Here is a 212739-nt window from a genome sequence, read left to right as displayed (position 1 = left end):
TTTCGGATACTTTTATAACCAAGAATCAGAATAGATTTCTTGCACAGAATTGTTGATTTTTAAGAAAATGTTTGTAAGGGCATCAGTACTTCATGTTATTGTGTTATCTCTAATGAAATTTTACATGAACATGAATTGCTGGATGCAGAGAAAATAGACTTACTGCCATTTGGAGGAAAAAAAACAGCCAAAAATGTGTTTTTGAAATTTAGAGGGAAATAATTTGATATATACAACTTTTGAACTGAGGCATAATTGTAGTATATTAAATATGACTGAACTGCTCTACAAAGATATGTTAAGTGTTGAGTGATAGTGATGGAGGTATGTATGGAGGGTGAGAAGGCTAAACCATGGGATGAGTTGGAAATTTTGAGACAAATCTAAGCTCTACTAAATTCTATCATTGTAAACTCTGCTGTTAGATTTTGTTAAATAGGAAAGCAGTATTGGAAGCATTGTTTTGAGATCCATCCTGTTTCCAACTGCGAACACTGGTCTCAGCTGTCCCACAGTGCCTTGCATGTAAAGGTGCTCAATAAATATTTGAATTGATGAGCAAATGTTTAGCCTGTTAGTTTTCCAGGATCTTATAATTGCACTTATTTGTATGTTAAGTCTAGGGTGAATTTAAAAATCTTATCTAATGAGCATCATGAAAACAGACAATGGTATACACCTTTCCTAGACATCTAGAATTTTAGAATCTGATAACCATGTATGCATATTGAGGACATAGACAAGCAGAATAAAAAGTGAAATAGCACACGAACAGTGAAATAACGTATGTAAGGGTCAGCTGCATTTTGGAGGGTGGGATAGCAATTATTTAATTTGGATAAAAGGGAATAATCCTGTTCACATTGGACCTGGGATTATTATTTTCTCATTTTACAGCGTATTCCCATATTGGCACTTAGAAGGCTACATGCTATGTATCCTAGATGGTGAAGGTTGGACTAAATTGTGAAGAATTAAAAATACGTGATTTTGATCCTATACTGGAAGTATCCAGATTCTAGACTTAAGAAATCTCTTAATTACACTGTTCTCAGTTGCTTTTCGCCTAGATCATCTTCGACAATGAAAGCAGGAGCTTGTATTGTCTCTGCAATTTCAGCTTCAGATGGGAGTAATTGGGGGAACATTTTCTCTAAGAGGATAAACCAAGGTAGCTTTGTACAGGAAATGACCAATGACATTCTGTAAGCCCATTTCCTGGCCATGAGTGGTTATGTAAGTGAGAAAACCACTAGTGGACACACATTATCTGGAGAGAATTAGGGACAACTCTAGTGGGTGGAGACGGCAGTTGCTAGGGAATGCAGCACACAAGTGAGGACACCAGGTGGCACCCTTTATTAACAGTGTTATATTGGTTCCTTCTCTCCCCCCGCCCCCCCCCCCCCATGGAGGTAAAATCACAGACTAGCAAGGAGTTGAAGGAACCAACCCCCTATTTCTTACTGTTGTGGCTAATGACCCTTGGCTCCTTCTCCAGATAAGAAAATGTGAAAATCCCATTTTATATTTCATTATGTCTGCAATACATGGTTGAAGGGAAGGAAGCTTCATGCATCTGGTAGCTATTACCAGTTGGTCTTCCCAGGAGGTGACTTCCCTGATCTTTGTGTCAACTTGTTAGCCTTTACAGTTCTCATTTTTAATACCTGCTACAATACACACAAGTACATACCTGTTTTGCCACTTGGCTGTACAAGACCCACTCACAGCAATGGGTTTAGGAGTCCTTCCCTCTTGCTAACAGGTCATCTCCCCCAGGGGTTCCAAGGATCTGTTTGGGTCAGATGAGAGATGTATCAGTGTACTACTTCTCTGGAGCCCAAGTGTTTTGGCATAGGTTAACCTTTTTGTAAGGTAATTTCTCTAAAGAGCAATGAGGCAGAAAGGCTCCTAGAAAATAAACTTAGGCTGAAACGCGTATGAAATAATATGTAAAGGTATTTCTGTGCACGCTCTGCCATCCCCCACACCCCGCCCATGAGCTAGAAAAACTATACCACGGAATCTAGTGACAGCAAGCTGGGCAGTGATCTCGCCGAAGTAACTACTAGGGAAAAGGTTTCACGAGTAAATGTTGACAGGAACATGGAAAATATCTGGAGCAACAAAGTCCTGGTTAACTCTGGATGAGAACACAATGGAACATTGGAGGCTAAGGAATCCGTGAAACAGATCCATAGGCACATTGACCTGACACCCCGCCTCCCTTCCCGCCTAAGCTCCCTCCCCTTTCTTCCATCACGGCCAATCAGGTTGCCTAGTTCAATACACTTCTCAGCGATCTAAAGAGTTACTCAGGAGAGTCATTTCCACGTAGGTCAACGCGCCGGACAGGCGGCGAGCAGAAACTTTTATATCCGTTTTAAATCCCAGCGCTTGGGAACAGACCTTATGGCTGTACCCCAGTCTTGTAATTCTGAGCTAGGAGTTAGTTTCAGCTCTGGTCCCTCGGGTCTATCAAATGCCAACCGTAGCACCCTGGGGGCGTGGTTACCGTTTTGTTGGGGCTCTGGGAAGTGCACTTATCTGGGGGACCGGGCCTGATGATACCTTAAAAGGCTTGGTTTTCTCAGTTCTGAAGCCGTGTTCTGCCGACCTTCCTCTAGGAACCATACTCGCGACTGCATTGTGCGGAATCCTTGGTTCGCAAGTCCCCTGTCCTCTACTTCCTAGACCCTTTCATTGGCTCCGCCCCTATGAGCAGTACTCGTCCACTCTGGGAACGCCCTCCTGCGTAGAGACCGCTCCCCCTCGCCTCCGCTCCTCCTACCCGGCTCGTAGCTGAGCCCAGGCGGTAGTTCGCGTTTTGAGCCGCTCGTGCCACCATAGCTGTTGCTGCTGCTGCCGCCGCGGAGCTGAAATCGCTGAGCGCGATGCCGGAGGGTGCTGCGAGCCGGGCGGCCCGCGCGGCAAGGGGCTGGTGAGGCTGGGCCCGAGTGGGGGCGCTGGCGAGTAGCAGGGGCTTCTGAGGGAGCGGAAAGTGAAAGGTTTAGGGCTCCTGCGGCTGGCCGAGAGCGAGCTCAGGAGGGTCGTGGGTGGGGGAGGGAGGCTGCCTTGGCAGAACGGGTTGCAGGGCCACAGCGAGCCCCGCCACGCTGAGTGTCCCTGCGGCCGCCAGCGCAGGTGCTCAAGGACCCCGTGGGACTCCTCGGTGGTATCGGCGGCCTCCTTCTTTGGACACTGCAGATGCCATGAGAACAGTTGGGAATTAACGGGAATCAGACCGGCCACTAGCCCTTCTAGGGCCCATCCCATCCTTTCTGGCAGGTGTGGCCCTGGCGTTTCTTCGCAGCTCAGGCTTTTTAGCCCCCCTTTACATGAGTCTGTCCTTCAGGCGTCGTAAGAAACCGCACTGGGCTTGAAGGTGGGGATGAGGCGAAGGGAGAGGGCAGTACCTAGAGATAAGAGCTGCAGACACGGCTAGGCGGAAGGTAAGGTGGCTTCTGCCATCTCAGGTCAGTGAGAGGGCATACTGGAAGGCCCTGTGGAGTGGGAAAGCAGTGCCGCTGTTGAGACAAGTCCTAAGATTGCACCAGGAAGTGTCCCGGGGGGCTCCTCATCATGATGGCTGTGGAAGGGTCAACCATTACCAGCCGGATCAAGAACCTTCTGCGATCCCCATCCATCAAATTACGCAGGAGTAAGGCAGGAAATCGGCGAGAGGACCTCAGCTCCAAGGTGAGTCCTAGCATTGGGAGCCACCCCTTTCCTCCCCTACCCTCCTCTGCTCCATGTACGTCTTTTACCTTACTCTTTCTTGGGAAAGAGGAGAACTAGAAGCTCACTTTGGCTCTAAAGGACCAAGTGTGCCCATCTCTGCCCCTCAAGAAAGCAATGAGCAAGGAGGAATGAGCATGCTGAGATTCATCTATGAAAAGGGAAGAACATGAGGAAGGCAACCTGGGTTCAGTTGTGGCCTCACTACAAACTACGTCTGTGCTTGGGGAAGCCAGTTGATATGCTGTAACTCAGTTTTCCTTCTTGGAAGAGGGTAGTGGGACCACATATCCTGTGAAGGGCTAAGCTGCCACTAACGTAGCCGCAAGTGTTAGTGTCACAGCTGGGGTTATGTAAGACAGTGGTAGCAGAAAGAAATATGCTAAAACACCTAGTCGGAGGAATCGGCTAGGTAAATGCTCTTCCCTGGTGTCAAAACAAATTTACTTATCTATTCAAGAGACCTGAATTAATTTAACTGGAGTTTCTTGGCTTTTTAGGAATGATAACATGCAAGGGGCCAAATATCTGCCAGCCAAGCAATTCTGGTTTGCCCTTGAACATTGCTTATCTCATTCACTATATCCCACCCTGCTGCAGAAGTTCATCAGAGACCAAGTCCCTTTCCATCTCCTCCCATGTCTGGGTGTAGGTGTTTATGCTTTCTTCAACTTTGTAGAGCCCCACAAGTTTGGGAATACAAAAGTAGACAAATTTATTTAATCCCTGAGGGAACCTAGGGCCTTGTTCCCACAGGATCAGATTAGGCTTTTGTGTCTTATAAGCAGCCTGTAAACACAGTAGCCTTGTGTAGTGCAAGATTGCTACAGGGAGAGGCATTTGAGACCGCAGCATTTTATTGCCTTGCCTGTATCTCTTCAGAGATGAGTAAACCCAGTGAGGAATGATTTAGAATGCTAATGTACAGCATGGCAGAGTTCTGGGAGGACTTAACTCAGATCCCTGTCCCTTGGCAAAACCTTACTTGGATTTGGTCAGAAGGTGAACACCTTTGCTGTATATTTCATTCAACAGGAATCAAAATTGGGCACAAGGTTCCATGGCTGTGGAGATAGTGACTTTTCCGAGGGCTCTTATTAATCATTGTTCATAGTCTCCAGAGGCAGGAGAATGAGCCTGAAACATAGACACTGTCTTAGATTTGGCTCCGTTCACTCATTTGTTGTGTTGGATCATTCTTAGTACTGTAAGCTCTCGTATTCTTGGCTGGTAACTTGGCAATGACCAGCACTATTAGAGCCATCTTCTTTATCTTTGGCCTCTTTTTCTGACCAAGAATGGTATAGGTAATAGAAATGTATGATGGGAGTTTAGTCTTCAGTATTAATACTTATTGTAATTTTGGTCTGGAATTTGGATGGTACGGTTACCATTCTTTAAAATTTACCATGTCGTTCATCATTAATGCATTCTACAAACGTTTATTGTGTGCCTATTATGTGTAGAATCAGCGATGAATAAAACATTATATCCTTGCCATCAAAGAGCTTGTGGCTGGTCAGACATGTAAACAAATAATTACAACATGGTGTGGTAAGTGCTGTCCTAGAAGTATGTATAAAGGTGTTAATGGCAGCACAGGGGAGGGAACCTAAATCAGTTTAGGGGGATTAGAAAAAAACTTCACAGAGGAAGGGATGCTTGAACTGTGAGTCCTGAGGCAAGAGAAGAGGAGAAGCTCTCAAGGAAAACAGTGGAAAAGGGAATCCTTGGCATCACCATTAAACATCCCTGCTTCAAATAGGAATTCAGTGCTTCAGACTGCTTTAAATGGCTTTGTTTGTCCTAGAGCTGTGAATGAAGGAAATACTTAGCTGAAGTTGAATGACTCTTGAACAGTCTGACAGAGCAAGAGTGCTGGTGCATATCTTTAGCACCCAAAGTAGTAGCTGCCTTTGTGTGCCTCGGACCTTGCACATGCCTGACTCCCCACACTCCTTACTGAAGACTACCTGAGATGATTCTAAAAGCCTGCCTTGTGGTAACCAACATTAAGACTTGTTGTACAAGGCTTTGTGAGCTGCTCTAATATGTGGTAGCTGTGGTAACAGTCAGAGAGCTTGTGCTTCATGGATAAATAACTCTGAAACAAAATTTGAAGACCAAAAGACATATGCCTTTTGTGTGGGGTGGGGACAAAGAAGGAAGCGACAGAGGGCCTTTCTGCAGCTCTTACCTCATATGGCCTGCTGTTTTGAATCATAACTGTTCCTGCTATCTAAAGTAGGCTTTTCACCAAATTCTCCACTTATTTTTAGATCCAACTCTATATTTACTGGAGCCACGGGGCATTCTCTGACTAGCCCTACTACCTTGGAACCAATCTCTAATTGTTCTTTTATGTATGTCTTCATTTCCTAAGTCAGGGCCATGTTCTTTTTTATTTCCTTTACGTCACACTGTGTAGTACAGTGTAAGGAATGCACTAAATACTAAATGAATAAATGAATGAGAACAATTTAAAGATGTCAAATATAGTGGGGATAAACTTGAAATTCCAGAAGAATAGCAAAAATGATCAGGAGGAGTTTGTGACCTCTTTAGAAGAGAAAATTAGGAAGAATAAAATGTGAAAAAAAGAAATAGAGATGCAGCCTATTTAGGTGTGAAGGGCATTAGAGAGAAGGGAAAGTAGTGCTCATTAAAGGCTTTTTAATTCAGGAGAGACCTAGTTAAAAATATGGTTAAAATATGGTTAAAAGCCAAAGTGAGAGCCAGTAGAGATGGGGATTTAGGTTATTAGAGAGAGTAGATGAGAGCTGAGATTTGTATTAAACTTTCTCTAAGGGCGGGAAGGAAGTCTCTGCAGTGTAATAGAATTGGAAAAGAGTAATTTGAGGTTTTATGCCAGATCTGCTGAGTCTTGATGAAGTGTAACTCAAAGTTATCAGTTGTAAACACTCTTCAACTTCAAATCCTGTGCAATTGTCAGTTCTTTCTCTCATCTCAGTTGAACAGTGTTTTCCTTAAGAAGCAAATGTGTGTGCTCTTGGTGGCTAACCCTCCCCCTCTTTTCTTAAAGTTTCTGAAAGATTTTTATGTGGAAGGAGCTGGGTGGTTTTTCATTTCAACAAAGGACAGAAATGGACTGAAGCCAAGCAGGCAAGATTTAAATTAGGGATACAAAAGGACTGCCTGTGCTGGAGGGTTGTTAGGTTTTGAAAAAGTGAGTGAGGGACGTTTTGAAATCTTCTTCCTTATTAATAGCCATTAATACAATCCGAGTTATATATTATCCCTTTGGAAACAATGGGCAAGGTGACTGCAACTTTCTTCTAGTTCTCAGTTTTTATGAATATAAGTCTAATTCATATCCTCCCCCCCACCATTTCTTCCCCCAGTGTTTCTCCTGCCTGATTGTATGGTAGTGCTTTGAGCCTTTTAATATGTGGCTGTAAGAAGAATTTGTGTAGGTGAGTTTCATAGAGAAGAAAAAACTGGCAGTAATCTAATTTCAGTTTTGGATTAGTGTTTGAGCCCAGGTATTAGTATTGAGACTCTTTATTATGCCTATTTGGCAGTGAGGAGTCATATTCATTTTTTTAATATAAATTTATTTATTTACTTATTTATTTTTGGCTGCGTTGGGTCTTCGTTGCTGCACGCGGGCTTTCTCTAGCTGTGGCGAGCCGGGGCTACTCTTCGGTGCACGGGCTTCTCATCGCGGTGGCTTCTCGTGTTGCGGAGCACGGGCTCTAGGTGTGCAGGCTTCAGTAGCTGTGACTCACGGGCTCTAGAGCGCAGGCTCAGTAGTCGTGGCGCGTGGGCTTATTTGCTCCGCTGCATGTGGGATCTTCCCGGACCAGGGCTCGAACCTATGTCCCCTGCATTGGCAGGCGGATTCTCAACCACTGCGCCACCAGGGAAATCCTTTTTTCAAAGCATTTATGGATCACTGGCTGGCTCTAGCTTGATGGCGCTCAACTTGGGGGAGAGGTCAGGAGGGCAGTAAGACATCAGAATACCTGTGCAGCTTTTAAAAAAATACACATTCCTGGGCCCCATCCTATCTATATGGAATCAGAACCTCTGGGGGTAGAGTTTGTTAGTTGTGTATATATTAAGTTCCACCAGAAGCCCACTGCTGGTTTCAGCCCACCCTGAAATCTGTTGGCTTCATACCCAAGTCCTCACTGAGGATTCTTGAGAATATATAAAGCTAGCCCAGTAAGTATACTCTTCTCCTTGAGTAGTTTTTTTTAATCTCCATTATATCTTCTGGACTGATTGCTCTGTTAAACTGCTGTATCAGGGATAGATCTGAGAGAAGTGCCGTGTTGTAGGGTAAGATGTAAGGAGCTGGTCATTGCCTTACTTAGATCAGCAGGAATTTCCCTTGGGGGCAGAAATAGGAAAACTTTATGATAATATCCCTGAGTCCTAGCCAGTTTTTTTGTCACCATTCCACTACCCACTGCCCTTGGGACTCATAGCAACCAAGAGTTTTTAGTGTTTAATACATACTCTCTGGGCTCCCCACCTAGAATAGATGACCGAGAGTAGAGGCCTCTGTGGCCAGCAGCCCTGCCCCTCACCTGTCTTTGTGAGTGAACTTGGGCAAGTTCTTGTTGAGTTTTCTGTCTATGATACAGTCTTCAGTTAAGGCTCGTGAAGTGTCTTGAGCTCCTCAGAACAGGTGGTGTACAGGGAAAAGTGTGAGGTGTTCTGGTCTTGTTCCTTTGATCTCCATTTCCTTTTCCTTCCGGTGCCTGCAGCTGCCCTCAGCCTTCAAAGTAAGTCTCACTGGAGAGAGAGGATTCTTCTCTCTGCAGCCCAACACCTCTTGCTTTGCTGTCTAAAATAGCCCAGCCTCTTCAGGCTTTAAGTTGTCTTGCAAAGCCTCCCCTCGTCTATTTGGCCTCACTTATTTCGGAGTCTAACAGTACTGCTGCTTTCCAAGTTTCTTTTCCGTCTCTCAGCTTGTAATTTAGGGCAAGTTTCCCCTGTTGGATCTGTTTGAGTCACTGTCTTCTTTCTTGCTAGTATTTTGACTGTCTTTGGGGCCATTGGTATTTCTCTGACTTCACTTCTCTCTTCCGTTTGTTGTCTGTGTGTTTTCATTTCTTGACTAATGAAAAAGCATTCATAGAAATGAGGCTTCAGCCTGACCTCTATAACCTCTCAGTCAACCTCCTGAGTCTCAAGTTGGACTTGTGGCTGTTATCACTGCCTCTTTGTTTGGAAAACAGTCTAGGGCTTGAAATTTGGGACTATGTTTATTCAAACTAAGCTTCTCTGGGAACATGGTCTGTCCCACTGTTGTTCTCAGAGTATCTGTTGGTTTTTACTTCATGTCCAGACTGCCTTGTTGGTAGGAAAAAAAGCTACAGTGTTTTCAGTAGGATTTGTTATATTATGAATCACATTCCCACTGCTACAAGCTAAGCCTCTCCTCTGGGCTCTGTTGTTTAATGCAGGACAGGGCCAGGTTTCTGTCAGCTTTCTTTCACATCAGTTCTCAGTAGAGGTGTGGAGTGAGAGCTGCCCACCTGTTTGGAAGTTTACTGAATAATCCACATTGTGGATTTTACTTTAACTTCTGTTACCTCTTTTTTAAAAATGGGGGGTAGGGGGAGGGCAAGAAATAAAGTGAGTGTGGCAGACAGATTGGGCAGTGTAGATCTTTAGGGTTGGTATTTTTGGTTGTTCAGATTTTCCAAATCTTGGTTTCCTTCCTCCTAACTGTTGTATCAGCAAGTTCACAGTGCTTAATTGGCCACAGCATTTTCCTCTGGTTTTGAAGGACGCTTACAGAAGAATGAGTTCATATTATGGATATCTCCTCTTAGACTTCTAGGGAGTGAATTCCACCCTCTCTCATTTTATCACAGAGAATGTTTGTAATGCTCTGTGTGTTGCTTCTCTAGTCTATAAAACAATCTCTTTTTAGGTTAGATTTTTAAATTTATACACTTTATCTCTCCCCCTAAACCTGGAATGGAGCTAAAGATACTTTCCCTTCCCTGCCCCTTCATTCATAGTTGAGATTTAAATGTACTGGAAGATCTTGGAACAACACTTTGTGAGACCACATGGCTGTTTTATTTTGGTTTTTTTCCCCACTTTGTCACATTCTCTTTTGGAGGAATCCTGAGAAGGAATTCCTCAGGTTCTTCTGGGTTTGAACATTGCTTCTCACTTGTGCTGAGCTCACTAAGTTTCTGACTTCCCATCATACCTCTCCTCTGTCTTTGCTTTCTTTGTTCCTTTAGTGGTGCTTCTGGTCATTTCCCCGTGAGTTCAGCTGACCCATTAAAGGTGCTTGCACTTAAAAACGAAACTTAAAAAAATTGTGAAATATAACAGACATTGAAAAGTTTATGAAATATAATAATATAACCTTGTATTGTGAATAATTATAAAATGATTGCTCACGTAACCACCACCCAAGTCAAGAAGTAGAACACTGCCAAGTTTCTGAAGGATGTGATGCTAATGGTGTCATTAAGGTGAGATGAGATTTTTCTCTTATGTAATTAAGATGATTTTATTGTTAAAAATCAAAATACTCAAGGACTTGATCTTGACTATTTGTTCTTTTCAAGTTTCTTCTTCTCTATCCATTATAGATTTGTGCTATTCAACATTTCCAGGTAGTATGCTTATTGGAACCACCCCTTTCCAGCCTTTGTTGTCAGTGCTTCCTGTCTTTATCTTACAATAATAATACTAGAAATAATAATATTTGTAGTGGTAATAATGGCTAACATTTATCGAGTTTTTTGCTGTGTACTGTGCTTAAGCATGTACGTATATTATCTCATTTAAGTTTCCCACCACCCTACTATAAGTACTATTACTATCCCCATTTCGTAAATGAGGAAACTGATGCTCAGAGAGGTGGTTATATAGCCAGTAGATGACTGAGCTGGGATTCAGATCTTGGCTATCTTAACTCCAAAGCCTGCTCTTAATCTTTATCCTGTACTCCTCCCAGGGAGTCTTCATGTGCAAAACATGACACTGAGCACAGAAGTATGCCCAGTATTGCTATAGGCAAGAGTCACATCTGCGATCAGCTTGGAAAAGGGCAGTACTTTAAAAAATATACTTTTCCCCCAACATTCCCCATAAAAGTTAATTTAATGAACTTCTTAGGATGTTATTTTAGAACTATCATTCAGTAACCCTTGTCCCTTGCATCCTTGCTCCTCTTCCCACTCCCAACTCCAGATTTCGTGAACTGTATCCCAACTTCTCATTCTATGGTACCGTTAGGAACTGTACAGCTCGTGGTTCTGTGGGTACGTGAATGTTAAGTTGACAGGGCACAGCTGTGTGGTTCCAGATGACCATAAGCCACAAACAGTTGCTGCTTCTCTCTTGGGGTTGGAGTGAGGTGGGGCAGTGAAGTGGAGACCAACAGATGCCTCGGTTGTTTTTGTGTGTGGGTATCATGAGGCTTTAAACTGTTCTGCTCTTAGTTGGCAGTTGATTGTGTAGCTCACACTCCTGACTGCTTGTTAGTGCCACCTACCTCAAATCTCTTCTTCTTCATCCCCATTCTCCACCTCTTTTGTTACCTCTGTGGCTGTCCCTACGCACAACGGACCTTATCTTTGAAGCCGTGGAGAGTCGCTGAGTTGAAATGCCTGTTTTCTGTGAAAGAAGCCGTATCTAAAATACCCTGTGCCAGGGCTGACCTGGATGATGACAGTTGGGGCTCAGTGAACATGAAAATGAGCAAAAATGAGGTCATTTGCCCACCTGACTCTGTTTGGCTGGGTGGGCTCCAGGGTTGCTAAGTTCCTTGAGCAAGTGCCTTGCCTCACCTGATCTCAAACTTGTATTATTTTGATTTATTTCCTCAAATAGGCAACAGTGATAACATTATGGGTGCAAAAGCATGGGATCTTAATGCATGCTTTCCTGCAGCTGCCCCAGTTAGTCCTGAGGAGAGGAAGCCCCAAGCTAGTTTGTGATCATGGGGGAGGAGCTCGGAGCATGCTCAGAAATCTTGACTCTTGCCATCACTTAGCTACTGCCTAGAGAAAAGCAAGCAGCTGCTTGTCAGAACTAAACATGCAATGGGCAGGCTGCAGGCTTGCCTCTGGTACCCTGACACTATTGGTCAGCTTCTATTTGGAAAAGCACTGTATCATTGCGCACCATGATGGTTTTCATATGACATAATAACCTGCTGCTGACTTTTCTGAACATGCCCTTTCTCCTTATGATGTCCTTCCTTCCCCAGGCTGCTTTGGTCTCCCTTTTGAGGCCTCCACAGCAGCTGTGGTAGAGACTTTCCCTCATAGTTGGCTGGTGAACAGGGCTTCTCTGAGTTGAGGTGTAGACAGATTAGTGAGTGGGGGCAAGAGGCCAGTGGTCCTGTTAAAATGCAGATTGAGATTCAGACCCACCCCAAGACTCTGCATTACTACCAGGCTCCCGAGTGACGCCCATGCTGCTCTTCCTTGGGCCATACTTTAAGTAGCCATGCTGGTTGTGTGTGTGTGTGTGTGTGTGTGTGTGTGTGTGTGTGTAGTGGGGGCTGGTGGGACAGCTTCCTCACTTCTGAGGGAACTGGATTCTCTCTCATTTGTAAAATTGGAATACCGATGGCTTTCTCCCAGGGCTGTTGTGAGGATTCAATGAGATTTAATGAATGTGAAAGCACATTGTAAGATCTAAATAAGTTTACACCTATTACGGGGTTGCTAATATTATCAGGGTCCACAGATTTCTAGAATATCCAGGAATTTTCTTCTAATTTTCTGGCAAGATTTTATTCCTTCAAGTTTCCATTTGTGAGAAGTCCTTTTTTGCAGGTTCAACCTCTTCTGTTCCAGCACTGAATCATCCTCCCTGTGCAGCTTTTTATTGTGACCTATCTTCAGCCTCTTTTTCTTGCCAATATTAACTTGTATCAACTATACTTTAACTACTGACCAAAAGAAAGGCGTAGCAAATATTCTTTTTGATACTAACTACTGTGTAGTTTATTTCAGGGCTATGGATATGATTTTGGGGAATTAAAAAAGGCAAGCTAGTGAACCAGGAGTGGGGGGAGTCCTAATTTACTGTGTCTGATTGGAAATCACTGGAGTAGTAAGCATGCTCTTTAACAGCAGTAGCTTCTGTAGAAATAAATATAACTTTTTTCTTCTTTTGGGGCTAATTCATTTATACTGGGAAATAATTTGGGAAGTGAATTAGTCTTAGAGCTTCCTTTCAGACTAAGAATTTAAAGGCAGAGCGAAAACGCATTAATTTTATGACCCATTGTTTTACGTTTCTAATGTTGGGACGAGAGTGAAATATTCTATTTAAATAATTTTTGCTTAAGGAAAATATATGAAGATGTGGGGAAACAAGTGCACTCATGCCCTTCTGCTGTTGGTGAAAGCAGACACTGATCTAACCTTTTTTAGAGGACAACTTGGTAATATCCATTAGAAAAAAAATTTACATATTCATATCATTTGATTTAACAGTTATAATTCTGGGATTTTATTCTATGCAAACATTTACACCACACAAAAGTGTATATAACTGAATTTTTTTGTTGTTGGGGGGCGTTATTCACAGTAGTGAAATCTTTGAAGTAATCCAAGTAACCATCAATAGGAGATTGGTGTACATCCATAAATGAAATACCTTGTACTTGTTGAAAAGAATGAGTTCAATCTATATATACTGATATGAGAGGGTATACAAGATCTATTAAGTGACAAAAAGCAAACTGTAACAGTTTTTAAGTTAATGATTATTTATATTTTGTTAAAACGTGTATGTTAGTATATGCATAGAAAAAATTGTGAGGCTATAAATACCAAACTGTTGTTAAAATTGGTTACCTCAGGGAGGGATAGTAGATTATGGTGGACATTCACTATCTACATTTCTATATTTCTGTAATGTTGGAATTTTTTACAATGAGTGTGTGTTATTTTTGTAAGTAGGAAAAAACAGTAAAGATAAAAGTCTCTCCAATTTAAACATGTGTAATTTCATATTTAAAATGTTTAAATTTAAAAATCTGTATACTCATTTTATTAAAGAAGTTATGTACAAATGTTGGAAATTATATCTGGTATAATAAACTTTGTTTTTTTAGTAATAATAGGACATAAAAATATTTTCTCACAAATTCATCATTAACTTCTTGAATTTGAAATAATTCATTTCTTTTTTTAAAAAAATATTTATTTATTTAGGCTGTGCCAGGTCTTAGTTGCGGCACGTGGGATCTTCGTTGCTGCACCTGGGATCTTCGTTGCTGCATGCGGGCTCTTTAGTTGCGGCATGAGGAATCTTTAGTTGCGGCATGCATGTGGGATTCTAGTTCCCCGACCAGGGAACGAACCTGGGCCCCCTGCATTGGGAACGTGGAGTCTTAGCCACTCAGGAAGTCCCGAGATAATTCATTTCTGATACTCAAAAATATTTCCTTGGTTAGCTTTGGTAAATAAAATGTCTTTTTATACTTTCTGAAGTACATGTGCTTTCTGAAAAGATTTTTTTACACCATATAGAGAAACGTAAAGAAGAAAACAGGTCATTCATAATTCTAACAGCCAGAATAACTACTTATAGCTCCATTCATTTCTGATTAAAAAGGACAGGTAAAGCTCTTTTTAAATAATAGTATTGTTACTTTTATTAAACAAAAATTATCTCAATCTTTTTGGACTTACTCGTTAACTATAATTTAAGTCAGATTTATGAAGAGCCATGCCATGCATGTATTTACTAAAGTCAGGGGTAAAACTGTTTGGTTTGTAATCATGCAAGGCACATGGATTATTCCATTCAGACCTTCCCCAATCTTTCTGGAAAGGCATCAGAATCCTGCTTCCTGCTCCAGCTTCTAGGTTTGGCTATGATAGATGGAGAATTCTCTAGGAGGTTAAAGAATTTACTAAGTAAGATGCACCAAAGAATATTCACAAATATTTTTGAAGTATTAAAAATGGATTCAACAAATATACTATATTAAACATTGTGTGCTGTGCTATAAGCATAGAGTTGTATGAGATACAGCCTCTGCCTTACAGGAGATTATAGAGTAGCAGGAGAGATAAGACAGATCCTTAAAGAACTTCTGTACAAGGTACTAAGTAACACATGCCATGTGAATGATGAAAATTAAGTGCTGCTGTAAGAATACCAAGGAGGGAGGAGTCACTTTTGGCCAGGTTGATCACGGAAAGAATCATAGGGGATGTGATATTTGAGCTGGTTCTTGAAGGAAGGGTAGGGTTTCAGTATGGGATGGTGGAAGGGAAGGGCATTCCAGGCAGAAGAATATAAACAAAAGCCCCAGAGCTCCTGTCCAGAATAATGAATAATCCAGATTGCCAAAAGCACATCATTCATATGGTGAGTAGAAGGAAATAGAATTAGAAGAATGATAGGGCCCATTGACAGATGGATGCTAGGCTAAGACATTTATAATTTATTTAGTTGGCATTAAGGAGCCATTGAAAGTTTTTGAGCAGGTAAGGGACATGATCATAGCTGTACTATGGAAAGATTATTCTAATGGGTTGGGGAGGGGAGGGCAGGGTCTACAGTAAGGAGCTTGATTAGAAAACCATTGCTGTATCCAGGAATATGGTGCCGAAGGCCTCAACCAGGGTGTTGGTGTTAGGAATGGAAAGAAAATGAGAATTTTATAGAGAATAACACATTGAAGAGACCTTCCTTCTTCTAGGAGAGTCTCATGGAACAAGTTGGCATGATTGCAGGGACACTGAGAGTCCTCTCCACTCCCCTTGTCCCAGAACACACGTTCACTTTGCACACTTAGTCCAGATAAGGAACAGTTAGTATTCTCCCTGGTTACAAAGTTTGGAAACCAAGAGATTAAGAAAACTCAGGCATGTAGAGGTGGTGAATGAGGAAGAATTAGACCTTTCTTGATGATCAGATTTTTAGGTCATAAAGCTTTGTTTGTGGTTCTGGTCTTGGTATAGCAAGGACTGACCTTAGAGAGGAAAAAAATTTTATTTTCCTTTATTCTGGTTGCTTAAATTGAGATGTCTCCTATCCTTGCCTTTCTGATAACTGGAAGAGAAAGGGAGGGTAGGAGTACCTGCTCTATACCAGGCACTGTGTTATTCAAGCTGCTGTTTGGACTTGGGTGCCCGCTGTTGGCTGTATTATAATTGAGTCCTTTGGCGAGAGGCCTCTCATTCGCTCCCTTCTGGTTTGAGGTCTGATGCCATCCTTACCTCTTCCTCCATCTGCACATGAAATCATAATCCCCTGCTTCTAACACTGTAATTTTAGTTGCCTTGGAAATGGGTGTCAGCTGCCTGTGTTGACTGTAGGTTCTAATGCCAGCTGGATGTGAGCATGCTCTGACCAGGTGGGGTACTCTGACATTGGAAGACCCTCTGTTACTCTTTTCTCTGCAACCATCTCTGTGAGGAGAGGTCAGAACACATTTTTAGACCCATTTAAGCTACTGATAAGACCTGCTACTTTTTAAAAAACATTAACGCTAGGAGGAGAGGACCCTGTTGCCCCTCTACTTCATCCTGTGCCCTTTGCCTTCTACCTTGGTTCTCAGACCTGTCCCTGATGCCTCCCTGATGGCATGGTGACTTCCCTTTGTTCTCTTTCAGAAACTGTAACATCCTGGTGGTTTTGGAGAACCTGAACTCCCTCCTTGGTCACCATGGTTTCTGGAACCAGACAGACCTAGGTTTGAATCCTGGTTCTTCCACTGACTATTTACTTGACTCCTTCATAACTAAAATGGAAATAATACTAGTCCTTCATAAAGTTGTCAAGAGTATTCAATGAGATGGTCTTACAAAGCGTTTAGCACAGTTCCTGGCGCAGAGTACACATTCAATAAATGGTATCTATTATGGCTGTAGATCCTCTCTCTGCCCAAGACCTTTTGCACCCCATGGGTGTGGGTATTCTTGTAAGAATACTCAGAGCATTGTTTTCTCCCTAGTCCCAGGAGGGGTTGAAATTTGGAAATAAAAAGGCAAAATGCTTTAATTGAATAGTTCCCCACCTGATTAATCACTGGAACCACCTGGAGAGCTTTAATATGGAGATTCTTGAACCCCACTCCATAGCTGTTGATCAAGAATCTTGCAGAGGCAGGGGATGGGTATAGGGTGGGGACTGCTATCTGAAAAAAAAACTTGTTAAGCCCTCTGAGTGATTCTATTGATCAGCCGGAATTGGGAACCTCTGTTCTCTAGTCTCCAGGGGCTTATACTAAAGGATCTCTAAGGTCACCTCTTCCCAAGCAGTGGCAGAGTCACCTTCCTTAGAAGCTAAGGCTATTTTAATCTCAGCACAGCAGAATTGGCTCAACTCCAACAAATCTTGATCTCTAGTGAGGGAACTTGGTTTTTCTGTCATACTGGAAGTTGTTTCTGGGAGACTTCATGGTATAGAAAGTAGAACCATAAATCAGCCACAGAAACCAGGAGCAGAGTAGAGAGGCAAGGTCTGTTCTACAGTTTTGGAGTGGCCATTGTGTCTCTTCCTGCCTCTGACCAGATGGCACTTTGGTCTCTGAAGGAGCAGGAGTGAGTGAGCTTGGGCATGATACCCGCTTCCCCCTTCCCCCTCCCAGGGCTGGTCACTGGGTCTTTGCCCAGCTGGCTAAGTCTCTGCACAAAGCCTCCTGGCCTTGGCTTCCTCTGTGGCTTTTGCATAAGTGGCAATTCTCAGAATCTGGTGGAGAATCTGCTTTGTGAGATTAGAGTGTAGTGTGTGGGCAAGAGACAGGCATAGTTATTCTTAACCTGCAGGAAGGGAGGGAAAGGCAGAGAGGGCTCTGCCTCGGACAGGTCTGTGACATGCTTGTTTATAGAAATAGCAAGCCCATTGTTTGGCTGGAATGACTTATAACTCAGGTATTTATAACTTGTATTGAGTGGGATTAAGAAGTAGAGAAGGGGAGAAGGGGGAAGAAAGAAATTGGTGGCAACAAAACATGGCAACCAAAACAGAGATCAGCTTCCTCACAGTTGCTGGGGTTTCTTTACCAGTTTGAGGTCAGCTAAATCCTAGATGACTCTGGCCTTTTGTGTCTCTGGCCCCTTAGTTTTCTCTCTCAAGGGAGCAGCTGCTTTCTTGCCAGTGCAGACTCCCTGTAGTAGTCCCTCGCACTAAGAAAGCAAGAACAGATTCGAATCGTGTATGCTGTGGGCTCAACAAGAAACGCTTCTCTAGCAGTGCTGTTGTCTTGGCTCCACCCACTGGATCTCTCATTGGCTGGTGCCTCTCCTCTAGCTTGTGGGCTGGTCAGATCTAGGGACTGGAGAGAGAGATACCAGAAGAGTTTAGAAGGCCTTGCTTAGAGTTCCTGAGATCATGTGTTTAGGGGGTTGGGACTGCTGGGGACCCTGTGCTATGTTGCAGATGGCTTTGGACTCTGGAGAGTCCATTTCTTGCTTCTTCACTTCTTTTTAGCACTTACATTGACTACCCCATCCTTCTGGGAACTCTCCCCTTCACTGGCTTCCTGGTTCTCCTTCTCCCTTTCTAACTGCCTGAGCCCTCATTTTCTCCATACTCTAAAAATAGCTACAGCCCCATTTCTGTCCTCAGCCTCACTCTCTCTTCCCTCTGTCTTCTCCTGCCTCATTGTACTTTCAGTGGTGGTTTTCACCTCCATGTGAATAATTCTTTTTTTAAAAAAATATTTTATTTATTTTTATTGTTATTATTGTTTTGGCTGCATCAGGTCTTTTTGCGGCATGCGGGATCTTTCATTGTGGCGCGCAGGCTTCAGAGTGTGCGGGCTCCCTAGTTGCGGCACGTGGGCTCCCTAGTTATGGTGCGTGGGCTCCAGAGCACATGGGCTCTGTCGTCGTGGCACGCAGGCTCTCAGGTTGTGGTGCGCAGGCTCAGTAGTTGCGGCACGCAGGCTTAGTTGCCCCACGGCATGTGGGGTCTTAGTTCCCCAACCAGGGATTGAACCCATGTCCCCTACATTGGAAGGCAGACTCTTAACCACTGGACCACCAGGGAAGTTCTGTGAATAATTCTTTTTCTTTCCATAGATTTTTAAGAATTTATTTATTTTATTATTTATTTTATTTTTGGCTGTGTTGGGTATTCATTTGCTGCACTCAGGCTTTTCTCTAGTTGCGGAGAGCGGGGGCTGCTCTTCGTTGTGGTACGCGGGCTTCTCATTGCTGCGGCTTCTCTTGTTGCGGAGCACGGGCTCTAGGCACGTGGGCTTCAGTAGTTGTGGCACGTGGGCTCAGTAGTTGTGGCTCATGGGCTCTAGAGCGCAGGCTCAGTAGTGGTGGCGCCCTGCCTTAGTTGCTCCGCGGCATGTGGGATCTTCCCGGACCAGGGCTCGAGCCTGTGTCCCCTGCATTGGCAGGCGGATTGTTAACCCCTGTGCCACCAGGGAAGCCCCCATGAATAATTCTTAAATATCTATTTCTAGTCCTCACCTCTCTCCCAAGCATCAGTTCCATGTGTATGTTGCTAAGTTGAATGTTCTGTGGTTCCTACTAAATATTCCTGAAGCGCCTTAGATTCAACATGTCTAAAACTGACATCATTGGTTCCCATCCTTACCCCCTTTGTCCAGACCCAGCTCCTCTTTCTGATCATGGCAGCATTTCTTTTCATAGCACCACCTTGTTCCCTATCTCTGAAGTTCAAAATTTGAGTCTTCTGTCTTTTTTCCTCCAGAGTTGTACAGTGCCCCGTCTTGCCAATTCTATTTGCTTTGTCACTTTTTTCTTTGTCATTATTTCTTTTCTACTCTCACTATCTTCATGCTGGTCTAGATCCTTATTACCTCTCACCTGAACTGTTGTAATAGCCTCCTAATTGGGCTCCCTGCCTGTGCTATGTGTCTTTTATACATCATCACCAAACATAGCTTTGATTGTGTCCCTGGTTTGAAATCCTTCAGTGGCTTCCCAGAGCCTCCAGTTGACCCCACTTAGTTTGGCAATCAAGGCCCTTCCCGGTCTGGTTATATAGTCTACCTCTCCTGACCTAAGTCTCCTACAAAAGATCCTTGCTTTCACTGTTGCTCACCTACTCTGTTGTTTCCTTCTGTCGAACTCATTCATGCAACTTCTTCTACTGAGAATTCCTTTCTCTGTATTTCCATCTGTCAAAATCCTATCCTCACTGCAAGGACCAGGCCACATTCCATCTAGTCTTCCAGGAAAGCTTCATTGTTTCCCTTTCCTGATCCTGTTCAGAAATCATCTCTCTTCCTCCTTTTTGAGCACTTTATATCTTTCTTATGACCCTCATCACGTACTGGATTACTTTGTAGTATGTCATTCATCTTCCCTAATGGATTTTGAGGACCCCCATAGCATCCCAGTGACTTTCAAACATTTTTGAGAACAACTCACATTAAGGAATACACTTTACATTGTGACCCAAGGCACACACACACACACACACACCCCCCGAAATAAAGTTCCACGTTCAGTACTTACCATTACTACATGCCATGAGATCTATTTTTTGTTCTATTTTAGTTATTCATAACCTATTAAATCAATTTCAGATCCCATTAATAGGCTGCAATCTGCGTGTTGGAAAATACTGTTCTATCTAGTATGAATGAGTAGTCCTGTCTGTCGCCTCTGAGCCACCTGTTTTTTCCATCTACTTTAATGAGAGCCAGAAGAGCTCTTAAACAGTTGGCTTTATTCTTTCCTTCTCTCTTGGGAATAGGCTATTATGAAGTTATCCCTTTATCTCATTACAGTGAGGGATGATTTTGCTTTCCTTCTTTCTCTTAGGAGGATACAGTACTGCCCTGCCTAGTGCATGTTGGGAGGGGTGGGTATTCAAGCCTTCCTTTGCAGTGTGTCTGTAGTAATTCTGCCCTCCTGCAGCCTTGCTTCTGGGGAAAGATGACACTCTTTTTCAGGTTGGTGTAGGCTTTCCCCCATCTCAACACTCTCCACCTGCCCAAGGAAAGGCTGGGTCACAACTCGAGTATTCTCCCTGCTTCTAGGCTGTGTTGCAGATGTGGAGGAGATCACTGCAGAGTACAAAGTGGGTACCCTCTTCTTAATTCTGAGTTTTCATTGTGCATGATGTTCCTAGAACTGTGGATGTATCAGGCTGCCAGCTGCCTGTAGCAGTTGTGTCCCAACTCACCAGCCAGAATCATTTACCTGGACTGGTGTGTCTTTTGGGCTATATTTCATTGGCATTTGGGCCATGAGGATTTGGAACTGAAGTTCCTGTCAGAACTTGGGGCCCCATCCCTGACTTTGAGGACAGCTATTTTCTTATAGGGCCTCTTCCCTGCCTCATTTTCCTCAAATGATGCTTGAGGCCAGAACTCTCATACTAGTGGGCTTGCTTCCTTATGAAGAGAGATGCTGTAGTATACAGGAGGGGCTAGGTTATTGGTTGCCAAGGTGTAGTCACAAAATCCCTGGGGTCCCCAAAACCCTTTTAGGTGATCTCTGCGATCCCCTCTTTTCCAATTACATATCCAAATGAGGCCAACTTTTTTTTAATCTTCACCTAGAATAACATATCACAACAGATTGAATGCAGATGCAGTTATGAGAATCCAGCCGTTTTCTGTTAAGCCAGACATTAAAGAGATTTGCGAAAATGTTAAACAGTGCCACTCTTCTCACTAAATTTGTTTGGTTTTGTTTTGGAAACTAGAGTTACTTTTAATAAAAGTGTTAACATGTAATGGGTTTATTATTAGTTTTGAATGAATTAAATTTATTTAAGTATTTCCATTGTAATTTCTAACATAGTAAATATTGATAGATATAACTTGTATAAATGAAAGCTCTTTGAGGTCCTTGATAAATTCTAACAGTGTTAAGAAACCAAAGAGTGTAAGAGACCAAAAAGTGTGAAAATTGCTGGGCTAGGTCATGCTGTGGTAACAAATCACCTCAACAACTCCATGACTTAACGGATAGTTTATTTCTTGCTCATACTTTTGTTGCAGTGTGGGTCAGTGCGGGCGCTCTGTTTATCAGAGTTACTCAGGGACCCAGGCTGAGGGAGCCCTATCTCATCACCTGCTGCCACACTTAGCAGTCAGGAGAAGGGGTGTGTGCAGTGGTCCTTGAAGACTTCTGCTGGAAGCAGCGTGTCAGAGTATCATAAACATGTGCAGCCTTATAAGCTCTTAAGTGAGAAACCTAAATCAAATAAAAACACAGATTCTTGAGCTCTCTGTACCCCTTCCCCTCACATTGCTGGGTCAACGAGTGTCAACGAAGTGGCTTTAGGATAAAGAGAAGTCAGGGATGTGAACTATAGAAGGATGTTGCTCATGAGGTGCTGAGCCCCACACCACATCCTGGACCATATTTTTTCTCTCTTTTAAACATTTACTGTGCAATATTTAAGGCATACAGTAAAGACATGTGGAATAATAGAGTGAACCATTGTGTGCCCACCGTCAGCTTAAGAAACAAAGTGTTACCTGTACCATTAACCTCCCTTTATGCTTGTCCTCATCTGGACGTGGTCCTTCTGTCACAACCAGTTTTATTTCATTTTATTATTATTATTTTTGGCCACATGGCTTGAGAGGTCTTAGTTCCCTGACCAGGGATTGAACCCGGGCCACGGCAGTGAAAACGCCTAACCTCTGGACCTAAGAGCCCTAACCACTGAGCCGCCAGGGAACTCCCACACAACCAGTTTTAGATACTTTGTGGAGAGCAACTTTACTGGCCTGAAATACCCCAGTTTTCTTGTGCTTCCCATCTCTGTCCTTTCACTGTTCCTGAAGCCTCTGCCATGCATTCATTTATTCATCAAATATTTATCAAGTGCCCATTTTGTGCCAGGCACTGTTTAAAGTGCTAGGGATGCATCAGTGAGGGGTAACAACTTAGGCCTTGCCCTCGAGGAGCTCATATTCTGGTAGAGGAGATAGACAGTAAGTATGTGGACAAAGATATAATCAATGTTGGGTCACTATCTGACTCTAAGTATAGTGAAGAAGAATAAAGCAGGATAAGTTGGGTATAGAGTGATAGCAGTAAAGCCAGTCTGGAAAGCCTTCCCTGTGGAGAAGACCTTTGAGCAAAGACCTGAGTGAATTAGCTGTGTGAGTAGTTGAGGCAAGGGAGTTTTAGTGGAAGGAATAAAAAGCATATGCAGAGGACCTGAGGCTAGAATCTACTTGAGGTGCTTCAGGCGCCAGGGTGGTTGAGGTGGAGGTAAGTGAGGGAGAAGTGTAGGAAACGAGGTCAGAGAGGCAGCCAGAGGCCAGGTGACTTAGGGCCTTCTAAACCGGGGTGAAGAATCTGGATGGGGAGCCATTGGAGCCTTTGAGCAGCATAATGACATGATCTCCTATATTTCTTGAAAGAATCACTGTGGCCTGCCATGTTAAGAAAAAGAAAAGACTATAGGAAGCAAGGCCTGAAGCAGAGGGAACACATGGGAGTTACAGCCATAGTCCGAGGGAGAGATAAAAGTTGCTTGAGCTTAGCGGTGCATTGGTAAATGTTTACATGCTCTCTGAGGGGGAAGAAGGGCCCTGATTTGTAACGTTGTCTGATTTCATGGCGTAAGTGCTCCCGCTATGGTGATTTCAAGCTACCAACGTGCTCTCATTGAATGTGGAGCTGGGAAAAGAGGTTCACAGTCAGCTCTCCTGAGCCAACGTGAGCCAGCTACAGCACACCGCTACTTGAACTTGGGCACTTTTAGCCCGGGGTGGGTTTGCAAGGGGGTGTCCAGGTTTGTATCCATTTCTTAGGCTAGATGGAGGCTGTACCACCTTTTTGGAAAGAAGGAATATGGAGAGGGTTATGAAAGGGAGAGAGTCAGTTTATAAAGTCCATCGTGCGGGAGCCTTGCAGGACAAGCCTAGACATTGGAGGCCTTGCAGGAGCTCTGGACTCTCAAATCCTTTGAAAGTGGAGCTCAGCCCCAAACCTCCCTGCAAACAGGAAGCTGGTTTGAGTTAGAACATAAAATAAAACCCAGCTGATGCCCCTGAATGTTTTTCCCCTGCTCTTCCCCCTCCACAGAGTCAAAGGAAACTGCCTTTTTTTCCCTTGGATAGCTGCTCAGAAATCCAGAGGAAGCCAAAAACCGTAAATCCTTTGAAAATCATCCAAGTTTTGAGCCCAGGCAAACTCCTGTCCGTGGGGTTTCCTAGCCTGGATGTCTGCTCCACTGTGGAGAGTCCTAGGAGGAAAGTGACAGAACACAAAGATGCCAGGGACCAGAGATGAATCCCATGCCCAGCGGGGAGAGATGGTCCTTAGCAGGGTTTCTCAAACTGCAGCTTCCAGGCCACTTGTAGGTCATGAAGTCAATAAAGTGGGCCATGCCCGGAATTATTTTTTTAATGAAATAGAATATAATAGAAATTGGAGTTTATCACATGCAATGAGAGTACGTATTTGTCTGTGAAACTTTTATTTCAGTTTTATGAGCGTGTATGTTTATACTGGATCAAGATATAAAATGTGTCTCTTAACGATGGGTTGTGGTCAAAAACGTTTGATAAACACTGGTCTTTCGGGTCTGAGTAACTCACATCTCCTTCCTGCTTTAGATTGCTGTTGAAAACTCCAAGCTAGTTCCATTATTAATTCTCTGTGGAACTGGATCATCTACCCACAAAACACCTACCCAAATTCCTGTCAGAGAGAAGGCAAGCTGAGAACCCACAGACTGGTCTGATTCTTTGGGACCAAAGCTGAAGCATAAGGGAGGGATTGATGCAAATATGAATCCAAAGGATTTGCCTGAAATCAGATTAGCTTGAAGAGAATAGGAGTTGAGTTGGCCTTTTAGCTCAGTGCTTGCTTTGGTGACCTTTCTCATCTATGTGAGTAATGCTGGCCTCAGGCTCCTCTTTCTCTCTTCTCTGCAGTAGGCAGTTGGTGCAGCAGGAATGTTCCTGAGTACCCCTCCCTCGGGGATAGCCAGAGGCACAGTGCCAGGATAGGGTGTGGTGCCCTGAACTGAGTATCTCCCGGACTTCCCCAGGGTTATTTTGTGGTCTCCAGTTAGTGTGCAGTGCTCAGCCCTTTCAGAAGGGTGACTGGGTGCCGGAGAAGGGGGAGGGGGTCATTAAGCTGAGAAAAAGTGAGGAAAGAGGCATAAGTCAGGGCAGAATATCAAGAATGTATAGAGTAAGGCTAAAGTTAGTTTAGCCCCCACTAGGTTTAGTGCCTCAGAAAGGCCCAAGGGTAGCTGGCACGTTTGGTGCTTGCCAGGTGGTTGTGGGTAGGTGTGGTGCCCTCGAACTAAACTGCCCCTGTCAGTGAGTAGACACATGTTGGAATTCCTGGTCCACATCCCCAAGAAGCACAGAAGCCTCTTGGGGACCTTCCAGGGTAATAGCTTTAACTACAACATCCCAGGGGACTTATTTTGGTCTCTGGCCACCTCAGAGCATTTCTTTCCAACCTAATTCAAACTAAAATGGTCCTTGGAGATAAGAATTTAAACAGGCCCTCTAGGAGCACTTGGAATTCTCCAGCTGGGAGAGTAAGAGAGAAGGAGAGATCCTAAAACTACCGTAATTGACTCTGGGCTTCCCCTCTCTAGATGCTGGCCTGGACTAGGACCAGACCACAGTGCTGCTGATATGACCACCCCTGAAGGGTTTCTGGTTCACATCGCCCTCTTAAGGCCCCCAAGACTCTCTTAGCAGAGTACACTCTAGCCTATTTACATGGCCATTCTGCATTCAGAAGCCCCTCTGTCTGAGCCAAGGAGGACCGAGGACATCCCTGAGGAGGGCCAGCGCAGGGAGTCCGGACAGTGCTAGAGGAGACTCGACCTGGAGTGACATGCAAGACGTTTTATAGCAGTGGGTGAGGGAGTGACGAGGTTACGGGGCAGTCTGAATCTTACATGGGATCATCTAGCAGAAAGATCAGGGAACTAATTTGAGGTTAGTCCAGTGTGTCCCAGGGCCTGCACACAGTGTGGGGTAACAACAGTGATGAAGAGAGTGATGGTGAATGTCTCCCATGGCCATGTCCTCTCAGAATCTCTGAGCACTTTACGTATGTTTTCCCTTTCATCTCTGTGGGAGTTGTGGCTTAATAATAATTAGAGTACTCTGAGCGTCTGTGCTTTGCAAAACACAGCATTAAGCCATGTCTCTGCCTCCTAGGCTTGGAGTCTGTTTGAACTGGCAGACATCTGATGGAGGGGAAGGGTGTGATGGAATGCACAGATCAGGGATATTATGAGTCACCTAATTGATACCTAACATTCTTCTGGCTCTTGGAGATCAGAGTGGCCTTTGTTTCATGCCTGCCAAGGTACGAAGATCAGTGACCTCTCCTGAGTCTCATAGACCCAAGAGGCCAGTCTGGGGACCCAAGACTTTATCTTGTAAATGGAGCCTTCCTGGATTGGGAGAGTTCTTGTCCCTCTGTGGCCATGAGCTGAGTTTTAACCACTTCATTTTCTTTTCCATGGGCCTAGCAGTTTGATCACTGTTAAAAGCTGGCGATGTACACTGGCTTTTTCCCATGTGATCAGGGGGCCTATGGCCAGATCAGGACCTGGATAAGTCAGAAGACAGGGCCATCAGGAAACAGTCAGCGTGGAAGAAGGTCCCGGCTACCTTCAACTCCTCCTTCCCAACCCCACTCCATCCATAATATAACACTTCTCTGTCTTGCTCCAACAGGTGACCTTGGAGAAGGTGCTTGGAATAACAGTGTCTGGAGGCAGAGGACTTGCCTGTGACCCCCGATCGGGTTTAGTTGCCTACCCAGCTGGGTAAGTGTCTTGGAAGTGGTCTTATTGCATGGACGTTTATAGCTGTGCTAAACCAGTTGGAGTGGGCAGGGGTTTTCTGGTATCTTCTGGGAGATACATCCAGGTTAATGTTTTGGTGCCATTTTTATAAATGAGATACGGGGCCACATAAAGGCTCTTTGTTGACTGTTGTCTTTGTTGCCATCCTGTCCTGCTTTTTGGCCACCCAAACCCACCCACGCATACAGGTTCACACTTTGTATTCACACAGCTCCCAACACCATCGTCAATATCTTTAATATCTACCTTTTAGTCATTTTTATTTTTATTTTATTTTTTAAAATTAAAAAAAAATTTATTTTATATTGGAATATAGTCGATTTACAATGTTGTATTAGTTTCAGGTGTACAGCAAAGTGATTTAGTTATACATATATCTATTCTTTTTCAGATTCTTTCCCATATAAGTTATTACAGTGTATTGAGTAGAGTTCCCTGTGCTATACAGTAGGTCCTTGTTGATTATCTATTTTATATATAGTAGTGTGCGTATGTTAATCCCAACCTCCTAATCTATTCCTCCCCCACTTTTCCCCTTTGGTAACCGTAAGTTGGTTTTCTAAGTCTGTGAGTCTGTTTCTGCTTTGTAAACAAGTTCATTTGTATCGTTTTTTAGATTCCACGTATAAGTCATGTCATATGATATTTGTCTTTCTCTGTCTGACTTACTTCACTTAGTATAATAATCTCTAGGTCCATCCATGTTGCTGCAAATGGCATTATTTCATTCTTTTTAATGGCTATGTAATATTCCATTGTATATATGCACACAGCTCCCAACACCATCTTCAATATCTTTAATATCTACCTTTTATTTGTTTTTAAAAACAGCTTTATTGAGATGTAAGTCACATACCATACAATTCACCCATTTAATATGCACAATTCAGGGACTTCCCTGGTGGTCCAGTGGTTAAGACTTCGCCTACCAGTGCAGTGGGTACGGGTTTGATCCCTGGTCGGGGAGCTAAGATCCCACGTGCCTCATGGCCAAAAAACCAAAACATAAAAAAAAAAGAAGCAATACTGTAATATGTACAATTCAGTGGTTTTTAGTGTATCCACAGAGTTGTGCAGCCATCACTACAGTCAATTTTAGAACATTTTCATCACCCCAAAAGGAAACCCCACACCCATTAACAGTCACTCTCTGTTTCCCCCCAAGGCTGCCAGCTTTTAGGCAGCCACTAATCTATTTTCTGTCTCTATATATTTGCCTGTTCTGAACATTTTATATAAATGGAATCATATTTTTTGTGCGTGGCTTTTTTCACTTAACATAGTGTTTTCAAGGTTCATACATGTCGTACTGGGTATCAGTACTTCATTCCTTTTTATGACCGAGTAACATTCCATTGTATGGATATACCACATTTTCTCTGTTAATCAGTTGATGGGCATTCAGGTTGTTTCCACTTTTTGGCTGTTAAGAATAATGCTTCTCAGGACATTTGACTACTCTTGTCACGTTGAGAGGTGTCAGTGCCATGGAAGAGAGGAAGGGTTCCAGCGCTGGTGTTCTTTCCCTTGCAGCCTTTTCACTCCTCTGCTCCTACTGATGAGAAACCCCCAACCATAGTTGCTTGAAGCTTCTGCAGAAGTGTTTCTTTTGGAGGCTTGGGGCTTTTCCTGCTTCTGGTTCTCTCTGTCTCTCTCTCTGTTCTCTCTGGTTCCCTGTTCCTTGCTGCTGGGCACAGGGACGTGAAAATGGGAAGGCCACTGCTCTGCCTCTTTCCCCACCATCAACTTGGGAATGCCGAGTTCCCTAGTGTGATTTTCACAGCCACTCCTGTAGTTTTTGTATCAGATATATGATTTCTTTTTAGTTTTATCATCCCTACCTTTATCAAGAACGTTTTCTGTGTCAGGCACTTTGTTAAGCACTTTACAGGAATTATTTTATTTAATACTCAGAGCAACCCTGTGAGGTTGGAACTGTTTTCATCCCATATTTTAGAGGAGGGAAACTAAGATTCAAAGAGGGTAAGCAGTTTGCTCTAGGTCACACAGCTAGCACGTGTCTGTATTGGGACTCCAACCCAAGAAGTCTGACTGCAGAGCTCTTACTCTAAAATGGCACGAGGTGGAGGGAGACCAGACTTGCTGCTTATTTTTAAAAGCTGCTTTCCCCTAAGCTGTTTACCTGCTCTTCAATGAGAAGAGCCAATTTATGGGCAGCTCAGTCTATGCCAGGGACCCTTCTGCCCCTAGGTTCTGGGGTCTGTCTCTTCTGAGTGGCCCTTTGGCATTTGACGTCTGTGGTAGGGGACTGTGGGAGCTGCACTGACTTTACCCTGCAGAGGCTGAGCTGGCCTCCTTCTCCCCCTCCAGAAGCAAGTTGATGAATGATCTCTGTTGCTGGATACCCTGTGCAGTCTGCCTCCGGGGAATTCCACTCATGCCTGCCTCGCCCGGGAAAGCCAGGTTCCTTCTTGTTGGAGGTGGGACTGGGGCTGGATGTGGGACCGGCCGGAAAGGCCTGGGCTGCTGCTCTGTGCGTGCTGAGTCCTGTGTCCCTGCTCTGGGGAGTGTGGAGCCCTGGTCCCTCTCTTCCCCATCCGCCCCAGACCCCAGGCCTGGCGCCTTTAAGGGTGTGTGCTTCTGTTTTTGGGCAGGTCCCAGCCTGGCGTTTGTGCCTTGGGGGTCATTATCCTTCCAGGTGGTGTACGGAAGCTTCCCTGCTGTCACCTCTAGTAGGTTTCCTGAGTGTGTTTGGCTTGGGCCAGCCCTGGGCAGTGCCCTGATCCACTTCCTGACCTTTTGATTTCCTAGAACTTGGAGTTCTCTCTTTGCAAATGGCCCCTCTCTGGGTGTTTTAGTTTTGCTCTGTGCTAGAGCTCCCTGATGTGCTTCTGCGGTATCTGGGGGCCACCAAAGTCTGTGTGAGCGAAGCAGGCTCTTTCCCTCCCCTCTGTCTTCCTTCTCTTCCTATCTGGTGATCCCAACCCCACCGCCCATCCCCCACTCTCTAGTTCCTACTTCGCTTGTTGCTCTAGGAGCAGTTCAGGTATCCTAGAAACAAGAAGAGAAACAAAGCTCAGAAAATTCTCCCAGAGGCCTAGAGGCAAATATCAAACCAAAACAAAGTTTTCTGAAAGGAAATGAAACAGCTCAGGGAGGGTGGGGTGGAGGAGGATGTGTGTCAGGCAGAGGTGGGTTGAAGTCTCTGGGTAGAGACCCCCTCCGTTTTAGCACCTCCTGCATTTCTTCTCCAGAGCTCTCCCTTTGCTGTTGTTTTCCCACAGGAAGCCCACCCTCACCTGTCACATTTTAAGCCCCCTGCCCTAGGAGGCTAAGCTGGTCCCCAGATAGCTTTGAGGCACTCAGTTTAGTTGAACACCCATAATTGACTTGGGCCCCTTCCCTGGCTGGCTCGGTAGCGGGTTCAGGGCCTTTAGAGCCCAGCACAGCCCCTGTTGCCACTGTGGAGTCAGTCAGTTTGGAGAATGGGTTTCTCTTGACCCCTAATGCCAGGGTGCAGGGCCTGGCCTGAGTGCAGAGCCTCTGTGCAGAGCAGCTACTGGCGTGAGCGGTGCCCTATGCAGCAGCCAAGAGGAGACCTCTTGGTGGTTTAAGCAGGGAGGAGGAGGGGAAACCCAGCTCTCCTGAGAAGGCCCTCCATTTACTCAGCGCATATTGGAATTTATGCTGAGATCCAGCTCCAAAGCTTTGGACTGCACGTGAAAGCACAGAGTCTCCTCCTGGACTGTGTTCTAGTGGCATCTGAGCTGAAGGAGCGTACAGCTCCCTTCGTCCTCTCTGTGGTAAGCACTGTGGGTGGGGGGTGGGGGGGTTGCCGGGGAGTACGTGGAGTGGTGGAGAGGCCAGGTGGACCTAAGGGAAGAGGATGCTTGCACTTGGTGCCCTGATGGCTGTGAATCACATGCAAGGGCAGTCACAGGCACCAGTCCCCTCAGTGCCTTTTCTCCTGGTTTCCCTACAGACCTCACACCTAAAAGTGGGGCCCTGTAGTTCTTCCCGAGACAGCTTGTTCATCGATATAGTCATTCATTTGTTTGGCAGATACTTGTTGAAAATATACTTTGGACCAGGCACTGTTCCAGCCGCAGATTATATATATACGGCAGTGAATAAGACAGTGTCACTGCCTCTGTGGGGTTTAAGGAGGGGCAAGCAGACAGTAAGCATGTGAACAAATAAATGAGCAAGGTGATATCAGAGAGTGGTAAGTGTTCTGAAGAAGTAAACCGGGGTGATGGAAAAGGAGAGTAAGTGAATACCTGGGAGTGGGGTGGGGTGGGGCTACTTTAAGACTGGCTGGTCAGGGCTCAGTGGGAGGTAACATTTGAGCTGGTGTCTGAGTGACAAAGAGGAATCTATGTGTGAAGATCTGCACTTCCAGGTGGAGGAGACCTCAACTACAAAGGTCCCAAAGAAAGGAGGAATCAATTCACTTGTTTGAGTAGCTAAACAGCAGCCATGGTGGCTAGACCATAGTGAGTGAGAGGAAGGGGGCTCAGACACTGCTTTTGGACCTGGCTTGTGAGTCTTGCAGCTCACAGACATCCACCTCTTGTCCCAGAAGGGAATATGTTTAGAGTCCTCTGGACAGAGAGAGGTGTACTGGTAGCTCTACACCAGTGACCACATTATTCACTGGGTTATTACTGCCAAGTCTTTTCTCATGCCTTTGACGGGGGGGGGGGGGGGGGGGAGGGGTGTGTGTGTCTCATAGAGCATCCCAGAAACAGAGATGCCAGTGGATCTCATGGGTTGGCCTAAGAGGGTTACTTATTGGGAAGGCATTGGGTTCCATGTGGGTCCTGAAGAGGACCACAACCAAGGATGCCCTAGGAAACGTCCTAGACTCATTATCTCTTAGAATAATTAAAGCTGTAAGATTTCCCCTTTGGGAGTGAATCTGGAGGGACAGTTTGTAATTCCACACCTGGAGGAGGACCCTAATGAGTCACTAGTATCCTGCAAGTCCTATATGGGATACCGTAGTTGGGGTTCCTGTTGCAACTGCTGAACCCCTCGATAGCCCTTTCCTTGTTATTGGTGCCCCAGAGAACCCTTCAAGAAGATGGCTAGGAGCACCCTGCTGGTTACTTTGCATATTATTTTTTTCAGTTCTCACAACAATTCTGAGGCATAGATACTATTATTCCTGCTTTATAGATGAGGAAACTGAGGTTCAGAGAAGTTAAGGAATATGCCCAAGATCACACAGTATGTTAGCAGACAGGTCTGCCTGACCCCAGTTTTCTTATTCTTTCTATCATCACAGTGCCCTCGAGCATCAGTGAGTCCTAGAAGTCTAAGGTTGGACAGAACTGTGGACCTGCCGTGGGGCCTGCTACTCAGGAGGTTCCTTGGGAGTTAGGGCTTTGAGATCTGGTAGCTAATGACTTAAAGATTTATTCACAAATATTTATTGAGTGCCCATTTTCTAGGCCTTTGGGATGTAACAGTAAACAAAATAAACAAACACTACTGTCACAGAGCTGGCAGTCTTAGTGATGAATATAGATCATCTCCCCTCCCCCAAAGTAAATTATATGGAATATTATAAATTGATGTGTGCTTTGGAGAAAGTATAAGCAAGAAGCAGTGAAAGGGGATAGGGAATGTGGGGGTGTGGGGTTATAATGTTAAGTAGGGGTACAGGGTGATGTATGAGCAAGGCTTGAAGGACCTTTGATGTGCCTCTGTGAGTCACCTTCTGATTTTTCTTGGTCTGAAAGAGGAAATTCTAAGGTGCAGGGTCCCTGCTCAGACCTTCTGTGTCCTGCTCCCTGTGTGTGTCTGCATTCTTTGCTCATCCCAGGGTTCATTTGCTTCTGCCTTCTGGAGGATGGAGAGTCATAGGAGGTGGATCCTGTGGGAATGCTGGGCTCTTGGTGATGGCAGCAGGCCTGGACCTGTCCAGGGACGGGGGCTGTCGAGGGCTTGGCCCTTCCTGGTTCAGAGAAGTTCCTGGGCAGTGGGCCCAGCACCTGGTACGGGTGCTCCACCACATGACTCCCGGGCTGAGGACCCGAGAGACTGAGGCCTCACTGCTTCCCTATGAGAGTGAGAAGACTCCCTGTACCTGTACCCTGGGGTTCTGAATTACGGGACTGAGCCGGTTGGGCCAGCCCAGCCCTGTCATATGGAGGATTGCAGCCAGTACTGCTGCAAGGGCACGTGCCAGTGACTGCCTGCTGTGCTGGCCAGGGTCAAGGGATGTGGAGACCAAGGGCCAAAGATTGACGCAAACTGCACCCCACCCTTCCCTCCCTAGCAGACTGAGAAACTTGCTCAAAGGTCAGAGAAGACTGACGAGGCTCCCACATCAGTGTTTTTGAGGTCTCTTCTCTTGGGAGGACCTCAGCAAGCTGGGCACAGGGGGACCTTGGAGGTCTTTGCCAAGTTCTGCCTTCACCATCTGCATTATTGTCCTCACAAGTGGAGCTGTGACCGAGGGTTGGTCTCTTTTTTCCTCTTTCTCTGTGTTGGAAGGTTTCCAAATTTGAATAATTAGAAGTAAAAATTTCAGCTTGGCCTACCTGTGTGTGTTTCCCTCCTCTGCTTAACTCTCCCATGCCACACATGAGAATTTCCAGGCTACACTGGGGGTGGGGGTTGGGAGGTGTTAGAGAAGGGAGAGGTTGCCTCATAGCTAGTCATCCTCTGTCTGCATTGTCTTTTTACACACACGTGCTGCTCTCCCTCCTTCTTCCGCCATGGAGTCCAACCTAGGGGAGACAGGAAACAGAGGATGCTATGGGCCAGCAAGACTCAGAATTTATGTGCGGTGACTTGGGGAGTGTTCTCAGCCGCCCTTGAAAGGCCACCATGCTGCTTCGGGTTTAAAGGAACCCTCATCACCTACTTTTTCTGGATTTAGAATGTGGCTGTCGGAATCTGCATCAGTTCATTTCAAGTCAGATCAGCTCTGAGCTGAACCCCTCTGCTGTGGTTTATCTGGAGCTGATCCGAAAGCTAGGTAACCCAGCACCATTCAGACTGGAGGCCATCACCAGAGAGGATGAGACTGCAGAGGGCCGCCTTAGCTGGGCGGCACAGATAGCAAGAAAACATCAGCTCTCCCAAAAACTTGGTGGGCTTTGCGTGATGGTGGCAGGCCTGGGGGTTATCATTTTTCACACACTGAATAAAATATTAAAATCTAAATATCTAGATCTATGAACTTTGAACTATAACTGCTATAATTTTCATGTGCCCTGTTATGATTTCCAAAGATTCTGTAGCCAGAATCCTTTTTCCCTCCAAGCGCCCCAGTCTCCTCTGCCTCTTCTCAGAGGCTCCTGCCCTGGTGCTCTGTGCGTTAGGTCAGTGTGCTTTCTGTGTTTGTCTCTCCTTTTCAGCTTCAGTTTTCTCTCCTTTCTCCCACTCACTCCACTCTGCTTTTCTGAGAGCGCAGCTTCTGGAATCCGGACTGTTTTGCTTTAGCTGAGAGGCCTTGAATAAGACCTCTGAACTCGTTTCTCCACACTGAAGTGAGGCTGATTGTACCAGCATCACAAGCTTGTCGTAAGGATTAGCCAAGACCAGACCTCTAAGGTGCTTAGCAGAGTGCCTGCTACACAGAAAGTGCTGGATAAATGGTAACCTTATTATTGGGCCCACTGTGTGAAGAGCAGTAGACCGGTTATGAAAGGAAGTGAAGGCCTTCGTGCTTAGAGTTCATTGAAACTCTCGCGTGGTGCTTTTGAACTTAGCCAGGAGGTGTCACTTCCATTCTCTTTCTGTGCTTCTGTGCTGCTGTCCTAGTCACTTGTAATTTCTCCCTCAGCATTTCCCCCTTCCCTTCCTTGCTACCTTCCAAGCTTATCATCTCCTAAGTGGATGAAGATGTAGATAGTTTCTTTCCCCAGGCTTAACCCAGCTCTCCTTCCTTGGCTGCCTTCCCAGAACTTTAAAGGAAGCCTCCTTGACAGTTTTTACCATTACTCAGACCCTAACAGGACTCACCTCCGTTCTTCTGAAGGAAAAACCTGATGCAGTCCCTGAGCACCTTGTTCCCACCGCCAGGAGCCCCTTTTGGCTTCCTGTCCGTGCTCCAGGGGGAGTAATCGTAAGATTTGCCGTTTGTTTGGCTCCCACTGTGTGTCCAAAAAAAATTATTTGATCTTCACAGAATTCCTGAGAGCTTGATCCTAGTGGCTCCTTTTTTTTTTTTTAACATCTTTATTGGAGTATAATTGCTTTACAATGGTGTGTTAGTTTCTGCTTTATAACAAAGTGTATCAGTTATACATATACATATGTTCCCATATCTCTTCCCTCTTGCGTCTCCCTCCCTCCCACCCTCCCTATCCCACCCCTCTAGGTGGTCACAAAGCACCGAGCTGATCTCCCTGTGCTATGCGGCTGCTTCCCACTAGCTATCTATTTTACATTTGGTAGTGTATATATGTCCATGCCACTCTCTCACCCTGTCACATCTTACCCTTCCCCCTCCCCATATCCCCAAGTCCATTCTCTAGTAGGTCTGTGTCTTTATTCCCGTCTTGCCACTAGGTTCTTCATGACCTTTTTTTTTTTTTTCCTTAGATTCCATATATATGTGTTAGCATACTGTATTTGTTTTTCTCTTTCTGACTTAACTTCACTCTGTATGACAGACTCTAACTCCATCTAGTGGCTCCTTTTTAACAGATAATGAAATAGGCTTGTGACTTACCCAGGGTCACAAAGCTGTACATGGCAGAACAAGGACTCAAACCCTGGTCTCTGACTCCAAAGCTCACAGTGTCCCCACTGTCCCACACTGCCTCTGAGGATTTGGAGATCCTCGGTGCCGCCTTCCATAGAAGACAGGTGGGGCATGCAGTAGGGAGGAGAGCTGGGCCTACGGATACCCCAGTAGACCAAGCTAGTGGACCAAGGGAGGCATTCATCCATTCAATAAACAGTTCTTGAACAACTGTGATGGGCCAGACTCTGCTAGGCACAGGAGACAAAACAGTGAGCAAAACCAGACACAGTTCCCACCATCATGGAAGACACAGTCTGGTGGGGGAGGCAGTCAACAATAAATATCCTACTGTATAGCACAGGGAACTATATTCAACGTCCTGTGATAAACCATAATGGAAAAGAATATGAAAGAGAATGTATATATATGTATAATGAGTCATTTTACTGTACAGCAGAAATTAAACACAACACTGTAAATCAAGTACACGTCAATAAAATACATTTTAAAATTAAAAAATTGTAAAATTGCAGTTGTGATAAATGTCACAAAAGATTGATACAACTGTGTTGTGAGAGCATATACTGAGGCCATCTGACCTGAGATCTGAAAGAGGACTATGTGTTAACTAGTTGGAAAAGGGAGAGAAGAATGCTCTGGACAAGGGAAGGTGCTCTAGCAAAGGCCTGGAGTCGGAGGAGCACAGCAAGTTAAAGGGAGTGAAAGGATGTGGTTGGAGCATGGTGCAGGGTGAGGCTGGAGGGTGGCCAGGGGCCGCACCACCCAGGGCCTTCATAGTACTTAAGGGGTTGGGTCTTAGAAGCTCCCCAGGGATGTTCAGCAAGGGGTGACACAGATCAGAGTTGCGCGTGTTTGATGTAAAGAGGCCTGGACGCTTGAGGAGCTATGAGTCCTGGCTCTGCTCTTTATAGGAGCCTAGGTTTCCTCACCTCAAAATTTTGGAGGGTTGGACCAGGTGATCTTTAAAGACACCTAGCACAGTGCGTTTAATTCCTTCCATCCCTCCTTCCGACTCTAAGGTTTTATGAATCTTACCTGTTTTGGAGGAAGTAGGCCCCCTGTATCCTGGACTGCCCCTCACAGAAGCTGGACAAGTGTGCTTGTGTGTGTGTGTTTTGGGATGGGGGAGGGAGAGTGATGGGGCATAGAGTTTCAAAGCCATCTGATTTGGGTCGTATCTTTAAAAACCCTCCTGACGTGGCATTCTAGAAGGGAAGTGGGAGACTGGAAGTTGGTATAAAGAGAGAAGGAGAAAGGAATGAGGAAAAGGAAACAAAGATTAGGAGATGGAGAGAGAAGAAGAAAGAAAACAGTGAGGAGGGATTTGGGGGAGGGGATTAGAGGAAAAGATGATGTGACTCAGGAATTCCAAGACTGTCCGTCAGCCTGGCAGTTCTGGGCAGAGCTGGTGTCCCTCCGAGATCCCAGTGTCCCCAGTGATTACCTGTGGCGTTTGCATATGGAAGTGGTTTATTGAGCCTGAGATGCTGAGCCCTCACTAGCGGCTTGTACCTGCCTTCGTTTCAAGTTTCTGGCAAGCGGTGGGTTTCGGATGTGGTGTCTGCAGTGCCTTCCCACTAAACCAGGCTGAGTCTGGAGGACATAACCCTCTCGTCCGTCTCTCTGCATCCCCTTACCTGGTGTAGCAGGCTCCACGTTTGCGCCTGTCAACTAGTTACAGTTCTGATGAAGCGATGAGGCAGAAGGGCTGTGGGCCCAGGCATGCTGATAGCCGGGGAGCCTGAGGGAGAACACTGCTGGCCATAGCTGCCCGCTTCTTGCCCCCAAGTCCTACCACCTGGCCTCCCCTCTGGAGCTGCCTCTGGAAAGTCAGTCTGAGCCTGATCCCATCCAGCCTCGCCTTCTGGCTGCAGAGGGTGCTCCCAGCCTTCTCCCATTGTCTTCTGGCAGTCTGGAGGGTCCGTCTCAGGTTCCTCAGGGCCAGGGGTTCTCAGGGCTGGGCTTCCCCAGGCCCTCTCAGGCTCTCTCTGCCCCTCCCGCTAGTCGTACCGAGCCTCCTAGCGGTTCTGGTCCCCTGCCTCCCACCCGCTCCATCACCTGCCGCGTAGAGGGTGTGTGTGTGGGCTGGGGGGGTTGGCTCCTGCCAAGTACACAGGTAGGCACACACGTGAGAGGCCTCACTCCTTGGAGCTCAAATACTTGACACACGTGTGGCTCCACGTCGCACTGGCTGTATGTATACCTGTGGCCTGCTTTGCCCAAAGCACGTGAGTTCTTCCCTCCTGCCCCCGTTCCTGGGCTGCGCAAGGATTGTGGGAAGGCCTGGGTCCCCGCTGCCCTTTGTGGCAGAGATGGCGCTGGTGCTTAGGGACCTGGTGGGGCTAGGCTTGCAGAGAGCCCTTTCACCCTCATGAGGCTGCAGAGATGGGCCCTTATGGGTGGGAAAGGAAGTGGGAAGAGCAAATTGCCAGAAGAAAGCAGTCAGTTGCCCTCAGTGGCAAGTGGAGCCCCCTTGAGCTGGCTCGCCGCAGCTCCCTGGCCTGGGGGCCTGGAGCTCCTGGGGGAGCTGTGGTTTGGTACTGAAGTCACTTGTCTCACTCATCTCCCCAGGTGTGTGGTCGTGCTGTTCAATCCCCGGAAACACAAACAGCACCACATCCTCAACAGTTCCAGGTAAATGGGTCTGGGCCCTCAGGGAGCATCTCCTGGGGTCTGTGAGAAGGGCACTGTCTGAGGTCTCTGTGGCTCTGGGGACTGGGACTGGGCCCCAGGGCCAGCTAGGGAAATGCCACATGTGCCGTTGGTGTCTGCTGGTCTTGCCTTTTGAGGGGACTGTGAGGGAGCCGGGCTTAGGCCGGGCTGCCAGTGCCCCTTTGAGCCTGCCTTATTTCTTGCAGGAAGACCATCACTGCCCTTGCCTTCTCCCCTGATGGCAAGTACTTGGTCACTGGAGAGGTGAGTGTGGAAAGGGGGCTGCAGTACTCTGAAGAAGGTGGTGGGTGGCCTGGCCTCAGCAGAGAGCTACAGTCCTGGGCCTGGTTAGGGCTGCTGCTGCCCTGGCTTCCTGAACGGATGCCAAATCTCGGTTTTGGCTGCACCTTAAAACCGTGGTTCTGAAGCCTTAGTGGGCATCAGAATCAGCTGGAGGGCTTGTTAAAGTGCACATTGCTGGGCCTGCCGCCAGAGTTTCTGGTTCTATAGGTTTGGGAGGGGGGACCCCAAAATTTGCATTTCTAGCAAGTTCCCAGATCATGCTGATTCTGCTGGTTTGGGAAGCACACTTTGAAAACCACTGCCCTAAGATATTCCTTGTGCCTGGGGGCCCCCTGCTGGGCGCATGAGGGACACCTCTCCCTTCTCAGTCTCTTACAGGGAGGCATAGGCATGGGTGGTGGTGGTTCTCAACCCTGGCTGCCCATCAGGATCCCTCTAGGAGCTTTGAACAAACACAGAGGCGCAGACCCTCACCCGGAGATACTGAACCAAATCTGGGGGTGTTTTCTCTCTGATAATCGTTGTTGTCCTGAGATATTTGTCATGTTTCCTCTACACCTTTGCCCTGTGTAGCACTCTGCTTTGGGCCAGGGGCTCATTAGAGAGACTGTGCCCGGTAGCTGGAGAGGTAGGCCCCACCCTGAAAGGCTAGGGGAGGCTGTGTGCCTCTGGCCCTCACTTCCAGTTCTTGCCTCCCTGCAGAGTGGGCACATGCCTGCCGTGCGGGTTTGGGACGTGGCCGAGCATAGCCAGGTGGCGGAGCTGCAGGAGCATAAGTATGGTGTGGCTTGTGTGGCCTTCTCCCCTAGTGCCAAGTACATTGTCTCTGTGGGCTACCAGCATGACATGATCGTCAACGTCTGGGCCTGGAAGGTGAGTGGGCCGGGTGGGCCGGCCTTGCAGCCTCATGGGGGTCCAAGGGCCAGTTGGGGACCTGAACGAACCCCTTCATTCCACCCTGCTGATCTCAGTTTTATTCTAGAAAATGACCTGAAGCAGAAAAGAGCAACTGTGTAGCCAAGCGTGTTGGTAGAAAGAGGCTAGCTTTGTGCCTCCGAGGACCTCCAGAGGCAACGAATCTCTTCAACTCCTCTGGAAAAGGATTCTCCTTCCTCCCCTCTTTTTCTGACCAGTAAATCCTGGAAAGAAACATTTTTTAAAGTACAAATCCTATCTAACCCTCCTTCATCCTCTGAGCCTCTTTCATCTTAGCTCCAAGAGGCAGAACTTCGATTCTTCCTTTGGCTTTCCTTCCAGAAAAACATTGTGGTGGCCTCCAATAAGGTGTCCAGTCGGGTCACTGCGGTGTCCTTCTCTGAAGATTGTAGCTACTTTGTCACTGCTGGCAACCGGCACATCAAATTCTGGTACCTTGACGACAGTAAGACCTCAAAGGTGAGGTGCTCAGGCTGGAAGTAGCCCCCAGGGCCAGGGTCTACTCAGCCCACCCCAGGCGACTGCTCCCCTTGGGCCCCTCTGCTTTCTCAACAGCCATCCAGAAGTTCTGGATGAGCCAGATGCTGTCTGGGCCGAGGGGTAGTCTCAGAGGGCAAGGGAGCCTTGTTGCGCCTCCTCCTTCCCTCTCCCCAGGGCCTGGTTTCCAGGGCGGCCCCGGGGCGGATGGGTGGGCGACAGTGTCGCGTCTCCACAGGTGAATGCCACCGTGCCCCTGCTGGGCCGCTCCGGGCTGCTGGGGGAGCTGCGGAACAACCTGTTCACCGACGTGGCCTGTGGCCGAGGCCGGAAGGCGGACAGCACCTTCTGCATCACGTCCTCAGGGCTGCTGTGCGAGTTCAGTGATCGGAGGCTCTTGGATAAGTGGGTGGAGCTGAGAGTGAGTACCTCTGTTCCGGTGGGGTGGGTGGGGGCTGCCCGCGTCTCAGCTCAGGGGAGGACTGACGCCTGTGGCTCCGTACAGGGGCTGGGCCCTGCATGCAAGAGGGGACCCCAGGAGGAAGAGGCTTGAGGGAGCCAGAGCTTGGCCCAGTTCCAGCCCGAGCAGAGCTGTGTAACTGCCTCCTCTCTGCTCTTTCTGTCTTTCTTTCCCTGCTTTCCTCTTCTGCTCAGAACACAGACAGCTTCACAGTAAGTGGCGCTAGACTCTCCTCTCTTTCTCACGCTATTCCTTTCTCTTTGCTGGGCTTTTCCTATTTTGTCCTCTTTGCCAAAACCTCTAGTGCCTTAGAAGGCTCCTGGACTCCCATCCCCCATCTGCACGTGGCTGTGAGCCCTCTGCCGCCTGCTGTTGGAGGGCGGGGCGTCTCTAGATAACAGCTGAGGGGCTCGGGCCAGAGCAGCTGGGCTGCTTTCCCCTCGCCCCCTGCCTTGGCTGGTGTCTCCTCTTGGCAGGTGACTGTTGAGGAGGGGTTGAGTGGGTGGCCCATGCTGACTTGAGCCCCTCTGCCTGCAGACCACCGTGGCCCACTGCATCTCTGTGAGCCAGGACTACATCTTCTGTGGCTGCGCTGATGGCACCGTGCGCCTCTTCAACCCCTCTAACCTGCACTTCCTCAGCACCCTGCCCCGGCCCCATGCCCTGGGGACAGACATTGCCAGTGTCACAGAGGCCAGGTGAGCTGTGTGGGCCCCCTGCCTCCATTTCAGAGCCTTACTCCGCACCCAGCCTTCCTTGCCTGTGCTTCAGAGAATAAGATGAAGGGTGTATCGATACCCCCAAAGATTACAGGAACATCTCTGCACACACACAAATGTGGCTTTATTGGTACACGGCGCACTGTGGGGGACCATGGAGTGTCTCAGCATGTAGGCGTTAGGAGGGGCTTAGTGTCAGATTTGGGCTTGTGTTAGATGATTTTAGGATTGGTTCCAGGGACTGAAGTTTTGCTCTGGTTGGGTGCTGTGAGGAAGTGGGGGCAGTTCTACAATTGGACATTTAATTTTATTTGAAAGGTGGAAGGAAAGGTATGGAGCTAAAGCTGTAATTGGTAAAGAAGTTACAGTCAGTCCTGAAAGATGGAAAACGGTGATGTTTGGTCATTTTTGTGGTTTGTACAGTGATCTTGTTCTTATCTGTCTCAGACACCACTACAGAGTGGTCTTGTTTTTGTTTTACTCCGTCATGACCACAGAGTTACCTTGTCTCACATTGGTGTTCTGTGACCTCGTTTGTGTTCATCAGGAGAGCACCGTGGCCCAGCAGCTAGTGCTGGGTCAGCTCCTAGCTGAGAGCTGTCAGAGGCAGCTTTTTCCTCTCAAGCAGCTGCTTCCAAACCTGCAGGTCTGGAGAGGGCTCCCATGCTCTGCTCCTTCCTTTGTGGGTGGGCTTCTGTTTTCATTCCCCTCAATCCCTCATTTCGTCAGCTCCTCACTTACCAGTTTGCTCTGTCCTCTTCCCCACAGTCGCCTCTTCTCTGGAGTGGCGAACGCCAGGTATCCAGACACCATTGCCTTGACCTTTGATCCTACTAATCAGTGGCTGTCTTGTGTATACAACGACCACAGCATTTATGTTTGGGACGTGAGGGACCCCAAGAAAGTGGGCAAGGTGTACTCGGCTCTGTATCATTCCTCCTGCGTCTGGAGTGTGGAGGTAGGTGGGCTGACTCGAGACTGACCCGGTTTGCCGGGACACCATTGTGAGGACAGAAAGTGGGGATCCCCAGGTAGAACGTTATGTTCCCGCTGCCTCCTCATTTCTCCAGCAACACCCCTGTGTGTCCACATACCTTCAGGTGGGTCCTGAGGGTTGAGCTTGAATTTTAGTGCTTATATGTCTCAGGCTTCTTCCAATGTGTCCCCGTCCATCCTTAGCTTTGCCTTGTCCTGGGCTGGGTGATCTTGGACGAGTTACTGAACTTGACCGAGCCTCATTTCCTCAGTGGTGAAATGATGTACCTGATGCATCTAATTGTTTTAAGAATTAAGTGAAATAATGTGAGTGGGAAACATAGAAGAGTGCCTGGTACATGGTAGATGCTTGGTTAACGTGCTTTCCTGCAGTGATTTGAAGAGTATCTAATAGTTACGGCTTGCTTACCATGTGACAGACAGCAGGCTAAACCTTGGCCAGCATCAGCTCCTTGATGTCATTCCCTTCCATCTCCGTGGGCAGGCGAGGGACTGCTCCCTAATTGGAGCTCTGACTCTGTTCCCTCTGCCCCTTCAGGTCTACCCCGAAGTGAAGGACAGTAACCAGGCCTGCCTGCCCCCCAGTTCCTTTATCACCTGTTCCTCTGACAACACTATCCGCCTGTGGAACACAGAGAGCTCTGGGGTGCATGGCTCCACCCTGCACCGAAACATCCTCAGCAATGTGAGCCACGGGGCCCCCACTCCATGCCTAGCGCCCACGTTCCTTCGCCTTCACACCGCCTTCTCAGGAACTGGGTCCCCAGACCTTGATCTTCCAGCTCTTATTTGGCCGGCCCCTGCGAGCCAAGGCTTTTTTGTCTTGTCCAGCATTCCTCTCCCCTTGCTTCTGTACTGGGTCAGGCCTGCCTTATCTACTTCTCCTGACCTGCTCCACTAGGACCTCATTAAGATCATCTATGTGGATGGGAACACTCAGGCCCTGCTGGACACTGAGCTGCCCGGGGGAGACAAAGCTGATGGGTCCCTGATGGATCCCCGAGTGGGCATTCGCTCTGTGTGTATCAGCCCCAACGGACAGCATCTCGCTTCAGGGGACCGTGTGGGCACACTCAGGTAATGCCAGGTCTGGAATGGGTACTGCCTGCCTCTCATGGTCTGGGCTGGGGGAGTTAGTCCCCAGGGATAGAGCTTTTGAAAAGTTTAGCTCTAAAAGATTGGGGAAAAGATACTCATATGCAAGGGAAGGATAATTACAGTGAAGAAGCCCAGCAGAAACCATCCTAATCAAGTAATCAGGCTTAACAGCCTCATGTCAACATCACAAAGCCCATAGTGGTGCACTAAGAAGGACATAGCATTTTTTTCTGTGGTATTCTTGCCAAAAATGCAGAAAACTCAGTCCTGTCATGCGAAAACGACAGACCAACTCAAATTGAGGTACATATGACAGAGCATCAGTACTCTTCCAAAGTGTCAAGGTTGTGAAAGGTAAGCAAAGACTGAAGAACTGTTACAGACAGGAGACTGAAGAGAAGTAACAACTCAATGCAGTTTGGGCTCTCGGTAGGATCCTGGATCCAGGAAAAGGATGTGGCAAAACTGGTGAAATTCAAATAAAGCCTTGAGTTCATAGTATTGTACCAACGTAAATTTCCTGGTTCTGGCAACTGGACTGTTGTTACGTAAGGCGTTAACATTAGGGAAAGCTGGGTAAGGGAAATATGGAAACCCTCTGTACTCATTGCAACTTTCCTCTAACCTGAAAGTTCAAAAATAAAAATAAGCTTTCAGAAAGGTCAGGGGAGAGGATGTAGCAGAGGAAGCAGAGTGAGTCTCTCCTCCTGCTGCCTGGCGGTGACCCCCTCCCTCCTCTCCTCATCTTTGCAGGGTGCACGAACTGCAGTCCCTAAATGAGATGCTGAAGGTGGAGGCGCATGACTCAGAAATTCTATGCCTTGAGTACTCTAAGCCGGACACAGGTAAAGAGGATGCCTGGTACCCAGCCCAGAGTGGCACAGGGCTCCTCCAATCCTGCTAGTGCCACTTACATCTGTCCTGGCTGTTGGATGTGGGACTGAAAATCCTTTGACTCATTTGGTGTCATTGCAGGTTTAGAGGGGGACAGCTCTGTCCCTTCTCTGTGGTTCTCTTGGCTTAGGGATATGGGGCTCAGTTCCTTTTTGCTGGACCCAGATAGGGGCCTGCTCTGGGCACTCATGGGCTGATGGAGTTCTTCCAATCCCAGGTCTGAAGCTCCTCGCATCAGCGAGCCGGGACCGGCTGATCCACGTGTTGGATGCTGGACGGGAGTACAGCCTACAGCAGACGTTGGACGAGCACTCATCCTCCATCACAGCTGTCAAGTTTGCAGGTAGGGGCAGGGCAATTGAGATACATTCTGCCACCTACGACCGACATCTCCCCTGCCCCCCCGCTGCCACCTGCGTCCTGCCTCCATGGGAAGGGTATGCCCGTCACAGTGGCATGTGGGACAGCAGCTGGCCGGCCCGGGGCTGGATGGGAAGACAGGTGGAATATAGACTCTTAGTCCAGGGGACCCTGAGCAACCAGGTTAGCTGAGAATGGGGAGAAAGGAAGGCCTAGGTTTGGAGGGAAGCATCCTGATTTAATTGGTTGTCTCAGCCTTGTAGAGTAGCTACATAGAGGGAACATGTGGAGGGAAGCGGAGGGAAGGCTGGCCTGCTTGTGGTGAGAGGAGTGGGAACAGCTAGGCCCCCTTCCTCCATAGCCAGCGATGGGCAAGTCCGCATGATAAGCTGTGGAGCAGACAAGAGCATCTACTTCCGCACTGCACAGAAGGTGAGGTTACTGGGTGTCCCTGAATGGGGCAGTGGGTTTGTGGGTGGGGCGTGGGGTCACTACGCTTCCCCTACCTGAGGTTACGAGAGGTGAAGGGCGGCAAAAGCAAGGCTCTCTGGGTCTGGTGAGGCATTTGGGCATGGGGTCTGCCCTCATGCTCCACCCCTGCAGTCTGGAGATGGAGTACAGTTTACACGGACACACCACGTGGTACGGAAGACGACCCTCTACGACATGGATGTGGAGCCCAGCTGGAAGTACACAGCCATCGGCTGCCAGGATCGAAATATTCGGTGGGCATCCCTTTCTCAGACCATCTGACCACATTCCTTCATGCCCGAGGCGGTCAGCCCTAGGCAGCTCAGCCCTGTGTCTATCTTTTTGTCCAGGACTTTGTGCCCCCTTTGAGCCTACAGAATGAGCACTTTGCCTCACCCAAGAGGTGGTAGCCCCTTTGGTGTTGGGGAGTGGCTTCCAGAGAGAACAGAGCTGCGGGTGAATGCTGGCTTTGCTGCCACCCAAGTGACCGTGACCTCCTCCTCATGTGAATGAGTGTGTTTCTTCACAGGATCTTTAACATCAGCAGCGGGAAGCAGAAGAAGCTGTTTAAAGGGTCGCAGGGTGAGGATGGCACTCTGATTAAGGTAAGGGCCCAGCAGGATGGGCGTTGGGCTGGAGAACGGGAAAACGGGGTGCTGGGCGGAGAGGCACTGGTGCTCCCTGTCCTCGTCCAGCTGTGTGTCCCACTCCTCAGGTGCAGACAGACCCCTCAGGGATCTACATTGCTACCAGCTGTTCCGACAAGAACCTTTCCATTTTTGACTTCTCCTCAGGCGAGTGTGTGGCTACCATGTTTGGCCACTCAGGTGAGTGTAGCCCTGATACTCTCCCCCTGGAACTTCCCTCTTTCTCCCTTTAGTTTCCTGGGTCCCAGCAGAGCTGTCTGTCCCTCCCCTCCAGCTAACCCCCTGTGTGTTGGGACAGACACTTGGCTGGGACTTCAGGGGGGCTCATAGGCCATACTCTGTGTTCTTCACAGAGATTGTCACTGGCATGAAATTTAGTAACGACTGCAAACATCTCATCTCCGTGTCAGGGGACAGGTGAGCAGAAGCCAGCTTCCCTGAGACACAGATTCTTCCTCTGTGCCACAAACACACCCTGTCCCTCCCCTCTCTTCAACTCAGTGATGTCTTGGGAAGTAGGGCTGAACAGGGATATTTCTTGGCTGGGCCTGACCTGGCACTGGAGGGTGGCTCTGGTCTCCTTGCCAGCCTGTGGAGAAAGGGGTGCTAGAGGTGTTGCCACCCACAGAGACCTACCTACTCCTCCCTCACCCAATTCTGTGGCTCTACCCCAGCTGCATATTTGTGTGGCGCCTGAGCTCTGAAATGACCATCAGCATGAGGCAGCGTCTGGCCGAGCTGCGCCAGCATCAGCGCGGGGGCAAGCAGCAAGGACCATCCTCTCCCCAAAGGGCTGCTGGACCCAACCGGTGAGAACAGAGTGTGGGGTATGGACAAGCGGTGGGTGGGCATCCAGACTGCTCGCTGTGATGGCACGGCTCCTCCTCCTTGCTCTGGATCTGCCATTCAGAAACTCTGTATCTCCCAACACCTGTTTCTCACACGAAGACCCAAGACGTTGGCCTCTTCCCCTATTGGGTCTCCCCTCCCCCTGACCTTCCTTGTCTTGGACTCAGGCACGAGGCCCCATCGATGCTATCTCCTGGACTAGCTCTCTCATCAGACAGTGACAAGGAGGGAGAAGACGAGGGCACTGAAGAAGAAGAACTTCCAGCTCTGCCCATCCTTGCCAAGGGTACCAAGAAAGAGCCAGGTCTGTGGAAGTCTGATGTGGGCCAGACAGGCACCAGTTGGTGCAGTGGCTAGATGTGCCCTTTCGGGGGCTGCGGGGGTGAGAGCAGTGTGAGCTGAGGAAACTGGAGCATTGTCGTAGCCTCGTAGGGTGTGGGCTGCTGTGGGACCAGCGCTGCACGGTGGGTGGGCGCGAAACTCTCTCTGACTGCCGGTCTCTGTCTAGCCTCGGTGCCCAGCACGGCCCTGCCCCGAAGCCTGTCCCACTGGGAGATGAGTCGGGTGAGTCACTGTCGTTAAAATGTCCTTCCAAGGTTACAAGAAGTGAAGGACGGTGAAAGCAGGGCTCTCTGCACCTGGGGAGGCATTTGGGCATGGGGTCTGCCCACGTCTCCACCCCTTGTGTCCAAGGTAGGGGAGCTCGAGCCCCTGGGCTGGTTCCAGGTGAGGGGTGACGAAGTCCAGGTATTTCCTCCCTGCAGCCTGCAAGGATTAGTCACCACTAGGGGAAATACTCCGCTTGTTCAGCCTCCTGGGGGCCTGGGAGTAAACAAAGAACATGTTGAGGTGGGGGGTAGAAAAGGGGTCTAAGCTGAGTGGTTACAAGGAAATTTCAAGAAAGTCAAAGGGCCAAAGAACTGAAATCTGGAGAAACTGTAGTTCTAAAGACCCAGGTGAAGAGCTAAGCTCAGAACTTCCAGAAGAGTTAGAGGGAAAAGGCCTTAAGAGGACCAGTAGCTGAGCGGCAACTTCAGGGTGGCCGGGAGGAGGATGAAGGCTTGCAGAGGCTGCCCAGCCTTCCCTTGTCCCACGTCAGGGTTTCAAGCTCCAGCACCTTTCATTGTCAGCAGCAGTTTCATGGGATGATGGTGGTGTGGTGTCTGGTGCCTTCTGACCAGGCCATGTGTCTCAAGCCGGGGCCATTGGTTTGTCCTTGGTGCTGTGAATGGACTTGGGCTGTCCTCCAAGTGGGGGCCTTTTAGAGACTCCCAGCCCTGAGGTGTCCATGACACCAGTGAAGACGAAGACCAGAAGGTCCTCTAGGACAGGACACAGAGTGAAGCTGAGAGCCTGAACTCTGGAGCCAGACTACCTGAGCTGTAACCTGCAGGCAGACTCTCTGTGGGACTTGGACAAGTTACTTAAGGCCTCTGTGCTTCAGTTTTCCCATCTGTACACGTGAGGCGAATGGTAGTACCTCCTTCATAAGGTGGTTGTGAGGATTAAATGAACTAATACGTGTAAAGTGCCTGGCACACAGTAGGTGACATGTGAGTGTTTGCTAAGACTGTTGTGTGATTGTTACTGTTACTCCTCTCCCACCCCCTCCCCACACCAGGCACAGGAGACAGAGGAATTCCTGGATCCAGCTCCTTCAGCCAACCAAGGACCCAGAAGAAGGGGGCGCTGGGCTCAGCCAGGCGTGGAGCTGAGTGTCCGCTCCATGCTGGACCTGCGGCAGCTGGAGACGCTGGCCCCAAGTCCTCGGGGCCCTAGCCAGGACTCTCTGGCTGTGAGCCCTTCAGGTCCTGGGAAGCATGGTCAGCAGGCCCCTGAGACCTCACATGCTAGCCAGGTGAGCCCGCTTTCTCCCAGCGAACTAGAGATCTCCAAGCAGCTTTAGCCAGCCTTGTGCCAACAGCTGGGGCCTGAGCATTGGTCCAGCTCTGCTTGCTCTGCCTCTGTGGGACATGGGTAACCTGAGCTGCAAAGTCAGGTGGGGCTGGCTAGGCTGTGCGGTACGGTGCTTAGGGTGCAGAAGCAAAGGGTAGCCTTTGTCCTGGGCTGGGTTCCTTGGAGGGTTCATGATATGAAGCGGTGGCTGGAGGTTGGCAGCCCAGAGTGCTAATGTAGTTCTTCCAGAAGCTCAAGAACACTAGTTGGAACCCAGCCTGGCTTTTTGGTGTCTGTCCTCAGAGTCGGAGCTTCCCCCAGAATTGGTGCCCACTGGATCCTTGCCCACCTCCACCTCCTCTCCCAGACCCTCACTCACGTCAGCAACCCCAGTGATGTTTCCAGAATGTGTGTTTCCCTTTGTGTGTTTCCAGAATGAAAAGCGCTCCCGGCCTCAGGCTTCCCAACCCTGTTCCTGCCCCCACATTATCCGATTGTTGTCCCAAGATGAAGGGGTCTTTGCCCAAGAACTGGAGCCTGCACGCATCGAAGACGGTATTGTCTACCCGGAGCCGAGTGACAGCCCCACCCTGGATACCAGGCAAGGGTCCTGCAGACTTCTGGGGCCATGCACCACCCGCCTCGTCTTCCCTTCCCTCCGAGGGTTCTGTATTTGGGTGGGGGGCTGGCCCCAGGCACTCAGGGCTTGCCCACCGCTGCCTCATCCCCAGTCCTGCTCACGGGTCGGGCAGAAGGAAGGCAGGAGTCCAGTGGGGCTGCTGCTTACCATTGCTCACTGCCTCCTCTTTCCCTCTTGGCCTTTCTGGCAGTGAGTTCCAGGTGCAGGCACCAGCCCGAGGGACCCTGGGAAGAGTGTACGCCGGCAGCAGGGGCTCAGAGAAGCACAGCCCTGACAGTGCCTGCTCTGTGGACTTCAGCAGCAGTCGCCTTTCCAGCCCTGAGCATCCCAATGAAGGTGAGGCTGCAGCCCTGAGGGAGGGCCGGGACCACGCGGGTCAGTGGACTGAGGTGGGAGTGGAGGCTCTGGTGACAGAGGGGTGCAGCGTGATGCTTCTCTCCCCCTCCCCCACATCCAGACTCCGAGAGCACAGAGCCCCTGAGTGTGGATGGCATTTCCTCAGACCTTGAAGAGCCAGTCGAGGGTGATGAGGAAGAGGAGGAAGAGGAGGGAGGCACTGGCCCCTACGGGGTGCAGGAAGGCAGCCCCCATACCCCGGACCAGGAGCAGTTTCTAAAACAGCACTTTGAGACTCTGGCCAATGGGGCTGCTCCAGGTGTGGTCACATTGGTCACCGCAATCTACCCTTGTTTCCTCCTTGCCCCGCTGAGAGGGAGGGTCCAAGGGCAGGCTATGCCCAGGGGCTGCCTTCTAGGGGAGGCAGAGTCTGGGCAAGAGCTTGCTTCAGTCCCTGATTTCTGTCACCCTGGCAGGGGGCCCAGTCCGGGTACCAGAGCGGACAGAGTCTCGGAGCATCTCCTCACGATTCCTGTTGCAAGTGCAGAGCCCCGCACTCAGGTACTGTCCCCACAGCAGCTCACTTTCCTACAAGGAGTTCCAGCTCTCCTAACCTCGCAGTGCTCCCAATAGGGTCAGCCCTGCGCCTGGGGCAGCCTGCAGCCCTCTTCTCTCCAAGGCTCTGTCTTCCATGCCCAGCAGCATTGTGCACTCCCCAAGTTTTGGGACAGCTGTCCTGGCTGGCTTTGTGCCCGCCCTTCTCTCCTAGTGCCTCTCTAGTGCTGTGCGAGCTTCTCCCCGTCTTGGCAGGGAGGAGCCCTGAACCTCCTCTGGGGCTTCTTCCACATTTCCTCCCTAGGGAGCCATCCCCATCTTCTTCAAGCCTGGCAATGACATCGAGGCCAGCCCAGGTGCTGCAGGCTTCTGGCGAGCAGCTGAGAGGCAATGGTGCCAATCCTCCAGGAGCACCCCCGGAGGCGGGGCCTTCCCTTGGGAACCCTGGCCCCCAGCAGGCAGCCCCTGTGCTGTTGCCACGACGCCGTCTCAACCCGGACAGTAGCTGGGCCCCCAAGAGAGTGGCCACAGCCAGCGCCTCAGGTGGACTCCAGAAAGCCCAGTCGGTGCAGAGTCTGGTGCCACAGGGTGAGGAGCCTGGGGGGCTCAGCTCTAGGTGTGGGGAGTGTGGAGCCCATGGGCGTGCTAGAGGAAGGTGGCCTCACGTGGCCCTGACGTGTCATTGTGCTTGCTGGTGGGAGCCCCTTAGTGGGTATGTGCAGGGCACAGCAGCTCCTAGAGAGTTGAGCCTTAGCACCCGGGACGCCTTCCTCACCGCCTGACCTGTGTATGTCTCTGTCTCCCCTGCAGATGAGGCCCCTCCACCAGGCCCGTTGCTCTTACAGGAGATGGAGGCCCAGGGGCGCCTGTGCTCCCTGCCCCAAGCTGACAGCCGTCTGTCTCAGCCCCACTCCTACCAGAACCCCACCACCAGTTCCATGGCCAAGATAGCCCGCAGCATCTCTGTTGGGGAGAACCTGGGCCTGGCTGCCGAACCTCAAGCTCCTGCCCCGATCCGAGTCTCGCCACTCAGCAAGCTGGCCCTGCCCAGCCGGGCTCACCTGGTCCTGGATATCCCAAAGCCACTGCCTGATCGTCCTACCCTGGCCACATTCTCACCTGCTACCAAGGGCCGGGCCCCTGGTGAGGCAGAACAGCCTGGCCCCTCAGCGGGCCTAGCAAAGGCTCACAGTACATCTGAGAGGCGGGCCTGCTTGGGGGAGGGTGCCACTCCCAAGCCTAGGACCGAGGGCCAGGCTCAGCCTGGGCCCAACAGTCCCCGTGCCCAGCAGCTGCCGGTCAGCAGCCTCCTCCGAGGCCCTGAGAACCTGCAGTCCCCAGCCCCTGAGAAGACTCCCGGCCCTGTGGAACGCACCAGGCCGGGGGCAGCCCGGAGCCGGGACTCAGGTGTGCACAGCTTCCAGCTCTCATCTCCTGCCCCGTCCTCTCTCTCCCGTGTCTGTTGGCCAGTCTCTGGCTCCATCCCGTTTCTGTGCGTCTAGCCTCTGGCGTACTTCGTCCTGTCTGCTCCTGTTTCGGTCCATTAAGTCACATCCCTGATGGTGAGACACTCCTGCCGACCTTCATGATCTCCCTATGACCCACTTGCCCCTTCAGTGCCTTCCGGCCCCTGGGACTGGGGCTGGAGCTGGCCCTTTCCTCTGGACCTTGTTTCCTGGATGGTGTTGGGAGGGTGTCGGCAAGGAAGGAGGCAAGAGGAAGGGACTGAGGGCGTGCAATGCTGGGTGGGGTGGGGGTAGGCCTCTCTTCCTCTGAGTGACCCCTGGGTGGGGAGGCCTGAAGGGGCAGCTTTGCTGGGCCTTACTGAGCTGTCTGTCCCTCCCAGAACCAGCCGTGAGCCTGGAGCAGTGCGAACAGCTTGTGGCAGAGCTCCAGGGCAGTGTGCGCCAGGCCGTGCAGCTCTACCACTTGGTACGTGTTGGGTACCCCCCCCCCCCGGCGGGAAGACAGAGCAGGTCAGGAGTGCTAGCTGAGTATCCGGAACATAATGATAAGGCTCTTCCACCGATGGGTGGGTGGAGCAATTAAGAACATTCTGAGTAGGTGAGTGGGTTAGAAGCCAGGCCAGGCCTCATGAACTGAGCACGTATCGGTCATTTCTGGCTAACAGCTGGAGACATCCTCAGACAGGAGGGTGGGGTGTAGAGAGCCCACATGTCCTGGTTTGCTTAGGACCATGCAGCTTATGCCTGTTGTCCAAGTGTAATTATTAATAGTATCCCCTTCCATATTCAAAACTGACTTGGCCACCCTAAACATAGGGGAGAGTCCAGCAGGGGCCAAGATTTGAAAGAGGAGTTGCTAACAAGATGTAGATGGTGCCAGATCTGACAGTCACCCCCAGGGTCTGCCTCCGTCCCCTAGCCTCTGGTCATACTTGCTGGTCTTGGAGTGTGGAACTCCCAGCCACACCTAGCAGGGCATGCAGTCCCTTCTTTGGGGCAGGCTGGATGCTGGCAGGGCCCCTCCCTTTTCTACATCCATTGACAGTCCCCTCCACTGTTCCTCCACCTCACTTCTGGGGTCCTGTTGCAGGTGGCCAGCTGCAAGACACCCTCAGCAGAGCAAAGTCGCATCACCCAGCTCCTCAGAAACACCTTCTCCTCCGTGCGGCAGGAGCTAGAGGCCCTGGCCGGGGCTGTGTTGTCCAGCCCAGGCGGGAGCCCTGGGGCCGCGGGCGCCGAGCAGACACAGGCCCTGCTGGAGCAATACTCAGAGCTGCTGCTTCGAGCCGTGGAGCGGCGCATGGAACGCAGACTCTGAGTTCCAGAAGCCTGTCCCAAGTGAATGCTCCCCCGATTCCAAACTGCAGCCCCTCCTCCACTCACCAAAACCTGTGGGGTTGCTTGGAGTGGATAGCAGGGATCAGTGCTCAGAGGGAGAGCAGCTTTCCCAGCTGTTCCTCATGGGGTCCCTGTATTTATTAATTTATTTCCCTGACTGTTGCCTCACTTTCTTGGAACTCCTGCCTCCACAGCCCCGCCAGTGGGTCATGCAGGGGTAGGTCTTGGGCCTTTGTCATCTTGGTGCTGTGAGGAGTAGGAGGGCAGCCTGCCCCATCTGGGGGAAATCGGGAAAGGCTGGCCCTCTCTTCTTAGAAGCCATTTGAAATTACTGCAGGGATCAGCTCCCTGGGGTGGAGCACACACAGGGTATTCAGTGGGGTAGAGGTGAGAGGTGATCTGGTATCCATGGCCTTTAGCCAACAACGGAGGCTCACCTCTACCTCCACTTCCCCCCCCCCCGCCCCCATACCAGCTGCACTCCCCTGGCTGCCAGAGCAGGGGTTGTTTTCCCCACTTGCTGGCAGTTCAGAAAGGCAGAGGCCTCTGGCCCTCTGGAGCACTCCCAGCCATCAGGAGGCTTGAGTTGATATCAAGGCCCGAGCCACCACATTCCACTCCCGTTCCCCCTCCAAGAGGGCCCTAGCATTGTCTCTTCCTGTGCCCCCTCTCTCCTGGCCGGAACTGTGGAGCCAGCTGTGGGACATTGCTGCAGGACAGTAAAGCCCTCTGCTGGGCAAACATGAAGCCCTGGCCTCCTTCCCTCAGCCCCTTGGCCTTCCCTGTCCTCCAGCCCTGGTCCCCAGTAGGCTCCTGGAGCCGAGGCCACCTTCTCCCTGCATCCTGATTGATGCTCAGTCAGAAGCCTGTGTTGGAACTTCCCTCATAGTTTACAGGGCGCTGGCCCACCTTCTAAGGACCTTGGCCACAGGTGAAATCTAAACACACACACCCACACCCACAAGTTGAGTGTTCATTGCTAGAGCACTTGCCTTGCTGATGTGTACCTGGTTTCCTCTCACGTCCCGCCCTAGCTTCACCAACTTGGCTCTTATCAAAGAACATGAAAAGGGAAGGAATACACTAAGCCTGAAATATGGATTCCTAGTGTCCACAGCCTAGCTGATGTGAGATGGCCCAGAGTATCTGGTTTGGGTAGAAGGCGCCTCCTCAAAGGCAGTGCTGGGCACCCAGGGGTACTGGGTACTGGAGGTTGAAGAGAGGGAGGCACATGGGACTGCAGCAGGGGCTAAGAGACACACTGGAAAGGTGGTAGGTGGGACAGGTAAGTGGCAGAGGTCAGGGGATAGATTAGAATTAGAAGGGCAGTTTTAGGGGTGAGGGGAAGGAGCTAGGGCACAGTGGGCAAGTAGAGTAGGACCAAGTAGTGAAGCACTTGTTGAAGAGTTGGGGTGAAGAACATGTGTCTCTAGGCCCTACTGCTTCCTCTGCCTCAGGTAAGTCAGGGCAGCTCTACCACAGCTCCAGGCCACAAAAGTCCATTTCCCTATGGGCTCTGCTGGCTCTGTAGGCGGAGGCATAGCAAGAAATTAGATTCTGAAGGGTGCGCAGCTCTGTTTGCATCAGTGGCCTGAACAGGTGAAACCTATTTCACCCTCACTCTTCTCTACTACCACCACCTGCTTGGCCAACGTGCAAAGAAATCCTGGCTCAAGAACTCTCACAGCTGAGAGTGGAGCCTGGGAGGGCTGCAGCTGCCCTTGTCAGAGTTAGAAATCCACTCCCACCGTACCCCTAACCCGCACACCAGCCGCAGTCCACCGCAAATGGGGTTCAGGCCTGGCCCTCTGGGCTGGGTTCTTGGCCATCCTTAGCCAGTCCGTCCTTCACGAGGAAGGAGCTACACTGCTGCCAAGGTTTGTGAGAAGGTGGCCGCCCTTCCCCTACCCCCAGCTCTGCGTGGGGGGGGGGGGGGGCCGTCTCGTGGCCGGCGCCCGTCCCCTTCTGCATGTCTGAGGCCACCGGCGACTGCCAACCCCGTTCAGATCTGCCCTGACCCAGTTTTGAAAGCCCCTTATTTATAACTTTTATACTTCGTCCAGGTCATGGCGCTTCCCTCCTCCCCAGGTCTCACAGGGCAGAGGCTGTTTTTAACATGTCCGTTTGTACTGATGTATGAACTCGTCAATAAACACAATCATTTGCTAACCCTGGGTTGCCAGCGAGTGGGGCAGGCGAGAGGAGGCGCGGCTTTTCGCTTGCCGCGTGGATACAAAATCTGTGGTCGCCTTGGGGGGTATGGGGGTGGGCAGTTGGAAGCTGCGGACTTCAGCGGCAGTGTGTGGGAGGACGAGGCGTGGGGGCGCTGGGAGCCCGGGCTTGAGGCCGCAGGGAAGGGCGGGGCCTCGGGCCCGGGGCGGGGTCTTAAGGAGGGAGGGAGGGAGGGGCAGCGGCGGCGGCGTCATCGTCATGGCGGACGCGGCTTTGGACGCCGTGCGAAGAGAGTTACGGGAGTTCCCGGCTGCGGCAAGGGGTGAGTCGGGTGGCTCGTCGACCGCAGAGCAATCACAAGATGCGGGAGGGGCTTTGGGCTTGCCGAGAACCGGGTCCCGGATCCGGGTGCGCCCTGGTTCTTCCTGGGCCACTGGCACCAGGGTGCACCCTGTTTCTTTTCCTCAAGAGGCGCGGAACCTCGTGCACGTGACTGGTGGCCGGCCCCTCTGTGATGGCGCGTGTGTCGCAGCCCCGTTCCCCAGCCCCCTGGGTGGGCCCTCAGCTCCCCTCCTTCCGTGTTCCCGCACTTTCGTGGCTTCTTGGGGGGACTCTTCACGTTATTCCCAAGACCCGGCCCAGTCTTTACTCTGGTGGCGTTCTGTGTTTCCCACCGTCAGCTGGCACCGAATACTCGGGGCATTCTGTTGTTGCCATTCCCACCCTTCCCTGTTGTGAAATCTTTAAGGTTTCTCCCTCTCTGAACCCCTGCTGGATCGCTTCCTTCAGGAAAAGACTCCTCCAAGCTGCGAGCATTGCAGAGCTTTGGGAGAACTGGAGGCAGCTGTACTGGAGATCCCTGGCTCTTCCCCTGCTTGGTTTTTTATTTTTCTCTCATTCTCTTCCTTTTCTCTTTCTATTTTTAAGCAATATCTTATCACTGAATAGTGACATGAGCACATGGTTTAAAAAACAGCAGACTTAAAATGTAAAGTAAGCTTCCCTCCCATTCCAGGCTCCAGTATGCATCCTTCCAGAAATACTCTGTTAATATCTACACACAAACCTATGACTGTATATCTCCCTTCTTATACAAATGGTAGCTTGTTAGGCACACTCTTCTGTACTGTGTATCTTGAAAATCGTTCCATATCACTCTACTTCAGTCTTTTTCAGTCTTTTCCATCCCTCCTGTGTACTAATGCTGTAATTTATTTAATCAGCGCACTATTGGTAGGCATTTACGCCATTTCCAATCTGTTGTTTTCAATACTGCAACCAATACTTTGAGTATTCGTTTAACCAATACTTAGTAAGCTCTTCAGTGTGCCAGGCTCCATTCAGTATGTTTAGGATACATCAGCGAACAAAACAAATCTCTACCCTCGTAGAGCTTACATTCTAAGTGAGGAGACAACCATAGGCACACTAAATGAGTAAATTATATAGTAGAAAAAAATGGGTTAGAAGATAAGTGCTTTGGGGTAAAAAAGTAAAACAGAATGAGGAGACTCGGGATGTGGGGTGGAGGGCAGGTTACAAGTTGAAATGAGAAGATCAAGGTAGGCCTCTTTGATAAGGCGACATTTGAGCACTGGCTTGAAGAAGGAGGGGAGCGGGGGAGCCGGGCAGACCTCTGAGAGACAGGAGCATTCCAGGAGAGGGCACGTGGGTCGGATGCCCTATGGTGGGAGTGTGCCAGGTGTGTTCAGGGATCAGTGAGGTGGCTGGTGTGCCTGGAGCAGAGTCTTTGTGCACATGTGTGTTTTTGTTGGTTAAATTCCAAGCAGAAGAATTGTTGGACCAGAGGAATTGTTTGGATCCTTTTTGAAATTCTCACTTGGAAGCCCCAGGAGGGAATAGTGGCCATTCTCTAAAGGAAATCTATTAAAACGGTGAAAAAGTAAAACTGAAATAAAGGAAATCTATTTAACGGTGAAAAAGTAAAACTGAAATAATTACAGAAAGTACAAAGGGTTAAAAAAAAAAAAAAAAAAGCAGTGTCCACTTATTTTAAGACTCCTAAGAATAACAGGGAGATTTATTGAGCCCCACCAGGTGACTGCTTAGATGGGCTGGCATGACTGGGAAGGCCCTTTGCCAGATTCCTCGCCCTTGCTCCCTTATCTACCTGGCACGTTCTATCTTGCCTCTCGAGCCAGTGAAGGAAGCATACTTCCTTTTCAGTTTTCCGGGGTCCACCAGCGTCTTCCCGCTCAGTTTCAATTTTTGATCTAAAGACATTTCACTTTCCAGCTGATTGCAAGGCCCAGATGACCGGTGTGGAGACGCGGTCATGAGAGAGAGCGTGACCTTGGAGGTGAAAATGAGTGCAGTGGCTGTTGGGATAGGATGTAGTAACCACCCACTGGGGACCAAGACATTCAGGCTAGACTGCAAGGATGAAAATAACACAGCAAAGCCTATGCCCTGTATAAAAGCCAGGAGGAAGGCATTCCAGTGTGAGAGCAGCAGGGACAACGTTTGGCACCACCTGAGTAGAGTGTGTGCTGATGGGCAGGCACCAGACAGGAGGAAACCAGACTGGAAAAGTAGGTTGGGCCTCATCACGGAGTGTCTTGAATGTGTGTGCCAAGGCTGACTGTATTTTGTAAGGAGCAGTGGTAAGCCGTCACAGGACTTTTTACTAGAGGTGTGACAAGATGAGATTGTATTTTAGGAAGATGACTGGGGCCAGGGTGGGGGATGCTTTGAGAAGGAGTGGAATTAAGCCAAGGAAACCAGTTAGTTCACTGCAGCAATCATCCAGCCAGGAGATTTTGGAGACTTATATTCAACCATTAAGCAAATATTTACTGAGCACCTACTGTGTGCTAGGTCCTGGGGGGTACATCAGTGAATAAGACAAGCATCCCTGCCCTCATGGAGCATACATTCTAGCAAGAGAGATCGATAAACAAGTGGAATAAGTAAAATATATCGTGTGTTAGATAGTGAGAAATGATAAAAATAAGAAGGGAAGGGGTATAAAGATTGTTGGGGGCAGGTTACAATTTTAAAAAGGGTGGCCAGAGAGGGAAGCCTCATCAAAGTGACATTTGAGGACCCAAATGAGCTAACTTTGAATGTGGTTACCAGCAGAGGAAAGGGGTATGTGTGGCTTGAGAGACATAGGCGGTAGAATCAACAGGACTTAGAGGTAATCAGTAGGATACCAGGAATGAGGGAGAAGAAAGAGTCAAAAAGAAGAGATTTTGGGGGCTTCCCTGGTGGCGCAGTGGTTAAGAATCCGCCTGCCAATGCAGGGGACACGGGTTCGAGCCCTGGTCCGGGAAGATCCCACATGCCTCAGGGCAGCTAAGCCCGTGCGCCACAGCTACTGAGCCTGCGCTCTAGAGCCCGCAAGCCACAACTACTGAGCCCCTGTGCCACAACTACTGAAGCCCGCGCGCCTAGAGCCCGTGTCCTGCAACAAGAGAAGCCACCGCGATGAGAAGCCTGCGCACCGCAGCAAAGAGTAGCTCCCACTCGCTGCAACTAGAGAAAGCCCGCGCGCAGCAACAAAGACCCAACGCAGCCAAAAAATAAATGAATAAATAAATAAAAGAGATTTTTGTTAAGAGTGACACAGGGCCACTATTGACCTCTGCACAGGTGGCGCACCACACAATCTGCCCAAATGCACATGGCAGCCCTGGGTGTCTGAGGATGGTGATGCTGTTCGGTAAGACCAAAAGACAGTTCAGCCCTTACTTTTCTTCTGATGGTTTTGTGTGGCAGCCTGTCTCTCCAGTTAGGTTGTCAGCTTCTTGAGATGATGCTCGGATCATCCCTTAATACCTCCACGATGGCCCAGCCAAGTCCTCAGCACATTTTAGGTGCTCTCCAGAACCTTGGCCACCCATACAAGCGTTGACCTTGGGGCCTCAGCTCTACTCATTCTGGAGCTCCCGACACTGCCTCCATGGCTGCCTTTCCTAATGGATGCCAGGAGGTTGGCCACTCCAGAGTAGGAAAGCCAGGGGTTCACTGTGCAGGGCTGGACGTGGCCCCCTGGAGGGTTTGGATTGTGTGCTGAGCAGCAGCCCGTGGCCCTGTGGACTTTAGGGCCCATCCTGGTGTGTTTATGGGTGTTTCACACTTTCTCCTTTAAATTTCCCTCTTCATTCTTCTGTTCCTGGTTGTCCAGGGTCCCTTGGTCACCTATAGGCATTGCCTGGTGACACAGTGAACTGCCCAGAGAGGGCACCTCTTATGCAGGCAGCAACTGGGTACTGTTGGCCTCAACCCCCTTCCCCCGCCTCTTTCTCTCAGAGCTCAGCGTGCCTCTTGCTGTGCCCTACCTGGACAAGCCCCCGGGTCCACTCCACTTCTACCGCGACTGGGTCTGCCCCAACAGGCCCTGCATCATCCGAAATGCCCTGCAGCACTGGCCGGCCCTCCAGAAGTGGTCCCTCCCCTACCTCAGGTGGGGGCTGCCCTGGGCGGAGTGTGGGCGGTGCTTTGGGGCATCTGGGCTTGGACTGAACGTCCATTCCTCTAGAGCCACAGCGGGCTCCGCGGAGGTGAGTGTGGCGGTGACCCCAGATGGTTATGCGGATGCCGTGCGAGGGGACCGCTTTGTGATGCCTGCCGAGCGCCGCCTGCCCCTGAGCTGTGTGCTGGACGTGCTGGAGGGCCGAGCCCAACACCCCGGGGTCCTCTACGTGCAGAAGCAGTGCTCCAACCTGCTCACCGAGCTGCCCCAGCTGTTGCCTGATCTGGAGCCCCACGTGCCCTGGGCCTCTGAGGCGCTGGGTGAGTGGAGGTGGGGCCCCGGCAGGGAAGAAGTGGGAAGGTGGGAGCCAGCCCCGCTTGCCGCTTCTCTCCCCTTGCTGGTGACGGCCCACACTCTTGGCTCCACGGGGTCAGCTCCCTCGGCCTTGTCTTCATTTCGATGAACTACTGAAGATGGCTGCCCTTCCTTCTGCTCCAGGGGACAGAGGCCCCTCGCCATGCTCACCCACCTCTGCCCCTTCTCCCTGCCGTTTCCCTGGGGCCCCTCTGCTCCCCGCCCAGGTTCTGGCCCAGCATCACTGTGGTGGTAGTTCCCAGCCTGGCCTCTCCTAACTCGCCCTCTTTCCTCTGACCCACAGGAAAGATGCCTGATGCTGTGAACTTCTGGCTGGGGGAGGCAGCTGCAGTGACATCGTGTAGGTGTCGGGAATACAAAGGTGGGGAGGAGGTTGTGGGGAGGGAAGGCGAGGCGGAGAGTAGAAGGCTGGCCTGAAGGGAAGTCGGACTGATTGATCTCTAAGATTTCTCCTGGGATTCTGGGGCTCAGGCATAACAGAGGGCCTTCCCCAACAGCTCAGGTGGGCGAAGGTGCCCGCGGCATTGGACGCGGGGGACACTGTTTCTTGTAGGTCCCTAGAAAGCAGTGAAGGCCAGCTAAGTCAGGAGGTAGACTCAGAAGAACCCTGTTTGTGCAAATTCCCCTCTTGGCGAGTGTCAAGTCCCTGGCAGGCAGAGATCTGAGATGCCCGAATGCCTGCCAGACTCCTCTCCTTGGCATCCCCCTGAGCCTCCTCTGACTTTGCATGCTCTTATGTCACACCATAAGCTGTCTTGGGGTGCAGGGCCCCAAGTGTGAGTGTCTGCCCCTCCTAACCCTGCCCACCGGGCCCTCTGTGTCGGCAGTGCATAAGGACCACTATGAGAACCTCTACTGTGTGGTCTCGGGAGAGAAACACTTCCTGCTGCATCCACCCAGCGACCGGCCCTTCATCCCCTATGGTAGGGGATGCAGCCTGGAGGGGCCGGGGAGCAGGTGGCCCAAAGTAGAGGGAGGGCAGTGGGTAGCCCTGGGCGGGCTGGGCCCCAGGCCTGAAGTGTGGACACAGCATCTGCACTGCACTAGGACTCCTGGCCCTCTTGCCCCTGCACCCAGGGAACAAGTGGGAGTGGTGGGCAAGCTCCAGGCCCTTTGAGGGTGCCCACAACTTTCTCCCTCTGGCTTCAGAGCTGTACACACCGGCAACCTACCAGCTAACCGAAGAGGGCTCATTCAAGATGGTGGATGAAGAGGCCATGGAGAAGGTGTCTGCCTTGTTCCTGGACCCTGGGAGGGGGGAGGCAAGGAACCTGGGCTCTGAGGAACAGGCACAAAAGAGATGGGGAGGTGGTGCTTTGCTCTGAAGAATCCCTACGTCTGGGCCTCCCAGTGCCGAGCAGGGCAGGGCCCATGGTGTTTACCTCCAGGGACAGAGCTGGAGGGCCTGGGGGCTTTGGGCCTACTCCCTGGAATCTGTTGTGTTCCCAGGTGCCTTGGATCCCACTGGACCCCTTGGCTCCAGATCTGGCCCAGTACCCCAGTTACAGTCAGGCCCAGGCTCTTCACTGCACAGTGCAGACTGGCGAGATGCTCTACCTGCCCGCCCTGTGGTTCCACCACGTCCAGCAGTCCCATGGCTGCATGGCCGGTGAGGGGCTGCCCAGCTCACCGGGGGGTGGGTGGGGAAGCTTAGGTTAGAAGGGGGACCCTCGTGCTCCGGTCTCCATTCTCTCCACAGTGAATTTCTGGTACGACATGGAGTATGACCTCAAGTACAGTTACTTCCAGCTGCTCGACTCCCTCACTAAGGCCTCAGGCCTCAACTGACCGAGCCCTGGTGAACATCACCAAGGACAACTCATGGAAAAGGCCATGCCCCTCCTGAGCCAGTCACCTCGAGAGGCAACCTGGAGTCAGAGGTGCTGGCTGCTGGCCCAGCTGGGCTTAGGGTCAGCTTCAGAGGATCGGGAGGACCAGGAGGTGCCAGGCAGGTCTGGGTGTGGGCTCCCAGGAAGCTGGCGCACAGGTGAGGCAGCAGCCTGTTCTGGAAGAGGAGTGAGGTTCAGGTGTGGCACCGCCTCTCACCGGCGCCGTGACCTTGGGCGAGTTACTGCCTCACAGCATCAGTGTGCTGTCTGTAAAACAGAGATAACGATGGTTCCTACCTCATGGCGTGTTGGGGACGGTATCTGTAAGGATGGCACCGGCCTGGAACGGAGGAAGTGTTCAATAAAAGGCGGCTATGATTTATGTGTGCTAAGGCTCCCTCGCGGTTGCCTTCCGTGGTCTGGTGAGGGCTGGAAGGTTCAGGTGAACATTTCAGGGTGACCGTGATTGGGGGTGAGGGCTGGGTCCAGGCCGGGGCCTGAGGAGCTCTCTGCGGCCGAGACCTCTCTGTCCCCGGCCGCCGTCACAGCCTCTCTGGGGCAAGCAGGCCGACCTCAGCCTTGCTGTCACTCTGTGGCACAGAACTCGTTGACTCAGGGCCTGTAAAGCTCTCGTTAGCTTCGCTCTGGCCTTGTTTGCTCTCCTCCTCCAGCTCCACGGCAGCTGGTGGGGTCTTGTTCCCTAAAGGTCGCCCTTGTTTCCCTCACAGCAGGCACAGATACGAGGGGACAGAAACCCCTGTCCCTCCTGAGGCTGTCGCCCTGAGGAAGGAGCGGGTCTCTACACTCGCTGTCCCCACCCCGCCCCCTTGCCCCAACCTGGCCCTGGGGACAGAAGAGCCCCCTTCCCCGGCCGCCACCCAGCACCCAGCTCCAAGGTGGAGGCAGCCCGGCACGCGGCTTTGAAGGGCTGTTTCACAGAACAAGCCACAGCCCTGCTGGCTCACGCTGGGGCCAGGGGCGCTCCCCTCAGGTTGACCAAGCGCTTCAGTGAAGACGGGGCGGTTCTGTCACGTTGGCACGAGGAGGCTGTGGAAGGCCCTGGGGCGGGGGAATGCGGCTCGTAGGTTTGCTGCCGCTCTGGGGCCGCTCCCTGCCTTCCGGACCTCAGCAGCCCCTTCAGCCACGCCCCCAGCCAGACCCCCGCGGCCTCTTGCTCAGCTGCTGACGGCGAGCTCTCCTGGGGGCCCCTCCTCGAGGTCCAGGCAGGGAGAGCAGGGCTGTGGGGCCCAGAGGGCGGTGGCTGGAGAGGATGGGTCTCTGGGGGTGCTGAGCCCCCATCGCGAGGGTGTCAGTGGCTCTGTGTGGGCTTAAGGTGTCTCGTCTCCTGGACAGGCGGCTGGTCTGGGAGTGGGCGTGGGGCTTGGGTGGAGCGGAAGCAGTGGGCAGGAACCAGGGAGGAGCTCGGGGCCTGCTGGGACATCCCTGGCTCTGGGTGAGAAAGCTGACAGTCCTTAGTCCTGCAGGTGCTGCCGTCATTCCTTCCTCCCGAGGACTCTCTGCCTCATGGCTCTGGTAAGACCTGCTAGGGCACTGGTCCCTGCGCGGCCTGGTTAATGCTGTTTCTCGAGGGAGCTATGGGCTTCTCCAGGTGTTTGCCGGCCTTGGACAGGGCCAGGGAGCAGAGGCCAGGGAAGAGGCAGGGTCTTGGGAAGGAGGATCATTCTGTGTTTTTCCTGCCCTAGAAATGGGCTCCAGGCGGAGCTCCCTGGCACCATGGATTTGGGCCCTGAGAACTCAGGCTCCCAGCTGCCGTCCTGGGGCCCCAGAGGAAATGGCCGCTCCGGTGTTCTTTCTGACTCAGTTGCTTGGGGCATGGGGGCCCCAGGGCTGACGGTGCTGGATGAGCTTTTCCAGCTCTGTCCCTGGACTCCGTTCCATCAGGGCCCTTCTGAAGCAGGGCTGATGGCCAAAAGAAAGACTCGATTAGCACAGGGTCTACATCCCCATACCCAGGGTCGTGGGTTTGGATGGGGCCACCTGGGGACCATCTTTAGCCTGACCTTGTAGGACCTGGAAGACTGGACAACCTATGGGTGGTCTGAGCTGATAACTGCTGTCCCTAGCCTAGTGGAGAGCCCATTTCCAGAATTGTCTTCTGGCCAGGGATGCAGAGTACGGGAAGCAGCTCAACCAGCGGGACCAAGGACAACCGGGGCCCTGACATACCTCTTCCCTTCCCTCTGTAGCCTTATATCCACACCCCCCTTTGCTGCCCTGGGGGCCCCCCACCACCCAAGACCAGCCTCAAGGCTGCTTAGTAAAGGGGAGCCAGGGTTGTGGGGTGGAAAGAGTAAGGATACTGTACCAGGAACTGGAAGCAGGTAAGTGTGGGAGTTGAGAGCACAAGTCGAGCTAGGCTGCTCCAGTCCTGGCCCTGGGTCTCGGGCAAGCAACTACTTAGCCTTTCTGTGCCTCTGTTTCCTTGTGGGGTTGGTCATAATAAGTAATCCTCGTGCATAGGGTGGTTGTATGATTAAATCGAGTTAATCTACGTGAAGCCCTTGGACCAGAGCCGGTGCAGAGTGTTGTGTAAGTGTACGCAGGCATCATCAGGAGATACCATAGCCGCCTTTTGGCTCAGGACTCTGGTGGGTGGAGGACAGGCCTGTGGCTGGTCAGGGCTGGTCATTCTGGTTCAGGATTAGGCCTCAAGGTGTCACCCCAGCCTCCCCTTTGGGCCCATCAGCCTGTAGTAAGCCTGTTTCTCTCTCTCTCCTCTGCAGGCAAAGGTGCCTGGGACCTGCTTGCTCACCATTCATGTCCTGCAGGCCCATGGCCTGCCCTCCAAGGACCTAGGTGAGTGCTGGGCCCAGAGAGGGCAGTGGTTCTGCAGCTGGCTTCAGAGTGGGGCAGGACAGTGGGAAGAGACGCGAGTAGGGCTGGGCGTGCGGCGGGTCCCAGAGAGGGTGCTGAGAGGAGGTAGTGGATGGAACATCGAGGTCAGGCCTGCACCTCCTGCCTCCCGACCCAGCCCCATTCCCTGGGTCTCTAGGTCTCCTGGGGCTGCCTGTGACGGAAGGACGTGGGCTCTGGGCGGCTGGGCTGGGAAGGGCTCTTGGCCAGCACCGGGCACTCCTCCTTCCTTCCCACAGTGACCCCCTCTGACTGCTACGTGACTCTGTGGCTGCCCTCGGCCTCCAGCCAGCAGCTCCAGACGCGCATGGTCAAGAACAGCAGAAACCCCATCTGGAATCAGAGCTTTCACTTCCAAATCCACAGCCAGCTCAAGGTGGGCAGGCATCAGCCTGGCCCTGCTCCCTGACCCACCCCTGTCCCACCCCTTCTTCCTGCAGCCCCCTCACTCTGTTCCCCTTTCAGAACATCGTGCAACTCAAAGTCTTTGACCAGGACCTTCTGACCAAGGATGACCCTCTGTTGTCAGTGCTGTTTGACGTGGGGACTTTGCGGGCTGGGGAGTCCCGGCGTGAGAGCTTCTCGCTGAACCCTCAGGCAAGGCTGTGTGCAGGCAGTGGAGGGCTTCAGCCCTGGGGAGGGGATGCTTTGGAGGGTAGCCAGGTACATGGCTTTCTTCTCCAGTGAGTGTCCAGGCTTCCCTGGCATCCCAGAGGCCTCTGTCAGCGAGGAGCTCCTGTCCACCAAAGAGCAGTCCTGTCCCCGACCCTCTGTCTTGTCCCCTAGGCCAAGGGCAGCTTTCTTGGAGCAGTCCAGGGAAGGTGGCCAGTGGCTCTCCTCACCACTGGGACCGCAGCAGCCCAGGTGTCTGGGTTGGGACCTACACACACACGTACTCCTCACCGTTTCGAACTTGCTTCTTTCTCTCTCCAGGGCAAGGGGCAGCTGGAAGTTGAATTTCGGCTGCAGAATCTGTAAGTCGGGCCATGGGGCAGTTCCCGGGTGGGAGTGATTCCTTATGGGAAGGACAGAGCCCAGCGCACCCAGAGCTGACACCCTTCCCTGGGAGGCATCAGGGGTGGAGGAGGAAAGCCCAGACCTCCTTGGGGGATGGGAACCTGGGTTCTCACTAAGGGTCACTGGGGGCTCTTTCCAGGACCGACTGTGCTGAGCGCCTCGTCAGTAATGGCATCCTGGTGGTGAGTCTAGAACCCCTCCCTCATGCCCTCTGCTCACCCTTCTCCCCGGGCCTGAAGCTTGGGCCCACCACGGGGGTCGGGTAGCGCTGTTGCTGGGCGGGGGGGGCGGGGGCGGCTGGGATTTTAGTTCCAGAGGCTACAACGCCAAGCAAATGTTTGGTGACTCAGGGCCAAGGTAAAAAGGTGCTGAGGAGCAGGAACCAGGGTGTTGGGAGGGTGGCGTCTCCAGCAGGGGAGGGGCTCGAGTCTGAGGGGCTCTCTTAATGACCCAGGCCCGGGAGCTCTCCTGCTTGCATGTTCGACTGGAGAAGGCCGGGGGCCAGCAGGGTGAGTCCCCGAACCACTGGGAGAGCTGCCGTCTCTCAGCCCTTGTCTTCCCCTTTCTAAGGGGACCCTGGAGGGAACCTTGCACTAGCTGCCCCCAGCTCTCAGCCAGGAGCAGGGGTGAGGGGACGAATCCATGCTGGGGCTTTTCCCTTTAGTCCTCAGAGGGGCTGTGGTGGGACCCCATCTCCCAGCCCAGGTCTGAGCCAGACCTCCATCTCAGTGGGGGGGAGTGCCCCGCCCCCCAGGCCCCTTAGGCAAGACAGGGGCCTCTGTGGGCTGAGATCCCACTCCCAGCCTCTCTGCTCTGGTTCCTGTTTCCAGGGTCAGAGGGCGGAGTTCAGCTTGTGGTTCCCGGGTCCTGTGAGGGTCCGCAGGAGGCCTCCGTGGGCGCCGGCTCCTTCCGCTTCCATTGGCCGGCCTGCTGGGAGCAGGAGCTGAGTATTCACCTGCAGGTAGTGGGACGTCCCGGGCGCTGAGGCCTGCAGAGCCCTCCCCCCTCCTTCCCTCGGCACCTCCTGCCAGCCTGTTCCTCTGCTCACCCCGAGCCCCCTCCCTATCAGTCCCTGGCAGCGTCAGGCATCCTGGGAAGTGTGGGGTTGACCTCAGCCTCCTGTCCCCCTTCCGGCTACTTCTCTGTCACTCCCGGGGCAATTGGTGAGGCTTTGCTGGAATGGAAGGGTGGAGATTCTTAAGTCCTCTTCATCCTTCCTGCAGGATGCGCCCCAAGAGCAGCTGAAGGTGCCTCTGAGGGTACTGCCCTCTGACCAAGTGGTGAGACTTGTCTTCCCTACATCCCAGGTACTGGTCACCCAGAGGAAGAAAGCCAGATGCACGGGCGGGGCTGGGCCCAGGCCCTAGGCCTTGAAGGGCTGGCCTGCTTCTGTAGTGGCTTCTGTCCTTGGGCCAGGCCCTGGACAAATGCCAGGCCAGGCTCTGGGGAGAGGAGTCCTCTGAGCATCCCTGTCTTCAGGCCTCAGGCCTGGCCCCTGTGGAGATGGCTGGGGCCCAAGGGAGCATGGGGCTGTCATGGGACGTGGCTTGGGCTGGGTTGAAGGAAACGGGGTGTCCCATCTTTGTGACTGGAGCCTTCATGGTTTTCAGGAGCCCCTGATGAAGGTGGAGCTGAAAAAAGAAGAAGGGTGAGAGGCCGGCTGGGCACTGGGAAAGGTCACGGGGGACAGCAGCGGGCACTCAGCCTGGAGGAATGAGCAGGCACGGGGCGGCCCCTAGCAGGCTCGACCACCGTGAATCCTCTCTGAGACGCTCAGGGGTTTGCTCCCACGGTGGGGCCTGAGGTGCGGGAGCCTTGGCAGATGAAGGCTCTTCCTGTTAACTTTTTACATGCATTCCTGGTTCAGTCAGAGGGGTGTGTGTCTAGCCCAGTGCCTGGCACTTGGGAGACACTTGATAAATGTTTGGCTGGAAAAGCAGATGGCAGGTGGGACAGTGGTTAGAGGCACAGAGGGGGTAAGGAAACCAAGAGGAGTGCAGTCGCGCCCCTTCGGGGCCTCAGTTAACCCTCAGGAGATGGGAGGAGCCGCCTACACTGGCCCTGCACGTGCCTGGGGGCGCTAGCTCCTCACCTTGAAGAGATGGGGGCACCATTCCTGTCCCCTTTAGAGTCATTTTTGGGTGGGTGAGGGAGAGGCTGAGAGGAGGAAGTGGATCGATGGCGTTGGGTCCGCCCCTGGAGCCTCTTCAGTCACCGCTTTCCTGGTCCTGTGAATCCGCTGTGCTGCTTCCCCAAGGGTGTCCCCGCCAGGGTCTGGGTTCACCTTCTCCCCCTCACATCCACACGTCACACGTCACTGAGGACACAGGAGCAGGGGCAAGGGTTGGAGAGAGGAGAGGAGAGGAGAGAAGGGTGGCGGCTGGCTTTCCAGGGCAGGCAGGCCGGCCCAGCTTCTCTTTCTCTGACGAGGCCGGGAGCTGCCTCATGGTGCCTTCCTTCCACCCAGACCGAGGGAGCTGGCGGTGCGGCTGGACTGCGGGCCCTGTGCCGAGGAGCGGGCCTTCCTGAGCAGGAGGAAGCAGGTGGTGGCCAAGGCCCTGAAGCAGGCCCTGCAGCTGGATGGAGACCTGCAGGAGGATGAGGTCTGGGGACTGGGCTGGATTAGGTGGGCGTCCTCGGGTTCAGTGCTGGATGCTGGGACTGGTTGTGCCCTAACCAGACCAGAACTGGTGCCGAGCCAGCCTTGGACCCTGCTCTGCTTCCCTCTCCCTTGCTGTTGTCAGGAGCTTGATCACATCAAATGCAGAGCGGTGCATAAGGCCTGGGGCATCGGATCAACCTGGGGCATCTCCTAGGGATTTGACCTCTCCTAGAAAGAGGGAGAGAGGTGGCCATGTGGGAGACTTTTGAGGTGACCCTGGGGCTTCAAGAAAGCAGTCACCAGACTCCTTAGGGGCTAGAGGTGAGGAGATGAGGCCTGGAACTTGTCCATTTCTCTTGGAGTTCTTAAAACCAGACAAGCCTGACGCTTGCAAGGCTACTTCCGACTAGACCTTCCTCAGCAGACCTGACTAGAACTGGTCCCAAGAGCCCTGATCAGATCTTGATCAGCCTTAGCTGTGGGTGAGCTGAGTGGGCACTTGGCTTGCTACCTCTTCTTCCTGTGGCTTGGCCCTCCCCTTCCCTAAGGGCTCTCCAAGCCTGGCTGTTCTCTCTTCCAGATCCCAGTGGTAGCTGTTATGGCCACTGGTGGTGGGATCCGGGCCATGACTTCCCTGTATGGGCAGCTGGCTGGCCTGAAGGAGCTGGGCCTCTTGGATTGCATCTCCTGCATCACAGGGGCCTCGGGCTCCACCTGGTGAGCTTGAGTGTAGGAGCCTGGGGGTGGCTAGTTGGGTTGTGATAGGAGGGTGTGGTGGTAAGGCTCTCTCAGACTCCACCGGCCTCTCTGACCAAACTGGAAGGGGTGGGAGAATGCACGTGCCAGAGAGAAAGGTGCTCAAGGGGACCCTGGAAGGTGTCTTTTGGGCCATTGTCCTAGCATAGAGAATGAGCCCAAGGCGTGTGATGGGGGTCCTTGAGTGACGATCCCCCGGCTTTGGCTTTTCCCAGGGCTTTGGCCAACCTCTACGAGGACCCAGAGTGGTCTCAGAAGGACCTGGCAGGGCCCATCGAGTCACTGAAGACGCAGGTGACCAAGAGCAAGCTGGGCGTGCTGGCCCCCAGCCAGCTGTGGCGGTACCAGCAGGAGCTGGCTGAGCGTGCGCGCCTGGGCCACCCGCCCTGCTTCACCAACCTGTGGGCCCTCATCAACGAGGCGCTGTTGCATGACGAGGTGTGGGGAGGGGCGCGGCCTCGGGGGCGGAGTGGGGCTGTTGCCGGGGGATGGGGGCAGCCAAAGCCAGGGCAAGGTCCAGAGGTGGGGAGCGGCCCTCGGCCGCAGGGGCTGGGAAAGGCCCCAGGAAGCCCTGGCTTTACGCTCACACTACCTTCCCTCAGCCTCACGACCACAAACTCTCAGACCAGCGGGAGGCCCTGAGCCGTGGCCAGAACCCTCTGCCCATCTACTGTGCTCTCAACACCAAAGAACGGAACCTGACTACCTTTGAATTTGGGGGTGAGTAGCTCCAGAACCGTGACCTGTGCTCTCACAGTTGTCGGGGTGAGAGGCAGCCAGGCCTGTCTGTGAAGGTGGGTGTTAACTCCCCCCTCTTCTGGGCCAGGTCCCTTGCTTTCCAGAGCCTGTCATCCTATCTGAGTCACTCAGGCTTTGGGATGGGGGCAAGGGCCGTGGGTCCCACGCTCAGGGTGCCAGCAGCAAGGCTGGGCCTCCTGATCACGAGGCTGCCTGACGCGGGGCCCGTGGTGGGTGCCTTGGTGCCCGAGGGGCCTCAGGCTCTGGGCCCCATGGTGAGGCTGTGTGGCTCTTCACAGAGTGGTGTGAGTTCTCCCCCTATGAGGTCGGCTTTCCCAAGTACGGCGCCTTCATCCCCTCTGAGCTCTTTGGCTCCGAGTTCTTCATGGGGCGCCTGACAAAGAGGCTTCCTGAGTCCCGCATCTGCTTCCTGGAAGGTGAGCGGGTCTGGGAGGCGGGAGAAGCTAGGGTTGTGGGGAGAAGGGGCCTGGGCGAGGTGGCGGGCTCGACTGTCCCAGCTCAGTCAATGGGACGTTTCCTGGTCCCGGACGGGCTGTGGGGAATGGTCTGGGTTTGGTGAGGTGGGGGAACTCTCTCCCACTCGGATCTCCTCCTCAGGCATCTGGAGCAACCTGTACGCAGCCAGCCTCCACGACAGCTTGTATTGGTCCTCCGAGCCCAGCCAGTTCTGGGACCGCTGGGCACAGGCTCAGGCCAGCCTGGGTAGGTGCCCGGGCTCTTCCCCGCAGGATGGGAGAGGCAGCCAGTGGGCCTGTATTTGGGGAGTGTGGGGTGGCTCTCTCCTCCTTTGTGAGTCCACAGAGGCTGGAATAAAGGGTCCCCGTTTCCCCCATTCTTGACTGCAGACAAGGAGCAGGTCCCCCTTCTGAATATAGGAGAGCCTCCCACAGTGGCCAGCAGGATAGCTGAGTTTTTCACTGACCTTCTGACACGGCGTCCACTTGCCCAGGCCACCCACAATTTCCTCCGTGGCCTTTCTTTCCACAAGGACTATTTCCAGCATCCTCACTTCTCTGCCTGGAAAGGTATTGCTTTTCTCCCCTGCTCCCAGCTCCCCAAACTCTTCCCATGGCCACCTGAACCTTGGGTCCCTGGTCCAGACATCTGCACTGTCCAATCCCTTGGCCCCAATTCGAGTTCAGTTCTCTGGGTGGCTTGGAGCGGGAGCCCCTTTTCCTCTCCTTACGTTGGGGTCAGGGCCCATCTGTGGAGCCTCGGGAGTTGAGGTGCTGCTTTGGCAGGAGAGGGCAGGAGCCGGATGGTAGAGCCTCCTTCTAAAGCAGCAAGGAGCTGGCATTAGGCTGGAGGGGCTGGTGCCTTTAGCACCAGTGACAGCTGCTCTCCACCCGATTCCCCCTGCCCCGACCTTTCCAGCCACCAAACTGGATGGCCTCCCCAACCAGCTGACACCTGCAGAGCCCTTCCTTTGCCTGTTGGATGTTGGCTACCTTGTCAACACCAGCTGCCCACCCCTCCTGCGGCCCACACGGGACGTGGACCTCATCCTGTCGCTGGATTACAACCTCCATGGAGCCTTTCAGGTGGGCAGCGGGCAGGCTTGGGAGGCGGGGGCAACGCCAGGCCTGGCCTCAGCTGGCCCGACATCCTGACTCTGGAGAGATCTGCTTTGGAGTCTGGTTTCTGGGACAGCTTCCCTTAGGGGCTGTGACAGCGACGCTGTGAATGAAAGGCTGTGGATTCTATGAACTCTCCCCCAGGGGAACTTACTCTGCTCAGGAAGTTGGCATGATGGGAAGCTGGCATTGTTTTAAAATGTATTTTATTTTAAACGTACCTGCACCCTGTTTGTTTGGTCCTGAACCCCTGGGACTCCTTGCTTTGAGTTTCTGTGTTGGTCCCGTGAAGGATTTCATCTCCCAGTTGCAGAACCTGGGAGTTGTTGTTAGCAGCCCGGCTCCGTTGACACCAAAGGGGCTGCCATAGAAGGGCTGCCAGGTTTAGAACATTTACCCCAGCCTGGCCTGTTGGGTCCACTAGTGTCTGGCTTGGCATCTGGGCACTCAGTCCCGCGTCTTAGCAGACCTCCACGTTCAGGCAGCCCAGCGTGGAGGACACTGGGAGCCCATGGACCCATCCCGCTGATGCCTCTTCTGCCCACCCTGCAGCAGCTGCAGCTGCTGGATCAGTTCTGCCAGGAGCAGGGCATCCCGTTCCCGTCCATCTCACCCAGCCCCGAGGAGCAGCGCCAGCCCCGAGAGTGCCACCTCTTCTCAGACCCTGCCCGCCCTGACGCCCCTGCCGTGCTGCACTTCCCGCTGGTAAACGCCTCCTTCCGGGAGCACTCAGCCCCAGGTGAGCCACCATCCTCTGGAGCCCTCCTCTATCCTCTAGGCCTCCACCCAGGTGACCCCAAACCCGCCCTCCATCCCCAGCGAGGTTTCCTCCCATGGCCGGCCTGCACTCTCTCCACAGGGGTCCGGCGGACGGCCGAGGCGCAGGAGGCCGGGGAGGTGAACCTGTCTTCATCCGACTCCCCCTACCACTACTTGAAGGTGACCTACAGCCAGGAGGACATGGACAAGCTGCTCCGCCTGACGCACTACAACATCTGCAACAACCAGGAGCAGCTGCTGGAGGCCCTGCGTGAGGCCGTGCGGCGGCGCAAGCAGCGCCGGGCCGAGTGATGGGCAGGAGGATGCCATGCCACGCCCCAGCCCCACGGCCCCTGACTCTTTCAGGCTCCCTTCTTGGCCACCTTGCTGCTCCGGTTGAGTTGGGGTGGAGACCGTCATCACCAAGTTCAGAGCCTCTGGCGGTTTGGACGGCCCAGTTGTGGTCGCCAGCCCTCTGAGGGGCTCACGAAGGCACCCAGCACCACCCAGATGTGGCACTGAAGCCACCAGCACCCCTGCCACGGACACCCTGGGGTAGGTTGAGGGTTTTAAACAGGGGCTGGGACCTCGTCTCCATGATGCGGCTGGAGAAGATGCAGAGGTTCTGTGGCAGCGGGGTAAGTGGGGCAGTCTGGGCCAGATTTGTGTGCGCACACAAAGCCCCGTGACCTGGGTGTCCTTTCCCTTTCTTGCTACCTTGAGTAGCTGTACAGAGTGAAATAAATAGAGCATTTTATGTATTACAGAGGCCCATACAAACGTGAGGCATTATGGAGATTACTGTCATTGCTTCCAAGAAGGGACAGGTCATCCCACCTCTTGGTTACCCATGGCAAGGACTGGTTTAGGAAACAAAACCTCTCCCCAGGCACCTTATAGAGCTGGCAAGTCAGCTTGGGCTTCCCCTGAAGAGCAGGCTGTGAGCTCATGGCAGTGTCTACTCCACTCCGGCCCACTCGCTCCAAGCAGAGAGGTGGCCAGTTTAGCCTGGGGGGCGGGTCTTGCTGCTGCAGCCCTGGCCCTGCCCAGGTGACTCGCAGGCAGTGACAGCCAGCACTCCTGTCTTCCTCACCCAGGGACTCAGGCAAAGGGCTGCTGCTTCCTGTCCCATGATTGATAGGGGTGGGCCAGACCTGGGATCAGATGAGCCAAAGACAGACCAGTACTAACGGTGTGACTTCAGCAAGCTGTGACCTTGGTGGGGCCTGTCTCCTAACCGTCTATTCCAGAAGTTGGTCCCAGGGGCCTGATAGCTGGGTCTCCTTGTCCCCTTGAGGGTGTCCTCGCTTGTAGCCCTGAGGCTTGGTGCCACCTGCAGGTTCACTTCAGGGCCCAGACCTGTTGGGAGAACAGGGAGGTGGAGTGAATTTAGGGCCTAGCTTCCCCAGAATCTTCTCCAAGCACTGGTGCCCCCGGCCTCTGCACCTCCTCCTAACATTGATGTGGGATGTGGCTACTGGGAGGCAGCTGCGGGAGGGACCGTGACGTGCGGGGGGGGGATGGGAGATGACTGGTTCCCATGATCCAACTCACTACCTCTGTCTGCCCTGGGCATGTGGCTGGAGGCACAGAGCAGAAGAAATGGCTGCTCTGATGACCTTAGAAGCCACCGTGTCCTGGATAAGGCCTGTTGACTCAGCAGCACATCATCTGAATCATAAATTGGAAGCTGTAGGCCCTGCAGGAGTGGATAATTATACCAGACACCACAACTGGCTGCCACCCCTGTTGTGATGTGAGTGATTCCTCAGGCACAAGGCTGTGTGTGGAGTCTGTGTACTGTGTCATTGTGTGTAGGTCTGTTCTGTGTGTGAACCTGTGTGTGGGTCTTGGGGTCTATGGGTGTGTGTCTGGGTGACATCCTGACTTCCGGCCTCTCTGGGATAGTGAGGCTCCTCCCCTTCCCCCCTGGAGCAGGGACCTGGCTTGCCACTCCACATCTGACAACGAGCGCTGGGGAGAAGCAAGCCAGGGTGCGGCCCAGCCCTCGGGGGAGCAGAGAGCCATTCCCTCAGCCTCTGCAACCTGGCCCGGGGCCCAGGGTGCAGGGGAGCAGCAGGGCCTGCCCTTGGCTGTAGCTGCCAGACGGTGCAGCCGGCTAAGGGGCAGGGCCTCAGCTCACCACGCCGTTGGGGTCCAGCAGGAGGTCCTCCCGGCAGGCCAGCCGGGCCTCGGCCTGGTCCAGCCCCTGCTGCAGCTTCTGCAATTGCCAGCTCCCCTCACAGCGCTCCCGGCGCAGGGCCCAGGCCTCCCTGAGTGCCCGCGGCCGACCGTCCAGCTCCTGCAGGCACTCTGTCATCTGGGGGGACGGGGCGCTGTGGGTGAGAGGCTCAGGCAGAGCCATGGGGTAGGGCAGGGCTGGAGTGCCCAGCAGAGGTGTCGAGGGAAGACCATGAGGCCTGGACCCTCCCCGTCTCTGCCCCCCCCTCTCCGCCCCCTGCCTGGCCTTCTCCTCCCGCTCAGGGTTCCAAGGCCTTGGGTAACTGGGCTGTGTGCCCAGCCCCAGACCCATCTCTGTGCTCGTACCTCTCCAGGGACATGAAGTGGCCATTGTCCACCAGCTGCTGCCCTTCCTGCTGTACATTCTGGGCTTGATGGCAGTGCCCCTTGACTTGTTGCCCCAGCTCCTCAAGCAGCTCCAGGAGCCGCTCAGTCCCAGCCACATCCCCAGCCAGCTCCTCTGAGGACACCAGCCCCTGCTTCCCCTGAGCCCATGCTCTGCGGGGCAGGGAGGGGAAGCTGCTGTCAGGGCCAGGAGGGCAGACTGGGGTGGGGGGCAGGGCATGAGCTGCATAGGGAGATGGAAACTATAGCCCCCCAAAGAGCTGGGGTGACCCCCACCCTGCAGGGCAGAGCTGAGCCAACAGCCGGGGCAGGATGCCACCTACAGCAGTTCCCGACAGCGTCCGAGGAAGGCGTGGCCCTGGGCAGCCTCCTCCAGCTGCGACCCCGCTCCTGGACCTTCACATTCAGGGTGGCCCAGGCCTCCTGCACCTCAGCCAGTTGCTTGGCCAGGCCCTCCTGAGCCACAGGGTGTAGCTGGCCCAGCTGGCAGGTCTCCATCTGCACCTGGGCCACCTCCTTTTCCATCGCTGCCGGTTCCCTCTGCCGCCAGAACACAGGATCAGGCCTTACCCCCTGGCAGCCCGATGCCTGCTCCTCTTCAGGGAGCACCCATCCTCTCTGAGAAGTCCACCTCCACAGCCTGGGCATGCAGGCCCTCCCTTCCCACCTCTGGGGTCCCCTTACCCAGGGGAGGAGGGCAGACGGGCAGGCCACGGGGCGTGGACCCTTACCTCCAGGCATCTGTGCTGTTGCTGCAGGGTCTGCACCGGCGCCGGGCTGCGGCCACAGGCATCTCTTGCCACCAGGGCCACCTTCTCCTGCATCCAGCCCCGGAGCTCGGCTGCCGCCTGCTCAACGCCACAGACCTCACGGGCCATGGCCAGGTTCTGAGAGAGGAGGGAGGGCCTGCTCCAGCCAGGGTCCTCTCTCCCTGGAGATGTAGCCTCCCGGGCCACTTCCTTTTAAACAAGGAGGTCCATGGGGCTTGGTGACTCGTTCATGACCACCGGGTACAGGAAATGTCCCAGATGTGGCAGCTGCTCTGTGAATGTGTGATGTTACTGATGACGGGGTAGGGCCCTGGGGGATTCTGTGAGGAGAGGGTCTTCAGTGCCCAACTCATGAGAGGGCAGAGGTGGGGGCTCGGAAGCAGGTGGGAATGAGTCCACCGGAGGGAGGAGGTTGCTTTGGGGGCATCTGGCTGAGATGAAGGGGGTTGCCTCAGGAGGCTGCCTGGCCAGGACGCTCAGAGGCGGCAGCCCTGGACTGCAGGCTCTGTCAGGGGCTTGGGGACCTGGACTGCTTTTCTAGAAACTGCCAGCTGTGGCTGACAGCGAAGGCCGTGGAGAAACACTGAGGATGTCCTCAGCACACAGATCCACTCAGAGCATTTAGATGAGAAGAGTGAGTGGCTGTAGCGATCTTGCCCAGTTAGTGTGTGTGGTGAAGGACAAGAGACCAGCGGGGCCTGTGTCTTAATAAACCTGAAGCCTATGTTTGGAGGGGGCTTTGGCGGGGGTGGGGTCAGGAGCTGGCCAGACATGCTTCCTGTTTCTCCCTGGAGGTGTGAGCTGCACCAGGGGGAAACCAAATCGGTGGAGAGACTCGGAGAGGGCTGGAGGTGGAAGACTTTGTGACTTTTGGTCTGCTTGGCACTGGGAGTTGGAGGCAGCCACCTTGCTCCACACACAGACACACAAAGACACACAGAGACACACACAGACACACAGACACACACACACACACGGCGGGACTGCCTGTCCCTGGCCCAGGCAGAAGACAGCTGTCCCAGCCTTTTGGCTGCCCCTGGCTGAGACTGGGGGCACCTACCTGTGTGCGGGCTTTCACTGCCCGGTCCAGTCTCTCCCAAGCGGCCTCGATGTGACTCCGCTGCCCTTGAATCTGGGGAGAGCACCTGGGTGCCGCCCATTCCAAGGAGCCTGCCTGCTTCCGCGGGGCCTGCACCTTGGCCTGTCCCAGGCTCTGGACTTCCTTTCTGAAAGCATCGAACTTCTCTTCCAGCACCTGCAGGGTGTAGGGCCAGGGAGGTCACTCTGCAGGTGGCGTCCAGCAGCTCTCAAAGCTAACGAAGGGCTCGGCAGTATCTGCCATTTCTGACATCCCTTGGCCCTGCCTCTAGGACCACGGGGATCCTCCCAGAGCCCCCCACTTCCTGTGTGGCCCCCTCCCCCTTTTCTGCCCTTGCGGGCCACTCAATCTACTCTCCTCCAGGTTTGCTCAGGAGTGACTCACCTTGACGGCCTCCAGGTCCTGCCCGTAGTCCTGGGACTCGGCAGTGGCCACCTTGCTCGCCAGCCAGGCGTCCAGGAGCAGGGCCTCCCACTCCAGTTGGTGGAGCTGCAGCTGCTCCCGAAGGCCTTGCTCCCTGCCCTCCGCTCTCTGCCACAGCCCCGAGTGGGTGTCCCTCACCGTGAGCATCAGGGCGAGCAACTTGGGGCTGCGGCAGGAAGGACAATCCGCCTGGAGCCCTTCCTCTCCAGGCTGGACCGGCCTCGCGCCTCTGCAGGGAGAGCCCCTCCCTGCTCCTCCCTGCTCCTCCGTATTTGGGCCTGGCTCCAACTCACGTTTCTGGGTTCTGCCCGCTCTCGAGGAGGGCTGCTGTCTGCTGCAGCCTCTCGATGCACATACTGAACCCCTCCAGGTCTCTCCTGGTGGCCTCCAGCCACCGCAGAAAGGCCTGCGTGGCCTCGGCACTCTGGCCCATATCCTCGATGTCCCGTTCTTGAACACAGCCCCGTTCTTCCAGCCAGGATTCTGCCTCTGGGAGCTGGGGTGACATAGAGGACAGGTTTCCCTGGGCGATGCCCTCCAGGGCTCCCAACTTTGAGTTCACGGCCTCGAGATTTAGAGCAGTGAGTGGTTCTCAACTTGGCTGATGGGGATCACCTGAGAGTTTTAACAACTCGCTATGCCTGGCTCTCACCCCTTAAGATTCGGATTTGGTCTGGAATAGAGCTGAGTGTCAGCACTTCTTAAAAGTTCCAGGTGATACTGATGTGAAGCACTGATTGAGAATCATTGGTTTAGAAAAAACAGCAAAACGAAACCAAACCAAACCCAGTGGGCTGTTTCCCGGGAAACATGCTGAAGGAAGATCTTGGGGGCAGGAGACAACTTAGTGGAGGTGACAGAAGATGCACAGAGAGCCCGGAGCCCCACCTGGGGGTTACCTTCCAGCCCTGCCTACCCTCTGGGTGTCCTCATGACCAACCCCCGCCCTTTCGTGTCCCATCACACCCCCTCACCTCCATCAGGGACTGCTGGGCCTCCTGAGCCTGCTGCAGCCGCTGTCGCCTCTGCGCAGCCTCTGCCTGCAGGTGGCCCACGGCATCCTCCAGCTGCCGCGCCCGGGCAGCCACGTCGCGGGCGGCAAAGTGCCCAGCCTGCACCAGCTCGCGCCCTGTGCCCGCCGCCGCCCGGGTCAGAGCCTCGTGGCTGCTCATCTCAGTCTCCAGGTTCTGCAGAGTCGGAGGAAGACGGGGGATGCTCCTGGGTGCTCCTCGGGGGACCCAGAGTCGCGTCTCAAGCCCGGTGGGATCCCACAGCTGCCCCCAGAGAGAACCCTGCCCCTGTGACCAACAAAGAATCCAGGGGCCCCCAGAGCCTCCCGCAGGCAGAAGCTTCCAGCCCCAGAGGCAACTGACGACAGCCCCGCCCCTCCCGCTGGGCCCACACCTGGCACTTCTCCTGCAGGCGCCGCAGGGCTCTGGCCGCAGTCCCGGGCGGCCGTCAGGGGCAGCTTCTCCCGCACCCAGGCCATCTCCTCTTCGGCGTCCCTGAAGAACTGCAGGAGGAGGCTCCGGGCCTCCAGGGCTGTCCTGCGCTCCCGCAGGGGCGCCCGCTGGCTCTCGAACCTGCAGCAGTGGAGGGCGGGTCCGGGGCAGGGGGCACCCTGGTCGTCAGGATCAGGGCCACACTGTGACCCGCACACCAGCTCGCCCGCTCTGTGCCCCTCACCGTGGGCAGGGAGGGCCCCGAGGAGCCGAGCCAGGGGGCAGAGGGGAGGGACGGGTTTACCTCTGAAGCAGCCGCTGAGCCTGCTCTTCCACGTCTTGAGCCAGGCAGTGGCCTTCCCGGACAAAGGCCTGTGCGGGCCCGGCCTGCCTGTCCAGCTCTCCCTGAGCCCCCATGAGCTCGTCCAGCCCAGGCTGCTCTGGGCCCCCGATGGGGGCTCTCAGTTTGAGCTCCACGGGCTCCAGCCACTTCTCCAGTTCCTCCACGCTCCGCCGGAGACACAGGGCCTGGGGCAGAATGTGAGGTGGGCACGAGGGGGAGAGTCTAGAGCTGCATCCAGCCCGCTCCAGGGCCTCCTGTAGCTTGGCTGCCTTCCTCTGACAGTTGGCCTGTAGCTTCTCCCAGAGTTCTCTCAGCTCCTGCAGCCGCTCCTGGATGGCCTCTGAGGTTGTGTGGCCATCCCGCAGCAGCCTCTGCCCCTCCTACAGCCACAACATGGCACACACCTCGTGGACTCAGGACTGCTGGTGTCAGGCCTTTTGTGTTGGCTCCAACCACCAGCCCCACAGCTGCAGAGTCTGTGTGCTAGCTGTGTGATCTTGGGCAAGTTCCTTAACCTCTCTGAGCTCATTTTCCTTATCCATGTAATGGAGATAACAATGGGTATTTTGTTTAAATGAGATCAAACATTTCAAATACTTAGCAGGGTACTTTATATCAGAGAGAGGCAGCCTGGGGTCTGGGCCTGCCCTTTGCAGGTGGAAGAGGGTAAATTTAAAAAGTGCTATACTTTGACTCCTACACGCACAGGACTGCTGGCTACATACCCTGACTCTGTCCTCTGATGTCTTTCCAAGAGAGCTGTTAAAACCATCACGCCGAAACACCATCTTTAAAATTCTTGAAAAGGCACTATTTTTGGAGAGGGTGCCAAGGGAAGCCACTGCGCCTCACGGCCCTTTGGTGCTTAGCATGGCATCTGTATGCAGAAAGCACTCGAAGGTCGGCCATCCACGGCTGTGATTCAGAGCCAGCTGCCAGGGCTCTGTGGGGTCACCCCCTGCTCTGGCCTGTAAGCCCATCCCTGGTCCCCAAGACCTCACCGTCTGCAGCCTTTGCTGGTGGTGTACACTCGTGTCCTGCTCGGCCTGGAGATCCTGCTGCCGCCACAACTGTGCCTGCAGCCCGGCTGGGGCCTGCCAGCCCTCTTCCAGGACCACCAGGTTCTTCTCCCTCAGCCATGCGGCCACCTGGGCACACCGGGAGGAACAGGCTCTGCTGCCTAGGGCTCTCCTTCCCCCTAAGCTCTGGGCTGCCCCGAGGAAGAGCGGCTTGTTCCGGGGGCAGCCCCTCCTCTCACCACAACCACTCCCCACGCCGGCCAACCTCATAGGAACCCTGCAGGGAAGCCTGCAGCTGCCCGAGCTCCTCCAGCTGGCGGTGATGGGTCCTGGCTTGCTCCAGGAGTGCCTCTTTCCTGCCGGAAGGAGGGTGTCAGGGGCCTCAGGTCTGCTCGCTGGGACCTGGAGCTGCTACGGGTGTGTGTGTGCGCACACGCATGCACACACATGTGCATAGGTGTGCCCTTCCAGCCCAGGACAGCCTTTCTTGTGTATCAATATACCCTGAGTCTGTCTCCTCCTGCTGGGGCTGCCAAAGGGTGTGGAGGGCAGAGGAGATGCAGAGAGTCTTGATGGAATGAAAACAGCCCCCTAGAGGATGCCAGAAGCCTGAGAGGGAGGGGGTCAAGATGGCACTGTCCTGGGGTACAGCCGGGCCTGCCAGGAACCACCTAAGGGGACTGGGGGGGTCAGGGAGTGTTGACAGAGACCAGCAAACCAACATTTTCCATCTGTCAATCAAAGACCTCGGGTACCCAGGTGGGGTCCACCTGCAGGGAAGAGGAGGGGACGGCCGCCAGGGCACCAGCCCAGGAGCCACAAACACAGTGGGCCCTGGTGGGCTCTCTGGGAAGGAGGGAGACCCCCACCAATCTGGGATCCAGCTTTTGGCCAAATATGCCTTGATCTAAACGTCTGAGGGGCTGGACGAGGCAGCGGAACCAGATGGGCTTTTATGAGGAAAAAAGGCAGAGACTGGAGTCTCATAGCTGTGCCGGCTTCAGTTAAATGAGCATAAGAAATATGCCAACCCCCCTGAGTGCCAGGCACCACACTGGGACATCAAGGATTCCTTTCTCATCCTGACCACAACCCTAAGAGGCAGGTATTTTTATCCCCTCACTGTAGACGTGAGACTCTGTGAGGAATCTGCCCCAAGTCCCGCTGTGAGAGGGCAGCACAGAAACTCAGCGCTGTCTGGCTAACTGCTGTGCTCTGGTATTGCCATTTCATGAGGTCGTCTCTCTTTTAGTTTCTTAAGCATGTGCTTCTTTTTAAAAGTCCCCTTTATCTCAGCTGAGTGACCATGTGCTGTTTGACTCCATAACAGGTTTGACTCCATAACAGGGTCAGGAGCACTGGGGCCCTGGCATCTGAACTCAGCCCTTGGACAAGCCTGGTGAGCCCAGGCTAGGGGATACAAGGGCAAGGGAAGAGCCTGACACCTGTGCCAGCCCACCCACGGCTCCCGCAGCCAGAGCCAGAGGTACCTCAGGAGCATGGCCTGGCACCGGCCCAGGGCACCCTGGGCCTCGGGCTGTCCACCCTGGTGCAGGCTGAGGGTGGAGGCTTCCAGCGCGCTGATCGTCTCCGCCTGTGCCTCCAGGTCTCGCTCATGCATCTTCCACAGCAGTGTTTCCACGTCAAGCAAGGAGTCCTGGGAAGCGATACTGTCTACAGGGATGCCCCCTCCCAGTCCCAAGCTATCTACTTTCCTACCAAACACATCCCCCCAATCCCTCAAGGCTGTATCTGGCTTTAGGGCAGCGATTCTCAACCAGGAAAGGCATGGGGGATAAGGGTCAAGTGTTAGAATTTCCAGGGCAGGTGGAGCTCCTCCACATAACAGGGACACCCTCTCCTCTGCACTCCCAGTAAGGCTACGTCAGCACAGGAAACGGCCCCTGATCATTCTCTGAGGACCCCCATGAGTCAGGCTTGCCTGCCACAGGGGTTGGGACAGTTGTGGGAAAAGCAAACCTCTGGGTGTAAGGAAGTGAGGAGGGCAGAGGAGAGAAGGGTGTTGGGAAGGAGGCAAGAATGCGTCAAGGGCCACAGGCTCACCCTCTGAGCTCCCACAGAGGGCCCAGCCCCAGATGCATAAGAACTGCCAGCGATGGACGGGTAAGCCACTGCTCAGTGACCGACGTGCTTGAAGGTCGGGAGATGCCCTTGGCCTGGGGAGCTCTGGCAGCACTGGCTGGTTTGATCTCTAGTGCTGCCCTGGCAAACACTCCCTCACTCCTGCTGGGCACCTACCCCCAGACCCCCACTGGCTGGGCAGGCTTCCAGGCTGCAGAGCCAACTTTCCACCTGCTCCAAAGAGCTCAGAACCAGCTGTTGAGAAAGGAAAAGGCAAGAGGAAGTGAGCAGAGGGTCCAGTCACTGCAGGTGGAGTGACCCTGTTGGTGGCCCAGTGGGAAACCAGGGACCTGGGGCCTGGCTCCACAGAAGGAGTCCACAGCAGGCAAGATTTGCCGTGGGTGAGCTGAGTGGTAGGCGGTGGGCGGTGAGTGGCGGGAAAAGCCCCTGGCATGGCAGCCTCTCTGGCTTTGGCTTTGACGAGGGGCAGTGGGTTTAGTACAGGCCCCAGGGGCGGGGGCGGGATGGAGGCTGCTACCTGTAGCTCCAAGGCTGATGCAGCTGGAGCTGGTGCTCCTGCCAGGCCCCTTCCAGGCTGTTCAGCTCCTGGTCTAAACCAGCCGGGGCCTGGCGGATGTCGGGGGGTGGATGCATGCCAGGCGGCAAGCAGTCGTTGCCCAGTGCTTTGGGCCAGGCTGATGCTGTCTGTTCGGGCATCCAGCTTGGCCTGTAAGAGGACTGGGCTCAGATCCCAGAGGCTGAGGCTTCCTGAGTGGGAGGGAAGAGGCCCAGTGGGAAGGAGGAGAGGTGGGGAAGACAACTGAGCGGGTTAGAGGGAAGAGGAGAAAGGCAGAGGTAGCCAATGCAGAAAGAACCCAAGAGAAAAGTGGGATCCCAGTAAGGGGGAGGCCAGAGAGGAGGTGAGATCCCAGGAAAGGCCTCAGGGTCTGGGCCGCTCACCTTGCGCTCCTGGTTTTCCTCCAACATGCTCTGGGCATCCGCAAAGCTGCTGGGGGTGCTCTGGGCGTCCATCTCAGCTCACAGCCTCTGGGCCCAGATCATCAATTCCTGCAGCGTTGCCTGCCGCTTCTGAGCTTGGTGCAAGGCATCCAGCGACTCCTTCCTGCCATAGGGTTCATCAGCTAGTCCTAGGGCCTCTGAGCCCCTTTCCCCCACCAGTGCCTTCTGTCCCTGAATCCCCTCAGCCAAAGAAGGGCCCATGGGCTGGGAGTTAATAGGGTGGCGATACAGATGGTTATTAGAAGGATGGAGACAGACTCTTAGGGAAGGGTGGGGATTGAGACGCTGCAGGGGATGGGTCAGCGAGAGCAGTGAGGGAAAGAGGCCTGGGGGTTTGTACCGCTTCTGGGCCCCACTCCAGAGCTGCCACCAGCTGCCCATCATCACCTGCTGCTTGCGGCCCAGGCTGTGGGCAGCCTCAGGGCTTCTCTGGCGGAAGCGGCCTACCTCATGCTCTACAGGCTGTGCGGGAAGCCAGCGTCAGCGGCTGGGGCAGGGAGGCAGGTGGTGCTCAGGGGAGCCCAGCCTGTGGTTGTACAGCTGAGTGGACCTGGCTGGCTCTTGGTCCTGAGCACGACCCCGCCCCGCCACGTGCCTGCCCAGGGTCCCACGGAGGAGGTGCCCTGGGCCTGGGGCCACCTCCACACCCAGCTGCACACCTCCACCTGGGCCTGGATGAGGCCTATTTCCTGCTCCAACTCCTCGCGTTTCCGCCTCAGCCTCTGCATGCTCGCCAGATCTTTCCCACAGTCCAGGGCCTGGACCAGGGTGGCCTGGGGAGGAAGGGGGCGTTATTATCAGCCTTTTCTCCAGCTCCTCCCTCACTGCAGAGGGGTCGCTGGCCACAGGGTTTCTGTGTGGGAAGCAAGCACCCAGCCTGATTCCCTTCCCAGGGCCCTCCGCGGGCTGGAGCAGGCTGCTGGCCCCGACCACAGGTCCCTTCCTTCTGTGAGCGAGGAAGGTTCCCAGGAGAGACTTGGGGCTGGAGTTTCGCTGGCGGTAGCAACCTCCACGGGTGTCCTGCTTCCACGTGCACGGTCTCACTTGACCCTCGTTCCTTTGCAGGGAACTGAGATGGGCTGGCCTGGGGGTGGCGGGAACCAGAGGGGCAGTAAGAACAGAGCCCTGTACGTGCTCAGAAGAGGGCGCCGCGTGCTTCACAGGAGGCGTCTCAGGCCGCGTACAACTTCCCCGCTCCCACCTCTGCCAGCGTCTAGGCCAGGTTTCTCTGTGGCTGCTGACACAATCCCGGGGCAAACCTCCAATCCCGGGGCAAACCTCCCGGGGCAAACCTCCTGGGGCAAACCTGGCCTTGCTCGCGACAACAGAGGAAATGGTGGGGAGGGGGATGCTCTGGCCTCTGGACTCACAGTGCTTCTGGGAGACAAAGGCGGCAGGTGGGCCAGCCTCCTAGAAGCAGATGGGGGCTTCTAGGTCCGGAGTTGACCCTGAGAACCGCTGGCAGACCCTCGGACGGCCGCCTGATGGGACCTGCCTCCAGGTACCGAGCTGAAGAGGAGAGGCGGGTGAGGGGTGGGACGCGCTGGCTCCCTGGCTGCATCAGCAGTTCCACTGCTCACCTCCTCCCCGATCTGCTGAGTGAGGTCATCCAGCTTTTGGGACAACGTGTGTATCTCCAGGGCCCCTTCAAGCTGCCGTTGGTACCAGAGCAGGTTGCCATGGAAACCGTTCCACCTGATGGAGAGGGTGTAAGGCTGAGTCTGAGGTGACCCTCCAGCTCCCTCTCCCAGCCCCACTGCTCCCGGCTCTGGGACTGGCCTGTTGTTGAGCTGCTGTCACCGCTGGCAGGTGGTCTTGAGTTGCTCAGGGTCCTGGTTCTTGAACTGCAGGGACAAGTCATTGATGCTCCTGATGTGGGCATCATCCACCGTGTCCTATGGGGGTGCAGGGGGAGGGCATCTGTGGCACCTGCTCCGAGCTCCTTCTCTGCACTGCGTCAACACTTGGAGAGTGTGCTCGGGCCTGAGAGAGCTCGAGGAACTGCACGTTTGGGGAGTGGAGGCAGCTGCTTCCTCTGCCGTGGCCAACCCATCCCATGCCAGGTGCACTGAGCGAGATGCACCTGGGGCCTGTAGCCCAGGGTCATCTCTAAGGCTAGGAAATCTGCTCCCCAGGTCGGGACCAGGCAGGAGCGGGAGGGCAGGCACGCACTGATGAACAGAAGCTTTTAAAGTTAAAATGCAGCTTCTCAGGATAAGAAAAGCAAAGTAAGGGGTTGAATGAAATGGTGAGTGCCAGCCTCCTTAGGTTTGGGTGTCCCTGTCCCTGGGAGTCACTGGGCTGAGGCTGCCACTGCTTAGACACTGGGTGGGGTTCACGGCTACACGGGGCTGGGGTCCCTGACAGTGGATGGACTGCAGGTGTCCTGCCCCAGTAAAAGCGCCTTGCACTGGTCTACATTTCCAAAGCGCTTCCCAATAGGTGTCTCATAGGTTCGCAGGGAAGGGGATTTCTCTCTTTTATAGAAGCTGGAGCAGAGCTCAGAGACTAACCTGGTGAATTTATGGCAGAGCCAGGACTCAAACCCAACTCCTCAAGTCTATCTAACACTCTTTCTCCTACAGCATCTGGCACAGTGGCTGTGAAATTCCACCGTTAGTAAAGGCCATCTTAGATTGGAGCACTGCAGCCTCTTTAAAAAGTCATATACTTACTTCAGGGGGTGAAGTTAGCATGTCTGGGCTCTTAATACATGATTGTGAATGCACTTGGCTAATTTCTTTCCTCTATACCGCATAAGAGAAATTGATTTTGGTGTGTGTATGAGTAGGGGGTGGGGAGGAGATGCAGAGTTCCGAGCAACTGCAGTTTATTGATTATCTGCTACACCCAGGCGTACATGCATTTTTTAAAAAAAATTTTGAAATAATCATAGATGCACAGGAAATTGCACAAGTGTGTAATGAAGGCCCATGTACCCTTCCCCCAGCTTCCCCTGATGGTAACATCTTACATAACTATAGTGCAATATGAAAACCAGGACACTGACTTTGGTATAACTGTTAACTAGACTATAGACTTTATTCAGAGTTCAGCAGCTTTTACATGCATGCACCTGTGTGTGTGTGTGGGAAGGTATAGTTCTAGGCAGTTTTATCACATGTATAGATTCCTGTAACCACCACCATACGTATATGCTCTCTTACCTATGAGGTAAGCGGTATCCCCATTTTAAAGATGAAGAAACTAAGGCTTGGTGAGGTGAGGGAGCCTGCCTAAGTGAGTTCCGGTCTTAAGCGCGGAGCTGACATGAGGGCCCACATCTGGCTCCAGAGCCCATGCGCGGTCACTGCTTCCCAATGTGGGATGCACTGGCAGGGCCACCTTACCCCGGCCCTGACTCCTCGGAGCTTGCGGAGCCGCCTGTGGAGCTGCAGGCTGTGCTCAAGGTCCTGGCCCAGGTCGCCGATGTTCACCATCACCTCCTGTGGAGGCCGCGGGTCAAGAAGGCTGCACTCTGAGCGCCCAGCCCTGGGTGCACCCAGCCCCCAGGCACCCAGCTGCTGGGGCAGTGTTGGGGCAGGTGGTGACTTTGGGAACTTCCTGCCGGGGCTCCCTCCCGCATCTGTCAGTCCCGCGTCCCACCCCCAGCTCTGTCCCTGCCCAGCTGGGTCTCACCATCTCCTGGATCCAGGCCTCTGCAATGTCCGCTCTCTGCAGGAACTCCAGGAAGTTCCGCTTGTCCTCCAGGTCCTGGCCCCGGAGAGCCACCGCCTGCTTCAGCTTTTCTCGGTGCCTGCAGCCTCTGGGAGACCTCTCCCACCAGAGGGTGGCTCTGTGCTAGGAGAGCCTCGCCCCCCTGGGGAGAGAGGGGACACCAGGAGATGGTGCCTGTTGCTCTCTCTCCTGCTTTTTCTCCATCACAGGCTCCCCCTGCCTCAGACCTTTCGCCTTGGCCATCCTGGCGTCCTCACTTTGGGGCAGGGTTGGGGCTGAGGGCCTGGCTGTTACCTTGGCAACAGAGGTTATGATCTCCTCATGGGCCTGGACCTCAGCCTCGAAGGCCTGGTGTTTCTGCACGTGCCTCAACTTATCTTTCAGGTCCCCAGGAGGGACTGGTTCTTTCAGCTGCTGGAGTCACTCCTGGATCCTGTCCTTGGCCTGGTGGGGGCGGGACATGAATCTCATGATGCTGATGCTGCCTCGTCCACAGAGACGTCCCACACGTCTGCCCTCAGCTGTGCCCAGGTAGCTGAGTGCTGGCCCAAGGGTGGGGCTGGGCAGTGCCTGGGAAATAAGATCCAGTGGTCTGAGCCCAGGAAGACAGCCCCAGGCCCAGATGGCCCCTCGGCCACACAAAGGGGCTGGCCAGGGGCTGGCTTGGGTGGGACCTCATTTTGGAGGTGAGGCTCGCCTGCCCCGGGGCCCTGGACTTCTCTGCTCCCACCCAATGCCTCTCTTTGCCCTGGCTCTGTGAGAGCTTAGGAAGCAGCGGGGTCTCCACATACAGGGTCTTCAAATCAAACGTCTGGTCTCCAGCATGGCCTCTGGGAAAGCCATTTAACTCTCCAAACTTAGTATCCTCATCACAGGGCTGTGGCGAGGCCTGAACGAGCCCGTGAAGGTGGACGTCATCTGTAAACTGGCAAATGTGGCCCAAGTGGAAGGTGCTGGGCTGGAGAGGCCCTCTGACCTGGATGGCGGCCCTGATGAAGGCAGTCATCTCGGCCAGTTCCTTCACCCGAGCCCGGCGCCCTAGCATGGTGCAGAGCAGGTCCTGCACCCTGGGGCCCCCGAGCATCTTCACCTGCTCACACAGAGCCGCCTCCGGTGGGTGGGGTGGGGCTGGGGGGAACTCAGCTCTCGGTTCCTCATTCGGGGAGGCTGGAGCAGGGGCTGGCCCACAGGGGAGCCCCGCCTTCAGCCCTGCATGGCCCAAGGCTGGCTGGTCCTCCCAGCAAGCCAGAACCAGCCCCCAGCTCTCCCCCCACTGCCCCCACTCCGCTCCCCTGTGACTACGTGATCTGGAGCCATGTGGCCCCTGTGTCCCTGCAGTGTGGCCCACCCCATCCCAGGCCCTCCTGAGCCACACGTCCTACTCTGCTCAGTCAGCCCCAGCCAGGCACCCCTAGCCCCTCAGGCCACCCCCGTACATCAGCATTACCTGTGGGTACACACTGAGCACCCACGTCCCCCATTCAGAACTCTCCAAGTTCCCAGACTCCGACCACCCCACCTTGACCACGCCCAGGATCCCCCAAACCCATTACCTTCTCGTCCTGGGCAGTCAGCACCTTCTGGAATGTCTCATGCTTGCGAATCACCTGCTCCACCTGTTCCACGGAGCTCCCCAGGGCACTGGTTCTCCGGAAGACGTGGCTCAGCCCACGGAAAAGTCAAAGAGGCCATCAGGGACTGTCCAGACAGCCAGCCCCTCACCCCCATTTGCAGCCGTCTGTGTCAAAGCAGTGCACAGCCTCTGGGCTCCACATCAGGGAAAGGGCCAGAGCCCCAGGGAGCAAGAGAGCGAGTGGGGGAGAGGGCAGAGGGGAAAAGAGGGAGTGCTAGGAGGCTATGGGGTGAGGGCACCTGCCTCCCGGGCCGTGAGGGTCTCGTCCAGGTGGCCGCACTTTCTGAGGAAGAGCAGCTCCCGGTGCCTGGCCTGCAGCCTCTCCTGTTTCTGCTCCAGGCCTGGAACACCTGCTCCTGTTTGTGCCGCAGGACTTGCAGCCCTTCCTGGACCTGGGCATGAGCATGTGGAGAGCCTGCACTCGGGAGAGCCGCATGGACGAGATGGAAGCGGGTCCCAAGGGAAGCCTCTGAGGAGAGGCCGGCGTGGCGCAGTGGGGTAGGCACAGGCTCAGTCGGGGTAGGCTGGGGGGGACCAGGAAAGGGGGGCCCACCTCCTTGATGGATGTCCCTGCAGCCAAAAGTGCCTGCTGGCCACCTGGGCAGCCTGCTGGTGCAGCTCCTCCTGGGCCTCCGGCACTGCCCGAAGCTGTTGGTGGGCGCTGAGCTTCAGCGGGCCACTGCCGGGCTCCTGGGAGATCTCCTCCACCTGCAGCTCCTGTCACACACAGGCGCCCAGGAGGTGCAGTCCCGCACCTGGATCCCAAGGAGACGGAAGGAGGGAGTTGGGTGAGGGCTGAGCTGGGCAGCAGAGAACCAGCCTCTGAGGCACAACCGCAGCCGGCCTGGATCCACTCACACACTGAAGCGGCCCCGAGCTGTCCCAGATCAGAGCCCAGGTGAGGTTCATGAGGCCTGTGGTCACCTCGTTGCTCCGTTGTTGTCCAACCCAATCCCCCCAGGTCTACTAAACTTCCACAGGTGCCAGACCAGCCTCCTCCTCGCCCTGCCCATGACTTCTCTCCACCCTAGGCTTTCCCTTGCCCCTCTTGCTTAGAAGTTCTTCTCCTTCCTTCCATCCCTTCCAAGCTCACGTGTTCATCAAGGGCCAAGGCCTTCTTTGCCTTGTGAAGCCTTCCCTGCCCCCCTGACCTCCTGACATCTCACTGCTTGCCTTGTCCTCTGAATCTCCAGTTTAATACTTACAAACACTCTTCTGTTGATTTGTGTACAAACACATGTTAGAGCTGGAGCGGCCTTGGATCCTTGTCCCAACACCTCATTGCACAGATGAAGAAAGGTAAATTGTACATCGTGTGTGAGGGAGTTTTGTAACCTTCAGACGCTCACACACAGTGGGTAACAAGCTAGGGGTAAGTGCCTTGCTCGAGCCCATGCTGCTAGAAAGTGGCAGAGTTGGGTCTCTAAACTCAAGCCTTTTTGCTGTGTTATAGTTTGGGTCTCCCTGTCTATCAGGCACTGGGATAAGGGGACTCCTAGGACACCCACAGCCAGGGCCCACTGTCCCAATCTAACTCTCTGGGGTATTAGGCTCATCCCCCCCCAGCTAGATAGGCTCCCTGACGGCAGTGATTCCATCTTTCACAGGCTCCATATCACCTCCTCTCCCCACTCACAGCTCCTAGCAGAGAGCTAAACACAGATGTTAAAAAGATGCCGGCTGATCCAGAGGTCACCGTCTAGGACATTCAGATCTCCAGTTATGGGCTTTCCTGGGCTGTTTCTCCTCCTGAGCTCTGGCTGGGACCCCTGCCTCCTAACTGCACTGTCACTCACCTGGGCTGGTGTTGACCCAAACCTAAGGAGTCACCGCTGCGTCCCCCGCGCTCAGCCCTCTGCCTGGCCAGACGGACACCCGCACATGCCCAGTGCTCTTCCTCCTCGTGTCCCCACTCACCTTCCCTCCAGGTCTCATTAGTGCATGCACACTCACGGTACAACACACACACACACACACACAGAGCCCGGGGAGGGAAGAGCCCTCACCGCTGCATGGAAGCGGGCCAGGAGCCATGCCCACTCCAGCTGGACCCGGTGCTGCTCCACGTGCAGCTTCAGGGTCTCCCAAGCCTGCACCAGGGCCCGCTGCCTCTGCTGCACCGCTTGGGGCCCCAGCTTCTGCACCGTCCCTCCAGTCTCCAGCAGCTCCTGCAGCTGGGGGCAGGGTAGTGATAGGGAGGGAAGGGTCGTGTCCTCCTAGAGGCTGAAGGGCCTGCCTATCTCACGGCTCCCTCCTGGGGCCCTGCCCTCCATGCACAATGGGCCTGACGGGCGGCCCCGAGAGCGGGGAAAAGCTAGAGAGAAGATGGGCAGGCCTGAGGCGGCCTGCGGGGGAGAGGCAGCCAGACCTGGGCTCGTCTGCCGCTCAGTGCCCACGAGTTCACGCTCCAGCCCCTCGTGTCTCCTCAGCTGGGCCCCCAGCCCACACAGGTCCCGGGCCACACCACAGGGGAGGCTTATGGCTTTCTCCTGAGGAAAGGAGATGGCCAAGGGGATCAGGACTGGAGGGTGGGGCGCTGATCCACTTCTAGAAAGAACCCCCTTCCTCCTCCTGGGCTCACACCTGGACCTGGGTGAGGGCTTCCAACAGACCTCTGTGAACTTTGAGGGTGATCTCAGCATCTTGGAGCAGGCGGCCTGAGTCAGCACCCACAGCTCCAACCGGGCAGCCCTGCCCACAGGCGTGCGGGAGACGGGCAGCAGATCAGCTATTCACCCAGCACTTCGTTCCGCCCCCTCTGCTAGGCTGGTCAGCCCTCCTGCTCTCTGGGCTGCATCCAGGACTGGCCCAAATCTCCCCTTCTTAACCCCCTCTCCTGTCTGGCCCTGGCCCTGGAGCCTCTCTTTCTAGCTTTGCTTTGAATTCAGTCCTTTGCTGTTGTCACGCTCAGCACTTAACTGATTCCTGTGCTCTTTGATACTCCTTACATCTTGTGCCTTCGAGTCTCAATAAGTCAATCAGATTACAATCGTTCCTCTCCATTCTTCATTTAACTCAGTAAACTCTCCCTGAGCTCCTAAGGCTGGGTCAGGCTCTGCGCTAGGGGTTATGAATGAGGATGACCTTGCCTCAAAGCTCACAGGTTGGGGGAGGATCCAAACCAGCCAGTGGGCAGCTAGGCAGTGTTCCCACAGCCCCTCCTCCAAGTCCTGGGAGCCAGAGGTTTGGAAAAGTGTCCCTGGGGGTCTGGGCAGGACTCTCTGACCTGCACCCGTGGCAGGCTTGGCTTCCCTGGAAGCATTCCCCTTTCCCGACACCTCAGGTGCAGACAGAGCCAGTGTGGCCCCGGGAGCACGTGCCCTCTAACAGTCCAGGACCTGCCTGCCCAGCACCCTCCCCCAAACCCATGCCCTGGGTCCGCTGGGCACTCACTGCAGATCCTGCTGCATCTGATGGGCCTTGAGGGGCAGCGCTGTGCCCACATTCTAGCAGGCTCTCTGCCAGCTGCTGGCGGGTTGCCACCCGTTGGCCCCCCATCTCTACTTGGTGCTGAAACTTTACAAACTTGGTGCAGAAGCGCTGAGGGGAGAGGGGAGTAGGTGACAGAGTGGCCCCTAGCTGGTGAGACAGCAAGCAGCCTGGGGAGTGAGGCACCTCAGTGACATCTGGACCACGGGGGGTTGGATGGCCGCAGGGCCTGCCCACTCTACCCAGAGGGCCTGTCCTCAGCCAGGGCTCATGACCCAGGGCCCCCTTCTCCACACAGCCCAGCCAGCCGCCTGCCCCCAGCGCCCTGCCTCGGGGCTTCCTCCCTGCCCCCAGCCTCTTCTCACCAGAGCGTCCTGGTAGTCCTCCCCAAGGCTCTCTCCTCCTCTGACTGCCTGCTTCTGGCTGGCCGGCTGGCCCTGCAGGTCCTCGGCCTCCCTCGTGAACTCGTGCATCTTCAGGGTCCCCTCCAGCTCCCGCTCCCTGTGGGGATAGCCCGTGGTTCCCCAGAAGTTAGCTGCCCACCCCCCTGGGGACAGCTGGCCCAGCCAAAACAGGTGACCTGAAGGAGGAGGTTATTCATGGTCTCTGCCCAAGCTTGAGGCTCTGGATTCAGGGAGAAGTAAACATAAGAAGGCCAGAATAGGGCAGGTGAGGGTGTGGATGTGGGGAAGAGATGGGGAGCCAGGAGCTGGGGGTCCAAGTTCCTGCCCAGTGGGCCCTCCCTGAGGAATTTACAGAAAGAGGGGAGCAGCACACAGCAAGGAACCATCTGCCATCTCTGTGGGCCTGGGGTCACGGGCTCCTCCCAACTCAGGGTTATGGTATGGAAACAGCCAACCGTGGCTAGGCCCCCTAAACCTGGGGAGGGGTACAGCGCCCCTCACCGTGTGGCTGCCAACTCCTGCAGTGCCCGCAGCCGCTCCCAGAGCCTCTCCTGCACCACGCCCAGCTGCATAGGGGCCTCGGGGCCAGTGAGGGTTTGGGCTCTCTGGTCAAGCTCCTCCATGGAGCTCCAATAAGAGCCAGTTCCTGTTGCAGGGCCTGCCAGCACGCAAGGCTCAGACTGGGTGACTCATTCATCTATTCATCTACCCACCCTCCTGTCCATTCACCCATTGATCGCACACCCATCCTTCTCCTCCTTCTACTCATCCACCCACCCCAACCCATCCGCTCACTCACGCACCTGTCATCCACCTACCCAACAGTGATGGGGTTCCTTACTGTTCCATGAAAGTGAAGACCCAGTCTGTGCCCACAGAGGGCTCACTATTTAGCAGGGAAGGGTGAATGATGGGTCTTCTGGGCCAAGGAAGAGAGGCCACAGGGGGCATGGTACTGGCCCCAGCATCGCAGTATAAAAAATGGATGGAGTTAAGCGAGCTGCCCAGGATGCCTGGGACGCTGAAGCTCCATGAGGCCATGGCTACAGGCACGCCCCTAAGGAATGGCTCCCTGAAAGTCCTCAGTCAGGACCCTGAAACACTGACCACTAGGGCTATGTAGACAAAACGCCCAGACAGCAGGACACTTCAGTGACGAGAGGAACCAGGATTGCTGTGGGGCTCAGGGCTTGTGGTTCTGAGAGACAGATTGCAGGAAGGAGGAGGGGGCTCCAGGCCTCCCTCGCTTTAATCAGGGATGCTCATGAGGTAGGTTTCAGGCACGGTGTTTGGTTAACTCAAAGCATGGTATTCAACGTGTGGGAGGAAGAAGGCTGTGGAAGACGTGGGGAGGGCTGGAACAGGTGACCCCCCCAAGAGAGGAGAAAAGTGCCAGGGGGAGGAGAAGAAGCAAGAAGAGAAGGCAGAGAAATCCTGAGGCCACAGGAGTGTGGACCACTACAGAGACAAAAGAAGGGGGATGGGCTCTTTGAAGGGGTGGTGTCTGAAGAAGGGGTGGGGAACTGGGGGTGAGCAGGGGGCCCTGCAGGATTTGGGTGGGGGTGGGGAAGGGGCTCACAGTCTTCAGGAAGAAAGAGCAGGGCTCTGTGCCTCCGAGAAGCAGGATGTGCCCTTTGGGCGTGTGACAGACCCCTTCCTCATGGCCCATCATCACCCCAGTCCAGACCATGTGGGAGATGCTCAGGACACATTACCTCGTGCTTCTTGATGAGCCTGACCGTGGCTGTCTCATCCCCGCCACAGTCCTGACTGCTCACCAGAGGCCACTTCTCCTCCACTCAGTCCTCCAGCTCTGATACGTCCAGGAAATACCATCCAAGGGGGGAAAACTGCGGTGGGGTGGCGATGGTGGTGTGCTGAATTGGGCGATTGGGATTGACATGTATACAGTGATGTGTATAAAATTGATGACTGATTAAAAAAAAAAAAAAAAGAACACTTGACATAAGATCAACCCTCTTACAAAGTTTATAAGTATACGATAAATTTTTTTGCCATTTGATTTAAAAAAAAAAAAAAAAAGAATGGTGCCAACTCACCTTGACGATCTCAGATGGGACCCGCCATCACCCCTTGGGGACATCACGCCACTGCTCTCCAGCAGGCAGCAAAAAGAGGTTTCTTTGCCCATGGGGACCCAGCAGCTCCGGGCCCAGAGTTCTCACCACTGACCCAGCTTCCTGAGAGTTCCAGGTCCCGCAGACCTCACTCGCAGAGGCTGCCCGACTTTGGCTACTTCCCCTGACCCCGTGCCCTCTGCATGCTACCGCGCCTCACAGGCCTGCTCCGGCTCCGCCCAGCGGCCTTCCAGCTTCTGGCACTGCTCCACGATGTGCTGGGCCTGGGGGCGCCCTGAGGCTGCAAGGCTGCGGCCGGAACCCAGCACCCGTCGCACCTGTCCCTGGTGGGCTTTCACCTCCGCGCGGAGCTCCTGCCACAGAACAGCACGAGGGGCTGTCGCCTCTGGGCTTCCCTTAGCCATGGGGTGCCCAGAACAGAGCCGTGGATGCGGCTCCAGGGCTCAGTCATGGCAAAACTTGCTGGCAGAGAAGGGCTGGGGGCAATCAGGCACCCTTGAGTAGCGGTGGAGGGCGTCTAGGGTCTGGGAAAGGGACATCAGGGATCCTGGGAGAAAATGAGGACCATTACCTCGTGCTTGCGGAGAAGACTGTGGGCACCATCCAAGTATTTATCGGAGCCAGCGCTGGGTGCAGGCGTATGCTCTGCCACCCAAGTGAGCTCCATGTCGCTCAGGTGGTGGAACTGGTACAGTTCAACGGAGGCCTGCAGCTGCAGTCGCCGGGCGGCCAGACATCCCTGAAGGGACTCGAACCTGGGTGGAGGGAGCACATGGGGGATGCTGGGGACAGGTGAGGGATCACGCTCAGTCCTTTTCTTGGCCCAGCCAGGGACCCACGAAGAAAGAGGTGGGGGTTAGGGAAGCCTCATCCGATGATGGGGAGGCAGCTGGAGAGGGCCCAGACCCCAGCTGAGACAGGCTGGGACCTGGGACCATTTGCTGCAGTGCTGGCACCTGGACAAACATCTCCTGGAGCAACAGAATACAAAGAAACTATAAGGGACTAAAAATAACTGCGTGCATGCCCCGTTGGGGCAAATTCTGGACAGAAGATATAAAAAGACCAAAAAAGCCCAACTGCCACTTCTGAAGAGCCAAAACAAGAGCAAAAACAGGGTGTCGGGGGCTTCCCTGGTGGCGCAGTGGTTGAGAATCTGCCTGCCAATGCAGGGGACACGGGTTCGAGCCCTGGTCTGGGAGGATCCCACATGCCGCGGAGCAACTAGGCCCGTGAGCCACAACTACTGAGCCTGCGTGTCTGGAGCCTGTGCTCCGCAACAAGAGAGGCCACGCTAGTGAGAGGCCCGCGCACCGTGATGAAGAGTGGCCCCCGCTTGCCGCAACTGGAGAAAGCCCTCGCACAGAAACTAAGACACAACACAGCCAAAAATAAATAAATAAATAAATAATAATTTAAAAACAAAAAAAACAGGGTGTCGGGACAGAAGTAGGGTACAGCTCATGCCCTTTGCACTCACCACCACCAGAGGGGTGGGCAAAACACCAAAGCCACCGCTCCAGCCCGAAAAGCTCGTCCCTACTGAGTGAGCAGGCAAACAAGGGAACCTGCTGTTTGTTCTCGCTCCCCGCCTGCTGCAGCAGGGGCCCCAGTAAAGCCTTGCTTGAATGTCTCGTCTGGCCTCTAGTCAATTTCTATTGACGGGAATGACTCTACTCATAAGGGAAGGAGGCTTGGACAACCTCAGGGCCTGTAGGTGCCACCCTGCTGGGCTCCCTGGGTGAAACCACACTCAGGTTCACATGGTGGCAATTACACGCAATGGAGTGGAGACGGAACGAGCAGGCGAGTACCTCTGGAGGTACTTCTGGGTCTCCTCCACGATGGTCTGGGTATTGACCACCTGGTGGGCCTGGGGAACGAGGGCAGCCATCTTGCTGGCCAGTGCCTGGCTCTCGGCCTCCAGCTGACGGTGCTGTCTCTGCAGCCCCCGGCTTGAGCCCGGGTCCTGCCCCATTTCTGCACTCTGCAGGGCCCCCTCTAGCTGCTCCATCTTCTCCTTGGCTTCCTGTGGAGGGACGCCGGGCGCTGCATTAGGCTCTCCACATACAGGCTGGCAAGTGGCCCTTCTTGGGCTCTAAGGCTGCAGTGCTAGTAGCATACCAAGTTCACCAATGGCCTTCTGGGGACCTCTCCCACTCCTAACCCGCACCTTCTCCCAGAGCCTCATGAACAGCCCAATCCCCTCACACTTCTTCCTCTCCGGGGGACTCAAGTTGTGCCGAGCACACATGGGTACACAGGACGCAATCCTGGATTGGCCAGTGGTGGGTAAAGCCAGGGTCAACAGGCCATAGGCCAGAGGCCGCCAAAGGCTGCAGGACTCCCCAGGGCCGCTCCAGAGTCAGCAGAACACCCCGACTCCTCCCCCTCCTTCCCGTCCTGTCTGTTCCCAGCCCAGCCCAGCTTCGGTCTCCCTCCTGTGTCCTGCCCCTCTCTTCAGCCAACCTGCAGCAGCCCCAGGAGCTGGTCCTGCTGCCGAGCCCGCCGGAGCTGCTTCCCATGTTCTGCCATTTGGCGGTTCAACTCTTCCCACTTGCTGCTCAGGCCCTGAAGCCCGGCCTGCGCGTCCTCCTGGGCACGGGGCCTGCTGCTCAACAGCTCTCTCCCAACCTGCAGTGGGCGTCTTGTTGAGCTGCCGGTACCAGGAGGGGCCGTGGCGGGCTGGGCCCAGGGGGCAGCAGTGGTGGTGGCTGGCTGCGAGCTGCATGCCACACGCCACAAGGGCTTGAGCTGTCTGCGTAGCCCTAAATCTGTGGGCAGAGGTGGGAGTGCTTTCCTCTGACGCCTGCGAACAGTATGGGGTGAGCAGGCACCGGATGGCTGGTGGGAGGGCTGCATTCAGGCAGAGGCGGCAGGCTGCCTCTTAGACCTGAGGGGAAGGGGTGACAGAAGCGTTCTGGGCTAGTTTGGGTGCCAAGACCAGGGGGTGCCTGCTGAGTGAAGGGGGAAACTGGGGGATCCTAATTCCATGGAGACAGGTTGATTCTTCCTTCAGTGACTGTGCTCCATGCAAATGTGCTGTGCAGCGGAAACGTGAAGCTGAGCAGGCCCTGCACCCTCTGTCCAGTGTCCCGCACCTGCTGCAGGCCCTCCACGTGCCCCTGGGTGGCCACCAGCTCACGCTCAGCTGTTTTGTTCCACCTGAGTTTCTGCAGGATGTTGCCAGGCTCGGGATGGCTCGTCTGCCAGCATCCGCCACTTCTCCTCCATCCACAGCATCACCTCTGCCACGTCCTGCTTCCATTCCTGCCCAGGAACCAGGGGAGAGTGGGTATCACAGAGTGGGGGTGAGGGCTGGTATGAGGACCTCTAGGGAAAGGGGTCTTAGGGCGCCCCGAGGGGAAGAGCAGGATGCAGAGCCAATCCCGGGGTGCAGGAGAGGTGGGGCCTGGGGTTACCGCTCCCAAGAATGGACAGGGAAACCAAGATGGGGAGAAAGATGTCTCAGGGAAAACAGCAGAAAGAGGCCTGGAGAATCAGGGTCTGGCTTCACGGTGCTCTGTGCCCAGATCACCGTGATCACCAGATCAGAGAAGCATCTGGCCGGGTCCCCACTGCTCCAGCCGCATCAGATCATGGACGGTCCTCTGTCTCCAAACAGGCTTAAGCTCCGGGAGGCCTGTGAACTAGCCCGGCTCTGAGCCCCGATCGTGGCAGAACAAATATCTGACAGAGTCAAGATCTGCAGCTGGAGCCCATGGCCCGTGCAAGAGCCTGGAGTGTGGCCAGAGGCCATGAGGGCGGGGAACAGCCGGCTGAGGGAGGGTGAGAGGGTTATTCAAGAGGCCAAGGCTTCGGGCCCAGCTCTGCCTTTGAGTAGTGTGGCCTGAGCCTCAGTTTTCCTCATCTGGAAAAATCGGAGCCATAATGCCTATCTCACAAGGGATGCTTGGAGGTCAATGACATAACATGTGGGAAAGTGCTCTGTAAACTAAAGTGCTCCACATAGCACACAGTTGTTAGTACAGCAGTGGACTCTTAAGCATCCCTCCCAGGGAGGCCTCATGCACCGGGGCCGGCCCCTCCCCTGGAGCTGGAGGGAAGCCAGCAGCTGCCGAACCCAGGCCGCACGCTCCTGGAGCCTGGTCCACTGTGCCTGGATGCGCGGCAGCTGCTCTCGGACCCGGGAGGGCAGGCAGAGTGGGGGAGGATATGGGGAGGCTCCACTCTGCCTGAGGCTCACCCCGAAGGTCGGACACACCGCAGCCCAGGGTGCACCCCACTGTCCCCCCCACTCCCCGTGCACTCTCCAAGCCTCAGGTCTGTGCAGGCTGAGAAAGAAACCTGGGCTCTGCAGGTACTGCCCAGTCAGGCCCAGGCTCACTTGTGTTGGCTCTGAGCCAGCTTCTTGCCACGTGCTCGCAGATCCTCTGCTCGAGGGCCCAGGGCATCCAGGAGCCGCTCAAACTCCTGGCGCCGCTGCAGCAGGCTCTGGGCCTCCCCCACGTCCTCCTGGAGATGCAGAGACTGGGGTCATGCCGGGAGGATGGGGGTCAGCACCATCTCACCCACCGCCGACCCAGTGGCCTCCCGCCCAGCCTGGCTTCTAAGCTCCTACTTCCTGGGGTAGGAGCATCCCAGCTGCACACCCCAAGCTCTATACCACGAGGCTGTCCAGCTGTAGGAAGGTCTCGTGGTTGGCACAGGTGGCAGTGAAAACATCCACTTCTCGACAAAACCTCTGCAACTTCAACCCCTCCTGCAGCCGCTGCTGTCTTTGCTCCCAGGCTGCCTTCAACTCCCTGCCTTGCTGGCCCAGGAGCCTCAGGATACTGGCTGCCTCTCAGGAGTCTGGGGAGTCCAAGGCTGCCATGGGCTGGCCCTGAGCCTTCAGCTGCTGCAGCCTGTCCAGGACGACAGGCAGAGGGTGAAACCCTGTCTGCTCCCCTTGGCAACCTTCCTCCCCTCTCACCTCCACGGATCATTCATCTTGGAGCTCTGATGTAAGGGTAACCAGAAGGGGTGTGAGGCTGGTGAGCCCAGGGGTCTGCTTGTCCTGTGGGACAGCTGTGCCCTGGGCCACTAGTGAGACACTGAATGTAACAAGCCCAGCCCAGTACTTGGGACTCACTAGTTCCCTTGCTCCCTGCATGTCACACCTTTGCTCCAGCTGGCCACGCTGATGACGATGCCCAGGCAAGTGGATGTGCTGGGGCAGCACACCCAGAAAAATCACTCAGACTGCCTACATGCCTGACTGGGCCCACCGCAAGCCTGGGTGGAGCCTGGAGCGATTAGGAAGGCACCCACCCCTCTCTGCCGGGTTCGCCCCCAGGGCTCACAGCTTGGGAACAGGCCACACCTTTGTGTGAATTAGGAAAAGGCTCCACTTCTCTGAGCTGATGCAGCCCAGAAGCGGGTAGTGGAGTCTAGTGAGCAGGGGATGGGCTGGATTTCAGTGCCCACTTGGCCACCCATCAGGCTCCTTCACGTGGGGCACAGCCTGCAGACTGTACCCACCCCTGTAGGAGGAGAGGAGGCATCACCATACTAAGGAGGTGGGTGTCTTATTCCCGGGGGGCGGGGGGCTGAGCCATTTCACTCCAGGGGTCCGTGGGGTCTGCATTACCCAGAATAGGTGGGGAGGCTTGACCACCTTGACAGAGCAATCTACCAGGCTCACCTGCATGGGGTATGGCCAGGCCTGGACTGGATAGAACGCTCCAGGAAGCTCAGACTCTGCCCTAGGTCTCTCCCCAAAGTATGCAAGATGCCTGACCAGTCCTTGCTTACACCCCGTCTTTGTAAATCTGCCTGAAGCACCATGCCGGACACCAGCCTGGGCCACTCCCCTGGGTGACTGGCCACTTCCTGCCTCTCCCTTTCCGGTACCCCGTCCCCACCGGCCGAGGCCAGCCTGAAGGGCGCCCCACCCGCCCCCATCCTGACCTCTCCAGCTTTAGGTGAATCTCCTCCAGCAGGTCTTGGTGCTCCGCCAGAAGCCGCTAGGCTGAGGCCACGTCCACCACCTCCTCTTCCTCGCTGTGCAGCTGAGCCCAGACACCGCCTGACCGCAGCAGCCGCCAGCTCCCCTGCAGGAAGCCCTGGTGGGCCTGTGCCTCGGCCTGGGCCCCGGACTGTTGGGTCACTTGCTCCTGCACTCGCTCCAGCAGCCCCTGAGGCGTCTCCACCTGACCCTGCAGGGACTGGCCCTCTGTGGGGCCCAGGTCCTCGACCCTGTGAGACAGGGCCCACCGCCTAGTCCGGGCCCCGCCCTGGGCCCAGTGCCTGGGCCTGTGCTCCCCAGGGCCAGTGGTGGCGACTCTGAACTGGCCCCTCACCCTCTACCTAGGGGCAGCAAGCACATGTGGCTCTCCCTTTCTCCATGAGCACGTTCTCATACTGTTCCCCAACCTGTGCCCTGCCCTTCGGACAGCACATCCTGCCTGTCCTCCCCACCTCAATTTCTGTCCTCTTCCTCATTCCAGAACCCTGCTCAGGCCTTCACGGTGCCGAACCCAGGCCGTACTCGCTAGCGGCCCTTTGCCTCTCTCCCGCGCCAGTATCTTCTGCTGGCTCACTTGACAGCGGTGGCTGTCCTCTAAGTGCCCCGGCTCCAGGGTTTCTAGCTGGAGTATCATGTCTTGCAACTGGACCCATGTGGTTCCACACTCCTGCAGAAAACTGCACACATGCATGGTGCACGCCAGCTGTGTTTCCTTCTCTTTCTTCAGGGCCTCCAGCTGCTCCCACCTGGACAGAGGGAGCAGGGCTGTCTCAGCGATGTCACGTCACAGGGACACCACCCCGTCCATCCTGGGGTCTTGGCCGGAGGCTCGCATGACAGAAGGTGCCAGGCTGGCCATCCCCACGCCCTCTCCTCTCTGCCTCTGACATGTCCAGTCTTTCTTCCTGGCATCTTGGGGGTCAGGTGAGCAGGCACTCAGGCCCGGGCACTGCATCCAGGCTGCCCCCCTCACCTTGCACTCCCTCCTCATACTCACCTCCAGCTCAGTTCCTCCTGCTGTCGCTGGATTTTGGGGAAATCTCCAGGACATCTCTGCTTCATCTGCTCAGTGGAGCTGCTAACCTCAGCCCAGAGGCCTCTTCCCACAGCCAGGGCAGTGAAGAATTTCTGGGGGAAAGAGATTCCAGGCCTTGAGGGGACTTTTCTCTTCCCACACCTCCCTTAAGACTAGGAATGACCCCAGATAGGGGCTGTTACAGAGATGTTTGAGCTGCATCCCTCTGGAAGGACAGGGATCTGTGTCCTTAAAGGGCTGGGAGGGCCCTTTAAAAATTCAAGACCAGGCATCCAAATTGGACAGGAAGAAGTAAAACTGTCACTATTTGCAGATGACATGATTTTACATACAGAAAATGCAAAAGACTCCACCAAAAAACTCTTAGAACTAATAAATGAATTCAGTAAAGTAGTATACAAAATCAATATACAGAAATTTGTTGACTTTCTATACACTAATAATGAACTATCAGAAAGAGAAATTAAAACAGTCCCATTTACAATTACAACAAAAAGAATAAAATACCTAGGAATAAATTTAACCAAGGAGGCAAAAGATTCGTACACTGAAAACTATAAGACACTGATGAAAAAAATTGAAGAAGATACAAATAAATGGAAAGATATTTTGTGTGCATAGATTGGAAGACTAAAATTTGTATGGAACAACAAAAGATCTCAAATAGCCAAAGCAATCTTGAGAAAGAACAAAGCTGGAGGTATCATGTACCTTGATTTCAAACTATATTACAAAGGCATAGTAATCAAAACAGTCTGGTACTGGCATAAAAACAGACACATAGCTCAATGGAGCAGATAGAGAGCCCAGAAATAAACCCATGCATACATGGTCAATTAATTTATGACAAAGGAGCCAAGACTATACAATGGGGAAAGGACAGTCTCTTCATAAATGGTGTTGGGAAAATTGGACAGCCACCTGCAAAAGAATGAAACTGGAACATTATCTTACACTACACACAAAAATTAACACAAAATGGATTAAAGTCTTGAATGTAAGACCTGAAATCATAAAACTCCTAGAAGAAAACATAGTGGGGTAAGCTCCATGACATCAGTCAGATGATGATTTTTTGGATTTGACACCAAAAGCAAAGCAACAGAAGCAAAATAAACAAGTGGTACTACATCAGACTAAAAAGTTTCTGCCTAGCAAAGGGAACCATCAACAAAATGAAAAGGCAACCTATGGAATGGGAGAAAATATTTGTGAATCATATATCTGATAAGGGGTTAATATCCAAAATATATAAAGAACTCACACAACCCAACTGCAAAAAAAAAAAATTATAATAATAATATAATTTAAAACTGGGCAGAGGCTCTGAATAGACATTTTTCCAAAGAAGACATACAGATGGCCAAGAGCTACATGAAAAGATGCTCAATATCACCATCATAAGGGAAATACAAATTAAAACCACAATGAAATATCACCTCATACCTGTTAGAATAGGTATTATCAAAAAGACAAGAAATAACAAGTGTTGGCGAGGATGTGGAGAAAAGGGAACCCTTGTGCATTGTTGGTGTGAATGTAAATTGGTGCAACCACTATGAAAAATAGTATGGAGGTTCCTCAAAAAATTAAAAATAGAACTACCATATGATCCAGCAATTCCACTTCTGGGTATTTATCTGAAGAAAATGAAAATACTAACTCAAAAATATATATGCTCCCCTATCTTCATTGCAGCATTATTTATAATAGCCAAGATTATGGAAACAACCTAAGTGTCCATCAGTGGATGAATGAACAAAGAAAATGTGATACACACACGTGCGTGTGCATGCATGTGCGCGCTTGCACTGGAATACTATTAAGCCATAAAAAAAGAATGAAATCTTGCCATTCAGGACTATGTGGATGGACCTTGACAGCATTATGCTAAGTGAAATAAGTCAGATGGAGAAAGACAAATACCATATGATCTTACTTATATGTGGGATCTAAAAAAAAAAAAAACAACAGGCTCAGAGATTCAGAGAACACATTGGTGGTTGCCAAAGGGGAGGAGTAACGAATGGGTGAAATGGGTGAAGGGAGTCGAAAGGTACAAACTTCCAGTTATAAAATAAAAAGTCATGGAGATGTAATGTACAGCATGGCAACTATAGTTAATAATACTAGATTGCATATTTGAAAGTTGCTAAGAGAATAAGTCTTAAAAGTTCTCATCACTAGAAAAATAATTCTGTAACTATGTAGGTATGGTGATGGTTGTTACCTAGATTTATTGTTGTAGGCATTTTGCAATAATATACAAACATCTAATTATTACGTTGTACACCTGAAATAATATAGTGTTGTATGCCAATTAGACCTCAATTTAAAAACATTCAAGGCCAGCTCCCTCCCTCCCTCCCTCCTCCCAGACAGGACCATGGCTAACATGGAGCACTGAGAGTGGATAAGGGGGAGGCAGAAGCATGGTGAGGAGGGAGCAGGGCAGGAATAAAGAGGGGCAGCAGGGCCAAGCAGCTAAGACCCCCCAACCGGCTCCAAGGGGACTGTACCTCATACTTGAGCTGCATGACCTCCAAGTTGTGGCCTGGGGCGGCAGTGTTCGGAACAGCCCTGTCTGGTTTGCCAGCCAGGACTGCAGCTCCCCACAGGAGCCACAGAAGCCAAACAGGGCCACCACCTCCTCCAGCCGGGCCCTGCGGTGCTGAGGAGAGGCCGGCCCAGAGGCTGGGGTGAGGGTCAGTGCCCGCCACGGGGCGCTCAGAGCAGGTCCCCCATCACCTCCCAACCAGCAGAGCCCAGGGCCAGGGCCAGAAATGGTCCCTGTCCCACAGCTGGGCTCTGTGCCCTCTGTCAGAGGTGGCACAGGGTAGAGGGCCCCGGCAGAATGTGTGCTTTTGCTCTTGTCCTACTCATGTCCTTTGGCTCTTAGGTACAATCCACGCTTCTCCCATGGGACCTGACCCCGCTCCCGGGCCCCCTCCTCTCTGGGCTCTCCTCTAGCCGCTCCTGGGCCTCACCGCTGTGCTCCAGGCACCCTGGCCCTCATTCCTCCATTGGGCCTCTTTCCTGCCTTTGCACAGGTCCTGCCTAGAACGCTCCTCCCTGCCATCTCCCCCTGCCCTCCCCCTGGCTCACCTGCTCTCAGCTTCTCATTGTTCAAGTCTCTGCCTAAATGTCTTTCCCTCAGCGACGCCTTCCCTGACTCCCCGTCCTGACCTGGGCTCCCCTCTCACGCTCCCATCACACCCGCGTCTATCTAATGACTTGTTTCACATCTTCTCTGCCATGACGTAAGATCCCCAAGGTCAGGGAGCAAGTCCAGTCACTGTTCTGTCCCTGGGCTCATGGCTCAGGGTCTACCACCGAGTGGGTGCTCTGTGAACGTTTCTTGAACAAGGAGCGTTACCTCTGCCAGGGTCCGCAGGCCCTCATAGTCCTGGCTCAAGTGGTCCTGTGTCTGGAGGATGGTGTTGGGGTCAAAGTCAGGGTCAGGCTCATCTGGGAGGGCCATCTTCTGGGTGCCCTGGGGGCCAGAGTAGCAGGAAACCTCACGCGGGGCCCCTGGGTTTCTTGGGCCTTCTTTCGGAGAGCTCAGGGCAGACACCACCTGTGCAGACAGGACAGAGGCCAGCATGTCCGGAGGGGGCTCCCCGCAAGCAGCAGAAGGCTAGGCTGGGTAGGGCCAGCGGTTGTACCTGGGATTCTTGTTCCATGATGTAGCTGATGGGCACCTGGCCGGGCAGCACCCCCAGTCCTTCAGCTCCCAGGTGTCGGGGCTCATCTGGTGCAGGGGCTGCCGGTTCTCTCCCGGGAGCTGGGTGCAGTGGGTCCCTGTGGGAGCACAGGTTCTGAGGGCTATGCTGGTCCTGCTCCTCTTCTTCACCCAGGAGCTGGCCAGTGGGGATGGGCGGGGGATTATTTATTACTCAGCCCTGTGCCAGGAGCCCTGGGGGCGAGAAGAGGATGAGGGTCAGAGCTTCCTGTTCAGGGCCTTACGATCTTCTCAGGCTTGCAAGCCCACAGACCTAGAGCTGACGGGACACCTCCCGGGACTGTGCACAGATAAGCAGAATGTGCATTGTGTGAAATGAATACTATGGGTGTCCAGGGTGGAATAATGGCCAGAACAGTCTGGGGCTGTTGGGAAAGATTTCATGGACAAGGTGGGCCTCAGTGGGCCTGGCTGGGGGAGTAGGATTTGCAGAGGGGGAGGCAGAGTGGCTCTGGCGGTAGGAGATGGGGCAGAGAGGGGTGGGGGAAGCACAGGCTGGCCCTCCCGATGGGGGTGGACGAGCAGCTGGTCTCTGTCCCTCTGTGCCTCTGGCCCTGGGCAAGGGTAAGACACAGCCATGGCAGCCAGGCTGAAGAAAAGGAATAGGCACAGAGAAAGACTGGAAAGGGGAAGAAAACAAAGGAAGACTCAGAATTTCGAGCAGCTTCACATCTTCCTTTCTGCTGAGCCCAAAATGGCCTCTTCTTAACTTCCTCCCTTCGGTTTTCAGATGCCCCCGAGAGCCACACAGAATAAATTTGTGATGCTCTGTTAAGGTTCCTACACGGGGTTTTGGTCTTATACCTCTGTAGATGAAGCTCATCTGGACCAGAGGGCAGGGGTACTGGCTGCCCGGCAGTGCTAAAATTTGGGTCCCATCCTGAGGTCTCCCAGTCGCATCTCCATCAACTCTGCTCCAGCCTTCAGGGGGCTCCCTCCGTATGGAGGAGGGAAGGCTCTGCTTAGCTGCCAAAGTTGTTCCCCACCCCCAGGAGAGGGGGCATTTCTGTATCAACCACCCCCATTGGGCAAAGCAAGGGTCTGGAAATGCCAGCGACTAGGACTAACCTCTCTATCAATGCCAGGGCTGGCTGGGCAGTAGAGGACACAAAAGAAGGATAAGGCACCTCCTATTCATTCAGTTAAACAATTAGCTCAGACTGGTGAAGGAGGCCACACAGAACAGGAGGAAGGCAATACCAAAAGCAGTGTGTGTTAATATAACTAAGTGCTGGAGTTAAACATCATAGCCACACAGGGAGGGATGGGGTGGAAACAGCCCTGCACCAGGAGTTGGGAGGCCTCTCCAGCAGGCGTGAGGGCAGTAATTTGGCCTCTGTGAACCTTGGTTTCCTCATCTGTAGAGGAAACCAGACAACTGCTAACACACTGTGGATCTATTTTCAAAAATTGTGAATTATGTGGTCCAGGGAATAAATGCAAAGGAAAAGAGATAGCTCGACCTCGGCTAGGTTAGAACCATAGACTTTTCAGACCTGGTTAGTCTGGTCCTGGTGGTCAGGACCAGAACCCCAGTCAGCTACCGACTACTCCACCAGGCCCCCTCCCAAGATACGAGGACCTGAGCTGGAGCTCTGCAGGTGCATGGGACATGGCTGGGCAGAGAGAGGGCATCTGGGAAATGGAACTTCCTTGGGATGAGGGTAGAGGGACCAAATGTGAGTGCAGGGTCTGAAGGCTGTGATTTACGCATCTTGAGCTACATGTATGGCTTCTTGAAAGACAATTGCAAGCCCTCATAGGGTGGACCGAACTGCCCACCAGGTAGGTATGTGTTTCTTTTAAAACTGGAGGCTCAGTGAACTGAGGGAGGGGGTTCAGAAAGCAGTCTGGTGTAGTGATTAGGCCACCCAAAACCTAAAAAGGCCAAGTCAGGAGAGAGAGCCAAATAGGGCTGAAGGCTGAAGGGTCACCTTAGGCCTGGTGGTGAAAGTAAAGGGACACTCCTGGAGGAAACTGATCAGTGCCTGGGAACTGGCGGGCGAAGTGAGCAATGCCAAACTACACTTCGATGGCCTCCAACCGTGAGCAGACAGGACTCCACTGTGGGCGGGTCGACAGGGGAGATGATGTGAGGAGGGGTGGGCACCTCCAAGCCCAGGAGAAGGCCAGGTCAGGGGCCACAAATGCCCTCCCATTTCCACCCTTTGTGTGACCATGGGAGAGCGGGCACAGCACGCACATGTGATGTCGGAGGCCCGTGGGTCTGGGTCCCTGCCCGGTCGGTCCCCGCGCACCAGGAGCGACGACGCCCGGGCTGCGGCCGCCCCGCGGGCTCGTCCAATCGCCGCAGCTCGGCCCCAAAGGCGCGCACTGCGCGCTCCAGCCGCAGGTGGCGCCACAGCAGGGCATAGCGGCTGCCTGGTCCTGCCCAAAGGACGTGCTCTCCAGCGCTGACCGCCGCTCCCGGAGCTACAAGGCTGCCTCCGCCACGTCGGCGAAGTACTGAGGAGGGCAGGCTGGGCACGGGCCGACCCCGCACTCCCCGCCCGGCCGCCCAGCTACCTGCTGGACGAGCAGGGCCGCCTGCAGCCGCGCGCCCCGCCGCCCGGGCCCAGAGCCTCTGCCGCGCGCCCTGCACCGCCGTGATCGGGGCCCGCGTGCACCCAGGTCGCGTCCCCTCCGCACGAGATCAGTGCACACGGCCTGGTGGCGGCGGAGCTCGTTTTCTAGGGCCTGGCAGATAGCAGAGCAGGAAGCTGGGCGAGGGGAAGGGCGGGAAGGCAGGGAGAGGGGAACCGGCAGGGCGCAGGGTAGTGGGCACCTCGTGTTGCTGCAGGGCCGCAGCGATCTGGCTGAGATCCGGGCCCAGGGCCGCATCCTCCACCAGCTGTCCCCGCTCCCTCAGCCAGGCTTCCTCCTCCTCACAGTTGTGCAGGAGCTCTGCCCGCTGCAGGGTCTGCTCCAGCAAGGCCCGCCTGAGGGACAGCAAGGGCCACAGAGGGGCTCGGGGAGTGAGGGGGCTTGGGGAGGGGGTTCCCCAGGAGGCCCAGACACTCCCCCTTAGACAAGAGTTTTCCTTTTCCTGGATGACTCAACAGAGGAGACAGAGGCCTTGGGGATGAGGGTCAGTGTAGAGGAAGTTGCCAGGCAGCACTGTTTTAAGCTGGGCAGGGGGTAATTTGGGTTACAGAAAAGTTCTGGAGAGGGTAGGGGAGTTCAGGTGAGCTCTTACCGGGACCTGGCAAGAGACACCAGGCTCTGGTGGAGCTGGGCCAGCACCCTGGCCTTGGCCTGCAGCACTTCCACACTAGTGCCCAGGGAAGAATCCAGCTTCATTGTCTGGTGGGCAGGATGGCTCACGTGGGTGCCATGGGCCGAGATCTGGGCCTCCAGCAGGTCATGCCCCTGAAGCAGCTCCACTACCTCTGCCAGCTGCTGCCCACAGGCCATGGAGATGGCCAGCACCTGGCCAGGGACAGACAAGTGGTCATTAAAGTCCCAGAGTGCTGGGTCCCCGTGAACGCCAGGGCTGGCGCATCCTGCTGTGTTTCCCAGGGATCTGCTGGTCCAGGGCCCACCTGCAGCTGGCTGAGCTGGTTGGAGGCAGTCTACTTCCTGCAGCAGGCTCAGCACAGCCTGCATGCCTGCCATCTGCTTCCTCTGCCCTTGGAGCCGCGGAAGGAGCCGCTCCCAGCACTGAGTGATCTCCAACTGCCTGAGGGATATGAGAATAAGGGTGGTACCCACTGGGCTGGGGTAGGGAAGCTACCTTGGGGTCCACAGTTGCAGGGTGGGGATTGGCTGTCCTGGAGGAGCCTGAGTACCGTGGCTGGAGCTGTGAGCATCCATCCAGTTGGGGCAGTGTCCCCGCCTTTTAGACACAGGCAGAGAAGCTGGAAGGAGGGCTTGGGAGGTTCAGGCCTTCACAGACCCCCAAGCCTTCTTTCCAGTCCTCATCTCAGGTGATAGCAACTCTATCCTTCCAGGTGCCCTGGCCAAAACCTTGATAACTCACTTTCTCACACCCCACATCTGATCTGTGTGCAGATCCTGTTGGATTCAAAATATATGCAGGATCCCACCAATTTCTCATCACCTTCACTGCTTCTCTGGTCTGGATTATTATTATCTCCTTCTGACTTTGCCCTTTCAGTCTATTCCTGACATGGCATCCAGAGTGATCACTGTAAAACAAAAGTTAGATTGTGTCACTCCTCTGCTCAAGCCCTGTCATGAGTGCTTATCTTTTGCTGAGTAAAAACCAAGTCTTTACTGTGTCCTGCAGGGCCCAGCAGGATCTCTGCCACCACCTCTCGCCTCCATACCTCCCTGACCTCAACTACCACTTGTTCACTTGGCCAACACTGGCTTCTGTGCTGTTTTTCAAATATGCCAGGCATGTGCCCACCTTGGGACACTGCACTAGTAGAGTCTGTCCTCATATCTGTATGGCTTCTCTCTTCTTGCTGGTCTTTGCTCAAAAGTAAACCTCCTCTGACCACCCAATATAATTCCCTCCCCCCACCTTGGCACCTCATATTCCCCTATTCTGCTTTATTATTTTTTAAAATCACTATCTCACATACTGTATATTTTTTCTGTTTTCCTTAGTAGTATGTAAGCTCTATGAAGGGAGGGATTTTTGTTTGTCCTCTTCACTGCTAAATCTCTAACACCTAGAATAGTACTTGGGACATAGTAGATACTCAATAAACGTTTAGTGAATGAATTAATAAGAGGCTATCTAGAAAGAACAGTGCTTTACCAAAAGGGATCAATTACGGATGGTGGAATTTCAGACATCAGTGGGAGCTAGATCTTTATATTTTTATTTATTTATTTATTTAGGCCGTGCCTCGCGACTGGTGGGATCTCAGTTCCCTGACCAGGGATCGAACCTGGGCCCCGGCAGTGAAAGCGCTGAGTCCTAACCACTGGATTGCCAGGGAATTCCCAGGAGTTAGATCTTTTTAAAGGGAGCCCCAAACCCATAAATCATCCCTGCCTCTGTGTCCAGGAATGGGCTGTGTAAAGATAGGGGCACGGTAGGAAGGCCCTAGCCTATTTTGAAGACCGTTCATGTGCCTGGGGCTCACCTGCAGGCCACCTCTGCCCAGCCATGGTAGTGCTCCTGATGGAGGATGTCTGCAATCTCGGCCAGGGCCTGGAAGCGCCCCTCCTGGGGCAGGATGCTGGCCTCCAGCATGCGCAGCCTCTGGGTGGCTGCTTCCACTGTGGCCGGGCTGGCCGGCGGGGCTGCGGCCCGGTCCAGCACCTGCTCTGTGTCTGTCAGAAAGCTCTCCTGGAGGGCCGCCTTACGCTGGAAGCGCCGGGCCAGGGTTTCCAACCTCTCTAGTTGCAGGAACCTCTGCTGTAGGGCCTGGCTCCACGAGGCCTCTGCCTGCGCCAGGCCTGCCCAACTCTGGGACAGCTCTGCAGGGCCCAGGCCCTCGTGCGGCAGGAAGTGCCTGCGATTCTGGGCTCGGAGTGCCATCTGCAGCCGGAAGAGCAGGGCCTCCGTGGCCCCTCGCTGCTGCAGCCTCGGTGGCTTCTCCTGGGTGCGGAAGGAGGCAAAGGCCACCAGCAGCTGGCACATGCCTGGCAGGGTGTCTGGGAAATCCCGGGCCTCCAGCTGCACCGGCTTCTCTGCGATCCACCACAGGAGGTTGGCCACCAGCTGTTCGCACTGGGTCTGCAGAGCCTCTGTCTCCTGGAGCTGAAGCAGGATCTGGCAGAGGGCACGGGAGAGGGTCAGGGCGGCACCTGGGGGCAGGCCCTGGAATCCAGGCCCTGGAGGCCCTCCCCTTTTGGGTGCTGAGTGCCAGCTAGGCTTGCCCAGGTGGGCAGTAGCTCCTGCCCTCAGCTGAGGACACACTAAAGTGGGGTTCCTCCCAGCCCCCAGAGAAGCGGGTCTGCTGCCATTCTACACTCAGACCTGGGAGTGTGGGGCCCCGTCCTGCCTTCCTCTATCTTATTTTACTCCATATGGCCTCAACTCTGGGGGGGCTGTTCTTTTTCTGAGCCTTCTTTCCCTTCCCTGAGGCCGCCACACCCCTAAAGCAGCTCAGAGCCCTTGGCCTGGATCATCTCCCCCATGCCCGGCTGAGACACCAACCCTGAGAACAGGCCTCCCAAGCCTCAGCCTCTGCCATCGTGCCCAGAGGGTAAGAGAGCCCCCAGAAACATGGACTCAGCCCAGCAGAGCTGCGCTGTGCTTGTCCTTGCAGAGTCCAGCTCTCTGAGCCTTTTAATCCCATTAGGAGCTTAACAACCTAAGAGCAGAGGGGGAGGGGGAGGGGCAGGAAGGGGCACCACCCACCTGGCTTTCCTGTGTGCCAGGCACTGTGCTTATGCTCCCTTGCACACTCATAGCAGCCTTCTATTACCCAGAATTAATTATCTATTGCCCAGGAATCATCATCTCCATTTTACAGACGGAGTGCAGTAAAGTTAGGTGACACAGCCAAGGCCACACAGCGAGGAAGGGGCAGAGACAGCCTTCAAACTCAGGTGTGTCTGACTCCGGAGCCCATGTTCACCCCACCTCTCCTCGATGCCACCTTCCGTTTGTTACCAACCTTCGCGAGTCTCCTCTGGACAGTCTGCCCCTGGTGCAGGTGGGAGAAGTGGTGGTACTAGAAGGAGACGTGAGTCATGATGGAGCGCTCATCGGGCTGTAGGGCCACCACGTCCTCGGGGTCCAGCAGCTGAGCGATGCCCAGCTCCTGCTCAGCCACGCGGAAAGCACAGTGGAGGTCGTGCCGTGGGCGGTTGGGACGCAGGGAGCCGTAGTGAAGCAGATCTGGCCTGGGCAGAGAGCAGGCAGGGCTCTTTACCAGAGTCAATGACTGCTTGGCTTTAAGTGGACTTGTTAAAAAGGCAAACCAGCTCCTATTGGTCATTCATACCTTGCAGTGCATTAGTTTTCCCCTGATGATTATCTGAGACCCCGGCTGAAGGAATAGGGCTGGGAGAGGAGAGGATTAATTTTGCTCAGGGGTCAGGCTCCTGGGTAGGGGAGGAAGCTCCAAAAGGTCAGGTGCTTGCCAGGGAGAGGACAGAAAAGAGAATCAGGGGCACAGAGAGTGGAGGAAGGCAGGGTCAAAGGCAAACCTGGCCAATTCTGTGGAAGGGGGTAGGGGTATCACAGACAGGGGCCTCAGCTGTTAGCTGTCTTTATCTCTGTGCCCAGCGTGGGAGCCAGAGGGACATGGGAGGATGGGTGGGTTGAAGACCCAAGTCCTGAAGCAGTTGGCTCAGCGGGTAGAGGCCTCCCAGAAGGAAGCCAAGGGCTGCCTCAGGCCAGGCCAGGGTCCGGAGGCGCTGGGGCCCCTCCCTCATGCACACCTGTGGGCATGGATGAGGGCACGGAAGCCGAGCCCATCACTCCAGCTGCGGGAGAAGTCAGTGATGTTGGCGTTGGCGTAGCTGGCCGTCTTCTGCTGGCACCAGAGCAGCAGAGCCTCCTTGGCAGACAGCAGGGCTGTGCTGGCCCCAAACTCCTCCTGGAAGGACAAGGCAGCAGGTCACCATGCAGGGACAGGTGGGGTGGGGCAGCAGAGCCCGCAGGCCGTGGGAGAGGCAGGCTGGGCACGCTGTGATCCTGCTCTCCCACCTGGAGCATCTGACTGTACTCGCTTTCACTCGTGCTGGGGAGGGAATGGAGGTGCGAGAGAAAGATTGTCCTTACAAAGAAGTGGAGTGCTTGAAATCGGTCACCTCTGAGCAGCTGGCTTTGAGTCGCGATTGGTGACAACAGCAGCAGTAAGTCCCGTTTCTCCAGCCTTTCTGATGGGCCAGGCACTGTGCTAACCTACCCTGGGCTGCACAGAATTGAGTCTGGGCTTCATTAGACCGGCTCCTGGTCAACACGGGTTTTCTGCCAACCAGGCACCAGCCTGCACACGTGGCTCTCCACCCAGTACAGCCCTCCCAGGTAGGCGCTATTAGTAGTTACATTCTAAGGATGGCACATGAGGTGCAGTAAGAGAGATCAGGAAGCTGCCCTGGGTTCCCCAGCTGATAGGGAAGGGTCTCTCTTGACCCAGAAACATCTGACAGAGCCCATCTCTGACATGGGGAGCCCACCTGTCTGCCCCCACAATGCCTCATGAGACGGCTTCTTCAGACTGGGAAATGACCATCTATACCTGGTTTCAGTCTCCTGGATAATTTCCTTTATTCTGCTACTCTAGGCTTCCACCTACCCCCACTCCCGTCCCCATCCCTCTTCCACTCGGTGCTCCTTTCCCTTCTCCTTCCTGGCTCCACTTCTTTCCCTGCCTTCCATTCCTCGTCCCTGTCCTGCCCTCAGTGGTCCTCCCCTTCCATCCACTCCCTCCCTCGCCCCTCACACCCCAGAGTCCCCATCTCCTTTTCCCTTGACTCTTCCTCTCCTTTCCTCCCCTCTACCAACTCCTGTTTATAAACTCAGAATGTCAAAGCACAGCAGGCTGCACTTCCTTCCCTGCCCTTTGGGCCCCGGAGCTTGGGTAGGAAGGACAAGTGAGCAGCAGCGCAGGGGAGGGGAGGGGGAAAGAGCTTCAGGGCCTGGAGCTGGGCTCTGCCACAGCCAGGCCAGGGCCAGATATCCTGAGTGGCTGGGCTAGGCTAGCAGACATGAACCAGGAGAGATTCTGGGGTGAGCATGTGCGGGTGTGAGGTCAGCCTGGTCCCAGACATGTCCGGGTTTTGCAGGGAGCAGAGCCTGAGCTGGCGGCGGACAAGAGAGCCAGTTGGCTGGTTGGTGGCCGGTCAGGGGATGATGTGGACTTGCTGCTCCCAAGGGAAAGGGTGGCAGGGGCACCTGGAACTGGCCTTGGGGGCAGGGGAGGGGAGTGTGGCTTCCTGGAAGGGCTTGAGGTCAGTTAGAAATTCATCCATCCATTCATTCGCCACATACATGCTAGGCTCTGGGGATGTAGCCGGGCAAGGCCGCTGCTCTCCTGGGGCTAACAGTCCCCTCATGAGTGTAAAGGATCCTCCTGGATTTGAGCCAGATCTCTGGCTTCTTTTCATTAGGATTTTATTCTCCAGGTTTGCTTTCCTAACCTACTAGAATCAAGTTTTAGACGGGGTTTTAGAAACCATGAAACTATGAAAATTGATAAATATAAGGACTTTATGTGTCTACTCTTTCTGATCCAGTTGTGGGAAAACAAGAGGTAGAATGGAGGAAGATGGGGGACCATCTCTTTGGTTTTCAGGATCCCGGGGATTTGGAAACCTCCAGGGCTGGGGCTCCCTCTATATGTTTAATTTCCCCCAACAATACATTAAGGGGTAATGAAAGTTACAGGATTTCAATGCCCTGTAACAAATTGGGGGTGAAAGATGGGTGGTGGGCAGGTACCTTGACCCGCTCACTAGTGAATGACTCGTCCCAGATCAGGCTTGAAGCCTCTGAATCTAGTTCTCGCTTCAGCGTATTACAGTCTCTCTGACATTCTGAATTCTTTGCCCGTGGTTGAAGAGTGAATAGTAGTCGTGTGGATGCCAAGGATCCGTTGTGGGGATCCTAACAGTTGGGTGCAACTGCTCTGTCCCCAGGGCCCTGAGGCGAGGCCAGGGCTGGGCACTGGGGGCTGAGACATACCCTGTCCAGGGAGATGTGGGAAAACTGGAAACACAGAATGATGACTCACATGAGTCCCAGGATGCGCGTCTGGTCTCCATCCATGATGTTCTCTGGCTCAATGAGGGGTACTGGCACCTGTGGGCAAAGTTGACTGGGCTCAGCTGCAAAGCCCATATACCAGAGAAGACTCATAGTAACCAAATGTCCAGGGGGCTGGAGGGTGGATGGGAGGGTTCTGGAGTCTGTCCTGCCCTAGGAAACCCCCAGGGGAGAAGCAGGCAGGCACAAGGCCAGGCAAGTAAAGCCTTTCTAAGTGGTTGGGGCTTTGCTCCCAAGCCCCCTTAGGTAAAGTCCCAACATGGTGAACTGGGCTGGACCACAGGAGCAGGAGGTCTCCCCATGCATGGGCTACAGGTAAACCCAGGCCAGGATCAGTGGTTCAGCTATGGAGGTTGAAAAGAAGAGTCGTAAAAGTCAATGTATGAGCTCAATAGACAGCATCGACTGTCTGCCTCCACCTCCCAGGGCATCTGGGGATCTCCAGTGAGTGCTTGGGTCCCTGGCTCACCCTTGAATCTCAGCCTTCTTCATCAGTGTTCCATCTCCTGTTAAACATTCAGATTCCCAAGCTCTACCCAATCAGACTCTCTTGGACCAGGGCCCAGGAATTTGTATTTGGACAAACACCTCGGTGGTTCTTATGTGCACTAAAGTTGAGAACCTGCTGACCTAGATTTTGCCACTTGGACAGGGAGGGTTGAATCAAGGAGGGAAAGGAACAGAATAAACATGAAAGTCGCATGTGTCTTGGGCCCCTTCGCCCTCTGGCTCCATCCTCCTCTTCTGGACCCCACGGCTCCAACACCCATGGGATTCTTGCAGTTTCCTGAGGTTCTAAGCTCAGGCCTTGGGGCTTTTGTACTGGCTATCCCTGCTGTCTGAAAATATTATTCCCCCAGAGAGTCCCATGGCTATTTCCTTCTCTTCCTTTAAGTCTTTACTCAAATGCTACTCTCTCAATGAGGGCTACTCTGGCCACCTTTTAAAAAATCTTCCCGATTTTGTGTTTAGTGACGTCATGGTAGGGGTATGAAGGCCTCGGAAATCAGCAAATACTACAAACCAGGGATTTTATCTGCCCCCTTCCCCTCAACTCCCCAGCCCAGATAGCTGGTTGTTAAACATTTACCAGCATATTGCTGATCTGGGTTCAAATAAACTGTCTCCCCTGAAACTGTAGGGCCCCTATGCTCAGGTCTGGGCTTTGTGACATGCAGTACCCAGCACAGGGCAAGGGCTCCAGAAATGAGTGCATCCCACATTCTGCTACTTATTAACTGTGTGCTGGGGGCCATAGTTTGACCATAGCTGCCTCATATATATAGTGGAGACAAGGCTGTCACCTTCATAGGCTTACGTATCAGTGACATGCTGTGTCTCTAAGCTTGAGGGGAGCTGCATAGCCTCTGACAAGGGCTGCGGGGCTTGCATCCTCCCCAGGTTCCCAAGAGGAGGTGGCTGGCTCACAGGCCATTGTCCCTGGGACCAAGTAGGGCCTGGCATTGTGTGGCCGGCAGCTTTCCACTCTTCTGTGCACCCAGGGACTGCAGTGCTCCTGTCTGCTGCTTTGGCTTCTCACCTTCCTGGCCTCCCTTCAGCACGCCAGGCTTGCAGGGGGGCTGGCTGTGACCTCCATTCCAGGACTTAGGCTCAGCCCAGCCAGTTCCACCTGTGACTTCTTAGCCACCAGGGGCAGCCACCTCGTGCTTTAGTACCTGAAGCCAGGAGCCCTTGGGCCTCCCAATTCCTGCTTCTCAATATAAATGACCCCTGCACAGCCCCCTGACACTGGCCACGAGGGTTCCTTTGTGTCCCTGGAGCTCTTGTCTCCTTTTAGAGACTATTTCTTTGGCCTGTCCCTTTCTCTCAGGGTCCCTCCTGTTTGTTTAGGTCCCTCCCTGCTGTCTGGTCCAGCTTCTCCAAGGTAGCCCTGCATCTCCTCCCTCCACTGCCTGGCTCAGTGTCCGAGGCTCTTCCCCTGTGTCTGACCTTCCCTCACCCCTAGGGCCCCCTATCCAGGATCTGCTGGCCAGTTGACTGTGGGTCTGCCTGGTAAATAATTTCCTTATTTATAAAAAGAGAAGGTTAAGAGTGCACTGAATCTTTCAGCTTAGACTCCACAATCTCTCATTACAGTCAATGGCATATTCCATTTCCACCCACTGGGGACAATGGCTGTTCCACTTCAGCCAGTGGGTGTTCTCTAAACTGGGAGAACTGTGCAAGGAAGGGCTTTGCTTCCTGGACCTCTGTATCGCAGCTGCTCCTCCCGGATCCCGGCTCCAGATCCTCTGCTCTGCCCTGTGGCCGGCCCAGGAAAGATGATCTAGTCATCCAGCCTGTCCCCGCTGCCCACCCCAGCACCACGCCCAGAAGCCCTCTCCCCAGTGCCCACCTTGGCCCTGAGGAAGGCCAGAGCTCGGCTGCTGTTCTCTAGGAAGTGTATGCGCATGTGGTCCCGGTTGGGGGGTAGCAGGACCTCCCCCGAGATGAGCTCCAGCAGCCGCAGCAGGTGGGTGCCATCAGCCAGCTCTGTGTACAGGTTCTGGATCTTGATGCCCACCTGGGCATGGAGCAGGCATGGGAGGGGATGGAGTAGGCACAGGGTCAGCCTAACCTCACCTGTCTGCCCCATTCCTGGACCTGGGTTATGCAGCCCAGGGCATGCCTTGAGGAAGGAGCATTGGCCTCAGCTGTGCTTTGGGGTCGAAAGAAGTGGCCTCAGCCAGATGACCTCATAGTCGGTCCCCAGGGTCCACTGGCCAGGGAGCTAGGGGGACAGTAGAGATGGGCTATGGGGCACGCCCAACTACACTCACCCGGCCGTGCTGGAAGATATTGTTGATCTGCTTGGTGAAAGTCTTCTCTTGCATCTGTATGTGCTATGCCTGCAGCTTGCGAATGTGACCCATCTTATACGCAGGGTCCATGGTGGGACTGGACTGGGAGAGCGGTCCAAGGCTCTGCCACTGGCCTCCTGCTTCACGTGCCTGTAGCCCCAAGGAACTGCTGGGGCTTGTGGGGCTGACCAGCCATCAGGCCTGGAGCTCTCTGGGGATGAGGGGCCACTGGACATTTCCTAAGTTGGGGATGTTGGGGGCATGGAGGTTGGGGGAGGACTGTGGATACTGATGACTCCCCGGGAGAGGGGGCCCCTCCCTGCCAGACTGTCCCCACATTTGGTGGGTGGTTGCGGCTTGGAACCTAGCCAGGTAAGGTCTGGTCCTTCTGGCTGGTGTCCTGAGCTTGAATGGCCTAGGGCCCCTTTTGTCCCATCCCACCTTCTAAATTCTTCTTCTAGAACTCCTGCTGCCAGAGGTTCCTCCTGGGCTACAGCATTGGCTGCTGCTCCTTGGGACGAAAAGGGCAGGTGGAAGGAAAACGGGAAACTACTTACCTTGGTGATGTGCAGGCCCTGGGAGGAGACCTGGCTGGACGGTCGGAGATGGCAGATAGGAGGGGCTGGGCGGGAAGGGAGAGACATCAGGAGAGGCTGAGGCTGGAGCTGGGGCCGCTCCATGGCCCTCCTCTTGGGCCAGCGGGGCAGGGGTGACAGCACACAGCCGGCATTGTTCTCTCACCTGCCGCAGGGCGGGCGTGGCCCAGACCGGGAGGGGGCGGCTCAAGAATGCTCCAGATCAGTTGGTCCAGGGTCTCCTCCTTCATCATCCCCCGCTGCAAATGCCTTCAGCATCAGGTGGGGGTCCTGGCTCCCAAGATGCAGAGGCCCATGGGATGGTCTCCAGTCGGCTCCAGGTGGGAGCACCATGGGGGTGCTGCAGTCCAGGTACAAGGTGCCGCAGGGCAGAGCCTCTGGTCAGAGCTTCTGCACCCACTTCCGGCAGGCTGGGGCTGCCCTTCTGCACCCCTGCAGAGCCTCTCCGTGAGCACCCACAGGGGCGGGGATGGGAGCGAGCCCGCTGGGCCATGGCCCTCGCATCCTCTCCTGGGGGACGCACCACAGACACACCACAGACTCGGACCAGGGCTGGGCTTTCCAGGCCCTGACGGAAATGCACCCAACCCAGCCCAGGGCTGCAGGGCGGTACTCCCTCAGGCCTGGGGCCACTTTCTGAAGGGGGCTCCCCCTGAGAAGGGGTAACCCGCCAAGTCCGTGGGAACGACAGAGCCTCCTCCAGAGTTGGAGACACGGTGTTCACTCTTTGGGACCCCAGTGAGGCACCAGCACCTGTGCTCCCTCGGCACTGGCTGGGCCTGAGGCTCAGAGGTGGGGGCTGTAGGGGAGCCCCTCCCCTCCCCTCCCCTCCCTCCCCTCTCCCTCCCCTCCCTCCCCCTCCCTCTCCTCCCTCCCCCTCCCTCCCTCTCCCTCCCCCTCCCTCCCTCTCCCTCCCCTCCCTCCTTCCCTGCAACCTTGGACTGCATGCCAGAAGGAGAGCGAGTTCTAATTCAGGTGGCTTCACAGAACAGTCTGGTTACAGACACCGGGCTGGGCTGTGTGTCTGGGTTCATCCACCCAGCAGCCCCGGCACCACTTCAGGGAGGCGTCCCTGACAGGCCAGGCCGGTGAGAGGAGCAGTGGCCACAGCCTGCCCTTGACAGCTGGGCAGGACCCATCACACCTGAACCCCAGCCTGTGGCTGGGAGCGAGGAGCATGCTGCTCTTGAGTGGGGGCATCTCCCCTGTATCCGACGGGAGCCTCCACCCCTGCTGTCCTCTCCCTGTGGGGTCCCTCCTGCCACTGACTGGCTTCCTGGCACTAGGGATGAACCTGAGCTGCTTCCTTGCTCCAGCCCCAGGTCCAGTCAGGTACCAATGGCTGTTGCTGCTGTGCCCCCCAGCGAGCGCTCCACAGTGCACCCACCCCCCACCCGGTTACTCCCACTGACCCTGCAGGTCCTTGTCACTGTCCCCAGCTCATCACCCTGCCTGCACGTCAGCTGATGCCCAGCCCAATGTGCCTCCCCAGAGCAAGACTCCCCATTGCCTGGTCGGGACCAGAGGTTTCCTGCCCAAATCTGAACATCAGTGGTTCTCTCAGCTTAGAATGAGAATGCCCCTCTACTCCCCACCGTCCACATTCTCCAATCATATCAGCCCCAGTTAAAATCCTGCTCCTTCTAGAAGTCCCCCTTCCTCCCACCTCTGTAAGCTTGTTTCACCTCCTGTTAAGAGCCTTGGCCCAGGGCATCCCATGTGATGTGACCACCAGAGGACAGGATGGAGCTGCGTGACACTTTGTACACAGATCTCAACAGAGGTGGTTGTATTTGAGGTTGTTGACCAGGGCTACGGAACTGCTCTTCTTTCTCCCTAGTTCAACTGCAGTAAAGCCACTGCACATGCTGCCAGGATCAGCTCCTCTTGTGCCTTGACTGATAGCAGCCCCTGTTGAAATGAGAATCCCTGCTGGTCAGTACAGTTCTGGAATATTTGTGTTGCAAGTAACTGAAATTTCAAGTCAAATGGCTTTAAATGATATAAAGGGAATGTACTGGTCCACATAACTGAAAAGTCTGGCAGGAGGAGGACTTCAGGTAAGGTTTGATCCAGCAGCTCAAATGATGCCACCACAGGTGTGGATTCCCTTAGTCTTTCTCAATGCCTTCTTCATCTTCACGCTCCACAGGGTGGTTGCTGTCAGCCTAACCTCACTTCTCTGCTTCCAGCACCTCTGGGCACTTCTCTCAATGCTATTTATATTGTTGCATCAATAGGCTCACTTCTTCGCACTGCATGGTTCAGAAAAGAGAGAACATCTCTCCCAAGAGTTGGAACAGAAGTCTGAGGGGCCTGGCTCTCATAGACACATGTCCATTCCTGAACAATTTCTGTGACCAGGCAGATGAAATACTCTAATTGGCTCAAGACAATCAGGACCCACCCTGGAAAGAAGGGGTGGGGTCTATCTCCCCAAACCTCATGCCTCAGATTGAGGGTGGGGAAGTGGAGAGTGGCCTGCAAAGGAAATTCCAGGTCTGGATCACCAAAAGGGTAGATGGCTGCAAGTGTGAAAACTCCAGATGTCTACTATGGGTGGTCCAGACCTGTGAGGCATGGCAAGAGGCAGGAGCATTGCCAGCCAGCCAGGGGCTGCACCCTAGCACCACTGCACCCTCAGGTGCTCGGGCCTGCCTCAGCGCCGGACAGAGGCCGTCTCCTGTGAGTGCTCAGTGATGCCCTGTCCTCAGCCTCAGAAGGATCTCCTCCATGGTCCCCTCCATTCTTGGTTTCCAGTCACTCTCAGTTGGGGTGTGAGCCTCCCTTGGGGCCTGGTCCCAGACCTGGTCTCTGCCCACAGTGGATGGAGCTGCTTTCCTGCTGAAGAAGCCCGAGTCTACCACCCAGGGAAGATGCAGGAAGAGTCAGGGGTCACAGGGATGGCGTGCAAAGGGGCACACCCTCCCCTGAACTCCTCTGCCTCATTTCAGAAGGGATCCAAGGGATCCCTGCTTTATTCCCGAGACAGCTGGCACACAGTCAACTGAAAAACCAGAGCCAATGGGAAAAAAGTAGTGATTTTTTTCAGAAGTTTATTGATCAGTAGACGGTGTCTTTTTTTGACATTTCTAAACAAGATTACAAAAAAACAGAAGCATTGTGTATTAATTGCATTGGCTAATTGACACGTCGCCTGGTACACTCTTAGATTCTGCCCATGTCTACCTGGAAAAACTCAGTGGTTATCTGTCCTAAGAAAGTTATTTCTCTGCCACATTCCATGGAGGAAATAACCAGTGCCTCCTTAAATGCTTTCCTTATCTCCAAGGCAATCTGTCCAGGGTATTGTTCTGGGCATCAAGAAGGAGTGTAGCCATAAAGCGGGAAGGTTCTGGTGGTGGCTGTCAGGCCATGACTCTGGTGGTTAAACCCCATCCTAGGCGGCAGGCTCCAGTACAAGACATTCCTAGTGTGGTGCAGGGGCGGCCCCCCGAGACCCAGCAGACATAGCAAAGGACCGTGGTTGGGGCAGTGGGGCCAGGGCTCTGCTGAAGCCTCTCCTGCGGGCTTGTAAGGCGGGCAGCGGTTGGGGGAGAGCACGAGGCATTTGGCTTCTCCTCACATGCTCTCTGACCCACCTGGACACCAGTCCCATGAGATGGAATAAGAATCCAACTCCTTAAGGCCCACAGCTCTGTGGGAGGAGTCACAGCCCCCAATCCAGGCATTATTGCTGCATGATGACAAGTGTTCCGGAGAAGCCACTCCAGCCCTGGAGAAGTGAAAGCCAACTGAATGCCTGGCCCTCCCCACAGAAGAGCAGCCCCAACCCGGGTCATCCAAGTGTGTGTGACGAGGAAAGAATCCACGTAGGACGCCAAGCGGGTTGGACATCAGCGTGTGGCCGCAGAGCTGGGGGTTCTCGGCAGGTCTCAGTGCAACGCTTCTGTACAGACGGGTTCAGGAGGGCCTCACCAGCAGGCTCACAGTTTGGAAGTCGACTTCGGGAGGAGTAGGCAGAAGTTTTCATTTTCTTCCCCCTAAACTCAAGACTGCAGAGGTTTGTGTTGTGCGATACCGTGTGCTGTACAGAAAATAGATTCAAGATTCTTAGGTTTTCTTCTGTGAAATCATGGAGAGCATGAAGATAGTTTTAGAGTTCTGGAGTTTACCTACTTCCACGCCCCCCGCCCCATCCGTGAGCACTCTGCGGAGGGGGTACTTGGACAGCGGGGTGGTGCAGGGAGGCCAATACGGCCGGTCAAGGTGCCCAGATCCCAAGGGCTCTGTGTTCCCGGCCCTGCTGCACGGGGTCAGGGGATAACGGGTGTTTTGGACACAGACTCAAGGAACTCTGTGCGGGTCCTGGGACGATATGGGTCCTCGCTTGGCCGCCATCCCTAATGTCTTCCAGTGTTTTTTTTTCCAATCGACTATTTACGATGGGTGACTTCAGGTTTTAAGAGACGATATTGAGAAAAATGGACATGTGACTTCCTTTTTCTTCCTTTTTTCTCAGCATTCAGCTGCCAGATGTTCTCCCACCAGAGGTCATGGCGGGTGGGGTGGGGATCACCCGTGAGGTGTTTCCATCCATGTAGAACCAGAAACCTCCTCTGCGGCTCCTCTGAAACAGTATTCCTCTACATCCACATATAGACAAAACTTGGCCATATGTACATATCTACACATTAACAAGTGGCCAAAATACATACTCTTGTGACATACATGTATATATTTATCTTTATATATGACAACTGAGCAGAGTTAAAGAAGCAAGATGATTGTGAATGGAAATCATCTAACCTTGGCATCTCTATACCTTTGGACAAATGAACTCTCTCTCCTCCTCTCTCAATCTTGCCCTCTGCTGGATCCACTGTGCTTGCACGCCTGTGTGGTCCTCGTGCGTTCACAGAACTATCTGCTCAGATTACAGTACTGGAATTACAAATGTCTCTTTTCTATGTGTCTAATTAATTTAAAAGTACTCATTAAGACTAAAATCATGTTATGTATTTACTTCTCTTAAAACTAAATTATGTAGAAAGTAAGCTAGGGAGTGTGAGGGCTGGCATCTGGATAAATGCTTCTCTAAAATAAACACTTTCTTAAGTCTGCTGTTCTGCCCCTGATGTCGCAAGTGACACCAGAAAAAAAAAAAAAAAAGAGTTTTTTGGAAGACTTAGGTGTGACTGTTTGGATTTCATTCATTTTTGGTGCCGGCAGGGTCCCAGGCTATGCAGCCATCACAATAGTGATGAAATATCATATCTCTCTTATTGCATAAATAATGGTGAAAGGCACCTGCATCCCCCAGCTGGAGCCCACATAGTTGGGAGGGTGATCTTCACTGGACACAGGCATTTGGGCAAGTGGTCCAGAGAGGTTCACACAGGGCACCCAGGGAGGGAACATCAGGAGCTGATGTACAGGTAAGGGCCCAAATCCTACCTCGTGAGGCATTCATGGTATGAACCACACAGTCTTCTGAAGAAAAGGCTTTATATGAAAGATTGCATCTTGTTTCTGTATAAAGGCCTTTATCCTTTATATAGAAACTATATTTAAAAAACTAGTCATAATAAAAATGCCTATTTTTTATAAAAATAGTGTCTAACGCTAGTAGACTGACCTCTTCTATCTGACAGCCAGCTTGGGCTGGCCCCCCATCCCCTCTGTGGCCACAGGGCCAGGACACTGCCCGCACCAAGCCATGTTTTTTCTGGATTTAAATCCTGCCATTGACCAAGGAGTCTTGAGGACGTGTAACCACGCTAACTGACGACTGGGGAGAACCACCTCTTTTCTTACTCTAGTTTAAGTATGATAAACTTTGCTACAACCTATTGTCAGACAAGTAAAGCTAATCTTCAGATTTCAACGTGACTTGAAATGAATACTAGAACTCTTGCCAGGGGTTAATAAAGGTTGTGAGTTCCAAATTTCTAACCAAATACAACTTTGCTGGGAAGGCTCCAAGGCTGGGGGAGCCCTGGGAGGGCCAGCCAGCAGGTGCTGGGATGGATGCTCCCTGCGGCCTGGCTGCGGGCTCTGCGGGCCTACAGAAGGGACGGGGACATGCAGTCACGGTGCGTCCTCCTCTCAAAGCTGAGGCAGCAGTCTTCTCTTTGGTAGACAGTTTGGAGAGAACAGAAATTTTCTCAGGTGTTTTTTTTTTTTCACTCTAATTAGAGCAAGAGGCAAAATAAATAAGCTCGTCTTTGCTGCTTCCCGGTGCCCTCTGAGGGACAGCCAGGTTCAAAATGATGGACAGTCCAGTGAAGCCCAGCAGAGCCCCCAGCTGACACCCCGTGGCTCCTGGGATTCCACATCTGGGCTTCTCCAGGCTTTGGAGGACTCCTTGGACGATTTCCCTTTCTTCTCAACCCTTCCATCCCCGTATCCACCCCCTCCCCCCAATATTTTAATAGAAACTCTGGGAATTTTAAGGTGAAAGAATCTCATCTAGTGTCCAGTGTCTGCCCTCCCCATTCTACAGATGGGGAAATCGAGGCACAGAGAAGGCAGTGACTCGCCCAGGGTCGCTCAGTGAGTCAGTGGCAGCGTGGGCCTCCGGCCCAGGCCCCCCGATTCTAGCCCCACACCGCCCTCCCTGTGTGCGGCCTGCCCCTCAGTCGGCCTGCGGCAAGGATTTCCTGTGGGAGGGCGGCACGAGGTGCAGGGGCAGGCTGTTGGGCAGCTCGTAGCCATCGAGCTTGATCTTGATGAGGTGCTTGGCCAGTGCGAACTCCTCCTCGTCCAGCATGCCGTCGCAGTCACAGTCGGCCAGCTTCCAGATCTTGCCCAGGACGCTGTTGGGCAGCTTGGAGGTCACCATCTCCTTCTTGGCGTTGACGCCCGATATCTTGCCGTTGATGGGCGACAGAGTGTAGAAGAGCTCATCGTAGACAGGCTTGTCTTTGGCCACAACCCACTCCTCCTCATCGGCGCCCTCCTTGGCGCCCTCCCCGTAGCCCTGGTTGAAGGGGCCCTCGGCCGTGCCGACGAAGGCACCGCCCTGCACCAGCTGCGTGGGCATGCTCGTCTCCTCCTGGCTGATGAGGCTCATCAGGGACGAGATCTTGTTGCTCAGCATGTTGTCCACGGCCTCGATCAGCTTGGGCTTCAGCGAGTGGAATTTGGTGAAGTCATAGACCTCAAGCTGTTCCTGGAAAAGGAGAAACCACAGATTTGGTTAACGTCCTCCCTGCAGGAAGCAAATGAGGAGAGGGATGGCTGGAGGGGACGAATGCTCCCTTAAAGCAGGCAGCCCATGCTCTGAGCTGTCCAGAGCTCTCTCTCTTTGGTGGGGTCCCCACATCCGAACCCACCAGACATAGGAGTGGCTTTTGGAACAAGAGACAAGATGCATGAGATGCAACATTTTGCTACGGTAGCTAATCTGGGATGGCAGTGGCATGAGGGACGGTGATCCCCTAGGGCTTTGAGACAAAATTCCTTCACCCTGTCTTTTTTTAAAAAAGCACTCTAGAGATCTACTATTTTATCTTTTAAAGTATGTTACATACCTTACATACTTCAGTTGATTTTCACAACAATGCTGGGAGTCAGGAAGGGCAGGTATTAATAACCCCATTTTACAGAGAGCACAAGGGGTGTCCTGGCGGAGTCAAGACCAGAGCCCATGCCTCCTGCCGCTCGACTAGCCTCTTTGTGCTGTAACATGAAGCTGCGACAGAGCTGTCAGTAGAACTTATTTAGGTAAAATGATTATTTAAAGATGATGTTGATCAGTTAAAAAAATGTAGTTTAGGGTACAAATAGGTACAAGTTGAAACTGGAAAGAGAGAGAGGAGTAGGGATGGGAAGGGCAAGTATAAATGCAGCCACTAGAGCTGAGTAGTACTAGCATGGTCAGGGCAGGTCTCGGCTGCATCTCCCAGGAGAGCTGGGAGGAGTAGACAGAGCACAGGGTTTGCAGACGGCCCTAGGGGACGCGGCAATTGCCTGGCCAGGATGGGAGCCAACTGTAGATGCCACAGAGGCTCTGTGGATGGCTCTGTAGAAACAGTCCTTCCTGCCTTGGTTACCCTTTCTTCCTTCCATCCATCCATCCAACATTTACTGACCATTTGTTATGTGCCAGGCCCTGTTCTGGGATATAAATATGAAAAGCCACAGTCTCTGCCTTCAGGGAGCTTATATTTCAAAAAGGGCTTGACTTAGTTTACAGTGAAACAATGATAACATGAAATGGAAGAAAGTCATTAACAAAGGGAAAAGCCAAGTAATTGAAAGGAAGAGGAGGGGAATCATCACATCAGATAATGAAGGCTGAGAAAAGCTACACTCCTCAGCTGCCCTGGCTGGGGAGCCGGTGGGGTCACACCTCGTTGTCAGAGGGGAGAAACCACCTGTTCATCACAAGAAAGACAAACCTTCTCTGGCCCTGAACTGTAGAAGTCACTTAGGGAATTTTATAAGGGGCCTCAAAGATCTAGTGAAAATGTCTTCAATAGTAGTTTTGCCAAACAAACGCAGAGAATTCCAGGTATGGCAGTTTTTATATGGACTCTACATGAAGTATTTCTGTTTGGACAATCCTAGAGGGCCAGAGAGGGGACAGCCAGGTGTGCAGTTTTCTGGAGATGAGACAGGGAAGCTCTCAAGGGAAACAGCTTTCACATTCCCCTCAGACCTGACTGTTCTGGACACAAGTAATGGGACAGGGAGTTACGAAAAAACAAAACTTTGTGCTACCATAAATATTACACTTTGCTTGTAAAAAGTTGGGGAAAAAACTAGTAAACAAAAATAAAAATCTTAAATCACTTATAATACCATCACCCAGCAATGACTTTTGCTAACATTTTTGGGCATACGTTTATAGCCATTTTTACAAACACACACACACACACGCACACACACACACTCTTTAACTGAAATAAGACCACACTATTTAACAACCTGCATTTTAAAGAAATAATGTATCACAGCTTTCCATGATATCAATTTTTACATAACCTTTAAAAATTTTTTAAAATTTGATTTAATTTTTAAATTGAAGTATGGTTGATTTACAATATTGTGCTAGTTTCAGGTATACAGCACATTGATTCAGTTTTATATAAATATAAAGTGACTTGGTTTTATATATACATATACTTTTTTTTAACATCTTTATTGGAGTATAATTGCTTTACTATGGTGTATATATACATATACTTTTTCAGTTTCTTTTCCATTATAGGTTATTACAAGATATGATATAGTTCCCTGTGCTATACAGTAGAAACCTGTTACTCAGCCACAGAAAGGAATGAAGTATTGCTATTCGCAGCAACATGGATGGACCTCGAGATTATTATACTAAATGAAGTAAGTCAGACAGAGAAAGACAAATACCATATGATATCACTTATATGTGGAACCTAAAAAATAATACAAATGAACTTATTTGCAAAACAGAAACAGACTCAAGATACAGAAAACAAACTTATGATTACCAAAGGGGAAGAAGGGAGAGGGCTAAATTAGGAGAATGGGATTAACAGATACACATTAATATATATAAAATAGATAAATAAACTTATTCTCAATAGCTACATGATATTGAACTGTATAGCTGGGCCTTTCCTCATTTACCCTGTCCACGTAATTGGAAATTCAGGTCGTTTCCAATGGAGAATCAAAATTGTGGTCTCTAGGGTGTGCTGGCAGGGCAGACATTCTAGGCTGTTATTCTGAAGTGGAGCCCTGAGCTTTAGATGGTGGAGAGGACAGAGCGGAAAGCAAAACAGCCTGACATATCTTGGAGAGGTGCCCCCAACACTCTTCTCAGTAGCCAACTCTGTGGCTGTCAAAGCAGGCTGGCCTGGGCTGCCACCTAGCACTCGGCCTGAGCTCAGCTCAGAGTGGTGGGGTAGCACAGGCCTGGTTTCTAAGGTACATTCCAGTTTTCATGTCCTCCATCCTCACTGACAGACCACAGTCACCTGCACGTCATCCCAACATCAGCACCAAACAATGCTGCTAACAGTTTGGGGTCCTGCTACCGGCACCTTGGTCAGCCAAGGGAACTGAGAAGAGAAAGCCCAGGAGGAGGAGAGCAGGCAGCCCACACAAAAATCCCAGTGCTGCTGGGGTAAACAAGTCTGGATTCCCCTGGGTGCATGAACACCTACCCTCTTTCCTCATGAATGAGCCTGAGCTCTGGGCACACACAGAGCCTCTGTGTCCGGCCAAGTGGACAAATGAGGGCGGTGCCCACCCAAACTTTCCACCCGCCTGCAGGGGACGTGGATTCAGACGGCAAACCTCTGGAAAACTGGCCACGGGAAACGGCCACATATTTGCAGGGGTGGGCAGGAAGAGCGGCAGCAGCCGTTCCCACCCCGGAGGGCACATAGGAAGGAAGCCCTACACTCTCCTCCGTATGGCGCCCGCCTGCCCAGCCCTGGCCGGGGGGGGGGGGGTGGGGTGGGGTCCAAATTAAACCACACCATCCCTGCCCTCCACCAGGGTGGCTCCAAAACTTTTTATTGGGATGAACACACACTGGAGAATTTAAAGAGTTACCCATCAACAACTGTATCCATCAAAGCCACCAAGCCCGGGATCCTGGAATTCCCCCCCAAGAGACAAAGGTCAATCCCAGCCTAGCCTCTTCTGGGCTCTCCCTTGCCTGCTCACTCCCAGCCTGTACCAGAAGCTGTTTTTGAATCCACTGGGAGGGTCTGAGCGGATGGGGATGGCTCTGCCGCCCTCTGCTGTTGAAATGTTGCCAGCTCCTCAGCTGCGGCGGCCTAGTTCTCCAAGGAGGACAACTGCGTCAGCAATCAAGGCGGCCTTGCTAGTGTTCCCTCATTCTGCAGCACGGACACGTCAGCGCAGCAAAGCAGATTCCCTCCCCAATGGTGTAGGGCGGACACAGGCAGATGCACCACCAGGTCATGGGCCTCCCCCAGCACCAGGCAAAAGCCTGCAATATACAACTGTCTCTTTGCTATGGTGAAGAGTCACCCTGACCAGCTTGGAGAACAGAGACTTAAAGCCGGCCCTGGTGAGTTCTCCGTGAGATCCTGGGATGTGCAAAGATCAAAATCAAGTCATCTCCAAGCTTCTGCCCCTGCCGCTGTCCCAGACACAGTAAGGCTGAATGCCTGTGTTGGGGAAGATGTCAGATGCTCAACAGACTCAGGGATGGTGGAGGCCTTGACCCACACCAGGAACCCCCAGAGCTTCCTGGGTGACAGCAAACTAGCTTGAAGTAGTAAGCACACTCTCCGGGCTCCAGGCCTGCCTTGCTCCCTGGGGATTCCCTGAAAGGACTGGGGTGGTATGATCAGGGCCTGGCCGGCTTCCCAAGGAAGAATCCTCAGCCAGCTTCTAGGGGTTTGCTCCAGAAACCACTGGTCTATAAGCCCTGTGGGAGTCAGGCCTAGGTCAGGGTCTGAGAAACTCATTACCCTAGAGCCTGCTACGACATAAACATACACTAACTTATTAATTAACCTACTCAACACGTATTCACTGAGTGCCTGCTACACCCCAGGGGCTGGGGATATGGCCGAGAACAGGACATGGGTCACTGGCTTCATGGAATTACAGCCTTCTACGGGAGACACTAAATAAGACACTGAGTAAATTAATTATACCAAAGCACAGAGACACTTATGTTGTAACAAGGAGCACATGTCCCAACAAGTGGCTTTGCTGCCAAAACGTCACTGCCAGTTACAGTCATAGCAGCAAAGCCTGTAACCCAGAATGGACCTCTGTAGGGGCAAGGATTTTTATTTTTGCTGTTTGTTCAATGATTTATTCCAAGGGCCTAGAACAGTGCCTGGCCATAGTAGACTTAATTACTATTCTTAGGTGAATGCATAAATGAACACAGATGATGGTAGGACTGTGTTGATGGTAGGCACCCGTCAGGTAGGACTCCTGTTCCCAGTCTCAGGGCACCCAGGAGTCCAATGAAGGGGCCAAGGTGCTTGGTGCGGCGCCTAACCACAGGGTTCTCAGTGAAGGTTCAGGCCCTTCCTGTACTGCCCGGCTACATGGGCCAAGCTGCTCCCGAGACCTGAGGTGAGGGACTGCCCCTGTGACCAGCTCTGAGAGGCCTGGATGCCCTCTGACCGGCCAGGCCCAGGCTAGCATGGTCAGGAGTAGCTCTGGTCACAGAGTTTGCTCCCTCCGTTCAGGAGCTCCCCGGAGACCGGCAGGGGAGGCCTGTCAGGGAGACTTCAGGTCTCGGGAGCCGCACCTTGTGGGTCGGGCATCAAGGGAGCCTCAGGAGGCCAATGAGCCACAGACGTCCCATCAGGCCATCGTGAGCACTGTGTATTTACTCACAGCTTTCATTTCAGTCAGGAAACCAATTTCCCTTCCAAAGTATCTGAAGGATGCCAGGAAACAGTTGTCCTTCAGTTGGGTCACGGGGGTGCAGGGCATAACCCAAGGGTGTGAAAGCAGAACCTGCTCAGGAAGAGGCCCCAGGAGCCCTCAAATTAGCCATCTTGTGACCAGAAAAAAATCCAATTCATCCTCTGAGTACAGGAATATCAACTTTACTTCTAAAAAAAAAGTGTTTCTATGTATTTTTTTAAGCCGACTAAATCATATTTGACTAGATCGTATATACCAGATGCATTCACCCTGATCCCAGGCATCACAGCAGTAAGTGTAACCCACTCCTATTTCAGTGTGTACTTTATATACAGAGAGTTTACTTTAACAAACCCCTTAGGATCGATGCTTCCCCTCCTGCGGCCTGATCTTGCCTCTGCGCTTGCCCTTCCTCCTCCCTGACCCTCCCCCCCAAACCCACCCCCATCCCCACCCCAGGCAGGCTGGCAGCTCACAGGCCCAGAGTCTCCAGGGTGCAGCCAGTATGCTGTACACTCTCTTTGGCCCATGTAGATTCTTTGAAATTCTGAGCCAAAATTTGAAAACCAGGGGACTTTACATACAAATCCAGATCCCCAGCTTCTCGTGAAATATCCAGGCCTGCACTCCCACGGGGCAGCGACCACTGGGCAGGATGGGGCCTCCCCACCGAGGGGGGCAGGGCACACGCCCCCCAATCTGCCCCAACCGTGCGCCCTGCAAGTTCTCACTCACTGCACTTGCAGAATTGTTTTCCTCCCGGTAGAGACATGTTTCTCAGAACCCACATCTCTACCAAATGTGAGCAAACAAGAGGTGGTCGGGGGGGCACCCTGGTCTCCTTTGGCGTGGCCCGCCTGCCTCACTTGTTTGAGTTACTTTTGGCTGGTGGCCGCAGGCATCTGAGTTGTGTTGCCTGCTTTCCAGAGGGGACTGTGGCCTCCAGGGCAGACGGGTCCTCGCACCGGATAAGCAGATGGTTGGTCAGGCTCTCTGAGGAGCCAGGTGAGGCGGCCTCGCTCGGGAGGACATGGTCAGCATAGAAATCAACGGTCACCTAACACCACGGCGGGGAGGTGGACACACGGGTCAGGCCAGGGTGGCAGCACCCACCCGGGGTCACCTGGGGCTGCCCAGACACATCTCAGGGAGACTCTGAAATTAGGCCAAAGGCTGCCCGAAGCTGACCTTTAAGCACAGTCTTCAGTAAGCACAACCCGCTGTGTCTAGTGAACTCCCGCCGTGGCCACAGCCCGCCACGGCCTCTGACTGAGCCCGCAGCAGCAGCGCTGCCCGAGCGCGTAATCCCACAGCGCAGGGCACCGCAGGGGAGCGCAGGCTTCAGGAGGCCCTGGAAGTGACCTCCAAGGTCACGCTCGGCTCTAATTCCCTTAAGGTTCTGGGATTCTAAAAAACAGGTGTCACTTCTGTGTCAAAACAACCTTGAACACAGCCTAAGGGAGCTGTTCACAGGATTTTTTTCAGGTGAGCTTAATTTACTTCTTGAAATGTCTCCCTTTTTGTTTAAATGTTTCCGGAAGCAAGCAATTTCTGCTTTATTCACAGGAGCCTATTATCATGTATTACTAGGAAGACGAATTGACCGTGTTCCCCTCCATTCTAAACCATGAAACCCAAATGTGTACCCAGCAACCAGCCGGACAAGGTGGCAGTGCCCCTCCATCCCCACTGGTGACATTGTGATGGGCCTCGGTACCTGCATTGCCTTGACCTCGGGGAAGTCCCCTGAAGAAATCTGGTATTCTCGCTGCAGCTGAGTGTAGATTTCTGGCAACCTGCTGATAAGCTCTCTCTTCTTGTTTTCTTTTCCAAATACACTTGGCATCTCCTTCTTCAGGTGGCTGATGATGTAGGCATGTACCTGAAGGGGTATATGTCAGTGAGGACGGGCCATTTAGAAGTGCACCAGAGAAGGACAAACAAGATGGCATCTTACATGCATCATAGCACATAACAGGCATCCCCGCAAAGTCATGGTGCTCAGGACAGGAGGAGGGCAAGGACCTGGGGGAAAGGTATGGGGGCACCTGAGTGGGAAAGACCTTGGTTCTGGTGATTAACCTCAGAAGACCTAAGAGAAAGTTTCACCAGGGCCAGTGCACGGGAGCACCAGCAAATGAAGCTGGAGGCTGATGGAAATGGCTGATCTGCATGGAAATCTGTGCCTGGTGAACCGTGAGATGAGAACATCCATAACCTCCCCGTGGACAGTTTAGGCCCCAAGATCACTGAAGTCATTTCTGCACAAGACCAGCTGCCTAGGGCCAGGCCAGACAGCAGAAGCTCCGTCTGAGAGAGGGACCCCTGGTACATGAGCGGGGAGCCCCAGAAACCTTGGTCACTCAGGGGTAGCAGGCCTGGCACTGTTACCCGAAGGGTGGTGAATCCTGCTGGGAGGGCTCTACTTGGCTTGCGTCACTTTCTTCCCTAACATTTCCACCCTTCTACTGATTTCCAACTTTAGGATGTTAAGAAACGGTCATTACAAAAGTTCTCTTCGTACAGCAGAAACTAACAAAACATTGTAAAGCAATAAAGATGTTTAAAAAAAAGTTCTCTTTGTATATCTAGAATTCTACAGAGTAATTTAGAAGTCAAGAAAATAACTAAAATAAGAAAAGATGAAAAACAGAGCAGTGATTACAAAAAGAAAATGACTGCGTAGCTATGGAAAATCCTATTAAAGAAAGCAGACGTCTACTATAATCTTGTGGAAGAATGGAAATTGAATAAAGGGGGTAAGCATTAACATCCCATGGCTCAGCTGAGGGCCTCTGTGTATGGACATACACTGGGCACAGCCAAAAACATTTTGCTAAGATTTAAACACTAAAATAAGTGCATAATGCAAATGCTGACAGGCTCGGACCAGACAACGCTAACTTCGCCATCTACATAAAGGTCATGTTAACATAAGCACACACTGAGCTGCCTGACTATTGCTACAAGTATAGGTTGGGAGAGATGCGTCTAAACCTTCCTGTCACTAGTAAACTTATTTATTTATTCATTTTTAAACATCTTTATTGGAGTATAATTGCTTTACAATGGTTAGTTTCTGCTTTATAACAAAGTGAATAGTAAACTTATTTACTTTTCAAATTAAAACAGCTTAAAATATTTACATGATTCTTTAAGATAACCAGAGAAATCCAAGGTTTGGGAATCCTTTTATTTAGAACGATGGGCTTCAACTGCATTCCTGAGGATATGATGAATAAGTGGTAAAACTAGTAAGACTGGTAATTTCCTTGCCTTGATTAGTGAATGCCTGGCTTGGTTTGGATGGGGCTGGGGACGGCCCTGTGTAGGTCCGAAGGCCTTGGCGGGGCCGCCATATTCCATCGGGGAGAACCAGCTGTCACCAGCTGTCCTTGCATCATTTCCTTGGCCTCGGCCCTCCTGGATCCTCTGGACTGGGCCTGTGGACCCCTCTCTCTTCCATGCTCTGGCCTGCCCTGCTCTGGAGCCCACCCCAGCTGAAGCAGGAAGTCCCACTACCTGCTCAGCTTCCCATCCACGAGGGCATCTTTCCAAGACCCCTTCCCAGAGCCCAGGCCTGGGGCAGCTGCCAGGCCCCTGTAGAGCTCCCCAAGCCCCCTCCCCACCTATCAGTGTGGTACCTCGGAACTGCCAGGCCCCTGCACAGGTAAGGCTGACTCCCCACCCAGCCCCTAGCTCCCCTGGGAATGGCACCCTGCTCTTGAACACTGCCTGGTCCCCAGGGGCCTGCTTTCCCTGGGCTGGGCTGCAGGTGATGTGCCCCTGCCACAGCCCTCCACGCATCGCCTGGCACCTGCTCCCTCATCCCTGCCCTCATGGTGCTCACCGCTGATGACTGAGGCTGCTGGATAATGGGCCAACCTTGGACGCCAGGCCTCCAGGGCCCTGACATAACTGGGGCGGTTCCTGTGCCAGGCCTCAACTCCCTCCTCCTCCCACCTGCCTGGCTCTACCTGAGTCGTGACCCTCAGGTGACCTGCTCATGCTGCAGGCTGCTCTCAGCCTCAACTACTGGCCTGTTTTGTGGAAGTCCCCTGTTGTACTGCCTCTGCATGGCCGCCCCCTCCTGCCCTTCCCTGGGCATCCTAAGACAATAACCCAGGGTCAGATTCTATGCACGGGCCCTGCCTTTAAGAAGCTTATCAAGTTACAAGGTAAACTATAATCCTTAGAATCACAGAGTATTAAATCTGGAAGGGGCTCCCTATATCTGATTGAATTCCCGGTTCCAGGAAATTCATATGACTTACTCAAGGTCACGCAACTAGTTAGGAGATGCCAAGCTGGCACTAGCATTTAACTATCTTACTACCTCATTCCCTATCTTATAGAATTAACTGCTTTTTGTGGGTATGAATTAAAAATGGTACTGAAGCTGCTGAAATCTGGAATTCAAACTGAACTATGTCCTATGGAACAACTTTGAGGTTTGGCTTCTGATCGTTCCTAACTCACAAGGAAGCTTTGGAAAGGTCATGTACTCTTCCCTCCCCATACATAAAAAATGGATACGTTATGGCACACACGCTGCGAACACCACGCAGAATGTGGGTAAAGACTGCAATCTTCTAGCGGGACGGCGCCTTGTGATTTTCTAAGGACTCTTGGCAAACAAGGGGCAGCCTGGGTGGCTGAAATCCCCAGTCAACTTGAAAAGCTCGTGTCTGCCCTTATGTGTCAAAGATGTGTCTCCAAACAAACGCAGGACCCGGGGCCAGATCCGGCGATGGTCCAGGGAAGGAGGTAGAAACAGTCTGATCTTTTGTTCTTTATAATAAGAGAAAATTAATCGAGAGGAAGAGGAATAGGAAGGAGAAGATGGGGAGAAAGAGGAGGTGGGCAGGATGGGACTGCGTGTTTGAAGGCCGGGTCAGGCACTGCCACCGCTGCCCACGTGCTCGCTGAGCAACCCTGGGCAAGCTGTCTCCTCCCCGGCCTCGGCTTGCTCACCCACAACCTGGGGATTACAGCCCTTATCTCACAGGGCTGTAGTTGTGAGAATAGAGAGAGAGCACGTATTTGAATGCACTTTGTCCTCTAGAAAGGGGACTAGAAATGTTGTCATTGACTAATGCCCAAAGACCTATAGCTGGAGGGGTAGTAACGCCAGAGGAGGCTTGTGGCTATTTAGTCCTTACTGAATAATGAATAAACTCTATATATTTAAATAGAACATGATGAATTTGGGTTCCAAGTTCTTCATTCACAAGTGGATGACACTGAACCCTGGGGAACGTTTGAACATTGTTGTCTTGTTCAATTCGCTCTTTCCCTTATATAAAACCAGAAAAGCCCTAACTGATCAAATGGTGATGACCAAGGGTAAGTCAAATGGCTCAAAATGTCAATTTTTTTCTGGGCTAATAACTCAATGAGCAGAAAAAGATGTACTCCCCTTTAAACGAACAGGGATTTATAGCTCACATCTACACTCTGCCACAATCTCATTAACTGTGTCCAGTGACAAGTGTTTGCATATCCAAGGCTGAGAAGCATGTACACAGAGTAATACTGGATATTTCCACTGTGGGCTTGGAGGGCAACCCCCAGCAGCAAGTGCTGGAAGCTTGAGGTGCTCATGGACAATAGGAATGGAAATGCCCATGGAATTTGGATACTGGGGAGCCGTGTGGGGGAAGTCAGGCTGGGATACATTGTTCTGCACTGGGCAACCTTAGAGTTGCCCAGGTTTAATATGACCTGATGGAGATCTGCATCTTTGCAGGCCCAGCTGGAAACGTGCATAGAACATTTAACCTCTGGGGATCAGCACATTTTATATATATATATATATATATATATATATATATATATACATATATATATATTTATTCATTCATTCATTCTATCTATCTATTTATGGCTGCGTTGGGTCTTCGTTGCTGAGCGCAGGCTTTCTCTAGTTGTGGTGAGTGGGGGCTTCTCTTGTTGCGGAGCACGGGCTCTAGGCGTGCGGGCTTCAGTAGTTGTGGCACGCAGGCTCAGTAGTTGTGGCTCACGGGCTCTAGAGCGCAGGCTCAGTAGTTGTGGCGCACGGGCTTAACTGTTCCGTGGCATGTGGCATCTTCCCGGACCAGGGATTGAACCTGTGTCCCCTGTGTTGGCAGGCAGATTCTTAACCACTGCGCCACCAGGGAAGTCCCTGGGGGTCAGCACATTTTAAAATTGGGTTTATTATGATATAAAAATTTCAGTTCCTAAACTAAAGACCCAGAAGATGAACCCATGGGGTGGTAAGAGTGTGAGGCTTCAAGATGCAGCTGATTGGCTCCCACTTGGAGGTTTGTTATTCTGTTGAAATCAAAGCTGGCACCAACAGCACATATGATTCTGAAGAGCCTTAAAGGGCATGTGATGGGGCCTACCCAGTCATCTGATGTTGGCCTTCAAAGAGACAGGCTCCCCTGGGTGGACACAAGTACTGACACACCCCCAGTAGCTTGGGGCTGCCAACTGAGCTATTTTTAAATGCCCCCTGGAGGACTAAGCATCAAAGGGATAGTCATCAGCCATTGTAGAATGATTTTTACATAACTTAGCCTGGGTCCATGTGGTGAATTTCAAAATGTCTAACTTCTCCCCAGAAGGAATAGGCGGTGCAGACAGACCAGAAAGCTGCCCCTGCACGCTACACGTGACTAAGAGGAGGACACACTTTGAAGATGAAACTAAATTGCACAGAACTATAGTAAACCCCCCAAATCACTGACCTCTCCTTTTCTTTCTCATTTTTAGTTGTTCCTTCCTCAAATGGTGACTCATTTTTTACTGAATAAAGGTTTCCAAGTGGGTGGGAACCTTTCCTATCCTTGGGCAGCATGCTTATAAAGGGTGGGGTCCTACAGTAAACTTGCCTCGCTATTTTTTTTTTTTTAATTAATTAATTTATTTATTTATTTTTGGCTGCGTTGGGTCTTCATTTCTGTGCGAGGGCTTTCTCTAGTTGCGGCGAGCGGGGGCCATTCTTCATCGCGGTGCGCGGGCCTCTCACTGTCGAGGCCTCTCTTGTTGTGGAGCACAGGCTCCAGACGCGCAGGCTCAGTACGTGTGGCTCACGGGCCCAGATGCTCCGCGGCATGTGGGATCCTCCCCACTGTCGCGGCCTCTCTTGTTGTGGAGCACAGGCTCCAGACGCGCAGGCTCAGTACGTGTGGCTCACGGGCCCAGTTGCTCCGCGGCATGTGGGATCCTCCCGGACCAGGGCTTGAACCCGTGTCCCCTGCATTGGCAGGCAGATTCTCAACCACTGCGCCGCCAGGGAAGCCCTTGCCTCGCTATTTACCTTTGTGCACTTATCCCATAAACTACTATGATTTGGAGTGTGAACCTTATTCCTTTAACTTGGCTATTTTAATTATAGCTGAATAAAACTAAATTCTTATTTTCTAAACTTACTTTGGGCTTTCCCCAAATAGGTTACTCTAAAAAATCATGAAATGAAACTTGACTGGCATCTTAGATTGTGACATCCTTCAAAGAAGGATGTCTACTGACATCATAAGATATAATCTTTGAGGCTAACCAAAAAACCCACTCTAAAGGTTTCCTGTTCCTTGAAATAGAGAGTCGGGAAAAAAATATAAATAGAAAAAGCAGGGAAATTATTAAGTTTCAAGAGATCTTTAGTAAGAGTGCCATTTTTCATATTATTAAAATGTCATCTTGGGCTTCCCTGGTGGTGCAGTGGTTAAGAATCCGCCTGCCAATGCAGGGGACACGGGTTCGAGCCCTGGTCCGGGAAGATCCCACATGCCGTGGAGCAATTAAGCCCGTGCGCCACAACTACTGAGCCTGCGCTCTAGAGCCCGCGAGCCACAACTACTGAGCCCTCGTGCCACAACTACTGAAGCCTGCGTGCCTAGAGCCCGTGTTCTGCAACAAGAGAAGCCATTGCAATAAAAAGCCTGTGCACCGCAACGAAGAGTAGCCCCTGCTCGCTGCAACTAGAGAAAGCCTGCACACAGCAATGAAGACCCAACGCAGCCAAAAATAAATAAATAAATTTAAAAAAAATGTCATCTTTATGATACCTCAAGTTTGACTACTGCAGAACCCGGCAGGACATTAACAACGCATTTCTGGCTTTATTTCTGGATGGGCCACAAATTCTACCTAATTATGGTGGTCTATAAATAGACACACTCCATACCCCAACTCAGATCTGTCACCTCTCAGGTGACATCTGAAAACTTATCCTTTGCATGCTTTCAAAATGACAGCTCGACAAACCTCTAAACTTTGTAGGGTTTATGTGGATGGATAATTTTATAGAATAAACAGAATGACAGATTAATGCAGAAAGCAAGGGTGTAATAAGGAGCAACCAGATGTTGTCCACTCTGGATTTCAGGTGAATGCCTTCCGGACCAGGGAGTCAGGCCCACTGGAGTTTGAATCTATATTTTGTAACTTTAGACTGGGGAGCCTTGGGCAAGTTATGTCACCTTTTTGAGCTTCAGTTCCCTTTTGTGAGAAAGGAAGAGAATGCCCAACTTTGTGCACTTATTGACAGGATCAGACCCTCAGGAAGGATTGGCTTACAAAAGGAAAACTGGATCAAGAGAGATGAAGATTAATATACCAAAACCAAAGAGCATTTTTTATGAAATAGAAACATTGCAAAGAGAAGAACTCAGGTGACTCCTTGTCCATTTCAGCAACAAGTTCACAAATGGAACATAAAACTGCAGATGGTGTATAAAGTGGATGGCATTGGTTAGTGGCCAAGGCCACTGTGCTGAGTTCGGCTTCTTCTCCGCCCAAGACTGTTTCCTGCCCCCTTTTGCAGTGTGGTGCTGCCCCAGGAACACACTGGCACTGAGGAGCTCAGGCTGGAAACATCCGTACTTCAAACATTTTCCTTTATGAAAAGGAACAAGCCAGATACTATTCTTAGGAAAAAAAAGACAAGCTTTTTTCCTAGAAGTAAGCTCAGCAAGTTGACCGCCCCCTGCCCCTGCCCCCCGCCTCTACACAAGGGCTTTCATTATTCCTGGCGTCAGTACACAGCAGCATTCTGTGCCTCTCTAAACCCAGGCCATGCTGGCCCCTTCACAGGGCCCAACACTCAAGGATGGCAGCAAAGTCCCATGTGCTTGGCACCCACAGTGAGCTCTCTGCTCTTTATTTATATGACTAACGACAGCTGCGTCTTCAGTCACTAGGCCCTCAGTACCAACTGGTAAATTAAAAACGTCCATGGGCATTTAAAAATAGTTTAAAAGATCTTGAAATCTGCAAAGGCTATGACGTCATTTACCAGCCTTGGTTATAAAATCACGTTGGGTACTACGTACACTGAAGGTTAAATTCAGCTGTATCAGCTGGAGGAGAGAAAGACCACATGCCGGGGCGGGGGTGGGCTGAGGTCACTAAATGGGCAAAAACGGACTTCCTGCCACCAAGCATCAGGCCCGGGATGAGCAGGGGAGGGAAATCATTTCAGGAGAGCTGCAAATCAGTGGATTTACAAGCCTTGCAGAACTGGAACAAAAGTGGCTGTGGTTCAGGAAGGAAGCAGATGGTACTGAGAAGAAAAGTTAAAACAGCAGTGACTCACGGGAGCACAGGTGACTGCAGATTAGCTGGGCCGCGTGGGAGGAGGGCATGAGCTCACACTGGGTGGGGAGCTGAGTAGAGAGGAAAAGAGCAGATCCAGGGACTATGGGTGGGGCTGGGCAGCCAGGGAGGCGTCTCTTTCGACATAGGAGGGATGCTGCCCTGTGAGCATGCTGGCATAAGGGTGGCGATGACGAGCCATGAGGAGGGGTTGGACGGCTGGTCACCGCCCGGAAGTCACCCTCCGTGGAGTCCTCCCCGCTCCCCATCCCGCCCCAGCGAGGCCCCCTCCTCAGAGCACAGTGTCCACACCCCAGTCACACACAGCTCCCCATTCTGTAAGGGGGGGTTCTGCGCCCCCTCCTCCCGCAGACCAGGCTGCCCAGCCCTGGCCCAGGGATGCTGAGCAGCTGCCGACTGAATGAGGCAAAGTGATGGTGGACTCCAGAAGGCTGGCCCCTGGGCCCCCAGGCCACAGCAGAAGCCACTCTCGGTGCAGCAAGAGGAAGTGGGAGGAGACATGGGTTCTCTGCCACCAGCAGATGAAGGAGAAGTGAGCCTACCTCACTTCCTGACCAGGATAGCAGTGGATTTGGAAAGGCAGGCCCGGGGACCAGTTCTAGCAGAAGGGACAGGCCAAAGCAGAAGGCTAGACTGAGAGCCAGGAGGGCTGTCTTTTAGTCCTAACTTTGTCACTAATGGATTAGGTAACCCTGGAGAAATCACTTAACCTACCTTGTGCTTGTAAAATTAGGGCGTCAGGATAGACCTCTGGTTCCCAAACTTGGCTGATCAACAGAATCACGTGGGGAGCTTTACACACACACACACACACACACACACACACACACACACACACGCATGCAAATGAATCAGAGGCTCTGGGGCAGGGCCTGGGGATTGTTTGCTTAAAGCTCCCGGGTGCTTCTGATCATCACCAGGACTAGGTAAACTCTGGAGGCACTTGTAGCGTTAGAGGAATATGATTTTATGAAATGTACAAATAGTTTTTAAAGAACCATTTTTTTCTATACGTTTCCTTAGAAGAGTCACATCCTCCTCTCTCTTCAGAGATATGACAAAATCAACTACTTGAGGGTGTCAGCAGATTACTGCCCACCCCTGTCGGGCACAGACTCCGGGGGCTGCTGAAAGGCTCAGCCACGAGGTGAGGGAGCGGAAGTCACAGCCTGGAATGGGGATGTGGTGCGCCCCCCCGCCCCCAAACAGGCACACTTGGTGGGCTGGGCTGAGCCGACCTTCCTCCTGGGGCCCCTCTGTGTCTACGTGTGACACGGGGCTCTATGCCTCAGGCACAGGGTGACGGGCGGTGGCATCTTGGCACCCCACTGGTCCCATCGACGCCACCTCTCTCTGGTTCAGCGGTTACGTTCCCACCATCCTAACATAACAGCAGCATCCAGGTGGTGAGGGCACGGATTCCTCCCTGTGTGCCACGTACTACACCAAGCACTCTGCAAACCAGGTCGCACTAAACACTCCCAAGCGCCCTGGGATGTGCTCTTATTAGCTCCATTTTACAGATTAGAAAACAGGTTTGGAAAGGTTGAGTCATTTGCCCAAGATCACAGAGCTAGGAGCCAGAATCTAGAGAGGGATACTGATCGTGGGGCTCTCTTCCTAACCCATTCCACGTCCTGTCCCCCGAGGCTCCTGGAGTGGAGCCTCCCTCAAACTTTCCCTTAGAGAGGACAGTGTGGGGAGGGTCCCCTGCAGAGGCTGCCGCGGGGGGTCTCCGGCTTACCTTGGCCAGCCTCGCTCGCTTGATGAGGTCATTGAGTTTGCGCACTGCCGCCTTCTGAGGAAGGCTCTGGATGTCTCTGAACAGGTCCTGGGCCTCGGACTCGAAGAGCCGGCGGTTCTCAGTGTTCTGCAGGGGCTGCGCCCAGAAGGAGCCGATGTAGACGCGCAGCACCTCGGGGGTGTTGATGACCTTGCCCAGGGACCACATGAGGGCCCCGTAGACGCGCATCAGCTGCTGCGTGTCCACTTGGTCAGCCTTGTTCAGCACCACGCGGATCTTGTCGTCCTGGCCCCGGAAGGCCTTGATGGCCTCTGAGAACTCGTCTGAGATGTCCAGTTTGTGCGCATCGAAGAGCAGGATGATCCTGTCCACCCGCTCAGCAAACCACTGCAGGACCTGGCAGAAGTCATATCCTGTGGGGAGGGAAGGGCACATTAGTGCAGGCGGCTGCCGCGGGGGACACGCTTGCCGGGAGGGCTCGGAACCACCTGGGTCTCCAGCAGCTGCCGAAGAGAGAGCCCCGTCTCCAAGTTGGAGGCAGGGGAGGCCTCATGACCTGAAAATCATTTCAAATGGGGCCCTCTGGGCTGGATGCATCGAGTTAATGCTGGGGACCCTGGGAGCCCTTCCATGGGACGAAACAGGGGATACAGAGGAGCTCGTGGTCACTTTGATTGGGCAATGCTTACTTCCATAGATGTAATTTCATTTAGTCCCCCAGGAGTCTCTTGTTTCACCTAGTACAGTCTTTTCGCTCAATGGCAAAATTGATCAATGACTCTGTAAAAATGCAGGCCATGGGTGAAAAGCTCTTAATTTCTGTCAAAGTCTCACCTTTCTGAAAGTTCCAGAGCTGGAGAAGGAAGAAAACCTAGAGGCCACTTGGAGTCCCATGGGGTGTCCAGGAAGTACCACAAAAGAGAAATCGCCTTCTCTTTAAGTTTTTAAGAGTGTTAAGGAGATCAAAGATTGGCCTGGCCAAAACTGTGACCTATATTTATCATTTGGACTATTTATATCCTAAGTATGTTGTAAATATTTTAAAAATTGTGTCTCACAGCTATTCCGAGAAATGGTCTCTTGCCAATTTCTTTCTAAAAACGACTAGGCCCATGACAATTCTGTTTAGTTCACTTTGGCCACGTACCAATGCACTCCAAATCATGCAGCTAAATCAACACTCCTCTGCGCTTGTGGTCAAGATTTTCAGGCATTTCTCCAGGGAGGCAAGTCCCGCGAGAAGCAAACAAGAGGGGCCAGTTCCACAGGTTTATTTTTATTCTCAGTTTGATTAGCTCTGGAATCAGAGCCTCAGTGCAGCCCAATCAGAACCCAGATGGGATTCTTCCTGACGCTACTTTAGTGCTCTTGCCTCTTTTTTAGATTTTGAAAACTTCCAAACACATATAACAGTCTAGAGAATAATGTGGTGAATGCTGATATACCCACCTTGTAGCTTTAAGAAATTTTGACACTTGGTCTTGTTTGCTTCACATACTTAAAAAAATTGAAGTCTAGTTTATTTATATAACGAAATACCACATAGCAGTGCGAATGAACTAGATCTTCACTTGTCAACACAGGCAAATCTCTCACAAATTGGTGAGTAAAAATCAGTTTTGGGCTTCCCTGGTGGTGCAGTGGTTGAGAATCTGCCTGCCAATGCAGGGGACACGGGTTCGAGCCCTGGTCTGGGAAGATCCCACATGCCGCGGAGCAACTGAGCCCGTGAGCCACAACTACTGAGCCTGCGCTCCGCAACAAGAGAGCCCGCGGCAGTGAGAGGCCCCCGCACCGTGATGAAGAGTGGCCCCCGCTCGCCGCAACTAGAGAAAGCCCTCGCACAGAAACAAAGACCCAACACAGCCAAAAATAAACAAATAAATAAATAATTAAAAAAAAAAAACAGTTTCAAAAGGACATGTACAGTTTGATAACATTCACTTACAATGGAAAAAACAAAGCACCGCTCAACAGCCTATGGATATATACTACAGCACAGAAAAAAATAAGTTACACCAGTTTTGGGATTCTGGTTGACTCTGGGGATGGAGGGAGTGAGGCATCTAAGGTAGATGAGAAAGTGTCTAAAGGAGAATGAGCTATTAGGCAGAAATAAAGGGGTCCATGGACTAAAGTTTCCATGAATTGAAGAACAGGTGTAAGGGGAGTAGGTGGACAAGCAAACTGGATTCAGACACATTTAAATAAAGAAAACATTCAGAAATGGTCAAGCCCTCTGTGCACCCCTCCCCAAGCCCTAGCCTCAACCTCCTCTCCAGAGGAAACCACAGACCCCAGATGCAGGGCTTTATGTCATCACACATGTGCGTATGCTGCCAGCTCAGGCTTTTCACTTCTCTTTCTCTCTGCATCACTCCCTGACTCCACAGGGGACAAGGAGGACAAAGGTAGATCCCGGAACGTGGGCCAGAGTTTATTTTCATTGCTGTCAGCAGCCAGTTTAGATCAGAGGAAAATCAAAGACCTATTGAACAGGTCACAGAGTAGTATGTGAATATTCAGAGTCAAGATTCCACTCGAGTTCTGTCCCTCTGAGGCCAGAACAAACCTCCTCCTAAGGTAACACAGTTCTGTCATTTGAAGCTGACTTGTGTGCCAGAGAGCCCAGATCCCGGGTAGCAGATCCTCAGCAGATGAAAGATGGTGCTGTTCCCTGGGCACCAGGAGGACATTTTGCAACCACCCACTGAGGGCCCTGCTTGTGGATTTACTTTTCCAATAGGGATGATCGACTTCTCTCTCTGACCCAAAGCCTCTCTCACTTGGTAACTGAAGGTTCACAAAGAGATGAAAGAAAAGGCTGTGTCCAGAGTGCACACTGGAGAGGACACCAGTTGTGTTTTGCTGAACGCCCTTCCTGTCCGGTGGGGGTTGTGGGAGGGTCCCTCAGGGGCCACAGACGCTGAAGGTGTGGCAGACAGACTCTTGCCCCACTCGTTAGCAGGTTGGGGTACAGGTAGGTGATCTAGAATCAGGCAGTCATCTCCTACCAGAGGATGGTGTTGAATCTTGAGGGAATGATGCAAAGACACAGGGAACATGAGAATTTATTTCTGGCAGAGGTGGCTGAGTTTAGACAGTGATGGTGGCTTCCTAACCTAGTTTTTGAGCCCAGCTCTCCAACTTTCCCATCAATTCTGTGAACAGCCTGATTTTCTGAAAAATTCCTTTTCTGCTTAAGTTAGCCAGAATCAGCTTCTTTGGTTTGCTACCAAAGACCATGACTGGTAAATAATCTATCCCCACATTTGAATATTTCCGAACTCTAGATGCTCTTACAATCAGTGCCAAAAGAAACTTGCCACTCCAATAGCTGTCACCTCCCCCATGTGCGTGCACCGTGCAAATCCAGCCATGTAGACACGTCTCTCCTCCTCCAAGGGCCACCTGGGTTCAGCAGTTGGCCTCAATAGTACCTCATGTGTTTAAACTTTAACTTAAATTTGGGTTCCTAATAGTTATTTTAAAAAAGACTTCATTCTAATGCTTCAGTGAAATAAAAAGTTACTGTAAATGGAACTGCCAGATGTAAGTTTACTATAAGTGAAGCCAGTACTCATCTCGGGAGGAATGGCTGCATGTCCGTATTCTTCTGTTTTAAAGTAATGTTGAAAGCTTAATAAGATTAAGTAGTATAGGGAAGTAGAACTGTTTTGTTTGTCATTAAGCAGGTGTAAAAAGGATTGCTTGTTACACATTAGGCAACACAATCAAAGGTGAAAAAAATCACCAAGTGTCTCAGAAGAAAGCAAAGAATTATCAAAGCCAGGAGAGGTTGGTCTGCTCAATTTCTTCCCCACATACAGTTGTTATTGTTATTATTTTATCATTTTTAAGTGTACAGTTTAGTGGCATTAAGTGCATTCATATTGTTGTGCAACTATCACCATCATCCATCTCCAGAACTCTTTTCGTCTTCCCAAACTGAAACTGTACCCACCAAACAATGTGTCCATCCCCTCCTCCCCCAGCCCCTGGCAACCACTATTCTATTTTATGCCTTTATGAATTTGCCCTAAATACGTCATATAAGTGGAATCATACAGTACTTGTCTTTTTGTGACTGGCTGATTTCACTTAACATAATGTCCTCAAGGTTCATCCATGTTATAGCAGGTAACAGAATTTCCTTCCATTTTAAGGCTGAATAGGTCTTCTCAATTCTTATATCTTCATGATATAAGAAAGGCACCAAATATCTGTCCACCAAAAAGTTCCAGCTGATTTTTTTTTTTTAATTTTAAAATTATTTATTTATTTATTTATTTATTTTTGGCTGCGTTGGGTCTTCGATGCTGTGCGCGGTCTTTCTCTAGTTGCGGCGAGTGGGGGCTACTCATGGTTGTGGTGCGTGGGATTCTCACTGCGGTGGCCTCTCCTGTTGCGGAGCACGGGCTCTAGGCGCGCGGGCTTCAGTAGTTGTGGCTCGCGGGCTCTAGAGCGCAGGCTCGGTAGTTGTGGCGCACGGGCTTAGCTGCTCCACGGCATGTGGGATCTTCCCGGACCAGGGAACGAACCCGTGTCCCCTGCATTGGCAGGTGGATTCTTATCCACTGCGCCCCCAGGGAAGCCTGTTCCAGCTGATTTTAAAGAAAGGATCTAGTTTAATGATATGTTATTTAGTTTGCCTGCTGAAGGAAAATTATTCAGAAGGACCTAGAGACCACTGATTCTCAGAGCCTGGTCTTGCATCAGAATCAAGTATGGGGTTTGTTAAAATTTAGACTCCTAGCCTCTCCCTAGAACCATGGAATCAGAATCCCTGGGGCTGGGCTTGGTGACTTGCATTTTATTTTACTTTATTATTCCTTTTTAGAGTATACAGATTTAATTTTATTTTTGGCTAAATGAGAGTTGTTTACAAAGCCTCTACAACATATTTATACATTATTCCGGCTTTAGTAAGCATAGGATGGTGAATGAAACTGAAGCCTGCAATGATTTATGGTTTCCACTGAGGATTGGTCATCATTCTGAATAGAAAAGATTATATTTTAGGCACAAGGGAAATGAACGATGTAGTAACTTCAAAATATAATATTAGAAATATTTATGCATGCAGTTCTTCAGTAAACTTAAGAGTTTGCTCTCTTGTCATCTGACACTTTCATTTCAAAGTAGAGAAGGGTGACCGGCATTTTATGAGCTCCTCAGACAATTGTAATGCCCAGTAAAGTTTGAGGATCACTGCCTTAGAATGAAGACGAAGGCATGGGATGGCAAAGATGGGTCGGTGTTATTGCTGGTCGGTAAAACAAAACACGTTTAAAATAGTTTCTTTTTATTCTAAAAAGTGACCAATACATGGTGAGATGGTACAGCACAGAACTGAGGAAACACAGAATTTAAATCTGCTTATTTGAAGACGGATTTTAAAATTCATGAAAGCTCCCCCATCTTTGCTCATGCTGGGCCTAGGCCCTGGCAAGCCCTTCTCCTCTGGCTTAGGACCTAGAAATCTAGCCCAAATCCTCGTCACTCTTCAAAACACCTGGGGGAAACTTAAGTGACATGTTACTTAACTTCTGTGAGCTCCAATTTTCTCATCTGTAAAACCAGGTTGTTGAATGACTGCATAAGAAAATGCTTTTAACGTGCTCGGTACAGTGCTGAGACTTAGTAAGCTTTCAATAAATATAAACTTTCATTATTAATTCTGCCCCCCTCCCTCACAAAGGTGGACTCAGTTACTCCCTCTTCTGAGCTCCCAGAGCCCTTTGCTTATTCTCCTACTAAACAACTTTACACAGTGGATTATAATCCAATGGATATACAGGGCTCTCTCATTAGATCATAAATTCTTTAACCGTAGGGACCACATCTTCCTCATGGCGGCACAAGACAGTGATTATCAGTGTGGGCTTTGGACTCAGGCTGCCTGGGATCTAATCTGTCTCCATCACTTACTAATTCTGTGACCTTGGGCATGTTACTTAACCTCTCTGTGCCTCATTTCCTCATCTGTAAAATGGGGCTAATAATAGTATCCATATACTTCATGGGGCTGTGGAGTTAATATATGTGAAGCACTTAGAATCATCTTGGCACCTAGAAAGCTCTCCAAGATGTTATCTACTGGTTATTTAAAAAACCCTCGTATCTAGTCCCCAATGCATGGCGGGGGCACAATAAATATTTGTTGAAGGATGCCTGGCTGGGGTGAGGTATAGTCTGCAGTCATAGAGAAAACAAAATTAATTAGGGTAAAGGTGACAATGCAATGATGCTTGAGCCAAGTGAGAGAATCAGTGCTCAGAAAATAGCTAATAGAATATACCTACTGAGCACAAACCATTCATATTTTACAAATAGAGCTAGTGGCCTTTCTTTCCTTGCTTGTGAAACAGAGGGAGTTCTACCAGTTCGTCTTAAAGACCCTGGGTTATTCCTGAAACAGAGCGATGATTCCAACCACAGGATTCCCCCCTGGCTTAGGAAAGGCCTGTGCACACCTGCGCTGGCTGGGACAGCTCAGGGCAGACATTCGTACTCAACGGGCGGAGAGCAATGAAGTGCCCCAGAGGTTCTGTTACAGAGGCGGTCAGAGCCCTGTCACCCCTACAGTCAGCACACTATGCTAAGTAGGTCTGTGATGAAGCTACCACTTAAAACAACATTGAAAACCAGTGGCCCTCAGACTGAACGTGCCCTTGGCTGCTGTTTTTTTGGCCTACATAGTGTCCTTACATTTTGAGCTGACTGCCTTTGGTCTGGACAGCACTGTCTACCTGGAGCCTACTTCTGAGTGGAAACACTACAGCTCTGACTCAGCCTTAGAGACCCAACTGTGCCCTCCAGCCCTCCTGGGCTCCCGCAGCGTGCCCCTAGCCCCTCAGAGAACTGTACTCTGCTAGTCCACAGGTGCCTCCCAACTGGGCCGGGAATGTCTGAGAGAGGGGGCCCTTCCTATCCTGCTTCCTACACTGACTCAATGTTTTCTGTGGGAAAATGTTCAAAATCCCCCCTTTTTTTTTTGGGCCGCGCCTCGCGCCTTACAGGATCTTAGTTCCCCGACCAGGGATTGAACCCAGGCCCTCGGACGTGAAAGCACAGAGTCCTAACCACTGGACCACCAGGGAATTCCCCTAAACTTCCCTGCTTGAAACAAACTTTTTGAACATGTCTCTCCGGAAATCGAAAATACACTAAACATCTTGGAATTTAACAAGACATTTCAAATACAAAATTTTTTTTAATGGATTAATTAATAATTATCAAGTGCCTAGGATGTGCTTGGAACTGTTGCTGAGGGACACACTGCCATAAAAATGAGGCTGCTAGCTTTACCCAGAATAGCCCCAAACTGGAAATAATCCAAACGTCCTTTGGCAGGTGAACAGATAAACTGCGGTGCCTCTATGCAGTGGATTACTACTCAGTGATAAATGGAATGAGCTACTGACACATGCAGCCACACGGGTGAATCTCAGAAACATGCCGAGTGGGAGAAGCCAGGCATTAAAGAGCAAATACTGTACGATTCCATTTATATTAAATTCTAGGACAGGCAAAGCTAAGCTACAGTGACAGAGAGCAGATCAGGAGTTGCCTGTGGCTGAGGATGGGGCTGGGACTGACTGCAAAGTGGCACAAATGAAGAAGGAACTTCTCAGGGTGACAGAAAGTTTCTATTTCTTGAAGATGGTGGTGGTTACACGAGAAACACGAGTACATGAGTAAATTTGCAAATTTGTCAAAAATCAACAAGCTGTACAATTAAAGTGAGTGCATTATAATGTACTATACTTCAATAAAACTGACTTAAAAAGTAAAAATAAATAAATAAGAAAGAAAGGAAAAGAGAAGAAAAGAAGAAAGGAAGAAAGGATGGACAGAAGGCTGGAAAGAAGAAGGAAAAGGAGAAAGAAAGGGAGAAGGAAAGAAAGGAAAAAATCCAAGGCTGCTAAACTTGTTTGAAGATATACATCTCCACAAACTGCTGAGTAGATCAGGAAGTTGAAATCTGTTCATCAGGGAACTATGTCACAAATCTGGCCATGTACGGAGCTGGATTTAGCAACAGTCGAAACAGTCTTAACCACAGAGGTTAATGTAAAATTTGGCTTGTCCACTGAAACTTTGAGAGTCGTGTAATTTCACAGTGCCTTGCCTCGTGGGCAAGGTGATTAAAGAGCCTTTCATGCTGACAGCTCAGGGAAGAGAACGTTCTGAGTTTATGAGAATCAGTTCCAGCTGGGCAGCATGCAACAAGGCCCAGGGTGCACACAGATCTGGGCGTGTGTGTGTGTGTGCACGCGTGCAGGTGAGCTTGCATGGGGGTGTAGTGTATGTATGTGTGCAGGTAAGAGTGTCCGTGGAGGGCACAGGAGTCGACACAATAATAGAACTGTCCCTGTGATGCTCGATATATGTTAAAAATTCATCATTCAATTATAGACATTTCAATTCTATAAGACTTTCCAATGGAACTTTTAACAGTCTGGAACAAAACAGAGATGTAATCAGTCCAGTTGTTTAAAAATACACTTTCTATCTTTGCAAAAGGACCCCAAAGCTATATAGCTTTGCGAGCTGGGAAAGAGACTTTGTCCTGTGGAAGATCCCAGCTTGGCATTCCTCGCTCCACATTCTGGGAACAAGGTGGGGAGGCAGGAAGGAAGGGGCTCTTTCCACCCAATCAGGGGCTTCCGTCACAGCCCTGTGGAGACCATGGTCACCATCCCTGCTGAAAAGACCCACCAGGAAATGGCATCTGAGGTTTCAGCAGTGGCCGCCTGGCTCAGGTAAACACAGGGCGGGGACCCTGAGGAAGCAAATTTGGCAGGATATATTTAATAGAACAGCAGGAAAAAATGCTTCAGTTTCTTCCCAAAGCCAAGTACGTGAGTTTTAAACAAAATGTGTGTCAATAAAAGGATGCAAGATAATGGAGGACAGTCAGACCGAGGCCAGGTTCTCCCTGCCCTTGCCCCTAGTGCCCTTCTTGGGGTGGGCAAGGCCACTCGCCCAGCCGGCCACAGCCCAGGACTCTGCTCAGAGCTCTCCTCCTCTTCAGCGGGGCCCTGGCCTGCCCCTCCCAGAGCTAGCAGCTCCGTTGCATGCAGGGCATTCATACCCCTTCCCCAGCACCTACGGTGTTGGTTTGTGTAACACTGGCCCCTCTCCCAGAGTTCCCCGAGGTGTCATGTCCATCTTTGTGTCCCTCCAGCACCTAGTCAGCTGTCCAGCACAGACTGTCCAGACAGGCATTGAGAGTGCTGGCAGTGACCTTAACTGCCCTTCCTGTCCCTGGGCTCCGTCCTCTGCCATCCAGCCCTCATATGATCCCCGCGCCTTCTCAGAACTCAGATAATCTCCCCAACTGTGAGTCCCTGGTTACTTCTAGAATAAATGTCTACAGAGTCTTGGCGACTAGCCCCAGCTTACCTCCCCAGCCTTTTCTCACAGTTCTCATACTAAACTACCCTCCCCACCCCAGAAACCACACTGGGCTCTTTGCTGCTCCTCCAAAGCATCCTGCAGTTCCCTGCCTCTGACTTTCCCTTCTGCCTGGGACGCCTTCCCTCTTTCCCATCTCCAGTTACCCATCCCTCCGGGGCACTTCCCCCCAGCAGGCCTTCCCCCACCCGAGTGGAGCTGGACCTCCCCACCTCCTGAGAGGGTCTGTTCTCTGCCACAGCCCGTCCTCTAGATGAGACTGTCATCATGTCTAGAACCCAAAAGCCTATCGCAGAACACTGTACACTAAGTCAGCTTCCCTGGGACATATTCTTCCAGCATCAGTGATGTTTCTTTCATAACACTTATTCTCTATAATATTTATTTGGTGACTGTACGACAGAAATTCTGAGGGCAAACACCACCCCTCATTCCATTTACCACCTTACACCCAGGATCTACCACTGAACATAGTAGATGCTCAATAAATTTGACTTATTCCTCAAAAAAAAATAAACTTAACCCAAGGCCACACAGCTATTTCCCAGGGGAGCCAGGATTCAAACCCAGGGACACTGATCCCAGAGCCTGCAATTTTATCCACTGCACTGCACTGTGTGTACACCACGATGGTGGGATTAGAGGTGATTTTTATTTTCTTCTTTTTGGTCTTTTAAAAAGTAGTTTTTAAGTGTTTTACGATGAACATATATTATTTTTGTAATAAAAAAATAAACATGGAAAAAATCATTGGCCCATACAGGACTGGGCTAGCAATATTATTGAGGTGGCATTCCCTTCCTTCTGTACTGGTGTTTACAGCTAGGGTCTGGATTTCTAGTGCTTTCCAGCTTACTGCCATCTCAAGAAACCCTGCAGGTGAAGTGGTGTCTTTGCTACACACCCCGCTGTGGACAGAGGCAGCCCCCCTTCAGCTGAGCCTGAAGAGCAGCGGGAAAACGCAGGTGTGCAATGAGTACAGACACTGCTCCTGCCTCCCCCCCACCCCACCTCCCCTCTCTTCTCCAGCCGGCTTTCTCCTCCTCGCAGCTGACCAGACACACAGTTGGGGTGGGTGGCGTGGGGGTGAGCTGATACTAAGCCCCTTCCCGGACCCAACAAGACTCTCAGAGAGGACGGACACTGCGGCCTCCACATCTGCACAGCAGTCACCTCTTTTGGTGGAGGTTCAATGTGTGTTCCCCTCAAAGTTTTCAGATAGTAATGGTCACCGCTTGGAGAATGTAACTGGCTACAAGAATATCCCCGCAGTTACAGAGTTCCCCACCTCCCTGTGCCTGGCCTGAGGGTGGTCTGGCCACTGAACACAACACATTTTAAATTAAACCAAGGACCGAGCCTGTCCTGGGATGGGCTTGGTGTTGTTTATCCTCTAGCTCCTCTTCCCACTCCTCTCCCTTAGGAATTCAGTCCAAGACCTTGTGAATTAACTTTTCTGTGCCTGTTTCCTCCTAAAATAAACAAGCTAGCCCCACAGCCTGTCTCTCCTTCCTCTGGGGGATGTTGTGAAGATAACGATGGGGCAGATGGTGCCACGTGACCCCGAAGAGCCCACACATCACGAAATCACAGCATACCATGGACAGATGGGGAACTGAGAAAGGCTCTACCTGAACATTTAGCACAGCGAACGTGGCTGCTTCTGGTCATGTGACCAAGCCAAAGGGAAAATTGGGTTTCATATTTCATTTTCCATTTCAGGTTAAAAATTAGGTTAAGAAGCAGGTCTGAGCCCTAGAAACAGACAGCAACAGTACACGGCATTTGAGGCTCTTTGCTGGAGAGAGAAGTTGGTGAAAATCTACTAGGAAAAACCTACATGTCCTGGAGCCTGGTTCAGCCACTTCACTTTACATGGCCTCAGTTTCTACATCTATCAGATGGGTCAGATGATCAATATGGATTCCTTCAAATCTTAAAGATATATATGGTGGTTCTGAATATCAAGCTTTTCTGAAACAAAAAGTCAAATTCTCAGGAAAATCCATTTAGTGCCTGTATAGTAGATACCATCAAGTTCCGTTACCAGCATAAGAATGTAAAACCATCTGGATGGTTACAGGAATATTCAGTGACTAACTCTAGGGGATAAGATTAGCAAGGAACACATTTCATTTTATTATATTCGTTCCACTGGACTCATGTGCTATGGCATTTTGGGCTGATCTGAGGGTCCTTGCATGTTTCCATAGTGGCAGTTAGTTGCCCTGCAAGATTAATTTCCTTGTCATTTAATTCCAAACTCCCTATGCTGAAAGAAATTACCAGAGAAAAAGTCACAGAATTTGAGGCTTTCAACGATGCTGAAGAAGTCATCAGATTCAACCTTCTAATACTATAATTAATAGAATCCAGGAATCAAGTGTCACACACATGGAAATTGCCTCTTCCTCATTTTCAAGTGGGCTTTGTGTACCTCAGCTAAGAAGGTCTCATACAGTATGTCTATAAATCAGGCAAAGGCAGTTTGTACTTGGATTTTCTTGAGGCAAAACGCCAATGGTATATACACTCCACCCAAGTGTGATGAGGCCAAATATTTACAAACAAGGCTTCAACTTTGACAATGCATCCGTCATTTCGTGGTTCAGAAGGGCAAACAGACAATGTTTCTTCAAGTCATAATTTTCCGCAGAGAAATGTTAAACCCAGAGGGTGACAACTTTGGATCAACAAATGACTTGCAAGCGACCTCTGACCCTGACCCCCTGCCCTGCTCTGTTCCTCCTTTTAAACATTCCCAGCGTTGAGTGAGTGTTCTGTGAGCATTTGGACAATAGCCAGTCATGAACACCAGCTCCAGCAACTAAGTTATCAGCTAACCCACTCCGAAAGCTGAACCATTACTCAAAGATAGTTATTTCTGAGTTTTTGTCACAGATAGAAAGATCAAATCAGGGGGGACCATGTAAGCCCACACTGGGGTCTTTATTTTAAAAAAAGACTCATTTAATTAAACAAAAGTCCATGTAGTTACCAACAGTATTTCAAAATGGTCAAATATCTCCGGAAAGGAGCTGCTTTGAGAAGATTTGTAAATATGAAAAGATGCTCAACCACAAGAACAGTGAGAAGTGAAATTAGAATTATAATGAGATGCCATTCACCTATCAGACAATGCAAAGATAAAGCGAAGATGAAAACAAAATCGGTAATGCCCTAAATTGGGGAGGATGTGTGGAAACAGGCACTTCTGTACTGTTGGTGAGAATGTAAACAGGCACACCTTCTAGAGAGGGCATTCTGGCATCAGTTAACACAGTAAAAAGACCACAGTTCCTTTTGATCCAGCAATGCCACTGTTAGGAGTGTATCTTACAGTTACACGACTGTGCAAACTGTATATACTTGCACTGTATGTGCAAAACTGTCTGTATTCTGTGGCATTCTCTGTAACAGTAAAAGATTAGAAACCGCCTGAATGTCATCCATCCAAAGGACACCAGCTATTAATTCTGGCACAGCTATATGATGGAATATGAAAGAGGCAGCTCTAAAGTCCTGACCTGGCTGCGCTCCAAGATTTACTAAGTGGAAAAATCTTGGTGCAGAGCAGTGAGCAGAGGACCTTCTTACTCAGAGGAAGCCCAAGAGGCTGCTGCTGGGTTTTGCTCTAGGAGAGGAACTGGGAATGTGGATGGGACAAATGTTCTTCACCATTTAACTTTCTGTCACTTGAATTTTTCATCCCAACATGTACACACATCCGCACAAAATGGTGGTACTTCCGAAGAGTACTTGAGACAGGCGAAACGCTGAATAAATGGTCTGACTTGTGCTTTGCATCATGATTTGGATTCGAACAGGGGATGGTTTTGAGAAAGAGATGAAAAGAATCCAGGTGAATTGGAGGTTTCTAGAGGAAAGTGTCACGGCACATGTGAGAAATACCCCCAGATACCAGAAAGAGGATTATGGCAAAAAGAACTGGAAATGTGACAAGAGCCGGGGCCCTCGCCACGAGAGGACACCTCCTCTGGGTCATTCTCTGAAGCAGGTTCCCCAGTGGCATTCCGTGACTGCATTCTCTCAGCATCCTTTCTACAGATCTACCGTCAAGTCTACTATGCTCTCTGCCACCTCCAAATCAAGTGAAGGAAGAGATGATCACAAACTTGGAAAACCTACCAAAATGGACTTGAGCTGTGTCTCATGTCCCTTTCACCAGTGTGAAAGGATAGGGCGGAGGATGTAAGTGGTGGGGGGTGAGATCTACTCTCCGGGGTAATTCTGGGGCACTTGGCCGAGCTGACCCTGCGATCCTGGTGGGTCTTTCAGGGACCACCCCAGTTCCAGGAAGTGAACAAGACTACCATCACCAACAGTTCTTCAACACGACTGTATGCCAAATGGCTTGTACCTGTTATGTCACTTTATCTTCCAACAACTGGGGTGGGGGGTTTCCTCACTTTATAAAAGTGTAAACTGAGGCTCAGAGGGTCTCACAGTAAGGTAGGGGTGCTGAGATTTGAGCTCAGGTCAGCCTCCTCCAGGGCCCACAATGATGGAAAACAAAGATGCCCTGAAAGCGCCGCTATTTTCAGCACGTTTCTACGTCCACTAGCTGGAGATGCCTCTCCACCGGGCGCCTGAACTTGCCCTCTGTCCACTCTGGGTCCTCTCACTCTGAGCATGTTTCAGAGCTAATGCCTATGGACCACTTAGGTATTGACACGATTATTCAGATCTAACTCTGTGAAGGAAAGCGTTTTTCCTCCCATTTTACAGAGGAGGAAACTAAGGCTCACAAAGGTGGAATAACTTGCCCGGGTCACCCAGCTGGTCAGTGGAAGAGCCAGGGAAATGGAAAAATGTCCCAGGCCAGTGTTTCTCAGATGATACTGCTCTTCTCCCGCCTAGAATCCTGCATTTACAATCGGTCACTCCCACCCTCCAGTCTGGGGGGGCCCCCCATGGGTGCACAGTGATGGTGGGGCAGAGAGCTTTTGCCATACATAACATTAGGGATGGAGGTTATATAACAAGAATGTCCCCATTATAGCAGTGAAGTTATTAAACATTTGAAAATATAAATGAGAATCTTTAAAAAAATCTCTCTATTTTTCTCTAGAGGTTCTAAAAACCCTAACTTCCAAAGAAGTCTAGAATGGTTTGGGGGTGCTCCTATATGGAGTGAAGGCACAGGCAGAGGACAGCAGCGTCAGGCCAGGGGTCCCTGTCAGATGCTCACGAGGCTAGAGTCACCTGATTACCTGGTGACCACTGTGGGGTAAAGTTACCTCTGCTCCCAGTCAAAGCCCTCACCTGGGAGGATGTTGGTCAGTCACAGATCCCGGCCCAGTGCTGCGCTGCCTCTCACCCCACCCAAAGACCACCCCCGACCACTTACATCCTCCGCCCTATCCTTTCACACTGGTGAGAGGGACATGGGACACAGCTCAAGTCCATTTTGGTAGGTTTTCCAAGTTTGTGATCATCTCTTCTTTCACTTGGTTTGGAGGTGGCAGAGAGCATAGGAGGGGGCAGGCTCAGCGCTACCCCAGATTCCTCAAAGTGGGGACCTCCTGCACCAGAACCCCTGGACACGCAGTTTTCTGCGTCTCACTCCAGATTCCCCAAATTGTGCTTGAGGCCAGGAAGTAGCATATTAACAAGTTCCCTGGAGTCTGAGAATGTTTGGGTCTTGATTTGAGGGGTCATTTCTTCAGGTAGCCCATTAGGGAATGTGAAACGAGGAATGTCCCATAGGATATTATCATAGTGCCAAGTGACACTTGGCTGGTAGAATATGGTTGTTATCATTAATCATTTTGTATCTTGCCCAGGGCTCTAGGGCTTCAGTGCATCATTCACAGGGTAGAAGGGGAGCAGAGGGGAGACGGTAACTGAGAACAGGTAGACAGAAGAAGAAATGACAGTGACAGCCTGGCATCAAGGGAGGAGAAAGCCAACCATCCACCAACCAAACAAACACACAGAAACTGAGTGGCAGAGCCGGGCTGGATCTGTGACTGCCCAGTATGAGAACACCTGGCTGTTCACAGAGATAATTCTGGGCAATCAAGAGAAGGTTAAAAAAGATAATCCTTCTGTTCCTCTCAGAATAAAATCTACGTGCTTCCCTAAGGCCAACAGCTCCCACCAGCAGCCCCTCCTGACCTCACTGCTCACCACCTCCCGGCCACTCCCCAGCCTCCAGCCTCCCCTGACCTGCGCGCTCCCTCTGGCCTTTGCCTGCAATGCCCTTCCCCCAACTCTCTGCCAGGCTAGCCCCTCCATTCTGTAGGTCTGAGCTTAAATGCCACGTCCTCAGAGACACCTCCTCTCACTACCCATCTAAAGTAGGACCACCCAGGACTTCCCTGGAGGTCCAGTGGTTAAGACTACGCAGTGCTTCCACTGCAGAGGGTGCACGGGGTCGATCCCTGGTCGGGGAACTAGGATCCAAAAAAAAAAAAAAGAAGAAGAAGGACTATGCTTGCTGTGGGATTCTGCAATTGTTTCCTTCAAGTTTTTGTGTAAACTTCATTTGTTCTGCATTTTAGCTCATCCATCTACCTCAACCCCCCCTCCACCCCCGTATGTTTCAGAAAGCAGCAACAGGGTCTATCTTGGTGCTGTTAACACTAAAGCGCCTGGTACCTGACACATGGTATGTGCATGAGCAATGGACCAAGAGGACCTAGCAGAGCATGGTGCAGGGTGGACATTCAATGTAAGGAAGCTTCTTCCTCTTCCCACTACTCTTTTTTTTTTTTTTTTTTTAAAGGATTTTATTTATTTATTTGGCTGTGTTGGGTCTTCGTTGCTGCACGCGGGCTTTCTCTAGTTGCGGCGAGCAGGGGCTACTCTTTCATTGCGGTGCGCGTGCTTCTCATTGTGGTGGCTTCTCTTGTCGCAGAGCACAAGCTCTAGGTGCACGGGCTTTAGTAGCTGTGGCACACGGGCTCAGTAGTTGTGGCTCGCAGGCTCTAGAGCGCAGGCTGAGTAGTTGTGGCTCACGGGCTTAGTTGCTCCGCGGCATGTGGGATCTTCCCGGACCAGGGCTCGAACCCGTGTCCCCTGCATTGGCAGGCGGATTCTCAACCCCAACTACCCTTAGAATGAGAATGCAGGCAGCGTGTACTATCTTTCCCAAAGACTACTACCAAAAACCACTAAAGGAAAAAAACCCAGGAGGTTTGGTGTGTGTAGGGGAGAAGTGTCAGTTATGTGGAAATGTGCCCCACGTGGTACCTTTCCCCAGTGCTGTCTTCTCAGTGTGTGTGTGTGTGTGTGTGTGTGTGTGTGTGTGTGTGTGTGTGTGTGAGAGAGAGAGAGAGACAGACAGACAGACAGACAGACAGACAGACAGACAGACGGGCAGGGGTGTTTATGTCATTGCCTCTTGTGGTTAACATCCCGTCTGAGGGTTGACTGGGCTCAGCTGGGTGGGTCTTGACTGGGGTCTGCCATGAGGTGAAAGTCAGGTGGCAGTTGGGGCTGGAATCATCTTAAGGCTCAACTGAGCTGGTCCTCCATGGCTTTGCTCCTATCTCAGCTGGGCCAGTCAGAGGCTGCCTGAGCCTCTCGGCTGCCCCATGTGACTAGCTTGGGCTTCCCTAATAGTATGGTGGTCTCAGGGCAGCTGGACTTTTAAAATAGTGGTTGGCTTCCCGAGAATAAACATGCCAAAAGCTCCAGGTGGAACCTTCAGGGCTTCTTATGACTTAGACGTGGGAAGTTATACAGCATCACTTCTGCTGAATTCTACTGATCAAAAAGTGAGCCAGAGGCCATCCCAGATTCAAGGGCATGAATACTGGAAGGCATGGTTCATGGTTGGCAGTGGTGGGAGCAGGAGGCATCTTTGGAGACTGGCTACCACGCTAGCTATAGGACTGTGGACTTAACTTCTTTGTGTCTCAGTCTTCTCTCCTATAGAATGGGAGAGCAGTTCCTACCTCACACAGCTTTTGTAAGGAGCAAATGAGTTAATAATATATGGAAAACACTTAACAATGCACCGTGTAAGTGTCAGCTATATTATTAGTACTAAAAAGAGTAAGGAGCAAAACTTTTCTCTGATTAATCTCTGTATCCCAATGTCTATGAAATGTTTTATGATCATAAGCTGCTCTCTATGGGAAGTAAGAGAAGTACCCTTTCTCCAATTTAAAAAAAAAAATCGTTTTTCATTTAAAAGTCCAGGTAGGTTTAAAGTTTGGGTAGAAGCAGTCATTTCTCACGATCGAGTATGCATTTAAGGTATTAACAAAAACTAAAAACATCTTCCAGGGCTTGGCAAATGCCATTCTGAGTCACAGTCATGACACGCTCACAGGAGGGGCAGAAGCAGCCACACTCATGGTGTGGAATTTCCTGTGGCACCGGCGGAAAAGGAGCCTGAATGTGTTTGTCAGCAAACTTCCCCGAAACAAAAAGAAACCAGGATTTCCTGTTGGAGGCCCAAGAAGCGAGTGATGTCCAGGACCTCACAACCCAACCTCAGACTGGCCTTAGCTCTGGCCAGAAAACAGGGTCTGCCAACAAATTCATCAGCAGTCAGCCCCAGGCACTGGGGATGCACCCTTTTCTGTTGTTGCCAAATTCAAACAAAGCTCAGAGACAAGTCATTGAGCTCAAGCTCTAAATATAAAAATGGCTTCATGATCCGAGCCTGTGGACATAAGTTCTACCCTACAGAATTCCTACAGAATTCTCTACCATGTCATCCTCTACCTCATACTCCTCAGTATTCCACGCAGCCTCCAGGATAAACCCAGTCTCCTGACGTGTGCGTCCACCCGCCACATACACACACTCCAGCCACAGGCATGACTCACATTCCTCCAGAGGGCTCTGAGCTCACACATCTTCCCGTTCTTGCAACCTCTTTCCATTGTCTCGAGGAGAATAACAATAGTTAGGGCAGCCAGGTTATCTTTCCCTTGACTGTGCACCAGACAGGTACCGTGACAAGATGTCACATCAACTCACTTTATCCTCACCTCATCCTGTACGGCCCTAACCTTGCGGGTTGATGAACTCACGCGTTTACCTGGAGTCTCTGATCAAGAAGAGCTGCATCATAAGGTCAGACATACAGATCAATGAAATAGAATTGAGAGTCCAGAAATAAACCTCCACATTTATAGCCAACTGATTTTCAATAAGGGTGCCAAGACAATACAATGGGGAAAGTACTGTCTTTTTAACAAATGGTGCCGGGACAACTAGATACACACATGCAAAAGAATGAAGGTGGGCCCTAAAGTCACACCATATACAAAAATTAACTTAAAATGGATCAATGACCTAAATGTAAGTGCTAAAACTATAAACCTCTTAGAAAAATATAGGAGTAAATTTTCATCAGCTTGGGTTAGGACAAAAGCACAAGTGGCAAAAATTTAAGCAGATAAATTAGACTTCATTAAAATTAAGAACTTTTAATGCTTCAGGCTAGACCATAAAGAAAGTGAAAAGACAACCCAGAAAATGAGACAAAATATTTGCAAGTCATATATTTGACTAGTACACAGAACATATAAAGAATGTTAAAACTCGGGCTTCCCAGGTGGCGCAGTGGTTAAGAATCCGCCTGCCAACGCAGGGGACACGGGTTCTAGCCCTGGTCTGGGAAGATCCCACATGCCGCAGAGCAACTAAGCCCGTGTGCTACAACGGAGCCTGCGCTCTAGAGCCCACGAGCCACAACTACTGAGCCCGCATGCCACAACTACTGAAGCCCACATGCCTAGAGCCCGTGCTCCGCAACAAGAGAAGCCACTGCAATAAGAAGCCCGCATACCGCAACGAAGAGTAGCCCCTGCTTGCCACAACTAGAGAAAGCCCGCACACAGCAACGAAGACCCAACGTAGCCAAAAGTGAAAATAAATTAATTAATTAAAAAAAAAAAGAATGTTAAAACTCAACAATTAAAAGACAAATAATCCAATTAAAAACGGGCAAAGCCTCTATATATACATTTCTTCAAAGAAAATATAGAAGTGGCCACAAAGCACATGAAAAGATGCTCAACATCATTAACCATTAGAGAAATGCAAATTGAAACCACAGTGAAATACCCCTTCATACCTATGAGGATGGCTCTAAGCAAAATGATAGTGTTGATGAGAATGTGGAGAAACTGGAACCCTCATACACTACTGGTGTATGAAAATATAAAATGATGCAGTCACTTTGGAAAACAGTCTGGCAGTTTCTCAAAACATTAAATACTGAGTTACCATATGATTCAGCAATTCTGCTCCTAGATTTATACCCAAGAGAATCAAGAACATACGTTTTCTCACTCCCTTTTTTTTTTGCCTGTGCCTTGTGCCATGTGGGATCTTAGTTCCCTGACCAGGGATCAAACCCACCCATGCCCCCTGCAGTAGAAGTGCAGAGTCTTAACCACTGGACCGTCAGGGAAGTCCCAAGAATGCACATTTTCACAAAAACTCATACATGAATGATCATAGCAGCATTATTCAAAATAGCCAAAAAAGTGCAAACAACCCGAATGTTCACCAACTTATGAATGAATAAAACGTGGTACAGCTGTACAATGGAATTTTTATTCAACCATAAAAAGGAATGAAGCACTGTTTGACTCAGATGAACCTTGAAAACATTATGCTAAGTGAAAGGAGCCAGACACAAGGGCCACATGCTGTATGATTCCATTTATATGAAATGTCCAGAGTAGGTAAATCCAGAGACAGAAGGTAGATTAGTGGTTGCCAGGGTCTGGGGAGAAGAGAATGGGTAGCGGTTGCCAATGAGGACAATGTTTCTTTTTTGGGGTGATGAAAATTTTCTAAAATTCATTGTGGTGATGGTTGCACAACTCTGTAAATATACAAAAAAAACAAAAACCCCACTGAATTGTTCAGAGAGAGAGAGAGAAAATGCAGATTTTTTTAAAAAGGGGAAGAAGAGTCCCTTCCCTTAGCAGCTTTGCTGACAGCCTACTTCCCATACCCCACTTCTTGTTCAGAACTCCTGTAATGCACAGGGTCAGAGTGGCTTGTTTGCAGGTCCAACCACCCCAGCCAAGTGTGCGCACCAGGGCCAGGGGCTGTGCCTCATTCCTTTTGAATCCAGGACAGTGCTTGGCACCCAGCAGGCAATCAATATAAATGTGTGTTGAATGAATAGTCTCTAGCACGCCCCTACTACTATCCATTGCTTTTTATACCATCACTTCTAAAATAAAGGAGTGCCAAAAAGATCACACACACAATATCTGTCCATTATTTTAAAATTCTTTTTCCACCAAATATTTTTTAAACCGGATGATCAATTAGTGTTGTCCCTTTTCCACTTCCAGAGAGACATGTGATTTCAAAATTTAAAAGCTAATTATCAATAAAATGACCGAGGTACAGGGAAAAAAGGTAAAAACGCTTAGCCAAACACAGCATATTCAGTCCCTGAACAACAAATTCCACATTTCAAATAACTTGACAAAAATTTCCCCTACTCTGAGACAGAAGACTTTAAGAGGCAAGAAACCAGTACCAACCAATATTAAATTCAGCCTTTGAAAACTCCGGCCTACACCACCACCACCACATTGAGATGGTGAGAGTAATAATAACAGCTAACATTTATTGAGCACTTACTATGTGCTAGGCTGGGTATTATTTTCTGCTTTCTAGGTATTAACTCAGTTACAACAGCATTATGTGGTAGGTACTATTATTACCCTCATTTCCCATAGAGATTCACAACTTTCCCAAGGCTGCATGGCTAGTAGATGGCTGAGCTAAACTGGAACCCAGGAAGTCCAATTCTCCTGCCCACGTGCTTCCTGCTATATGACATAGGACAGCCCACAGGGACTTCAGTCCCTTGACTGGACCTAGGAAAGCAACATGTTTGACTCTGGGTTTACAGACTGAATAGTGTAGGTTCTTAAAAAAGGCCTCAGAAAAAACCATGAATATGCAGGAACTGAAATCCATGGGTGAATATCTGATACTTGAAAGTCTATTCTTTTATATATCCTTTATATATCAGGTAGAAAATATCTGAATAGACAACATGGTCAGCCAAAACCTGCAAAACCTTGACCTGACCCCCTCTGCAAGGCCGCCGCCTTCTGAACTTTCAGCCACAGGCCTCTGTCACCTTCCGAGACTGTGGCTCTCCCACGTCACCCCTTCTCATTGAGCAAATGCCTTATCTATTTCCTTCCTGGCACTCACCACTATTTACAATGATTTTATTCATTTGTTTACCTGCTTTTCTTGTCTGACTCTCCCATCAGAATGTAAATTCCATAAGGGCAAGTGACCATGTCCGTCTTTTTTGCCTAGTGTTTGTTGAATGAATAATAATTCTCTATGTAGGTGACAGCTTTCTTTCAGAACAATCTGGTGCATCAGTGACTGGCTGGATGACCACACTAGGCTGTAGCAACTCCAAGGCAGGGGCGGTACCTTGTTCATCTTTATGCTCCCAGTTCCCAGCTTAGTACCTGGCACACAGGAGCTCATTGCATCTCGACTGAACTTGTTCATTAATGAACTGCTGTCAACGTGGAGGGCAGTCTCTATTGGAATACCTTAAGGCTCCACCTTGGGTCCTGTCCGCTCAACTTCTGGATCCAAGGGCGAAGGTATAAGGACATGCTGATGAAGCCTGGGGATGCCTTAGAGCTGGAAGGAGCTGCAGTGGACAGGGAGAGGAGCTAAGAGAGCCTGAACAGTCGTAAACCCAAAACCCCAGAAACAAAACAAAAAATTAAGAAACCCTGTACCAGGGTGGGAGGAGGGAGAATTAGATGAAGGTAGTCAAAAGGTAAAAAATTCCAGTTATAAGATAAATAACTACTAGTGATATAATGTACAACATGATAGAGATAATTAACACTGCTGTATGTTATAAATGAAAGTTGAGTTCTCATCACAAGGAAAAGAATTTTTTCTATTTCTTTAATGTTGTATCGGTGTAAGATGATGGATGTTCATTAAACCTATTGTGTAACCATTTCATGATGTATGTAAGTCAGATCCTTATGTGGTACCCCTTAAGCTTATACAGTGCCATATGTCAATTCTATCTCAATAAAACTGAAAAAAAACCAACAACAACCCTGTACCAACCACAGGATGGGAAGGCAGGGACAGGAGTAGCACCTGTAATGAGGGCCACATGTCCAGTGAGCTCAGGTGACCACAGTCGGAGATGCTGGGATGGTCCTGAGCCATGTCTGTATTGGGTGGTGGTGAACAGAATGAAGGAGGGGATAGTGCTGCCTCGACTCCCCCTTTATTTAATGATTATTTCTACTCTTATTTATAATACTACCCAAGTAAGGCCTGAACTTCTTCTCCTGGGGTACTCGGCAGGCATGGCAGGCCCCCCTCAGAAACTCTCTGTGAAGTCCAGCCTTGGGCTCTGTGGTCCACCTGAAGCACAGGAAGCACCTGCCGTAACCGCCTGGCCCTGGGAGCCGCTGGCCTCTTCAGCCTCCAGCTCTCAGCTCTCCAGGCGCTTCTCAGAAGAGCCTCTGCTGCTGTTGAACCTGGCTAACATCTCGCTCCAAGCCTTCTCGCTCTTCTAGGGAAGAAGACTCATTCCTCCGTGTATGTGTGTGTTTTCCGCTCTAGTCCTCCCTGTTCCCAAAGCACAAGAGGGGAAGTCATTCTTATCTGGACATTTCTAAATGTTCTCTCTCCTGTCTTGCGCAGCCTTCAAAATCCGGTCTTTTGTCTTTCAAGCTCAAAAAATGTGTCAAGTAGGTGTGTTTGGACTTCCCTGATTACAGTTTTCGTCATCGCTATTTTTTTAGCATCTTTAATGATTACCAGTTGGATTTCCATTCCCTGTTTCCTGTTCTGTCAATTCTTTTGTGATGTTATGTTTGGGCACCTCCACTGTGTTGGCATATCCTTGAAATGACATGCTCACGTGTACCTGTCAGTACTCAGATGCCTTTTTTATTCTTGAGTGCTTTCCTTAATGCTGCCAAAATCAGGAGGACGTAAGGATGTCTACATGTAAATGTTAAGACATTGATCAATGATTTTGAAGCTAATGTTATGGCCTGTTATGTTATTTGAAGCACAGTTAGATCTCTTCTGTTTCATGCATTATCATCATTGATTGCTTTTACTAGCAGGACATTTTCTGCCCTTCTATTTTTCACTGTCTTCTCAGTTCTATTCACTGATTTATAATGAGAAAGGCTTATAGAGAGAAGGGCTTAAACATCAGAAGAAGGCGCCCTTACACTTTCATTTGACAAGCTGCTGGTCCTAGATCCTAGGTCCTAGGTCTGACCTAGGACTTAGGATCCTTAGACTTTCATTTGACAAGCTGCTGGTCCTAGGTCCTAGGTCCTAGGTCCGACCTGCTGGTAGATCTGTTGGAAAATTCAGATCAAGAGTTTTTTTCTTCTAGAGTTAAATTTTTAAAAGGGAAAAATTGTACTATTTTTGTTATCAAAGTCAAGTCTGTTGAAGGCTACACAAAACCTCATGCTCTCAGGAAACCACAGGAATAATTACTTGCTGCTAAAATAGCACCTTCCAAATGCTTATGTGTTAAGTAGATGGACAAGTACACCAGATGCCACATTAGAATTTTTCACAGACTTCTCTTTGTCAGACAGGGACGTTATAATTGCAGCCAGAACCCAGAGGTTTGTACCACGCAGTTGGGAACACACTTGTGTTCATGTCAAGTCCAGAAATAAATCCTAGATGATGTTTAGGTTCAGTTCGACATAAACAGTATTTTAGGAAGCAAACAGTTCAGGAGCCGGAATAATAAGAGATTGGGAATGAAAATAAGGATGTGTGGATAAATGTGCTCTTTTCTTATCACATAGAGTCGAAAATCTGGATGCCATCATCAGGGCAAAGGATGTTCTCAAGACTGAACCTGGTCAGATTTCACCCACGCACTTCAAGAAAATAACTTAGAAAATCTTAAGAACTCAAACATTTCTTTATTGGCTACAAGAAAAGAATCAAGAAAAGTTTATAGGAATTTTAGGTAGCTCTTACTTCAGTAGAATAAAGTTATTATTAAAAATATATCAGAATATTTTAATTCCTGCTTGATGGGAATTCTCTATGTCAGGCAAGAAAACTACAAGTTAGTATCTAAGCTCACCCTTCTGTTCCTAAAGATTTTCTGTTAACTATAATTAAACTAAGGAACGTCAGAAGGGTAATGGGTTTCCATATGGAGTACTATACTAAAAATTGCTTCAAAATCAATTACTCTAGTGGGTTTTATGTATAGAACTCCCAAAGAGGAGATTTAGACAACATTTACTCCCCTCCAATGCCGACTATGCATTCTTGTTTCACTCTGGAGCACAGAGCAGGGACCTGACTTCTAGGGTCCATGTAAAGGACCTGCTGATGAGAAGCTGTGCTAAGACACATTCTAATTGGTAAAGGTCACTTCTAACATAAGAGTGGGTTTGCCATGTTTTGCCTCAAACTGAACACCCCAAAATACAAATCATCATGTAGAAATGTCAACTGTTTCTTCTGGTCACCTATGACTTTGGCCAAGAGAAATGTCCTCTGTGTAATCACACTTGCCCCCTCTACACAGCACAGAGTAAAAAGGAAGCAGGCTTTTGACGTCACGAGAGAGAAGAATGAACAAGGAAGAAGGGAGCCACAGGTAAGGGGAGGCACGTGACTGAAGCCGGGTTCAGGACTCCTTCCTGGAGATATACCCTCACTAGGCCATCTGGTTCCCAGAGCTCGGGGTACCTGGGCAGTTCCCTGGGGGTGCCCAAGGACTGCCAGTGATGACGAGGCCAGCTCCCCAGCTTAGGTCCCTCCTTCCCTGTTCGACCACCAGCAAAGTAGCACGACGCTCCACTGCCCCACCTGCCATCTGCCTCATCCCGTGCGGATGGGGAGAACTCTGAGTGTGATGCAGTCAGCAGGTCTTCTTGGGGGTGCTCTGCAGTCACCCCATGCTCATCACCTCCTCCTGCAGCTGCACTGTCTGCTCAGTGTGTGCTCAGCCAGGGCTGCACAACCCTGCAGGCTAGAGGGTGGACTAGGTCCACACAGCAGCGTCAGCCTGCAGCCCACATCCCCTCAGCTTGTTCTCCAAACGCGGCACCTCGTTAACAGCTTTTACTCTGTCCACTCCCCGGATGTCAAGCCTGGTTGCCCATCTGCCCAGCAGCTGGGGAAAGAATTCTTACAATCGCTGTTAGGCTCCGCTTTCCCAGAGGAGCGAGAGCGAGGGGTTCCCTAGTCAGGGCTGGGCTCCTGTCTGTGCAGGACCGTGTGCAGGTTTAACTCAGCAAGTCCTAAATGAAGAGCACACTGTAGACACACAGCAAGGGCTCAATACCTGGCGGCTGTTCTCATACTGCTACTGTGAATACACACTTGAAGGAGATGCTACATGTGTAAGAGGGACCTGCTTGATGAGACTCTGCCTGCTGAGCGTTAATCCATCAACTGCACTAAGGGACAAGGAGGAGGGGCAGCAGCTGCCCCCTTCCTCTTTCACAGACGAAACACCCGTCGGGGAGGCAAAGCCCCACCAATAAGGTCAATGGCGGATGTTTCAAATGTTCTGTGGGGTCACAGTTTGTCCCCGTGCCTCATCCAGTGTTGACACAGATGACTGGCGAAGGTGGTGCTGTGATTTAGGAGCTGGAGGGATGGAAGCAGACAGGAGCGTGTGTGAGAAGGCAGCGCTGTTTGCAATAGTTTAAGCTGAAGCAGCTTTACAACAGTACACGTTCTTTGGGGTTAATATTCTTTGGGGTTGAAACTGTCAGCTAAGTGACCCCAACCAGCCACGGTGCCCGAACACGGTATGGCACCTAAGCCTGGGGACCCTGGCCACAGTGCCCGGTGCTGCCATTGTTTGCCGCTCTGGGTCCTTCCCCATCAGCTGCTGTCTGTCAGGGTGGCAGGGACCAGCTGACTGGTTGGAACCATATGTGCTATTTCTGGGCATAGGATGTGAAGAAGGACAAGCCACAGTAAGTCAGGATATGAGTCAGTTATTATAAAGTGTTAAAAAGAACTGTCTTCAAAGCATCCTGAGAGCACTACACCACGCTAACTACTCTGAAGGAGCTATAGGTTGAAAGACACTTAGAATCACTAAGCCCAGGAGAAACCCTGAAGAACATGGATGATTAGCATTGGTCAAAGGCCTGCCAGTGAAAAGGAATGGATAAGGCTGAAGCTAAAATCCAGAGGTCCTAAAATGTAGAGGCAAAAAGAAAATTTCCAGGACCACATATATCTCCGGCATACTTCCGTCAGACACGCAGAAGCAGTGGAAACATAGGCAGCTTGAAAAAGCTGTGGGACGTGGGTTTGCTTTACTTTCCTTTTAAAACAAAACATTGTATTTGCAGAGCAATGTTTAATGGGGCCAAATTAATGGTCCTAAATTGGTTTTTAAAAAAAAATCTATTGGCACCGAGGTGTAAAGATACAAAAAAGATGTCTCTCTGGAGTGCTGTCTGCAAGAGGGAAAAATTATTAACCACACGACATCCACAAATCAGTTAAATAAATGACGTTATGTCCCTTTGATAGAACCTAAGCAGCTGTCAAAAGGAATAAAGTAATTTAAATATACTGGCATAGAATGATCCGCGATAGCTGTTATGGCAAAAAATCAAGTTGTAGCAAATGTGCATGGCAATCACATTTCTGTTAAAAAAGGTATGTTTGTATATGCAGAAGAAAAAGTCACTAAGGAGCTGGAGAAAACCATTAACAACTGTTATTTGCAGCTTTTTCTACAAGTGCAATGTTCTTGGAGGCCTCAGGGAGGCCTAATGGCCCACTAAGTCCCTGAACGAATGGGTGAAGGCACAGCAAGGCAGTCGGAGGCTGCAAAATCAGCATTTCTCAAACGGCATGAGAAGAGAGGGCTTATAGACATGGGGAGCCCTTTCTTTAACCCTGTCACGGGACCCTTGCTTTCTAGCTCCAAGGTGTGTCCCAGGGCCTGTGTAACGTTCTTCAGCTTCGGGAGTGGGACAGTTCACTGGCTGGCCATAACCCCACTGCTCCTGTTCAGGGGCTGTAAAGAGTTACCAGTGAGAAGTGACAGCAGCAACGCATCCACTCCAGCCTCTCCCTCCCAGCAAAGCCTCCAGGAACTGTCCTCTGTTTCAAGGGCCAGGGCGAGGGAACTTGACCTGCCTCTGGGACCACAGGAATCCATCCTAGTGCCCTCCCTGTCAGGAATTTCCTCTCTGTAAGTAAACAGTCCTCTGGTCTGCTCCCGATAGCCCCTTTACCGGGAAGGTGGGGGGAGACCGCAGGCCCATCTATTTAACCACAGTGCACGGGTCTGGAAACAGTACTGCCTCAGCCTTGTGTTGTGAAGGCTGAAGAAGCCCAGACGTCACTGTTCTTCACAAGCGTTTTCCGTTCTCCACAGATCTCCTCTGAACATCTTATTGTCTCCCCTTTCCCACCCAGAGCTTCCCTTAGGTAATTCCTATTCATCCTCCAGATTCCGGCTCCAATGTCTCTTCCTCTGGAGAGCCCGTCCCAACACGCCAAGGCCAGATATCCTCCTTACACTCTGATAGACAGTCCCCATCGAAGAGTGAGTATCCCAGCTCTTGTTCTCTATTTATTTCTGTGATAACGAAACTAATGTCCATCTTCCTTGTTAGAACACAAGCTCCTCCAGGGCAGAAACTGCACTTGTTCTTTCTGCATCCCCAGTATGCAGTACAGCGTCTGGCACCAAGCAGATAGCAATAAAGGCTCACTCAATAGAAGGCTGCTGGGCTTCCCTGGTGGCGCAGTGGTTGAGAATCTGCCTGCTAATGCAGGGGACACGGGTTCGGGCCCTGGTCTGGGAGGATCCCACATGCTGCAGAGCAACTAGGCCCGTGAGCCACTACTACTAAGCCTGCGCGTCTGGAGCCTGTGCTCCGCAATAAGAGAGGCCACGACAGTGAGAGGCCTGTGCACTGCGATGAAGAGTGGCCCCCGCTCGCCACAACTAGAGAAAGCCCTCGTACAGAAACGAAGACCCAACACAGCCAAAAAATAAATAAATTAATTAATTAAAAAAAAATAGAAGGCTGCTGCGGAGGTGACTGGGGTGGAATACATGGCAATGGGGGAGGGAGGAAGAGCAGCTGGGAGGGCTCTCTCCCTTGCTGTCACTAGCTGGCCTTCTTTATTTTTTGTCATGTGTCCAAGTGAGTGGTCAGCAAGTGGTCCCCTCTTAAAGTCTGAAGATTTATGTGAGGTGGGTACTAGTATTACATGACAGTGTTTAAAGGAATTAAGAGGTTATGGCTAAGGCTCCAGAAAGTTCCTCAGTTGAAAGAGCAGAACCTTTGACCATATGACTTCCTGGTTATTTCCTGGGACCTCTTCAGCTCTGGACCCTGGGGCTGCCCAGGGATGCTGGGGGTACCCTGGAGGATGGATAGAATACAACAGGGGCAGAAATCCTCTGCCAACATCAGAGAAAGACTCAGCCAGCCCCGGGTGGGGAGTGGGGGGCACGGAAGGGCAGGGTGGGCACTGACCTCGGCTGATGCGCTGCTTCTCCCCAGACAGGATGCCGGGGCTGTCGATGATGCTGATGCTCTTCAGGACCTGATTGGGCAGCTGGGAGCACATGAACCTGGAAGAAAGGGATCAAAGGTGGGATCAGAACCTGCACGTTGCAGAGTGCTCTATCCTCGGAGCTCCTTGGCCTCTCCTGGCTACTGACATCTTCTGCAAAGCGGGGGCTTGGAGGAGATTGATGGCACCTCCACTGGAGACTAGATGCTGGTCCACAGGGCAGCTATCAGAGGGTGGCCTGGCACCGGCTGCTCCCTACCACCAGATGCCTTACTGTTAATTTTATTTTAGCTAACATTTATTGAACACAGGTATTTTACAAACATCATCTCATTTGTTCCTCATATTAATCTCATGAGGAAGACATTACCATTTACCTCCGGGAGGTTATGTAACTTGCTCAGGGTCACTCAGAGCTAAGCTTTAAACCCAGGTCGGTGTGACTCCAAAGGCCACCAGCCCCACCCGCCCCTCCTCTATCCTGCTCCTTAGACAAACGTCCCAGGCTTTTCCTCCCCGGGAATCCCATGCTTCCTTCAGGGTCCCACTGGGCTGGAGTATCCCAAGCTCTGTCCAGCCCCTGCTCACTCCCAAATGTGACAGCAGAGGTACTAGGGCCTGTTTTCACTGTCTGATGCCCCAGGGACATGCTACGGCTCCAGGCTCAGGGTGGGGCAAGCACCTGTGGGCAACACCCCAAATCCTCCAGGTGCTTCGGTGCCCTAAGAGTGGACGAAGGGGCAGGGGTGGGCAGGGCCCTGGCCAAGCATCTCCCAGCCTCCTTCCTTGTCCATCATCTTCCCGATACCACCTCCTCCTTCTCATCCCCATCCCTCTGTTGTGGTTCCAGTCGGCTGCCCTGGTGTTGGCCTTGGAAGCAGAGTGAAGTGGCAGGAAAATTGTGGCCTGTGTGTCAGCAGACCTGGGTTCAGGTTCAGCTCATCCTTTGCCAATAACTTGCCTGGGACCCTGGGCAAGGGCTTCCCCATTCTGGGCCTCAGTTTTCTCATGTGTCAATGGAGACACTTGGACCAGGGGCTGGCGAGGTTCTTTTAGCTTTAACACGGTGTAACTCTAGAGGACCAGAGGGAAATGCTTTGTTACTTCCACCCCAGGCAACCTGGGGGGATCTCTGTTAGGCACTGTGTATGTTTTAAGGCAGAAGCTAGAGTGTCTCTCCTTCTCCTATATTGTAAATGGCTAACTTTGGTATCTGTGTGGGCAGAAGGCTTGAAAATCCTTGGGGAAAGCTCAGTTCTTCCATTCAGTGGAAAAGATGGGATTACTCAGAAAGTAAATATGCTGGGAATGCAGGAGAGGGAGGCCTGCCCGGCCCTCACAGCGCACACGTGGACAGCACAGCCCCCGGGCAGGTGTGGGCAGGCGTGGGCATGCGTGGGCAGCCCTGAGAGAGATGTGCAATTACTGACATTGCAAATGAACTTTCACTGAAGGTGCTTGGGACAAGTTTCTCAGACATTGTTTCCCACATTTTCAAGTCAGTCCAGGAAGATGTAGGAATGATAACTATGATCATTTTGCAGCTGGAAAAGTTGAAGCACAGAGCAGTTATGACATGCGAGGCCATGCCGCTAATGCGTGGCTGGCTGGGGACTGCAGCCTGAAATTTCTGATGTCAGGTGAGTAGAACTCAACCTGTAAAGTTAAAAACCTCATAACATTAAAAATAAGGGGTCAAGTTAATTTATGAGAAGCCCCTCATTTCTGATTTTCTCCTGCCCCTCCACCTTTATAAACCTCACTGCCCAACACTCAGATAGCAGATCTGTGAGAATAAAGTGCACCGGGATCACTATACATTCTCTGTAAGTTCACAGAGAAAAAAACGCCATATTCAAGTCTCTAGAACTGGGGTAGGAACAGAGTTCTGAGCACATCTGTGGTGAACTGCATTTCCTGTGGTAATTCGGTCTCTTATCATAGTCCCATCCTTTTTATCAGACGGCTCAAGACATCTGGCAATGCTGAGAAAACTGCACATATGTGAAACTTTTTCACATAAAGTATTCCTGTGAGAGGCAGACCTTTTTCCAGAACCACAAGCTCACACTTGATACCAATTTTTCCAAAACACAAAACCCCTGGATTCTAATGTGAAGTTAACAGAGGGATTCAAAATTTAGAAACCATCTACTCCCTCCATACAAAGAGACAAGGTTTCAACAACTCCCATGCCTCCTGACGTGACAGCAGAGACAAAATGTGTGAGCCACAAAACAAAATGTGTGAGCCACAAAACAAGATGGTCTGATATGGTGACATCGCCATGCAACATACAGGAAGCAGGCCCAGGGCCAGGAGGGATGACTGCAGACAAAAGGGGGGAGGGGAAGGGGGAGGGGGGAGAAAAGAAGAGGGAGGGGAAGGAGGATGGGGGAGGGGGGAGGAGTGGGGGAGGAGGGGGAGGGGAGGGGAGGGGGAGGGGGAGGAGGGCAGGAGGAGGGGAGGGGAGGGGGAGGGGGAGGAGGAGAAGGGGAGGGGAGGAGGGGGGGAGAGGAGGAGGGGAGGGGGGAGAGGAGGAGGGGAGGAGGAGAAGGGGAGGGGAGGAGGGGAGGGGGGAGAGGAGGAGGGGAGGAGGGGGAGGGGGAGGGGAGGGGAGGGGAGAGGAGGGGAGGGGAGGGGAGAGGAGGGGAGGGGAGGGGGAGGGGGGCTCTCCAGGGGCACCCCGAGAGAGGGTGACAGGGGTTGTGTGTGCAGAGCTGGACTTTGCACAGCCTGCCCAGCATGTGTGTGGGGGAGGTGGGGAGGTGGGCAAAGGAACACAGGGCACAGTCAGCTTTCAGACCCCTGTGTGGGGGCATGGCCCACACTCTAGGGGTTAGAACCACACACGTGTTTTCTTAAATGGTTGTACTATAATCAGAAAAAACCCTAATGCAATGCTGTTAGAGCAATCTTGTCTTCCTTTGATGTTCCATGAAAGGAAGGTGAAAAGTGGGTTATTTATCGGATATAACACAGTCAGCCTTGGGTCAGGCCTTTCCCACTGATATGACTGCTGCAATGTTTCCAAGCACAGATTTGCTGTCCCAAGATGGATTTCCTACTTCTTTCAGAAGGACTAACAAGCACAAAGTGTACCCGTGCGTTGCCTTCTACATTTCACGTGAAATACGCACATGTGCCAGTTAAGCCCAGGAGCCTCATGTAAGCTTTATGAAATATGTCCCTCACCCAGGGCTGGCTTGATATATTTTATTTTTGATAAAAGGAGAGGAGGAGGGGATCGAACCCTACATTGGACCCGAATTCCCCGTCACCCCACAACCAAGGAAGGCTTAGGGGTAGCAGAGAGGGGGTGAGTAAAGGAATGGTCTGGGCTATAAGGTCTCAGGCCGGTGGCTAGAAGTCCTGCGGCACAGTAAGACAAGGAGGTAAGGGGATTTCAGTTCCGAAAATCACCTCCAAACACTAACATTCCAATTCAATGATCAACATTTTAAAAGAGCCAGGCAGTAGCTTAACAGTGATGTGATTTCCAGTGCAGTGATACCCAGTAGTTGCAGCAATAATCAAATGGCACAAGCATCCACTGACCACTTACTGTGTGCCAGGCACTGTCCTAAGCACTTTCCATTAACTCACTCAATCACGGCCACAACCTTCAGCAGTGGGGCTGCGCGCCTCCATTCCACAAACGATGAGACTGGGGTGGAGGGGAGCAAATCTGGCCACCCCGAAAATGTGTCTCATTGGCATGAGGATTAATTTAGGCTGATTATTTTTAAGGCCCAGAAAGACTCAGGAAGAATCTTTGACCTCCCCTCTCACTGCCTAAGGAATGTAGACAGAGGACCTGTTCCAGGAAGGGAGCTGTCACCAGAGATAAACACAGTATGAACTAGCTGCGTATATGGGGGGAACCTCGCAAAGTCCGTTTGTTAAAACTCCTCTCTGTGTCCCATTGTCTCTGCATGGCCCAGCGAACATTATTTTCCAGCTCTGTGTCAACTGCCTTCTTCCCCTACAGGTTCCAAACCACTACCCCCAACATCCTCTTTTGTCTTTAACTGAAGATGGTATTTAAGGTGAGGGCTTCAGCCATCTTGGGGAGTTAGTTACTCGGTTTTCCTGGATCTCTCCCATGTATACACGTAATTAAATTTTTGTTTGATTTTCTCCTGGTAATCTGGCTCATGTCAACTTAACTCTTGGACCAGCCAGAAGAACCTACAAGGGTAGAGGAAAATCTCTTCCTCCCCAACAAGGGCACAGAAGGGTCACATGCCATAACTTGCCAAGTCACATAGCTGGTAGGTGATGGAGCTGGGATGTAAACCTGGCAGTTTTGACCCCAGTCCGGCTCTTAACTGTTAGGCTGCTACTGCCATTTCATGCATTTGAATCACCGCTGTTTATCTTTATCAACAGAAGGCAACATCCTAAAATAAAGGAGTGACATGCCATAGCCCTGGAATTCCCCACCAAAGAGGCCCCTTTGTGTGACCTGCTCTCAATCCATTGGTGGAGGGCGGAGCAGTGACAGGGAAGCAGATCTGGTTCTGGCTGTCTTCCTTCTCACTCACCTCTTGGCCTTGGTCAGGTCTCTGAGCAATTCTACCAGCCTGAGGACTCCCAGGTTGTCTTTAGGTTCAAATAAACCTAAGCTTACAATGGAAGAGAGTATGGAGCTGTTTTTGCCCCAGTTCACTTTACTGATAAGAGTAAGATCAGAGAGATTACACGACTTCTTAAATTGGCAGAGTGAATAGCATCCAATATGCAAAAAGACTTTGACAACTAACCTGTAATAACCAATTGTTATTACATGGTCCTACCACAAAGACCTGATCTAAACTTCTACTGCCCAACAGGAATTTAATTTCACATCCAGACTATGAAAAGTCCATGGTTATCCCTTAGACTGAGTCTTAATTGGAACTACCACTTTTACAAGCAAAAAGATGGTTGAATATTGGCAATTCCATGCAGTTCAACCTAAACATAGACTTTTCTAAATCAAACCTCCCTCTCCCAGCCACCACAGGGGAAAAAGCTGGTTTTCTGGGATGACAGGACCAGGGCTGTGCAGGCAGCTGCCAACAAAGAACAATGGCTTGATGATCCAGGAGCCACCACAAATCCTGAGGCTAAAGATTAACGGGAAGGGCTTCAGGGAGTTTATTACGGATAAGCACACCACAAAACCCAAAACAAACCACCCTCCACCCCTAACCAGTTAATCTATCATGTTTAAAAAAAAAAAATTAGTTTTGCTAGTGAATCAAGAGTGATTCTTGGCAAGAGCCTATTTTTCCTTAATTTCTGCGGCTAAATTATCTGGTGGAGCCAGCATGTGTGTGGACCAATGCTGTTTACTTGCATTAAATCAGTTCTTTAAAAAATCCCAATGGTACTAAGTGACTATATAATATTCACAGTCTAAAAAAAGTCTATTGAATGAAGCCTCATTCAGTTACAAACATAGAGGTAACGAATAGAGTATAAGTCCAAAAATACATCTATATATTCTATTATTGCTAAATCATTATGCAAATTTAAGACAGTGGAGTTTTTTTGTGTTGTTGTTTTTATTGGTTTGTTTTTATCACACCATCACCACCATCAGGCCTGGCTAAAATGACACGAGCATTGGAAGTACTGTTTAGATTCCTTCAGCTCAAAAGGAAGTTTCAAAATTTCAAGCCCTAGGGCCAGCAATTAAAGTTATTTTTCAAAGAGAAACAGAGAAGTAAATGAGATTAATAATTTCTTCTGTGGAAGTCTACTATTTAATCCTAAATTGTAGATCCTAAACTGAAAATGATGTCTGTAGCTATCTGGATTAAAAAAAAAAAGATTACCATTTTCAGAAAAGTAGATTGAGGGAAAAATTTAACATCCGATCCAAATGCAGGCTGCAGGGGGAAGTGTCAGAGGCCAACTCCTGACATTTCTTGAACTGACCAAGACACGCTGGTGTCCCCCAGGGCTTGTGCCCTCAGTGTGCTGCTGGGTTGTCCCTCCCCTCTGTGAGGTGGAACTGCCTCCTGACAACAGACTTTGGAACCTCAATAACCACATTCCCGTGGAGCAACTCCGAGACAGGCTTGCCTGTGGAATTCCTCTAGAAAGTAGAGCAGCACGGTGGAGTCTCAGAATGTCGCATTAAGGTATTTTCCATAGAACTCTTTGTTCCAGACTCAACTCCGTTTCTTTTTCTATTGTTCAGGTATGGAGTTTCTATCATTCAAAGCTGTCTTTTTGGGAATTTGTCTTCGTTCCTCAGAAGTGCACTGTAAACCTCCCATTACCTTCTTAGAAACCAGCCTTAGAGATTGAGGCTTAAGCTCCACTGGTTTGTTTAATGCTTCGAGGCTGGTACCATCTTGCGAAGTACTAAACTCTTTTAAAGACGCCCCAGGGGGCGGATGCCCAAGCCCACACCCTGTAACGGGAGGGGCAGAATAATGAGACCTATCCCGTACGGGTAGGGGGGACAGGTTGCTCAGTAGGGTGGGGGGTGGAAGTTCTCCACAGTGGACAACCAGTTCTCCTCCCTACTAAGTATTGTATTTTGACCTAATTCCCAGAAAGTATGCTATGTAGAAAGAAGTTTGCCTGCCTTTAGAGCTAAGCCTGCTGCTGTTCCCACAGGGATGCTATAATTACATACACACATTTGAGCACCCCACGCTAACTGACCCTCTTCCTTGTGCTACTGCTGGGTGAAACGGCAGCACTGCCGTGTAGATACAACTTAAGCAGGCTGTTTACTCTTAAGTACGCTATCGATTTCCAGGTGGTACATTCCTAACATGTGAGCTTCAGGTATACATGGCCACCAGGTGGCTAGAAGGATAGGAACTCTTCTTTGCTGGTACTTCGTGAGGTGTAGGGCAATAGGTAAAAGGGAAGAGGGAGCCTGAATTCTAGCCCTGTCTCTGCATCTTCTTGGGCAAGTCATTTTACTTCTTTGCTCTCAGTTTTCTCATCTGTAAAATGGCCCTAGTATCATCTGTCTTATTAGCCCTGAAAAGAGGGTGTATGTGAAATTATTAATCTATAATTTAGGACATAATCATTATCATCTTCATCATCATTGTTGGCGGGCTAGATTGAGGACAGCCTTAAATGTTAGATAGAGGGCAGTAGGCAGTGATTCTCAGTCCAAACGTCCTCCCATTGGGCAGCTCAGTACAGCACTCACTAGCAGGACTCTAGCCAGATGGCCTGGGTTCCAATCCCAGCACTGCCATTTATCAGCCGAGTGGCCCTGTGGAAGTTAAATGAACCTCCCTCTGCATCAATTCCTCTTCTCTACGTTGGGGATAATAGTAGCACCTATGTCACAGGGTTTTTGTGAGAATTTAGAGCTAATTTACAAGTAAAGTTTAGACACATAGTAAATGCCATATAAATATTTGCTATTACTTTTCTATGTATTCTGAATTCAATTAACACGATTATATAAAGCATGGGTTATTTTCAGCAAGTTTTAAATTCTGAGATAAAGAACCTTGCCATTCAAAATCTTTCCTGAGGGACTCCCCTGGCAGTCCAGTGGTTAAGACTTTGCCTTCCAATGCAGGGGGCGTGGGTTCAATCCCTGGTCCAGGAGCTAAGATCCCACAAGCCTCGTGACCAAAAAACCAAAACATAAAACAGAAGCAGTATTGTAACAAATTCAATAAAGACTTTAAAAATGGTCCACATCAAAAAAAACCCAAAAAAACAAAAAACAAAGTCTTTCCTGAATGCTCCTTCTCCACTCTCATCTGCTGTATGCTTGGGATTTGAGAAAAAATAAATTTGTTAGGGAAGTAAATCATCTGCCAAAATAAATGAAGCCAATAGCCACTCTCTCTAGTTTTTCCCTTGTGAATACAGACTTTATAACATGGGAATTCAAAAAAGGTGGCAGCTTATTTCTTTTTTAAGCCTTTGTCAGGCAAAAAGAAAATAAGACTAAGGACAGTGGTAATGAAATCGAGGGGCTCCAGGCAGCCTTTCATGGAGAAGGATCCTGTGCCCTGCACTTTCCAGGGCCTCTGGAACCTTCCAGGGCCAGTCTTGGGACAGGAAGCCTGGCTGTTGCCTGCCCCAGGACCACGGCTCCTGGGAGGCCCTGCTGGGGGAGCTTCTTGTCCCACTTCCCCTCAGCTGTGGTCCACTTGTCCCGAGAGACCCTCTGGTGTTCTCCCTCCTGGGCTCAACCCTTACTTCTCCTACAAGGAGGCACGCTGGTGCCAACCAAGGCTGCCCCGGAGTTGAGGAGGACACTTCTGCTAGAGGAGAGACTCTGCAGGTGGAAAAAACTCATCTGGACAGTATTCTGCCAATCACCGTCAGCAACAAGATGGAATTTCTCTGCGACTCCATGTACATCATCTGTACATTTCTATTTATCCCGTGGCCAAGTTCCCTTGGTGCCCCTTGGATGCCTTCTTTGATTTGCTCTGGGAGCATAAACAAGCTCTTAGAGGAGAGTACAGATCCCTAGAGAGGTGCCTGTGGAGGTCGCCTGGGCCACTCTTGGCAAGAGCCACTGCACAGCACCTGGGCACGTCATTCATTCCACAGTCCTTGTGAATGGCGCACCCTGGAGTTGTGCGATCAGGCACCTCAGCCTCTGGGAGGACAGCAGTCAGCGGGGAGGATCTGTTCCTTTTTTTTTTTTTTTTTTAATCTAAAAAGTAGAAGTGCAGTTCAAGTCTCTTATCTGTCAGCTCTAGTTCCATGCCTCCCTAAAGGGGTTTGGAGGACCCCTCCCTGGCTCTGCAGTCCCATAGCCCACTCCCCGCAACCAACCAGCCTAAAGCGGTAGACTCCTACAAGAGGGGAAGGGAGGGGTGAGGGGAACACAAGAAAGAAGAAAGGGAAAAGTGTTTTTAAAAATAGTCTAGGGGCTTCCCTGGTGGTGCAGTGGTTAAGAATCCGCCGGCCCATGCAGGGGACACAGGTTTGAGCCCTGGTCCGGGAAGATCCCACATGCCGCGGAGCAACTAAGCCTGTGCACCACAACTACTGAGCCTGCGCTCTAGAGCCTGCGAGCCACAACTACTGAGGCTGCGTGCCACAACTACTGAAGCCCATGCTCCTAGAGTCCATGCTCCGCAACAAGAGAAGCCACCACAATGAGAAGCCTGTACACCGCAACGAAGAGTAGCCCCCGCTCACCGCAACTAGACAAAGCCTGCGCACAGCAACAAAGACCCAATGCAGCCAAAAATAAACAAATAAATTAATTACTTAATTTAAAAAAAATAGGCTAGGAGTGTCAAAGAAGAAGAGGGAAGGGAAGGTAAGAGCAGGTGGTGCCTGAAAGTGCAGAGCTGCATCCAGGACAACCTGCTAGCTTGTCCTCTGTCCTGTACCCCACTGTGTCATTGGGAACTCTGGTGAAAGGTAGTACAAATAAAACACATCTCCAATCAAGACAGAACCTCAGCTATCCTACAACTTCACATCTGTGAAATAATGACTATGCAGCAAAATTTACGTTTTGTGTATTCTGACTCTATCTCCCCTGCCTTGCTCTAATGAATGAGGAAGCAGCTCAAAGCATGGGACTGAGAAGCAAAAGGAAAAACCAAGACTAAGTCTGGGTGTCAGGAGAACTTCGGTGGTCCTCTGGGCTCAGCCCTCTGTGCAGGAGGCCCCAGCACACGATGCCCGAGATGCGGTCATCCAGCTACCATGTAACATTGCCAGCCACAGGGAGCTCACTACCTCACAAGGCAACTTGATCTATTTCTGTGAGGCTCAAATTATTAGAAATTTGTTCCTTATACTGTGTGGCCTTATAATGTCCAAACCTGGGCCTTAGCTTTGCCCTCTGAAGTCACCCAGAGTAAGTATAAATGATCACTTCCTAAGAGAATTTTTCTAGTATTTGAATATGATAGCGAATTTTCCCATAACTTCTCTCTTTCAGAACACACATGCTCTGTTCTTCTGGTTTTGGACCTTTACATGTAATGGGCAAGAATTCCAAGAACAGCTTTAAACAACCTGACCAAAGATGGCAGTTTGCTGGTCCTTACCGATTGAGGAAAGCATTTCCAAAGCGACTAAGCTTTCGAAATGGCTTTTTGGGGTCCACGACTAAAGCGTTCCCTGGGGTGCTGCCCTCAGTCTCCCCATACATCACGGCGATGAAGGAGTCGGTGGTGGGCTCTGGACCAATCCTCATGCCTGGGAAATCTTGCTCCAGTAAGTATCTGGGAGAGGGGAAAAGAAAAGAAACTTAGCATGTGGTCACAAAGCAAGAGGCCAGAAAGCTTCCTGGGGCTACCAATTTGTAACATAATCATTTGAAAACCTAGAATATAACCCCCAAGAAAAAGAGAATGATTGGCATTGTACTCTTTTGCTAATAACGAATTTTCAAAGCTTAGAATCTACAGACCTATTTTTTCCCCCAGTGTAAGGAGCCTAGTGAAAGAGGCAGACATCTTGCAGACTTGCTGGGCCTTCTCAAAGTGGACCTTAGCTCAGCACAGCCATTCCCGGTCACGGTTGCATTGGCACAATAGATACTACCCCAGAGAAGAGTACTCAGCCAGCTCCTATGCATCCTGGAAGACCCTGCTCAGGCCCACCTCCTTTAGGGAAGTGTCCCCGTCCCTCTAGCATGTTGGGGACACCTGCTCTGTGGGCCCCAGGCACCCTGCGCCCGCAGCCATCGTGGTGCTCACTGTGGGTGCTGCACTTCTCTGTTTGTGGGCCTTGAAGGCAGGCCCATATCTATGGCCAGATGTATATTCCCAGGACCCAGCACCATGCCTGCCCACAGAGGGCACCCAGTGTAGTGACTGAAATGATGAACCATCTCCTTCCTGATCACTGGCAGTCAATGTGGCCCCAAAAGCCTCCCTTGAGCATTTCACAGCTCCCTTGGGATCCTGGAAGTCATGGCCATGGAAGATGATTGCCAAAGAATTGAGCAGCAACGGAGACTGCTAAGGGGAGGGCTCGGATTAGATATCACCAGGGCCATCCCTAGCTTTCTGTGCAAATTGGAAAAAGATGCCCCTTCCTCTAGGCAGACCCAGCCCTGTGCCAGGGCTCACAGCTTAGTGAGCAGGACTCTCGCTGGATTTTACCCCCACGTGCCCCGTTGCCCAGGTGCCCTCATGCAGTTTAACCTGCATACAGTGGCCCTAGCAGATGTCATTGAGGATGTTCATCCAGGGGGCTGAGGAGACCAACTGATGTGGTACAGGGCATAGGACTGGCTCAGTGGCATGGCTGGCGTGGGGCAAGGGAGCCAGAGGTAGAGCTATGGGGAAAGTCTGCTCTCTGTGGGAAACGGCTGTGTCCTAACATTAGCTCCCCCCTACCTCCACCAGCACATGATTCAGCTGAAGCCACTCAGAGCCCCTCCCTTCCTCCCCACCAAGATTTCCTTTCCTGGATGTAGGGACACACTTAGGTATATGTATGCCTATATGGATGGAATGGGATGGGGGATGCAAAGACAACTCCCTCCTTCCTTTGCAACCAAGGGGAACATAAGGAGGGAGTATTTTGGAATACTTTTCACTAATTACCAAGCAACAGGTGGAAACGCAACACCTTCAGAGAACACTTGGCAGGGACAGTGAACGGCAACTGGGGAAGGGGGCGGTGGAAGAGAATGCCTGTTTGAGGTGACAGAGCCTTGTCCCAGCCCTGCCAGGGAGATGATCCTTCGCCCTGGGAGGAGGCTCAGGGCAGAAACATGCACAACTTTCTCCAACTCCCCATTCCTGCAGCTTACAGTCTGTTTGGTCCTAAACCATTTCTTTTGTTTCTAAAATGTCTTGACTGATCAAATTGAAGCCCAGAACCTATGATTTTATTTCCAGGGTTAGAGGGAAAGAACGAACTACCAACCATCCAACACCATTTTGCCATTTTTCTAAGAATAAGAAGTTAAGCCACCCTTTAGACTCATTTTTTCTCTGTAAATAAAACTGAAATTGTTTAGCACTCTTAGCAGGCTGTACTCTAAACGTTTGATTTTTTTTTTTTTAATCTAAAGTTTCTACATTTCTATGAACTTGTAGAGCACCAGAATAGACACAGCATTTAAATATGTCCCTTAAATTTAGAGTAAATGTGAAAAAAAATCAGATAACAGCACCCAGCATTCACCAAGTACAGTCGACCCTTGAACAACATGGGTTTGAACTGCACAGGTCCACTTACATGTGGATTTTTTTTTTTGGTAGTAAATACTACAGTACTACATGGTCCACAGGTGGTTGAATCTGTGGATGTGGAAGTACTGAGGATACAGAGGAAACGTGGGTATGGAGGGCTAACCATAAGCTATATGTGGATTTTTGACTCCTCAGAGGGTTGGCACTCCTAACCTGTGTTGTTCAAGGGTCAACTGTTCTCACTATTTACCTGGTGTAGTACAATACTCTGGTGTAGTATACACTATCTACCTGGTGTATACTAACATTACCCCCATTTTACAGGTGGGAAAACTGAGGCACCAGAAGGGCTAAGCAACGTGCCCAAGGTCACACAGTAAGTGTTTCAGTGGAGATGGAATGCAGGCAGTCAGACTCTAGGTCTTGTGCTGTCTCCAGATATGTTTGAACCTGGGCTTCAGTTGGTAGTTTGTTCAGAGATGAGGAGCACAAGGGGAGTTTCAGGGTGCCTCCATAAGGCACTATGGCCCAATTATTTCCTCCAAAGTGAGGGAAAAGAGCTCTCCAAACCGTCCTCCTGCATGGTCCCTGGGCTGCCCTAACAACAAGGGGCCAGCTCTCCCCATTCTCCCTGGAGAAAAGCTGGGGAGAGAAGATGCTATTTTTCAAAACATATTCAAACTTAATTTTTTAAAAATCTCAAAACTTTTTCAGGCACCTAGTAGACTAGTAAATATTCTTAGGAGCAGAAAGGTCCATGTTTATAATCTCTTACGAAATTCCACACAAATCTTAGAAATACTGATAAAAGCTACAGTGAGAGCATCGCACATTTTGTGAAACTCCAGCACTTATAGAGCGTATGCAGAACGTGTGGATTTCACATACACGTATGAATTTAGGAATTTAAGTTTTACAGCCACTCTGAGATCTTAAGTCTGAAACCATTCAACAGCAAAGCTAGAAGTCAAGTCCAGATCACACCCATCCCACGTGCAGTTAGATTTCCACACCCCGTTTCCTGGATGAGGCAGTGCCAGGAGGCCTGTGGGAGACATGGAGGAAGGGGGACGACTGGGGAGAGGTGCCAATGTCAGCAGCCAATGTCACCAGGCTTCCTGCAGTGCACAACTCACAAAAAGGTTAGGTCCAAGTGTTGGTTTGAAACCTGACAGGCACTTTCCCATAGAGTCAATGTTAACAGCAATGGCTGGCTTGCCAAGATAGCCAAAAAAGGGGCTTGTTGCTGGTCAAACTCATGAGTGGCCATGCAGGACTGGGAGCCTGGAGCTCCTCCCTCCTGGCCGGAGGCTTTTGCTTTTATACCAGGCTCAGCCCCATAGCCGTGGGGTTCCACACAGCACCCAGCTTCTGGGACCCCGAGTAGGACCTGTCAGATACATGAGTTAATACATGACACTCTCAGCTGATTGCCCAGAACTGCTGATTGCCCAGAGCTGATTGTCTTTACATTGGGGGATTGAGGGACTTGCCTGGCGGTCCAGTGGTTAGGACTCAGCGCTTTCACTGCCAGGGCTCAGGTTCAGTCCCTGGTCGGGGAACTAAGATCTCAGCTGCGTGGAGCAGCCAAAAAGACCCCCCCCAAAATGAAAAACAAATGCATTGCTACGTTGGGGTATTGTGAAACTCAGATATACTTCAGTCACACCCCTGGGCAGGCAGGCATGTGTCACATGCGGTGAGGGAACTAAGAACAGCCAGGACACAAAGTATCTGATGTGAACAAAGTGAGAATGAAGAGATAAGGTTCAAACCCAGCAACGTTGAAAGGAAGAGTCTGGGTGGATCCTGAGGTGTGATGCACCGAAACGGGTTACCCACCCAGCCACATGCATGAGACTGATCAACTGTGATACTATTTTTTTTTTTTTTTTGGACACCTCAGAGGCTTTCCCAAAGCTACAAGCTCCAGAGACTTTGTGGTGTTATCTGCAATAACAAGAATTCAAAGGAACAAGAGGCCATAGGAAGACTGCAGAAAAGACTCCCCTGCAGTTCAGAGTCGGCGAGCCCACTGCACAAGCATCCTGTGCATTGGGCTGGGTTTTGTTCCCGGCTCCACCTCACTCTCCTTTTCCTGTGTTCTCAGAGAGGGCTGCTAACTCCAGTGGCGACTGCTCCCGAGAGTCTCCAGCCAAGTCATCAATGAAAAAAGGGACAGACATTTGGACTCCAAGCAGCTGGACAGAGGGGGTGGTGGGACCTGCCATTGCTTTGTCCCTGTCCGCTGAGGGCCATGGTTCGGTTGCATCCAAGTGGCTCCTGGGACCCTGGCTGCTGTGCTCAGCCCAGGTCAAGGAGCTGCTTTCATGCAAGGCTATATGTAGATAGCGTCTTTCTTTTTCCATTGCTTAGGTTAGAAAATTTCTTTTTGACTTCATAGAAAAAACTGTCATTTGTGATGGGACCTAATGAAACTTAAAAGCTTTTGCACAGCAAAGGAAACCATAAACAAGACGAAAAGATAACCCTCAGAATGGGAGAAAATATTTGCAAACAAATCAACTGACAAAGGATTAATCTCTAAAATATACAAGCAGCTCAAGATCAAAAAAACAAACAACCCAATCCAAAAATAGGCAGAAGACCTAGACATTTCTCCAAAGAAGATACACAGATTGCCCACAAACACATGAAAGGATGCTCAACATCACTAATCATTAGAGAAATGCAAATCAAAACCACAATGAGGTATCACCTCACACCGGTCAGAATGGCCATCATCAAAAAATCTACAAACAATAAATGCTGGAGAGGGTGTGGAGAAAAGGGAACCCTCTTGCACTGTTGGTGGGAATGTAAAATGATACAGCCACTATGGAGAACAGTATGGAGGTTCCTTAAAAAACTAAAAATAGAACTACCATACGACCCAGCAATCCCACTACTGGACATATACCCTGAGAAAACCATAATTCAAAAAGAGTCATGTACCACAATGTTCCCTGCAGCTCTATTTACAATAGCCAGGACGTGGAAGCAATCTAAGTGTCCAACGACAGATGAATGGATAAAAAAGATGTGGCACATACATACAATGGAATATTACTCAGCCATAAAAAGAAATGAAATTGAGTTATTTGTAGTGAGGTGGATGGACCTAGAGTCTGTCATACAGAGTGAAGTCAGAAAGAGAAAAACAAATACCATATGCTAACACATATATATGGAATCTAAAAAAAAAAAAAAAAGGTTCTGAAGAACCTAGGGGCAGGACAGGAATAAAGATAAAGATGTAGATGTAGAGAATGGACTTGAGGACACGGGGAGGGGGAAGGGTAAGCTGGGATGAAGTGAGAGAGTGGCATGGACATATATACACTACCAAATGTAAAACAGATAGCTAGTGGGAAGCAGCTGCATAGCATAGGTAGATCAGCTCGGTGCTTTGTGACCACCTAGAGGGGTGGGATAGGGAGGGTGGGAGGGAGACGCAAGAGGGAGGAGATATGGGGATATATGTATATGTATAGCTGATTCACCTTGTTATAAAGCAGAAACTAACACACCACTGTAAAGCAATTATACTCCAATAAAGATGCGAAAAAAAAAATTGTCATTTGTGACAGGGGAAGAACAAAAATCTTCAAGACAATGAAAAGTCCCTCAACATACCCAAGCACCATCCTCTCAAAGACGAGCTTAAGAATAACTAAAAAACAAGCAAACAAACAAACTAGAAGAGGCACATTACTCAATGATTGACATCCAAAATTCCAGCTGCAAACCTCGTCTCCCCTGGGTATTCACCCATGCATTCTGTCTGGGTTTTGTCTGTCACACTTGTGCTTGGAATAATGGAAAAGGCATTAATTATTTTAGTAATACACCTAACGTTTGAGAACTTGTTATGTACTAAAGTCTTTATATGAATAAACTTATTTCATCCTAAGTTCCTTATGGGGTAGGTACTATTTTTATCCCCCATTTTACAGATGAGAAAACAAAGGTTGAAATAGATTAAATTGTTTATTAGAACGTAGGATTTCTATTAGTCCTGTGAGAGCACTACCTGCCCTAAATCAGAGCTTAAGAGGCTATCAACCTCCAACAGGCGTTTTTACAGGAATGGGTTTTGTGAATCATAACAAATATACAAATCTAAGACTTTTTAGTTGGTATTCAATCATTAAGTAAGCACTCTAAAAAGCAATATGGCACATCTATCTCGGGTGTTTTATGAGCATTATTTTTTAAATTCTCAAGCCAGAAATGAGAAAGAGAAATGGCTTGTGTAATGCTAAATGAGATTTTAAAATATTTGTGCATACACTGGCATCTGTGCAGAGAGTTTAGAGGTTTAATTCATTGCTGTGGTCTGGGACATTTTTTAAAAGAGCATTTAACTCCAACGGTCATTTTTTTCCTTTGAGCATTACTAAGGTTTTAAACCATAGAGATGTGAAAAAAATATCTAAAGTACAACTTTTGAGTTCAGCAAGAGAAACAGTTTTATTTCCTGATTTTTAAATCCAGGGCTATGAGTTTAAATACATTTCAATTTATAATGTGTTGGACGGTTTTACATAATGTATTTTTGATTGATAATACCTGACCCACCATTTCACTAGGAAAGGGACTGAAAAGAAAGCGTTAGTCTTTCAACTCTGATTTGTCCTAAATCTGGAAATGATGTTTTTAAAGCAGTTTCTTTTGTTTATCCTCATGTTTAATACCAAGAAATGGAAATGCCAGAAGAATCAAACATTTATTATCACAAAAGTCTTATAAAAATGGTCCAGAGTATATAATTATTTCCTAGCAATGAGTACCACCACCACTACCACCACTGCTTGTAGACACCACCAAACAACAGATTATGATGAAATACTAATAATAATGATAATAATCTTACAAACAACAGTTTATAAGCCATTTCACACATAGGCTTTATCCTTTCACCCTCCCTGTTGCTGGAGCAGGTATTTTTATCCCTAGCTTATAGAAGAGAAAACTGCGCTTATGACAAGTTAAGCAGCTTGCACAGGACCACATTAATACAGGACAAAGACTAATGTGAACATTTTGATATACTTCCATCCAGTCATTTTCTGCAGGTATAATTTTTTCTTTATAAAAGTGGGATCAAAGCATTTAAACAATTTTGCATCTAGACTTTTCACCATTAGTTTTTCCTCACACCATTAAAAATTATTTGAAAACACAAGTTTTAATGGCTGCATACTATTCTGAGGTGAGTATGCATCAATTTAGCTTGCCATTTCCTTACTGTTGGGCATTGAAATAGCTTCCCGTTTCTTGCTATGAAAAATAATGCTGATAGAAAACAAACTTATGGTTACCAAAGGGGAAAGGGCAGGGGGGAGGGTAAGTTGGGAGCCTGGGATTAACAGATACACACTACTATATATAAAATAGATAAACAAGGACCTACAGTACAGCACAGGGAACTATAGTCGATATCTTGTATTAACCCATAATGGAAAAGAATCTGGAAAAGAATTTATATCTATCTATCTATCTATCTATCTATCTATCTATCTGAATCGTTTTGCTGTACACTAGAAACTAACACAACATTGTACATCAACTATACTTCAAATAAATAAATAATGCTGAGATAAATATCTCTGAGCAAACATCTACTTTAAAAAGTTTTTAGCTTATTTATTTATTTTTATTGAATTATACTTGATTTACAACATTATATTAGTTTCAGGTATACAGCATAGTGATCTAGTATTTTTACATATTATACTCTATTAAAAGTTATTACAAGATTACTTTAAATATTTAATCTTCTTTGAGTTATTGAAAAACTAAGTCAGGCCAAGCTTCACTTCCATTTTAAAACTCTATGTCTTCCTCAAGTGTGGAATCTAACTTTTCTTTTCATTTTTGTTTTCCCTTAGTTAAATCATTGACATATTATCACCAGGACTGTTTGTTCAGATGACATCATCCTTGTAACTGCTCTACGTACTAAGGGAGTGGACCAAGAAAAACTGGAATGGCCTGTTGGACCAAGTATTTGGAATTTGCTGGGTAAAGCCTTTCATATCTCTATTTTTCCAGCTATGAGTGGAATTTAAACTACATCGGGCTGGGATATGCTGAAGGCATATCCCTGTTTAACCTATGTCATCATCTGGAGCTGATCCTCTCCACCTTCCACGCTGCTCTGGAAGGAGGGTGGAAGAAAGGGAAAGGAAGGAAAGGAGAACAAAGGGAGAGGAAGTTTACAGGAATCAAAAGCAGCATGCTTCCGTGGGCAGGCCCCACACCTGCACACCTGCTATCAAGGGGAAATGGCCAGCACATGCTGAGGAAAGAGACAGCAAGCATCCAAACCAAAAACAGCCCTCGTGCAAAAATATATTAAACCCCCACAAGCTATTCAGGGATGCTCCCTCATATAAATAGCCCTCCAAGACTACAGTAGATAATTGTTTCTCCTAAACTCACAGAGTAAGAGAAATAAAAGCAAAATGAAGAAGCAGAGGAACCACTCCCAGTTAAAAGACCAAGAGAATTCCCCTGAAGGAACAAACAATGAAACAGACCTCTTCAGTCTAATAGAGTTCAAAAAGGAAGCAATGAAAATACTGAAGGAATTAAGAAAGGCTATCGACAAAAATGCAGATTACTGTAAAAAGGAACTAGAAACTAAAAGGAGGAGCCAAGAAAAATTAGAAAATTAATTAGCTGAGATGAAAGCTGAGCTAAAGGCACTGAATAGCAGAATGAATAATGCAGAAGAAAGGATAAGTGATCTGGAAGATAGAATAATGGAAACTACCCAATCAAAACAGCAGACAAAAAGCCGAATTAAAAAAAAAAAGTGAAAGCAATACAAGAGACCTATGGGCTAATATAAAGTGGGTCAGTCTATGCATAATAGGGATTCCAGAAGGAGAAGAAAGAGAAAAGGGGATTGAAAATGTATTTGAAGAAATTATGGCTGAAAACTTCCCAAATCTAAAGAAGGAAACAGATATCCAGATACAGGAAGCACAGAGGGTCCCAAACAAGAGGAACCCAAACAGACTTACACTAAGACATATTATAATAAAAATGGCAAAAATTAAAGAGAGGATTCTAAAGGCAGCAAGAGAAAAACAAAGAGTTAATTACAAGGGAACACCCATATGGCTATCAGCTGATTTCTCTACAGAAACACTGCAGGCCAGAAGGGAGTGGCAAAATATATTCAAAGTCTTGAAAGGGAAAAATATGTGACCTAGAATACTCTACCCAGCAAGATTATCATTTAAAATAGGAGGAGAAATAAAGAATTTTTCAGACAAGCAAAAATTAAGATAATACAGCAATACTAAACCTATCCTAAAAGAAATATTGAAAGGTCTTCTCTAAACAGAAAAGGAGCAGGAAGATATAGGAAGGAGGAAATCACAACTGGAAAGTAAATCACTTAAATTAGCCAGTATACAGATCAAAAAGAAAAAAAAAAACTTATTTGTGAAAACGATGATAAACACAAGGAACATCAAAGGGATAAACATGAAGATGTAAAAAAGGACATCAAAATCATAAAATGTGGGGAAGGAGAGTAAGAAAATGCAGATTTTTTTTTTTTTTTTTAAGAATGTGTTTGAGCCCATATGACTATCAGTCTAAAGCAAGCAGATATAGGAAGGGGTTAACACACTTGAAAAACAGGGCAATTGCAAATCAAAAACACACAATAGATTCACAAAAACCAAAAAGAAGAGAACACAACTATAAAATAAAAGGAAATAATCAAACCACAAAAAGAAAAACAAAAAGAAAGGAACAAAGAAGAAACAATCAACTGGAAAACAAGGTTTAAAACAGCAATAAGTATGTGTGTATCAATAATTACCTTAAATGTCAATGGACTGAATGCTCCAATCAAAAGACATAAAATGGCAGACTGGATTAAAAAAACAAGAGCCTACAATATGCTGCCTATAAGAGACCCACCCTAGGGCAAAGGGCACACATAGATTGAAAGTGAGGGGATGGAAAAAGATATTTCATGCAAAGAGAAATGAAAAATAAAACAGGAGTTGCAATACTCATATCAGAGAACAAAGACTTTAAAACAAAGGCTATAAAGAAAGATAAAGAAGGGCACTATGTAATGATAAAAAGATCAATACAAGAAGAGGATTATATACTCGTCAACATATATGCACGTAATATAGGAGCACCCAAATACATAAAACAAATACTAACAGACATAAATTGATGGGAATACAGTAATAGTAGGAAACTTTAACACCTCACTCACATCAATGGACAGATCATCTAGAAGAAAATCAATAAGGCAACAGAGATCCTAAATGATACAATAGAACAGTTAGACTTAATTGATATTTTCAGCACATTACGTCCCCAAAAAACAGAATACACATTCTTTTCAAGTGCACATGGAACATTCTCTAGGACTGACCACATACTAAGGCACAAAACTAACCTCAACAAATTTAAGAGTACAGAAATCATTTCAAGCATCTTCTCTGACCACAATGACAAGAAACTAGGAATCAACCATGGGAAAAGAAATGAGAAAAAAATGACTACATGGAGACTGAACAACATGTTACTAAAAAAAACAATGGGTCAATGAAGAAATCAAAAAGGAAATTAAAAAAATACCTTTAGACAAATGATAATGAACACAGCCATGCAAAATCTATGGGATACTGCAAAAGCAGTTCTTAGAGGGAAGTTCATAGTGATACAGGCCTTCCTCAAAAAAAAAGAAAAATCTCAAATAAACAACCTAAACTACCACCTAAAAGAATTAGAAAAAGAAGAACAAACAAAACCTAAAGTCAGCAGAAGGAAGGAAATAATAAAAATCAGGGAAGAAATAAATAAAATTGAGATTTAAAAAACAATAGAAAAAGCCAATAAACCAAGAGCTGGTTCTTTGAAAGGGTAAACAAAATTGATAAACCTCTGGCCAGGCTCACCAAGAAAAGAGAGAGAACCCAAATAAACAAAATAAGAAATGAAAAAGGAGAAATCTCAACTGATACCGAAGAAATACAAAACACCATAAGAGAATACCATGCACAATTATATGCCAACAAATTTGACAACCTAGAAGAAATGGACAACTTTCTAGAAATATACAGCCCATCAAAAGTGAATCAAGAAGAAATAGATGATTTGAATAGACTGATCACTAAAAGTAAAATCTAATCTGTAATTAAAAGAAAACTCCCTACAAACAAAAGTCCAAGACCAGGGATTTCCCTGGTGGCGCAGTGGTTAAGGATCCACCTGCCAATACATGGGACATGGGTTCAAGCCCTGGTCCAGGAAGATCCCACATGCCGCGGAGCAACTAAGCCTGTGTGCCACAACTACTGGGCCTGTGCTCTAGAGCCTGCGTGCCACAACTACTGAAGCCCATGTGCCTAGAGCCTATGCTCCACAACAAGAGAAGCCACCACAGTGAGAAGCCCACGCGCTGCAATGAAGAGTAGCCCCCAGTCGCCACAACTAGAGAAAGCCCGTGTGTAGCAACGAAGACCCAACGCAGCCAAAAATAAATAAATAAATAAATAAATAAATAAATTTATATTAAAAAAAAAAGTCCAAGACCAGATGGCTTCATGAGCGAATTCCACCAAACGCACAAAGAACTTATATCGATTCTTTTCAAACTCTTCCAAAAGACTGAAGAGGAGGGAACACTCCCAAAGACATTCTATGAAGCCACCATCACCGTGATACCAAAACCAGACAAAGATAACACCACAAAAGAAAATTACATGCCAATATCTTTGATGAATATCGATGCAAAAATTCTCAACAAAATATTAGCAAAACAAATCCAACAACACATAAAAAAGGTCATACACCACAACCAAGGTGGGATTCATCCCAAGTTCACAAGGATGGCTCAACATACACAAATCTATCAATGTGATACACCACATAAATAAAAGTCAAAAACCACATGATCATCTCAATAGATGCAGAAAAAGCATTTGACAAAACTCAACATCCATTCATGATAAAAACTCTCACCAAAGTGGGTAAAGAGGGAACACATCTCACATAATAAAAGCCATTTATGACAAACCCACAGCCAATATAATACTCAATGGTGAAAAGCCGAAAGTCTTCCTGCTAAAATCTGAAACAAGACAAGGATGCCCACCCTCACCACTTCTATTTGACATAGTATTGGAAGTCCTAGCCACAACAGTTAGACAAGAAAAAGAAATAAAAGGTATCCAAATTGGAAGGGAAGAGGTGAAATTGTCACTATATGCAGATGACATGATACTGTATATAGAAAACCCTAAGGACTCCACCCAAAAACTACTAGATCTAATAAATGAATTTAGCCAAGTAGCAGGATACAAGATTAACATTCAGAAATTGGTTGCATTTCTTTACACTAACAATGAAATATCAAAAAGGGAATGCAAAAAAACAATACCTTTTAAAATCACAAACACACACACACACACACACAAAATACCTAGGAATAAACCTGACCAAGGAGGTGAAAGACTTATACGCTGAGAACTATAAAACATTAATAAAGGAAATTAAAGAGGATTCAAAGAAATGGAAAGATAGACCATGCTCTTGGATTGGAAGAATTAATATTGTTAAAATGGCTATGCTACCCAAAGGAATCTACAGATTTAATGCAATCCTTATCAAATTACCCATGACATTTTTCACAAAACTAGAACAAATAATCAAAAAATCTATATGGAACCATATAAACCATATTGCCAAAGCAATCCTGGGGTGGGGGGGGGGGAACAAAGCAGGAGGCATAACTCTCCCAAACTTTAGACAATACTACAAAGCTACAATAAACAAAACAGTGTGGTATTGGTACAAAAATAGACATACAGATCAATGGAACAGAATAGAGAGCCCAGAAATAAACCCACACACCTACAGTCAATTAATCTTCAAAAAAGGAGGCAAGAATATAAAACGGGAAAAAGTCTCTTCAGCAAGTGTTGCTGGGAAAGTTGGACAGCTGCACGTAAATTTGATGAAGTTAGAACACAACCTCACAGCATGCACAAAAATAAACTCAAAATGGCTTATAGACTTAAACATAAGACACGACACCATAAGACTCCTAGAAGAGAGCACAGGCAAAACATTCTCTGACATAAATTGTACCAATGTTTTCTTAGGTCAGTCTCCCAAGGCAATAGAAATAAAAACAAAAATAAACAAATGGGACCTAATCAAACTTACAAGCTTTTGCACGACAAAGGAAATCATTAAAACAAAAACGAAAACGAAAAGACAACCTAGGAATGGGAGAAAACATTTGCAAATGATGTGACTGACAAGGGCTTAATCTCCAAAATACACAAACAGCTCATACAACTCAACAACAAAAAAACACCCAACCCAATTGAAAGATGGGCAGAAGACCTTAACAGACATTTCTCCAAAGAAAACATACAGATGGCCAATAGGCACATGAAAAGATGCTCAACATCACTAATTATTAGAGAAATGCAAATTAAAACTACGATGAGGTATCACCTCACACCAGTCAGAATGGCCATCATTAAAAAGTCTACAAATAACAAACGCTGGAGAGGGTATGGAGAAAAGGGAACCCTCCTATACTGTTGGTGGGAACGTAAGTTGGTACAGCCACTATGGAAAACAGTATGGCGGTTACTCAGAAAACTAAAAGTAGAATTACCATATGATCCAGCAATCCTACTCCTGGGCATATTCCTGGACAAAATTATAATTCAAAAAGATACAGGCACCCCTATGTTAATAGCACCGCTATTCACAATAGCCAAAACATGGAAACAACCTAAATGTCCATTGACAGATGAATGGATAAAGAAGATATGGTACATATATATAATGGAATACTACTCAGCCATAAAAAGAATGAAATAATGTCATTTGCAGCAACATGGATGCAACTAGACATTATTATACTAAGTGAAGTATGTCAGAAAGAGAAAGACAAATACCATATGATATCACTTATATGTGGAATCTAAAATATGGCACAAATGAACTTATCTACAAAACAGAAACAGACTCATAGACATAGAGATCAGACTTGCGGTTGCCAAGGGGGCGGTGGGGGGGAGGGAGAGGGATGGACAGGGAGTTTGGGATTGGTAGATGCAAACTATTACATTTAGAATGGATAAACAACAAGGTCCTACTGTATAGCACAGGGAACTATAACCAATCTCCTGGGATAAACCAAAATGGAAAAGAATATATAGGATTATTCCATAAATAGGGTTAAAAAATAAAAAACCAAAAAAAGAATACTTTCAAAACAGATTTTACTTCAAGGTGGATTAAAGAGTTAAATATTTTTAAAAATCTATTTAAAAAAAGAAAATACAGGCGAATATTTTCTAAATCTTAGGATAAACAAGGATTTTCTAGGCGTAAGAGAGATAAAAGACATATTTTATGGAGGAAAAAAATGCTAGATTTGACCTCAAATGTTACATATTTCTGCACGTCAAAAATTGTCATAAAAATTAAAAAGGCAAACCTCAAACTGGGAAAAAAAACTTAAAATAACTATGACAAAGGACTGACAGCCATTATTGAATAAAGTATTTAAATATCTGCAAGATAAAGACTAATACTCCAAATAAAAATTGGTCCAAGTTCATATTACAATTCAAAAAGAAATATAGATGTTGGCTATATAGTTTATGAGTTCAGCTTCACTAGTTTAAAAAAAAAGAAAAGAAACTTTTCCCTATCATATTTATTTGTTTTTAATAGTAATACTTAGTTTTATCAATGGTTTAATGAAATAATAATCCTTATATTAGACTCCCTAATGGGAGTCTAATTCGAAATAACTTTTCTGAATAGGAATATATATACACACACATACACTCCTTTGTGTGTGTGTGTGTATATATATATATATTTAATATATACAGCATATATATATATATATACACACACACACACACGCACACACGTACATTTGTCAAGAGTATATATAGGGACTTCCCTGGTGGCGCAGTGGTTAAGAATCTGCCTGCCAATGCAGGGGTCATGGGTTCGAGCCCTGGTCTGGGAAGATCCCACATGCCGCAGAGCACCTAAGCCTGTGTGCCACAACAACTGAGCCTGCACTCTAGAGCCCACAAGCCACAACTACTGAGCTTGCGCACCACAACTACTGAAGCCCGCGTGCCTAGAGCCCGTGCTCCACAACAAGAGAAGCCACCACAATGAGAAGTCCTTCCACTGCAACAAAAAGTAGCCCCTGCTCACCGCAACTAGAGAAAGCCTGTGTGCCACAACCAAGACCCAACGCAACCAAAAATAAATAAATTAATTAAATAAATTTATATAAAAAAGAGTATACATAAACTTGAAAAATATTCATAACTTTTGATGCAGTAATTCATGCTCAGACAGCTATTCTAAGAAAAAAGCTAGATATACTAAGATTTATAGCCAAGAATATTCATTGCAATATTAGGCATAACAGCATAAAATTAAAAACAATGTTCCTATAAATATCAGTTGCATTTCTTTACAATAGCAATGAAATATCAGAAAGGGAATGTAAAAAAAAATACCTTTCAAAATCGTGCCCCCCAAAATAAAATACTTAGGAATAAACTGGACCAAGGAGGTGAAAGACATCTGCTGATAACTACAAAACATTAATAAAGGAAATTGAAGATGATTCAAAGAAATGGAAAGATATACAATGCTCTTGGATTGGAAGAACAAATATTGTTAAAATGGACATACTACCCATGCAGATTTAATGTGATCCCTGTCAAATTACCCATGACATTTTTCACAGAACTAGAACAAATCCTAAAATTTATATGGAACCATAAAAGACCCAGAATTGCCAAAGCAATCTTGAATTGCCAAAAGCAATCTTGAAGAAAAAGAACAAAGCAGGAGTCATAACCCTCCTAGACTTCAGACAATACTACAAAGCTACAGTAATCAAAACAGCATGGTATTAGAACAAAAACAGACTTAAGGGTCAATGGAACAGAATAGAGAGCCCAGAAATAAACCCAAACACCGACAGTCAATTAATCTTTGACAAAGGAGGCAAGAATATAAAACAGGAAAAAGACAGTCTCTTCAGCAAGTGCTGTTGGTAAAGTTGGACAGCCGCATGTAAATCTGATGAAGTTAGAACACACCCTCTCACCAAACACAAAAATAAACTCAAAATGACTTAAAGACTTAAACATAAGACATGACACCATAAAACTCCTAAAAGAGAGCACAGGCAAAAATTCTCTGACATAAATTGTACCAGTGTTTCTTAGGTCAGTCTCCCAAGGCCACAGAAATAAAAACAAAAATAAACAAATGGGACCTAATCAAATTTATAAGCTTTTGCACAACAAAGGTAACCATAAAAAAACAAAAAGACAACCTACGGAACGGGAGAAAATATTTCCAAATGATGCAACCGACAAAGGCTTAATTTCCAAAATATACAAACAGCTCATACAACTCAACAACAAAAAACAAACAACCCAATTGAAAAATGGGCAGAACACCTAAATAGACATTTCTCCAAAGAAGAAATACAAATGGCCAGTAGGCACATGAAAAGATTCTCAACGTCACTAATTATTAGAGAAATGCAAATCAAAACTACATGTGGTACCACCTCACACCAGTCAGAATGGCCATCATTAAAAACTCTACAAATAACAAATGCTGGACAGGATGCTGAGAAAAGGGAACACTTCTACACTGTTGGTGGGAATGTAAGTTGGTACTGTCACTGTGGAAAACAGTATGGTGGTTCCTTAGAAAACTAAAAATAGAATTACCATATGATCCAGCAATCCCTCTCCTGGGCATATTCCCAGACAAGACTTTAATCCAAAAAGATACACACACTCCCATGTTCACAGCACCACTATTCACAATAGCCAAGACACGAAACAACCTAAATGTCCATCGACAGATGAATGGATAAAGAAGATGTGGTACATATATACAATGGAATACTACTCAGTCAAAATGAAATAATGCTATTTGCAGCAACATGGAGGCAGCTTGAGATTATCATACTAAGTGAAGTCAGAGAAAGGCAGATACTGTATGATATCACTTATATGTGGAATCTAAAATATGAACAAATGAACCTATCTTCGAAACAGAAAGAGACTCACAGACATAGAGAACACACTTGTGGTTGCCAAGGGGGAGGGGGTTGGGGGAGGGATGGAGTGGGAGGTTGGGGTTAGCAGATGTAAGGTATTATATACAGAATGGATAAACAACAAGGTCCTACTGTACAGCACAGAGAACTATACTGAGTATCCTACGATAAACCATAATGGAAAAGAATATAAAAAAGAATGTATATATATGTATAACTGAATCACTTTGCTGTACAGCAGAAATTAACACATTGTAACTGAAATGAAAACTACACTAGAAGGAATCAATCGCAGAATAACTGAGGCAGAAGAACGGATAAGTGACCTAGAAGGCAGAATGGTGGAATTCACTGCTGTGGAACAGAATAAAGAAAAAAGAATGAAAAGAAATGAAGACAGCCTAAGAGACCTCTGGGACAACATTAAACTCAACAACATTCGCATTATAGGGGTCCCAGAAGGAGAAGAGAGAGAGAAAGGACCAGAGAAAATATTTGAAGAGATTATAGTCGAAAACTTCCCTAACATGGGAAAGGAAATAGCCACCCAAGTCCAGGAAGCGCAGCAAGTCCCATACAGGATAAACCCAAGGAGAAACACGCCGAGACACATAGTAATCAAATTGGCAAAAATTAAAGACAAAGAAAAATTATTGAAAGCAGCAAGGGAAAAACGACAAATAACATACAAGGGAACTCCCATAAGGTTAACAGCTGATTTCTCAGCAGAAGCTCTACAAGCCAGAAGGGAGTGGCATGATATACTTAAAGTGATGAAAGGGAAGAACCTACAACCAAGATTACTCTACCCAGCCAGGATCTCATTCAGATTCGATGGAGAAATCAAAAGCTTTACAGACAAGCAAAAGCTAAGAGCATTCAGCACCACCAAACCAGCTCTACAACAAATGCTAAAGGAACTTCTCTAAGTGGGAAACACAAGAGAAGAAAAGGACCTACAAAAACAAACCCAAAACAATTAAGAAAATGGTCATAGGAACATACATATCGATAATTACCTTAAACGTGAATGGATTAAATGCTCCAACCAAAAGACACAGGCTTGTTGAATGGATACAAAAACAACACCCATATATATGTTGTCAACAAGAGACCCACTTCAGACCTAGGGACACATACAGACTGGAAGTGAGGGGATGGAAAAAGATATTCCATGCAAATGGAAATCAAAAGAAAGCTGGAGTAGCTATACTCATATCAGATAAAATAGACTTTAAAATAAAGAATGTTACAAGAGACAAGGAAGGACACTCCATAATGATCAAGGGATCAATCCAAGAAGAAGATATAACAATTATAAATATATATGCACCCAACATAGAAGCACCTCAATACATAAGGCAACTGCTAACAGCTATAAAAGAGGAAATTGACAGTAACACAATAATAGTGGAGGACTTTAACACCTCACTTACACCAATGGACAGATCATCCAAAATGAAAATAAATAAGGAAACAGAAGCTTTAAATGACACAATAGACCAGAGAGATTTAATTGATATTTATAGGACATTCCATCCAAAAACAGCAGATTACACTTTCTTCTCAAGGGCACACAGAACATTCTCCAGGATAGATCACATCTTGGGTCATAAATCAAGCCTCAGTAAATTTAAGAAAATTTAAATCATACCAAGCATCTTTTCTGACAACAACGCTATGAGAGTAGAAATGAATTACAGGGTAAAAAACATAAAAAACACAAACACATGTAGGCTAAAAATACGTTACTAAATAACCAAGAGATCACTGAAGAAATCAAAGAGGAAGTCGAAAAATACCTAGAGACAAATGACAATGAAAACATGACGATCCAAAACCTATGGGATGCAGCAAAAGCAGTTCTAAGAGGGAGGTTTATAGCTATACAAGCCTACCTCAAGAAACAAGATAAATCTCAAGTAAACAATCTAACCTTACACCTAAAGGAACTAGAGAAAGAAGAACAAACAAAACCCAAAGTTAGCAGAAGGAAAGAAATCATAAAGACAAGAGCAGAAATAAATGAAATAGAAACAAAGAAAACAATAGCAAAGATCAATAAAACTAAAAGCTGGTTCTTTGAGAAGATAAACAAAATTGATAAACCATTAGCCAGACTCATCAAGAAAAAGAGGGAGAGGACTCAAATCAATAAAATTAGAAATGAAAAAGGAGAAGTTACAACAGACACCGCAGAATACAAAGCATCCTAAGAGACTACTACAAGCAGCTCTATGCCAATAAAATGGACAACCTGGAAGAAATCGACAAATTCTTAGAAAGGTATAACCTTCCAAGACTGAACCAGGAAGAAGCAGAAAATATGAACAGACTATTCACAAGTAATGAAATTGAAACTGTGATTAAAAATCTTCCAACAAACAAAAGTCCAGGACCAGATGGCTTCACAGGTGAATTCTATCAAACATTTAGAGAAGAGCTAACACCCACCCTTCTCAAACTCTTCCAAAAAATTGCAGAGGAAGGAACACTCCCAAACTCATTCTATGAGGCCACCATCACCCTGATACCAAAACCAGACAAAGATACTACAAAAAAGGAAAATTACAGACCAATATCACTGATGAATATAGATGCAAAAATCCTCAACAAAATACCAGCAAACAGAATCCAACAACACATTAAAAGGATCATACACCATGATCAAGTGGGATTTATCCCAGGGATGCAAGGATTCTTCAGTATACACAAATCAATCAATGTGATACACCATATTAACAAATTGAAGAATAAAAACCACATGATCATCTCAATAGATGAAGAAAAAGCTTTTGACAAAATTCAACACCCATTTATGATAAAAACTCTCCAGAAAGTGGGCATAGAGGGAACCTACCTCAACATAATAAAGGCCATATATGACAAAGCCACAGCAAACATCATTCTCAATGGTGAAAAACTGAAAGCATTTCCTCTAAGATCAGGAATGAGACAAGGATGTCCACTCTCACCACTATTATTCAACATAGTTCTGGAAGTCCTAGCCACGGCAATCAGAGAAGAAAAAGAAATAAAAGGAATCCAAATTGGAAAAGAAGAAGTAAAACTGTCACTGTTTGCAGATGACATGATACTATACATAGAGAATCCTAAAAATGCCACCAGAAAACTACTAGAGCTAATCAATGAATTTGGTAAAGTTGCAGGATACAAAATTAATGCACAGAAATCTCTTGCATTCCTATACACTAATGATGAAAAATCCGAAAGAGAAATTAAGGAAACACTCCCATTTACCATTGCAACAAAAAGAATAAAATACCTAGGAATAAACCTACCTAGGGAGACAAAAGACCTGTATGCAGAAAACTATAAGACACTGATGAAAGAAATTAAAGATGATACCAACAGATGGAGACATATACCATGTTCTTGGATTGGAAGAATCAATATTGTGAAAATGACTATACTACCCAAAGCAATCTACAGATTCAATGCAATCCCTATCAAATTACCAATGGCATTTTTTACGGAACTAGAACAAATAATCTTAAAAGTTGTATGGAGACACAAAAGACCCCGAATAGCCAAAGCAGTCTTGAGGGGAAAAAACGGAGCTGGAGGAATCAGACTCCCTGACTTCAGACTATACTACAAAGCTACAGTAACCAAGACAATATGGTACTGGCACAAAAACAGAAACATAGATCAATGGAACAAGATAGAAAGCCCAGAGATAAACCCATGCACCTATGGTCAACTAATCTATGACAAAGGAGGCAAAGATATACAATGGAGAAGACAGTCTCTTCAATAAGTGGTGCTGGGAAAACTGGACAGCTACATGTAAAGGAATGAAATTAGAACACTCCCTAACACCATACACAAAAGTAAACTCAAAATGGATTAGAGACCTAAATGTAAGACCGGACACTATAAAACTCTTAGAGGAAAGCATAGGAAGAACACTCTTTGACATAAATCACAGCAAGATCTTTTTTGATCCACTTCCTAGAGTAATGGAAATAAAAACAAAAATAAACAAATGGGACCTAATGAAACTTCAAAGCTTTTGCACAGCAAAGGAAACCATCAACAAGACGAAAAGACAGCCCTCAGAATGGGAGAAAATATTTGCAAACGAATCAAAGGACAAAGGATTAATCTCCAAAATATATAAACAGCTCATGCAGCTCAATATTAAAGAAACAAACAACCCCATCCAAAAATGGGCAGAAGACCTAAATAGACATTTCTCCAAGGAAGACATACAGATGGCCAAGAAGCACATGAAAAGATGCTCAACATCACTAATTATTAGAGAAATGCAAATCAAAACTACAATGAGGTATCACCTCACACCAGTTAGAATGGGCATCATCAGAAAATCTACAAACAACAAATGCTGGAGAGGGTGTGGAGAAAAGGGAACCCTCTTGCACTGTTGGTGGGAATGTAAATTGATACGGCCACTGTGGAGAACAGTATGGAGGTTCCTTAAAAAACTAAAAATAGGGCTTCCCTGGTGGCGCAGTGGTTGAGAATCTGCCTGCCAATGCAGGGGACACGGGTTCGGGCCCTGGTCTGGGAAGATCCCACATGCCGCGGAGCAACTAAGCCCGTGAGCCACAACTACTGAGCCTGCGCGTCTGGAGCTTGTGCTCCGCAACAAGAGAGGCCGTGACAGTGAGAGGCCTGCACACCGCGATGAAGAGTGGCCCCCGCTCGCCGCAACTAGACAAAGCCCTCACACAGAAACGAAGACCCAACACAGCCAAAAATAAATAAATAAATAAATAAATAAATAAATAAATTTAAAAAAAAAACAAAAATAAAACCTAAAAATAGAATTACCATATGACCCAGCAATCCCACTACTGGGCATATACCCAGAGAAAACCATAATTCAAAAAGACACATGCACCCCAATGTTCATTGCAGCACTATTTACAATAGCCAGGTCATGGAAGCAACCTAACTGCCCATCGACAGACGAATGGATAAAGAAGATGTGGTACATATATGCAATGGAATATTACTCAGCCATAAAAAGGAACGAAATTGAGTCATTTGTTGAGACGTGGATGGATCTAGAGACTGTCATACAGAGTGAAGTAAGTCAGAAAGAGAAAAACAAATATCGTATATTAACGCATTTATGTGGAACCTAGAAAAATGGTACAGATGAACCGGTTTGCAGGGCAGAAGTTGAGACACAGATGTAGAGAACAAACGTACGGACACCAAGGGGGGAAAACCACGGTGGGGTGGGGATGGTGGTGTGCTGAATTGGGCGACTGGGATTTTACACACTGATGTGTATAAAATTGATGACTAATAAGAACCTGCAGTATAAAAAAACAAACAAAAAAACAACTAATACTAAACTTTCTTTGGGTTATTTGTATGGAAATATGTTAATATAACTGTTTCAGACATTACATGAAATTTCTAAAAACCTTACATGTTCTGGTATAATGTTATAAGTCATAATTCTAGTTATTACTTTAAAATGTATATCTCAGAAATAACTAAATTTCCTTGTCAACCGCATTATTATGAACTTTCATCAAATCTTTAACCATGGTCATTTTTAAGTCTTTTGTCATTTACAGACAGTTCTGGGTGTACTCTGATGCTTTTGCAAAAATGTTCCTATAAAAGGGTTTCATCTTCAAGGAATTCATGGAAAAGACTCTGACAACTACAGGTTTCTGGTAACTGACTATACTGCTGAACTGAATGAATAAGCATTTTCAGAACTCTAATGGAAAACTGATGAATTCATAAAAGTGCTAACAAAAGATCAAGATAAAAAAAATTAATTACATGGGACTGAGTGAACTGATGAGGATGATTATAATTTTTGTGACTTTCTGTTTAAATTTTAAAAAAAAGACCCAACACAGCCATAAATAAATAAATAAATATTAAAAGAAAAAAAACTCACTGGATTTTCCAACTTGAATATGGGGATTGAAATAAAAACATATCAAAATAAAAAAAAAGAAATTAACACATTGTAAATCAACTATATTTCAATTAAAAAATGGGAAAAATATTAAAAACAATGTTCCAAGCTTTACGATAGAATATGATGCAAACATTAGTTATTTTTGAAGATTACTTAATGACACGAGAAAAAATTCATCATATTGTATTAAGTGAAAAAGGCTGTTTATTAAATTGCATTTATTGCATAATCCCCAGTTTTGTAATCATGACTTCTATGTCTTCTTCTACATCATCTGCTAAAATGTGAACAGATGGAGCTTGGACAATATGCCATGGAAGGTCCACCACAGTGAGCCTCTCTCTTCAGGCTTGATGATTCTAGTGTCATGATTCCATCAACTGAATCTTCATGTAGCAACGGCTCTCAAATGTTTCCTGGGGGAGGCTGCCTAAGAATCACCTTGAGACATAGTTTATAAAAACAAAAACAGATTTCTCAGTCTCATCCACAGAGATTCCAATTCATAAGGTCTGGGATGAAGCCCTGGAATCTGTTTCAGAAGGTGTCCTGGTGATCCTGACCCGCAGAAAGATCCAGGAACCACAGCTTTCTAGTTCACAATTTTCCAAGGTTTTGAAAAGTATATTGAATGCCTTTTAGAAGTAAGCTTCTAGATGTCACTTCTCCTAATCCTCGGGTACCGCTGCCCTTTGTCAGGTAGACGATGTAATGAGTGGATGAGAGGCCAACCTACGGTGTCTCGCCGAGCTGACTGATGCCGGCACTGCCACACTCAACCTGGCCGGTACCGCCCCCCACCCCTCAGAATCCTTGCTCCAAGTCCTGCCTCCTCTTGGGCTTCTGAAATGCCAGCTGCTCCCCCTCCACGGGCCCCTTCTATCAACTTCTAACTCTGCTGAGGTCATGCTCATCAACCAAACCTCTGGAATGCCAGTGACCAGGGCACGATTGCTCGCCTTCAGTGCCCAGCTGCTGAGAGTTTTCTATATTTGACGCTTCACCTCCCACTCATTCCTCAACCCTCTGCCACCTGGCTTCCATCATCACCACTTACTGACTCTTACCAAGGTCACCCGGGCTCCTGGTGGCTAATCCACTGGTTCCGTTTCCCCGAGGCAGCCGATGCTGCTGACCACCCTGCCCTCTTTCCCTGGCTTTTGTGGGGGTCGTCTGCTGTTTCACCTGTCTAGCGTCCACTTCCCCTATTTGATAGCCGTGCCCTGAGGAGCTACCTCTCCCCACCCTTAGTCCATGAGGTCTGGGGGCTGACCACCCCACTCCAGGCACAGGTACTTCATTCCCCTGGCTCGAGAGACTGGTGCAAGGATGGGCAGACGGCCAAAGTTGAGCTAATGAAACTCAAACCTGAGAATTTTCCGTGAAACTATGGGGAAAGGGGTTCTCTTTTTTCCTACTGGGGTTGCTGAGCTGGCAGAATGTGAGTCTGGAATTAGAGAGGGTGTGCCCACCGCACGAGCAACTGCCTGAGAAGGAAGCCAACGTGAGGAAGGCAGCAGAGCTGAGAGACCGAGTCCTGATGGCACCACGTGGGGTCCTAGGCCAGGCCTGAAGCCAGCACACCCTGGTTCAAACAGTTTTGTGAGAAAAGATATACCCTTTTTTTAAAAAAATAGATTTTATTTTTTAGAGCAGTTTTACATTCATAGCAAAATTGAGTGGAAAATACAGAGGTTTCCCATACACCCCCTGCCTTGACATATGCATCACCTCCCCCATTATCAACATCCCCCAGTAGAGTGGTGCGCTTATTACAACTGATGAACCCACCCTGACACAGCATTATCACCGAGAGTCCACAGTTTACATTAGGGTTCACTCTTGGTGATGTACATTCTATGGGCTAAGGTATACCTTTTTACTTAAGATTTTTTTAGTTGAATTGCTGTCACTTGCAACCAAACGAGCCCTAAGATGGCTCTGAACCATCATCCTTCCCTGGCATTACTCCATCTACCTGGTGACATTTTCCCCAGCGTCTCCACAAGCTCCTCTTCCTCTCATTCCAGACCCATATGTCTGACCCCTCACAGACTCTACACCTGGGTGTCCACTTACGCACAGGCTTAAATCTAAACTCTTAAGTATGCCCCTACTCTTCCTCCTCTTGTGTCCCCATCTCAGCGGATAGCTCAACCACCCACCCGGTTACCTAAACCTGGGCCTCATCATCGACACTTTCTCACTTTCCCTTCCCCGTCTCCTTGGGGCAGTGAATTCAGGCTCATTCCGTAGGGTTCAGCTTTTAGGTTGTATCCTCAGGGAGGCCTTTTCCAACGTCCAAACCTGCAGGAAGGGTCCCTCCTATACTCCCATCCCACACTGTGCTTTAGTGTCACGGCTCTTATCACCCAGAACTCTCACGGCTTGATTCTTTTCCATAGTCTGTGATAGCTGGGCCCATCCCTGAAATCAGTATTATTTGAGTAAAGAAACACTAGGCTGTGTAGGTATGATCTTATATTGTATATTGTAAATAAAGTCTATTCTTTGGTGAAAATTAAATATTTCAGTATTTCGACGAGATCTGTAAAAGGTATGGTACTTGACACACAAGACTATGATTTTCAGGGGTCCAGCACTTGAATGGGGGTGAGAACCACTCAACTGGACCCACAGTGTTTCCCTAAAGGAACTTTTTTTTTAAGATTATTTTTGATGTGGACCATTTAAAGTCTTTATTGAATTTGTTACAATATTGCTTCTGTCTTATGTTTTGTTTTTTTGGCCCCAAGGCATGTGGGATCTTAGCTCCCTGACCAGGGATCGAACCTGCACCCCCTGCATTGGAAGGCGAAGTCTTAACCACCGGACCGCCAACCAGACTGCCTCCTAGTGAGTGCCTTCACTTCTCTTTAATAACTGAGTCTAGAGCTTATCAAAGGAATGGAGCAGAGCTTTGTCCTTAAACAAAATCTATTTCCCCCCATTTTTGAAAACTGGGACATTTGTCTGCTTCCAATTTTCTGATACTTTGCATATTCTTCATAATTTCTTACAAATCACCAAACACAGTTCTTTGAGCACAACTGCAAGTTCGTCCTATAAGGGCCTCCCATCTATCTATCCACCCGGGTATTTACTCGGTCTTGCCTGTGCCAGGCCCTGGAGAGCTCCTCTCGGTCTGGGTTTGAGTCCCTCTCAAACATGGCTGGGCTCCCTTTACCATCCCTGGAGCATTTTCTTTGAGAGAAAAGGAGGAAGCAAAATAATAGCTGAGTAGTTCTGCTTTCTGTTAATGTTACAGCAAGAGTTCCAAGCAGTGAGCCTATCACTTCCTGATTCTTTTTCTTGTTCTAATCATACCTAAAAAGGCTTTTTTATTGTCTGAGGCATTTTTGCCCTCTCAGCCCACTCACTCCAGCTTCTTAGTGCTTTGTACTGTCCATAAACCTTGTTTTCACCCTTGTGTGTGGAACCCCTGCTCCCTTTTCCCCTATTAATGCTATATTTAATATTTAAAGTTTTAAAACATAATTACTTTATCAAGCATTTTATAGGAAAACATCATACCTTGATTTTACTAAATTTAGTGTTATGAAGAATGCACGTTTATACACTGACAAGACCATACAAGGGAAAAAACGTAGGGATTGTGTGATGGCTATTTGTACTCCCTTTTTTCTCAGGTCTACTCCTTAGTTCCGTCTGTCCTTGTGTTCTTTCAGCTTACTTCCACTTTTTTTTTTCATTTGTTTTCTTTCTGGCATCCATTTTTATTTTAAATTATTGTACACAAATGCAGAAATTACTTGACTAGCACTAACTGCAGAATTTATAGAAAGTAAATAAATCATAGGATGCTTAATACTGAAAGACTGAATTGTTTTATATTTTTTATCGAGATATAATTCATATACCATAAAATTCACACTTTTAAAAGGCACAATTCTGTGGTTTTTAGTATAATCACAAAGTTGTGCAACTAATACCTCTATCTAATTTCAGAACATTTTTATCACCCAAAAAGAAACGCTGTACCCATTAGAAGTCACTTCCTATTCTTTTTTGCAATGTGGATATCCAGTTGTCCCACCATCATTTGTTAAAAAGAATATTTTCCCCCATTGAATTGTCTTAGAACCCTTGTAAAAACAAATTTATCATAGATGTATGGGTTTATTTCTGGACTCTCAATTCTATTCATTCGATCTACATGTTTATCTTTAGCTAGTATCACACTGTCTTGTTTACTGTAGCTTTGTGGTAAGTTTTGAAATCAGAAGTATGAGAAATGCAATTTTTTTTTTCAAGATTGTTTTGGCTATTCTGGATCCCTTACATTTCCATGTGAATTTTAGGATCAGCTTGTCAATTTCTGTAAAGAAGGCAACTGGGATTTTGCTAGGGATTGCCGTGAATCTGCAGGTCACTTTGAGTACTACTGCCATTCTAAAAATATTAAGTTTTCCAATCCATGAACATGGAATGTCTTTCCTTTTCTTTTTTTTTAAGGCTTTCTTTAATTTCTTTCAACAAAGTTTTAGTTTTCAGTGCATAAGTTTTACATTACTTTTGTTAAATTTATTCCTTAGTATTTTAATTTTTTTTTTTTTTTAATTTTATTTATTTATTTATTTATTTATTTATTTATTTATGGCTGTGTTGGGTCTTCGTTTCTGTGCGAGGGCTTTCTCTAGTTGCGGCAAGCGGGGGCCACTCTTCATCGCGGTGCGCGGGCCTCTCACTATTGCAGCCTCTCTTGTTGTGGAGCACAGGCTCCAGATGCGCAGGCTCAGTAGTTGTGGCGCACGGGCCTAGTTGCTCCGCGGCATGTGGGATCTTCCCAGACCAGGGCTCGAACCCGTGTCCCCTGCATCGGCAGGCAGATTCTCAACCACTGCGCCACCAGGGAAGCCCAGTATTTTAATTTTTAAGGTGCTATTATAAATGGAATTTTCTTAATTTCATTTTCAGATTGTTCATTGCTAGTGTATAGAAATATAATTGATTCTGTATATTAATCTTATATCCTGACATCTTGCTGAACTTGTTTGTTAGTTTTAAGAGTTTTTTAAGGCTTTTCCTAAATCCTTAGGATTTTTCTATATACAGGATCATGTCCTCTGTGAATAGAGATGGTTTTACTTCTTCCTTTCCAATCTACATGCCTTCTATTTCTTTTTCTTGCCTAATTTCCTTGGTTTCTACCCTTTAAAAGCCTATATAGCTTCTTGAGTGACTTCTTTTTTCCTCATTAGAATAAATTTTTTGAGAGAACAGGACAGGGTGTAGGAGGAAGAGAGAAAGTGGAGCTCTTAAAAATCAGAAGTTGCAGTTGTGTGGTTTGAATGGATTTTTGGTGAACCTCACATCCTCTCAGTGGAAATGTCTTCCTTCATAGCACCTGGGCCTAGGGACTTTCTGTGGGAATCTCTGAAATCTGTTTTCCTCAGGTTTTGGACATAAGCCTGGCTGAACCCAATATCCAGCCTTCCTTGGCTGTTAAAGAGTCTACCATGATATGGCCACTTCCCCCATGCCCATCTCTTCTCCTTCTCTGGCCAGTTCTTTCTTGCTGGTCAGAGGCAGAGCACCAACAGTTCCTCCCATTGCATCCTCTGTCTTCTGAGAAATAAAACTGTCAACGAGACAATAGGCTGTTTGTTTCTACCCCCAAAAGACTTTGACAAACATCTCCTGAAGTTCTGGGCCAGCTTTGTGACCCATGTGAGGAGAGTCCACCAAGACTCTCCTTCTATCCGTCCTCATTCTCACACTTGAGTCCTTCATGGTGATCTTCCATGCAGGAGTGAGCACAACTTCTTGACACTCAGGTTCTCCATCCACCCCATTTAGGAGACCTCTTCATTAGAACATGGCACACACTTAATTTCTTCACTCTTGGTGAATGTCCTGGCTCACCATGTTTCAGTGGGGCTCTTAGTTCTTCCCAGTTATGGGACAAAAGGAAGAAAGAATAAGGTTTCATCAAAGCTGTGGAATGTACACCAAAGGTCTTGCTGAGTGGCTTTACAAGGAGAGAAGTTTCCCTCCATATCAGTGCAGGTTCTGTGTTACCAGTGACCGCTTGGGATAGGCAGGAAGCCAGGTAGATAAGAATCTCTGACTATGCAGATAGGTGCACCCCATAGCCAAGTATGAGCTTCCAGTGCTCACTGGCTAGAAGCAAACCACCCAGGCACTGAGAAAAGACAGCCACGGATGCAGGCATGTTCCAGGACTGTCAGCACCCTGGGCCAACACTTCTGGCCCCCAGTTCTAGTGCAGGACTCTAGAGGGCAGCTGCTCTTTTGTTTGGGGCTTTCCTCCCAGAAGCTACATCTTTTCCTCCTAGCTCCACTCTGAAACCAAACTCAGGTCTCTGGTGCTCACCAACCTTCCTGTCTACCCTGATTTTCTTCTGACCTCACAGGTCCACTTTTGTGCCTGCTGCCTAATGACAAAGTCACTTTGTCATTAGGGAAGGTCTCAAGAGCAAGTGACTTCCTGATAAGGTGACTCCTTCCTCACCCTGGTGTTGCACATGGGGCTCCAGTGCCTCCTGAGAAGTAGTTCATTTGGATGGAGTTGCCAGACCTCAAAATCCTTCTTTAAACTATGCTTAGCTATTCCACAAAGCTCCCCTCAAATGATGAAACAGAAAAACAGTAAACTGAAAAAAAGATCGATTCATGTTCCTGTGGGTTTGTTCTCCTGCCTTTGGCTTGCTTACTATCCAGGCTGTGGGAGCAGAGAGAGGGCCACATCACATCCGGGTTGCCATAGTATCAACCGTGGCTCCCTAACCACACAATAAAGCTCTCATGGCAAGGACAGATGGGAGGAACTACCCAGGGTGCTGTGAACATGCCACCGTTAATGTCTGAGACTATTATAACAATGCTTACCCTCTTATCCTTTATTTGTATAAAAAAAAAAAAAAAAAAGTCCACCTACCACTCTTGTACCACTTGGTCATAATACTTCATTGTCCCATATACTTAAAAACTGATTAGTATTACTGAGACCTTAAATGTATTGTGCCTCATCTTTCAAGGTATCAGTTACTGTAATATTTCTATGGTTCATTTTGAGTGTCTTTGGTGACATATTTAATACTGTTTTCAGCTTACTAATAAGCACCAAATAGAGCAATTTAAAATTATTTTCTTCCATCTTCCTTCACATTCAATTTACTGCCTAGAACTATATTTCAATATAGTATATTTGTTTTGTTGAATTCATTCATAGTGTATCTGCAGGCCTATATTTTCTGTAGTGACAACTACTCTATTTGTGGGAACTATTTAGGTCCCTGGAAGGGAGAAAAAGAGGTCACTACTTAATAGAAATGGCATGGATCCAAATACCGATGCAGTTTCCTGAACACCTGTTGAACATCAATGATGAAGAGACTGTTACAATTTCCAAAACCCTGGATCAAAACCTTAAATGATACCTTTGTTTCAATTGACACAGTTTAACCCAGGAAAACAAGTCTCCTAACCAAAGAAAGTGAGTCTTAATATGCCAGCTGCTTTAAAAGTAAAATAGCTTCTTCAAAAAGCTATATGTTACAATGTAAATGATTTCCCATCAAAAATCACTAGGAGGGGGCTTCCCTAGTGGCGCAGTGGTTGAGAATCTGCCTGCCAATGCAGGGCACACGGGTTCAGGCCCTGGTCTGGGAAGATCCCACATGCCGCGGAGCAACTAGGCCCGTGAACCACAACTGCTGAGCCTGCGCGTCTGGAGCCTGTGCTCCGCAACAAGAGAGGCCGCGATAGTGAGAGGCCCGCGCACTGCGATGAAGAGTGGACCCCGCTTGCCACAACTAGAGAAAGCCCTCGCACAGAAACGAAGACCCAACACAGCCAAAAATAAATAAATAAATTAATTAATTTTTAAAAAATGCAAAAAATCACTAGGAAGGAGCTATACGATTTGAATGTCAAGGCATGCACAGTAATTGTTTGCTTTTGGAGACACAGCGAGCATGACAATATTTTCAGCTGTCAAGGGTGAGGGAGGAGGGAGTGACCCACCTAAGAAATGGAAACTAACGAAAAGTAATATGACACTCCCCCTTAGTTCCACTGGGCATCCGCTGGTGCGGCGGCTACACACAGCTAACTTCCTAACGCAGGGTAAAGGGAGGCTGTGCAAGAGCTGAATGAAGGCGGCCTCTCTACCCTGTCCCCCGAACACAGTGGTGGAGGCGGCGTGCAAGGACCGCAAGGGAAGGGGGAGTGGGCAATACCCTCTTCTGTTGCCATTCATTCATTCTTTCTTTCTTTCTTTCATTCATTCAACAAATAGTTATACGCGGGGCACTGTGCTAGGGGCTTAACTTTCCAACTTTGACTCAATAACCCATTCTGATACCCCACACCTCTGTCCCCATTTCCAGCCGTAGCCCTCACTCGCTCATCAAGAAGGTGCTTATTATAACCTCGCTTCCCCTCCCTTCCCCGGGTTCGCAGGCTAGGGTGACAAGATAATGCCAGCCAGAGGAGTGCCTTTCCAAAAGCAAGGAAGGAGGGCTCAGAGTACGCAGACAGGGGCGGGGGGCGGTTTCGAGGACACTCCTGGCCGCGTAGGGAGAGCCAGCCCCTACTTTGTCGGCCGCGCCCCGGGTGGGGCTTCAGACACCCCGGCACCGCGCTCGGACGGGGAACCTGTGGTCACGCCGATACTGGAGGAGGAAGCAGCGGAGACGGGGTTCCTCCAAGGGGAAGTGGGCGCTGCAGGAAGCCCGAGGGAGGCGGGAGGCTAGTGACAACACGCACACACGTGGGGAGGACCGCCTCCACCTAGGTGGTGGGGACAGGTGCGCAGGCAGGGGTGAGGAGCGGGCGGGGAGGGTTACCTGATGAACGTGGTCTTGCCCGTGCTGTACTGGCCCACCAGCAGGATCATGGGCTTGTTCTCAAAGTCGGCGTCCTCCAGCGCGGGCGAGTGGAACTCGTGGAAGCGGTACGCCTCCTCCAGCGGCAGCACCTTACGCAGGTAGAGCGAGCGCAGGCTGCCAGTCACCGTCTGCACGGCGTCCGCGCCGCCCGCGCGTTCGCACCCGCCCGCCTGCCGCCCCATCCAGCTAAACATCCTGCCGCCGGTCCGCCCGTCCGCACCCCGCGTTCGCCCTCTCAGTGCAGGTCCAGCGAACCGTCCCCACTCCAGGCTCGACCCTCCCCAGCTCACACTGAGCGTCCCAGGCCGCCCTAGCCACCGCCCGAGCTGGCCCCGCCTCTCGCCGTCTCAGCCAATCCCCAGTCGCTACGTCACGGGAGCGCGTTCACTATTCAGAAGGGCTCTCTCAAGTCCTTCCTCATTGGGCTGCTGCCAGCGCGGGTGGAGGCGCCAACCAATGGAGAGGAGGTTCTTAATGAATTATTGATGACGGAGCCCTTCTGGAGGACTGGGCGGGGAAGAGGGTGTTTCTCGAACCCACCAGCGCAGACCGGCCAACGGAGGGGCGCCGTTTGGTCTACCCGGCCGCACCTCTGGCCAGGTGGCGTCGGCTTCCGGGCAAATCTGAGCTGGTAATAAAAGAGCCTCCGGAGGCTGCTTAGTCTCCGGGAACGTTTACTCATTCCAGCCCTATGGACGTCGATGCTGGGGACAAATGTTCAGAAAGTTGACAGTCAGGTTCTTTCTACCTACTGGCAGGTTATTACACTCATTTTATTGGTGAAGAGACCCTGACTCACGGACACAATCGACAACATTTGAAGTAGGGGAAGTAGAC

General features: G+C 50.1%; 5 protein-coding genes across 7 annotated transcripts; 3 read left to right on the top strand and 2 right to left on the bottom strand.

The window, feature by feature from the left end:
- The first annotated feature begins 2838 nt into the window (after positions 1-2838).
- On the top strand, positions 2839-54401 carry MAPKBP1 (mitogen-activated protein kinase binding protein 1). 2 transcript variants are annotated; one of them, XM_061180452.1, is made up of 31 exons: positions 2839-2944; positions 3480-3702; positions 26339-26430; positions 37730-37792; positions 38017-38074; positions 38816-38986; positions 39371-39508; positions 39765-39947; positions 40524-40684; positions 41474-41663; positions 42240-42386; positions 42603-42778; positions 43553-43644; positions 43911-44036; positions 44415-44485; positions 44657-44778; positions 45054-45129; positions 45240-45351; positions 45525-45588; positions 45846-45980; positions 46188-46324; positions 46529-46584; positions 47642-47878; positions 48351-48517; positions 48747-48892; positions 49014-49211; positions 49369-49453; positions 49752-50035; positions 50258-50854; positions 51294-51379; positions 52004-54401. In XM_061180452.1, the coding sequence occupies exons 2-31, from the start codon at positions 3586-3588 to the stop codon at positions 52229-52231; spliced, it is 4515 nt and encodes a 1504-aa protein (XP_061036435.1). In that variant the 5' UTR covers positions 2839-2944; positions 3480-3585; the 3' UTR covers positions 52232-54401. The 2 variants fall into 2 exon arrangements, with proteins under 2 accessions (XP_061036435.1, XP_061036436.1); XM_061180453.1 differs by lacking the exon at positions 2839-2944 and adding an exon at positions 3085-3291.
- A 275-nt stretch (positions 54402-54676) lies between these two features.
- JMJD7 (jumonji domain containing 7) lies at positions 54677-61447 on the top strand. The gene is made up of 8 exons (XM_061180451.1): positions 54677-54745; positions 58699-58852; positions 58928-59181; positions 59520-59576; positions 60064-60159; positions 60386-60462; positions 60686-60845; positions 60936-61447. The coding sequence occupies exons 1-8, from the start codon at positions 54682-54684 to the stop codon at positions 61022-61024; spliced, it is 951 nt and encodes a 316-aa protein (XP_061036434.1). The 5' UTR covers positions 54677-54681; the 3' UTR covers positions 61025-61447.
- Positions 61448-61538: 91 nt separating this feature from the next.
- Positions 61539-72170, top strand: PLA2G4B (phospholipase A2 group IVB). Of its 2 annotated transcripts, XM_061180448.1 has the most exons (20): positions 61539-62598; positions 63810-63882; positions 64179-64315; positions 64405-64536; positions 64873-64913; positions 65096-65138; positions 65411-65465; positions 65787-65917; positions 66180-66263; positions 66567-66604; positions 67424-67559; positions 68139-68275; positions 68530-68752; positions 68917-69034; positions 69352-69489; positions 69671-69775; positions 69919-70098; positions 70448-70614; positions 71200-71386; positions 71507-72170. In XM_061180448.1, the coding sequence occupies exons 1-20, from the start codon at positions 62590-62592 to the stop codon at positions 71716-71718; spliced, it is 2346 nt and encodes a 781-aa protein (XP_061036431.1). In that variant the 5' UTR covers positions 61539-62589; the 3' UTR covers positions 71719-72170. The 2 variants fall into 2 exon arrangements, with proteins under 2 accessions (XP_061036431.1, XP_061036433.1); XM_061180450.1 differs by lacking the exon at positions 71507-72170 and having other exon boundaries at positions 71129-71264.
- SPTBN5 (spectrin beta, non-erythrocytic 5) lies at positions 64370-116819 on the bottom strand. Its single transcript, XM_061181455.1, is given in 77 exon segments — positions 64370-65911; positions 66005-66587; positions 67049-67273; positions 72300-72765; positions 73550-73742; positions 73954-74145; positions 74316-74370; positions 74373-74532; positions 74724-74879; positions 75823-76017; positions 76246-76450; positions 76578-76780; positions 77259-77499; positions 77709-77867; positions 78031-78449; positions 79071-79217; positions 79354-79444; positions 80579-80745; positions 81348-81425; positions 81709-81722; positions 81725-81812; positions 81814-81897; positions 82131-82652; positions 82850-82963; positions 83771-83885; positions 83970-84085; positions 85541-85636; positions 85830-85947; positions 85949-86010; positions 86163-86312; positions 86845-86976; positions 87422-87526; positions 87745-87836; positions 87839-87893; positions 88055-88098; positions 88101-88229; positions 88232-88256; positions 89508-89679; positions 89884-89990; positions 90085-90155; positions 90158-90192; positions 90895-90920; positions 90922-91041; positions 91296-91431; positions 91836-91971; positions 91974-91992; positions 93050-93266; positions 93395-93514; positions 93623-93786; positions 94005-94188; positions 95248-95462; positions 95903-96067; positions 96535-96622; positions 96624-96707; positions 97489-97623; positions 97782-97909; positions 98061-98301; positions 99347-99634; positions 99911-100150; positions 100402-100532; positions 102960-102991; positions 102994-103111; positions 103817-104017; positions 106437-106555; positions 106558-106648; positions 106709-106879; positions 106968-107121; positions 107379-107611; positions 107725-107752; positions 107754-107861; positions 109243-109874; positions 110725-110953; positions 111494-111651; positions 113742-113858; positions 116179-116346; positions 116603-116743; positions 116745-116819. Coding segments are annotated over 74 exon segments (10737 nt in total). The 3' UTR covers positions 64370-65911; positions 66005-66587; positions 67049-67273; positions 72300-72747.
- Positions 116820-120258: 3439 nt separating this feature from the next.
- On the bottom strand, positions 120259-212215 carry EHD4 (EH domain containing 4). The gene is made up of 6 exons (XM_061180446.1): positions 211861-212215; positions 179851-180027; positions 169804-169901; positions 140885-141297; positions 131255-131419; positions 120259-124354 (listed from the first exon to the last, which is right to left on the bottom strand). The coding sequence occupies exons 1-6, from the start codon at positions 212094-212096 to the stop codon at positions 123818-123820; spliced, it is 1626 nt and encodes a 541-aa protein (XP_061036429.1). The 5' UTR covers positions 212097-212215; the 3' UTR covers positions 120259-123817.
- Positions 212216-212739: the final 524 nt, after the last annotated feature.

The sequence above is a fragment of the Eubalaena glacialis genome, chromosome 2 (assembly GCF_028564815.1).
Source record: "Eubalaena glacialis isolate mEubGla1 chromosome 2, mEubGla1.1.hap2.+ XY, whole genome shotgun sequence".
Taxonomy (NCBI): Eukaryota; Metazoa; Chordata; class Mammalia; order Artiodactyla; family Balaenidae; genus Eubalaena; species Eubalaena glacialis.
The sequence above is the reverse complement of the archived record's forward strand: the minus strand, read 5'-3'. Positions and strand labels throughout refer to the sequence as shown.

Bases quoted from the DNA above. Each gene is read 5' to 3' on its own strand.
- MAPKBP1 (XM_061180452.1), top strand. From the start codon at position 3,586: ATGATGGCTGTGGAAGGGTCAACCATTACCAGCCGGATCAAGAACCTT. The intron at 44,037-44,414 runs GTAGGGGCAGGG...CTTCCTCCATAG, and splicing joins CACAGCTGTCAAGTTTGCAG to CCAGCGATGGGCAAGTCCGC. The intron at 45,589-45,845 runs GTGAGCAGAAGC...GCTCTACCCCAG, and splicing joins ATCTCCGTGTCAGGGGACAG to CTGCATATTTGTGTGGCGCC.
- JMJD7 (XM_061180451.1), top strand. From the start codon at position 54,682: ATGGCGGACGCGGCTTTGGACGCCGTGCGAAGAGAGTTACGGGAGTTC. The intron at 59,182-59,519 runs GTGAGTGGAGGT...TCTGACCCACAG, and splicing joins CTGGGCCTCTGAGGCGCTGG to GAAAGATGCCTGATGCTGTG. The intron at 60,846-60,935 runs GTGAGGGGCTGC...TTCTCTCCACAG, and splicing joins GTCCCATGGCTGCATGGCCG to TGAATTTCTGGTACGACATG.
- PLA2G4B (XM_061180448.1), top strand. The intron at 66,264-66,566 runs GTACTGGTCACC...CATGGTTTTCAG, and splicing joins TTGTCTTCCCTACATCCCAG to GAGCCCCTGATGAAGGTGGA. The intron at 66,605-67,423 runs GTGAGAGGCCGG...CCTTCCACCCAG, and splicing joins GAGCTGAAAAAAGAAGAAGG to ACCGAGGGAGCTGGCGGTGC.
- EHD4 (XM_061180446.1), bottom strand. From the start codon at position 212,096: ATGTTTAGCTGGATGGGGCGGCAGGCGGGCGGGTGCGAACGCGCGGGC. The intron at 141,298-169,803 runs GTCAGTGCCCAC...CCCTCCCCACAG, and splicing joins GAAGCAGCGCATCAGCCGAG to GATATGACTTCTGCCAGGTC. The intron at 131,420-140,884 runs GTAAGCCGGAGA...ATACCCCTTCAG, and splicing joins AGCGAGCGAGGCTGGCCAAG to GTACATGCCTACATCATCAG.